This window comes from Antechinus flavipes, chromosome 2 (genome assembly GCF_016432865.1).
Source record: "Antechinus flavipes isolate AdamAnt ecotype Samford, QLD, Australia chromosome 2, AdamAnt_v2, whole genome shotgun sequence".
NCBI classification, from domain to species: domain Eukaryota; kingdom Metazoa; phylum Chordata; class Mammalia; order Dasyuromorphia; family Dasyuridae; genus Antechinus; species Antechinus flavipes.
Genome location: NC_067399.1, coordinates 222,616,130 through 222,858,794, shown reverse-complemented (window position 1 = coordinate 222,858,794; position 242,665 = coordinate 222,616,130). Strand labels below are relative to the sequence as shown.

At 36.9% G+C, this 242,665-nt stretch overlaps 1 protein-coding gene across 1 annotated transcript; it reads left to right on the top strand.

Moving 5' to 3' along the window:
- The first annotated feature begins 10,510 nt into the window (after positions 1-10,510).
- PLB1 (phospholipase B1) lies at positions 10,511-224,694 on the top strand. Its single transcript, XM_051976223.1, has 58 exons — positions 10,511-10,642; positions 40,557-40,615; positions 42,194-42,260; positions 45,517-45,575; positions 50,074-50,111; positions 51,464-51,507; positions 57,273-57,363; positions 58,190-58,241; positions 59,385-59,471; positions 62,355-62,417; positions 64,824-64,903; positions 66,397-66,472; positions 68,549-68,653; positions 70,000-70,071; positions 77,449-77,520; positions 80,321-80,401; positions 81,921-81,990; positions 96,379-96,437; positions 99,838-99,911; positions 100,911-100,954; positions 110,696-110,804; positions 114,338-114,389; positions 117,383-117,463; positions 121,209-121,274; positions 123,052-123,152; positions 125,021-125,102; positions 126,410-126,514; positions 126,618-126,713; positions 128,022-128,093; positions 129,367-129,447; positions 129,949-130,009; positions 132,976-133,034; positions 134,267-134,340; positions 141,352-141,395; positions 141,829-141,937; positions 143,332-143,383; positions 144,000-144,080; positions 145,989-146,054; positions 148,018-148,118; positions 152,085-152,166; positions 152,950-153,054; positions 158,321-158,416; positions 160,299-160,370; positions 169,063-169,128; positions 173,789-173,849; positions 173,951-174,009; positions 178,560-178,627; positions 180,265-180,308; positions 180,530-180,629; positions 184,805-184,856; positions 185,906-185,986; positions 193,170-193,235; positions 202,104-202,192; positions 202,390-202,471; positions 207,289-207,393; positions 207,962-208,057; positions 221,095-221,169; positions 224,264-224,694. The coding sequence occupies exons 1-58, from the start codon at positions 10,594-10,596 to the stop codon at positions 224,465-224,467; spliced, it is 4,437 nt and encodes a 1,478-aa protein (XP_051832183.1). The 5' UTR covers positions 10,511-10,593; the 3' UTR covers positions 224,468-224,694.
- The last annotated feature ends 17,971 nt before the right edge of the window (positions 224,695-242,665 follow it).

Below are 242,665 nucleotides of genomic sequence, written 5' to 3'. Positions count from 1 at the left end.
CCTCCTACTTGCTCATTGGGTAAAATTTCTATATTTATTCCCTCTTTGAGCCAATTCTGAATGAGGGTAAGATTCAATCAATGCCCATTTCTCTCTTCATCTTCCTTCCCTTTTCACATGAATAATTCACCCTGTTCTACTTTCCATTTCTTCTGCACCCAGTGTACTCATCTTCCTTATTCCATAATTATTTTTGTGTCATCCCCTTAAGGTCATTTTATATCCATACCTTTTGTTTAATTATGTTACTACTAACTGCACTGTTTGTGATACAATTCTTAAGAATTACAAGGATGGGGGAGGATTCTGGAAAGATGGCAGAGTAGATCAGTAAATTTCAAGCTCTTCATATTTCCCTCATAAACAGAACAAATTTGCTCCTCAGGGCAAACATAGATTGGTGAAAAATCAAGAAGACTTGGGGAGTAACAGGGATCCTCCTGGTACAATCCAAGAAAATCCAAAGAAAGACCCCACTGGGGATTAATCGGTGTGAAGTGCCAGTACCACCAGGTTAGCAGCACAGAAATACCAATTGGGGAACCCTGGGGTTAGTTGGGCTTGACTGGAGCTCAGCAAGAACCACAGAAATTTGCACCTCCTGGACAGTGTGTAGAGTTAGAGGTCTACATCTGGGAATACTGAGGAAACCTTGACTGATTAAGAATGATAGACCCAGTTGTGCTGCTGAGACCTGGACCTGGTGAGAAGGAACCAAAATACCCATGAGTGTAGAAGCAGTGGGCAGAGATATTGTTGGCTGCCAGTGGAGTTCCAGATTAGAGGGGATAGCTGAAGTGAAACTAGAGGAAGTATCCCCTTACCTCATGATTAGAGGTGCTTACACTAATACTTCTCATTTTTAAAAAATGCATTGACAAAGAAGAAAGAACCCAAACATAGAAACTTACTATGGGAATAGAGAAGATGAGTTTTCATCTTGGAGGACAGTGAAATTTTAAAAAGCTTTTTCTACTCCAAAGAGTAACATTAAATAGCTCCCTGTCTAGAGAGTATTTATAGAGGAACTCAAAAAAGAATTTAAAAATCAAATGAAAGGTATTGAGAAAAAACTAAAAAAAAAAAAGTCCAAGAAAAAAATTCATGAAAAAAAAGTTAACCAACTAGAAAAGATGAGAATAACTCTTTGAAAATTAGAATTTTCAAATTCTAGTGAAGTGATAAGAAACCAAGAAATGTCAAAACACAATATAAAGAATGAAAAAAAATAGAATGTGAAACATTAGAAAAACAACAGATCTGAGAACAGATCAAGAAGAAAAATATAAGAATAGCTGGACTACTTAAAACCTCTGACCCAAAAAAGAACCATGACACAATATTGCAAGAAATAATCCAAGAAAATGTCCAGGAATGATAGAACATGAAGGGAAAAGTAGAAATAGAAAAAAATCCACTGATTACTACCTCAAAAAGATCCTTTGTGGAAAATACATAGAATTATTATTGCCAAATTTCAAAACTCCCAGATCAAAGAGAAAATTTTGCAAGAAACAAGAGCAAAGTAATTCAAATATGCTGTAGCTACAATTAGAATTGTATAGGACTTATCAGCAATCACAAAAAAGACCCCAGGTGCTGGATATATATACCAGCAATCAAAAGAACTAGGCCTATAGCCAAAAATATCATATCCAGCAAAATTATCAATAATATTAAATGAAAAACATAGATATTCAACAAAGTTGCAGATTTTCAGGACTTTATTTCAACCAAATCTGAACTCAATAGAAAATTTAAAATATAAGAGCCAATATCAAAGATCAATTTCAAGGAACTTAGCCTAGACAAATTGTTTGTTTTGTACATGGAAATGTATATCATATGTTTGAGATTGATATCAGCATTTGGATAGCTCAAAGGACAGAGTTAAGGTAAAAATTGTAATTATGTTATACAAACGAGGTGCAGAAGAAAACTAGACACATTGGTATTAGAGGAGAGAGAAGAGATCATTTTGGGAACAGGTTAAATAGCTAACATTACATATATAACATGAAAGGTATAATACCCTCCAAAAATCTGTGTTTAAAAAAAAATCTATATTTAAAAAAAAAAGTTGGGAGGAAGGGGAAGCAAAAGGTAGGAGAAGAAGACAAGGGAGGGATACATAGGTGGGGCAAGGTAAAATAAGAGCAAGGCAAGTTAAGGAGTAGAATTAAAGTAGAAGAGTTAGCAGAAATAGGAAAGATATGTGAGTGTGTGGATATATGTATATAGATATATATGTATATATAAATATATCCTTGCCTGCTTGGGGGAGATGGAAGAGATGAAAGGGGAAAAAAAGAATCAAGTAAAAAAAATGGGCTGTACAGAACAAAAGAACAGCCTTTAAGGAAGTAAAGAAAAGACAGACACTCATGAATATAATTTCTTCTATTATTATATATCCTTTCTTGAATTTGTAATTTATTGTTACAAATTTTGAATCCTCCATGATGTTCTGCTGGCTACATAATACTGTTCTATTTTGCTTTGTTTTCCTTTTTTTTTTTTAATAAAAATTTTATAAATGTCATCTTCCCATGTAGGGATGTAAACAGTTTAACCCTATTGAATCCCTTATGTTTTCTTTTTCCTTTTTATCCTTTAATGCTTTTCTTGAATCTTGATATTGGAGATCAAATTTTTTTGTTCAGCTCTTGTCTTCACCTTCTGAAAGCTTGAAGTCCTCCTATTTCATTGAATCACCATTTTTTTCCTTTAGAAGAATTATACTCAGTTTTGCTGGGTAGGTGATTTTGGATCTAGTCCTAGCTCCTTTTAGCATATCATGTTCCTTGACCTCTGATCCTTTAATGTTGTAGCTGTTAAGTCCTATGTAATACTGATTGTATTTGGATTGTTTCTGGCCTCTTTCAAATTTTCCCTCTTTGATCTAATAGTTCTAAAAGTTGGCAATTATGTTCCTTGGAGTTTTCTTTTGGGGAATCTCTTTTTGGAGGTAATTAGTGGATTCATTTAATGTCTATTTTTCCCTCGGTTTCTAGGATATCAGGGCAGTTTTGTTTTTTTTGTTGTTGTTGTTGTTTTTTTGATAATTTCTTGAAAGATGCTGTCCAGGTGCTTTTTTTTTTTATTATGGTTTTCAGGTAGTTCAGTGATTCTAACATTATCTTTCCTGATTTTCTAGTTTGATTGTTTTTTCAATGGGGCATTTTACATTTTCTTTTATTTTTTTCATTCTTTTGGGTTTATTTTATTGCTTCTTGATGATTCATAGAACAATAGGATTGCAATCGACCAATTCTAACTTTTAAGGAATTATTTTCTTCAATTAGTTTTTGTACCTCCTTTTCCAATTTTACAATTTTGGCCAATTGTACTTTTTAAGGAATTTTCTTTTTCCAAGCTTTTGATTTTTTCCCCTGAATTCTCTTGTGTTATTTTCATTTCTCTTCCCAATTTTTTTCTACCCCTCTCATTTGACTTTTAAACTCCTTTTTGAGCTCTTCAATGAGTTCTTTCTGGGATTGGAACCAATACCTATTTTTCTTTGGGGCATTGCTCATAGGTATTTGACATTGTTATCTTCTTCTGAGTGTGTGTCTTGATCTTCACTGTCATCATATTAATTTTTCCATGGTCAGATTCTTTTTTGGTTGTTTCTTGTTCATCTTTTCCAGCCTTTCTCCTTACTTTCAAATCTGAGTACTGCTCCTAGGTGGAAGGGGACCGTCCCAAACTTCTTTTCCTAGGCTCTTCAGGCCCTGGCTGTTTACCTGATGCTATACTAGTATTGCCTGGAGGCCCATAGAATGACCCTCATGTCTAGTGCCATGCTGAGGGTACGGAATAGTGGTGTTGTTGGAAGCTGTAGGGGTCTGGCAACTTACCTGGTTCTGATGGGATCTCAGTGCTGGTGATTGATGTGGGGGGGTCCAAGGAGAGTTCCTGTGTTGAAGTCTACCTACTCTCCCAGGGCTACACTGCAGGAGGGTCCCAGTCCTGATGCCTGGCTATGGTGAATTACACATAGTTATGCTGGGATATTGGGATAGCTGGCACAGATGTCAGCCCGTTTTCTTAGCCATCTATGGGTCTAGACAGGGTGTCTACCTGTCTGCTCAGGGATATGTTGAAGCAACTGGTGATTCTGGAGCTGGCATCTGTCCATTCCCCTGGCTATGCTAAAGCATATGGGAATGAGGATGGGGATGTTTCTGGTATTGGCATTTGCCTGCTTTAACACACTGGAGCTCAGAACTTTTTGCTACTTTCCTGAAGTGGTGCTTACAGCTGGCTTGCTGGACTTACTGCTTGTCCTGGACTGCATTTTCTTCTCATTAGCAGAGCAGACCAGTGGGGCAGCACCCAGTCCCAGCTCAGAAGGCAAATTCTGGAAAACGAGGCTGTTTTCTGGAAAGAAGGGGATAAAACTATTCCCTGCTGTGAGCAAGACACCAAACACAAAGAGCTTCTGTGCTCAAAACTAAGGCTCAGAGCTGCATAGGAAACTTGAAATGGCACCCCCCCCCCACCTTTGCCCCAGGAGTAGAGCTTGAACATAAAAGTCACAAGAGAGGAAATACCAAAAGAAAAGGAAAGAAAATGAGCAAGAAACAGAATTTTAACTATAGAAAGTTGCTATGGCAACAGGGCAGACCAAAACACCAACTCAAATGAGGACAAAATGTCCAGAGAGGAAATCTCAAAGAGTGATATAAATTGGTCTCAGTCCCAAAGAGGCTTCTTGGAACTGCTCATAAAAGATTTTAAAAGGCAAATAAAAGAGGTAGAAGAAAAAATGAGAAAAGAAATGGAGAGGTATGCAAGAGAGAGTCAACAGTGTGGAAGAGCAAGGAAAAAATTCTACTGAAGAAAACAATCCAAATTTGATGCTCCAGAAAATTTTTCCTTCATGAGAGACACAAATAGAATAAAGAAGTAAAAATTAAGAGCATAACCTATGAGTTAAAAAACAGAATTCAGAATAAATAAGGGCAAAATAAAGGAAAACTTCCTGTAGTAAGATACAAAAAAAAAATATTACTTAAACTTAAGTGATATAAGATCAAAATATTCAAATAAAATTTTTAAATAAAATAAATAATATACAAATCTAAAAAAAAATAAAATAAAACCCTCAATGTCACATTTTAAATCCTGAATCAAGACACTTTGGACATTTTTCTGTGGATGGGTCTTTGCATATCCACGAAAAAAGAATAAAGTTGGGCACATTCTACCATGCAATTCTAACTTCTCTGTTAGTAGCATAAGATAGTTATGTTAAAACATTACACTGAGAATGGTAAGTGATTGAAAGTATGAATACAAGAAAAATTTGTGCATCAAAATACCGTACCTATCATGGAACATAGCTCTCTTTTATGGATTATCTTCCTATCTTAGAAAGTAAGCTCCTTGAGGACAGAGAATTTCTCACATTTGTATTTTCATCCCACTTCTTAGTACAGTGAGTGGCACTTAATAATTTCTTAATAAAAGTTTTTTCATTCATACAACAATATAATATTTGTTAGTCCACAGTATCAGAGTTCATATAAGTCAGATTCTGAGAACTATTGAATGCTAACATAATTAACATATACCTCTATTAGAACATCACTTAGACAATGTTTTATATGACTATTGTTAAAACAATCAGAGACTGTCCATTTTACCCCAGTCATTTTTGAAAGGGCTAAATATTTTTAGTGAGCAAGTAGAGTTGATTGGGTCATGAATTTTCTAAAGAATCTGGCTTTTCAAAGTGAGATATGATATTCAAAACTTAGGTGCATTTAGTAAAAACAAAAAATTTTATAGAACAATTTTATGGATTCTTAAGATAACTAATTTCTCATTACGATCTATCACCTGAATATTTTTATAGTGTTAATGAAATGAAAGGTCTTCAAGTGAAGGCTAGGTGGCGTCATTACATAATAAAAAGATTGCTATATTTAGTATCAGAGAACTTGGTTTGAATCTCAGCTCTCCTTACTATCCTTGTGACTCTGGGAAATTTATTTAATTTCTTTTTGACCCTCATTTTTCTGGTCTGTTAAATGATGGGATTGGGTTAAGTGATTGATGAAGTCCCTTAAGTTCTAAATTTATGATTCTAAGCCTACTTTCTGAGGATGTTGCAGAGAATTCTCAACCAAAACATCTTTTCAAGTCATTTCCTACGGTTTTTATGATTTTGTAACTGCCCTGGGTTTGCTGTTCTCTCTCCAGCAAATGGTCATACCCCAGCAAATGATCATAAAATGACTGCTGTTAGGTTTAGGAATAGTGGCAAGAGGACTGATTTTAAATATGCTATTGTTTTAGTTTTTGTAAAATTTTGTAAAATTTTTGTAAAATTTGTAAAATCAACTTTTGTTGATTATTAAAGAAAGTTAATTTGATTTTTTTTTTTTTTTGCTTTTTGAAAACTCCTTTTGTCATCATCCATTGTCAATTTGGCATTACCTTGTGACTTATGAAAAAAAAAATTCCTAATATGTTTTAGATATCAAGTTTCTAGTCTTGTCTTATTTTCCTTGTCTTACAAATATGTTACATCTTTTTAAAAATTGTTATTTTGTATGTCATGCTGTTTTTTCTATTGTAAAATATTTTTATTTTTCAATTTCTATTTTAAAAATTTTGTGGGTTTTTTGTTTGTTTACTTTTTGCTTTGTTCTTTTGAAAAGCTAAAGTGAGTCCTAAAAGGAGAAAAAACATTTTTGATTAAATTTGTCCTTCACTACCAAGTGAATGGTCAATTTAAAGAATGCATCTAGTTATTAAATACTCAATGACTCTTCTTTCCTGACTCTGTCTTGAGTGTTTTCATTTTTCTATCTTATGCTATATTATCTCCTTGCCTATTAAATTGCTAAACCCATTAGTGGGGGGTACATTAAGTACATTATTGGTATTCCATAAACACAAATTGTTGCCATCATATTAAGAGTATATTGAGATGCTTGAAACAATGTAGACATATAGAATAGCATTAACCCAAATGAAACAGTGAGAAAAGACAATGAGGAAATTTGAAAAGCAGGAAGGAATAAAAGCAAATCTTTTTCCAACTTCAAGGAGTTAAGACTTTGTGTTTAAAAAGTTAGTTTCCATTTTTGAACACCTAACAAACATGGCCTGAAATTTTTCTGAACTGCCTCCAACTCAGACAGAAGGCCAGAGATCTGAGAAGGACAACTGACCTAGATTTTCTGAGGCTTTTTCAATTAGACCATCATACCTATAAAACATCAATGTCCCAGAAATTTCTGTATCTCACTAAAGATGAATCAAATTAATTATTAATGAACATTATAATAAAAAAAAGTCACAAACGACTGAGAGTCATACTGAATGGAGAATTATATAGAGAGACTGAAGAAATGTCACGACTATTAAGTTCTTAACAATGTTAAATTTTGCTTTTTGAAAACTTTTTGATCATATCTTTTGGTTATTTATCCACTATTACTTGGCATTGCCCTGTGACTTTAAAAAATTCCATATATATTTTAGATGTCAAGTTTCTATTCTGTCTTATTTTCCTTAAACATATTCCCTTTCTGTTACTTGTAATTATATTGTTTTATGTTGCAAAATTTTATTTTCTATTTTAATGGTGTTGGAATTACTCATGAAAGCACATGAGTACTATCAGCCAATAGTATATGCAACGATATTATCTACATCTATAAGGAGTTCATGTTTGTGATACTTGGATAGTATGGGTAATGCTGCAATAATGAGTTCTGGTTAAGGTATTATTTTGTCATGATAAATTAGGGTATTTTTTGCCTCAATTCTTACCTAGCCTTTAGTCATTGAATGGGTATTGCCTCAGGACTGAGGCAAGGGAAAGACCTTAATTTAGAAAAGTCAGGGTCATCCTGGGACATTACCAGTTATCTTGACTCTTGTCTTATCTTGGACAATTTCATTCAGCTAGCTCTGCCTCACTTAAATCCAATTAACCACAAGTCATATCATTGGTCCTCACTGAGAATGAAGTACAAAAAACAAGAACAACATAAAACCCAAGAACACTGTATTTCATGAGTTAACATAAAAGCAAATAGGTTCAGAAAATATGGTTGCCATAGGAAACAACTGCTCTAGCAAGCTTTTATACTGCTAGATCTCTAATGTCACTTGTTGAGCTCTGCCTTCTTTATAACTAAATCACTTCCTCTTACAACCTTTCCAGATTGTCCTGTTATCCCCCATCAAAGTGATCTTTGCCCTTATCTCATTTTCTCTTGTAGCAGTTATTTGTCCTTCCCTACTCCTATTACTATTAGACCAAAAGCTCTTAGAGGACTTATATCATATTTTTCTCTCTGGAGACTCAGGAAGACTTGGGGCTAGCCAAAATGCAGCTCAGTACCCAGCAGAGAGCAACAGGAAGCAGCACGATGATATCCAGAGACCCAGCAGTTCTGTAGTGTAAATGACCAAAGCATTTAAGGTTAGGGTTAGAGTTAGGATTAGTTTCAGCTGTAAAATGGGCATCTATCTCCCACAATTGTGAGAATCATATGAGAAAATGGTACATTTATCACCACAAGGCATGTTCATCCCATCCAAAATGCTTCCTTCATTCTTCCTTCCATCCCTCTCTTCCCTTTTGTTTCCCTCTCCTCACCCTTCCTTTTTTTGTTCCCTTCTTTTCCCTTCCCCTCTTTTACCTTCTTTCATGTGTCTCTGCCTCTGTGTCCCATATACACATGCTTTCCCTACATGTACCATGACCACAGTTTCCACATGACCTCGTGTAGGTGTTAATTGGCTGCATATGTTTCCTACATGTATGTATTCCACACATGTCATATGACCACATGTATTCACTATATGCATGTTCTTACCCCTCATGATGTGGTAACTAATAGGAAAGTGTATTTCACGTATGCATGGTGAGATCTTTTCACTTTGTCTATGTTGCTTAATTAAGTGTACTTTGTTTTGAACCATGTTTTTTTCTGGGTGGGTTGCAAAAGTAAACCTGTCTGTCAGGGCCTGCCAGCTGTGGTTTTCAGTGAGCATTTGAAGTAACTTTTCTTAGGCTCATGTGTGAGCAGGTCCCCAGGTCTGGCATTCCTTCATTATCAGCACCTAGCAAGAGTGCTCTATATATAGTAGACACTTAAAAGGATCAAGGCTCATAGCATCAAAAGTTAGATGGGACCTTACAGAATATTTGGTCCAATTCCTTTTCTTTTTTTGCAAAAGGGAAACTGAGGTCCAGAGAATGAAATGACTTGTCCATGATCACAAGCTAGTAAGTAGCAGAGCTGAAATTTCAACTAACCAATTAATCAACCATCCACTTAATCAATAAGCATTTACGAAATACCCACTATATGTTGATGCTGTCCTAGGTGAGGATTCAAAGACAAATGCAAAAATATATCTTCCCTTCTAGAAGTTCCCAGTCAAGCCTAAGTCCTCTGATTCCTTCTATTATGCTATTCATGTGTTGGTTTTGCTGTTGGCTTGTTGGCCAGCATGAATAACACTTTTAATTGGGTCAGTCAATAATGCCTAGGTGAGTTCACTGATTTTTAGCATTTGTTATTAACTTCCAAGTTTTATCACCACAAGGCATGTTCATCCCATCCATATTATTTTAGGTTCCTGAATTCAATTCAGTTCAGTACTCTGAATCTAAATACAGCTCATGTGCCACCTCCTCTAAGATGCTTTTTTTGATCTCTCAGTTTATTAGTGTTATTTGACATATGTATTATTTTCTTACTCATGTACATGCTCCATTTTCTGTCCCCAAGAGTGAATGCAAACTCCTTGAGGTCAAGGATTATTTGGCAACTAGTGCCTTGCACTCTGCCCACAGTTGGCACTTTGCAAAGTTTTGTAGAATGCGACCCACACTCATTAAGTGCCTGCTATGAGCAGAGTATAGGATAAAATATTGGTCATCCAGCTGTTGAGTCATTCTGACAGAGCCAAGGCAGAGAATTCTGGAATTGGGTGGCTGGGAGGGCTTTGGAGCCTCTAGTAATGGAAAGGGCTGATTTATCAAACTTCGTGTCCACAGCTCGCACTGCCCTTCTTTCCCCCTGCCTCTCTCATTGGAACAATCAAATGAATGAAATCTGCTGTCCACAATTCCTCCTAGAGTCTGGCCACCCCTTTAGCTGGGGATAGCAGCCGGACTGAACATATATGCCAGAGGCACGTGACACCACTAGGCAAGTCCAACTAACAATGACTGGGCACTGTGTGTGTGTGTGTGTGTGTGTGTGTGTGTGTAGGAAAGTGAGAGGGTGGGAGCTATTCTGCACTCCACTCGACTCCTTGTAACCATGAGTGGCACCCGTGCGCCGGTTAGAGCAAACTTGTCCATTCTCTCCTAATCAAGAGACCTGCTGCTGCAGCAATGTTAATATTTATCACTTTACAGCCTGCCACTGCCCTCTATCAAAGGTGCTGTATAATTTATAGCATGTTCATTATCAACCCACAGCAAAATATAAAAAGGGAGGAAGAGTAACTAACAGTTCATCTCTCTGGGAAACAAGAGTAACATTTCATCCATTGGCCAGGCGGAAGCTCTAGAGGCAAAAGACTTTGAAAGGCAAACGTTATACCAAGATGAGGCTGCAGCCAAGCCTATTCCTCCTGGGGCTGTTTCTGGTGAAAGGTAAGTACCTCCTTGCTTTGGCTCATTCTGGGTGGGATCCTGACCACAAATGCTTTGCTTTGCTCCCCTATTACTTATCTCATCTTGGTTGAGTGTGAAGTTTGGAAATATAAAATGTTCTTTGAAGAATAAAAAAAAATATTTGGGTGAGATAAAAACAAATTGAGAAATCAGAAGTCCCTGACTCTTTCTGACCAGAGTGAGCCTCCAAAGGGAGGTTTGGAGTTGGATATAACAAATCTGAGCAGGTGAGGAGCATGCAGGTAGGATGGGGATGAGGGTAGCTAGGAGAGCAATGCACTTGTCTTCTGTCTCTCATCTCAAAAATATGGGCAGACCAGCTGCCGGAACAGCACACTCACTGGAGCTGCTCTTTCTCTTTGTCCTGGAATCTTGTGTCAAATCATGATTGAAATAAATGGACCTTGCTGCCATACACAGAATTTTCTGGGAACAAGATTAAACCTATTTTGCTTTCTCTTTCTTCTCTCGCTTTTCCTCATTGCTTTCCCATTCTCCTTGTTTCACTCAATTTTATACTCACATCTCTCTCCTAGCTGCTTCTTCATAGCCATTTGGGACAAATAGAGGATCAGGAACTTTTTTTATACATTTGTTCTGCCTTCTCTTCATTATCCTGAGTAAACTCGGGAGATGGTAAAGTCTAAGCTACTTCTACCACCTTCTAGTCGTCTTATCAGAGTTTCAGAGCTTTCTTTCAAGAAGAGAAATCTAGGATAGTGGAAAGAATTCATTTCTTTGAATCCAGGCTCTTTGACTTACTTCTGAGCTGTGTCACCAAAGGCAAGTCATCTCATCTTTCTGGGCTTCAGTTTACATCTCTAGTACTAATACAACTAGTAACTAACACTAATATAGCTCTAACTATGTGCCAGGCATTGTGCTGGGTTTTAAAATATCACCTCATTGGATCTTCACGACTCTGGAGGGTAGGTGCTGTTATTATTCCTATTTGTACAAATGAGGAAACTGAGGCAAATCAAATTTTAATTAACTTACCGAAGATTATACAGATAGTGACTATCTGAAGCTGGATTTGAATTCATCTTTCTGATTCCAAGCCAGGTGCCCCATCCACTGTAGCCCTTAGCTTATAGTCAAATGATCTCTTCCAGCTCAAAATCCCATGAAAGGGCTAAAAAGATTAGGAAATAAACAGCTTTAAATGCCTAGAGGATTGCAGCTCTGACCTATCTAATCTAATTTTCCATTTTCAGTTTCTAATCAACAAGCATTATTTAATCATCTACTATATGTAACAGGAAGTTGGATCACCTGCTAGGGGTTCAGCCTTGAAGAAAGGACAGATAGCATGGAACAGATGCTCTTAGAGGTGCAATAACTAAGTGCACTAAGTTCCTAGTGGAGGTCACACAGCATGAGTGTGCAGTAGACCCCATCAGTAAATGACCTTTTCTACCAACAACTAACAGTTTGGGTGGAAAACACACAGGCTGGGGGGTCACTCAGAGATGAAAACAAGGAAGACAAGGGGCAAATGATTTAAGGACAGAGCATAGTGCATTGGTAAAGTGGTTAATTACTGGTAAATGGAGATTATGAAGAGAAAATAGTGATGTCAGAATAGAAGTTACTGACTTGGAAAAGAGGAAAGAATCGAGGGATCAGAAGTCACATTGAGGAAAAAGAGCAGAGGAGCAGAGCTGTAACTAGGCTGGAGGCAGATGGGATTTGTCCAAGGCTGCCTAATTTAGAGGACACTGACTTTAGTAGCAGGGAAACCACAGAACTCAGAAAGACTCTTTAGTTAAAATAGGAATTAGCAGATGGAAGGCTTGGGTTAGAAACTTGTCATAGCTTCCTCAGCAGCAGACCCATGCCGCTGTCTTACCCCACTCACAACAACTGAGGGTATGCTCAATGCTCCTTGAGCATTTGTCTTAAAAATTTTTTAGTTACACTTCTGAGAAGTGAGATGTGGAGCGAGATGGAAAGACAGAAGTCTGTGACCAGAGAAGGGAACTGATAAATGTAATATCTTAAAAATTGGTTTGGTCCAAGGTCTGATTGTCCCTATGGATAATCTGTATTTTTTTAAAAATGTAATAATATAATTGGTTTCTGTAACTTCATCATATGATATAGGTAATATCTATACATCTAGATTGTGAAATCATGAAATGATGAGATTTAATAGCAACCTGTAGCTATTAGCAGGTAGAAAAGGCATTAAGACCAAAATCAGAAGCATAATTCTTAGTTATGTTACTTTGTGTAAATCATTTAACCTCTTTGAAGGTCAGTTTCCTCATCTGAAAAACAAAGATAATTTATAAGAAACAAATGTTACAATTTACTTTCATGGTCTCTGATGCTTCAACTTGGTATGGTTGTGATTCTGACCTCTCTCAGGTTCTAAGCAAGGTTATGACAACAGAGCCCAAACTCTGACAACTCCTAGTTTTCTAGTTAAACTATGGGAGTAAGGGTCAGTGATGGACCTTTGCTTGTTATTGGAGTTCCACATTAACTATAACTGAAGAAGTTTTTCATCAGTAGGTTGGTCCCAGAAGGATAATTTGTGTTTTGTAATACCAATTCCTCCAATATATCTACTACTGCAAAGAATTATTGGAGTCTGAGTGAAGAAAGAGCCTCAGCAGCAAAATTAGGAATTCTTTAAATATTGAAGAATAAATAAGATTCTACAATGCTTCATTATCCTAGAGTACCATACAACTAAAAGTTATATAATCTTTGTGCTATGCAGTTGGCTGAGTTGGTTGGTATGTGTATGTAGTTGATTGGAAAGGGAGCTGAAAATTCCTGTTGGGTGAATAAATCAATGTTAATCTTGTAGTGACATGTGGAGAGAAGTTCAGGGGTAGATCAGTTTTTGGTCACAAGTCATCTTAACATGTTGTAGTCCAGAAACAGAGCTGAGGCAAAAAAAGTTTGTAAAAGAAAATATGCATTACAGCAGTCAAGGTTGTGAAAGAAGGGATGAAAGATTCGGAGAATAAAAAGGGTCCTATGATGAGAACTCATAATGCTTTCAAAAGGCTCCAAGAGCTACAACTCCAATGCAGACTAGAAAGGCTAAATCAAACTTTCTTTGTCATTCATCCTTAGTTCGAATGCCACTTTATCTAGAAATCATTCTATTGCCCTCTTTCCCTAAGACAGAACAAATAGATCCTTCTTCTGAACTCTTAAAACACTTTGTTTTAACTCTTATGTGCAGTTATATTTTATTTTGTATCAGAATTATGCATTTACCACTCATTCTTCTTAGTAGATTTCAGAAATTTGCTCTATCTCTGCTTTAGCCTCTTTACATCTCTGCCTCTCTGTCTCTGTCCATTTCTCTGTTTTTTTTTTTTTTTTCCCTCTATCTCATATTGGTAAATAGTTTTCTTTGATACTGGTGTTTTCAAAAACAATTCAGCTATTTTTCTGATCTTAAAAAAATGTTTTTGATTTTCCAAATAAATTTAAGCCTCTTTGACTTTTTTGGATTTCTACTTTTATCCTTATTTAAAAGCTGCTAATTTTTAAGGCTTTTTAAAATTTCATATTTAGTTTATTAATAATTTCTTGCTTTTTGCTGATTTAAGTATTTGGAGACATATATTCTCCTAAGGAATAGTTTAGCTGCATCCCATAAATTTTGGTATGTTATATTACATTTTTCTTTAATGTAATTATTTATTACATTTATGATTTATTGTTGAACCTATTCATTATTTAAAATGAAATTATTTAAGCTCAATTTATGTCTAAGACCTTGCTAATATTTCCTTTATTGCTTATAATTTTTATGGTATTGTGATTTGTTGTGATATATTTAATATTTCTGTCTTTTTAATATTTATTTATTTAGATAAAGCATTTATTAAGAACCTATTGTGAGCCAGACACTGTGATAAGTTCTGGGAATATAAATATAAGCAAGCAAGATAATCCCTGCCCTCAATGAGTTTACATTATAATGGGGGATGACAATACAGAAAGTAGAGTCAGCTGGCAGGGAAATGTGTAGAAGGCATGATTCCAGTAGACTTAGGCTCTCTTAGCAGAGTCCCTAGTTGAATGATTATCAGGAAGATGTTTATTATGATCTAGGACATTTAATGGGTGCATATTCATACATGTGCACACACACACATACACACACCCTATTAAATTAGTTTCAAGTATTCTGTTCCACATAAAAAATTTAACTGAGATGGGTAGAGCATAGTCCCAATAGTTCGATTTTTCTCTTTCTTTCTTTCCTTCTTCTCTGCCATTTTGTAATTCTTTCACAAGATTTGTTATAGATGAAAACATTTCATTTCCTCTACTATAATAGAATAAGCTCCTTGAGAGCTGAGCCTCTCTTATTCATCATTGTATTCCCTATGAGGCTTTGTACACAAGTAGCACTATGTTCAACTTTCCTCAACTATGCTTTGGAATGTACCATGGCACTGTCTTGACAAAGTCTGTGCAAATTCTTTTTGTGTCAAAAAAAAAAATGTAGAAGTTTTAGATAATATATTTAGTTTTCTGACCCAACATCCATGATTTTTTCTTGGCCAGCATATATAAACTACTTTCATTACAAGGTATTTCAAAGTTCATATGAATAGGGCGCCATGTTAGCTGATCTACCTTTTATGAATGTACTATAGGACCCTCTGCTTTTCCCTTGAGTGAAATTGGAGGTAACAGCTGATGACTGGTCTAGAGATAATACTATGGCCTATAGAAGTCACACAGTATTTAATCAGAAATTCTATGTTTGCATGAAGAACCAAAAGGGAAGAAATAGAGTATCTTCCCTGCTTTTCACTGTGTACATGACACACACACACAAATATATATATACATATACATAATGCATACTATATATATAGCATTCACACACATAAAATATACATATATATGCACCCACATATATGTGTATATATAGTATTGGTACATACTCTATTATATTATTGTGTATTTACTATTACAATCTGTGAGTTTTTTTCTACGTAGCCTTTATGTTCAATTGCCATATGCCACTTTGTTCTATGTGTTATTTGGGTGGCTTGCGTTGCTATGCACTTGTCAGATAAAAATCAAAACCAGTTACAGGTGATCAGATATAGTGATTAGGTGCAAATCATAACATGTACCCTTACCAACCTCATGAGATTATTATAAGGAAGCACCTTGAAGAATACAAAGCACTTTGCTACTTATGTGGAGTTACTGATATCTTCTTCTCATACTTTTTTTTTTTTTTTGCTGAGGTGATTGGGGTTAAGTGATTTGCTCAGGATCACATATTTTCTCATACTTTTTGATGGAGTTTAGACAGAAATGGTCTGAGGACAGGTCCCTATCATGCTGTTATTGATCTATATTTACTGTCCTGTATTTTATTTTACAACTGGATAAAATAGCTACTTCTTGTAATTGAATAAAAGTATTGAGATACAAGCTCATCTTCTATAGATTTTAAAAAAGAATTTTTGGGACTATTACAGTAGCAGGCAGGATAATGGGGAGGCTTTTATTCCTCATTTTACTTTCTTCCACTATATTTTGAAATATTTTGAAGGTTTCTATATTTTGAATTCTTTTCATTCCATGGAGTCTAGAGACTCTCAGAATCTCCTATAGCAACATCTATTAAATTATTCTTAAACTTTTAGAAAACTATGTTCTGTCTATATCACTATAAAACTATGTTCTATATGTAATGATAAGCTAATTCCTGTAGAATCTATTTGTGTTTTCTTTTTTATTTACTTAATATTTTTCCCCAGTTATATTCAAAACAATTGTTTTAAACAGCTGTTTTTAAAATTTGGAGGTTCTAGGTTCTCTCCTTTATCCCCACCCACAATTAAGAATCCACTTGTGAAGTTAGGTAAAACATTTCCATAAAAGTCAAGTTGTGGGGGGAAAAACATAGATTTCCTACTCTATTGAAAATAAAAACCCTCAAAAGAAATTAAATTTTAAAAGAGAGAGAATGCTTCAATAGAATATATTTATTGAATTGCTATTATTATAATTTCACTCTTCTCATATCTTTTAATAGATGTCACATAGAAATAGTTCTGGGCCATGTTATTAACCTATTATTATTCATTTACATTTTATATTTATTTCATGTAGACTATCATGCAGGTAGATAAAATAATTATTTTTTGAAATTGAATTAAAGTATTGGAATGTAAGCGCATGCTCTATAGGCTCATGGAAAGCATTGTCATTACAACTTCAGTAACATAGGATATGTACCTTATTTTGTTTTCTTTGGATTCCCATCTCTCCTTTTGGATCTCTATATTTTAAAAGCTTTTTGATTCATGTAGATTATACATATGTGGTTTGTTCACATCAAAATATTGTTCTTAAATTTTTATGAATCAGTATGACATTTGGAGATTGACAAGTGGGGTCTGTGGCAATGGATTAATTTACTGGTTGAATTTCCCAAGACTATTTCAACCTTGTATCTGTAAAATGAAAATTTGTTCCTTCTAAGTCTATGAAATATAGTGAGCTTCCTATGTATAATTTTAGCAACCAGTTCAATTCTTGATAATATAGTAAATTTTTACTGTCTGAAATGATGTTTTGCACAGTTTCTATCATATCTTTATACAATCTACATTCATCATTAAGTCTGGGTTCCATAAAGATGACCCTTCTACAATCTCATGTCAATGACCTGGTTCTGAATTGCAATAATAAACTTTCTGTTTTTATAAGCAAATCCTTATGACTCATCTATTTGTTCCACCTTTCTTTTCTGACATGATTGGCTTAGTTCATAAAGATGTCCATTCTTGGACCTTAGCTGTTTCATAAACTCCATTCAAAGATAAACCACTTTAGGTTCCATTTGCAAATTATCATCATCATTACAACTTCTCCTCCTTTTCTCATTCTCATTTTTTCCTTAGTTCAGATAAAAGCCCTCTTTGAACAAATCTTTATCCTGCCTTTTTTTTTTAATAGCTTTTTATTTACAAGTTATATGCATGGGTAATTTTATAGCATTGACAATTGCCAAACATTTTGTTACACTTTTTCCCCTCATTCCCCCCATTTCCTCTCCCGATGGCAGGTTGACCAATACTTGTTAAATATGTTAAAGTATAAATTAAATACAATATAAGCATACATGTCTTAACAGTTATTTTGCTGTACAGAAAGAATCAGACTTTGAAATAGTGTACTATTAGCCTGTGAAGGAAATAAAAAATGCAGGTGGACAAAAATATAGGGATTGGGAGTTCTATGTAATGGTTCATAGTCATCTCCCAGAGTTCTTTCGCTGGGTGTAGTTGGTTCAATTCATTACTGCTGTATTGGAACTGACTTGGTTCATCTCATTGCTGAAGATGGCCAGATCCATCAGAAATGATCATCATATAGTATTGTTGTTGAAGTATATAATAATCGGGGCAGCTAGATAGTACAGTGGATAGAGCACTAGCCTTGAAGTCAGGAGGACCTGAGTTCAAATCTAATCTCAGACACTTAACACTTCCTGGCTGTGTGACCCTGGGCAGGTCACTTAACCCCAATTGCCTCAGCAATTAAAAAAAAAAAAAAAAAGAAGAAGTATATAATAATCTCCTGATCCTGCTCATTTCACTCAGCATCAGTTCATGTAAGTCTCTCCAGGCCTTTCTGAAATCATCCTGCTTATCCTGCTTTGTTTTAAATGGTTTCAGCTAAAGTCTTTATCTAGAGGACTTTCTCTTCCTCATGGGAAGTGTAAGTTCTACTATAGCTCTGCTAAAAATCTTTCCAAAAAGTTAGATAGCCCAACTATTTGGTAATTGAGCTAAGGAAAATGCCTTTTGGGGCACAATTTCACAATAAAGAATGGACATTTTCTCATCAAGATATTCTTTGCTCCGGACACCAAGCTCTTTGGGACACAGAACATATTTAGCTTGCTAGTATCCTCAGGTTTAAACCTACTTTTGGAATCAAATGTCCCAATCTCCAGTATCTGCCTAGTTGTGATAGTAGTAATAATAACAACAAATAATATTTACATGGCATTTATTAAGTGCTTTCTATACATTTTTCTAATATTGTCTTTTCATTCTTCTTGATGTTCTATCACTACTTTATTCTTTATATAATGAAGCAGCTGCTGTAATTACTGTATGGTTCTTAAAAACACGTAATTGTGCACATTCTTTTGTGTTTGTACAACTCAGTCTTTGATGCTTACAAGCTCTTAGAAGCCCTTTGATGGACTATTTATTCATTCAAATCCAAGTAGTAAATGTTGATGTTTTGATCTAAAGAAGTTTTTAACTCCTGTCTTCAATAACATTCAATAATAATAATAGATAGCATTTATATAGTGCTTTAAGGTTTGTTAAATGCCTTTATGATTATTATCTCATTTGATCCTCACAACAACCCTGGGAGAGAAATGCTATTATTATCCCCATTTTATTAATGAGGAAACTGAAGTGATTTTTCCAGGACCATACATCTAGTGTCTAAGTCTGGATTTGAACTGCGATGTTCCTGACTACAAATCCTGTGCTTTATCTCCTGAACCATCTACTATCTTCAGTAAGATCCCAAAGCCCTCAATTTCCTATCATATTTCCAGATTCAAGACTCAAGTCACTTAATCTATATTATTAACATTTTCTCTATCACTTTCCTAAGTCTAGACAATCAACCAAATAATAAATCAATTCCTGATATATAGCATTTACTGATTTCTAAAGCTAAGCTCTAGATAACGAAGCTGACTATAGCACACTCTTAAGTCATTGAATCCTTCTTTTAATAATATATTTCAAAAGACTCACAGTTGACACCATGATTCCTCCCTCCCCCAGTAGAGATCATAGTTCCTTAGAAAGCTATCATCATTTTTTTTTTTAGCTATTAGACTTCTGGAGATGAGTTTCTCTGGCTTCAGAAATAGTTGATTATTGATCTCATCCAAGGGTCCTTTCTTAGTTTGCTCAGACTTTCAGGGACTAGACTCCACCTGTAAAATTTTCAGGAAACCAGGGTCACCTCCCTAGTTGAGTAAAGCATCCCTCCATCTCTGTCTGTCTCTGTCTCTCTCTCATTGCTGGTTATTCAGTCATTTCAGTCATGCCTGACTCTTTTGTGATCCCATTTTGGAATTTTCTTGGCAAAAATACTGAATGGTCTGGCATTTCCTTCTTTAATGCATTTTTGCAGATAAGGAAACTGAGATAGAGAGGGTTAAGTGACTTGCTCAGAATCACACAGCTATTAAGTATCTGAGACTGAACTTGAACTCATGAAGAGAAGTCTTCCTGATTCTAAGTCCAGTGTTTTATCCACTGTACCACCTAGCTGGCCCAATTTCATTGATGCCTTTTGTTTTTATAACACATTCATTTCCAGATAGAACTCTCTTCTATGCCCTATCCAGAAAGCCTTACCCTTACAAAACTTTTTTTAAAAAATAATTACAATGACTTAGCAAAACTAATTTCCATGCTAACCATTTCCATAATACATTCTGCAGCCATAGTCCTGTAGCTCTTTAAAAAAAAAAAAAGGAGAGAGATTTTTTTGGTAATATCACGTGATACCAATAAATATGATACAAAGCAGAATATAATAAGTGCAGAGGAGAAGTCCTCAATAAACCGCTAGATGAAGTTTGGAGAAGGAAAAATTGTTTTTGCTTGTGCAAATTAATTGTTCATGGTGGTAATGGGATTAAAATTGGGCCTGTTAGGAAGAGAAGATTTTTTTTTAAATGGACATTTGGGGAAATGGGGAGTGCAAGTGGACCATTCCAACCACAAGGACAATGATACCAAAAGGAGAGACGGAGCAGGACATAATAGAGAGGTAGGCGTGGGGGTGGGAAATGTTGAAAAATACAATTTGACTGCAACCTCTAACTGCAGGGAGTAATGTAAGATAAAGCTGAAGGGCAGATAAGTTACTCTGGGGTGTTTCATAATAACACCCACTCCTGCCTGCCCCAGTTGCCTAGTTACTAACTATAAGCCTTGTGGAAATGCATGGGGTAAATGAGATTGAAACTCTTATCTTAATTCTTGTGGGGGCAGAGGATTGAACAATTCCTGCTCAGACCAGAGGATCTTGTCCAGGGAGAAGATGCAACAAATCTCTGGGAGGATGGAAGACTCTATATTTCTAAGGCTCAGCTTTCTCATCTTTCCAATAAAGCTGTTTGTCCTGTTTTGTCTCTTTGCTTTTGGTATCATTGTTCCCATGCTTGGAATGGTCTACTTGCACTCCCCTCACTCCCCAATTTCCCAAACTTCCAAGATCCCTCTGACTTTATGAATACATGTTCTGGGTTATGAAGCCATCTTCTTCTTCAGACCATGTTAAAGACACTCACTCATTTAAGGCAGGGGTGTCCATCTTTTTGTGGAATGAAAAGCTACTTTTTATTCCTCCTAAACTTTGATATCACAGAGGGTTGAAGGTGTAGGGAGCATAGGGGCAGTAAGGTCCCTGAGCAAGATGGGAAACAGGATGCTGCCAAATTTCCAGAATGCCTTGCAATTTCCAGAATTCCAGCAAACCAAGGAACAAGAATAACGGAAGCGGTAGGGGCAATAAATGGGACTGGAGATAAATGATATCTCAGGTAAAATGAGTCTGAATCTACTACTACTATTATTTAGTACTAACCATTACTACTTCTATAATTTATTTGTTACTTCTATGTTACTGTGGACAAATCACTGAATTCATTTTTCTCATCTGTTAAATGAGTGGTTTAAGTAAGATCAGAGTTTTTTAATTAAGATCCATGGGTAGATCAGAGAATCTATGGATTTGGATGAGAAAAAGTCACATCTTTATTTTAACATTATTGTTTTGCTTTATAATACTGTGAATTTTATGCATTAATTTTTTTTCTGAGAAGGGCTTCATCAGATTAACAAAGGGTTCTGTGACACAAAGTTAAGACCTTTGAGTTAAACAGTCTCATAGTCATCCCTTCCAATCAGTCAATCATTCCATCATCAATCAATCAAAAAACATTTTCAAAAGTACCTGCTAGGTGCCAGGCACTAGATCCCATGATCCTATGAACCGTGGCTTGATTGAGTCACTCCAGCTTTGTGAATCTCAGTTGTCTAATTTGTAAAATGTAGATAATAAGACTTACTCTACCTACTTCATAGGGTATTAATAAGAATTAAAGGAAAGAATGGAAAACACTTTGTAATCTATAAGGAGTTACATAAATGCTTATTGATTATAGTATATATAATATTATGTGCTATTATATTATTATTATATCATATCATTATATTATTTGGATTACATTATCACTATTATCCACAACTCCCACTCTTTTATTTGGGCCTTTGATCTATGAGGTAAACTCAGGACTTCTCTGAGATAAGGATATTGCTAATTACCAGAGATAATGGAGTCCCTTGGTAACCACTTCCAAAGAAACACTCAAGGTCTCAAGTATTTAAAAGACTATTCTCTGGCATGTTTAATCTATGACATTTGTGATAGAAAAAAGTGATGAATTAAGTAAAGAATGCAGCTTCAGATTTGTCATTTAGTGACTGTGTAATAAACTGGAAACTATCTCTTTGTACATCTGTACATCATTTACTCCTTTGGAATAAAAGAGTGGGAATGATCTAACTGCTCTCTAAAGCTTTTTGATGTGCTAATATTCTATTATTCTATGACATGTGGTTCTACTAAAACTTCCAGGTTTTCCCAAGTCTCCTTAAAGGTAGAGCCTGAGGAAAATACATAACTAAGAATTTTTGTGCACAGGATAGGTGCCACAAATCATTCCCTGGACCTATGAGCCAAATCAAGCCCTCAGTTAGGAATGCCATAGGAGAAAGGTAGACAAGGACCCAGAGGAGACTGGTTTGAGACTACTTCTTGGGAGGCCAGAGCAGCTATTGCACAGAGAAGAGCAGGATGTTAGGGAAATAGTTCATCTCAATTGAAATCTCTCAGCTTTCTATTCTGATAATGAGGAATTGTTTCTATAAGCTAAAAGACTGTAAGAACTTTCTGCCACTCTAAACTTGGTGCCCACTAAATTTAGCACCCTTTAGCAAAGTCCCTTTCACTTTGTCCTAATTCTGTCTCTGCCTGTGTCTTATTGAAACTTCTCATAAATCTCCTGGAGCAGTATTCTGATCACAGAAGATGGTCTGCCTTATAATAAAACTTTCCAAATTTTGGTAGGCTGGTCTTTTGAGGATTGACACACAGAGTGGATAGAGCACTGGACCTAAAGTAAAAAGACTTGAGTTCAAATCTGCCCTCAGACACTTCCTTATATGTGTGAACATATGTCTGAGCAAGTCACTTAATTCTGTTTACTTCAATTTTTTCAACTATAAAAATGGGGAAAATAATAGTATCTTCCTTCCAGGGTTGTTGTGAGGATCAAATGAGGTAATAATTGTAAAGTTTTTACACAGTGCCTGTCATAGAGTAATTGCTACATAAATATTAGTTATCATTACTCATTATTATTATTACTATTATTATTGTTACCAGGACTTGGAGGTCCTGGCAAAGCTTTGCATAGAATTGGAGAATCCAGAGTGATCTCACTGCCATGAGGAATCACAACAGGACTTCAATAGAGGGTTACTTAGGTTACCCCCCACCTTTGTTGTTGTTTAGCTGTGTCCAGCTCTTTGTGACCCTATGGAACACAGGATGCAAATACTATCCATGAGATTTTCTTGGCAAAAATACTGGAATGGTTTGCTATTTCCTTCCCTATTGGATTAAGGAAAACAGAGGTCAAGTAGCTCTCTTAAAGTCACACAGCTAGTAAGTGTCTGAGGGCCATGTTTGAACTTGGGTTTTTTTGACTGTAAGTTCAGTGCTCTGTCCATGAACCACCTAGCTGCCTTCTACCCACCTCCCTCCTGCCTATCCTTAAAACGTATATAGACACAAAAAAGGTGTGGAACCAAATTTCATTTGCTTCTTTCTATTGGTTATGGCAACTGTCTTAAACAAAGAGAAAAGAAGCAATATTCTATTGATCAGTAAAGGCAAATTCATTGATCAAAGAGGCCTTATAATTTTGATAAGAAGAACACTGGACTGGGGATCAGATCTGGGTTCAATCTTTAGTTTTACTGCTTACCAATTATGTGCTTAATTAACACTATCACTAACTAGGAGTAATAATGATTTTCCTATTTCTCTCATGATTTTGCAAAGGAAATCCAAAATGACCCCAGCTCTCTAGACTTATAGATTTTGGCTTGGAAGGGCCCTGAGATAGTCCAACACATCTCATTTTATAGATGAGGAGATTGAGGCTCAGTGAGGTTAGTGACTTGTCCAAAATCACATGGGAATAAGGAGCAGAGCTGGAACTGGAACTTGGGTTCTCTGACTCCAAATGCTTGGATTATTTTGATTTGTTCTGATTTTCCTCTGGGTCAGTTTAGTCCTATAATTAAGAGATTTCTGGGATCCAGATTAGGTTGTTTGTCTAGAGTTTTTATTTCTTTGGCATAGGAAATTCACCCTACCAATTAGGGTACCTGCCTTGTAACTTAAAATTGTCTGGAGGCACTGAGGGATTCAGTGACTTGATCAAAATGATAGAATCAAGCTGTGTCGATAGCAAAACTTGAATCTGGCTCATGACTACACTGAGAATCCTTTAATTGAATCCCCATTACTTAGAGTATGTCCACAACCATTACTTAGAGTATGTCCACAAGGATAGGGAGCTACACTCTGTGTGCTTCTATGCTAGTAGGTTGAATAAACCTGAATTTGGGTGTTGCCTTGACCTGTAAAAACAAGAAGCTTGGCCTCTGGTCTCAGCTCTGTTATTCTGTTTTTGGGGGACACTGAGAAAATCACTTCAGCTTTATTGTCCTTGATTTCACCATCTCTAAAATAAAGGCATAGAGTTCCTTGGTCTTTACAATCTCTTCCAAACTTTAGCATACAGTGAATCTCAAATAAAATGCTTTTCATGAAATATATTGACCCTTGCTAAAGAGATTTAAGATGGATTATAGCCAAAGATGTGAATGGCAGGAAGCTCAATTTTTGGATCCCCTTTACTGGCTTCCTGTTTTCACCTGCTATTTTCCCTGTGCCCCACTTACATGAGAGATGCTCTATTTCAGCATCTTTCCAGACCAGTTAGCTACCTTCCTATGTAATCACTAAGCTTAGCATCTTAATCTTTTTTAAAGCTTGTAAAGACTTCAGAATGAATATCTCTCATTTTATACATGAAAAGATTATAAGCCATCGAGAGGATATTTCCTGTCTATGATCAGTGTATTGATCCACCGTTTTAATATTTATTTAGTGCTAATCAAATAAATAGTTAGAGAGATGACACCAGTCAGTCTAAGGTTGAAACTTTTTTTACTTTTATTTCACAAATTGGGTTTACCTAACAAGTTGAGTTATCTGGTTTCCAAGCAAAGAGTAAACTAGAAGTGGGTAGGTAAGGACAAAACTGTTAGAGGAAAGCATAATGAGACTAGGAGAAGAAACAGAGATTGACATTTTCATAGCCTCAGAATACTTTCATGCTCTGGAAACTATAGATCAGTACCAGCCCCTTTCTCATGCATTTCAAGTATAATTAATGAGCAAAGATACCTTCTATAGATTGAATAAATGATATTTTGTATATATGTGTATTTTTCCTCCCTTGAATGGACCTATGATTTCATTGGCATTGGGAAACTCTCAGGATGGAAAACCCTCTATTAATGCTGAAACTTGGAGTCTTAAATAGTTGCTTGGGTCAGAAAAGAATTAAATGGCTTGCCTTTGGTCACACAGCTAGAATGAGTCAGAGACCAAAATTGTGTGCTGGTGGTCTTGGCTCCAATTCTTGTAGATACTCTACTAGATTCTAAACACAACTCCAGGTAGAACCCTAACAGAATTTGTTCTAATGGTTACTATCACTAGCTCCTTCAAAGACAAGAATGAGTTGATCATTGTGTATATTCATGCATTGGTATTCATGCATGAGAGGGTTTGTTTTCCCTCTTTATTCATTACACCTCTCAAATCTATGCAGATGCTACAATCATCTTTCTGTATGTCCTCAATCAATGGATAATAATAGTTATCTACTAGAAGGAGCAGTTATCCCGACATTTTTGGGGGGGGGGGTAAAAAGGGCTTCTTATACTGGAAATAATTGGACACATGGTACTAATCCAGGTTTCTTATGTTATGCTATATTCCAGTGAAAGTGTTTGCTATGCAGCTGATAAACTAATCTCTGTTAATGTGCTAATAGGTGATAAAGGATTAAATTGTACCTCTCAGGTAACACTTTGAATCTCAAGCAAGGACTTCTTGGAAACAATGCCTAACTACAAATGTTTGAGTGCTGTTCATTCTGTTCAGTCATGCCTGACTCTGACCCCATTTTGGGGTTTTCTTGGCAAAAATCCTGGAGTGATTTGGTGTATTTCTTTCTGTGACTCATTTTACAAACACAGAGCTGAGGTAAACAGGGTTAACTGACTTGATCAGACAGCAAGTAAATGTTTGAGGCCAGATTAATTTACAAAGGTGAGTCTTCCTGATTCCAGACCTGGCACTCTAACCATTGTGCTACTTAGCTGCCTTTACCAGAAGAGTAAATAACTTCAAACCAAAAGCAAGAGTAGATTAAAAATGATAGAAGATGAATGCAAAATTTGTGACTTCTGCCTTTCAAATCACTTTATATAGGTAACACTTTGCATGGAGAATAAAGAGAGAATAGTGTGCTGTAAAAAGTTGCAGCATGAATGAAGAGAAGAGGAGGTATAGGACAATATAAGTACTTCACAATTTATTGGATTATGGAGTGAAGGAGAGAGGGTCATTGGGATGACTTCAAGATTATAAATCTGGGTATCTGGAAGAATGGTGGGGCCCTTGACAGAAATAGGGATATTAGGTAAAAGAGTAGATTTGAGGGAAAGGATGAGCTTCCTTTTGGAATGTGGAATCTGAGCTACCTAAGCAACATCGAAATGGAGATATCCAATAGGCAATTAGTGACATAGGACTCAAAAGCTGTGACCCAGTACATTGGTTGGACATCCTGTGGTGAAACTATTACTGAAAGTCTCTAGTTCTGATTTTTGGTTCCGATATAAGGAAAAAGAAATCAAAATAATTAGAGCTTCCCCAAAGTGAACTGGACTGCCTGGGGAACTGAGGAGATCTCTGTCACTGTGCATCCTTAAATGAAGGGTGAATGATTGTAAGAGTTAGAAATGGAAATGATGTCATTTAATCTCATGATTTTATAGGGGCCTAAAGGGGCTAAATGTCTTCCCTCTTAAGGTCATATGACAGAAAATAGCAAAGTTAGTAATCAAACTTGGGTCTTCTTGTAATGTTCTCTGGTTAGGTTTTCTTGGGGTCTCTGGAAGCAGCCTTCGTTTCAGTTCAGTAATCACCACAAGAGTAGTCAGAGGTTAAAGTCCAAATCCTTTATTATCTCTTTCAAAGTCTTGTCTCCTTTCTTGGGGCCTGGTTAGCTTTCTTATAGTCCAGATTCTTTATTATCTCCTTCCTGGGGCTGGGCAACTTTCTGGAGAGCCTTTCAGATCAGCCTTGGTCTCAGTGGAGAAATACAGGAGCTGAGCCTGCCACCTGTGGCCTGACTGAAGATCGAATGAATGTCTATCCTTGGTTCCCAGAACTTGAGCTCCCACCTGTCTTCTCTGCCCTCTGAAAGCTTCTGCATCTCTGGCTCTAAATCAACCTGGTTGAGTCGCCTAGCTTATATGCTTTACACTGAGTATACACCAATCATTATATCACTAGGAAATCATTATTTGTTGTAGGAGTAAATCAATCATACTGAACCATGATAAACTAGATAACCACTATCTCTATCAATTCCTTGTTTCAAGTTCAGAATTCTGGCCCATAACATCTTCTGACTACAAATCCAGTGCTCTTCCGAAGATTTCAAAGCTGCCTTACAGAATTAGGGAATCTTCAAATATCAGATTTTTAAGAGTCCTCAGAAACTATGTGATCCCATTTATACCTGAATAGAAATACCCCTTTTCTATTCACCTGTTCACATGACATTTTAATCTCATTCGGGCAGATCTTTGGTATTTTTGATACATGGCTATCAAAAATATGGTATTGTTTTGTTGCCATACTCAGTTACATATTTTTACATGTTACAGTTATATATATTTTAAAAACCATAAACAATATTTCTAAATTTTTAGTCATTAAAAATCTTGGACTTTTTTTTGAAATCTTTATTTTGTTCATATAATTAATAATTAGAGAAATTAGAGTTGTTCAAATAAAAATAACTCTGTGATTTCACCTCACACCCAGAAAAATGTCAAAGATGACAAAACTTAAGAATTATCTACTTTGAAAAAAAAATAAATAAATAAATAAATAAAAGAATTATCTACTTTGAGCGCAGCTAGATGGCACAGTGGATAGAACACTTGCCCTGAAGTCAGGAGGACTTGAGTTCAAATCTGTTCTGGGACACTTAACACTTCCTAGCTGTGTGACCCTGGGCAGGTCACTTAACCCCAATTGCCTCAGCAGAAAGAAAGAAAGAAAGAAAGAAAGAAAGAAAGAAAGAAAGAAAGAAAGAAAGAAAGAGAAAGGATTATCTACTTTGAAGGAGTTATCAAAATATAAATACTCTAATGCATTGGTGTGAAGATGCTGTAAATTTATATAATAACTTTGGAAAGCAAGTTAGAATTATACAAATAAATGAACATTAAAATGTCTATACCTTTTTATTTAGGGATTCCATTGCTATGCACATGCCTTTTTTGGATCCCCAGCAGAATGCCTGGCACATGTTGTTGTTTAATCATTCAGTTATATCTGACTCTTCATGACCTCATTTGGGATTTTCTTGGTAAAGGTACTGGAGCAGTTTGCCATTTTCTTTTCTAGTTCATTTTACAGATGAGAAAACTAAGGAAATAAGGTTCAGTGACTTGTCCAAGATCACACAGCTAATAAATTTCTGAAGCCAATTCTGAACTCAGGGAAATGAGTCTACCTCACCACAGGCCTGGCACTCGGTATCCACTGTATCACTTAGCTGCTGCCTATGCTAAGAACTACTTTACAATATAATAGCCCTTGTCTTCAAAGACCTACATTCTAATGGAGGATGATAACACATAAATGAGAGCTAGAAATAATGGGAGAGCAGCACTGTGTGGGGACCGCTCAGAAGTGGAAAAGAAGTCAGATTCTGGGCAAAATGAGGTAAATGTTCATCTATGAAAGGATGCATGCCAGGTTGGAATCCAAGACTCCACTGAGGTTAGAATAGAAGCAGCCTGGTATGGAGACAATGGGACTTTACATCTATTATCTCATTTGGTCCTCAAGACAACCTTGTTCAGGAGGTGTTATTATTAAACCCTATTTAGAGATAAGAAAACTGATACATTGAAAAATTTCTTTTCAATGGTCACATAGCAAGTACTTGAGGCAATATCTGAGCTCAGGTCTTCCTGATCTCAGCACTTAGTCTACTAGATCATAATATGATTTTTCTCCTTCTCTATTGAAATTCTATCATAGAATAGTCAGTTTTCCCTAAGGTTCTCATTATTTCTGCCCCAAAAGAATTGAGTCTAGATTAGTAGTTTTCCCTGTTGTTTCCAGTATTTTCTGAAGAGTGAAATTTTTAAAAAATCAAGAATTCCTCACTTGCTCTGCTTTTGACAGAAAGTGAGCTTCAGCAGATATATAAAAGTTTCAGCCCCATCCCACTTCCTCTCCCCCTTCCCCCCCCCCCATTACTACTATATCACACTTTTGTGTTAGGTCTGAGGCCTTTTTGCTGGACTCATGATCCATTTCCTTCTGTCTAAGGGGTCTATGGCATATTACCACAGAATATCAGTTTTCTTTCTTCCTTTGTCAATTCTCAACCAAACGCTCTCTACTATGTTTCCTTGCTTTATTTCTTGCATTTTTATGCTTGAGTATACATTCTTATAGTACAGTGCTATGTCACCATCACTTTTATCTATTCTTTTCTTTTTAAGTGAAGTATATCCTTCCAGAATTATATTCCAGTCACAATTTTGATCCTACCAAATTTTAAGTATTTCTTTATGATCAAATTGGATTTTAGTCTTAAAATCTCTACTTGACTATGCATTTCTGTATCTGAAGTCTTTGATTTTCTTGACTATCTTTTTGGAAATTGTTTTTGTTTTTCACATTATGCATTCTCTATTGATATTTTTCCTTTCTTGTACTTGTTACTTTCTATGACAGCTATACAAAGACAAATATTCTCCTTCCCTTCCTTTTCCATTTAGATTTTTCTTGATTAGAGTCACAAGATGCCAGGCAAATACTTTTTTTTTTTTTTTACCAGCCCTTGTTAGGTACAATCAGTGCCTGGGCAAGAACCTTCATATCTAAGACATGGTCCCGAAATTTAAATATTTTTTCCATACATCTTCTTAACCAGTTGTTTAATTATTAAATATGCCTCTCTTCTACCTCTCTATCATAAGCTGTCAGGAATGATGGATACACTGTCCAAGCCATCACAGATGAGAATCCCCCTTTTTTTCCTTCTTGGTGAATTTTTTGGGAAGCTTTTTTCTCCATTTTTCAAGGAATACTTCATTTTATCTGATAATTTTCAGACTAAAGAGATATTTGTATTCTATTATTGTAGAGGGACTAACCTGTACTTTGTCCATTCAGAGATGCTATTTATTACTGATGGAAATAAAGACATTATACACTCTTTATGAGTCACTGCAAAATTTCCCTTGTACTCAATGATTGTTAATAAGCAAAGTCTTTCATCTTCTGCCATTTTTGTTTGTAATTGGTGCCATGACAATTGATCTGTTTCCCATGCTGAGAGCTCAGTTGCTAGGGACTCTAAAGTGGGGCTTTACTTATTTATGATTAGTCATTCTGCTTTGCTTCTCTATAGCTAATTTGCTTAGCTTCCTTTGATTTCTCTGAGTTACATAGCTTATGACAGTGTAAGGTAGGATTTGAATGTAGATTTCTCTTAATTCTAGTTTTTATCTGCTTTTTATTCTATTCCACTCTCTCCCTGTGCCATCATTATGATTCTGTGATTCTAAAGTCTCTCAAATCACTTGAGCATTGTCCTATACAGTGGATTGAAAAACAACTTGACAAATACAAAATAGGGGAGGTAATGGCTAGAAGGGAGACTAGGTCTGATAGAGTAATCCCCATAGGAGAAGCTAAGGCTGGTGAATCATTGGACTCAGGAACTCTGAGCTGAAACAAGTTAGGCCAATCTGGTGTCTACACTAAATCTAGTATCAATATAGTGAACTCTGAAAGCAGGGGGTCAACAGACTGCCTATGGAGGGTGCAAACTGTCACAGCTTGAAAATGAAGCAGGTCAAAGTTCCAGTGCTAAAAAGCAGTAGGACCAGGCCCCTGCACTTTTAGCCTGGGAAAAATAGGGAAACCCAGTCTTAAAAAAAAAATTAAAAAGTTTCTATTCTCAGATAATTAGTGCCTGAGACTTTGAGCTGGGCCCTTTTATTTAAAATGATGCTCCAATTATACATCACCAACAAAATCCAACAGCAAGAGAAACAAAGAGAAATTCCATTCAAAATAACTGTTGATGGCATAAAATATTTGGGAATCTATCTACCAAAGGAAAGTCAGGAATTATATGAGCAAAATTACAAAAAAGTTTCCACACAAATAAAGTCAGACTTAAATAATTGGAAAAATATTAAGTGCTCTTGGATAGACCAAGCAAATATAATAAAGATGACAATACTCCCTAAACTAATCTATTTATTTAGTGCTATACCAATCAGATTTCCAAGAAAATATTTTAATGATCTAGAAAAAATAACAGCAAAATTCATATGGAACAATAAAAAGTCGAGAATCTCAAGGGAATTAATGAAAAAAAATCAAATGAAGGTGGCCTAGCTGTATCTGATCTAAAATTATATTATAAAGCAGCAGTCACCAAAACCATTTGGTATTGGCTAAGAAATAGATTAGTTGATCAGTGGAAAAGGTTAGGTTCACAAGACAGAATAGTCAACTATAGCAATCTAATGTTTGACAAACCCAAAGGTCCTAACTTTTGGGATAAGAATTCATTATTTGATAAAAACTGCTGGAGCTACACCCAAAGAAAGAACACTGGGAAATGAATATAAACTGCTTGCATTTTTGTTTTTCTTCCCAGGTTATTTATTCCTTCTGAATTCAATTCTCCCTGTGCAACAAGAAAACTGTTCGGTTCTGCACACATATATTGTATCTAGGATATACTGTAACCTATTCAACATGTAAAGGACTGCTTGCTATCTGGGGGAGGGTGTGGAGGGAGGGAGGGGAAAAATCGGAACAGAAGTGAATGCAAGGGATAATGCTGTAAAAAAATTACCCTGGCATGAGTTCTAGCAATAAAAAGTTATTAAGTAAATAAATAAATAAAAGGAAATATCAAAAAAAAAAAAAAAAAGATAAAAACTGCTGGGATAACTGGAAATTAGTATGGCAGAAATTAGGCATGGACCCACACTTAACACCATATACCAAGATAAGATCAAAATGGGTCCATGATTTAGGCATAAAGAACAAGATTATAAATAAATCAGAGGAACATAGGATAGTTTATCTCTCAGACTTGTGGAGGAGAAAGAAATTTGTGACCAAAGATGAACTAGAGACCATTACTGATCACAAAATAGAAAATTTTGATTATATCAAATTAAAAAGCCTTTGTACAAACAAAACTAATGCAAACAAGATTAGAAGGGAAGCAACAAACTGGGAAAACATCTTCACAGTTAAAGGTTCTGATAAAGGCCTCATTTCCAAAATATATAGAGAATTGACTCAAATTTACAAGAAATCAAGCCATTCTCCAGTTGATAAGTGGTCAAAGGATATGAACAGACAATTTTCAGAGGATGAAATTGAAACTATTACCACTCATATGAAAGAGTGTTCCAAATCATTATTGATCAGAGAAATGCAAATTAAGACAACTCTGAGATACCACTACACACCTATCAGATTGGCTAAGATGACAAGAAAAAATAATGTTGAATGTTGGAGGGGATGCGGGAAAACTGGGACACTGATGCATTGTTGGTGGAGTTGTGAACGAATCCAACCATTCTGGAGAGCAATCTGGAATTATGTCCAAAAAGTTATCAAACTGTGCATACCCTTTGATTCAGCAGTGCTACTACTGGGCTTATACCCCAAAGAGATACTAAAGAAGGGAAAGGGACCTGTATGTGCCAAAATGTTTGTGGCAGCCCTGTTTGTAGTGGCTAGAAACTGGAAATTGAATGGATGCCCATCAATTGGAGAATGGCTGGGTAAATTGTGGTGTATGAATGTTATGGAATATTATTTCTGTAAGGAATGACCAGCAGGCTGAATACAGAGGCTTGGAGAGACTTACATGAACTGATGTTAAGTGAAATGAGCAGAACCAGGAGATCATTATACACTTCAACAACGATATTGTATGAGGATGTATTCTGATGGAAGTGGATTTCTTTGATAAAGAGACCTAATTGAGTTTCAATTGATAAATGATGGACAGAAGCAGCTACACCCAAAGAAAGAACACTGGGAAAGGAATGTGAACTATTTGCATTTTTATTTTTCTTCCCGGGTTATTTATACCTTCTGAATCCAATTCTCCCTGTGCAACAAGAGAACTGTTTGGTTCTGCAAACATATATTGTATCTAGGATATACTGCAACATATCTAACATATATAGGACTGCTTGCCATCTAGGGGAGGGAGTGGAGGGAGGGAGGGGAAAAATCAAAACAGAAGTGAGTGCAAGGGATAATGTTGTAAAAAAAATTACCCTGGCATGGATTCTGTATATATAAAGTTATTATCAAATAAAATAAAATAAAATATAAAAAAATAAAATGATGCTCCAAGAAAGTATCTGAGTAGGTAGACTTGACAACTTTTAACCCCTAATATCTGAATTAAAAATCAACATTTATTTCTTTTAAAGTTTACAAAGAAACTTCTTCACAATAATTCTATGAAGTAGGTGGTACAAGTGTTATTAATCCCCATTTGACAGGAACAAAATTTAAAAATCTCAGAAAGAGGGCATAACTTCCAGCTGCCTTTCTGTGCCATGATATAGGCTGTTCTTTCCACTCAGAATGCATTTCTTTTTCACATTTACCTCCCAGAATCCTTAGCTCCTTTCAGAACTCAGCTCAAATTTTACCTTTTTAAAAAGGCTTTTCTTGATCTTCCTTAACACCACTGTATTATTAGTAGGAATTAGTAGGAAAATCATTTATATAGCTCTTTAGAGTTTGCAAAATACTTTACAAAAATCATCTTATTTTTACTCTCACAGTGGGAGGTAAGTGCTCTTATTATCTTCACTTTTCAGATGAAGAAACTGAGGCAGACAGAGTTTAAATGATTTACTCAGAGGCACACAGCTAGTAAGCATGTGAGCTTTAATTTGAACAAGGATCTTACTGATTCCAGGTCCAGTACTTTATCCATTGGCCATAGTATGCAAGCTCTTTGAGGGAAAGGAATGTTTCATTTTTGTCTTTACATTCCAAGTACCTCGCATAATGCCTGGCACACAGGAAATATTGATTGACTAGCCAGGAGTCGTTCAACTTTTTTCTTTAAAAAAAAAATCATTTTTTTAAGGCCTGAATTCTCTCCCATTTCCTTCTCATCCTTTCCTTCACCCCCAATTAAGAAAGCTAGAAAAATAGACTCTGTCACAGGTATGTATGGTCAAGCAAAACAAATTCCCATATTATTATGTCCCCCAAAAGTCTCCTCCTGGACTTTGTATCCTTCAAAGTTGTTTGTCTTTATGCTATTGTTATAAATTGTTCTTCTGGTTCTGCTCACTTGACTTTCCATCAGTTCATCTATGTCTACTCAGGGGTCTCTACAACCATCCCCATCATTATTTCTTATAGCAAATGCCATTCAACTTCTCTCATGTTCTTTCTACTGCACCCTGATGCTTTAAAAATCATGCCCCATTAACATACAATGCAGTGTAATCATCATTGTTAAGGTCAAACTTTTAGGAGAAAGGAAAAGTAGTTACTTGGTGTTACCTTTATGAAGAAAGTAGGGACTTGAGACATCTAGTCTGTGCCCTTATCTTTAGCCAGCAATACACTAAGATCATTCAAATTAGTTTTCAGCTGCCCTTGTTTCAGTTTTTAATCCTATTTGACCACTCTGTAGCATTTGTGACACCATTGATCCACCTCCTCCTTCTGAAAATCTTTCTTCCCTAAGTTCCTTAATATTGTTCTCTACTGGTTTTCCTCCTATTTCTAGGGGCATTCCTTCACATTCTGTTTTGCTAGATCATGTCCTATGTCCCTCCACTCATGCAATTAAATGATTAATTCAAGCCTTTATTACCTCCTGCATTGATTACTGTGAAAACCTGCTTATAAATTGCCTTTCTAAACATCTCCCTACTCTAAAATACTTTTACAAAAATTTAGGTCTAACCATGTTACCCTCCTTACTCAGTATAATCCAAAAGCTTCCTGTTATCTCTAGGAACAAATACAAAATGTTCTCTTTGGCATTCTTTTTTTTCCCTAATAAATGTATTTATTTTTAATACTCATTGCTTTATGAATCATGTTGGGAGAAAAAAAATCAGAGCAAAAGGGAAAAAAACATGCGAGAGAGTTAAAAAAAAAAAAACAGAAAAAAAGAAGTGAACATAGCATGTGTTGATTTACATTCAATCTCCTTAGTTCTTTTTCTGGATGGAGATGGCATTTTCTATCCAGAGTCTATTGGGATTGGTTTGGATCACTGAACTACTGAGAAGAATCAAGTCTTTCATAGTTGATCATCACACACTTTTGCTGTTATTGTGTATAATGCATTCCTGGTTCTGCCTATTTACCTCAGAATCAGTTCATATAAATCTTCCCAGGCCTTTTTAAAATCAGCTTGTTCATAATTTTTTATAGAAATAATTTTCCATTATCTTCATATACCACAACTTGTTCAGCCATTCCCCAATTGACAGGCATCTATTCATTTTCCAATTCTTTGCTACCACAAAAAGAGTTGCTTACAAACATTTTTGTACATGTGGGTCTTTTCCCCTTCTTTAAGATTTCCTTGGAATACAGACCAGTAATGGCACTGCTGGATCAAAAGGTATGCACAGTTTTAGAGCATTTGGGGCATAGTTCCAGATTGCACTCCAGAATGGTTGGATCATTTCACAATTTCAGCAACAATGCATGAGTGTCCCAGTTTTTCCACATCTCCTCCAATATTTGTCATTATCTTTTCCTGTCATCTTGGTCAATCTGAGAGGTGTGAGGAGGTGGTACCTCAGAGTTGTTTTAATTTGCATTAAATTAAATACAATTTAATTTAATATCTGAATTAAAAGTCAACATTTATCTATTTCTTTTAAAGTTTACAATGAAATTTCTTCACAATAATTCTATCAAGGAGGTGGTAGAAGTGTTATTAATCCCCATTTGACAGGAACAAAACTAATTTATTTTTTTAACATTGTGTGTTTTTTCTTTTTTAAAAAAATCAATTTTTTTTAGGCATGAATTCTCTCTCATTTTCTTCTCATCCTTTCCTTCACCCCCAATTAAGAAAGCTAGAAAAATAGATTCTGTCACAAGTATGTATAGTCAAGCAAAACAAATTCCCATATCATGTCCCCCAAAAGTCTCACCCTGGACTTTGAATCCTTTCCTTCTCTATTAGATAGACAACATGTTTGCTCATGAGTACTTTGGAATTGTGATGGTCACTGTACTGACCAGAGTACCTAAGTCTTTCAAAGTTGTTTATCTTTATGACATTGTTATAAATTGTTTTTCTGGTTCTGCTCACTTCTAATTCTTTAAAATAAGTTTTTGGCAGTTTTATTGGCATGGCACTAAAAAAGTAGATCAATTTAGGCAGAATTGTCATTTTCATTATATTAGCTCAGCCTATCCATGAGCAATTGATATTTTTCCAATACTATGTAAACTATTTGGAAAAACAAGTAAAGGAGTACTGCCAAATTCTTTCTATAACACAAATATGGTACTGATACCTAAACCAGGAAGAGCCAAAACAAAGAAAGAAAATCATAGACCAATTCCCTTAATGAATAGTGTTGCAAAAAAAATTAAATAAAATATTAGCAAAGAGATTACAGCCACTTATTAGCAGGATAATACATTATCACCAAGTGGAATTTATATCAGGAATAAAGGGCTGGTTTAATATCGAGAAAACAATTACCATAACTGACCATATCAATAATGAAACCAACAGAAATTATATGATAATCTCAATAGATGCAGAAAAAGCTTTTGACAAAATACAGCACCCATTCCTAATAAAAAATCATTAGAGAGCATAGGAATAGAGGGAGATTTCCTTAAAGTAATAAACAGGCTCTATCTAAAACCAACAGCAAGCATTATTTGTAATGGAGAGAAGCTGGACACATTCTCAGTAAGATCAGGGGTGAAACAAAGCTGCCCATTATCACCACTATTATTCAACATCGTACTAGAAATGTTGACTTTGGTAATAAGAAAAGAAAAAAAAATTAAAGGAATTAGAATAAGCAATGAGGAAGTAAAACTATTACTTTTTGCAGATGATAGGATGACATATTTGAGGAATACTAGAAAATTAACCCAAAATCTCCTGGAAACAATGAACAACTTTAACAAAGTTGCAAAAAACCCACACAAATCATTAGCATTTCTATATATTACTGACAAAGACCATCAGCAAAAGATAGAAAGAGAAATTCTTTTGATTTAAAATAATTATGGACAGAATAAAATATTTTGGGGCTACCTGCCAAGATCAATCCAAGAATTATATGAACACAAATACAAAACACTTCTTACACAAATACAGTTAGATCTAAACAATTGAGAAAATATCAAGTGCTTTCTTTGACATTCAAAGTCCTTTATAATCTAACCCCCTCTTATTTTCCCAGTCTTTTTAGACCTTTCTGCCAAAAGATATTCTTCGATTCATGATATTAGCCTCCAAGCTGTTCCACAAACAAGACATTCTTTCTTTCTTTTTTTAAAAAAATTTTTAATAGCTTTTTATTTACAAGTTATATGCATGGGTAATTTTACAGCATTGACAATTGCCAAATCTTTTGTTCTGATTTTTCCTCTCCTTTCCCTTACCCCGTCCCCTAGATGGCAGGATGATCAATACATGTTAAATATGTTAAAGTATAAATTAAATACAAAATAATTATACAAAGACATTATTTCTTAACTCAGTATATTTTTCTGACTGTTTCCCATACCTACAACATTTTCTCTCCTCTGTTCCATCTACTGACCTCATTGGCTTCCTTTAAGTACCAACTAAAATCCCATCTTCTATAGGAAACCTTCCCAAACTCCTTTTAATTCTAGTTCTTTCCTCCTTTAATTATTTACTTTTTATCCTGTATATAACTTACTTTGTATATATTTGTTTGTATGATTCCTTCATTAGATCAAAACTCCTTGAGATCAGGGACAGTCTTTTGCTTGTTTTTGTATTTCTAGTGCTTAGCACAGTTCCTGTCACATATTAGGCACTTAAGAAATGTTTGCTGAATTGAATTAAATGGTAAAAGATAAAAAGAATTATAAGACATTCATATATATCATAATTGTTCAGCCAATGAAAGACCTCAGAACTTGTCTAAAAAGGCAAACAAATATGATTTTAAATGTCTAATGATGAAATACATTCCCATCTCTTGGCAGAGAAGTGATGGTGAAATAGTGATGCAGGGTAAGACATATGTTTTCAGACCTGGACGATGTATTATTCAACTATACATATCTGTTACCAGGAAAGACTTCTCTTAGGACTGAGGAAGAAAGCATAAGGTCATGTTTAATGGCAGATATGAAACCTATGATCTTATTGTCATGAAAAACACTCTTTATAAACCCAAATCAGCACCTTCTCTGCAAATTTAATTCAAAGAGGATTATCTATGGGTTGCAACATCATATGAGGTCATTAACTGAAGATGGGGGTCATGAAATTATGATTTGTTATCAGTAGATATTTGATCTGTATATCTATTTTACATACTTATTTACCCAGGATCAAGTAAAAATTTCTTGGGAGAAAAGGAGATGCAAATGAAAAAAGTTTAAGAAGCCCTGATCTAAAACACTGAGATCACACAGAAAGGACTTGAATCCACATCCTCCTGGCTACTTGGACAACTCCATCCACTGCAACTTAGCTGCATTTGTTGATGGATATGTCTTTCTCTGGCAAAAAAAAAAAAAGCATCAACAAAACATTTAAAAATTTTTAGAAAACCAAAATGAGCTGAAGATGGTAGAAACAAAAAGAGTAGTTTTATTATAATTTCATTAAATTTAAATATATACATATATATACATATACACATACTAAGATAGATATATCTGCTTAAAAAACAAACTATATAATAGAAATTCACTGTTTCTTACACAATTTTAAAATTCATTTTTATATATTAAAATATTTGTGTTTGTTAATAACTATTGGTTTAAAAAAAAATTAGATATATAAGACCCAGTCCTTGCCTTTTAATCGAGGGGACAAGACTAATATACAAAACAATAGTGACAAATATGATATTGAAAGGAAAAAATCTTCATCGAGCCTTCATACTAAAAAAATCAGATAGCAAAAGAAGTGTATTATTACATACAAATCATACTCATTAAAGGGGCCCAGCCCTGAGCTCAGGCCTCATTTAACATTTTAAAGACAAACTTTTGTTAACAAAAGAGTTTAATTCTGATGGTTTGAATTTACAAAAGAAGATAGGCTAGTATTGTATCAGCGTTCAGTTTACAATCCAGGTAGGATGCTTATTTGTAGAAAGGAACAAGGTATGACTGTTACTCTTGGCCAGAAATGTAGGGCAGCTTCCCAATGAAAGGACTGTCACATATACATGTGAAGCCTTTTTCATGTATATTTCTAAAGGGGTTGAAAATCACGGATACAATTGGATTTACATGGTGGTAATGGATAATTTCTTCAAAATGACATTACATATAGTTGTATGTTAAAGTATATGGTACTACAATTTTGAGTTGTATTAAATCACATTATAATATCAAAATCTTAATATCAGAAATCATCCTAGAAACGACCTTATGAGGTATGCAGTGTAAGTATGTTATCATCATTTTACAGATGAGAATACCATCATCTCTTCCACATTGTGGAGTGTTAGGAGAATGGCATTTCCCTGATTTGGAAAATCTGCAAAAAAATTTATGGCCCTCCCTTCATACTAAAGGAAAAAGTCTGATTTTTTTTTTCCTATGGGGTGTTTACAATACTGTATATTTATTTTATATATTTCTGAGTTTCTAAACATTTTCTGTCATCTGCTGGCTTTCATGTGTTGTCTGAGGTTTCTGCAAAACTTCCCCAAAATGTCCATTTAGTTTCTTATGCAGACCTGTGATACATTGAAACAGTAAAGGGAAAAGTTGCAATGTGGAAGAGATAACCTTTCTCACAAAGCAGAAGTGACCAAGGTCATGGAGGTAGAAGGAGCATTTCCAAGGTCAGAATTTAGCTCTTCTGACTATTTCTATTATTCCTACCAGACCAAACTAGAAATTCAGAGAGGAGGGATGAGCTTGAGAGATGAGATTTGACAGGGGACTTGAAAAGTAAATAGAGTTTCCACAAGCAGTGAGGAGCAGGGTGGGCATTCAAAGCACAGAGAGAAGAATCAGCATGATAACCAAAGGACACCAAAGTAGCCAAGTTGAGAAAAGAGAGGTTGCATGATGGGAGATTCTGCTAATTTCTACTAAAAAGCTGATGCTTTTTTTTTTCTTCTAGTGACTACAATCCACACTGCTTTAGGAAACAATTCCTGGGAGGAACAGACATGGTCAGAGGTGAGGGCTTCTAGGATACACAAGGGTAAAAGCAAGTCTTACTTCAAATCAATATTCTTCTTCTTGGGTCAATAAAGATTTTTAAATTTCAGTAATTTATTTTATTCAGACCTGGTGATGGCAGAATCATCTTTGTCATTTGGTACTTACCCTTCCTGATACCCTCTCATTGAGGGGGCAACTTCCATGAGCATCCAAAAAGAATTAGTGAATGTCTCTAGTATCCTTTGAATCTTGAAACAAATAGTGATATATTCATATGCATCTGGGTTAAGTCTTCCAGAATATCCCCAAGGCAAGCACCTGGACTATCAATTCTATCTCTGTATGTAATCAGCAATTGGAGGGAGATTGACTCCAAAACATATTCATGTAAGAATTTCAACTATTTGTATATTTTCCCCAATAATGCATTGTCCCTTATATCCTTGTAGCTTTGATACATGTAGTATCGAATTTTGATACATGTAGTTTTGATGTATGAAAATACACAATTTTCTCTCTCAAAATAGTTCCTCATCTACAACTGGTCTTTTATGGTTGAAACAATATCAGAAATTACTTGAAACAGCCACAAAACAAAGCATTTATTAATTTCTTCCAAAATATCAGGTACAATACTAGATACAGGAATAGAGAGGCATGCACTCAGGGGCTTTATATTCTTTTGGGAAATATAGCATTCATCTATCCATCCATTGACTACTAATTATGAAAAGTCCACCATATGCCAGACTCTTAAATTTTTCGATGCTGGGGACTCAATGACAAAGCAAAACAGCCTCTACCCTCAGGGAGCATACTTGCTAAAGTTAGGGATGGGGGATGAACAACATGATCAGAGATTATTAGACACAAAATATATACAAAATTAATACTTGGTATTAAGGGAGGGACAAGGCATTAATAATGTTGCAAAAGCTTGGCAAAAATAACAATAGCACTTCTATAATAGCTCGCTAAGTTTTGCAAAATATTATACACATACAATTTTATTTGACCTTCACTTAAGAAATATGTGCTTCAACTATCTATATTTTATAGATGAGGAAGATAAGGTGGAGAAAAAGTATAGTGACTTTCTCAGAGTCATACAGCTATTAAGAATCAGAGACAGGATTTGAACTCAGGTTTTCCTGAATCTAAGTGCAGCCCTCTGTCTACTAAGTCATCTAAAAAAAAAAATTATCATCATGAGGACTCAAATGCTGTTCCAGCCTGTTCCAATGTACTTGCCCAATCTTCTTGTAGGGAGAACACTTATAGACTATAGCTACATCAGATCTTGAGTTCCCAGGGTTTATCCAATAGCAGAAGTAACTTGCTCACATGACTTCTCCTCCAGCAATAAAGACCAGTGAATAAAGTATTTTAGATTTGATCTTCCTCCTGCCCCATATACTTTCCCCCAGGGTAGTGCTCTGAGCACCACTAACAAGTCTTAAGAGCATATATTCTCTGCCAATATAAGAATGGGGTACACAGTAGGCAACTACAACTTCTGGAGAGGAGAATGTAGTCATTCTTTGTATACTTTTGTATGTGATTTCCAAATAAATGCTATCACTATTTCTGCAGCTCCTGAAGAATATTCCATTTCCCTGTAGACCGGAGGAGATATCATCTAATCCTCCATCAGAATCAGGTTGGTGCTTGAAGGTTATAGTAGGGTGGGCTATTGATTTTTCCCCTGATATTTTATCAATTTGTCCTGAAAAAAATCTAGCTTTTAAATTTCTTGGATGCTACAGCCCATGCTTCTCTGCTATTTATTTTTCTATACAGAGCAATTAATCAAGGCTAAATGAGGATTGAGGTTTCAAATATGTTGATGAGTTGGGGAATGTCTACCCCAAGCATGTGAAGACTTTCCTTAGTGGAATGGGCAAATGAAAACAATTTGGCCATGAAAGTGGCTGAAGCTTAGAGCTTAGTCAGACATCTTGTAATGCCGGAGAAACTGAGGCAGGAGAGAGATTAGAAAGTTTTTAATATTTTGTTAATGGGAGAATAAGATTGACTGAACAGGACTCTCGTCTCTCAAATTATCCAGTGCTGAATGGGAGAATCTCTAACCTTTAAGTACCTTTGGAGACAAAGAAGAGGGAAAGCACGGGAAAGTCTCTGTCAAGCTAGAAGAGGGCATAAACCAAAAAAAAAAAAAAAAAAAAAACAACAACCCAGAGACAGGATGTCTGAATACACAGAGATAAAGATGTCAGTGAAATATCTTGGAATATTTTAGAGGGATATTGTGAATTCTTGAGGACAGAAAAGAATCAGAAGGTCTACTCTCTTGTTTATCTTGCTTGGGCTAACAATTTATAACTTAAGAGTAATTGGCCCTCAGCCTTAATGGACCAGAGGGAGATTTACAGCTTAGGGGAGTAATTAGGGAGTCTGAGATAAGGGAAATTTGTACAAGGAAACTGAGTCAGGACAGTTAAAGAGAACTGTGGCATAACATTCTTTGATAGCAAGGTTGTCCTCTGCATCCTCAATCATTGCCAGTCATCTATCTTGACTTTCATCTTGCTATTAGGCTTCAATGACTGAGGAAAAGAGTGAGACTGATGACTCTGTGCAATTCTACCATATTTAAATCCACTTTATGCTCAAGTCAAGACCAATCATCTGTTATTTTATCCAAACATATGTCAATGGTCCTCTTAGGAAACGAAAGGCAAACAACAGTTATCAAGGCAGTTACCCAAGACTACCACTGAAAGAACTAAACTAGCATGAACCATTTAGCTTTTGACCTGGATGTGGAATCTTATTTAGCTTTCCTTTCTATAAATTGAAAATCACTGAAATTTTTGAAATCATTTACTATGTTCTATACCAGTGGTTTCCAGTTTTCAAAAACTTTTTGCTCTTGAGACCTCTTTATACTATTAAAAATTATTGAGGATTCCCTAAGAGTTTTTAAAAAATTTATGTGGAATATATCTATTGATATTTTCTATATTAGAAATTAAAATGTCTTATTATTATGAAAATGGGTATTCCTCAGACCACACAATGCAGTCACCTCCAAATGTATGTGGGATAAGGAGCGACGATCTCCTCTTGACTGCTTCAAGCTGGCAAGGGTCGTAGAGATTTTGGGGGTTCATGCCAGGAGGTCAGGTGTGAGGTGTGGGGTTTGGGGATGGCAGCAGGGCATCTAAGGGGTATTTGTCCCAATCAGTCGTCCCCAGTCAGTCGTCCCATGTTTTCCAGGCTGAAGGGCAGTTGAGGATCCAAAGTTTGAAGTCTAGAAAAAATAGATGTCAGGAGCAGGTTAAAACTGGGGTGTCATTCAGGGTTGAGATGGTGATATTCGGGGGAATGGGGCCTCGAGCAGGAAATGCATCAGGTCCCTTCTGTGGGCTGCTTGTAAGAATGCTGATGGCCCATCTAACAATCAAAGAGAAGTAGGAGAAAATGCTGGGAGCAAAAGATTCTTTGTCTATAGTACAAGGTGTTAAGTAGTTAAGGGTTTAACCCCATTCACTCTAATTTCCAGGAAAGCTAATTTCTCCAGGAGTTGGTTCAGAGTGTGGACTCAGAAATCAGAATAAAATGGAGGCCTTGATATCTAGTCAAGATAAGAAAGCAGTTTAAGCTAACGGTGCTGCTTTTGTTTAAAAATAATGAAGTTGGCTCCTCAATAAGCAAAGATCCTGAGCCTTCCCTCCTATCATTCCCCTCTTATGGGGGAGGGGTGGAAGGGGTCAGAGGGAGTGCAAAGTATCAGTGCTGCCCACCCCTGAGGTGTTCGGACTGTCATGGGATAAACAGGGCCAGACCCCAATTTCCTACCAGGGAGCAGGACGCTGGGGGGGGCCAGTTCAGCCTCTGTGGTGTTCGCTGACGTAGTTCCTCCTGCAGATCGACAAAGTTTCTTTGTCTCACCTTCCTAGAGCCGTCTGGAGAAGGGCACTGTAGAAGGGAAAAGTTTGGGGCTTCAATTCATTCTCCTTTAAGTTGTCTCTTAATGCAGAGACACACTGGGCTTGAGAAAAATACCTACATTTTAACACTAGAACTCTGAATAGATTAGCAGAATTCCTAATCTCTCTCTCCACCCACCTACACTCCGGACAAGTCCATTCTTAAAAGCGGTTCTTTTCTCTTTCAAATCCTGGGACGGATACTATATCTCTGCCCTCAGGCAAGAAACTTGCCGGGACACTAGTCTCTTTCAAAGCTGGAAAAAAAAAAAACCTCTCAGCCTAAAGGGAGACCTGGGACCCACCACCCCAACTTCCAAACAGCTGTTGGTTTCCCTTTAACTCTCTAATCTGAGACTCAGGTCTTTTTTCCTCAGGGCAACTTCTGCCTCCTGAAAAGACACCCAGAGCAGAGGTGCCTTTTTAATACAAATCTCCCCCAGACTTAGGCCTCTAGGTGCCCCAGAAACTGTTCGAAGAGACCCCAGTCTCTGTCCTGAGTTCGAACAGGTGTTATGGGGATTGGAAGTAAGGTTAAAATCTAGTCTAGTTAAGAAAGTAGGTGAGAGTAAAGAGAAGGGGCACTGGAAACCATATTTCAGTGGACAGAAGCTCCTTGGGGTGCCCAGCATAGGGCCGGCATGTTTGGAACCTCTGCAAAGAGAGGATTTTAGGTTTTGGCTACAAGCTGAAGGGGGCTCATGGGTGGAGTCCCAGGTTGGCTCCTTAATGGGTTTCCGCTAGTGTTAGAATTTGAATTGAATTCCTTGGGTTTCAGGACTGAGCCGACCCCACCTAGATAACAAAGATGAAACTGTTTGTGCTGGGGGTGGAGTCCCCTCACTGAGGCAGAGTTAAAAGAGGTTTTCTCCTTTAAGGATTATCAGTTTGGGGATTCTCTCATCAGATTCTACTTAGCAATGTTGACTCTACTCTTCCTAAATGGGATGTTTGCCTTCACAGTGCATACTCTGAGAATTTCTGACATCAAAGTTGTCGGGGCCATTGGGAACCTAGAAACTGTAAGTACTTAAAGCAATTTGGAGAAGGATTCAAGATTTAGAATGAATAACTCAGGCTATAAAACCGAAACATCAAGCATTGAAAAATGGAGTTGGTGAGACTTTGGTCCAGTCCAGACACATAATGACCTTTTATGTGACCTTGGGTAATTGCTTAATTTCTCTGAACCTCATTTTTCTCATCTGTAAATTGAGGACATGAAGACCTGTAAGGTCCTTTTCAGTTCTAAAATCCATGGTCATAAGAAAGGAAAGCAATGTGTGTGATTTAGAAAAGACTGGGATACCTGCTGTCTAAATAAAAGGAAACCTCTCCAGTTCTTTTAATTTAAGTCTACAGTCTAGATAGGTCTGTAGTTTCTTCATTGTCTTGATTGTTTTCTCTCTGAAAATGCTCTAGGTTGTCAATATCCTTTCTAAAATATGAACTGAATAAAATGTTAACTATGTGGACTGACTAGGGCAGAGTACTGGGGAATAATCACATTCACTGTTCTGGAAATTATGCATCCTGATGCATTCTATTTTTTTATTATAGCTTTTTATTTACAAGATATATGCATGGGTAATTTTTCAGCATTGACAACTGCAAGAACTTTTGTTCCAATTTTTCCTCTTCTTCCCCCCCACTCCCTCCCCCAGATGGCAGGTTGACCAATACATGTTAAAATGCTAAAGTATAAGTTAAATACAATATAAGCATACATGTCCAAACAGTTATTTTTGCTGTACAAAAGAATCGGACTTTGGAATAGTGTACCATTAGCCTGTGAAGGAAATCAAAAGTGCAGGCAAACTAAAATAGAAGAATTGGGAATTCTATGTAATGGGTCTTAGTAATCTCCTAGAATTCTTTCGCTGGGTGTAGCTGGTTCAGTTCATTACTGCTCTATCGGAATTGATTTGGTTCATCTCATTGTTGAAAAGGACCACATCCATCAGAATTGATCATCATATAGTATTGTTGTTGAAGTATATAATGATCTTCTGGTCCTGCTCATTTCACTCAGCATCAGTTCATATAAGTCTCTCCAGGCCTTTCTGAAATTATCCTGTTGGCTGTTTCTTACTGAACAATAATAATCCATATTATTCATCACAATTTATTCAGCCATTCTCCAATTGATGGGCATCCACTCAGTTTCCAGTTTCTGGCTACTACAAAGAGACCTGCCATAAACATTCTTGCACATGTGGGTCCCTTTCCCTTCTTTAAAATCTCTTTGGAATATAAGCCCAGTAGTAACACTGCTGGATCAAAGGGTATACACAGTTTGATAACTTTTTGAGCATAGTTCCAGTTCCACCAACAATATATCCTGATGTATTCTTAAAAGGCGATAGGGTTTGAGGCTACTGTATTTCATTGTTGATTTATATTGATCCTGCAATCCATTTAAGTCCCTAGATTTTTTATTTTATTTTCTATTTTTTTGAGATTGAATCTCTCCATCTTATGGCTTTATTCCACTATTGAATCACCTGGAAGCTTTAATCTGCTCCATTTCAGATCTGAACCATTTTGTTCTTCTTTAGGGCAGTCTAGGAGCCCCCTGCTCAGGTTTTCAGTATTGCTCTAGATTTAGTGTCAATGGACACTTCATTGGCTTTAGTGCTATAGAAGCTCAAAGCTCTTGAGCTCAGTAACTCCATCTTCAATACCTGCAGTAGCAGAGATTATAAGCATGTACAGCTAGTTTCTGTCTCTTAACCATGCCTCCCCCATTTTGTATTTATCAAGTTGGTTTGAGGTCAAATGTACAGGAAAATGCATAAGCATCTGTGGATATTAATCAAGAATCATAAAATATTAGCGAAACCTTAGAAGTCTAGGGCTCTCTCCTTTTGGGAGGAAGGAAGTGGGGGAGCAAGGAAACTGAATCCAAGAGAGAGGAAGTCACCTGCTCAAGGTCACATAGAGAGTAAATGATAGTCAGGATTTACGGGATCCTAGATTTTGAACTAGAAAGGACCTCAGAAGTCATCCAGTCAAATCCTTTCATTTTACAGATGAGGAAACTGAGGCTCAGAGAGGAGAAATATCTTCATCTTGCCTGATGTCTCAAATCATACAAATGACATCCTAAACAAGCACCTAAAGTCACACACGTGGTAAATGGTAGGGCAAAGATTTGAACCCAGATCCTCCAACTCCAAAGCCAGTATACATTTCAATGTATTCTTTTTATCATATTCCAAACTATGAGAAAGAGATAACCAACAGAAAATTTAGAAAATTTCCATTAAATAGAATGAAAGCTGACAGCTTCTGGACCCTTACTTCATGCTAAGGAATGGAAGATAAATGTGCATCTCTAGGCATGTATATATGTATGTGTGTATATACACACACAGAATCTCTCACACACATATAATGAGAGACAGAATGAATGAACACTGGCAGTTTATAGCTTTAATATATGTGTGTGTGAAAGAGAGAACCCTGGAAGTTTATAAATATATATGTATGTGCCCATACATAAATATATGTGGGGGAGATAGAGAAAGAGAATAGTTGAAGTTTCTAAATATATATATGCACCTATATATAATATAAATGTGGAGTGAGACAATGAATGAACAAACATAAAATAAAAGCGAGAATTAACACTGGAAGTTTATAAATAATACATGTATACATCTCTCTCTCTCTCTCTCTCTCTCTCTCTCTCTCTCTCTCTCTCTCTCTCTATATATATATATATATATATATATATATATGGAAAAGAGACAGGGAGACCGAGAGAGTGAACATTGGAAGTTTATAAATATGTATATACATGCACAAATACATGCATCCTCATATAAATATATAGATATAGATGTAGAGAGAGAATGAACGAACACTGGAAGAACAATGGAATGTACACACACACACACACACACACACATATATATATAAAATGAGAGAAAATGAATGAACACTGGAAATTTATAAAAACATATACACACAGACATATGTATGTGTGTATATATAGAAAATATATACACATATTTGCAGTTGTTTTTAGGCTGCTGGGGTTGTGGAGGATGGGGAAAATGGAAAAAATAGAGATTGAAATAATTCAAAGGGAAAGGGTTTTGTGTAAAAGATTTAATTTTCCAAAGCCATTTGTGAATAATACTGGAGCCCAGAATTTGCTACTAGACTCTGGTTGTATATTTTCCCACCATGTCAGAGTAACCTCAAGCAGGAAGAACAGTTTTCTAAAACCCAGCTCATTCTACTTCAGCCAGTATAGGAAGTTCCTCCTACTACCCCCACCCTACAAGGTCTCTGGAAAGGAAGGAGAGCAGTTCCCTCTCCCCTGTTGTTCTTGAGCCCGCCTGAGCTGACAGCTCTTGTCAATCAGGCCCCCTTCCTCCCTGTTGGAGCCTGGGGGCTGTCATCTCCACTCAATGGAACAGCTAGCTCCCCAGTGACTCTCCCAGCTAAACCAGAACTGGAATCTTTAAAGGGGAACTGAAGGTTGCCTTAGCCTTCAGGTACCCACCTGAAGCCGAAGCCAAAGCCTGTTCTTGGTTTCTGCCTCTGTCAAGCCCTGAGGGGAGGGCTGAGGCAAGGACCTTCATGCTCATCAGAAGTCATAACCAGCTCTGGTCAGACCTGAGGCCTGAAAGACTTTGAATCTAGCTCTAAAGAAATCAAGCTGAAGAAAAGTATGCTTTAAAAAAATATAGAGAGGACTGTAACCTTTTTTTTAAAAAGTTACAATCGCTTCACTTTGGTGAAGAGATTGGTATGAATCAGTCAGTCAATGAGCATTTATTAATTCAAAAAAAATTTTTTTTTAAATTTTGCTGAGGCAATTGAGGTTAAGTGACTTGCCTAGGGTCACACAGCTAGGAAGTGTTAAGTGTCTGAGACCAGATCTGAACTTGGATCCTCCTGACTTCAGGGCTGGTACTCTTTCCATTGCACCACCTAGCAGCCCCTCAATGAGCATTTATTAAGCACCTACTGTGTATCAGACACTGAACCTCAGAAGCATTGAGGATACAAAAAAAAAATCATAGGATCTTAGGATCTGAAGGGACCTAAGAGACTATATCCATGTATACCTGAATATAAAAATCCTCTCTCAAATATATCTGATTTATGAGCAAAGTTTAAGGCATATAGTATTCAATGAACCCTTGTTTCCTGATTGTTTGAGACAGCTTTGGTATATCGAAGCCAGCAAGAGGAAGGGAGGGAGTCATTCAAGATTACAAGCTAATTAGCAGTGGCAAAGCCAGGATTAGAATCCTGACCTCCTGATTTCCAGTCTTTTTTCCATTCTTTAATCTTTCTGCTACTTCCCCCAGGTGTCTAGGAAGGGAAGGCAGATGGCAATTTCTTTCCTTCCTCCTACTGATCCTTTCCAGGATGCCAGAGGTTTTTGCCCTTCCTTTGGAAGCTGGTTGAATTCTTAGGAGGAGTTGAGGCTTTGAATTTGTCTCTGTATGACTTTTGCAATCCTTTAATGGGATGATTCATCTCCTGTTTCTTTTCCAGACCCCAGAAGCTGGGATGGTCCTGAAAGAGCAAAAATGGTAACTGGGAATTATTGTTGCTATATTGTGACAATTGAGTGACAATTGCTATTGCTACCCAAGATGATGGGCACAGGACTCATACTATATTGGGGGTGTTATCACCAGACAGAATTGGGGTCAGCCTATTGGGGTCAGAGAAGTGACAAATGGGGGAAGGGGAAGGACTGGATCTAGAAAATGAACAGAATCATAGGATTCCAGAGTTAGTAGATATCTCAAAGATCCGTCTGGCATTGCCCATGCCTGAACAAGAATTCCTACTATCTACATATCTGGCAAATGTTCAAACCTCCAGAGAGGGAGAATCCACTACTTCCTGAGTCAGACCAGTCCATTAGGGGCAACTCTAGTTGTTAGGAAATTTTTCTTGATAAGTCTATGTTTGTCTCTTTTCAATTACTATTAATTTCTCTTGGCCCTGACCTCTGGAGCTAAGCACAAGACAGAGCATAATTCCATATAGCTGCCCTTCAGATATAAGTACAGTGTGTGGTCTGATTAGGGCAGAAATCAGGAGAACTATCATGTCCTTATTACTAGAAGCCATGACATGTCAAGAACATCATATTATCCCCATTTGATAAATGAAAGAATTGAGACTGAGAAGTTGTCTCTGATCCATGATCACACAAATAACAGTACAAATAGCTAACATTTAAATATAGTTTTAAGGTTTACAAAGTACTTTATATATATCTCATTGCTATTCAGTATTGCATTAGGATGGCTGTTCTACCAGACTGTTGACTTATATTAAGCTTGTAGTACACTGAAAACCTCAGATCTTTTTTTTTTTTTTTGAATTTCTGTCTAAACATATTTCTTCCATCTTGTAATTGTGGAGTCTATTTTTCTTTATTAAAGCTTTTTATTTTCAAAAATATAATTTTCCACATTGACCCCTGCAAAACTTTTGTGTTCCAATTTTTCCCCTTCCCCCGTCTCCTAGATGGCAAGTAATCCAATATATGTTAAACTTGATAAAAATATACATTAAATCCAATATATGCATGAAGTAATTTCTTTAATCTAAATGGAATACTTTACATTTATTTCTATTAAATTTATTATCTTTAACTCAATTTTCCAAGCTGTCAGGATCTATCTCCTGATCCCATCATCCGTCATCTGCGAATCTGATAAGAATGCTATCTAGGATTTTATTCAAGTCATTATTAAAAATCAAGCAAATGCCTTCTTAATACTTTCCTGGGAGAATATAGCTAATTCTCTGACTCTAGACACATATTGACTAGTGTTCAAGGATAAAGCTAGAACTTAGTATTTCGGGTTGGGGTTAAATCCAGAAATTCTTTAAAACATAATTCCATCTTTACTTCTTTTTTCAGGACTGAGAGAAACCAAACGCAGACATACGTACAAGTAGTGGCAGGTAAAGTATTTCTGGTTCCATACAATCCTACCAATCTTTCCTTCCCAATCAATCAGCCAATCAACAAACTTTATTAAGTGCCTCCTATGTGCCAGGCATTATAGTATGTCAGAGCTGAAATGGGACTTATGCAGTCCAACCTCCTCTTTTAACAGATGAAGAAAGTGAGACCCAGAAAAATGAAATAATAATTCTCACATATATATATATATATATATATATATATATATATATATATATATATATATATATATGTAGTGCTTTAAAGCTCTCCTCCCAAAAATAACTCTATGAAAAAGGCAGTGTTATTAATTGTTTCAGTCATGACTCCATTTGGAGTTTTCTTGGCAAAGTTATTTCTTTAGCTCATTTTATAGATGAGGAAACTGAGGCAAACAGGGTTAAGTGACTTGTCCAGAGTCATACAGCTAATACGTATGACGACAGATTTTGACTCAGAAAGATGAATCTAATGGGGAACTGAAGGTTGCTTTAGCCTTCGGGTACTCACTTAAAGCCAAAGCCTGTTCTTAGTTTCTGCCTCTGTCAAGCCCTGAGAGGGTGGCCGAGGCAAGGACCTTCATGCTCATCAGAAGTCATCCCCAGACATGGCACTCTATCCCACTATGCTATTCAGCAGTCCCAGGAAGTGGCAAGAACATCATATTATTCCCATTTGACAGATGAAAGAATTGAGACTGAGAAGTTGTTTGTGATCCATGATCACACAAATAACAGAATAGTTTTATATATAGTTTTAAGGTTTACAGAGTACTTTATACATATCTCATTTTATTCTCACAACAAAACCAGGATTTATCCACATTTACAGATGAAGAAACTGAGGCAAACAGATTAAGTGGCTTTAAATATCTGATGCTGGATTTGAATTCAGGTCTTTCTGACTCCAGGCCCAGAACTCTATTCATAGTACCACTAGCTGTGTCAACCTGAAGTAGATTTTCCTTCCAAATGTCTTCATTTACTATTGTATTTTGTGACACAATCGTGGGATTTTGAGCTGGAAAGGGGCCATAACAAAAATCTAGACTAGCCCTCCTCATTTTACAAAGAAGGAAATAGAGGCCCAGAAAGCTGGAATGATTTGCCCTAGATCACATAGGTAATAAGTGCTAGAGCTGGCGTTTAAATCCATTTCCCCAGAGAATCAATTGAATGTCTTTTCTTGTAAATCAACAGCCAAGTCTGACCATTTCTCTATTCAAATTCATTCTGGTACTAAGGGAATAATAAAGATTTAAAAAATCTGAAAAAAAAAATCTTTACCCTCAAAGGTTTACAGTGTACTTGGTTAACTGCCAATTAATTAACACAAACATTTACTAAGTGTCCACCATGTGTCAGGTACTGTGGTAGGTACTTTACAAATATTTTCATTGTCAGTGCCAGAAGGGGTTGAAATGAGCTAAAGATGTTAGGGGATGAGCAGAGTCTCTCACAAAGGCAAAGATCTCTCCTAGAAGGAAGTTGGGAAGGGACATTCAAACTTTCCAGAATTCATACTTTTGAGTAGGCCTGGGGCAGAAGGGGTAGAGAGAGACTGAAGCTGCTCTGGGAGGTATTTTTGTCCTGCAGCTGCAAAGGCAGTGGGCACTGATTTGCATGATTTCTGAAGAAAAATTCTTTAGTTTATCTTTAGATACCTTGTGCATGTAAAAAAGCTTCAGCCTCCTCCTTTATCTGTAAAAGTAAAGAATTTTGGCTCAGCCATTCAATGGTCACCCTTTAGCAATTACCTTTTCTTAGCATCCTCCTCAGGAAACTGAGGCTGCAGAAAAAATGACTTATAGAATCACACTTTGACTGCTGGAATGGACCTTAGCTGTCATCTCAGGAGCCCAACTTCATTTTATAGAAGAGGAAGCCAAGAAAGGGAAAGTATCACACAGGCTGTAAATAGAAGAGTAAATATAAGAGAACCCAAGTCTTCTGACTCCAAATCCAGAAATATTTGCATTGTATCCAGTTGCTTTCCTTAAACACAAAGGCACCCAGGGACTGACTTGTCCAACACAGGCTCCCCATGAAGCTTGAGGCTCAGGAATCTGGTTCATTCTAAACACTTGAGTTTGGCCTCCACGAAGGGGCCTGATAGTTTGTCACTTTAAGGGGTGGGTAACTAGCCAGATTTACTCACTAGGTCCAGGGATATGCCCCACTCTCATCCTGCCTAAACTTTCCCCATCCCTAGCCACTTGGAAGTATAAACCCTTTATTGGAAGTAAAGATGGAAAGGAGCTTGGAGGTTATCCAGCTCAATCCCTTTGTCTTACAGATGAAGAAAACAAGGGAACATGACTTGCTAGAGGCCACATGGAGAGCTAATGGTAGAGTCAGGATATGATCTCAGCTTCTCTGATTCCCATCTAATTAGGATTACAAGTTAAAGCTTGGGAATCATCTAGTCCCCAGCTTCATAAACTGGCTGTGACCCCAGAGGGGGCCTCATAATTGAATGTGGGGGTTGCGAAATTATGATTTATTATCAGTGAATGTTTGATTTGTAAATTTATTTTGTATACTTGGAGTCAGGCAAAAAGGGGTCATGAGTAGAAAAAGTTTAAGAAGTTGTATTCTAGCCCAATCTTTGGCCCCCTTCTCACTTCTGAGGCCTTGGTGCAGATTGTGAGTAGCAGGACCTAGATTCAAACTCAGGTCCTTTGACCTCTGCACCATCTGCTTGCTTTGAAAGGATTTACGGTGGAATACCTGGCTGAAGGAACATTACAGGAGAAGAAATTGACTCACCATGTTATTAGCAAATTCAGCAAAAAACACTAGCATCTTTTCCCATAAGGAAGGCAGAATGAGATTTCCAATGATGGGATAAAGATTGGGTTTTCTTCTTTGCATTAGTATAAAATAATGATTTTGAGTTTTGTTTATCTGACTTCAGGGCATTTCATGAGCTTTGATTGGGCTGTTCTACTATAGATATTTTCCTTGATTCTTTCATCTCCCTGGACCTGTATGTTATTGTTCATTTGTACATCTTTGCTTCTTGCTTCCTAAACACGCAGTCTGATATAGAAATTAGCTATTGAGATCCCATTGTAGACCCAAACTTGGCTTTTCTGTGGTTTACAGGGAGAAATAATAACAGTTAACACTTATATAACTCTTACTATGTGCCAGGAACTATGCTAAAGGGCTTACAATTGTTAACTTATTTTTCGTTACAACAATTTTGGGAAGTAGATGGTATATTTATCCCCGTTTTATACATGAGGAAACTGATCAAGGCAGAGGTTAAATGATTTGCTTAGGATCCCCCACCCAGGAAGTGTCTGACGCAAAACATGAATTCAAGTTTTCTTGACCTCAGGACTCTGTTCACTGCACTTCTTTGGTGCCGTTAGGAAAGGATTTGACTTTGGAGTTAGATTTGAGATGAATTCTGCCTCTGACACTTCCTAGCTCATGACCTTAAGGAAATCATTTAGCCTATCTAGTTCTCAGTTTCCTCATTTGTAACATGAGTCACACTAGACAATCCATAGATCATCCCTTCTAGCTCTAACATTGCGTATTTTTACTATTAGAAGTGACATTAGGATGATAAAAGGTTGGCTCTTTCAAAGGAGAGAGCCAATTTAAAAATCTGTCTATTGGGAGAAAACTTGACTGTACCAAACTGGAAGAACTGATTACTATTTGGGAAGTTAATATGAGAATTCCAGAAACCCTAGGTAAATCAGAGGAATTGGGAAATCAGCAGAATGAAGGTCACAGAGAGAAGCACAAATCCTTGGCTCTCTCCTGTACAAATATAGGAACTATACAAATATAAAAATATATGCAAATGTAATGATTATTCAAATCTAGATGAAAAAGATCAGTGGGTCATAGAGAATAATAAGCTAATTTTAAGTCAGGAAAATAATGCCTATACTTTTCCTTTACAAACATCTTTCTTCCAAGAGTTTCACATACATAATATCTTGTTGGTCTCATAGAGTAAACCTAGAGTGTAGAGAAAATATTTCTCACACTGATTTTTTTTCTTGCTCCAAACAACACAATAGCATAAAGACAGAGAAGGGAAACACACACACACACACACACACACACACACAATTTTCTTTCCACTGGACTATTCTATTGTATTTTTGGTATATTTTGTATACAGTGTGTACCTATATAATCTATGTATGTATCTACCTATTTGTATAGGCATATGTGTGTGTAGATAGATAAATAGATAGATAGATGACAGATAAATATTATGTGTATGTGTATACACCAGCCCCCAACTGGGACTCCTACCTTAACAATACTCAATTCATTTGATATTCCTTGTCTATGGAGCAGAAGGTATTTTTCATTTATAAGCCAGAGAATCAGATTCATAATTGCTAATGATGAGGCAAAAAAAGGGTTAAGCACCTTGCCCAAGAATGTGGATTTATTGTTAACACACAGAGGAAAGATTAAAATAGAGAGGTTTCCCCCATGTCCAGTCCAGAGCTTTTCTCCCAGGTCTGTGAATTGCAGAGTCTCAGCTGCTGTTGAAATGAGCTTAATACAATTCTGAATACTAATAGGGAAAGAAATTTAAGTGACCTTTAAAATCTCCTTCTATACAATTTCCCTCTAAATGCCTCGGGTGCCACTGGACAGAGACAAGAAGAAAAAGGAAATAACAGAAGTGAGAGGGATTATGGACATGTCATTTCTTCTTCATATAGCTCTTTGAAAGCTTTGCCTCCATTTCTCCTGGGAGCAAGATGAAGCTTACTATTTCTGAAAGTACTATTTTTAGCCATCTTCTGGCGCAATCAGCACCCGGTCATGTTCTGTATGTGCATGTGCTCCCTGAAACTCTCTTAGCTGTCATTCTCTGGAGGGAGAGAGGGAGGGAGACAAGTTTTACTACTAGAGATGGACACTGTGTCTAGCACTGATTTTTTTTTTCCTCAAGAGACCACTGCTAGGTCAATTCTCCAGCTAGTACAGGGAGAATCCTTAACAGAGGGCAAGGGAGTGAAGAATAAAATTTATGAACTTGAGAAGGGAGACAAGAATTCCAAGCTGCTGGAATATAGGGGGAATGTAGCATAAGAGTATTAGGGAAATCAAAGCCTCATCTTATCCAGATTGGAAGAAGAGACTGAAGGTGTTTACCCTAGAAAAGAAAACAATTGGGCAGCAGAGGGTACAGAACATTATAATTATCTTTACTTATTTAAAAGACCCTTGTATGGAAAAAGGTTTAGACTTGTTCTTCTTGCCCTCAAAAAGCCAAACTGGAAGAAATTGGTGAAAATTAGAGAAAGACAGTGTTCAGTTTAATCTTAAGAAGAGTTTCCTAATAATGAGAACTGTCTCAAAAGGTAGTGAGTTGCCCAACCCTGGAGGTCTTCAAATAAAAGCAGGATGTTGCTGGCTATATATACTTGCTACATGCTAGGCACTGTTTGCTAAGCACATTTATAATTTGTCCTTGCAATAATGCTGGGAGGTTGGTGTTACTATTATTCTTATTTTACAGTTGAGGAAACTGAGGCAAACAGGATTAAATTATTTGTTTAGGATCACACAGTAAGTGTCTGAAGCCAGATTGAACTCCTGAAAATGTCTTTCAGGTGCCAATTCCCTGCTCTATTCCCTCTATTACCTAACTGCCTTAGGAGACCCTTAAATTCCACTGCAACTCTTACATTCTATTATCAGTGATCCCAAAAGTGATAACCAGTTAGTTCCATCTTCACAAATTGTTGACCTAAAAGAAGCTTGATAATTAGTTCTTTCAGATTTTATCAAGAGGTTCAGTCCATCTGTCTTGCCACTTTCATGTCCACCTGTTGAGGAGACTTTGCCAAGAGACAGAAATGAGTAAGTTCCTTTGCTATTTCTTTCATTGGCACCCTACCCTCCGTTGCCTTGGAAACCTGAAGTTACCCACTGAGGACTGTGGGATGAGGGCATCCTCTTAGGACTCAAGCTGAATTAACCAAATAATCCTTTAAAATAGAGACCGGTATTAATCCAGTCACAAAATGGCTTTCCCATGCTGATTTCTCTATGATCAATGTGCCAATTTTCTCTAACGAGGTCATATGCTGATCTTTAGAAATCAGGGAAATGAACAAAGTAGGCTCAGTCACTAAGATTATTACCCTTGACTAGGTAGGGTATCTTATCATTGTTATTGTCCTTCGTTTTCAAAGACACCACTATGTTAAAACCTAGTTACAGTGTCCGACTGTGGCTGATCAGATCAAAACAAGCTTAGAATGCCCTGCCACAGGTCAGACACAAATAGTCCATAGGAACATGTGGGGTAGCATCTCTAATTGTGCATATTTTGCATTTCTTTGGGCTAATTCTATTGTGCTTTGTTCATAGAGCACAGCATCTTTTCTGATGAGGGCATGCCATGCTAGGCGGAACTGTGCCGGTGTCTCCCATGTCATACAATTGATACTAATTTTCTTAAAATCTGAGTGTCCTTATATCACTTTTTTTTTGACCACCTTGAGCACTTGCCTTGTGTGAGTTCTCCATAAAGTTATCCCCACTAAGAGCTTCCTATCCTGTAAAATTTCATAGCCTTAGAATAAAGTTTGTTGAATTAAAGCGCTCTATATACCTTAATGATATTTCTTTCCCTCTTTCTCTCCTCCCCCCCCCCCCCAACCCCTTTTTTCTTGTTTTCCAGTGATCTGAGAGCCCAGGCCAGAAAACTGGTCCAATGCATGAAAGAGAACAAGGTAAGGTACTGTCAAACCTATTTTTAGGAACTCCTTTGACTGTGGTAAGGCACTCAGGGCCAACTGAAAAAGGAATAGGATATTGTAGCTGCCCTCCATCACCCAGGGGACCATCCCAACTTGTCCACTTTAAACTTGTATTGTCTTTAAAGCTTTAAGGTGATCTTTGTATGGTGATACTCCAAAGGTTTCATGTTTAGGATGGTTCATGTGTCACCCTAACTAAAATTATTAAATGACTTTTCATTATTCCTTCAAATAATGAGCCTTAATTATTAGACAGTGATTCTTTGGGGGGAAGCTTTAGGAACATTAGCCAGAGATGCGTAGGTCACCTCTGATATTTAGTGCCTTGATAATTCAAAGCTGTAAATACTATGCTAAATGTCTTGTAGCCTCTATAAGCTAAATGGATAGAAGGTAACAAGGTAGAAAATCAAGTCTTGTAATGGGCTTCCATGTTTGAGTGAACTTGAATCTAGTCCAGAGTCTATGAGTCTGAACCAAAGGAAAAGTTTTGCCTAAGTTTTCACTGAATGACTTGAAATAAGAGTCACAAAAGTTGAATTTGAAGATAAGGCAAAACCAACTTGGGCAGAGGCTAGACCTCAAATTCAGGCAACATACCAAATGGAAGCAAATGGAACAAACCCATTTTACCTGAAAATAAGGACAGTGCCATGGAGACTTTTATCTAAGTGACTTAAATAGTCTATATATGAATTTCTGGAGTTCAGTGACTAGGATTAAAGTAGGAAGAAAAAATGATCTTTTTATCAGAGCTGTGACTAGTGCTTTTGGTGTCTAGAATAAACATCATGAAACATATTCTTCCATCAACCTTTTAAAGGTATAAGAGGAGAATATGATACAAAAGGAGAGGGATCCTAGTTAGGCCAGAATTACTTGGGTGTGGTCAGTGGTCAGTTAACTGGTAGCTTTCTAGTTTGACTAATATTGTTCTTGTTCACTAAATACTCAGCTTAGTTTTTTTTTTCCTATACTGTCAAGGGAACACCAAGGTATCCTTTAAATTTTGATGCCTTAGGTTAAATCCCCATTGCCCTGTTTGAATTATGGCTCTGTTTTAAACACAAGCCCTTACCATCTTCTCTCTTTTCTCTGATGTCTTTTTCATTTCAGCAACTGGATTTTCATAATGACTGGAAGATCATCAATGTCTTCTTCAAAGCACAGAGCCAGTGCCCTCCTTGTCCCTCCCGCCAACAGGTAAAATGGACACTACACTGTTTGAAAATTGCCATCCCTGATTTTATCTGCTGTACCATTGGACAGTATAGGGTAATGGGCAGCACTACTCATTAGCATTTTCAAAGAGCCCTGAGAAGTTTAATAAATGAAATAACATTTTATAGTCTCCTCCCCCAACAAGGGACTCAAAGAACTTTCAAATGTGAAGGAGACCAATTTAACATTTATGAAACATCTGTTATGGGCAAACCAACTCTCTGTGGTATCCTTCCCATTCTGACAGATCAAGAAATCAAAAAAGCTGGATAAATGAAATTGGTAAAGCAAAAAACGAGAATCCAGGAATACCATCTTCCTACTCAGTAAATATTTATTTCTTTTTTTAAAAACCCTGATTTCCTAGGAATATAAGTTTAATGGAATAAAACAAGATTTAGGAAATAATAATAGCTCATTTCTATGTAGTTATAGTTTATAAAGAAGATTTCCCCCCCAGAAACCAATTGAAATATTAACAGTGGATTTTAATAATATAATTTCACAGGTGATAAAAAAGAAATTGAAAGAATTTTCAATTAGCTTTACACTGTTAAGAAATGTTAGAACCATATCTTGAACTCATCTCCTGACTCTAAACCCTGTACATCATGATTAAATAACATTTAGTTTGCTCTTCCTATTTTCATGGGGTGTATTTCTTTTGGTGCCCTCCCACCTCCTTTTCTGTTTCCTTCTTCCATCTCTTGCCCAATGGGCAGCTGGGACTGTCATGCTTCTTAGACTGAAGAATCCCATCCATGCCTGCCCTCCATCTAAATTATAAGCACCCCATGGTTAATATTCCAACTTACTCTATTCTTAAGATTATCCTTGAACCACATACTTGCTACTTTTGAAAATTGTCCAAGCATTGTTGGAAACACATGAAAAATTGTAAAAATAGTAAAAAAAAAAAATAGTATATAGTTCTCCTAGTTATAGACATGGTACTCCCGAGAAATGTGTCCACTGTGAGTTTGTTCTGTTTTGTCAGTGATCAGAAAAACTACATGAATTGAAGAAGTTGTCTTCACCTGGGAAGTCAGGACCATACATGTATAGGAGATCGGTGTATTCTAAAAGCTAAATTCATCAGGTAGAGAGTGCTGGACTTGGAATCAGGCAATCAGAGTTCCAAACAGAGCTCATTTATTAGCTAGGTGACTTTGCTTTCTCTGGATCTCAATCTCCTTCGTAAATTGAGGGTGATGGATTGCCCAGTCTTTAAAGTTTCTTCCAACTTGAAAGCCTAAGTGTAAAAAGAAAACCAAATTGTAATCCTGACTCTTCTACTTAGCTATTGACCTAGGGGACTGCTCCTCTCCTCCATCCCTCACTTTCCTTTTTCATCAGATGCAGAGGTTGGATTGGTTAATCTCTATGACCCTTTCCAAAACAGAAGAAAGGGTGAAAAGAAAGCTAGATTTCAAATTTTGAGGTTCAGATTTGAATCACACCACCTATGGTTATTGGCTCTAAGTGACCTCCTTTTGGTTCTTTTTTCTTTTTTTTTTTTTGTAAAATGGGGATCATAACACTTTGTGTTTCAAAGAGGTATCCTTGGGGAAAGACTTAATAAGTCATAAAGAATGTAGGGTATTGTTTGATTGAACTGAAATCCAGTCTCTAACATTGCACCTTGCCCATAATGGGCACATAATGAATGTTAAATTGAAGTAATGAAAATAAAAGGCAAGAACATTGAATAGTTAACCACAGGAGTGCAATCAGAGTGCTGAGCCAGAAAGAGAAAGAAGGGGAAATAATTTTCCATGGGGGAGGGACTGTCAGGAAAGGCTTCATGTTTAGAGAGAGAAGAATGTGAGTCTACATCAGCAAAGGTAAAAACACACATTCCTGAATCCTTTATTTCAGACAGCTGAAATCCACTATCCCGACAGGTCTAATTCTCCTGTAAGACCTGGCAATTTTATTTTGAGGGGAACTGGCCCACTGCCCTCCTCTGGATGGAACCTATACCTAAGGGGATTGGCAGCTGTCTTAGTTTCTCTGCTTGTGTCCCCCTAGGGAATAAAATAACTGTCAGACTTCTTTCCCAGCAGTCTTGGCATCCTGCCTGGGCCCTGTAGCCTCAGGGGACAGCCAGGCAATGTGCATATGGCTTGGGTTGGGTTGAGGTTGGTTTGATATTTCCACTGAAAAAGAGAGAGTATTCATTTATGGTGTCAATCTCACATACATTTTGAGAACTCTGAAGAGTAATTTTATTTTCCCAGCTCCAGGGAAGAAAGAAATGTGTTTTGTGGGGTGAAATATTTTACTTAGCTATATAAAAACAGGGACCAATGCAAAAAAAGGCACCTAGGTTCCCTCTTTCTCTGTTAACTCTTTTTCCATCTTATAAAAATATAGAGGACAAAAGGGACTAATAAAATGCTATTCAAAACAACATGCATTTATTAAGCACACTAGAAATGCAAAGATGAAACTAAGGTTTTCTCCTTATTCTCAAAGGGCTTAAATTCTCATAGGGGATGCTCCTTGAAAGCAGAAACTATTTTATTTTTGTCTATCTCCAGGGTCTAACACAGGGCTTGGCATATAGTAGTCACTTAATAAATACTTGTTGAATGATTGAATGAATGAATAAATGAACATCTTGAGGTGAATCAGAAGGCCTTAATCTCTGGATAAATTTTCCTCCTACTTTGCAGGACTGATTTCCTCCGGAAAAACCCTGCTACCAACTAAACCTTAGGAGAAAAACTATTGCCCTATCTTATAGATTAGGTTTGTCCTTTTGGCCAGTGGAGGGAGACAGGTCTCCAGCAAACTACTGTCCCCAGCAAGAAAAACTCTGCAAAGACCTTCTCCTCCAGGACATTTTTTTCTTTCTTGTAGGAGGGTCACATGACCAGGAGCATGCAAGAACTAACAGGATTCTTGGACTATTTGCATCAGGAGGTAAGGAGTTTTCAGGACTCTTAATTCCCAGACTTCTAACATCATTTCCTCATCCCCTTACTCACCTTCAGAGAAGGCCTAACTATACAGTGAACCAAGCACATACTCCCATAAGCTAAACTACTAGAAGCGCTCTTTTAAAGGGATGGAGAATATTGATTCTTAGGACATCACCTTTCCTGTCCTGTGGCTTTTTTTATGCAGCATCTGAGTACATGAGTGTTTGGGAGCTGAATTATGCTGAAGATCAAAACCTATGCAAACCATCTCAATCAATTGTTTTAAGTATATTAAGTCACAAACCGTAGGAACTTGGCAGCAAGCTCTGGGCCTCTGGATAGAACTTTTTAAACATAAATTTCTGTGTGAGAAAATAAGTAATGAAACCACTCTGGTGGCCAGTGGTTATCTCATTGTGTGAGTGATTAAAACTCAGAGCCCAATGATTTCTTAATTTCCCAGTGATTGCTCACCTGCTAGCATATGAGAGGGTAGGGGTATCCTGGAAAGAGGATACTTTGTGTTCTCTTGAAACATTCTATTGCCCATGGTGAAGCCCACTTCTTATTCTAAGACTTGAGATTTGAGAGGTAACCTGGTGTAGGAGAATGAATGTTGGTCGAAAGAAGGAAGGAAAGAAAGGAAGGGAGGGAGGGAGGAAAGGAGGAAGGAAGGGAAGAATGGATAAAGAAGGGGAGAGAGAGAAAAAGAAGGGAGGAAGGAGGGAAGGGTAGAAAGAAGGAAGGAAGAGAAAAAGGGAGAGAAGGAAACTTGGTCTTCCTTATCTTCTACCTATTATAAAACTTGTACACTTACTGGAGGCTTTCAGTTCACACTATGTCTTACTCTTGAATTCAAAGATTCCCATGATTTGAGATACTGGAGCATGGGCCATGGTTGCCTTGCTTGCATGGACTTTATTGAAGAATACACAGTGATAAGGGCAGCTAGGCTAAACAGTGGATAGAAAACTGATCTGGAATCAGTAGGACCAGAGTGCACATCCGACTTTACACACTTACTAGTTGTATGATGTTGGACAACTCACTTAATTCCTATTGCCTCCCAAAAACTCCACAAAAAACTCCAAATCCTCATAATCCCACCCTCAAAGAATACATAGTGATAGAAATGAACAGTACACAGTGATAGAAGTGAGATGGTCCTAAGAGTCAGAACTGTTCCTCAAGGACGTGATAGTCTAAATTCCTACTAGCAATTGGCTATATACAATTTGGAGCTTCTGTGCTTTTTAGAGAATTTGTGATTTAAATAAGGTCTTTAGACAAAGGATCACTTGCTTGACTTTACCAGAAAAAATGTTTTCTCTACTCTCTGGCAATTTCCCAAGCTTGAGTAATATGTTATATGTGCAGAAAAACCATTATGGCTTCCAGTTTGATTCAATTTCCACAATACTCTGTATTACGTGTGACTTGATTTATAGGTGAATATACAAAGGATCTGTGATTTATTCAGAGAAGGAGATTCTTGGTGTGAAAACATTCTTCTCAAAAAAAGAAAATAGAAAAAAAAGAAAACATTCTTTTCCAAGGCAGATTGGATCTTATCTGTGATTTAGTAAAATCCTAGGGGATCAAATAAAGCATTGGAAGAACAAATTATTTTTTTTCAGGGTTACACAACTATTAAGTGTCAGAAGAAAAATTGAGATTTGAACTCAAGTCTTCCTGATGTTGCCTCAATTAGAAACAGTACCACTAAACTATATATAAGGATCCCTGTGAGCTTCATATTGATTTAGACAATTACATATTAACATTATGTATTTTTATTTGTTTTATTTAATATTCCCCAATTATATCTTAATCTGATTCTGGCCTCACTAGGTAGTATTAAAGAGAACAATGTGACTTGTAGGTATCAAGTTTGATACCTCTGCTCTATGCTACTCTAATTTGACTTGTCACAAAATTAAATACCTACAGGCTATGATGAATAAATTTTTTTGCATTAGAATATATGTGATTCTAAGAAGAAATGTGAAGAAAAATGGTTGTGGCTCATTATTCCACCCATCGCAACATATCATATCCTAAGATAGCAATGTGTGCAAACACAGGGAGGTGAGGGACTAATGGTGATTTGGTATAAGGGTTCGCCTTATGAATTTGATTGGCGAATTTAACATTTACTCTAAACAGAATCTAATGCTCAAACATGTTAACAAGAATCTTTCTTTATATGTTAAATAAGAATGACCTGATGCACATAGGGATAAAAATGGGTGCCCTAAATGAAAGTAGCAAAATAGAAGCCCATGAGTTTGGAGTGTTTCAGCCCAGGATTCAGATTTTTGCCCAAGAAATTCCCAAAAGGAAAAGAGACTTCTCTAGAAGAATGTTTGTGATTTTTCAGGTATCACTCTTTCTTATACTTTCTCAGGTCCCCAAAGCCTTTGTGAATCTGGTGGATACCTCGGAATTTGGAAATTCATCTCCATCACATCAAGGAGATGGACCCAGGTAAAGCCAACCCATAAGTGTCCTGAGATGCCATTTTTGTAACTCAGATAAAAGTGCTAAATATTTTACTGGAATATTGATATGATAACTGGCATGGAAAATAGAAGAACCACTGCTAGAGCTTCAGAGGACCCACATTTAAACCCTGGCTCCCCCACTTACTGTTTGAGCTGTCCCTTCACTTTCCTGGACCTCAGTTTTCCTTCAACTCTTAAATACTCAGCTTATACTAGATAACCTTTAAGAGCTATTTTAGTCCTAAATCTAGGATCTTCTGAACTTCAGCTCTCTTATTATTCCTTGAAGACTCTAAGAAGCTAAACCCAGTCTTGGGAAAGAGAAGAAATAGAATTTTATTGTAAATAAAGAAAACTTTGATCACTGGCTTGACAATTTTACTTAAGGTATTTGTTTTTATCAGAGCTAATTCAGGACTTTTCAAACACATGTAGGTCAGTGATACAAACTTAAAGAAAACATAGGACACTCAATTGTACATAAGGATACCTGTGGGTTACACATTGACTTAGAAAATCTTATATTAACATTATTTGTAATGTTATATTTTTGTTGATTATGTTAATTACATTATTTAAATTAAATTACATTTTAATCTGATTCTCACCCAAGAAGTATTGTGAGTACATGCACCATGTTTGACACATCTAATATAGTGAATAGAAAATGGGACTTGGAGTTAGGAAGATGTGGTTCAAATTCTTCTCAGACATGGTATGACCCTAAATAAGTGCTCCCTTCTGGGCCTTAGTTTGCTCACCTGTCAAATGAGAGGGTTGAATTAGATCAGGATTTCTTAAACATTTTTCTTTTAGCCCAAGAAATTTTTATGCAACCCAGATATGTAGATATATAAAATAGGTATACAAATCAAACATTTACTGATAATAAATCATAATTTCATGACCCCCCCCCCCAATTCAGGTATGTGATCCTATAAGGAGTCACAACCCACAGTTTAAGAAGCTTCAGATTAGGTGACCCCTATATTTTCTTTCAGCTTTCTGGATGTAGATGGCATTTTCCTTCCAAAGTTTTTTGAGTTTACCTTGGATCACTGAACTGCTGAAAAGAACCAATTCTATCATAGTTGATCATCACATAGTCCTGCTATTTCTTTGTTCAGTGTTTTCCTGGTTCCTTGTTTTATTCAGAAATTAAGGGTTCTTAATCTTTGTTGTATCATGGGGATCTTTAGAAACTTGATGAAGCCTTTGGGCCACTACTCAATGTTTTTATATGCAAAAAATAAACTACAAAAGAATCATACAGACATACAATTATGGATATATATTTAAAAACAAGTGCATAGATAAGTTAAGAACCTCTCATTTAGTCTAGCCTTCTTCCATTTTTCATATGAAGAAACTGAGGCTTGGGGAGGTTAAATGACTTCCTTAATTAACAAGGGTTAATAAGCATCAGAGGCAAATGAAAACTCAGGACCTTAATTTCTGTTTTGCTTTGGTCTGTAGGGACCTGAATGAAGTGTGTGAGTGCTCAGAGGAGCCTTCTCGACTGGCCACAGCTGTGCATAGATGGTACTATCAGGTGAGGCTACCTTTTGGGTATGGCATTAAGCACTGGTTCAGGAAGAGTTAAGATGGGGCTGCTGGGTCTGCTCATGTTATGTCCCTATCCGAGACCTGACCAGCAAATGTTATTTTCTCTTCCTTGACATTGCCACAGTGTTATACCAAACATTTCCCAGTATCCAACTTGCTGAAAGAACTTGGATATCAGGAACTATTTTTCTTTCTCCCTGGAACCTATTTTTCTCACCAATAAAATGGGAATTTTTGCATAATATTTGGAGATTATTTTTTTTTTAATGTGGCACATGTTCAATCCCTCTCCTGTGGACAAGGGTTTTGATAATGATGATAACACATGCAAGGTGTCTCAAAAGTTTTAGTGAACTAAGGTTGCATCTCAGTGTCACATTAAGGCTTATATATTTCCTCACAACAGTCCTATAGGATAGGCAGTACAGGTATTTCCTCCTTTGACAGAAGAGAAAATTGACCCTCAGAGAACTGAAGTGATTTGGGCCAGGATCACACATCAGGTTTCTAGTGACAGTCAGGGAAGCTCAGCTGGTTAAGGTATCATTCCAACAAATTCAAGGTAAGGTAATTGGATTTGCATTTGGAATGAACCTCGGGAATTATCTGGTATGACCTTTTCATCTTATAGGCCAATCAACAGTAGATATATATTAAGCTTTTACTCTGTGCTCAGCATTATGCTATATCCTAGGTATACAAAGACAAAAGAAAAATTATTTCTGGCCTCAAGGATTTTACATCCTGTTGCGTGCTGGGCTCCATCATCATTTGGTTCAGTTGGCTTTGTATGGTCTACACCATATGTAATCCATCATCTTGCTAATCTACATTGATCACAGAGTCTGAGATAGGAGGAATATCAGGGGTCTTTTAGTAGACTTGTACCTGCTCAGGAAATTGCTGTGTGATGTCCATAACAAGAGGCCATCAGCTCTGCTTTAAAACCCTCATAATTCAAGAGCAAACCCACTATATTCCAAAGCAGCTCATTCACTTTCACGTATCTCTCAGAGTTAGGAAGCTTTTCTTCACATCAAAGCTACATTTTCCTTTTTATAACTTCTAATCATTTTTCCTAGCTCTGACTTTGAGAGTCAGGTAGCACATGTCCAATCCCTCTCCCATGGACAAGGCTTTTGAATGCTGAAAAAGAACTATCCTATTGGTCTCAAAGAGACCACAAGACATTGTGGATAATTCTGAGGAAACTTCCTACAATTAGGCAACAAACCAAAGCACAAGCATGACCAACACCAAAATCTCTATTCATTCTAGTCAGTGTAATAATACCCTGACACTGACCTGTAGTGATATTATCTTAGTAGTTGAATTTCCCACCACAAAAGTTTGAGATTCAGTAGACCATGAACTACAAATTGTATGCTGATCTATATTTCCTATCATTGAGCAGTTTTTGACTATACCTAGCTTTAAGATGTAACCAGTGGCTTAGAGGATTTCGTCCTTCAAGGAATTCAAACTCTGAACTCTGATTCTGAAGATGGAACTGAATCTGAAAAACTGAGGGAAAACAGCTTTTTCTCTCTCTAATACTGGATCAAAATACCCTCACCCTTGAGAAAGTTGGAGATATAGCAATAATAAAACTAAGATGTGATTCATGTGCGGGTAACAGGATCCCTTCTAGAAAGATATTCATTTTACAATATGAATATCAGGTATAGGGCAGCTATTTATTTCCTCTTGCACAGATTATGATTAAAATACTAATGACTCACAGGACTCCATAAACAAATACAGAAACATATTCAAGCTCATCAGCTAATAAAGGAAATGAACTTGGGATTGTGCCCTATTCTACTTTTGGCAGGAACCAGGAGCTGTTTCCACCTGAGGAAATCCTATAAGCCAATTAACTCTCTTCAAGGTGTTGGGGGGTATTTCAGAACAGTGCATGGTAGCTAATTCTAGTCCAAGGTTCTATATAAGATCCCTACAAACAACAACAAAAAAGAATTTAGATGGTCAAAAGAGAAAGGTAGACATTTTGCCAAGCTGCTTGGTCCTCTCACCAGTTCTTGTTATTTTATTTCTCCAGAACTCTTGGGAAAAACTCCTGACTTCCGGCAGATATGACACACAAGATAATTTCACAGTCATTTATCAAACTTTATTTGAGGACATGGATCTTTTTCTTTTCCTGGTGAGTGCTCCCTGGGCTCTACCCCACAGATGAGAGAGTCCAGAGCTGGGAAACACTTTAGTGATCAGTCTATGATTCTAATATGAAATATGAGGAAACTGAGGTCCAGAGAAAGATATTTGGCTAAGTCATTTGGCTTTATTTCTTCTACATAGAATTTTAAATGCTGGGGGGTGGGGAGGAGAGAGAGATGTTACTTGTATGTATTTTTTTCAATTTTGTAAACAGATATTTTTGAGTCACTCAATCTCTAAAAACAGATTTCAGAGCACTAGCCTATTTCAGGAACAGTTAAATATGACCTCTTTACTCTTCATAGCGTCATAATTCTAGGATTGTAAGGGACCTTAGAAACCAATTAGGCTCATTAAAAAATATGCTGACACAAGTTTTTTTTAACTTGTATTTTTTTCATTCAACATTGATTTTAAAAAATCAACCATAATTCATCAAATAACATGAAAACCTGCTTTAAAAATAAGTTATTAGGTATACTCTTAAATAGTGGTCATTGTTCAGTCTTTTTTCAGTTGTGTCCAACTCTTTGTGACTCCATTTGGAGTTTGCTTTTGCAAAAATACTGGAGTGGTTTGCCATTTCCTTCTCCAGCTCATTTCACAGATGAAGAACTGAGGAAACAGGGTTAAGTGATTTTCCCAGGATTACATAGATAGTGTTTGAGATCATATTTGAGTTGATTGCAGACCAGGCAGTCTCTATTGCACCACCTAGCTGCCCTTAAATGTTACAATAATTTGAAAATCAAGATAAGATCAATACATGAGCTATTATTGTTACCTGAAAAGTAATTTTTTTATTATGTATCAACTTTTAAAATCCTCTGTAGAAATTTTACATAGTATAAAATTCTTTATTATGTAATTTTTAAAATTTGTGACTAAAAGATTAAGATAGAATTATGTTTATGTTAGAATTAAACATTAAGATACATAAACTAAAAAGTAGATTAAGTGCTTGCATAATATATAGAGCATTGCAATGAACTGGCTGAATTGGGCCTATGAACTCTGTGATCCACTCATAGTTGCCTTTATATCCCAGGTTGTTTATTTAGTAATATGTCAGTTGTGTTTGATTCTTTGTGACCTCATTGGTGGGGAGGGGCTTTGGCAAGGATATTAGAATGGTCTGCTATTTCCTTCTCCAGCTTTTTTTACAGATAAGGAAACTGAGGCAAATAAGGTTGAGTGATTTGCCCAGGATCATACAGCTAGTAAGTTTCTGAAGCCAGATTTGAACCCTGAAAGATGAATTTGATGGATCAATAGCATCCTGTCTGCATTCCAAAGTCTGAAATATTATCTGCTGTATGTATTCTTTTTCAGGGGAACCAGGCACCTAGCCACTTGCTGAACAAGTCATCAGTTGCACTGGCCTTAAGTCTCTGGAATGGCATGGTGAGTTGGCACTCGTGTCCTAGAACTGTGGTGTGGGTCCAGAGGCATTTGCCGTAGACCTAGAGCCAGAGGGGGAAAATGTACAGCTACTTTATACCTGTCTCACCCTACCCCACTCCCCCCAACCAATTTACTACTGGTGCTACAGAGAAAGAGGATGGGCATTCTGTAGATGCCATGTGGAGCTCTGCCCAGGTCCTGGCTGAAGCTATTTTCAGCTTTGGGTGCTCTGACGATTTTGGGCTAGTGGGGCATGGGGGAAGACTGGGGAAGTGGTGATAGAATTGAGCTACATTTCAGAGATAGTCTCTTCATTCAAACCTCTTATGAGTCTTGTATAAAGCCATGATTTGCCATATCTGTTTGACAAAGTCCCCTCCGTGCTTTGTGTCGGACACATTTTATTCTGGCTTTGGGGCAGTCTATAGAGTAGCAATCCTCCTTTGGATGTCTCAAGCCCATTCTTCCTAGAAACTGGGAAGCTGGCCTCTTGAGTTCGCTTGCACCTTTACATTGGTGATCTTAGAGGGGAGCTAGGTAGCATCGTAGATAACAATATTCGACATAGTCAGGAGCACTTGAGTTTCAGTCTACCCTCAGATATTTACTAGCCATGTAGCGGCCTCCAGAGCCAGTTTTCTTTTTACCAAACGGTTCTGTCATGAATATGGGAAAAGAAATAAACTGATGAATACCTGGGGCAAGATGCTTGCTTTAGGCTGTCAGGCTTCCCCTTCCTGGCTCTCCCAATACCCCCAATCTTGACCAGGATTATAGATTATGGTTTATGGTCAGAAGTCCATGTTCCTCACTCAAATTTGAGCCCCGACTTCAAGCCTTTTTCTCCCTGAGATTCACCAGGTTTAGGCAGAGAGCTGCTGGTTCCCATTTTTCCCTTTTCCAAGCTGCTCTATTTTTAGAACTCTAGTGACAGAAACATGTTTTTCTTCTCCCTTGATTTAGAGAAAGGCCTCCCTCCTCCCAGCTGACGTGGTAGGCTGACTGATGGGAACAGCTGCATTTCGACATGTGTCAACCTGGATGGGGCCTGAAAAGGGAATCTTTTGGGGGGGGGGAGAAAAGTTCCCACCAGAGTAAATGAGAAACACACTGCCCCTGGGGAGAGGGCTTGGATGTCTTACTAGGGTGAAATGTTTGGAGGCACAGCTTGCCTGATAGAGTTTTTTCTGTTGGGTTTCACTGACCTTGGCTGGAGGGAGAAATCTGCTCAGGAAAACCCTGCTGTTATTAACATGCCATATGACCCTGTACTCATTTTCCAGGCCTGAAATACTCAGGCAAGGACTGCCTCTCATGGGCCCTTATAGTTCATGCCTTGCCTGTCATCCTGGATGGGAGAAGTGTCAATGATGCTTATCACAAGCTCAGTAAATTATTATCCTCCTCCTCCTCTTTTTCCTCCTCCTCCTCCCTCATTTTTTTCCTCTTTCTTCCCCCCTCTTTTTCTTTCTCCCTCTTTCCTTTTTGTTTTCCCCATCTTCTCTTCTCTGTCTCTGTGTATGTGTCTTTGTGTCTCTCTTTTCTCTCTCCCTCTCCCCTTCTCTCTTCTCTGTCTCTCTCCTTTCTCTTTCCCCCTCTCCTCTTTTCTAAGTGTTTCTCTGTCTTTGTTTCTCCTTTAAATTAAGGTAAATAGAGATTAAGTGATGTGCCCTGAATCACGCTTTTAGTAAGATGTCAAAGGCAATATTCAAGCTCAGATCTTCCCAGCTCTAGCCCAGTGCTCTCTCCATTGGTTCACCTTGCTGTAGTACCAGTCTTGGAGTCAAGAAGACCTAAGTTCAAATTCTGCCTCAGATACCTATTAGCTATCTTATTCTAAGCAATTCTCATAACTTCTCTCAGCCTCAATGTCCTCATCCATAATATGGGGATAATATCACTTATCTCCTAGAGTTGTTATGAAGATTAGATGAAATAGTATTTGTGTCTGGTATATTTTAATATACTTAATATTATATACTTATATTAATAAAAGTACATATCATATATTTATATTACACATGTAATATACTTTAATTTACTTAGCTGTTAGCTATTATTTTTGCACTGTCATTCTCTATACCTAGAATATCTTCTCCTTCTTTGGAGACAATTTAGTTCAAAAAACATTTATTATATAGTACTATATGTTATATATATACATAATATATAATCAAGTTAAAAAACATGGAATAGTGAATTAGTATCCTAGAAGTCATGAAGACCTGGCTTCAGCTCCTCCCTCTGACACATATTGGACCAGTTACAACCTTTCAGTGTCCCAGGAAACTCTCTAAGATGAAAAGTTACAGATGAATTTTTTTATCTGAATTGGTAAAAGGGGTTTCCATATTGGGAATTTCTCATCCCAGTGAAATTTCAAGCCAGGATCCCTCCAAAAGATATTTGGCAGGCTACAGACTATGAAACAAGTAAGTGTTAGATTGTTGAGAGAAGGAAGAAGGCAGAGTGAGAGTGGGGTGAAGTTGGGTGAGGGACCATCCCAGAGAACTGATTATTCCAACCCATTCCTAGCCAACACTTATCCCCAAGAAGTATCCCACCAATCTTCTACCAGTCCCTTCACTTACCATAAAACCTCTGAGGAGGGAGACATAGTAATACTAGTTATTAAGTTAGGTGATGAGTTGGGATTTTTTTCCCCAAGCCTATTTGAATTCAGTTTACCACTAAGGGAAATGTAAACCTCCCTCACAGATCTGAGTGTCATGTGGTGAAAGTCTTGGATGAAGTCTCAGTCAGCCCCTTCTCCTTCATCCCCAACTTTCCTACCAGTCACTAGACCATAGTCAACTCCATGAGAAATTTGAGGAAAGGAAGCCAAATGGAAAAGACATGGGCCAATTAATTCTAATTCCATTTCATAAAGTTACCAATTTAGAGATGGAAGAGAATTCAGAATCCAGTTTTTAATCCAACCACTTCATTTTGTAGAACAGGAACCTGTAGCACACTGAAGTTAAGTGGCTTGCCCAAGATCACACAAGTAGTGAGGGTCAGAGATAGGATTTTAATTCTGACTTCTGACTCCAGAGACTGGTATTCTTTCCACTACACTAAACTGTACATCCACAAGACCTAGATTCTCATTCTATTTCTCCATTAATTAAAATTTGGGTGAATCATTTAATCCCTTTATGCCTCAGTTTCCTCAGTCATCAAATAAAAATATCAATAGCTTAGTTTTATATAGCTCTGTGACAAAAGAGTACTGTAAATGTTTACTGTCTCTCTAAAAAAAAATTTACTCAGGAAAATAGCCTCTTTCTGGTCTGTATTCACACAGAGGCCTGGATACATTTGGTATGTGAGTAGGTCTCAGGTCAAATGGAGAATGTAATGGCTTTTTCTTCTTCCATCCTTTGTTTTGTGCTGTTGTCATTTCTCCATAGGACTATACTATTGGAACCCATTTATTTGTTTCTTGTTTTAATTAGATGTTTCAGGGCTAATCAGAAGAAGTTGAAGTTCTCTTCCCTTTCTCCTCATTTACCAGAACATGGGTGTTATGATAAGATAAGTTAAAATACTCTTTGAGAATCTGGTTCTGGCTGAAGCTAAAGGGACTAAAGTGGAAAATGAAAGGGAAATAAAATCTATCAGTAGCTCCCAGCTCAGCATATGCTCTTATTCCTGGGACAGTAGAAATTATCTACACCGGTGAGGTAAAAAAACAAAAAAACAAAAAAACATTTTTATGTAAGTATTTTATATCAGAAAATAAATGGATAGAAGGAAAAAATGCAATTCACCAAACATTTATTAAGCACCCACCATGAGGAAGGCTATATCTTAGAACAGGGGCTCTAAACTTTTTTGTGTATGTTATGTCCTTCTTTAGCAGTCTGGTAAAGTCTATGGATTCCTCAGAATAAAGTCTTTTTTTTTTTTTTAATAACTTTTTATTGACGAGAACCCATGCCAGGATAATTTTTTATAACATTATCCCTTGCACTCACTTCTGTTCCGATTTTTCCCTTCCCTTCCTCCACCCCCTCCCCCAGATGGCAAGCAGTCCTTTACATGTTGAATAGGTTACAGTATATCCTAGATACAATATATGTGTACAGAACCGAACAGTTTTCTTGTTGCATGGGGAGAATTGGATTTAGAAGGTATAAATAACCCGGGAAGAAAAACAAAAATGCAAGCAGTTTATATTCATTTCCCAGTGTTCTTTCTTTGGGTGTAGCTGCTTCTGTCCATCTTTGATCAATTGAAACTGAATTAGATCTCTTTATTGAAGAGATCCACTTCCATCAGAATACATTCTCAAACAGTATCATTGTTGAGGTAGGTAATGATCTCCTGGTTCTGCTCATTTCACTTAGTATCAGTTCATGTAAGTCTCGCCAGTCCTCTCTGTATTCATCCTGCTGGTCACAGAATAAAGTCTTAAATGCATAAAATAAAACATACAGGATTACAAAGGAAACTAATTATGTTGAAAAAATGTTTTTAAAAAGAGACCAAATTCATAGATCACAGGTTAAATACCCCTGATTTAGTGAAGCAAAAACAAAAAATGGAATATTCCCTGCCCTCAATAAGCTAGGGATTATGACACGTGCAAGTAAATAAGTACAAAGTTTATATGAAATAATACAAAGTAATTTCTAGATTATGCTAATAACTAGTTGGGAATCATCTAGCTCAGAAGCTGGAAAATGAATGGATGCCCATCAATTGGAGAATGGTTGAGTAAATTGTGGTATATGAATGTTATGGAATATTATTGTTCTGTAAGAAATGACCAGCAGGATGAATACAGAGAGGCTTGGAGAGACTTAAAGGAACTAATGCTAAGTGAAATGAGCAGAACCAGGAGATCATTATATCAATGATCAACAATGATACTGTTTGAGGATGTATTCTGATGGAAGTAGATCTCTTCGATAAAGAGAGCTAATTCAGTTTCAATTGATCAAAGATGGGCAGAAGCAGCTACACCCAAAGAAAGAACACTGGGAGATGAATATAAACTGCTTGCGTTTTCGTTTTTCTTCCCGGGTTATTTTTACCTTCTGAATCCAATTCTCCCCGTGCAACAAGAGAACTGTTTGGTTCTGCACACATATATTGTATCTAGGATATACTGTAAAACTATTTAACATGTATAGGACTGCCTGCCATCTGGGGGAGAGGGTGGAGGGAGGGAGGGGAAAAATCGGAACAGAAGTGACTGCAAGGGATAATGCTGTAAAAAAATTATCCTGGCATGGGTTCTGTCAATAAAAAGTTATTTAAAAAAAAAAAAAGGAAATCATCTAGCTCATTCAGATGTGTTCAAATTATTTTGTTTCCATTTCCTTCCCTGGTAGAGGAACTTAGTTATTTGTCCTTCATTCTTGGAAAAAAACCAACATCAAGCAGGTGATGTCATGACTTGCAAATGAATTGGATTTTTAAGTGAGGATGGGCTGAGCAAAGTTACCAGCCTCACTCTCTGTTCCAGAGTCATCTGGGTATGGTGGCATAATATAGATCGGGAAGACTAGAGATGTCCCTGAACACAGTGGGAGACTTTGGCCTTTTTAAACAGATCCTTAACAGGTTTGACTGAGGCAACACCCAGGCAACACTGATTAAAGCTAGGTAAAAAATGAGATAAAGAATGGCCTCTTTTACCTTGTCAAAAATCAAAACCAAAATCGATCTGAGAAGGGGAAGATTGGATTTGTGGCCAAAACAGAAAGTTACTATTTACATCATTCTGAGCCATCACAGCCCAAACACTGACCCAGAGAAGTTCAGGTTGGGACCTACTCTTAACCAATCAATAAGAGCCAGAGTGATCTGTAAACCCCAAGATATCTTGTTAGGTTTAAGCAATCAAAATTTGTGTACCTTTGGACAGAGCACCCAACACAGCAACCCTATGTTGAGAGAGAGGGAGAAAAGGGAGATAAAGGAGAGAGAGAGGAAGGAAGGAGCTAATAATCAATGAACTGTCCAAAATTCCATCAGGAAAATTAAAGAGAAAAACAGTAAGGACTTAGATGATTCATAAACTAGATAATTAGCCACAGATGATTAAAAAAAAAAAAACTTAGCCAAAACAGTTATAATGAAAACATCAGTGCTACCAAATATCACCACGTCCATCATCACAACAGCACTGCTTCAGTTAAAGAACATTCTCTAGTGAAGACCAAGGCCCCAAGCTCCTAAGGGGTAAAATGTAGGGGCTATACTAGAAGATCCCTAAGTTCCCTTCCATTCATAACATTATGTGATAGTTCCATAGCATATGGTTTCTAGAAATGGATGGGTACAAGAACTTCAAGGTCATGAATTTTTCCCCTTTGGCTGATGGAAATATTGTGGTTTTAATCATGCTTTTTGCTTTCTGTAGAGAGAGGTCAATTTAGTTCAATTCAACTATATTAGGAACCTATTCCCTGCAATATATTGTGCTGTAGATACAAGATGAAAAATCGCAGGCCATTAGATAACTGTAATTTAACTTAGAATGAGAAAAGGTCATTAAGGGGAATCGCCTGGAGAGGGAGAAATCTCTTCTGGCTTGGGAAATCAGGTACAGTTTTGTGAAAGGGGTGATGCCTGATTGAAATCTTAAAGGAAGGCAACAAGTTATTTTAAAAAGAGTGTAGGATTGAGAATTTGGCCACTTGCGTCCAATCCTGGTTTTAAATCTTAATAGTTGTAACCATAGGCAAATCATTTAATTTCTTTCAGACTCATTTTCCTTCTCTTATAAATAGGAATAATAATAATGACTTCATAAATGCTATCTGATTGATTGACTAACTAGTAGGAAGAAAACATTGTTAACTACTTGAGGATGATATAAAATGTGAACTAGTATCAGAAAGATATGTGGAGAGAGTCTTCTACGAAAGGAAGATGTCATACCCAAATACACAAGAGTCAGAAGAGGAAAGGACAAAATTGGGAAACAGATATTGTAGTTTGACTGGATGTATGAAAGGGAATAGCATAAAGATAAGACTACAGAAGTAGAATAAAACCACATTGAGGGCTTTGAACAGATTGCCTCAGGCAATCCCAAAATATGAGTGTTTTCCCCCCTAGAATGATTAGGATTGCCATATAGCAAATTATATATAAAATCTATAGCACTATATAATGCTACCCTGTGAGGTAGGTGGCACGATTGAGGTTAGCCCCATTTTACAGATAATGATACTAGGACTCAGAGAGGTTAAGGGATCCATCCAATCATAAAACTAGCAAAAGTCTGGAATGTGAAGTCAGCTCCCTCACTGCTCCATCAATGTGACAATAGCTGCTGGGAGTTGCGATCAGCAGTACCCTAGATTGTGTCAGAACTAAAAGACTCTTGAAAACCTTCCATGTCACTTTCTTTTCCAGATGGTTCCCACAAGAAGGAAGGAAGAGTTTTTCCAAGCAAAACAAAGAATTCCTGTCAAGTGTCCTACCCGGGTAAGCAGGAATTAGCCGAGATAAAGAATGGATCTTGACAATTTGGAATGGTTGAGTGTTTATACCAAATGAGCTTTGTAATTGCAAATGGCAAGGCAATTCTATGTGTCACTGGCCCATTTTCCGAGTTAGTGACCTGGAGTACCATATTTTGCTAGATTCTATTCATTCTTCAACATCAAGAATGGCTTTATAAAGGCCTCTCCCAATCTAGAGTTTTTAAACCTTTAGGGTTCCTTCCATTTTCATACCAGGAGGGAGAGGTGATGAACAGAGCTAATAGATCTCATCTCTAGTTTCACAAGCTTTCCCATGCTGGCTACCTGTGTGGAGGCATTTCATTTCCAGACTTTCTGCTCTAAGCTGAAGAAGAAGTTAGGGGATGGATTGTTGTGGTCAGGAGAGTGGGGCAACTTGAGAATGTGATTTTGATGATATTTTTTAAAAGCTCATGAACTGAGAAGTGGAGAGTCTTAGAGTGATTTCTGATCTGGTCCCTGAAGAGCAACTTCAATTACTATTAATAAGTCAGTTCTCTTCTTGGTATCATAGTCTGTAAAATGAGACTTTCATGCAGATTTTTTAACACTTTGGTGACCTATGATTTCATCAGTGTGGGTACTCCTTTCTGACAAAGATTACAGATCTTCTTTGATTTAGTAGAAAATCTTCAAGAATTGCTATAGTCCAAACAGTCACTACTCTTTACTAATCTGATGATGAGTTTCTCCATACTTAGCAAGAGTGGTCCTAGGATGATGATTCTCAGATCTATAATCTGACCTGTCCTTAAAGATTTTCCATTTGGATTAATGCCTACATTCCACTGGCAAGACCTACAAGAATGCAAAGCCATTTATCCTTCTCAGAATAAATCATCACAGTGGAGGTGTAGGGTCATGACAAATCAAGATAATGACAAATGAACACAAATGATGTCCCATCACTATAAAGCCAAAACAGCTTCCCTGATGTTATAGCTGTCTTGACTTGGGATTATCTGCAAGCCAAAGGAAGCTCTAAACTTGTCCTCATAATCTTAGTTTCATAGTCTCTGAAATGAAAGCCTTCCCATTGAAAACACACACACACACACACACACACACACACACACACACACACACACATCCTATTTCTCCCTGGCCACTTCCATTTTGAATGTGATATTTATTTCATCTACATCTGTGACTACAACATCTATTTTCTTCTGGCAAACAAACCCCATCCTCCTTGAAGGACTTACTTCAGTTGAGCACAGTCACATCAAAAAATTAACCATTTTTACCTCAAATACCCTCAATACTTAGCACCAACTTTATACCAGCATCTATCTCCATGCTGTCACTTACATAGTTTTTGAGAAAAGATAGTTAATGTGTGATGTTAATGTTTCACATTAGGATCAATCAAACATTTCTTTTTCATCAAGTAAGTCAGTCACTTGGAGAAAAACTGTGTCCAAGTTCTCAGGTCAGTTAGGCCAGCCACAGGTTTTTAGCTTTATAGAAGAGAGAGTCAGGAAAATTAAGGAATTTACCAGAGGAAAATGCAAATGTATAAAGTGGTACCTACTCTTCAGCTTAGCAGAGGTTCAGCTAGATAAGAATTTTCTGCAGGGCCAAAATTTTCCCCTGTTCACCTAGGTGAAATAATGGATTAAATGATGGAAACTATCCTGGATCATTGAGTCTCAGATACTTACTAACTGTATGACCCTGAACAAGGCACTTAACTGTGTCCGCTTCTGTAAAATGGAGATAACAGCACTTACACCGTCCAGGATCAAGTGAGATAATATTTGAAAAGCACTTAGCATAGTGCCTGACAAATGGCAAAAGCTATATAAATGTTAGCTATTATTATTGCTATTTACAGCTGGAGGGACAGAAACTGAATTCCATGAAATTATAAAAACAAAGTTTGGTCTTAAAAAAGTTAAGGATTCGCTTTCCTTCCTCTGTAGAGATGAAGAATTGTAGATATGGAATACTACATATACTATCTGACTTGTCTATTGGTTAGTTTTGTTGAACTATCTTTTTTCCCTTTTTCCTTTGAAATTCTTTGTTATAAAGGATGACTCTTCAGAAGAGAGAGAAGGAATATATTGAAAAATGAAGATGATATAAAAACAAAATATAGTAAAAAAAATATTTTTTAAAGATGTTGTAGAGTAACCTCTACAGTTGAAGGAAAGTTGAAGTTGAAAGAAAAAAACAATCTACAATTAAGATCATTCCTCAAATAAAGTCACTTTTGGGAGAACTAGGAAAAATTAACAATAGGCAAAGAAACTTGCCCAGCTAATTACATCTGGAAAGATAGATATCTTACTAAAGGAGGCTGAATTCAAAAGACACATTGGGCAGGGTTGGGAGAGTAGTAGGGAAGCCCAGTATATTGTTCTAAATAATAGATGCCATGTCATTTGGGAGCATTAGGATACTGTATCAATCAACATTATAGAAAAGGAAATCTCTCAGAGAGACTTTATTCAGCCTTCTGTATGGAGGGTGCCATGACAAAAAAATGAAAGAGGTTCATTTAGTGCCTAGAGAGAATGGTGTCTTTGTACTCAAGATAGACAGAGGGCAAAGAAGAATAAATGTCATTTTTCTTTCCAAGAAAATTGATGGCTACTGTATAAGAAAAGCTAGTGAATGTTTTAGTCATCAAGAAGGATGTTACATATATCTCCACAGTTGACAAGGAATTGAGTTCCATGATAAAGCTTAATAGCTATCAGGTTTACCCTTATTTGCGGGTTACTGTTGTAATGTATGTTGTTTTCCTTCTACAGAAACATCCTTATCTATTCACCTACAAAAATCGTGATTATTCTTCCATCTCACCAAAAATCGACCAGAAGAAACCCTTTCAGGTTTGCAAAGCTATTTCCTCATAACCACTATAAAAGAGGTGGGATAAGTATGGGGATGTGATGAGACAGAGAGTTGTTGAGTCAGTTGTTTAATAACTAACTAGGGTAGGGGAAGAAAGATGTGGGCTAGACTTCTAAATTTAATCTGCATTTTTAGAATTTTCTCCATCACTTTTTAAAACCTATACAATTAGCAAAACAACCTATCAATCTTTTATTTGTGATATTTGACAATTTCTGAAATTTAAATGTGAATAACCAAAATTTAACAATCATCTCTTACAAGATTCTGTTCAAGCTGACTCCTGCATATCACTGCACAAATACTGCCCAACTTTCCTCACTCACACATGAAGAAACTTTTCCAGGCTAACCATAGCTAGTGAAGTCAGGTGTTAAATATATCTTTTGACTCGAAGCTCTTTCCAGGATATCACATTAATGTTTTTAAAAGAGCATCAATGATGTCTCATGGATACTAAAATCATAGATCTTAATCCAGAAAAGAACTGACAGGGCATCTAGTCAAAACCCCAATTTTACAGATGATGACACATAAAAATATGTTATGAAAACATATGAAATCTGAGAAGTGAAGTTACTTGCTTTAGGGAACAGAGATGGCAATGGAAAGAGCTGGGATTGAAACCCAAGTCCTGTGACCCAAGCTGAGTTCAATTCTTTTTCTGCTTGCACCCCAATGGAGATACCCTTGCAATCGGAATGGCTTTCTCTCACCAACTTTGTGGCCTGGAAGCCACTCTTGCCCTATCCCTATTTTTGTAAGGCTAATTGTTCCCAGGCTTTTCTATCTGAAGATGGTCATGACTCTAAAATAGAAGACTTAGAAAGGTTGGGACAATACAATAAGGCACAGAACTCTAATAACAGGAAGATGAAAAAGAATTCCTAACTGCAGCCCTCCTTAGCCACACAATTACTCTTAATCATACCTGCCTCATTCCTGCCTTATGGGGTCCCTTGATAACCCTTCTTATTCACTTTTCTTCAAGAAGTGCTATTATCCTGGAAGGTCTAACTGAAATATGCCTCTAGACAGAAGGACTTTATCCCCAGAGGTGACCTGATCCTATTTCTAAATAGAGTCTCATTAGCTCTTGTTATTTTGAACCAGAGTGAGACTTATTTCAGCCACGTGTTAGAGTCTGCAATGTATTTAAATTAGTTTTTCAGATAGGCTTTATAAGCCCTTGAGCCCCCCCAAATTTCCCCATCCTGGAAAATAACAGGGATAATGCATCATCTGATAAGGAATGAATACTGAAAGATGAAAGAATATATTTCCCAATGAGTCAGCCTATGTATTGTTTCTTTCTTTCCCCCCCAAAAAAAACCTGTTTTCTTTCAGCTTTGCAGCCCATAGAACTGTGCTGATTTGTATGGCTATTGAAAGCCATGGTCCCAAACAGGGAAACCTCTATGTCCATTCAGTCTTCCATAGTAAAAATTTAAGGTCATATTGCATGTGGGTAACTATAAATATTTTGGGTTATTTCAGGTGAAAGAAGGAACAGGAACAGAATTTGGATGTCCTGATATGAATCCCTCCAATATGGTGCCCACTTCAGGTAAACACACCTCTGAAAAGTATTTATAAATAAAACACAATGAAAACCTGAATCTGACCCAAGCAAAGAAAATTAGATCTTTCCATATTCATTAGTAATGATAATAGGAGCATAGGTTTGTAGGTAGAAGGGACCTCAGAAATCATCACAGATAGGGAAACTGAAACCCAGAAAGGTAACTTTCCCAAAGTTACATAGATAACAAGTGTCAGAGTTGGAACTTGAACCCTCAGTCCTTGCATTCCAAATCCAACACTCCACTCTATCTCTGGATGCTAATAACAGCTCACATTTATATAGCTCTTTAAGGTTGACATCAATAAAACACTTTAAACAATTATTTCAGTTTATCTTTTTTCTCCCTTTTCCTTTTCAATTCTATATAGGCTGGATTAGATTGCCACGGCTATCTTTCCAATTAAGTTTTATTGATGCCTCCTGTTTTTACATGTTAATAATTTTTGGAGAAAAACTACGATCAACAACTCTTGCTTGTTAACTCTCCCTCCTGACAATATATTTAAGAAAAATACTTACTATTGTGATTCTTCTCCTCTTCCAAAGCCAGCAGCATTCTCTTCCAGCAATCTCCTGTCTCTGCTGAGAGAAGAGAGTTATATTTCATTATTTTTCCTCCAAGATCATTATTCATTTTTTAAACCACTGGTTGAGTTATTCTTCAATTGTAATGCTAGAGAATTGTCTCAATAGTATTTAGCAATGAAGCCAAAAATGAAACAGAAATGCTAACTCACATATAAGGGATGTGGGCTACATAATGATTAGAAAATCACATTAACATTATCTGTGTTAATACATTATCAATGTGTTCTAGTGTATTTTTATTATTTTGTTAAATTTTTCCCTATTACATTTTAATGTAGTTGAGGCAGCACTGTGGAGTGTTTCAAAATATTTGACAACTCTAGTTTATAAGATGTAAGAGTATAAAGGGTGTCTAACGAATCATCATTTAAATCTTGCATTTTATAAGAATGACTAGGTGGCTAAATGGATAGAGTGCTAGATTTGGAGTCAAGTCTGAGTCTTGAGTCTGAATTTAGCTCAAATGTCCTATGAACTCATCTAATCTTATTGTAGCATCTCTGCCCCATTAGCCTAGTGGCCTTTCCCAAGGTTAGAAATGAAGAATGAACTTCAGTTTCATCATCTGTAAAATGAAGATTATACCTTATTCCTAGGGATGTTATAAGGATTAAGTGAAATAAAATATGCAAAGTTCTTTGCCAATCTGGCTGCTATTATTAACGAGAAAGTGAGAAATCAATACCAATATATTTTTTACCATTTATAGGGCACCTCGCTAGGTGTGGGAAATAGAAGTAGAAGCCATGTCCCAGACCCATAAGGGGCTAGCAGTGTTGGCCTAATCCATGGGATCATGAAAACCAAAATAATCTAGAAGTGAAATTGATATGTCCAATCCTAAAAATACCATCAGAGTTCATGAGCAGAGTGTAATCATGGAACCTACATGGCAGTAAAGCATATATTTTTGTAAATTGGTCATTTTTACTGCCTTATGTTGGCACTAGATATGGACAGTTTGGTGATCTATGAAGGTTCAGAGAAATTTAATTTTCTTCATGGAGCATAAAGACAAGAGAACATAGTCATGACAATCCACCTACATACTACTAAATGTTGGATCATGGGCCATCTTCAGGTTGCATTCCATAGCTATTACCTTCCCTCTTAGGAATTTAGAGAATTCTTCATTTCTAACCTTGGAGAACTGCTGTTGGGCTAAAAGGGGCAATGATGCTTCAATAGGGCTTCTCTGTCTGGAACCCAAGGATGTAGTCCTGGGGAGCCTAACTCTTAATCAAAAGATGGAGGGTGTTACTTCCCATTCTTTGGCTCTTTAAATTCCTATCCAGATTCCCTGGGGGAAATATTTACTTATATCATACTTATGCCTAATGTTTTCCCAAAAAGAGGGAGTAAAAAAGGTACTCGGTGTCTACTATTGCTGAAATATGGGATAGGTGATTTATTTACACACACACACACACACACACACACACACACACATACACGAAAAGATAAACATAAAAGACTGGAGAAACTTGTATTAATAGAATAGGCTTCAATAACTAAACTTTTAATTACTATTACAATGTTAGGAAGCTGCTACTTAAACCTCTTCAGAACATAAATTAGCAGGACTGCTAATTAGACATTTTAAATTTCATCTCAGCTCTATATTGTCCAAACAACTCCCAATACATCTGCTGGTAAAACAGTTTAGCTCAGACCAATCCTCTTGTTAATGGTTATCTTCTCCAAAACAGAAATTTGCCCTGCCATCATCTAAGAGCTCCAATCCAATGGAACCCAAGGCTTCTGTAACTCTCAAATTCATAACTATCTTCAAACCTGAACATAATCATCTCAGAATACTTGTTTGCCTAAAGTCAAGAAAGAACCACCCAAAAGAAGCAATTCTAAACTAGGCTTAGGTTTGCCTGGGTAGGATATAAGTTTTTGATCCTAGGTGTTCATGGCCATAATGTAGCTGGGGCAGAAACCAAGGATAATGTCACCTTTTGCTCTACTTTACCCGTTGTTGAGAAGCAACTCGAAACAGTCCTGACCTGATTTGCAGTTGGAAAGGGACAGAGATCGGGGCCAATGACATTCCTTCTAATATCATCTATTAACTAACTCTTCTCACTCCAGAGACAATAAAGGAGACTGTTTTGTTATTTTAAAGAAAGCCCATTAGCCCAGAATGGCATATCCTTATAAGTAAGCTCTAATACTTAATTCAATATTAGTAATAACAACTCAAGAGTATTGACCTCTATAGGCCAATTCAAACTTGTCATGCAAACAAGAACTCATTCATTCATTTCTTTATTGAACAAATTGGGCTCTCTTTATAGGTGATTCACCTCTCTGGGCAATACAGAAGAAATTTAAGATGGGGCCCTTGTCTTCCAGGAGTTTACTTTTTATCCTGGGAGATAAATGAGTCTAGGAGCAATATCTCTTCTTGATAAAGACACATATCAGAGGCTAAAGGTTAGAGGGAGGATTTATACTCAGATCTCTACGTCTAGTAACTGTACCTTCTTTCCTTAAGGAAGAAGAGGGTTGGGTGGACAAAAAAGAGGAAACAAGCATTTATTAGTGCCAACTACTCGAGGACTTTACTAAGGACTTTACAAAAATTATCTCATTTGATAGGACTTAAAGATTTAAGACCTTAATTCTTTAATCCAGATGTCAGGATTATCCCAGTGATTTAATAAGAGATACTTTTTAATTCAATAGTCATCCTTCTTCTAATCTTATTTCCCTGAAAGTACACTTTGGTTGCTTACCTAGATCATCTATGTCATAATCTAACAAAAGTAAATATCAAGGCAAGGCAAAGCATTTTCCTTCAGATAAGATATGAGCCTCTGTCCTTATCTGACCTTGATGATTCCTGACATTTGACCATATAAAATGTGAGAGAAATCTCAGTACTTGAAGATATGAAATACTCTGGTGATAGGTGTTGATAGAATAGATAGATACATTTAAACTTGTCTGGTCACAATGAATGGGACACAGGAGCAGAGCATTCCAACTATCCCTTTTTGTTGGGTACCCTCTTAATATGAATTAAGGGATCCACCTTGGTTCCAATTTAGCTTCATACACAAGATGTATGAGCCTAGGCAAGTGATTATACCCCAGTTAGCCTCATTTTCCTCATTTATAAAACAGGGATAATAATAACACTTATCTCCTGGATAGTTGTGAAGATTAAATGAAGATATTGGTAAAGCACTTAGCATGTAATGTCTGCCACATAGCAAGCACACAATAAGTATCTGCAAAATCTAAATCTAAAAACCTATCTAACAGTAAAAAAAAAAAAAATAAGCCATAGTGAAAGGAACACTTTGAATTTCCCTTTGCTCCTTTCATTCTTTTGCGATGAACAAATGTGATATTTGTATTAGTGACCAGTAAAAGCATGACTCTCAAGATTGGGTAAATAGCTCCATACAGTGCTCAGCATGTCATCATTTGAGATTAATTTTGCACCTTGTTTAATTAATTTTAGTATGGTGGAAAAAACAAAAACAAAAAACCCATTGAATTTGGTATGAGAAAAGCTAAGTTTGAATTAGGACAGCTAGGTGGCGCCATAGTGGATAGAGCATCAGACCTGGAGTCAGGAAGATTCATCTCCATGAGCTCAGATCCAACCTGAGACACTTACTAGCTTAGTGAATTTGGCTCCAAATTGACTTGCTTTCTTCACTGCAAATTATTTCCTCTGTCTGAATTTAGTTTGCTCATGTGTATGTTGTTGGTCAGTTGTTTTAGTCATTTCCAATTCTGTGTGATACCATTTGGGGTTTCCCTGGAAAAACTATTGGAATAGTTTGATATTTCCTTCTCGAGCTCATTTTACAAATGAGGAAACTGAGGCAAATGAGGATTAAATGACTTACCCAGAGTCACAGAGGTAATAAGTGTCTGAGTCCAGATTTGACCTCAGTAAGATGAGTCTTCCTGATGATAGGCCCAGCATTTTATGCCTCCTAACTGCTCTTTCCTCACATGTATAGTAGTTATAATTCTTTTAAGGTTTGCCTACAAAGCATTTCACATACCACATATTATTTAGTCCTCACAGTGATCCTTTAGCAAAGTAAGTGCTATTGCTACTCTCATTCTATAGGTGAAGAAACTATGCTTGGACAGCTTAAACAATTTGTGTCACAACTAGTGTCTAAGGTGGAATTTAAACTACGGCCTCTGACTTCAAATCTCACTGACTTTGAATGTTTCTGAGAGGTTAGAAAAGATGATTCCCAAGGTTCCTTTGAGCTCTAAATCCTATAATCAGTGTCTTGCAGAGTGGAGGCACCTTTTTCTTTTCCTTGCAGGTTGTTATAATGATGTTAAGGATTTTTTAACAAATACTCTTTGGTGGCTTTCTTATCTTTAGAAAATGGTTTCCAAAGAGCCTGTTTTCACTTTTAAGAAAAGAAACTGGCAGTTTCCCCCCCAAATGAACAGCATAACCTGACCTGAGTTTTACTTGGAAATGTAAGCCCTGGGAATTTCAAGTGGATCAAGTCCTTGGCAAACTGTACTTCTCACTGCAATCCATCTTAGAGAGGCATGGGTGCTTTAGATGGTTTTATGAGCCAATAGGTTCTTTGCAAATAAGAGTTATCTATCCCAAACCTCAATCATTTTATGATGAGAGTAAAAATGAATGTAAGGATGATAATTGAATATTTTAAATTAAAGTGTTTTTACCTATATTATCTCATTTGAGCCTCTCAGGAATTCTGGGATGTAGGTGCTATGGACATTATCATTAATGTCCATTTTTTTCTCTACTTTCTTGTAAATTGTTCTTTGTTTCTCTGCTGCATATCTTATTTACTTTATTCTTGCCCCCCCCTTTCTTCCTCACTTTCCCAAACAAGCTACAACTAAGAAAAGATATAATTATGTATATATATGTAGATATATACATATATACACACTCACAGATTTCACACACACATACATACATGTCTTTCCTATCCTGCTGACTCTTTAATTAAATTCTGCTCCATAATTTGCCTTGCTATTACTTAATCTCCCCTTACCCAAGGATCTCTCCCTTGTTTTCTTCCCTCATCCTTTGCTTCCCCATCCACCCATCACTCCTCCCCTTATCTCTTTATAGACTTTGGAGGATGCTATACCCTTCATGGTATATATGTAGTGTTGCCTGTTGAACCCATTCCTGATGTGAGTAGGTTTTCAGAACTATAAGTGCTCTAATGCCTGTGTCTCTTTTTCCTCTGCACCTCATTTGTATAACATGATTACTATTTTTACCTTAACTCTGCCAATCTTTTGAGTTACCTTATTAGTGATATGAATCTTAAACAAATAGTGTACATTTCTCATGTAAAAAACAACATAAATAATTTGTCCACGTTTAAGCAGTTTGTCTATGTTGAGTTCTTTAAAAATTTATCTTTGATATCGGTTCTTATATGTTAAATTTTCTGTTAAGTTTAGGTTTGATTGATAGAAAGTCCTGAAAATCTGCAGCTTAGTTGAAGGTTCATTTTTTTTTCATTCAAAATTACAGATAATTTTGCTGGATATGATATTTTTGGCCATAGGCCTACTTTTTTTGATTGTCAGTAGAAATGATTCCAGGACCTGTGGTCTTTTATTGTAGCTGCTGATAAGTCTTGTACAATTTTAATTGTAAGCCACAGCATATTTGAATTGTTTTTTTTTTTTCTTTGTTTTTTGAAAAACTTTCTCTTTGATCTGTTTTTTTTTTTTTTTTTTGAAATTTGGCAATAATGTTCCTGTGTGGTTTCCATAAAGAATCTCGTTGAGTTGTTGATAAGTAGATTTTTTTCTATTTCTACTTTCTCTTCATGTTCTATCAGTCCAGGACAATTTTTTGGGGATTATTTCCTGCATTATTGTGTCAAAGTTCTTTTTTTGGTCAAAATTTTCTGGCAGTCCAATTATTCTTATATTTTCATTTCTTGATCTGTTCTTTAGATCTGTCTCATTTTTAAATGTTTTATATTATGTTCCATTTTCTCATTCTTTATATATCTGTTTTGATATTTCTTGGTCTCATACTTTCACTGGCTTCCCCTTGCCTAATTCTAATTTTCAAATAATTATATTCATCTTTGAGACTCTGTATTTCCTTCTCTAGTTGATTAACTTTTTTTCTTAATCATATTTTTCTTGAATGGTTTTTATTTTTATTTTTAATTTTTCCTCAATGTCTTTCATTTGATTTTTAAATTGTTTTTTGAGTTCTATATATTCTTTTTGGGTGAGGAGCCATTTCACATTACTCTTTGAAGTAGAACCTTTTTTTTTTATTTTTTTTTATTTTACTAAAGTGTCCTCTCAAAATGAGCCTCAGTCTTCCCTGTTCCCATAATATGTTTCATGGTGGGATTCTTTCTTCTTTGTGTTTCATTTTTACAAAATGAGGTATTAGTGTAAGCACCTCTAATTATGGGGTGGGAGATGGTACCTCAAGCTTCTCTTCAGCTCTCCACTCTGACCAGCAACCCCAAACCAAGAGCTCCACCTTCCTGTTAGTGCCCCATTGCTTCAGCACTCACTGGGCTCTGGTTCCTTCTCACCCAGGGCTGTTTCAGCAACACAGCTGGATTTGGCATTCCCAATCAGTCCTGGTTCATTTCATCTTCCTGGACTCAGATTCCAATTCCACAAACAGTCTGGGAGGTAAAAGTTTCTGCAGTTCCTCCTGAGGCTATGGCCACACCCACTCATCCCAGAGCTCCCCACTTGGTGTTTCTGTGGAGCTAGTTCAGAGCTGTTTGTACTTCACAGTTTAATCCCCAGTTCTGGGTCTTTCTTCAGATGTTCTCTGGTTGTATTAGGAGGACCCCTGTTCTATCCCAAGTCTTCTTGACTTTTTAACCAATATATGTTTGCCCTGAGGTACAAATTTGTTATATGGGTGGGAGGGGAGAAGGGGAAGGGGGGAATTGGGAGAGTCTGAAATTTACCAACCTACTCCATCATCTTCCCAGAATCCTCCCTCACCATTCTATGTTATTATTCAGTTGTGTCCAACTTTTCATAACTCCATTTGGAATTTTCTCAGCAAAGATAACTGCAGTAATTTGCCATTTCCTTCTCTAGTTCATTTTACAAATGAGGAAACTGGGGCATGCATACAGGGTTAATGGACTTACCTAGGGTCACCCACCTAATAAGTGTTTAGGCTGAATTTGAACTTGGGTTCTCCTGACTTTAGGCTCAGAGGTATCTACTTCGACACTTACTTGCCCCCACCTCCATTCTATATATTCAAGGAAATAGAATCTCATGAAAATTATGTGATTTTTCTCAAGGTTACACTAGTGTGAATCTACATCTTTTTGGCTGTAGAGCTAATTCTCTATCTCCTATACTAGCAAATAGAAGTAAATACTGCTACCCCTCACCTCTCCTTATGTATATACACCTAAACTTTGCAACCTTTTTTGGGAGAAAGGGAACACCAGTCATTTACCCTCTGTTTCCCTCAAGCCACTAGAGAAGGAAATAGCAAGCCACTTTGGTAACTTTGCCAAACAAACCTCATGGATAATATTGGTGTGATGGTCCACAGCGTCACAAAGAGTTGGACATGACTAAATGACTGAACAATAACAACAAGCAAATATTACCCACAGAATCTTCTGATTAATAGTGAATGGTTTTTATTATAGAGCTTCAAGCCTAATTCTTTCCTGTGACAAGAATATGTACTGGATTCTTATTTGCAGCAGTTGACATTTGAAAAGAAATGTCTGAATAGGAAGACATACATGTTATTCAGTTTCCTAAAAGAGAACAGGGAAGATAGAACCTTTCACTCCCATCCCACCCTGCTGTTTCCTATTTAAAGCCTTTAATCTTCAGAAACCCCAGAATTTCAACTAGTCCTATCTGTTTTTTCATGATGTTGGTTTATTGGAGTCTTTGTTTCATTCTCATTAACTCTGTGTAGAATCTTGTTTATCCATCTGTTTGAGGATCTTGTGACCAATGAATATTCAAGAATCAGGAAAGGATGGTACATTTAGGGAAATAATGGGAAAGGCTATCTAGCTCCAATGAATTCAAACTTAATTTTGAATGACTTCTTCCTTGGCATGTGGTATGCTGGACTTGGCAGTAATCTGGATCCTTTTTGTTTATATAACTTTTGTCAAGTTGTCTAATTTTTCTGTTTTCTCTTCTGAGTAGAAGTTGGGCTGGATGATTTCTAAGGTCTTTCTTGGTTTGGCTAGAGTTAGAAGCCCTCCAAATCTCTTTCCTAGATTAAATTTTAATATATAAGTGATAGTTTCCCATATATCCTAAATGGCCAAGGTTTTTGTTATCCATGATACTTTGTCACAAAGAGTCAATATGGTTCACAGAAAGAACATTAGATTTGGAAAGTGGACTGGAGATCTGGAAACCCTGGGGTCAAACCTTCCCGCTTAGAAAGTCCCTTAACTTGTCTAAATTTAATTAGATCATAGATGTAGAGATGGAAGAAACCTCAAAAAGGAGCACAACAGCAGTCAGTTTAGCAACTTTGCAGTGGCTTTCCTAAAACCTCTTTCACAACCAAATAGAGAATGGTCCCAACTAAATTCTGAATGGAAAAGTGAAGAAAATATCCCAGTGAGTCATTTTTGCAACCCAACGCAGCATAGAAAAATAGATAGTCTTGAATAAACAGAAGCAACACTGGTTATGAGCTGCTGTGGGCTGTGACAGCAACAATGGGTACTAGCCCAAAGCCTAGAGAAGGTAAAGAAAGTAAAGATCTGGTCAGGAAGACATCCCAGGAGACTTCTGTATCAGTCCTAGAGGTAGGAAGAGGTGCCATCTGGAAGCTCTCTTACCCATTATCTAGTTCCAAACAGACATTTAGGCTGGTCATTTCCCTTTCCATCTCCACATGAACAGAATCTCATTCCAACATAAAGTCAAGAAATAGGCTGGAAAAAATTAAAAACAAAATAATAATCTGACCATAAAAAACTTCTGTGGTGATGGAGAAACTCAGGACACAAATATAAAAGAAGACAATGATTAGAATTCATCTATAAGTAATGCCTTAAAGAAAAATCCAGATTGAACACAAGCCCAACAAGAATTCCTAAAAGAGCTAAAGAGATTTTTTAAAAAGAAAGACAATGTTTTTAACCAAATAGTAATGGGAGAAAAGAAGTTAGAGTTAAGAAGGAAAATTATGAAAAGAGAATTTACAGCTTGATAAAAGAGATATAAAAATTATCGAAGAAAAGTAATTACTTAAAAATAAAAACTGGCCAAATCGTAGAAAAGGTACAAAGCTTCACTGAAGAAAATAACTCCTTAAAAATTAAAATTGACTAATAAAAAGCAAATGACTCAATGAGACATCAAGAAACAACAAAACAAAGTCAAAAAACTGAAAAAAAAATATGAATTATGGCATAAGCAAAACCAACTGACATTGAAAACAGATCAAGGAGAGAGAATTGAAAAAAGCTTAGAGAACATCTATCTCATGTTGCAAATAAGGAAACTGAGGCCTAGAGAGCTTTGTCCAAGGTTTTAAAGATAGGCTCTAAATCAGACTAACTTTCTATGGTGTCCCTCGATTTTTTTCATATGTGAATTGGGGCTAATAATAGCCTCTCCCTAAGAGATTTATTGTGAGGATCAAATAAAGCAAAGTATGAAAAAACATTTGGTAAATCTTAAAGCCAGTATAAAAATGAACTATTATGTTACACAATCTGTCTTGTGATAAAAGTCCAAAACCTCCTATCTGAGAACTCTGCAAGATTTTGAATGTTTTAACAATATATCTATCAACATATTATCTTTTATACCAGATGGTGTGCAGCTAATCAGTCCACAGATTTAATCTTATCACTTAAATGTTCTTTCCTCCTAGGATCATCTATAAAACATTATATCACTGGACTGTGCCTCTAGCTATCTGTGATATTAACAAACCTTAAATCAGGAATCAAGGTCAAGTAAAAAATGTTACTTTCATATACTTTCAGATAACATCTCAATCTTATGGATGACAATATCTTAGTCATTTGTTTTGCTATGTAAGAGCTAGTACTTTGAGGGACATTTCAGAAGAAACAAAGAGGAAAAATCTTAATGAGAAGGTTTCCCCCACACACCTTTAAAAGGACAAGTTATTGATTAACTTCAGCTTCCCCTTTCACTGGCAAATGGCTTAGATGTGATCTCTAGAGAGATCAGGGCAGCCTAGTGGATAGGCTTAAATATATATAAATTCCTTACTCTTTCTCATTTGTAAGTATTCAAGCAAGGACTCCTGGGTTGGTAGGGAACCACCAGTTACTAAAGTAATATGGATACAAGTGCAGATGAAGTTGCCCATCTTTAATGATAATTTTGTTTTGCCCAGATTCTGACTTTTTTGAGATCATTTATTATGAACAGCAAATATATAAAACCCACATTGGTGCTATGGAAGATTAGATTAGACAACACTGAGAAAGTTTCCTTATTAGGAAGTTCCTTATATAAATGAAATCATAGATCCAGTATCTGTCTTTATCCTTATTTTTAACAAATGGTGTTAGTATTTTTACATGTGTTTTGTAGGAAGAGCTAATGGTGATACATCAGTTCTTTTAATATCCATGCAACTCTTGAAGTTTTCACAATGAGAACCATACCTAGGAATGGGTCACTGGGACTTTGCTTTAAGCTTTAAGGTTTATATTTAGATGATGCTGATCTCAAAAAGAATATTTAGTTAAAATGGGAAGTTATCCAATGACAGCTTCATCCACTGATCCTTCCCACAGTAAGTGCCTCCGTGGCTCACCCTAATCCTATCCTTCCCCTTTTCCTGTGATGGTCTGTCTCGCATCAATCATATGATTCTCCAGTATCTCTTGGGTTTTCTGATTCCCCATTATGGAACAACTTGTAAGGCCTTCTATAGGGTTATGTATCCTGAAATCCAAAGTGTCTCCCTCTTTCCTTGGATCTGAATTCTTTTCTTCTTGCCTATAACTTCTCTTGCCCTGGGCATCAGAAGTACTAGTAATGGTCTGATCAGTAGTTTTAATTCAAATATGCAAGGCAAAAATAATCTTTTTTAAAAACCAGCAAAATGTAGTAGAAATGTTAGGCTTTTCAGTCCTGACATGAAAAAAAAATGAGTTTGCCTTCCCAATGAAAGCAAGGATTTGAAGGGAACAGGATCTTTTTGGCTGTTGGGATTGTAGAGAAATTAGTGAAACCAGTTGTTTCCATGCCCAGGAGTCTAGACCTGGAATACTTTGAACCTTTCTCTCATGAAATGCTAATACTGACCCTGAGTGAATATAATTATGCTTGTGGGATATGGATTTTATTGTTCTAGTGTGTCTTCAACTCTGCTGTTGAAAGCATCTAGTTCCTTTTTGTATTGCCTCATGTTTTATGAAATATGGTTGTGCTTTTCCAGAAAATCCATTTCCTTGAAGTCAATGTTCTTAGATATTCTAGCAGTTTCAGTCTACCTGTCTTGAGCAATGGCCATAAGAAATCTTTTCAGATCTTCTGTAATGCTGGCATCTTTCCTCAGTGGATTATTTGTATACATTTTGTTTGTACATATTTGTTTACATTTTGTCTCACCATTAGACTATGAATTCCTTGAGAGTAGGGAGTGATTTTTGCATTTGTATCTCTAACATTTAGCACAGTGCTTGCTTCATGGTAGGTGTTTAATAAAAGCCAACTGACAACTAAATCAATAAACCTTATATGTACCGAAGTGTCTGTGACTCTCCTGGAGTGTGTTAGGCATCTTGGGAGGCTCCTCCTGATATCCCTGTCCACCTTCTAAGAGAAGCCTTTCCCAATCCCTGTTAATTCTAATGCTTCCCTTGGCTGATTATTGCCAATTAATGTTGGATAGAGTTTGTGTGTACATAGATACATTATCTTGACTGAACAAATGATTAAAAAAGAGGATATTCCAGGAGAGAACAGGTTATGGTGATTATAGAATTTAGAGCAGGAAGTTATTTTAACTTAGGGGCCATCAGATCCAAAACTCCTCTCTTTAGAGATAAGAAAACAGTTATTCAGACATGTTAAATGAAAGCACAGTCTGATGACTAGAGGGATATATGTAGAACAAAGGTTTGAATCGAGTTTTCAGCACTCCAAATTCAGCACATTCTGCTGAGACTACGATAGTACTTAAAAGGAGGTTGAGCTGTGATTTATGAGGATTAAATTATTTAGGGAATATTAATTGTGATCACAAAGTTCATTTGAATGAGAATGTGGATTTGAGTATATTCTCATGTGTGTGAATACAATTTACAAAGTGATTTCCTCACAAAGATCCTATGAGATAGATTTGCATCAGCTTCATTTTGCCATTAAAGAAACTGAGATACAGAGAGGTAACACAATTTGAATATTTACTCTGTTAGTGAGTAGTGTTATACACTGAGAACTAATAATAGACTGAGGACTAGAATAGACCTTAGAGGCTATCCAACCCATTTCTCCCACCTATTTAACAGATAAGGAAACTAAGTCCCGGAGAAGGAAAGTTACATGCTCAAGATCATATAGTAAGTTGTAGAGTATGTATTTGAACCCATGCTGTTTAACTGCAAAGCCAGGGTTTTTACCTGTTAGATCTTCTAATTCCAAATTCAGGAATCTTTTCCATTGTACACTGCTACCTCACAGAGCTGCTGATTCTAGGTCTAGTGTTGTTTCCACTGATCATATTTATATACCTCATGTAATTATGTGTTAGCTTCAAGAAGAAAGGGAGGAAGGAAAGAAAGAAGAGAAGAAAGGACAGAAGTAGAGGGGAAAGGAAATAGGAGAGAAGGAAGAGGAATTATGGAAGGAAGGAAAGAAGGAAGAGAAAGATGAAAGGAGGGAAAGAAAGAGAAGAAAATATAGGTAATGATGAGTATTTTACTTTTTGTTTTATGAGTTTTGTATAGCTTAGATTATGGCTTATATAAGAATGCACAATGACTAATTCTAAATGATTGAAAAAAATAGGTTTCTATGCATTATGCCCTTACTACAACTATATCCCACTCACTTCATATTAAAAAGATGAGAACTCAGTTGATACTATCTGTTATCATCAAAGGGGCTGGCAGGCTCTTTCTCTTCCCAATTTTTGGGAAAAAGCGCTCCCCTTTTTCGTCCCCACCCTTGGGATTAGCCATTCAGGGTAGCAAGATGGTGGGATGGAAAGAGTGCTGTATTTATTGATTCTATTCTGTATTTTTTCAAGCTATTAAACCATAAGAAAGTCACTCCTCTTTCTAACCCTCAATTTCCTCACTTGTAAAAAGGGGAATAATTAACATACCTAATCCCAATGTTCCCAAATTGTTGAGAGGCTCCAATGCAGTGGAAAGAAGGCTAGTATTGGAGTTAAGGGGAACTGGATGTGTTGCTCAGCTTTGATGCTTACTACCTGTGTGATCCTGATTTAGTCTCTCTGGACCTCATATCCTCAAGTATACAATGAGAAGACTGGACTAGATGACTTTTAGATTCTTCTAGCTTGGTATTTACAAGCCTATGATCTCCAGTTTAGCCCTTTGTAAACTTTTAAGTGCTATGTAAATGTCAGCTCTCATTACCTCAGTGTCCTAAAGCAAATGGTTCATGTTCTGTTACATCCTTAAAGTGAATGCAGTAAGAAAAATATTTTTTATATCTACTATCCTGGATGAAAGGTGCTAAAAAAAATTTTTTTTTTGATTTGTTGTATGGGAAGAGGGTGCCATAGGTCACATGGCAGACTTTCATTCCCTCCTTTTTTTTTTAATTTTTCAGTTCATAATTTGAAACCTGCTGATATCAAAGTGATTGGAGCCCTGGGAGACTCACTTACTGTAAGTCATTTGGATTGGGGGAAGGCGAATGTGTCTGTCTGGGTTCAATCCAATTCAATAAACATTTATTAAGTACTATGTGCTAGAGACAATGATAAGCTCTGAAGATATAAAACCTAAAAATGACATAGTATCAGTCGACAAGTAGAATTATAGTCTACTGGGGCAATAATAGCATGATAAGAAAATATATATATTTATAATAATTTTAAGGAGTGGAATGGGGTACTATTAACTCAAATGTGAGGTAAGGGGAACATTCCAACATAGATATCAGTCCATGAAAAGATTAGGATATTGATTAAATGTTCTATAAGAAACCAGCAAGTTGGCTGGTTTGATTGGGCCAGAGCACATGTAATAAGACAGAAAAAGAGGATCAAAGTCAGAGAGTGAAAGATCTTAAATGCAAAACTGGCATTTTGTCTTTTATTCTAGAGGTAACAGGGAGCCACTGAAGCTTCTTGAACATGATCAGATCTGTGTTTAGATTTGGGATAAGCTGAGGAAATCCTCATTAATATGACCTGGGAATAAAAACCTGGGGAAAAAAAATAAAATGACCTTTCAGAGCAATCCCATGGTTTTCATCCCTCTCGATTATACTAGTTAAACCTTTTTTGCTTTAAACCTCCAAGACCTTCATCCCTACAATGCCCTTTATATCAACCCTATGCCACTGCCAATTTGTGAAGGGAAAAAGATAGTTTTGAAATATAAAGCTGAGATAAGAGAGAGTGGCCTAAATAACAGGGAGAAGTCAAAGGGTACATAATAATAAGAAAATGAATGCTTAGCAAGGATAAAAATCATAATTATAATAGCTTACATTTATATAGCACTCAGAGTTTGCAAAATATAATTTCATTTGATCCTCACAACAACTCTGGAAGGTAGGTACTATTATTTCTATTTTACATTTGAGGAAACTGAGGCATAAAGGGTCACAAAGTAAATAACTGAGGTCAGATTTGAAATCAGGTCTTCCAGATGAAGTGCTCTAACTACATCTAACTATTACTAAGCTGCTTTTGTGGGCATGGCAGAGAGAGTGATGCTAATAAATTGTGCCTAACTCTGAACTACCTCTACTAAAAAGAACTTGTAGACCACACCCATCCCTCAAGCTCCCCAAAGAAAAAACTAGGTAGTCAGCACAGATTTATTCATCTGGGCAGTTCTCAAGGTCATTAAGAAGCAACTGAACATGGGAAAGGACCCCAGATGCTAGAGGGAAATTTCTCAGACTTTTAGATCTGATATATTTTTACTGGAAAATCATAATTCTTATGGAAATGACCCCTGATGAGGGGTCTTCAACTGGTAGATTGATATTCTTTTCTCTGCTTTGAAAATCCTCCTCCAATATGAGCTAGGATACCCTACATATGCCACATTGACCTCTATCAATTAGAAAGGGCACAGGGTTTTTCATTAGCTTTTTGAGATTTCCCTCTGGGATGGTATTTGGAAGCTCTTACTCAAGCAGCTGGATCCTACCTCTTACTGATGGCCATCCTAATTCCTCTCTTTAGCATCCTTTAGTGTAGGTTTTGCGTCATTAGGTGTCAGCAAATTTTTGTAAGTACTTTCTGAATGCTCTCCAAAGGAATATCCCTAATGAGGCAACAACTCCTGGCATGACCTCAACAGGGAAGCCAGAGAATGGGAGAAAGGGGTCAGAAATACTGAGAAAATCAGCAAATCTCAATTTACTCCCCTCCTTTTGCTCATTCCCCTATTTAGGAAGTCTGGTTTTTGTTCAAAGTATTACTTGCCAGTTTTGAAATGCTTAGAAATATGTAGAATGTTAGATTTGGGAAAGACCTCAGAGATCATTTAGCATAAGGGTTAACTTTGTCAGTGTCGTAAACCCTCTTGGCAATCTGAACCATGGCCTATAGATCCCTTTCACAGATTGATATTTTGTCACCCACACTCATAATGGAAGGAAAATACTAAATTTCAGTTGTTAGTAAAAATAAAGAAATAATTTATTTTCCCATCAAAGTTTATGGACCCTTCAAGGAGTCTGTGGATCACTGGTTAAGAACCCCTTTAATGCCCTCATTTTACAGATGGAAAGATAGCCGCACAGAAATGGTAAGTTATTTGCCTTGTCTCTCACACTTGATTTATGGCAGTTCTAGGACTAGGAAGGGGCAGCTAGGTGTCAAAGTGGAGAGAGTGCAGGTCCTGAGTCATTCAAATGTAGCCCCATACACTTGCAAGCTGTATGAACGTGGGTAAGCCCCTTAATCCTGTTTGCCTCAGTTTCCTCATCTATAAAATGAGCTGGAGAAGGAAATAGGAAATTTGTCAAGAAAAAGTCAAAAAGGACTAAACAACAGACTTAATAGCTTTAGGATCTCTATTAGTAATAGACAGTAAAGGTGGAATTCAAATTCAGGTCCTGCCACTCTAGGTTCCATTCTCTTTCCATTGGATCCTACTTGGAATTCTTTAACTTTAGCCAAAGAATTGGTCCCAAGCAAGAAGACAGCCAGCATTTATAGTTAACCCTGGCCAGATTTCTGCTTGGAATGTTTCTTAACTTCTCTGGAAGATTGTCATATCTGTAGTGAAGCAAGACCCACCTGGCTCACAAAACACCTTTGTTTTTACTAACAGATTTTTGGAACCAAACCAAGATAGAAGTATCATAGAAAAGTTTACTTCTTGCTTTCCCTTTCCCACCCCCACTCCCAATAAAGACTGTCAGAGGAGAGGAATCTAATAGGGGACCTCTGTGGGAGGCAGTTCTCCAAAGAGAACTTCCATTCAAGTCTTTTAAAAAATGTTAAACTTTTTTTTTTAATTTATGGGGGAAAAATAGGCATGTCTATAACATGCTATAACAAAAAGATAATTGTACATGAAACTGAAAATCTATTATATTCAACTTGCTATTCCTTTGAAATATATAATAAAATTATCATGTAAATTTCTTTCTTCCCTTTTATTTCTTCCTCTCCCCCCACCCCCCATTGGTTACCTTTAGGCACAAATAGAGAGTGTGTGTATGTATATGTGTATATATACATATATATGTATATAGAGAGAGATGTAAAATTATTCTACACACATTTTTATTTAGCAGTTCCTTTTCTGGATGCAGAGAGCAACCTAGGCAAATCATTTAATCCACTCAGTACCACTAGACAAGTATAAGTTACAAAGAGAAAGTTTCTCATATTAATGAAGTTGCAATCCCTCTCCCTCTCTAAATATCTGAGCTGACATGTCCGGTCAAAGTTGACCTCTAAAGAAGAGAAAGCATAAGCACTGAGTCCATTTATGGTAAATTGTCATCTCCAAATATTTAGGAGCATTTATTGGATGGACAAGTGAATCTTCTATTAAGAAGCTCACTTTTTTCTCTCTCCTTTTTAAATTTCAGGCAGGTAACGGGGCAGGATCCAAAGCTGGTGAGGTTTTTGATGTCCTAACTCAATACCGAGGTCTCTCTTGGAGGTGAGTACGTCACCACCCTTCCCTTCTGTGAGAGATAAGGGCATGGTTTCCAGAAAACAAGAAGTGTGTTGGAGGAAGCTACATCAAGGAAAAGGGAAAGGCTGTTTCTTCCAGATGCCAGGCTGTTTTCTACCATGAGCACAACAGCTCATGGTACTTTGTTATCAGTTATCCCAAGGGTAAAGATTGAGATCTAAGCACTAATTTTGAGAGCATAAGAAAGTTTTGGCCTGGAAAAATTACACAACTACTCTCTTCCAAGGGTCTCTCCACTGTTTGCAAGGATTTCTTCCTATAACAAGCCTTATGAGTATCATAGAATGTCAGAGTGGGCAGGAATCCTAAAGATCAACTCTTCCAGCTGTTTCAGAGAGGGCCAAAAATTCAAGACTTGGAAGGATCTTCAGTGGTCACATGGACCAACCACTTTATTTCACAGATAGGGAGACTGAAGGAATACAATGTCTTTTAGGTCATGATAGAGCAGATGGAATTCTAATTCAGGTCCATAACACCAAGTGAACTAATGGCTTCAAAGGCATATGGAAGGTTAGTTTAGTTTCCTTACTCCAAGTCCCAAGCTTGATGCACTGAGGAGACAAAATGGGCCATAGTGGGAAAAAACTTGGATTTGAAGGTAAAGAATTTTTGTTAGGTCCCAGCTCTACCCCTTATGACATCTCCTGACCTCATTTTTCTCATATGTAAAATAGGAAGAGTTGAACTAGATAACCTCTGAAGTATCTTCCAGTTTTAAAGTCTTTGCTCACTTAAACATTTAAAAGTCAGATGTTGAGGAGAATAGGCAGGAGGGAAGAGAGAATTCTTTCTACTGTAAGAGGTAACAGAAGGATCTCTTCTTCTGGGATCTCTTAATCCTGGAAGAAAAAGTCTCTTTCCCCTTGTAAGTGGCTCTTTGAGTGTGTGATTCTATTTTTGTATCTTCATCACTGTTTTTTCTTTCTTCCATTCTTCCATGGTACTCTCATCTTGGAACAGTATCGGAGGGGATAACAACATCAGCGTCACCACTACCCTACCAAGTGAGTACCTGCTCCCTGGCGCCAGCTAGGGCCTGGGGAGCCCAGAGTGGGGGGTGGAGGGATTTATAGCGCAGGTGGCCTCTGGAGCCCACCAAGTTCCAGTGGAAGCATCTGGCAGGGATGCTCACCCCTCCTGCATGCTATGTAACATAACCTTGAGGGAGACAGTCCAGAGAAGCAACCCATGAAACTGCCGCCTCCCGGGAGGATGGGGACCCCCACAGAGAGGATGGGGACCATGCCAGGAAGTGAGAGGATGCAGCAGGGGGCAGCGTGCCCCTGGTGCTGGAGTCTGCCACCCACCCCTGCCCCAGTCTCTGAGTTGGGCTATCAGGCTGGGATGGAAGCTGTAATTGAAGTTGGGAGAGCTGGTGGGGAGGTGAGTGACTGGCCTTTTCTTAAAGAGAAAGTGAGGGGAGAAGGCAGGAGCTCAGTCCCAGGGTGCTCAGCCCAGGGAATAAATGAATAGAGCGAACCTGAAAAAAAAAAAGAAGACAATGGGAACGGAGGAAAATGGGAAGTCGTGGAGTCAACTAGCATTTATTAAGCATCTACTATGTAACAGGCACTGTCCTAAGCACTGGAGATAAAATGAAAAGTACCCTCCCTCTTCCATATACATACGGTCTCTGCTCTATAGGGGTTTACAGTTTAAGGAAAGGCATCATTGCAGTTCAAATACTCAACTTTGAACTCTGCCTCTGTAATTTAATCTCAGTAGCTATGAGTTTCTTTATCTGTTTAATGGAGTGGTTGGATTTAAATGGCCTCTTGAGTTTTCTTTTAACCCTAGATTTGAAGGGAGGGGGAAGAAAGGAAGGGAAGGACAGATGGAAAGAGGGAAGGAAAGAGAGAGGAAGAAAGGAAGGAGGGAGGGAAGGAAAGAAGAAAGAAGGGAATACAGGAGGGAAAGAGAGAAAAGGAAAAGAAGTAAAGGAGGGGAAAAGGGAAGAAAGGAAGAAGTAAGGGAGTAAAGGAGGGAAGCAGGGAAGGAAGAGAAAGAGAAAGGAAGGAGGAAGGAATCAAAGAAGAAAAGGAGGGAAGAAGGAAGAGAGAGGGAAGGAGAGAAGCAGGAAAGGAAGGAGAGAAGGAGAAAGAAAGGAAGGAGGAAGGAATGAAAGGAGGGAAGAAGGGAGGAAAGAGAGGAGGAAAAAAATGAAAGGGGACTGGTGAAATTTGAAAAAGATGGCGGGAGTATTTGCCCCCTTGTACTTAGAGTTCTTATAAAAACAAAGAAGCTTACCACTCAAGGAGTGGTAGTGCTCATATATTTTGGGTGCACTAGTCCCCTGAGTCCTAGAAAATCAATGAGCTAAGCCTAGTTTGTTATGAGACGGGATGTAGTATGTGTATCCAATATCATATGTAATGTTGCCTTCACAGCAGTGAGAGGTGAAGGGAGTCTATTATCTTGATCTCACTCTGCAAACATAGCCATATTTGGGGTCCAGAGCAAGCCTCAAACTATTTTACATTTTTTTTTAAATTTGACTACAGTCTGTCATACTCCTCCCTAAATCCCTTAGCATTCTCCATAAGGCAAATTCTATGTTTACCTATCTTTGTTTTTAGACACATGATGTTATTTCTTTACAAGCTGTGATATCTTTAAGCCATTAAAAAAAAAATCTGTTATTAAGACTTTGATCCTTAACAGCAGAAAATGTCATAACCAAGAGTAAACAGAACTGGCCAGCAAAGAGAATTTGGAGCCCAACTCAGACTCTGGGAATTTTAAGTAGGCATGATTCTCTGCCCAAATGCATTCCCTGACTTCTTCATTTCAGGGTCTGTACAAATGAGCTATAAATAAGCTTCTCTGGTGCTGAGGGATTATTTGGGATGCTCAGTAAATGTGAGTCACTGTACAATCAGCGTCCTATAGAACATCATTGCTGCTAACCATCCCAGAGTGTGCTGTAGTTCGAAGTACTAGCTAAAGCCCAGAGCAGCTGGTTTTCCATCAATCACCAGGCATTTATTAAGTGCCCAGTTCCAGTAGCTGTGTGATGCACTTTAGAATACAAAGGCAGAAAAGAAACAGTCTTTGGTAAGCACTAGGAAAACAAAGGCAAAGAAAAGAAAGAATCTTTGTAAGGCAAAGAAAAGAAAGAATCTTTGTTCTCAAGGAGCTTATATCTTGTCAGGGAAGATAATATATGTGCTTGTAAGTAAATGTAAGCTATTGATAATCTATATAAATACATAGAAGGCAATTTCAGGACAGAAAGAAGCATTAGTTACCTGGAATGATAAGGGAAGGTCTTTTGTAGAACACAACAATTGAATTAACTTTTGAAGGAAGGTAGGCATTCCTAGAGGAGGGAATAGGGAGGAATGAATAGTGGGGAGAAGGAACCACAGCCTGTGCAAAGGATTAGGAATAGGAATGGGATTGGGATTGGGAGATGGGATGTTTTTGAAAGGAAAAATAAGACCAATTTGATTAAACTGTAGAGTTGATGAAGGGAATTGACGTGTAAGAAGGCTGAGAAGTTAGATTAGAGTCAGTTTGGCAAGGATTTTACTATCTACAGTATAGTAAAGGAATTTGTGTTTGAAGCTGGTTAATTTCATGGTGGCATCCAGAATAATGATTTTGGAATGTCTGGGTTAAACAAGAACAGACTTCTAGAATTGGAAGCCCCTAAACAAAATTGTTCAAGGGTAAAGAAGAGAAAAGAACCTCAGTCCTGGGTTGTGGTGAAAATAATATGATTTGGAGTCTGAAGATTTGACTTAGAATTTTGACTCTGCTATTTGCTATTTGAGCAATATTGAGAATATCATTTTCCCTCTCAAAGATTTAGTTTCCTCTTTGGTAAAGTAAAAGGATTAACTGAAGTAGTTTATGAGATCACTTCTAACTCTAGAGTTCTCTATGATCTATAAAATGAGATTGTTGGATCAGAAGATGATCTCTAAAGGGAATTCCACCTTGAAAAGTATCATCCAATAATCCAAAGTGTTATCAAGTGATTCAGTTTGATTGAATATTTATTAAATTCTGTCTATGTTCAGAGTTCTCTGTTGGGAATTGGTATTTTAAAAAAATGAAATAAGACACAATACCTGCCTTCCAATAGTTTATAGTTTATCAGGGTTAGATAAGGCATAAACAGAAGTAACTATAATATAAATTAGAATAGAATAAGTACATTAAGTGAGATACCAAAACATGTTAGTTCAAAAAAAGAGAGATCACTTTCAGCTAAGGTAGATGATCTAGAAAGTTTCTTAAAGAGATGACATCTGAATTGAGGAGAGAATTTTAACAGGCAGAGATATCAGTGGGACTCTGAAGGGACCCTAGGAAGAAGGCTGCCTATTCGACCTGGTACAAGCAGAGGCATAGAAGTAAAAAGAGATAGGGGTATAGAGACTAGTATAACTAGTTTGGAATATGCCATAAGATTTGTGGTTTTTGCTAGACCTTGCTAAATAAGGATATGATACATCTTTGTGAGAAATCTCCTTTATGACTAATAAGATGCCTGTGTCGAAGATAAAACCAGAGGAGAAATAAGTCCAGAAAAATATTTTGATATTTCAATAGTTCCAAGTTCTCACAACTATGGATATTTTGCCCACTGGTACAGATTCCCATTTATTCTTACCTTCACACCCTATACAATCCATATTTTTTATCTTTCCATGTAGGATCTATCCAAAGTGCTAGTCTTTTATAATGTTATAGATACCAGTGCCAACCTCACTATCTCCTCACTGATTCTCCTCACTATCACTATGTCTGACCAGCTTACTCATTCATAGAATCTTTGGATCATAGATTTAAAAGTGGAAAGGAATCTTGTTCTTGAAAATTGTCTCTTATTGATAATAAGCTACTTTGTAGATAGCTAGACAATATAGTGGATAGGGATCTGGGCTTGGAGTTAAAAAGATCTGAGTTCAAATCTTGCTTCAGAGCTTTATTAGTTGTGAGACTTTGGGCAAACCATTTATCTCTCAGTCTCACTGTCTTCATCTTTAAAATTAAGATAATAGAACCTACCTTACAGGATTGTTGTAAATACCAAATAAGATAATATATGCAAATAGCTTTGCAAATCTTAAAAGTCATCCATATACACATGTATAAATGTAGGTATGTGTGTATCCACTATTATTTGCATCGCTTTACTGTTCATTAGATCACCTGTAATTTTGAGCCTTTAGAAGGCTTAGAGATTTAAAATTTAAAATCTTAGAGATTTTGATAGTGATATAGTATCACAGAATATACTGGTGTGTACATATCTATCTGTATGTATGTATGTATTTGTATATGTATATATAGATATATACATACACACACTTTGACATTAGAAAGTAGCTTGTCATCATTGAAAGTTCTGTGTGATTTCTCAAATTGAATTCAGCTTATTTTCTTTTTCATATTTAACTCTCAACCTGGCTCATTGTACATCTATAGTGACTATCCAAGATATTGACATTGACAGATTAACTCAATAAATAATACCATAAATCCATTGTGTGTCATAACATTCACTCACTTCATCTTTTGACTATCTTCATCCACTTGGTTTCCTTTGAATGGTTATGGATCTCTTTAAGGAGATGCTGGAGATGTTCCAGAGCTGGTTCAATATAACTACCCAAAGCCAGCTGCAAATAAGAATATATGAAGAACTTTATTATCTATAGGAAATTATTCTGCCATTTGAATTTTTGTGCTGGGCATCATCATAAAAGTGGAAAAGTTTAGCACAAAGTTAAGTTATGCTTTTTTTTTTTAAATATGGCTCCCTGTTTTATGCCTCGTTTAATATCTACAATCAGATCATTGGAAATAAAATTACCTAAGTGGTTGTATCTACAGAGGAATTTATGGAAACGTAACATATGAATGAGAAATGTTTTGTTGAATGAAGGCCTTTAAGGTTACATTTTGTTTTCCTGACATATTTGCTTATTGTTTTTTGCAATCAATAGAAAATACAAGCAATGGGATCTTGTATTAGTTACACCTCTCAATCAATTGTACAACTGTGATGATTAGATCTGCTATAGAGAATCATCTTTGAGAGTCTTCTTGTTCCCTTTTCATAGGTTTTTTTTTTTTTTTAATCAAAGATGACTTGGATATAGACTAGGACATTTTCTTACAGATTTTGTGGAGTTGAAAAAAGGGGCAGTGTCAGCAATTACTGATTTCCTCTCTCTTGCCTTTTTTTGAGTAGTAATATCTTTTCTATTCAGGGACATTTTCTCCTCTTTGAGATATTTTGAAAATATTGCACTGAGTTTCTTAATAATTTGACAGACTTGGCGGCTGACTGTTGTCCATGATCTGTGAAATACTAAATTGCAGAATGAGAGAGGCACTCTAGGCTTGGAGGACATATTTCATTTTAATTTTCAAAAGAGAGGAAGAAAGTAAAATCTGCAAAGGATAGGTTCTTCCTTCATTGTGAGTCTTCGAGATAAAGGTATATAACTATTTTTCAGTTATGTTGTAGGCATTAAGTATAAGTTGGACTTGGTGGTTTCCAAGGTCCCTTCCAACTCTGAGATTCTATGATCCTGCCCTCAGCATGAATTCCTTTTCATATTCTTGGTCATGTCCAACTGTCTTCTCTTCATTCTTCTGAGTGCTAGTTCTATTTCCTCAATTATCATTTTGGATACAGAGGTATTAAGTTCAAATATGGTGGTTCCACTTCCATCAGTGAGATGAACCCTTTTCCATTTCACATTTTATTGTTGTCCTTTTAAAAGAAATGCTCTTGGGATGATTTGGCTTAACTTAACTTTGTGCTAAACTTTGTACAGGCTCACTTTTGCCTTCTCTTCTTTTCATGATGTGTGAGGTGATTCTTTTTGTAATCATCTGTCATCCTCTTCTGAAACATGCTGAAAAGGAACCTGTGTTCTACAACCTTGTCCTTGTCTATTATGTCTCTCTTAACCAACAGATCATATATTTTCTTTTTAAAGTATTTTGTGGACATTGTTTGCTTTCTTGTTGTGATAAATACTTTATACTGGTTAAACTCTAATAAATGTTAGTAACCAAAATTAATAGAAAAGTTATTTACTAATTTTCTTTGTCAATAGTTTATTAGAGTTCTTGTAATCATACACAATTTCTTCATATATTTTGCCTTTATTTTAATTTAGTATTGTTTGACCTCCATTCTAACCAATCAGTGCAGATGAGATGACTTGAAAGGAATTATCATGTCAATAAATAGTAATTTTTTTTCTTTTAAGAAACTGCCTTCATAGTATAGTCAATTTTGGTTTTGTGAAGTTTGTTAGCTAGCTCTCAGCAAGTCTAATGCCTTCCAGCTCTCTTCATTAAAAAAATCAAACTGCAATATATAAGTGTGAGGCTCCTAAGTAGTTGATGCACCTTTGACCTCATTTATCTCTTCCTCCTGAATCATATTTTTAAATTTTTTTCCCCCTCTCTCTTCTCTGCACTGGACTCACTTTGTATTGAGTTATAATCTGACTTAGCTTGGGGCATCATCTCAAGTTCTTCATAGAATTTCTCTATTTTAGCCACTGTAGCAGACATTGTTACATAAGATGTTACTGTCTTTATAGTTATTTGTTCCTTTGTTCATCTTTATCACAAATATTGCAAGACAAGGTGACCAAGTGTTTCATGAAATGGTATTTTTGTCTTCATGTAAATGACAGAACCAGCCCCACCACCTCTTTTCTTTGCCTTTTCAGTGAAAATGTATAGTGATGACCCCAAAGAGATACTAAAGAAGGGAAAGGGACCTGTATGTGCCAAAATATTTGTGGCAGCCCTGTTTGTAGTGGCTAGAAACTGGAAAATGAATGGATGCCCATCAATTGGAGAATGGTTGGGTAAATTGTGGTATATGAATGTTATGGAATATTATTGTTTTGTAAGAAATGACCAGCAGGATGAATACAGAGAGGCTTAGAGAGACTTACATGAACTGATGCTAAGTGAAATTAGTAGAACCAGAAGTTATACTATATATGTATTATATTATATATTTTTATTATTATATATTACATATTATATACCTTAACAACAAAATTGTATGAGGATGTATTCTGATGGAAGTGGATTTCTTTGACAAAGAGATCTAACTCAGTTTCAATTGATCAAGGATGGACAGAAGCAGCTATACCCAAAGAAAGAACACTGGGAAATGAATGTAAATTGTTTGCATTTTTGTTTTTCTTCCCGGATTATTTATACCTTCTGAATCCAATTCTCCCTGTGCAACAAGAGAACTGTTTGGTTCTGCACACATATATTGTATCTAGGATATACTGTAACCTATTTAACATGTATAGGACTGCTTGCCATCTGGGGGCAGGGGTGGAGGGAGGGAGGGGAAAAATCGGAACAGAACTGAATACAAGGGATAATGTTGTAAAAAATTACAGTTATTAAAAGAATAAAAAATGTATAGTGATGGTATATCTGAGATATACTTACAGATTTTGTGGAGTTGAAAAAAGGGGCAGTGTCAGAAATTACTGGGAATAGCAAAGTCATTTATAGCTGGTCATCCCAGAACATTGCTAATATTTTGTATACAGTATATTTCACTTTGTTCATGGAGGACTTTCCAGGTGTTTTATGTTTTTTCTCCTGAGGACATCCTGTTCTTCATTTCCCAGAGAATGATAATATACTATCACAAACACATAGCACAATTAATTGATCCATTCTCTAATTGATGGGCATACTCTCAATTTTCTAACTTTTTGGTCTTGAGAAAAGAACTGCTGAGAATATTTTTTTTGTACCTATAAGTCATTTTCCTTTTTTTGTTTTTTCCCAAAGCTCTTTTGGTATTGGTGCCTAATAGTAGTGTTGTTAGGTCAAAAGATATCCATGACTTTTCAACTCTTCAAAGCCCTTCATTTTAAAGGTGAAATAACTCAGGTTTGGAAAGGTTTAGTGACTTAATCCTGGTAACAAAGCTAATAAGTAGTTGAAGTAACTAGATAGCCTAGTGGATAGAGAAGGCATGACCTGACTGAAATTTGGAAGGTCTATTCCAATCTAGCCTCAGATATTTACTAGCTGTGTGTACTCGGGCAAGTCACCTAACCTCTGCATGCCTCAGTTTCCTCATTTGTAAAATGGGAATAATAATAATAATAGCACCTATCTCCCAGGGTTGTGGTTAAGAGTAAACAAAATAATGTTTGTAAGGTGCCTTGTGAATCCTTAGGTGGTATACAAGGATTCAAAAAAGTCATAGTATGGTTAAAAACTAGTTCAATTTGAGCTATTAACATTTATTTTAAGCTATTAGTGCTATTTAGCTTATGCTATTAAGGCTTAAAATTGTACTATGACTTTTGAGCTTATAAATTTTAGCTATTATTTTTACTAAAGCAATAACCCAGGTCTTCCTGAATGCAAGTCCAACATTCTCTATTATACCACATTTAGCCAGATCCTTGCTCAGATCTAATTGAGAGTAATCTGGGCTTTGTTACACTATGGATAGAGAAGCAGCAGCATATTGATAGAGCCCTCAAACTGGAATCAGGAGGTGTTGGGTTTGAATACTACCTCAAATATTTATTAGCTGTGTTACCCTTGGGTAAGTGAATCATGTGATCTCTGGGGATTAGCCTTCTCATCTGTGAAATGAGGGTATTGAGACTCCATGCTTTCTCAGCACTAAATTTATGATTCTAAAATAGAAGCTACATACTTTACATCTTTGGGGAAATTGCTTCTGTCCATGAATCTTTAACCTTTCTTGCTTTTCTCAAATAACTATTAATGTAACCTGTGCATTACCTAATAACCTCTACCCTGCTCCAGACATTTGCCTCACTCTGTCTTTATTGATCATATATTGCAGTCTGATACTTTATGAGATGCCCACAACTTCTGCCCTCCCTAGCCCTGTCTTAGCAATAATTTTTTTTATTTATTTCATTAAATATTTCCCAAGTATATGTAAAAAATATTAACAAGTTTTTTTTTTTTACAATTTTGAGTTTCAAATTCTCTCCCTCTTATCCCTCCACTCTCCTTAACAATGCAAATAATTTGCTATTAATTATACATATGAAGTCATGCAAAACATTTCCTATTAGTCATACTGTGCAAAAGAAAGCACAATAAAATAAGAAAATAAAAATAAAGTTTAAAAAAGTATGCTTCAAACTGCTTTAAGAATTCATAGGTTCTATCTCTGGAGATATATAGCATTTTTCTGTATTTCGTGCCTCTTAAAGGGCTGGTTAAAGAGGTCCTGGATTAGGGCTAAGAATGGGTCAGATTCACGGGTCTTTTCTCAGCAGATGGGATTTCTTTTATTTAGCTCTTGTGCTCTAAGATTATAGATTTAGTACTGGAAGGACCCTTAGAAGTCATCTAATCCAATTTCCCAATGAAGAGGAGGAAAACAAAGCCCCCAAAGGTTGAATTATTTGACCAAGATCATATAAGCAATAAATGATGGAATTAGGATCCAAGTCCAGATCCTCTTGATTGATTCTAGCTAATGTGTTTGGTTGCCTCCTAGAGCCCCAGTCTCCTGCCTTTTGTTTTCAGCTTTGTGCTCCTCAATATCTGCTCCCCAGATTTTCACAATCTGCAGAGCATTTTTTGGGGTGGCATTCCCTTTGAGACCAGAGATTTGGGGGAATCTATTGCCTCCCCTTCTCTCCTTTCTCTGACTCCAACCAGGATTTTCCAGGAATCTTTCATGTAGAATTGAATTCTTATTATTTTTGCTTATCTGTTTGTAGACATCCTCAGGGAATTCAACCCATCACTGACTGGCTTCTCTACTAAAACTGGAAATCAGGACAGCGCTGCAGCCTTCTTGAACCAGGCAGTGGCAGGAGCCAAAGCGGAGTAAGTAGTGTCCCTCTGAGCAAATAATAGAAAATCCAAAGAGTATCCTGCTTGGCAGCTGCCTGGTCTAGATTATGGCTGTAGAGTTAGGTGGGGATTCTGCCCAAGGGAGATTTGAGTGCATCAGGCTAGAATGTTTAATGTGTATATATAGTATATGCACATCATGTGTACACGTGTGTATTGTGCTTATAGGAATCTATACCCTACTAGATACATATAACATGTGAATGTCCATGCATATGTACATTATAGATGTGTGTGACATATGCATTACTTCAGTGTCAGTATATACATGTGTATATAATATCAAATGTAAGCTTGCAAAAAAGATTATTCTATGGAAAACCCCAAAAGAGTGAGCACTATGATACAAGCATGCTCTCAGGATTTCTCTTAAGACTTTAGAATTTAGTATATGACATGGGAGACGCTGGCACAGACTACCCAGCACAATATGCCCTCATCAGAGAAAGGTGCTGTGCTGTATGAGCAACGCAGAATTGAATTAGCTCAGAAAAAACTCGAGATGCACAAAGTTAGAGCAACTACCCCAAATGTCATAGGGACTATTTGTATCTGACCTGTGGCAGATCAGCTGTAGTCGGATACACTGTAACTCAGCTCTCACATAATGATGCCATTTTGGTTCTCTTCAAGAATGAAAGATAATAGCCACCAATCAAGAAGATGGGGAGAGGAAGGGAAAGGAGAAGTACATTTTCTATATTTATTACTTTAGGGCTATAAAGAAAGAAATTTCCAAATTCGAGTATCAGAATAAACTTAATTTCCAGAATATGTCCATGCTTTCTGAGGAGGGGAGTCACACAGCTAGTAGTTTTATTTGAGAGCTGGTAGATAGCATGCTGGATTTAGATTCAGAGGACCTGGTTCAAATTCTATCCCTGTCACTCACTCACTGTGACCTTAGAAAAGTCACTTAACTGATAGCCCTCAGTTTCCTCTTTGTAAAATGAGGGCTTTGGACTCAAAGGTCTTTCACAATACTAAGTCTGGGCACTAATAACACATGAAGGTGAGTTTTCCTGGTTCCAAAGCAGTGTTCTATGTACTGTACCACCTAGCCTGCCCTATGTTACACATAGCAGAGGCTTAATAAATGTCTTTTGGGTTGAACTGAATTATTTTAAATTTCTCCTCTGACTCTAACCTCTAAGAAAATCAGAAACCTTTTTCAACACTTGAAGTATAAGGATGTAGCATAGCTGGCTGTGTGACTTTGTATAAAGCCATTTAAATGATAGTAGGGACTGATTAGAACAGTTTGATTTGGTCCCTGGACCCCTTTTTTTTTTTTTAGAACAAATCTGGAGGTACCCCTTCATCCTCTGTACCAGAGGCATAAGATAGTGATTGACAGAGATACCATGCTTTTTAAAACTTTGTTTGGAATTGTGGGATTTTCTCCCATAGTGCATTGATCTGTCTGTCATATGGCTCAAGCTAATATTGGGACTGTGCTACATTTCCTGAGCCCACACCAGTTGAGAATGTTCAAGGAGAGGAGGCCATGATGTCAGCTGAGCTCATGAAACCATCATAGGATTAACCATCTACAAAGAATCAGCATCTGTAGCAGATAAGCAAGAGCTATCTGTAGTCATATTAATCTAGTGGATTTCAGCATTCATTTTTTTCCCCCAAACTTCAAATAATTTTCATATGGAACATCTCATTTATGCTTACTAGATCCTTATAAGATAGATATGCAATTATTTTCTCTATTTGAGAGATAGAGACACTGAGACACAAAGAGGCAACTTAAACAAGCTAGAATATCTATAGGACTTAAATTTTTCTTCTGGGGCATGGTTTCTCCTTGTACATGGAATTAATTATTGGATAAACTAATTGGTTTAATAAGTTAAAAGTTATTTGACTTGAAAGGGTCAAAGGGTGAAAATCACAGTTCTTTCTAAGATGTGCATGAGTCAGCCAATTACTGATATATAGTGCTTTAAATTTTGTGAAACATTTATATTTATAATATAATTAATTATATATGTATATTCATATTTATTATCTTATTTGAGTCTCAAAATAATGCTATGAGATAAGAGCTACTGCTATTATTGTGTTCATTTTATAGAAAAGGGAACTAAGGCTGAGAGACTCCTAAGTGACTTGGCCAAGATCTTATAGTTGATATCAGAGATGGAACTTGAACCCGAGACTTAAAATCTCCACTTCAATATTCTAAATGCAGCACACTACCCCATATAATCTACTATCTCTTTGTAAAACAGAAAACACTGCTTATTTTCTTTTTGGCTCACACAAGTTCCAAGCATCTTTAGCTTTCTGTGTCTTTGTGTTAACAAAAACAACTTTGTTTGAGAAGTATGCATGGGCATCTCCTTAAGTGGTATAGATTGGGGAGAGGGTTGGGAGGGACAGGGACTGCTCATATACTTTCAGGAATTATTCAGAGTAAGAGTGGTGTGTGTGGGTGTGGGTGTGTGTATGTGCATGCACATGTGTGTTGTGTACATGTGTGTCTGTAAAACTTCTGGGAGTAGAAAGAAGATAATATTCCCTCCCAGATTTCATAGCAGAGGGCCAACTCTGAGAAAAAAAAAAAACATGAGAAAACAAACAAACAAAACAAAGTGAAAATAGTATGCTTTGATTTACATTCAATCACCATAGTTCTCTCTCTCTGGGTGTGGATGGCATTTTCCATTCCAAGTTTATTGGAATTGCTTTGAATCTTTGCTTTGTTGAGAAAAGCCAAATCCATCACAGTTGATCATAACATAATCTTGTTACTTTGTTCAGTATTCTCTTGGTTCTGCTCACTTCACTCAGCATCAGTTTATGCAAGTCGTTCCAGGCTTTTCTGAAACCATCCTGCTTATTATAGAACAGTTAACATTCCATTATTTTCATATACCATGACTTATTTAGCCATTCCCAAACTGGGCATGCACCTAATGAATATTAAATGACAGTTCTATTAGACTTCTGGTCCCTTTCCTCCTCAATCTTCTCCCTACTCCTATCCCTGGGAACCCAGTACCTTTATCCTGACTTTTGGATGCTAAAGCCTATCACTGTGGGTCCTTATGCATCTGTTTCCTCCTTCTAGCATCCCCATGTTATGAAATTTCCTATAGAAAATTACACACACACATCAAAACTATCATGAGTATCCCTTAGACTGGCTTTGTTGAGTAAGTTTGCTATCCTAAATCACTAGCACTTGGAGTGCTAGGAGGGCAAAGTATGTTATAATTAGTAAAAAAAAAAAAAAAAAGTGAAATTTATAATAAACCAAAGGATGTCAGAAGAAATTACATATGGATTTCCATAACTATCCACTTTGTCCTTGTGTTTACACATCCTACATAAACTTAGTTGTATCAGAAAACCTTTTGCAGGATTTTCCTTTTGGCCATAGGTATGCGGAGTATATTCCTACCTTCTCTTCTTTCTACTATAACTTCTTCTTTGTGATCACAAGGAATCATCACTAGTTCTAAAATATCCTTCTTTCGGTAATATTGTAGGGATCTGCCTAAACAGGCTAGAAGATTGGTGAACCTGATGAAGAATGATACAGTAAGTGTGAATTCTTGTTTATTGAGTTGAAAGGAGTCTGACAAGTTATTGAATATGGATCTACCTTGCATAGGCCAGAGGAATCAGATGGATATCTAGATGAAGTTGTGGGATGGATGGATGGATGGATGGAAAGAAGGAAAGATGAATGAATAGGTGGCAGGCTAGGTTTCAAACTGAAAACTTTGGAAGCCCACAACTCTCTATACTGTTTTTTTCTTATCTGTCCCAAAACCAGTAGTCCTTGTCAAAAAGACTTTCCTGGAACCACATCCAAATGTATGAATAAATAGTTAAGCGGCAATGGATTTATTTGCGAAGTAGTATGTGGTAATGGCTAGAGAGCTGGCCTCAACTCAGGACTATCTGTTTCTAAACTAGCCTTTGCCACAAGGGGGCTGTGGGATCCTGGGCAAGTCATTTAATTTCTCAATACCCCAGGCAACTTTCCAAAACTATAAATTGCATAATAGTTGCTGATCTGCATTGGCATTGTGAGTTTTATATGCAGACAAAAATCGCATAGTCTCTGTCAAAAAAGAAATAAACAAAAGTTGTATGTTGTTTAAATGTTCTTGACTAGCCTGTGTTGTCAAAAATTTTAAGACATTTCAGTATCACTATTACTCTTAAGGTAGTCATATTAGTTTTTCCCCCTTAATTCTTTTGCATCTTTCCCTCTTTCAGGACAGATCAGAGAAAGCCAAGATTACACAGACCTGTGACAGTATTAAGGGGTTAGCAAGGGCTTTGCAGAGGCTTTTGATGGTGATCTGTTCACAGTCTGGAAAAGTCCAGTTTGTTCTGGAGAGAAGAGTGAACCCTTTCAATGAGTCCTTTGCCCACCACACACTATTTCTGTTGACTTCCTAAGAAGGAAAGATCTTTTGAACTTTGACAAAAGAAATTCAAAGTGTGAGCTTGTTCAGTAAAGCCTCCATCTTTCACCGACTTCCACACAACCCCACCCATTAATAGTATCAGTTCTCAGTTAATATTAAATTATAAGAACATTTTTGCTAATAGCCCCTTCCCTCTGGATTCCCTGAGCCATTTCAAAAAAAAAAAAACTTTAGTAGGACAAAATGCTTTTCTCCTTTTATTCAAAATGAAAATTTTAGTTTCCAGAAAACTAGAGAGGCATTTCCTTTCTAGGTTCTCTTAAGATTAAAGAGTCCTTTCATATCAAGTCTACTTGCTATAATCTCCTGCCAAATTATACTACTCCAACTATGGATAATGCCTACCACACCTTTCATCCTGGCTGAGCTCCAGGAACAGTGAGTCTGGATGGACATCTACAATCATGTTAGGGCACGTGTCAGAGGTCCACCTGAGTGATTTGACTACATTGACCTAAGCTAGCCTATATACTAGGTGTGGCTGATTAGAATCACCTGTAGGGTCAGTGATATGTGCCTAATATACCTGGCCTAGACAACACTGTCAACCCTAGTAAGGTTTTTTTTTTTTTTCAATCATGTGAAATAGCTCCAAATCCTGATTCTACCACTTAATACCTCTCTGATATTGGGCAAGATATCTCCCACACATGTGTTAATATTATCCAAGACTAATTGTACAACATTCCATGACAGATAAGACTATAGATATAGCTTTGTTCAATAATTTTCAGGGTTAACATCATAAACTGAGGCATCAAATAAAGGTATATGCTCACCAAAGGAGTTTGTCAGTGTCATAGAGTGTCCTGTACAATGTCTCTTTTGATGGATAGGTCCTTCCACAGATACTCTTATTTTCAAAGCAACAAGATTTTGCACACTCTGTTCTCAATGAAATCCAGGCACTAAAAAGAGATTGACCTAGCCATTGATAAAGGAGAGACAAAGAGCTGACAGATGCACATTTTTCAAATGATGGCAAATGGTTGGAGGGTCAATTCACTAAAATAAGAGTTTATACAGATGGACATTGAGCTGGAGTCAGAACTGAAAATAAAAAAATTGATTTGGATCCCATCTGGACCATGGCAGGGTTTTAGGTAATATTTGACTGTTGCTACTAAAGTCCATCTTTTCAACTCTTAGCAGTTTGTGATGCTGTACATATGAAAAATAATGAGTAGTGCAATTTCAGAAAGAAAACAATTGTGGATGACCTAGGACAAAGGAAGATTCATGATGGGCTTATATATTTATGGCATATTACTGAGCATGACCCATGCATACAAAGTAGCATAAAAGAAATAACAAAGATAATGTATGACTAAAAATTGTGAAGACCAGTCTCATAGTGAGGTTGAAAGGCAATAGATAAGCAGAATATCATACTGCTAGCCACTCTAAGCATCTACGTGGCATAGTGGATAGTGTTGAACCACAATCAAGAAAACCCGATTTCAAAATGTACCAATGACACTTACTTGCTGTGTGACTCTGGTCAAATCACTTAACTGTTTGCCTCTGTTTCCTGATCTGTAAAATGAACTGAAGAAAGAAATGGCAAACCACTCCAATATCTTTGCCAGGAAAACCCCAAATAGGAGCATGAAGAGTTGGACATGATTGAAACAACCAAACAACAAAGTCACAAGAATGCATAAAAGGTCTCATGTTGGGTGGATCCTTTGTGAAGATTTGATAGAAAGCTATGATTAAGCTTTGCAGTGTATTTTGCAGTCTGGGAGTGAGCAACTACAATGAGGAGATTCCAGAGCCCTTTAAAGAACTGAAGCAATTGGTTTTGAGAAGTCAATTTAGGCCTTTCAAACTTCCTTATATGTAAAGGAAGGAGAAGATTTAGAACTCTACACTCTGGAATTCTCGCTTGTTTGTTGATAGTGCTTGAATGGTCTTTATCATTAGTAGATTTTTAATTCATTTGGGTTTTATCTCTATCATTAAGGTTAGCATTTCTTGCTTTCTATTGAGATTCTATTGCTTCTGAAGTCTCAGCTATTTCTCATTTCATCTTTTACTGTGAATTGTGTTTTTGTCTGTTTTGTTCATTTGTTTTAAAAATCTTTTCAGAGGATCAATTTCCAAAAGGACTGGAAGATAATAACCCTCTTTATAGGAGGAAATGATCTCTGTGATTCCTGCAAAGACCCGGTAAGTCCTTGGTCTCCGAGGGTAGGACCTTGAGCCAATATTCTGCTCTCTGGGAAGGAGTTTCCATAGCCTCTGATTGACAGTTTCATTGACTAGCAGTATTAGCATTGGGATAATATAGGACTCAGGGCTCATCTTACCCCAACTAATCAGGTATATGAATCCAATGACCCTTAGTGTTGTCATTAACTAGAAAATAGGAAGGTCATTCACCTATAGAGAGATAAAGCAGGAAGAGACATCACAATTTGATTTTGATTACTTTTTATCATAGTAATTTGATCATATCTTGCTAGAAAACAAGATAACATTTTGGTGATCATGAAAAAAATCTTGATTTCTTTATTAATAACAATAAACAGACAAGAGATTCCTCTCCTCTCCAGCATTCTGTGTCCTTCATGCCCTCTCCACCTTTGTGCTGCCATTTGAGATAACATATCAAGTAAGAATCACAGAATCTCAAAGTTGCAAGGGTTGGGATGAAAAGTCATCTGATCTAAATTCTGCCCTTCCTCTCTGCCATAATCTCTCTTATAAGGGGTCACCCAGTTCTCCTTGAATATTTCTAAAGATTGGGAGTTTAATACCTCTCAATTACTATCCATCCCATTGTCATTATTTCCTTTTTATTGAACAAAAATTTTCTCTATAAATTCATTCATCGGTACCACCTATCCCCTTTGTCACAGTATGGATGTTAGGGTATTAGATTCAGAGTTAGGAAGAACATGGTTCAAATCCCACCTATTGCCTATATGGCTCTATGAACAACATTACAATTTTTCTCTGTTTCTTTTTTTATCTTTTTACACTTTTTATGTTTTAATATTTTATTTTTCTCAGTTACATGTAAAACATTTTTACATTTATTTTTAAAACTTTGAATTCTCTCACTTCCTCTCTTCACCTCACCCCCATTGAGAAGGCATGTGAAATTATGTAAAACATTTCCATAAGTCATGTTATAAAACATAGATCTCCCCTTGCCCCTGCCAAAAAACAAAAAAACCCCACAAACTTATCAATAAAAAAGAAGTTTTTGAAAAAATTATGCTTCAGTTTGTATTCAGGTACAATCATTTCTTTTTCTGGGTATGGATAGCATTTTTCAATATAAGTCTTTCAGAGTAGTCTTGGATCATTACATTGTTGAAAACAGCAAAGTCATTCACAGCTGATCATCCCACAACTTTGCTATTACTAGGTGCACAGTACATTTTTCTTTGTTTAAGCTCATGGAAGACTTTCTAGGTTTTTCTGAGAGCATCCTGTTCATCTTCTCTTATTGAACAATAATATTCCATCATAATCACATACCACAATTTATTCAGCTATTCCCCAATTGATGGCATTATCAAAAGATCCTGTGGAACTCAGCAGAGTTGGGGAGTAAGCTTGGCATGAGTTGCCACTGCCCTCTGCTTCCCCAGTTGCAAGCTAATTCAGTAGTAGTGTTATAACTAGTGCTCTATTAGAGTGAGAGAAGAATCCTTTATTCAGCAATTCTCATGAGAAGCAGATATATTCATGGGCAAGACACACTGAATACTGAAGCGGGAGTAAGCTTTATACTGCTAGTTTGGTTCCTTACTCTTCAGAATGATCACATTTATAGTCATTATTACATCTGGTTGGATTTATAATCAGAATTACAATTGGTCAGATTTACAATTCTCACTATTAACCCATTTCATATGTCAAAAGGCTTGTGTCCTGTCACTGACCCAAGTCTGGACCTTTGTTGTTTAGCCAGTTTCTTGACTCATAGGGTAAGGATCGGAAATATCTTCACCCCTTCCTTCATCCTTTTTTGAAAAGAAACCTAACTTCTTATACTGCCAACAATGGATATTTCTTCAGTTTCCAGTTCTTTGAGAAAAAAGCTGCTATAAATATTTTTTGTCTATATAGGTTCTTTTCCTTTAAAAAAAATCCCTTTGGATTTATACTTAATAATGGTATTGTTAGATCAAGGGAATTGGATGATATTATAGGCCTTTGGGCATAGTTATATCTTTTGATCATTTATTGTGAAATGGCTCTTTTAAAAAAAAATAAATTTGACTCAGTTCCCTATACATTTGAGAAATGTCTGTTTCATAATTTATAACATGAGAATGTTCTCTATAATATTTGTGTCACAGGGTTGTTGAAAGGTTCAGAGGAGATAATGAAACAGAGTATCCCAATAACTTAAAATTGCTCCAAATTTTATGGCTATCTCCATAATATCATGGCTAGACTCTAGCTCTAAGAGCTTTAAGGTATGTGTTTGACTCACATCTCTGACACATACTTACTGTGTGACTCTGGATAAATCCCTTGACCTCTCAGGGGTCTAGTTGTGGAGAAGGCCATGATCTACCTCAGTAGAGAAGTTTCCTCATCCAAGAGTTTTCTATATCACCAAAATTTATGGTCTAGTTCCATTCACTGTGCATTGTTATTGGTAATATTATTGGGCCATCTAAGTGGCACAATAGATAAAACACCAGGCCTGGAGGCAGTAGGATCTGAATTCAACTAGTTGTGTGATCCTGGGCAATTCATTTAACTCTGTTTGCCTCAATATTTTCATCTGTAAAATGAGCTGGAGAAGGAAATGACAAAGCATTCCAGTATCATTGCTAAGAAAATCCCAAATGGAGACACAGAGTGAGACACAAATGAACAATAGCAAATTATTATTATTAAATATATTTTCCTTGCATAAATCAATGAACAATTATTAAGTACCTATTATATCCCAGTTACTGTGCTAGGCTCTGGAAATATAGACACATTCATTAAAATGAAAAGAATAGTTATTAAATTTACTACCTCTTCCTACCCTTAAATAGCATTTCAGCTATTTAAAGACAACTATCATGTATATAGGGTATGCATATATATAGATAGATAGATAGATAGGTATCTGTATACAACTCTGTGTACATGCTTACCTGTATAATATATATTCATGTATATGTATATATACATAATATTGTATATATGTCATTTTTCAGTTATGTCTGACTCTTTTGTGGCTTCATTTGGGGTTTTCTTGGCAAAGACACTGAGTGACTTGCCATTTCTTTCTCTAGTTCACTTTATAGATGAAGGAAATGAGGGAAACAGGGTTAAGTGACTTGGCCAGAGTCACATAGCTAGGTATCTGAAGCCAGATTTGAACTCAAAAAGTCTTTCTGATTCTATTGTTCTATTCATTGCACCATCTAGACACCCACAAAAAATGCATACGTGCTTCTATTCTCTAGACTAAATTCCAGGTATTACAGTCATTCCTGTGACTTATTTTTGAGATTCTCTCATCATCTGGTCTGTGTTCTTCTTGCTGTCACTTTCCTTCCCTTAGTTTGAAAGACCCACTATCAGAATCACTACCAGGTTGTACAATAGACTTTGTGTAGTTCAAGTGCATATGTGTTACCTGGAAGATCTTGGTCTTCTTTTCCTCTTCTGTTAGCACAGTTGGAAAAACTGGTCTGGGATGATCTGATATTTGACACCTTGGAGTCAGAGGACAGCCAAATTTGTATAGGGGAAAAATCATAGGATAATGACAAGCTCTGGGATCATGAGCAAGGCTGAAGGAGTTGAGTGTTCATGCTTACCCGTATCTATTTGGCAAATCTACATCGGGCTTGGATAACAAGAAAGAAGGGAACTCAGAAAAGAAAAGTGGATGTTGAAAACATTAAGAAGTTGAGTTTAAAAAAATATATTTTTCTTGTTTCCATAGGCTCATTTTTCTCCTCAGAACTTCTCGGGAAACATCGAGAAAGCTCTAGACATCCTCCATGAAGAGGTATGGAATCTAAGAAACTTTGCCTTCACTATCTTTATGCTAGCCCAGGAATAACTATAGTTCCTATAATGTATAAAATTGGAAGTAAACCTAACTTTGGGGGCAGAACATCTGGATTCTGTTCCTGGGTAACTTAGGGCTAATGTCTAATAACTTTCTAGTAAAGACTCTCATCACCTCATGCCTGGACTGTTTTAATAGCTTGTGGGTTTGTCTTCTTGACATGTCTTTTGCAATTCCAGTCTTCTCAGTTAGCAAAGTGATCCTAAGTCTTCCTCCTACTCAATAAACTCTAGTGGCTCCCTCTCACCTCCAGAAACTTAAAATAAAATCCTCTATTTGGTTTTCAAAGCCCATCATAACGTCCCTGTCCTACTTTTCCCCACACTCTTTCTAATCACCTTATACACTGCTCTCCACATACTCTGATACCATGTCACTGACTGGCCTCCTTTCTATTTCTAGAATCAGACTTTCTATGTCCAGATTCCAGACTGGCCCCTATGCCTGGAATGCTCTAACTCCTTCTCATCTCTATCTCTTGACTTCCCTGGCTTCCTTGAAATCCCAACTAATATCCCAACCTCTTCAGGAAGTCTTTCCCAATTCTTCTTAACTCTAGCCCTTTCCTTCTCTTAATTATTTCTAATTTATTTGTACATAGCTTTTTATATGTTATTTTAAGAACAGGGATCATTTTTCTTTGTGTCCTCAGTACTTAGGACAGTGGTTAGCACTTAATAGGAGCTTAATAAATGTTTGTTGATTGACATCAGTAAAATGAGAAGCATGGACCAGGTGAGTCTCATGATTTATTGTAGTTGTATTGTATTTAGGTCCAGGGCTTGAATAGTTTTTATTCAGCAATAATCACACCTCTGATAAACTTTATTGGCCACAAAACCGCCACTTAACACCCTTAAATTATTACCCCAAACTAAAAACTCATAATGTGTTGCCAAACAATTTCCCCTGAGAGTCAATAATAATGGCTATCACAGAATCACTGAGGACAAAGAAAGAAAAATATACAGAGAGAAGGATAGAAGCAATAGGACAATTAAAAGTCATTGGCCTCTTTGAAATGAGAGATGCTTCTAAGGCAAGCCAAACCTCCAATATTTTGACATACAAATGAGGAAATCTGCACAACTCCTTAGAGTCTTTGTATAACTGAGTCAAGAGTCTTGTGTTTGAATCCTGGCCTTCAGTTTCTCCATCTGTAAAATGGGAATAATACTTATACTACCTTATCTCATAATGTTGTTGTCATATAATAGAGGCAGCTAGATGGTAGAGTCATTAGAGAGCAGGACCTAGAATCAGGAAGCCCTGTTTGATACTTTAGATCAGGCGTCCTGTTCACTGTCCCTTAGACTATTGGAGGGCCGGACTATAGTAAAAACAACAACTTTGTTTTGTGGGCCTTTAAATAAAGAAACTTCATAGCCCTGGGTGAGGGGGATAATCATCCTCAGCTGCTGCATCTGGCCCGTGGCCATAGTTTGAGGACCCCTGCTTTAGATAATTAGGTATTTTAGATACTTAGTAGCTATATATTCTTTGATAAGTTGCTTAACCATTCCTTCTCAGTTTTCTCAACAACATAATGAAGATAATAATAGCATCTATCTCACAGGGCTATTGTGATGATCAAATGAGGTAGTATATTTATAGTGCATTGTAAATCTTAAATCCATATACAAATGTTAGCAATTATTATTATACATGAACATACATTATCATCATCATCATTATTATCCCACCCTTTGAGCAGGTTCCCCGGGCCTTTGTGAATCTAGTAACTGTGCTAACAATTTCCAGCCTGAGGGAGCTGTACCAGGAAGAGAAAGTCGACTGTCCAAGGTTGATACTCAGGTATGGAACACTATTCTCCCAAAGGCTAGGGCTATAAGAAATTCAGCCCCATGAAGAAAAATGATTCTGATTATTTAGAAGTTCCAACAGAATAATCTGAATGTTGAGGCAGCCTCTCCCCACCCCCACCCCCACTTTTTTTTTTTTTTTTCTGAAAGGTGATTTAGGAATGGGAGAAATAGCCAGGAGTATCTGAAACATACACCCAAAGTGCTAGTCCTAGGAATGAACAGTTGTGGATGTCTTCTCCCAGTTTCTGCTAAGATTGACACTGAAGCAGTTGTTCAATCAAGAAATTTTTATTTAGTGTCCAGTATGGGATATTCAAAGAGTGCTTAGCACCTCTTGTGATTGGGCTACTGAGCCCTCTTCAGGGCTGCTCTTCCACCTTTGGTATCTCCTTGTCATTTAACTCTCACCTGTGGCTCCAAGGAGCTATAATGTATACAGCATCAATCCTGAGGCAAGACTTCTCAGTGAAGGGACTAAACCAAGTTGAGGGTAACTAATACACTAGAGAGGTAACCTAAAAAGGAAACTAATAAACTGTCAATGAGCTAGGGAGATATTTAACCCAACCTTCCCAGTGGAATGGACAGAGGACAACAGTTTGTTTCAACAGCTATGAAAGCAGCTGAAACAGGCATTATGGTGCCTTTAGAGCTTGGAGACATCCAAGAGGCAAAGTTCATCCATTTTATCCTGGGCTATTGGTGGCTAGTTATCTTGACTTTTGCCTGCCACAGGACTTCAGTGACTCAGAGAGAGTGAGGCTGATGACTTTGTGCAACTGTACCTCACTTAAATCCAATTTATGCATGAATTTAAAGACATCATTCCATGATGTTTATCCTTCATTTTGGAAGAGGACAAATGACACCATTCAGTGCCCACAAGATACTGAGCACTATGCAAGGAAGCTGGAAATAAAAAGGTCAAAAACAAAACAAAAAACCCTCCTTTCAAGGAGCTTGTACTCTATAAGGAAAGCATGTAAGCACATACAAAACAGACAAAAAACCCCAGGAACACAAAGTATTAGAATCCATGGGAGAGTGGGCTTGATTGTCAGCCCATGTTGGAAGGATCCATTGAAAGATTAGGCATGTTGTGACTCCCACCATTCTCAACTTTAATGAAGTTGCCATGGAAGCTAGCCTAGCTGATAGTCTGTATGTCTCATTACACCAGTTGAAGTTTAAAGAAAAATCAAACTGAAGTCTGTTAACTCTCCAGAGAGGATCAGGGATCAGCATCATGGGTTTTTCCACTCAGGACAGAATCTTAGGATTGGATAGGATTTTTGAAGCCATTTTCCCCACCTCTATTCTGAATTTAAACCATGCTAACACTACTTGATCCAATCTTTCTTCACAACTGGAATTACAAATGCTTAGAAGAGTAGAAACCATACTCCTACAGATTGGAAGTTTTTTCTTGATGTCTAATCAAAATCTCTTTCATTCCTTACTGGAAAAGGTGAGAAGTGGGGCATGGATCTGCTCACCTTTGTTAATACAATAGCCTTTAACTTATTTATCAGCAGTTTAATTCTCATCACAACCTCAGAGCTCCTTTGTAAAATATTCCCATCAATCTTTCTTTCTGCTTCCCACCTCTTCTAGTTAGAATTGCCCAAAGCTTTTGATATATTCTTTCCCTCCCATCTCAGAGCCACTTACAAAAATGCTTGTTATCCCAGCTTCCCCCCCCAACTCCCAAACTCCAAAGGATTTCTTTCCTTCTCCCCTGTGCCCAACTTAGCTGAGCTTGAAATGAAAGCTTCTGCCTCTCTGCAACCTCAAAAGTTCTAAACTGTTGGACTGGGTGGGATGGGGGGTGGGGCTTCTTTGGGTTCCAACCTGCAGTTTCTTGTGCCCTTGTGTGCTGGAGCCTGAAGACAATTCCACGGAACTTGCCACCCTCATTGAACTGAATAAACAATACCAGGTAAGATTGAAAAGAGACAGATTGGCTTAAGGGATTTAATGGGAAGGCATCTGCCAATTCTGAACTCTTCTCAAAGAGCCCTTATAATGCTCAAAGAAATTTGACTTTGGCTCAGGAAGTAAATATTGTTGACTCGTGCACTGTTTGGATTTAAAGCTGATTGATTCTGAGAGCTGGAATGTATCTTGATATACTCAGTCCCAACCCTTCAATTTTATAGCAGCTAAAGAAGAATCAGCCAGAAGTAGGGACTTGCCTAAAGTTCAAGGCAGAACTGGGGCCAGAATTGAGTTCTTCTGGCTCCTGGGATCTGTCCACTGCCCAGTCCTGTTATGCCTCTAGACAGTGTACATATCAGCTTGCTGGGGTTTGTGATTCCTGTAAGCAAAAAGAATGTTTAAAGGCCTTCTGAATTTCAGTATCACAGACTCATTGATTTAAAGTTTGAAAGGCCCATAGAAGGGAAATTGTCCCCTTGAGATCTGGTGAATACTGATATAGGATTCCACATTTAAAGTCTCTTTTCAGTGGAAAGAAATCTTTCCAGCTACCCATGGGGATGAGTGGTGAAGAACAGAGAGGGAGCATGGATTGAGAAAGTGCACAGATAATGCAAAACATGTATTTATGCTTATAGCTTCCATCTCCCTCCCATACTAAACTTTTCATCAGAACACTTAAATAGTAGCCAGAGGAGCAGCTAGGTAATGTAATGGATAGAGCACCAGCCCTGGAGCTAGAAGACCTAAATCCAGTAGGTCTCAGACACTCATACACACACTAGTTATGTGACACTGAGTAAGTCATTTAATCCCAATTGCCTCCCCCCAAAAGTAGCCAAGTAGTAATGGCAAATTCCTTCCTTTTTTATACACAATTATATAAAAGACATACACTATCATAAGGTTCTGGGGACAGAAACAAGAAGCCCTAAACTAGATAAATAAGTCCTGAATGGTTGGATTTTGGGGCAGCTAATTGGTGCAATGGGTAGAGTGCTGGATTTGCAATCAGAAAGATTTGTTTTCAAATCCAGCCTTGGATAATTTCTAGCTGTGTGACCCTGAGCAAGTTATTTTAACCCGTTTGCCTCAGTTTCCTCATCTATAAAATGAGCTGGAGAAGAAAATGCCAAGTCACTCCAGTATTTTTGCTAAGAAAATTCCAAATAGGATCACAAAGAGTCATAAATAATTGAACGAAAACAAGAAGTATTCATCTCTCTCTTTTCTTGGTCGACTGTTGACCACTGGGTTATATACTTCAGAATTCAAGTTTTCTCATTTTTTTTCTTTTTTTCCCTTTAGGAAAAGACTCATGAGCTTATTGACAGTGGAAGATATGATACCAGGGATGATTTCACAGTAGTTTTGCAGCCATTTTTAGAGAGAGTGCCTATGCCAAAGACTTCGGTAAAGAAAAAAGAACTCCAACAAATGATTTCTTGATTTTTGCCTCTAGTGAGCCTGGTCATATGATTTCCCTGACCCTCAATCTTCCTCTTTCTGTGACTAGGAGGGATTGCCCGACAGCTCTTTCTTTGCCCCAGATTGTTTCCATTTTCATAGTAAGGCCCATGCACGTGCAGCCAAGGCCCTTTGGAACAACATGGTAAGAAGGAACATCTCTCCTCTAATGAGAAAATTCTTTTATCTACTTGGGAGGGCCAATTATATGTGCCCTGAAAACTACAGAAAATAAATGCAGGCAATAATTCCAAGGAATGATTAATTTTCTTTGCTCCCTACTTACCCTCTTCATCTCACCTCCAATTCACAGTCCTGACCTTTTTGCTCCAATTAATTCTATGTTTAGTTAGGTTAAAAAAAATCCACTATACAGGTATAGAATGGAGAAATTGAAATGAAAGACAACAGTTGATAAGAAAAAAATCTCAGGATTTTAGCCAGGAGGATCAGTATTAGGGCCAGTATGAATTGGCCAGTAAGAACCCATTACTAAATATTCAATGGAAGCATTCATATCTGAAGAATCATCTTGATTTATTATTTTTCTTTTGTTTAAGAACTGATGGAGAAAGTATTAATAATACACATTAAATTTAAAAGTGTATCATGCATGCATTTTCCCTATCCCCATCAAGTGCTAGTTGTTTACCAGCACACCTCTGGTTTTAGCGGCTTATAAGATCTATGAGACAACAATGACATGGCAGGAAAAAAAAAAAACTAATACAATCTTAGGCTATATCAATAAAAGTCTAATAGAATCCAGAAGGAAGGAGATGTGATAGTCCTGGCTTATTCTGCCCTGGTCAGACAGCCATTTAGTTTGCTTCTATCTTTGTATCCTAAGTATGTAGATTACTATCTGACAGATAATTGGTACTACATGTTTGCTGATTTCTTTAAAAATCTTTATTTTAAGGGACAGATATGGAGGTGGGAAGAAATGTAGGAGAAAATGTTGACAACCATCACCAAAAACAAAACAAAACTAAACTAAAAAATCTATTTAAATATAAATGCTTATTGACTAATTGTCATGGACCAACACTTATTGACTGATTACTTGAAGGAATTATGGGCATTTAATCTGGAAAAAATAGATTTAGGAAACAAAATATGAGAAATACTTCCAAGTGTTTGAATAATTGTCAGGGTAAAGAGAGAATAAACTTATTCTGCTGGACCTCAGAATACATTGCTGGAAAATGAATAGGAAATTTAATTCCTATCTTTTAAGAGTTCTTCAAAAGTCAAGTTTCAAATGGTAATGACTTCTCCACTGCTAAAGTTTTTCAAGCAGAGGCTGAATGATCCCTTAATGATGTTGCAAAGGCTATTTATATTGATGTGCAGGTTGGATTAGATCATCTCTAATATCTGTTCTTATGAGCTCTAAGCATTTGTGATTCTGGGATTTCTCTTACTCTTCTCCCAACTGTTTTTCATTTAGCTGGAACCTGTTGGAGCAAAGAATAACGAAGTTCATTTTGAAATCATGGTCGATCTAATTTGTCCTAGTCAGGTAATATGTCTTTTGGAAATTTTATGGAAATTTATCTTTGCAGATCAACCCTTTACTTGGGTAAATTGGGATCATGCTTCCATAACTATCACTGCAGGTTCTCCACCACTTTATTGCTCATAGCACTTCAGATAATTTCCCTATGAAACTCGCGTTCATTTGATCTCAATTACAATAGCTATTCATCTAGTTGTCTCAGTACTACAGCAGATAGTTGCCACTTTGGCAACTTTTCAAAAAGTTGGATAGTACCAGGTCTGTGGGAATGATCTCTGGTCACTTGCTGACTCTCAAGCCAAAGTGGAAATGAGGGATAAGCATAGGTTGCAAGCTATTGGATGCGGAAGGCTTAGTTCAGCAAGACAGGGATCATGAGCTCACTTATAATTCTCAAGATGAAATCAGGTCTTGCTGACTTAGAAAGAGAACTGTGGTATTAACAGCAGGTCCAAGTGTAGATCCTATCTTATAGGCAGGGACTTTCAGAGCACCAAAAGTTGACTGAGCAGTTGAAGCTAGCTTCCTCTTCTATAGCAGTAGAAAAATATAATATCAGCAAAAGTAATACAGTAACAACAGTGTTAGCAATAGTAGAAAGAATACAAATAGTATTACTAGCTGAAAAGAAAAATAACGATATTAGAAGTAACAGTAGTAGCAAGAGTAGTAACAGTTGTAATAGTAGAAGTAACAATAACACCATTAAATCTTAATAGCAGCAATAGTAGTACTAGCAATAGCAGAAATAATAGTAATAGTAGAATTAATAAGAGTAACACTGGTAACGATTGTAATATCTAGTGTCACAATAGTAGCACTGAACAGTGTTAATAGCAACAGCAGAAATAGTAATAGCAGAAATAACAGTAAAAATAGAAGTAATTAGAGTAGCGATAATGATTACACTAGAAGTAACAATAGTTGCACTAAACAGTATTAATAGTAAGAGTGATGATAGTAGAATAAGAGCAGAGATACCAGTAAAGCACTAAGCACTTATGGCAATAGCTTTATTAGTAATATTAAGAGAGTTGATCACAATAGTAAGAACAGCAATAGCAATGGCAAAAGTACTATTAGAAGTAACAATAATTGCAAGCACTAACAGTAGCAATGTAGATATTGAAGAATGATTCTAAATCTATGTTCTTACTTCAAGTGTTCTGTAAAGGACAATTCTTATTAGGAAGGAAGATCAAGTCAGAAGGTCTCAGAGGTAAGTATCCATAGGTTGATCAGGTTGTGCAATTGGCTGACTATTCTTATTTTACAGAATCAACCCTATCTTCGAACTTACAAGAACAGCAATTACACTTATCCAACAGTAGCAGCAACAACCAGCAGTCCCAGTCTGGTATTCTTCTTTTCTTTTCATTTGATTTTAAAAGCAAGTATAGTAGTGATTACCTCCAGAATACCTGTGATTTGTCAACAATATATGAATGGTTTGTACTTGAAATGGCAGAGTTTCATTATCCACTCATTCACTCCTTGAAAAAGCCAACAATATGTTCTCCCTTGATCTTAGAGAAATCTAGGATTTGACATTTATTATCTGAGTGACCTCTGATAAGCCATTTGACTTTTCTGGTCCCCAGTTTCTTTATCTGTAAACCAGGGGGATTGGCTGCCTTGATCATGAAGGTACCTTCCAGTTCTGATTTGTGATCCCATGATCCTTCAGGTAGACTAGGGGAGATACAAAACATGAGCAAAACAGGGGAGGATATATTTATCCTTCTGCTCAGTACAACCAAAGATGTTGGGTGGTGGGAAGCTGTGTTGGGCTATAATATTGATGAACCCTGATCCCTACCTGTCCCCCATGTCATCTAGCCCACTTTGCTCTCTTTAGGGTTATGGAAGCCAAATATGGTGTGAAGATAGAGCTCCTTCTACCTCTATTCCCAGCTCAGGTAAGCACCTCAGGACAAATAGGGGCTTGAATGCATACTTCTTGGAGCAATTGTGCATCAGTTACTGTTTTAATTAAATCTTTAAACTTGTATTAATTTCCACTTCGTAATTGCTTTTGCCGGCCTAGATAATTGAAGAGAACCTGAATATTGATAAACTCCCATCACAGTGCTGTGTATAGAATGGCTCTGCCCAGTCTACCTTTATTTGCTTTCTTACTCCACTCCTCAAGGCTTTTGAGACCCATAGCAATTGGATTTCACTTTTTTTAAGCCTTTTGGGATAAAGCTCAAATAAGAATAATCCAGAGGAGTCACTCATTGGCCTGCTCACATTAAGTACTGACTGTGTGCCAGACAGTATTCTAAAAGTTTATAAACATTATCTCGTTTGATCAGCAGAGTCAGCATCAAGCAGGAACAGACTTTGTCTGGTAATAAATCTAGAGATGGCACCTAGTATTTGGGAACCTCCCTCTCTGAAATTGCAGTTGGTACCCTGAGAATAACAGCTTTGCTTCTTCTGTAGAAGTGTGGGATGGAAAGTGTCTTTAAAGGGTATGTTTAGCCCCTGGATTCCTTCAAAAGAGAGTGATGTGAAAAAACAAAATTATGGAATTTTAGATCTGAAGGTAGGGGAGGAGACTAGAGGAAAGCTAGTCCAATGAGATTTTTTCTTTTTTTTAAAATTATTTTCTTCTTTTTTATTTACAACATTATCTTTTCCTACTCCTTTTTCCTACCCCAATCAATAATAATAAGATTTGTCAAGCACAAATCACTTATATACATCAGTCATAATTGAAAATACATGGAACAATCTGCAAGTCTACCACAGACTATGGAAGTCATACATCAAACAGAGTTCTGAAGTTTTTCAATGTTATTGTTCAATCCCTGAATTTTACAGAGGAGGAAACTGAGGCCTGGGAATATGAAATGACTGAGGTAATACAAGTTAAGTAGAAGGGTCCAGGTGGTCTAAACATAAGCTCATTGTTTTTCCCATCACATTATGCTGCCTTCCAAGAAGCATTATCATTATGAGTGGCTGAAATCCATGAATTAATATTAAACATTCCATCAATATTTTGATTTTATTAGAGATTGACTAGTATCCCCCTAACCTATGCATCTTTGAAACTGAGCTTAAATTGAACATATATACAAACACATACAGGCACATGCACATGCATAAATACACAAAAATCAAAACCCTTGCTTCAAAAGGCACTACAAGGTTGAACCCTGTCCATCAAAGTAGCTGTTGTTTTCTATTTATCCTTAAAAAAGAAAACAAAAAACCTCTGTTGTTCCTTTTATGTTATCCATTTCCCCTGCTTCATCCTATAGGTTTGGATCCCCAGGATCCAAGACCAAGGTTTACAGTTTAGGATCCCTGTTCCAAGAGAAAACTCTGACTATGCACCATGCACACTGATCCTCTGTGAGAAAGTTGGGATTTAAACTCACAACCATGACATTTTTTTTGGTCAGCTCCCTGAAGCATCCCTACATATTCCTAAAGTTTCTTGATCTGTCATTTTTATTGCTACACAATTGTGCTAACAACAACATTTGTGTATGCAGGAAAGAGATATCATGAGTGGTTGGGAGTGTTGGACTTCAAGTTGGACTTCAGGGTTCAAATCCTGCCTAAGTCATGTACTCACTATATGACCCTGAGCAGGTCATTTAAGCTTTGTATACCTGGGACTTTTCAAGGCCAAAGGGACTGATAAGCTTCCTCTAACTCATATATTTTATGACACAAAATCATAGCTCCTTCACATATGTAGTACTTTGTGCTAGGTTTTGTAGGAGAGTCAAAGTTGGGGTAAGATATGATCCTTTTTCTTATGGAGCTATCTATCTAATGGATACAAACAAACACAGGTGATAAGAAGTAATGCACAGTACAATATAAAAATGCATTGAAGTATACAGAAGAAAGTTTCATGTACAATTTTAAAGGATAGGTCTTGAAAGGCTTTATCATTTGAACTGGGCTTTCAAGGATGGATGGAAATTAAATAATATGCACAAAACATTGATGAGAGGTCAGTATGGGGAGGGAGGGAGTTGATATACTAAGGATCTCAGTGGTCCAGTCTCACTAAAGCATAGAAGACCAGCAAATGAGTCCTTTGCCAGTATGAGGAGATAAAAAGAATGAATTTCTCCCTTCAGTTTGGATCCTAGATGTAAGAAAGACCTCAGAAGTCTTCTAGGTCCATTTGTTTTATAGTCGAGAACCTGAGTCCCAGAGTGTTTAAATCTTCCCCAAGATCACATATGTATTAAGTATCAGAGCCTGAGTCCAAATTTAGACCTCAGAACTGGGGGGAGGGAGGTGAAGAAGAGTTTGAGGAGAAGGGGGATAGAATAGAGGTCTGTGATTTCATCAGTGTGAGGAACTCCTATTTGGAACTGTCCCCACTGATACAGATCAGCAATTCCTCTGTAACTTATGGTTTTAGAAAATTATTTCAGGATGCTGAGAAAGTAAGTAACATACCATGATCATAAAACTAGTGTGGATCAGAAATAGGATGTGATCTCAAATATTAAAGACTCTTCATCCATAACAAAACCCAGTTCCAGATGGATTCCTAAAAGTCTTATCATAATGGTCAAGTCTAGTCTCCCACCTAGACACTTTTAGATTCACCTCCCAAGTCAGGAATAAGTTGCTTGTCCTTACGTGTATTCAGACCATGCCAGTGCTATTTATTGCTAAGAATTGCCATCTTCATCTTTGATTCAGTAGCCTTACCTCCTCCTTTCCACACATCTTATCCTTTGCATCCTTAACCTCTTTTAATGCCTTTGTTTGCCTACTGCCTCTAGGACAACCCCAACTCACTGACTGTCAGTGCTTCTCAAATCCTTAGAACAAGCAAAGGCTAAATTCTGATTTCTCTTTTCTTCCAAATGACTCAAGCTTGTCCCCTTTGCCTTTCCAGTACATGCACTGAAACCAGCAGACATTCAAGTTGTTGCAGCTGTGGGTGATTCTCTGACTGTAAGAAAATTTGTGCCACTGGCAAGCTTTTGGGTAATAGGGTGGGATAGATTGGAATGCCTCCTAATGGCTTAAGGCAGTGTTCTTCTTTCTGTTAGCTCCTTTGATTTGCCACCAAGAAGGAGCTGGTTGGTAGCTACTTTATAGTTAATCTTCCATTATCTGAGAAAAGGCCATTTTTTTCCATTCCCAGAAACACCCTCTGCTTCTAGCAAGACTCCTAAAGCTATAACATCATTATAGATCGAGGCAGAGAGAAAGAAGGGAAGTGTATAACACCTAAGCCAAACCTCTCTATTTACAATGATTTAATCTTTGGAGGGGCCTGACTGAGTTTGGGAGAATTCTTCTAGGATTAAAAAAAAGCTTTGATAATAATGAAAATAACAAAAATGGAAATAACAATACTACATTCTTTTTGTATGTCCCTGAAAATTTTTCAGAATGATTTTATTTTCATGATCTCATTTGATTTTCACAGCAACTTCATTAAGTAGGCAGGGTAGACATAGAGTGCTGGACTTTTAGTCAGGAAGATGGGTTCTAATCCCATTGTGAAACTTGGCAAGTCACTTAATTTCATTGAGTGTCAGTTTTCTCAACTGTAAAATAGGAAGATAATATCTACTCTCATAGAGTTGTTGTGAACCCTAAATGAGATACATATTCCTTTCCTTTCTCAAATAAGATGATGAATATGTTTATGGAAAGCTTTATAATCTTTAAAACATCACGTAAAGGCTAATTATTATTATTTCCCATTTTAAGAGGAAGAATTTGAGACAGAGAGAGGTTAATGACTTAACCTTTACCTTATCTAAATAGAATCAGTAATAAGACCAGCCCTCAGGTCCCTCAAATACTAATTTGGTGTTCATGCATTATACCAACTGCCCCCTCCCAATAAATAACATCACTGATACCCAATAACTAATACTACCACAAAACCTACTCTTATATGATGCTTTTAGATTTGCAAAGCACTTCACATAAATAATCTCATTTGAGTCTCAACAACAAGGCCCATGTTTGTTACTATTATTATCTCTATTCTACAGATGGGGAAACTGAGGCACTGAGCAGTTAAATGATTTGGCCCAGGATCATACACTAAATATCCAAGGCAGGATTTGGACCCAGGTTTTTCAGCACCCTTCACACTATGTTATGGACTGAGTCCTCAATTTCACTTGTTCACTGATTTTTCTTCTGGTTTTGACATTTTTTTTAAGGCTGGAAATGGAATTGGCTCGAAACCAGATGATCTTCCTGATGTCGTCACTCAATATCGGGGACTGTCATATAGGTAATATGAACTTTGAATTTATTAGAGCAAGGGAGTCTCCTCCCCACCACAGAAATCTACAGGGCATAACCCTGGTGTAGAGAAACAAAGGTAGGTACCAAAGAAAAGGGATTGGGGTGGGGGCTGTTTTTCAAGGAATAAAGGGGAAAAAAACTAATTAGGGAATCCAAACTGGAAATTGTATTTAATGATACCTTTTGTTTTTAGATCACAGTATTTTTCTGAATGCCCTCCCCTGCAGCATTGAACCTTCCCTAATGAAGAGAAAAAAAAATGCTCAGCAACAACCATTAGTAGGGCTCATGCCTGACAGCGGGCAGACCATTATGTCCCTATGATCCCCCTCATCTCTGGCAAGATCTTATTGATAACTTTAAATTATTTATTTTTGTTTTTAGTGTGTAGAAAACTAGGATTTTCCCCTGACTGCCAGTTAGTAAAGCCAACAGTAAGCTCTTGAGAATTTATATGATCATGCAAATGCCTATAGGTCTGGCTTTTGTCAATTATAAATATTTATTAATATGTTAATTATAGTCATTCAAATATATATAAATAATCTATATACATATACACCTAAGCCCATGTATATAGGCTCTATGTTGTATTTATAGGACCATAGTATTCAGAACTGGAAGGTAGTTCTATTCTATCCACTTGGTAGCTAGTGATTTGAATGTTGGGCATAGAGTTAGGAGGGTCTGAGTTCAAATTTTGTCTCAGATATTTGCTAGTTGTATAGCCTTAGTTAATTCAATCAGTCTCTACATACCTCTCAGTTTGTTCAACTCTAAAATGGAGATAACTCTAAAATGGAGATACTAGTAGAACTTATAGTGCTATTATTTATTGTAATACATGTAAAGCATTTTTAAAAAATCTTAAAGTGCTATGTAAATGTTAGCTTGTGTTATTGTTTTCCAAATAGGGAAACAGACCCATGGCAATCACATATATAATTAGTAATAAGGCCAACATTTCAACACACATGACTTCTGACTCCAAAATCCAGGGCTTTTTCCATTACCCTATCCATGAATCAGACAGACCAAGATAGGAAACATGTTTTAGGTTTTTTTCCTCTCCCAAGAAATTCTATTTATTTTCACCAAGATGCTATCTAAAAATAGATTTGAGTATCCCTTCTCAACTAACAAGATAAATAGAACTAATATAGCCAAAATGATGTAGAGTAGTCATGAAAGGCTTGGCAGCCCAAGAACCTATTTGTTTCTTCTCGGCCCTTTTCTTCTTGCCTATCTCGGTAACCAAATCATTTCAAAAGAAACACTTTTCCCTCCCAAATAAAAAACAAAACATTGGAGGTTGCAGTGGTCATGCTTTTTGTTTCAACCCGAAAGAGAGTCACAAAGTGAGGAGGGGACAGAGGAAGTGTCTGTCCTCTGGCTTCTGACTTCTAGCTTATATGCTTCAGAACTTTCTTAGGAATAAGCATGGATTCAGTCCTTTGAGAACCATAGCAGCTGAGTTGCGGGATATATCCATCTTAGAAGGTAGTTCTTATAAGTTATTATCAGAGAGAAACACTTAGAACTTAAAATGAATGCACAGACCACTTCAGTTCAATCCTTGAAACAAATTAGGTTCTTTTTGGTCCCTTTCCTTGATGTTTGTGACTAATGAGTAGTATGATTAAAATAAAAAGAGAATGGAAAAACCAGTGACCCCAAACTAATAACAAACCGAGGAAGTCAGGACAATGATAGCAGTGATCATCAACAAATCAGTGTTGTCACATCATGAAGCTGGAAAATTAGAGCGTAAAACCCAAGTGAATGAGCCTGACAAACTGGTGGTAGAGGAGTTAGAAATGATGGAGCAGTCAAAAGAAATAAGTAAATATGCATATTTGTACTATAAAAAGACTCCTTCCCAGATTTCAAATATGAGAAATCCATTTTTTAACAAAAAGTATTATCCCTAAAGAGTTACCTATTTAACCAATGCCCCATTTTCATCTAGGAGTGAACCAGAAGTGTGTGATAGGTAAATGAGTTGATTCACCTAGCTAAGACTCCAGATCTTAAAACCCATCATTAATCTGCCATTGGTCCTTTCAGTTCCTGTAGTACTCTGAAAATTTAGTAGTTGACCTATAGAGACATCATCCTGTCTCAAGATACAGATGCACAAATGGTAGCTACTCTTGATCAGGGAGCGACACTTAGTGAAATATATTAAAGTCACTTTAAGAAAAAATCAGAACTTTTGCTTTGGAAGTGATAGGGAAGCAATGTTTCAAAAAGAGTAACCTATTCCCTCTGAGTAATGGGAAGCCGAGATCCAGCTAGTTTTGCTTACTTTGATAGGGAAAGGAGAAGTACAGCTAGAATTCACATTAGATTACTTGTTATCATGACCTTCATCATGCAATTTGGCTATAAATTTACCTATTAGGATCCCTGCTTTGGGGAGAGCCTCAGAATAACTACTGGTCTGCTTTAAGAGTTAAATCATTTGGAGGTGGTTGGGAGCTTTATGACTTGGTCTTGCCTTCAGTAGGAATAAGTTGTTTGATTTAGGATTGCTTAAATACATCAAAATAAAAATCACCATTTTGAAATTCCTTTCTCTGTCTCATTAATTCAGAATCTGAGCTTATGTCACTGAACTTGTAAGAATCTGAACCGTCTTTTTTTCTTTCTCTTTGCTTTCACATTTTACATACTTTGAGTACAAAAGTATTCCAAATAACCACGTTTATTTACACATTTTTCGTTGAATCTTCACTTTCAATAGGGTAGACCAAGCATGCTGGTCCTGGTATGCTAGAACCCTTGTCTTAACATGGGGAAATTTTTTCAACAAGAAATTGTGATCAAAATTTCTTGAGCATTAAAAGTGTCAATGTGGGCATAATAATAAGCTTATAGGAGTAGGAAGAGCTGTAATTGAAGGATGCAGAGATATGGAATGAAGAAAAAAGTGCTTTTGTGTGAATTTAAATCTGAAGTTTCCTTTCCTTGTAAGTTTCCATTCAGAATCAATACATCTTTAACTTGAAGAAATGGGCAGTTAGTATAAAGTTCCCTGCCCTATGTCTTCCAGTGTTGGAGGTTCCTGAGAACCTCAAATAAATACCCAAATACTATAAGTAAAGCTTGGCACTAGCACACCAGGGCTTGGCTCATTTGGAACTTTCTATGGAAAATCTTTCTTGATCTCTGCTCTTAGTATAAGCTCTGTGTATGTGTGTGTGGGGGGGGTGTCTTGGTATCTTTCCTCTTCTTTCCTGTCCTGTGCTCTCTCTCTCTCTTCTCTTCTCTATTCACTCTCTCTGTCCCCTTCTCTCTCCTTTCATATACTCATGTATGTACTTACCTGTTTCCACATTGTATTCCCTTAGCAAATCCTTGAAATCAGGGACGTTAAATCAATAAATCGACAAGAATTTTAAAAATACTATGTTCTAGGAACTAGAAATATAAAGCTCAAAACTAAATAATCCTTGTGGCTCCAGTATCACAACATTCAAGGACTTTACATTCTGTTGATGGAAATATACCTACATACAAGTAAATACAGAATATACAAAAAGTAAAACAAGTTAATTATATTGAGGAGTGAGGGAGGGTGTGTTGTGGATGAGAGGAAGCAAAAAAGGTCTCACATAGGAGTAGTACTTACAATCAATTCTGAGGGAAGGTATGAATTCTTAAAGACAAGAGTAAGGGAGGAGTACATTTTAGGCCTTGGAGAGAGACTGTTCAAAAGCATGAGAGATGGAATTTCCTGCATGAGGCTGACCAGCAAGCAGGCCATTTTGCTTGGAATAAAGAGTACATAATGAGAAATGAAGTATAATAATCTTGGAAAGGTAGGCAAATAATGTCAAACAAATTTGTTTTATCCTAGAGATAACAAGGAGCCATCAGAACTTTCTGAGTTAGAGGAGTGACATGTTCAGACCTGAGTTTTAGAGCAATACCCAGGGTAGCATTATAGAGAATGGATTAGAGAAGGGAAAGACTGGAGGGAGAGAGACAAATGGGAAGGCTATTGAATAGGAAAGAGAAGAGGTAATGAAGACTGGAACTGAGACTATGTCTATGTGAGAGGAGAGAGGGAGAGATTGAGGGGAGAGATGAAAAGAGAATTACTGAATTAGTAAGTAATGGAACATGAGGGGTGAGTTAAAGTGGAGTCAAGGATATCTCTTAGGTTGCAAATATAGGTGCCTGAAAGTATTGGCTTTGACAAGAAAAATAAGAAAAATAACTTCTTGAGTTAAGAAGAATTGGGTTGGAGGGATGAAGAAAAAAAGACAGAGGAGAGGAGAGAGATACTGAGAGACAGAGAAAGAGACACATAGACACACATACATGGAGGGGGAGAAAGAAACACAGAAAAAGAGAGAGGGAGGGAGTTGAATTCATGGGAATTGATGAAATCACCAAGGAAAAGGTCATAGAGAAAAGGGGGTCCAGGACACAGATCATGGATGGTGACATTGTAAAGGAGCCTGGGAAGGATTGGCTAAAAAAGTAGGAGAAGAACAAACTGAGCAATGTCAGAGAAGGGAAATGGTATCCAGAAATGGTGGTCAGCAGTGCCAGATTCTGCAGAAGTCAGTAAAAACAAAAAATGGGGTATGGGGAGAAGAGGGGTCATTGAACATGTCCAGTAAGAAATCATTGGTAATTCTGAAGAGGGCAGTGCCAATTGAAAGATTAGGTCAGAGACCAAATTGCAAAGGATTAAGAAGTGTCATGATAGGAGAAGTGCAAACAAGTTCTGTCGACAGCTTTTCCCCTAGAATTTAGATGTAACATGGAGAAACAAGGATGATAGTTTGAAAAGGGGCAAGGTAAAGAAGAGTTGTTCACAAGGGTATAGTGGGCAACAAAGAAGAAGCCAGTTGAAAAAGAGAAAAGAGACAGAGGTGGGTGGTTATGGAGTCAATGAGAGGAGAAGGGTCATCTCTTCAGAGACTATCACATGAAAGAACAGGGGATGAGGGGAAGGGGGTCTGACATGTAAAAAAGAGGAGAGAGATCTCATTGCAAATGGCCTCTATTTTCTCAGTAAAGAATGAGGCCTTTGTATCCCCAGTGCCTTAACACCTAGTAAATGCTTCATAAATGCTTGTTGGTTTGGATTAGAGACAGCTAAGAAGGGAGGCCTCACAGCAGGGAGGAAGAGAGTGAATGCTGACTCACTCACTCTTTGCAGCAGCTGATGCCTCTGTACAAGGATTTAACCCTTGTTCTGACTCTTCACATAGGGCAGCTGGCTCTGTTCAAAAGGTTCCTTAATAGAAGGAGCAGCTGTGGAGATGATAGATCTTAGAGCCTCTGAGGATGATCTTGCAGTCTCTGAGCGCCTTCTGCTCAAAGCCTGGCTGCTGTTTCAAAGCCAGGAGAAATCAAATATATGTGGAGGAGAGGAGAGAGAGCACAGAATGTTGTCTCTGATTTTCTCAAAAATTGGGGAGATTAGAAGCATTTTCTAAGGCTAAGGGAGAGAACTTGTTTGTGTGTGTATGGAAAATGGTACTTTGGAATTGGAATTTGATTACAATGAAAATGAAAATGTTTCTCTTCCCTTTTACTCTCCCTGACCCACAAATTTTAAATTCAACAAGGTAAATTTAATCTTAAAGTTTAATTATTTAAGATGTATCTGTTTTATGATAGTGTGTATCCCTTGTCAGGTACTCTAATTTAGAGACTTAATTAAAGTTTGAGTTCTAGGATTGGATCTGCTTTTTGAGTTCAGGTTCTCCTTTGGGTTCCTCTCTGAATGCCCAGTGCCTTTTGATGTCGCATGAGAAGCAGAGTATCTGGTGGCTGAAAGGCATTCTTGAAATAAGGAAGATCCGAGTTTAGTAATGGTACAGTGGAAAGAATGTTAGCTCTTGAGTCAGAGGACTTCTCATTTCTGATGCTTGCTACCTGTGTGACCTGGGCAAGTCACTTAAGTGTCTCAGAGGCAATATGATATCTAATGGATAGGGAATTGAACTTGTATTCAAGAAGTTTTGGTTTCCAATGCAACATGAAATATTTACTATGTGAACCTGAGCTGTCTCTGGGCCTCAGTTTCCTCATTTGTAAAATCAGAGAATAGGACTGAATGGGCTCTGAGATTCTTAATAGTTTAAATTTATGATCTTATGATTTAGATCAGTGAAGAAAATTCTTACACTGAGAATTCCTCACACTGATGAATTCACAGATCCAGTTCTTTGTCTCTTAAAAAAATAAAATTCCCTGACCCTAGAACTTTACTTGGCATATAATAGGCATTTAAAGTGTGTTTGCCATATTAAATTAAGTAGAATAAGATTAAATTAGGGATCATTTGATTGTAAGAGAGTTGAGTCAGGTAGTTTATTCTCCTAGGTCCCCAGGCAGAATTACATAAGACAAACAAGAATTTGTACAATTTCTGGAGAATTCTACTTTAGTTCACAGGGTGACTTAGTCCTGACTTAGCACTGAAAAATCCAGGTTTACAAAAAATTGAAACTATGGGTAATGATTTGAATTAAGCTAAAGATTATAACTGCCTAAGCCTCTCTTGAATGTGGTAATGATTAGGATGCCTAAATAATAATGAAAATATTCTCGAATCACATTTGCCTAATTTTGTATCTGTAGTGACTTTCTATAGAGCTTACATATAGTAAGCACTTAATAAATGTTTATTGAGAGTTTCAATGAGTTTAAGTGACATGTCCAAGGTCACACTGCTAGTGTCTGAGGCAGAATTGGAATTGAGATCTTCCTGAATCCTTGTCCAATGCTCCCTTTGCCCCTTAGCAACCACTAGATACAGTATTTCAGTATTCATCTGGATGCCAGGAAGAGCTCATTGGATGAGAGAAAATTCAACAATTTTTTTTAAAGTTCCTATTATATGCTGACATTGAGTATAGGCGATAGGGTTAGATAAGTAAGATAAATAAGACATAGTTCCCACCATTAAGAAGTTTAGAATTTAGTAAGGAAATGAATGTCTTGACAGTATTTCTTTCTCTGGTTGCAGTGCAGGAGGTGATGCCTCTCTAGAAAGTGTGACCACCTTGCCTAGTAAGTAAAGATTTGGCCCTTGGGTTTATCGTGAGATCTGGGTGGGCTCTCCTGACTCCGGCATCCTGAGAGCAAATCCCAGCCAGGAAAGGTGTGATGTGACTCCTGTCGAATGCCTTTAAGGGGGAGGTAGAATGATCTCTTTCCACAGATCTCCAGAGCCTGATCCATGTGTTTAGGCTGGTAGAGTTTACATCGCCATAGTTGGAACACTTTGGTGCTTTGTATACTTAGCTCTGGGAGAGCCAGTCCTGGATCAGTGGCTTCTGGTCCAGACCCGGCAGATACTTTTATCATTCTCACCTTTCACGGATTGTTGCACTGGGACATGGGCTACAGATAAAGCTCAGTTTGGGGGAAGGCATGCTCTTTCTGATCTCACAGATTCCCCAGTTGAGAGCTGTTTGCTTTTTACTTCCCCTCTCCCTACCAGATATCCTTCGAAAGTTCAATAAGAACCTAACAGGCTTCGCACTTGGCGTAGGGGATGCTGATGACGCCAACGCCTTCCTCAATCAGGCAGTACCCGGAGCAAAGGCTGAGTATGGCATTGGGGAAGGGCGAGAGGGGCCGTGGAATGGCTCGTCCTAGAAACCTCTTTCTGACTATCACGGCAATCCTGTCCTTTTGTCATTGTTCTTCGGTGGTGGGCCATAGACTTTAAGTGGATTCCTCCTCAAGGCTCTAATCATTCTCTTGCCTGATCATTTGCAGCCAATGTTTTTGAAGATAACTCAAGACCAAGGTCTGAGACCATGAAATCAATTGGAATTAGCAAAACCACCCAGGGACTGACCATGCTCTGAATCTAAATCTAGTGTCCTTTTCCTTCACCTCTTACCTGATGTTGCACAGGGTCCTCAAGGCGTAAAACAGCCCTATTCTCTAGCTGAGTTACTCAATTACAGGAAAGAAAATCCTTTACTCAATTAAACTACAAAAAGGATCCATCTAATGAAGAGGGCATAATGTATTCCACTTCAGGGCTTTGTTAAGGGCAAACATAGGATTGTGAGGTATAGAATTAGGTGACACTTGAGGAATAATGAGTAAAAGCTGCAAAAAGGTAAATCTAGATTCATTATAAGCAAAAAACTTTTAAATGATTGGAACTATCCCAGGGTAGAATGAGCCTTCTTAGGAGAGGTTTTAAAGCATAGTCTGGATGATTTCTTGTCAGGTCTGTGGAAGGGAGATACTCATTCAGAAGAGGCTGGATGAGAATCCTGATTCTGCTATCTGTAGGATCTTGGGAAAGTTACTTAGTCTCTCTGAGCCTCAGTTTTCTCGTCTGTAAAATGAAAAAAAATTGGACTAGGTGACCTCTACTATCCCTCTAGATCTAAATCTATGAAGCTCCTGAGGTTCTTCTAAGGTTGAGATTCTGTGAATTCATATAATCTAAAATCCTTATTTATTATAATCTGAGGCTCAGAGATTTGATATATCACATGTGATTAGATATATTACACACAATTACACAATATAGGCAATAAGTAACAAAGCGAGGGCTGTTCCAAACCCTTAAGAACTAGATTGGCCTAACAAAGAATTGTGAAGGAGGGAGAGAGCCCTGGACCAAGAATCAGATAATCTGAATTTGATTCCCTCCCCTCACATTACCGCGCCCCTTCTTCCCCCCAACTCAAGTGGGACTCTTCCGAAGTTTAGAATTCTTATCCCATTTACCTATTTAAGCTCAGGCTTTTGAAAGGGCATGCACTAATGTGAGATTTAGAAAGTCAGTTCTATTGCTGCTACTATCTGAATAGGCACTGAACATTGATGTTCACCTCTTCAACTCATGTTTTCTGCCTTCTGCCTGCCAAAGGAGATAATCCCAATGAGATCTCCACTGTAGTGGCTTTGAGAGGCAAAGAAGATGAATCTGCTTTCCCCTCATTATCAGAAGGAACAATTGTTTTTTGCTCCACAGGGGACTTAAAAAGCAAGTCCAGACCCTGGTACAGAAGATGAAGACTGATCAGGTAAGTTAGAATCCGACTAGTTTATGGGAAAAAGCAATTTCTAAATTTAGTCTATCCAAATAAAAGAAGAGGAAGGGAATGAGCAGCCTTAAAAAGTAGTGATTATCACATCAATGGAAGTATGCAAGCAGAATTTAAATTAGCATCTGCCAGGGTTGCCCATCAGCTCAAATCTCCAGGGGACATCTAATCTAACTTCCTCAGTTTATAAGTAAGGAAATTGGGGCCCAGAGAGATTAAGAGAATTGTTGAAGAAAGACTTCCTACAAGGGCTAGAAGATAGCTGTGATCCTTTTTATAATTGTGGTTCTATATCTCAATTTAAAAAAGATATGTAGGGTGGTATCTATGTTTTTGATGCTGCTTTGTGAAGAAATCAAGTCAAGAAGCATTTATTAAGTACCTAATATAGGTCAGGCACTCTAGTAAGCATTGGGAATACAAATAAGAGCAAAAGTAAAGAGAGCTCCTGTAGGCAGGGAGTTAATATTCTAAAGAATGAGACTTGAAAGTCCCAGAGGGCTCAGCAGACTCCTTGGAGTACACTGATTTTCTTGTCAGAGATAGCAGAAGTATAATGCAATGATATGTTTAGCATTCTCCTTCTTTCATTTAGAGAATTGATTTCCTAAGAGACTGGAAGGTGGTCACTCTGCTCATTGGGACTAGTGACCTCTGTGACTACTGCACTGACTCAGTAAGTAACAACACCAGAGACTTCTCTTGCCTGGGCTTTCAATGTAGAAGTCCAGATCCAGGGAAAACCCAAACCGTCACTGCCTGAATATAAAGAGATACTCACAATATACCTGCACTGTTGTACTCCAGTCCTAGCCCTAGCCCTGGCTTCACTATCTCCTTTCAAGGATCAACTTAAGTGCCTCCTTTTAGATAGATCTATTCTGATCCCATCAGTTGCCAATGCCTCAGCTTAGAAATTACCTTGTATTGGTTTTATACATATTTTGTATTGTTTATTATCTGAGTCCTTATTGTTTTCCTTTAGTACCTAGCATAGTAACTGTCTCAATCAGTCAACAAGCCAACAGTCAACACTGTGTAACATACTAGAGCTACAAAGACAAAAAAGAAATAGTTCTGCCCTCAAAGAGCTTACATTCTAATGCAGGAACTATGAATGTGTATAAATAAATAAATAAAAGATCATCTGACGGGGAATCAACAAAGGTCTCATGCAGGATGAATGCTAAACTTTGGGGACAATTAGAAATTTCAAAAGATTAAAATGAGGAGGAACTGTATTCCAGGCATGGAGGCAGCCTAAGTAAAGTCCTGGAGACAGGAGATGGAATAAGAAGTCTAATTTGGCTGAAATGTAGAACGTGTGAAAGAGAACAATGTATAATAAAGACAGAAAGATAGAATGGAGTCAAGTTGTGAAGGGCCTTTAATAACACTCAGAGAAGTTTTATATTTAATCCCTTCCACTGATTGAACTATCATAAAATCACTGAATTTACCATAGGAAGTATCTTATAGATCCCAAAATAATTAAACTAGAATTGTCTAGGAATCTACTGGTAATCTATTCTAGTTTTATAGTTGAGGAAACCCCAAAGTTCAGAAAGGTGAATCTGTCTAAGGTGCTACCAGTAGTTAGTTCAAAGCAGAGGCAGGATCTGAATGGAGGAGCTACAATTCTAAATCAAAGGTTCTTGCTGCCTTAAATCCCAGAGCATCCCAAGATTGTATCAAGGAATTAAGTAAAGGGCTTATTCAAATTCCTAGCTAGGCGCTAATATACTAGTTAATCCTTCAGTTCTGATGAATCCACAGAAAAGAAAGAACTCAGGGTATATTGAAAAGAGTGCTAAACTTGGTAGGTTTCAAAAACTGAGATCTGAATCCTTGGATCTGCTGCTTAAAAGTTGCATGATACTGACAAGTTGTTAGCCTTTCTGAATCCTCCTTTCCTTATCCATAAAATAACATCTCTGCCCTCTCTTTCTCTCCGAGCCTTGTTATGAGTATTGAAGGAGAGAATAACAACAATGAAAAGACAGTCCTTATAGGATTTAGATGGTTTCAAAATGTTTTGCTTGCAATGTCTGTGTGAGGATTATCCTTAAAGTATTTTGTGGTCACAAGGAGGTCTTTATGTGATTTAAAACTCTGAGTTGTAACTATCGACTTCAATGAAGATGACCAGCCTCTTTCTACTTCTCAGAAAAAATTCTTTCAAAGCCATTCAACAATCTTTTGGATTACTCCAACTTTGGGTTGTTGTTATTTTTTTTCACTTTTTTCCTTCAAGGATCCTGTCCTTGATATAGTGGAAGAGTACTCAATTTGAAATCAGGAACTATAGGATCAAATCTTGTCATTATTTTCTTTCTTGGACAAAATCCCTTTACTTCTCTCATCTGGCAAAGGAAAAATTTGGACTTTGAGGTCCCTTCGCGATATGACTACTATAGTCCTATATTTTCAGATCCAGTTGCAGATGAAGCATGATCAGCTAGCCATAGCTAGAGATAGGAGTAGAGAATAAGGTTTTACCATCAGAGTAATGAGTGAAGAATGAGTCATCTTTCACATTCTCTTAACCTAACCATCTCCTCCTTTATGGTTTTTCTTTTGCCAGAATTTATATTCAGTCACCAAATTCTCATCTCACCTCCAAGATGCCTTGGACTTCTTGCACAGAGAGGTGAGTTATACAGCCTCCTCTCCCTGGGAAGAACTGATGCATCATGTAAGAGAACTCAACTTTCCCTTTGTTTTAGAGAACCAGGGGAAGATGGCAGACTGGGATTTATGTGCACTTCAATGAGTTCACATCTCTATGTATTTCCTACTTTCCTTTGGAACACTGGTGCTCAGAGACCACAGATCTTGTAAGGGGAAAAAATCCATGTATTCTGAAAGCTTATATCCATCAGTCACTCAGTTAGCAATGTTCAAGTGCTTATGATGTACTGGGGACACAAATATGAAGAATAAAAGGCTCCCTATTCACAAAAACTTTACATTATATTATGGAAAAAAGAGGATATAGAAACATTAGCAACACTACAGATATAAAACATATGTGTGTGTATGTTTATATGGCTAGATATGTGTGTATATACATAAACTTATACATCCACAAATATACATACACATGCGTACACACACACACACACACACACACACACACACATATACTCTCCCAAAACCATCATAAACATAAAATTGTTAAATATAAAATAGTTTGAAAAGGAGAATCCTAGCAATTGGCTGTATCAAGAAAGGCTTCATGTAGAGTCTGGTGCCTGAATTGCATCTAAAAGGAAGAGAGGTTCTTTTAAGTAGGGAAAATACTTGAAGAATAGGAGTACAACCAGTATAAGGCACAGACAGGAAAGATAGACCATAATGAGTGAAGAACAGAGTGATGACCAGTTTGACTCCTCCCCACCCCCAGTCAGGAATAAAGTGTAAATGCTTAACATTTTAAAAGACTAAGATAATTGCAGATGATCCCATTACTTCCTGACAAATTAAGGGAAAAGAATTAAGAGCACTGTCAGATTCTTGGGCTCAAAGATCACTATAGAAAATGACTGTAGTCATGATATTAAAAGTTGCTTGCCTCTTGGAAGCGAAGCTATAGCAAATCTGGACTCAAGTATCTGACCACATCACTCTTTTGCTCAAGCTCACTAGCTTCCTATTGCTTCCTGGATAATTTATAAATGTCTGCATCCCCAGAAGTATTGGATACAGTGCTAGACTTGGAATCAGGAATATCTGAGTTTAAATACAATCTCTCACGTTTTCTAACTGTGTGATAGTAGACAAGTCACTCGACGGTTTTCAGCCTCAGTTTTCTTATGAGGATAATAATAGCACCTACCTCACTTGGTTGTAATGAGAATCAAATGATTTTACATGTATCAAGTACTTTGCATATTTAAAGTGATGTGTAAATGCTAGTTATTATCATTCTCCCAGAATGATTTCATATTACTGTTCCCTAGATGCTACTCATTCCAGTCACACTTAAGAATTTGTTATTTTCTATATTCAGCAGTCAGCAAAAAATATGATGTTTCTCCACTATTTTTTATTATGCTCAATTGACAACAACAAAAATCAAAACTGGCTTTTATATCATGTTCTAAAATTTGCAAAGCAAATTCATTCTCACATAAATCTGATGAAGTAAGAACAGATCTTACTGTCCCCAATTCACAGATAAGCAAATTGAAGCCAAGAGAAGTTTAATGTCTTTCCAAGGATCACAAACAGTTACTAAACGGGATCTAAGTCCAGATATAAACCCAGGTCTGATAGAACCCTATTGAAGATTCTATGTTAGGGCTGTTAAGAAAAAGAATCTCATAGTCCTAGCCTTGTATTCTGAGTATGTATCTCACAAAGTATATGATTTTATATCTCAGCTCCAATGTTGGCCAGCTGTGGGATACTTAGTCACTTTATCTTTAGTAAAAGTGAATTTCAGCTTATCCTTTCTGTAGAATGGGTATTTTAATAACATTTGCATGAGCCACTGACAGTATGGTTGGTAAGAGAAGCATTCTGTAAAATGAAAATAACTGTATTAAGATGTAATTACTAGGAATTAGAAGTAATGATGACCCATCTTTCCACTATATCCTTATATTTAGGTTCCCAGAGCCTTGGTCAACATCGTGGACTTTATGAACCCCATCATCCTTCGGCAGGTGATCCTGGGCAACCAACATAAGTGTCCAATACTTCAGGCAATGTAAGCATAGGATTGGCAGCAGGATTGTATCTGATGATCTGGGTCATGAGGGTTGCTGGCATCTAGTTTTTAGCCCATCTGGTTCTTCATACAATGCTCCATTCTTTTTTGGAAACCAGATGTTTGTGGGGAGCTTCTATCTCTTGGAACTACCTGTTCTTATTTGTGTCTAGCCCTACTCCCTTTTTACTGATACTTGGAGTCTGCCACAGATTATGCACACACAAGATGCAAGGCTGGAACATTCATGTCTGTATGGGCAAGACTGAAGAAAAAGATGGTTTTTAAGGAAAGAATGCAATTCATAATAAATATTTATTAAGCACCCGTTATTTGCTAGGTGGCAGCAAGCCCTGAGTAGATAAGAGCACTGAGCTTGGAGTCAGGAAGATTCATGTTCATGAGTTCAAATCTGACTTCCAATACTAACTAGCTCTATGACTTTGGGAAAGTCACTTACTATGTTTGCCTTAGTTTCCTCATCTATAAAATGGTCTGGAGAAGAAAATGGCAAACCACTCCAATATCTTTGCAAGAAATTCCCCAAATGAGTAGAACCCAACTGAAATGACTGAACAACATCAGCTAGACACATTGGATACAAAGACAGAATGAAAACCAGTCCCTTCCCTCAAAGGACTTACATTCTACTGAGGAATACCATGCATACAAATAAGTATGGACATGATTACTTAAAAAGGGAGAGGGGCATAACAACTAAGGGAGAAGATCTGGCATGTGAACTAAGCTATAAATTCTAAGAAGGGAAGCAGAGGAGGGAGTGAATTCTTGGCAAGAGGGACAGCTTCTGCAAAGGCCTGGAAATGGGAGGTGGGTTTTAGAGATCAAAAAGTATTCCTGAATGCTCTGGGAGTAGAGGGGGTAGCAGTCACTAAGAGGAGTGCTATGTCACAGTATGCCAGAATAGCAATAGCATTCAGAAATGTGACTACTCTAGAGGTGTGTTGACAGTGAATTGTTGGAGCTTCTCTTCCCCCTACCCATTGAACTCCTTACAACTCTTATCCTGATCAGATTTTCCCTAGCTTAATAAAATTTTCCTTTTTTCCATTTTTGTCAGTACTCAATCAATTAATATACCTATAAGCATTTACTGTGTGCTAGGCACTAAGGATAGATGAGCAAAAAAAAAAAATCTGTTTTCCTACATTTTAACAGAAGAGAATACATGCAAATAAATATATGTGGCCAGTGGATAGAATGTAGTGTCAGAAAGAACTTTTTGCCTTAGTTTCCTCAACTATGAAATGAGGTTAATAATAGCATCTACCTCCTAGGATCATAGTGAGGATCTAAGGAGGTAATATTTGTAAGCTGCTTAGTACAGTGCCTGGAGTATTGTAGATACTATGCAAAAGCTAGGTATCACTATTATTATTATGTTTACAATAAATCCAAGCAAGTAGAAGACAAATATCAGATTGGGAGGGAGGAAGGAGACTATTAGCACTTGGGGAAAACAGATGGTACTTAAGCTGTAGATGGAAATATTGAACTGATAAGAAATCTGAGACCTGTGACATTGAGAGGTAACACAAAGCACCTATCTCCCAGGACTGTTGTGAGGATCTAAAGTGAAAAATAACATTAACTGGCTTTGTAAACTTAAATATTCACTTATTTTCCAGTTGTGTCCAACTCTTTGTGTCTCCATTTGAAATTTTCTTAGCAAAGATAATGGAGTGATTTACCATTTCCTTTTCTAGTTCATTTTGCAGATAAGGAAACTGAGGCAAAAGGATTAAGTGACTTACCCATGGTCACACAGCTAGCAAGTATCTGAGGCCAGATTTGAACTCAGAAAGATGAGTGCTCTTTGCACTATGGCTGTCCCATAAACTTTAAAGCATCACATAAATATTGCTGCTGTTATTTATCACTGTTATAGAAGAAAAAAAGATACTGAAATTAGCCTAAAGAGACCTGGGTTCAAGTGCCAGATCTCCTCCTTACTGATATGACTCAGGGTGGGTCACTTAACCTCACCAAGTCTCATGTTCCTCATCTATAAAATGAAATTAATATCCATAGTATCTAACATAGAGAGTTGTTGTGGGGAAACTGCAATTAGTAAATTATAAAGTTTTCTACTAATATGAGTTGCAAGGCTTCCAACTGCCTGAAGGCCAGGTTGCTGTGTGTCACCCCTCTCCCAGGACTCTCTGGTGCCCGTAGGGGAATTTGAACATGTCTAGACTCTTTGCCAATGGTTCCAGCCCCAATGTTGGTTCCCAAGAGTAAGCTCAGATCCTCTGTGCTCCTATTCCTTTAGCCACAAACAGATTAGCTTTACAAAGAAATATTTACTTCAATTATATAATTATGAATATAGCTCAGTTCCTAGAGAGTACTGTTTTCGGATCCAAGTCTATCCCCTTCCCCAGGCTTGAATCCCAGGCACTCTAGCCTCTCCAGGCTTTCCTCCTGGCTTGGAAGGCTGCAATATGCCAAATCTGGTTGGTCTTATAGGCTGACGCCTGAAACTGAGAAAGACAAATGACACAGAATAATACCCCTGGTCCATCTCTGAGAACAAGGATAAGAGAGAAAGGGAAGTTATATCTCTTTCCAGTTCAATTCATTGCACTCATCTGGTGAGATGGATTGCAGTCTTTACTCAATTATTCAATAAGTAAAAATTGAACACAGAAATTACAGGAAAAAAAAAAAAAGAAAGAAAAATGGTCTCAGTTTAGCCAGTTTTAAAGATGCAGACTATTCTAACTTTGGAGCCAAACAAAGGAGATCACTCCCACCCAGAAGGTAGGAGAAGACAGGCTTTAAGTCACCTTCATGTTAAGGGATACATGAATAGTAGGGGTAGCCGGGGGAGGTAAACTAATGTGAGATTAAAATGTTTCCTCTGTTCATATTCTTTTCGGATAGTTTGGTGATGAATCTGAGTTCTGAAAGTTTATGATGGTGATAGGGCTCAAGGTCTGGCAGGTTCTAACCAAACTACAGAAGCACCAAAGTCAGGACTGGTAACAGACTCTCCTCCCAGGTCCAGACTAGCAAAGTTCAGAGAAGCTCATTACCAGAAGGCTGACCTGTAAGATATATTTTCCTCCATGGCAATTCATAAAAACTATCTCCTAATTCATGATCTATCTGGGTGGCAGGAGCACTGACAACAAATGAAATTATGAACCATAGACTGGACATTGAAAGGGACTGCCACCATGTCACTTCATTTTACAGATGAGTAAACTGAGACTGCAAGAAACCAAATGTCATGAAGTTCCTCAGATTCCAAATGCCATTCACTTTCTATTTAATAAAGTTGCCTCTTGATTCTTGAAACACAGACATGAAATAGTGTAGAAAGGCCGTATGATAAAATCACATAATGGGGACCATATCGCTGCCTCTTCACCCAGCATTACTGGGGCTAAAGGGCTGGGGAAGGGGCTAAAAGAAAAGAGAATTTGAAAAAAAAATTAATGTTTTTTTTTTAATAAAAGTGCTGAATATTGAATTAAAAGGCCCCCAGGTTTAAATCTCAAGTCTGCTGCTTTCTTCCTACTTAAATGACCTTGGCCAGCTCAAATCTAAGCCTCAGTGAACTCATCTGTGAACTGAAGGGATCAGACTCAGTGACCTGTCAGATGTTACAATTTTAAATCTATGATCTTAAAAGTATTCACACATGCAATTGCTCCCAATTAACTTGAATAATAGTCTGTTTTTACAACTGTTAGACTTCATTTTATTCAATATCCTACTCAAGAACCAAAAAGGGCAATTAATGTCATCCACACCAGGGAAACATTTCTAAGGCACACGGGTGGGTAGTGTAGGGACAAAGTCCTGGCTTAATATACGGAGGCAGCTACCCAGGCAATATCTTCAAGTGTCATCAAAACCACTACCCTTGGTCCAAAGTCAAGCTTTCTGGATGCCACAATGGCCTTTCTGTGACTTCTCTCTCCCACCATATTGCAGCGCTGTGTGTAACTGCATCCTGATGATCAGAGAAAGCTCTTCAGAGATGGCCAGGATGAAAGAAGTCATCAAGAGCTACCACGTAAGATGCAAAGACAGAACATGTCTTTGTAGCCTCCCTGTCCCCTGATTATCAGGACCCCAAGAGAGTGGGAAAGAGTCAGTTAATAGAACTTGAGGGCACGCCAGTCTAGCACTGTCCTGACAGAGTCTCTCTTATATGAGATGGACATTTCTTTTTTTCCTTCTCAGAGCTACTGCTCTCCTTCTTGAATCTTAGGCTACGACTCCATGCTCTCTTATCGTTTTCTAACTTATGTCCATGTCACTCACCTCTTACTTGATTGTAAGATCCTTGAAGGCAGGCACTGATTGAGCCCTGCTTCTTTGTTTTCCCAGCCCCTTGTCTAAAGCATTGGAGATAATGACATCAAACAAATGTTGAATTGAATTGAATTGATCTGCCTTTGTCAGGTGATGCTTTCCCACCAGATTTCCATGCAATGAAATTTACCTCATCACAGGTTCTTTTCAGTCCTAGAGTTAGCAGATTCCCTTCGTAGCTTTACCATAAAATGTACCTTTAAAATGCCCATGAAGACCCTCCAGAAATAGGTTCTCCACAGGTAAGGTGGAATAGGGAAGAGCCAAAGGTCAAGGTTGTACCCAAGCTTGGCCCTGATGTGTTTTCTCTGTATGACCTTGTATAAGGCCCCTCTGGGCTTTAGTTCCTCTCTGTAAAACCAAGGTTATTAAATAATCTCTAAGATCCTCCCAGGGATAAATACTCTACATCTTATGATCCAGAAGGACTTTCCTGCCCAGAAATGCATGGAGACAGTCTGTTCCTCTTTCCTTTTTCCAGAGAAGCATCAGAGAGTTGGTGGAGTCAGGCCGCTACGACACTCGGGAGGACTTCACGGTGGTACTGCAGCCTTTTTTTGAAAACACCAAACTTGCCTTCCAACCGGTATGGCTCATTCTCTTGCTCCAGTTTCTGTCCCTACTGCTCATCTGTGCAGGATTCACTTGAATTCATATTTTTATACTCCCTCCACATCTCCACTTTTCTCCCTTCAAAGTCCAATCTGCTTTCACAATGATTTTGTCCTGAAGTAAATGTAAAGTCTGACCTTTAGGTTCAAAAATTCAAAGGTACAAGTATAAGGTGAAACCAGCATAGTTAGAGAGCAGTTTTTCTGAGGGAAAAACAATCTGGGGGTTTTAGTGGACCATAAGTTGAATATCATATCTCAACTTTAATGTAAGGTGACCAAAAAAGCTAAAATAGTCTTGAGCTACATTGAAAGATTAGTGTCAAAGACTAGGGAGGTCATAATCCTGCTATGATCTGCCCTGGTAAGACCTAGAGTATTTTAACCTCTGGATTCCACATTTTAAAAAGGACTTTGACAACCTAGATGACATTCAGAAGAAGGCAACCAGGACACTGAAAGGCCTTGAGTTTCTACTACATGAGAATTAGTTAAAGGGAATGGGGCCTGAATAATAATAGCTAGAATTTATGTAACATTTTAAAGAATGCAAAGCTCAATACAAATACTGTCTCATTTTGTTCTCAAACAATCTCTGGTTATAGATGCCTATGATGATTACCTCCATTTTATAGATGAAGAAACTGAGGTTTAGAGAGGTCAAGAGACTCACACAGTAAACTATCTAAGGCAGGATTTGAACTCTGCTCTTCCTATTGTGGAGTTCCTACCTCAAGGTTCAGCCCACTATCTATTTCACTATGTGGATGCCTCTTAAAAAAAAAAAAAAAGACTTGCTGGGGTATAAAAATGAGAAGTGACAGAAGTGTACTGCAGTCAACTTAGGAGAGATTGTTGTTAAATTTTCATCATGAACATTTTCACTTAAAAAATTGCTACAAATAAGAGTTTGATTTATGATTTTGTTGATTGTCTGTAATCAACAGAATGATTGAATTGATGAAGAAAATCTCAGTAATGCAAGTTAAACATTAAAATGTGTTGTTGGTACATGTTTTTGAAGAGTCAGTTGTTAAATACTTACCAGCATTCCCCAGGATGAATACAATAATCATTCTTTGAGTATTTGAAGGGCTGTCAGTTGAATGAAGGTATAGATGTGTTCTGCTTGGCACCACAAGGCTGAACTAAAACCATGGGTAGAAGTTACAGAGACAATTTGAGATTTCACACACACACACACACACACACACACACACACACAACAACAACAACAACAACAACAACAACAACAACTTCTTCCAAGTTCACCTCTCAAGGAGTTAGAAATGGGCTGTCCCAGAGGTGATGGTATCTAAGTCAGTGAAGATTTTCAAACAAAAGTTAGATATTTACTTGTTCAAAATATTGTAGAGGGCATTTGGGTTCAGGCACAGTTGTACCAGGTAGCTTCTGAGATTCTGTAATTCCCCACTAACACCCCCCAACCCCCCAGCTAAAAATATTCTCTTTCCTCCTGTGTTTTCCTAAAGCACTTTGCCTAGACCTCTCCTCTGTTCCTACCACACTTCTGTAAACATTAAAACATGAACTGGTTGAAGATAAAGGGCCACAGTGCTTTTCATCTTGGAATCCCCAGCTAGAAGCAGAATCGTCAAAATTCAAATGAGTTGAAGTTACATTTGTGGAGTCAGCAATAGCCTATGTGCTTAAGGGAAATGAGAAAAGGGAGCCCTCAATTGTAAAGGAGCAGAACTGAAAAACAAAGCATGAGAGAAAGAGGTCTGAATGTGACTGAGAGCCTCTTCTCTCACTTTTTTTTTACTAAATCAATCATTCTTCTTTGTTGGGAAAGAATGAATAATATCTGCTCTCATGTTGGATTTGATCCAGTCCTTGAAATTAGTGAAAGAGAATGAGCATGGAACATAGAACCACTGTCAAAATAGCTTGGCTTGTTCCTGATCTTTGGGCCAAAGCCTTCATTTATTTTGACCCTCAAGAACCAATTAGCCTAAGGTCATAATGTATCTCTTCTGATTGGTTGCCAAAGGTAGCAACCAGCATTGCCCTGTTTTCTCAAAGAGGTCTAGAGAGGCTTTTTTCCTCAGTTGTTCCCTAAAGTGGGATATTATATGTATGTGCCTAATAAATTATGAATTGCTTTCCCTGGGTTTTAAAAGGGAAATGAAAGAAAAAGAGGAGGAGGAGGACATGTCACCTGAGGCTTAAGTAGGTCCTTTGATGCTGCCAAACCATAGGCCTTTTTAATGATTCCCTTTTATTTATTTTTTTTTTTTGAGCAGAAACAAAGAACAAATATTCCCTCTTAAAACAAGTCAGATCTGTAAAGGGGCTGATGATTTACAAATCTATAATAGAAGTACAGAGATTAGCCTGTTTGTCCATCCCCATTAACCTTCAGAATATTACATTATACCATCTATGTCCAAAGAAGAATGGAAGCTTTTTGAGGTTTCATATTTTTTATCTTTGAATCTCAAGCAGTTTTCACATAATAGGTTCTTATTGAATGTTTATCTAAATTAATTACTAGAATTCCAATCAAAAATCCACTCTTCTCCCTTTCATTTTGTCTTTTACTCTTTTGTGTTCTTATATGTATTTTGTACTATATAGCCTTTATGTATAGAATTTATCTTGTTTATTAGGCTATCATCTCCTTCAGGATGGGACTGTGTCTTATTTCTCTCTTTTCCCCCCAAACTAACATAGAACTTTTACAGGTAATAAATACTTGAGATATGATTCTCACCTCCCTCAACTGTTAATGCTTCCTTCCCTCACAAACAAACAAAACAAAAAATTGCTTTGTATCTATTTTATATCTGCATGTTATCTAACTTGACAGAATATAAACTTTTTGAAGAAAGAGATCTTTTGGTCATTTTTGTCTTTGAATGACTGTCTAGCGCCTTTCACAGTCTCTTGCTGATAACATGTGATTGTGATAAATGCTTGTTAATTGAAGGTTTTCAATTTTTTTTTCAGTCGATGAAAATCTGCCTTCTCTTCCATCTTTCCCTCCCCACTGAGAAAGGAAGAAAGCAAACTTGTCATAAATATTAATGATCAACTAAAACAAATTTCTCAATTGGCCATATCCCTCCAAAATGTGCCTCAGTCTACATTTATCACCTATCAGAAGGTGGGAAGCATATTTCATCAAGACTACTCTGAAATCTTGGTCATTGCACTGATCAGAGTTCCCAAAACTTCAAAACTGTGTGATATTATACACAAATTGTTCTCCTGGTTTTTCTCACTTTATTCTATATCAGGGCATATAAGTCTTAACAGATTTCTTTGAAATCTTCCTCTTCATCATTCCTTACTGCACAATAGTATTCCATCACATACATATGCTGTAACTGGTTCAGTCATTCTCCATTTGATGGGCACTCTGTTTCCACTTCTTTACTATTACAAAAAACAGAGCTGTTATAATTGTTTTTGTATATACGTATATGTATTTTTTTCTCCCTTTACTGTTTTTGGAATAAAGGCCTAGTGGTGGTATCAATGTGTCAAAGGATGTGTACACTGTAATAGTTTTTTGAGCATTGTTCCAAATTGTTTTCCAGAATGGTTTGATTGTCTCTCAGTTTTTCAAACAGTACATTTACGTACCTGTTTTCCAGTCCTTTCAACATTTGTCATTTTCCTTTTTCTTTATTTTGCCAATCTGAAAGGAATTTTTAAATGATTTTGAGCATTTTTTCATATGGATATTATAGTGTGGATTTTTTTTTTCTGGAAACTGTGTCCATCCATGTCCTTTAACCACTTACTGACTGGAGATGACTCTAATTCTTATAAATTTAAATCAGTTCCTATACATACTAGAAATGAAACCTTTACAAAGAAATTTGCTGCAAAAATTTTCTTTATTTACCTGGTTCTCTTCTACTTTTAGCTGCATTGATTTTGTTTGTACAAAAACTTCTTAAATTTTATGTAATTAAGAATATTTTATTTTCTGTGATCCTTTTTTACCTCATGATTCTTCATGAACTCTTCCTTCATCTATATATCTGACAGATAAGTTATCTTCCTTGCTCCTATAATTTGTGGTGTCTGCTTATCTCTAAATCACATACTCAATTTGGAGCATAGTATAAAAGTGCCAGATATTGGTTTATATCTAATTCCTACCAGAATGTTGGTTTTTTTTTTTTACAGTTTTTGTCAAATAGTGAGCTCTTACTCTGAAATATTTGGGGCTTGGCAAGCACTTCTGTGCTTGTTTGCATCTTATTACATACCCGATTTATTCCATCGATAAACCTTTCTCTTTTTAACCAGTACCAAATTGTTCTGATGATTATTACTCTATAATATGGATTGAGATCTAGTACTGCTAAGCCCTAATGAAATGAAGCCCTTCCTTTCCATTTAAAAAAAATATGTCCCTTGAAATTCTTACCCTTTTGTTTCTTCAGATGAGTTTGGCAATGATTTTTTAGCACTACAAAGTAATTATTTGGTAATTTGATTGGTATAACACTGAGTAAATAAATTAATTTTTATAATATTGTCATTTTTATTATATTGACTTAGCCTACTCATAGGCAAGTAATATCTTTCTAATTACTCAGGTCTGTCTTTGTGCAAAAATATTTTGTATTTGTATATATATAGCTCCTATGTGGGTCTTGGCAGGTAGATTCTCAAATAGTTAATACTTTTTGTAATTATTTTAAATTGATTTTTTTCCTCTATTTTCTTTCCACTGGATTTTGTTAATAATATGCAGATATAATAATGATTTATATGAGTTTATTTAATACCCTACAACTTTATAGAAATTGTTAATTATTTCAATTAGTTTTTAGTTAACTCTCTAGGGTTTTCTAATTAAATCATATCATCAGCAAAAAAGCAGTAATTTTTTTTTGCCCTATGCTTATTCCCTCAATCTGTTTTCTAGGTTTTTTTTTAAAAATCACAAACTAGTATTTCTATCATTAGATAGAATAATAATATTAGTAATAGACTCCAATCTTATTGGAAAGGCCTTTAGTTTTTGCCTATTATAGAGCATGCTGACTCTTGGTCTTAAAGAGAGATCATTTATCACATTAAGGAAAGCTCTTTTTGTTCCTATGCCTTCTAGTGACCAGAAAAAAACCAATACAGGAATGGGTTTCTATCTTGTCAAAAGCTTTTTTCTCTATCTAGTGCTATAGACATATAATTTTGTTGCTCTTATATGTTGATTAATTGATCAATTGAGTGGAATTTAATTTCTCCCATCAGAATGGAAGGCCAGATGACTCCTTCTTTGCACCAGACTGTCTCCACCCAAATCAGAAATTTCACTCGCAGCTCTCCAGAGCCCTTTGGAACAATATGGTAAAAGACCAGGGTGCTTACATTTACATCAAAGATGGGCAAGTTTATGGCATTAAATCTCTAGTCTTTCCCAAAAGTCTGTGCAAAGGAGCCTTCTTATTCTTACCTTTCCATTGCACATAAAAAAACAGAGTCCCAGAGGGATATAATGATTACCACTTGGGGCACACTACAAGTCAGAGAAAGAATAGAGATGATATTTCAGACTTCCCAAGTCTACTGGTCATCATGTGACTAGAGAATTCTCCACCACTATGAGATCTGGAATCTCACTGATATTACTGTTCTTACAAACAATGCCCATCACAATCCATCCATGATTGCCTATCCTAATGGGAATGGTAGCTTACTACAGGGGCCAAAATATTGAACTTATTATATATAAAACTAAGAGAACTTAGGTTGAATGCCTAGCTTTTCTTATATGCTCACTGGGTTTCAGTTTCCTCATCTATAACATGAGGGCATTGTAAGTTGATGGCATTTGAGATCACTTCTTACTCTAAATCTGTGATCTCATGATCCAGCAATCTTCCCATTGGTTCACCACTGTGGATCCACTTATCATAGTGTGTTTTTTTTACTGTCAGACATTCTTAACCTGGAGTCCAAGAACTTTTTTTAAAAAAATACATTTTGGTTACTATATTTCAATATAATTGATTTCCTTTATATTGTGGATTTTATTGTATGCATTTAAAATCTTAATTTTGAGTAGGTGCCCATAGGCTTCACCAAACTGACTGTCAAAAGGAATTACATATTTTTTATGAAACAAAAATAGATGAAGAACTCCTGCCTTAGACATCTGACCTTGGATACCTCTGAACACATGAGTTATTCATTGATTGTTCCTTATCCAGATATGCTGACTATGTAAATGTTCTATCTTTTTTTCTTTCTGTTCAAACACTTTTGGTGATATGTACAATAAATAAGAATGCACTCTCATTTATATGAGAAGAGAGAGTATGCAATCTGGCCTCATGGACTGAGATGGAAATGTAGTATTGCTGGTAGACATTTCTCAATGGAAGAGAGCTGGAAGAAGAGAGAATTTGGAGCTCAAGTTTTTTTTTTAAATGAATGTCAAAAATTAATATTTTTTTAAGTGCTGGATATTGAATTAGGAAGTCCAGGTTTGAATCCCAAGTCTGCTACCTCCTTCCAAGCTGAATGATCTTGTACAATTCGAATCTGAGACTCAGTGTCCTCATCTATGAACTGAAGGGATCAGACTAGGTGACCTGTTGTAATTCAGTAGTTTTGGTTATGTCCAACTTTTCATGACTCCATGGACCATACTGTTCATGGGGGTTTTTTTTGGCAAAGATACTGAAATGGTTTGTCATTTCTTTCTCTAGTTTATTAAAACAAATAAAGATTAAAAATCTTACTCAAAGTCAAATAGCTAGTAAGTGTCTGTGGCAAGATTTGAATTCAGATCTTCTTGACTCTAGGACCAGTGCTCTATTCACTGAGCCACTTAGTATCTCTGAATATTGTATAGTAATTCTTAATCCTTTATTGTCGTGAACTGATTTGTCAGACTGGTGAAGTCTTTAGACTCTCAGAAGATGTTTTTAAATGTATAAAATAAAATACATGAGATTACAAAGAAAGTCAATTATATCAAAATGCTAAATTATTTTATTAAATTATTATGTTTATTATTGGGCATATTAAAAAAAAAGTTCACCAATTCCAGATGAAGAACCTCCCTTCTGGGCTGGTCACAACCTGGAATGAATTTGTTGGGGAGCCCAGCTTTACAGATCTTGGAAATTCTTGGAAGAACCCTCTACCTGGAATGGGGCCAGTGATTGTCAGAGGAAACAAATCCACTTATCTCTACAACTGCTTCTGTTTTTCTTCTTTATAGCTTCAACCAGTAGGGAAGAAGATGAATTTCCTGGATTTGACAGCAGACACACCTCTATTGTGTCCAACTCAGGTAATGAAGCTCTTTCTTGCACCTTCCTAGAGGGATACAGTTGTGACCTTTCTCTTAAACTGATCTCCTTCATCTGTTTTATCTCAGTCCCTTTTACCTTTAGATACTGCCAATATCTATTTCCTTAGTTTTGCCTTTTTCATTTAATTGGGGAAAGTTGCTTGGAGATGTTGCTATTTGAGATGGGCCCTCAAGCAGTTTGCTTGAGGGAGCAGTAAGTATAGCTTTGGAAATGGGAGAATAGGGCCAAAGCAATTTAAGAGATGATTTCAATGATCCAGGGAATGTGAACAGAAAAAAAAAAAGTTTAAAAAAAAAAAAGTTTGATAAGTAAAGTGCTATGATAAGAGAATTTGTCCAGAAAGCTCTTTGCAAGAATGATTGAAAGATAAAGAACCAAACATTTGGAGGAGTAATTTGGGAGCAAAATACCAAAAAATCTCTTAGTAAACCTTAATGATGTGCCATTGTTTCTAAGAAAGAGAAATGGAGTCTGGGAGAGTTGTTGGGTTTTTTTTTTTTTTTTAATCAACAATGGAAATGAAAGAGGAAAGAACTCAAGAACTATGCATAGAGAAACCAGCAGGTTGGAAATAATCCATCTATAAAAGATAGCATTTGAGCAGTGACTCAAAAACTGGTTTTGAAATGGAGGTAGATTGAAAAATTCATTTGAAATTCACAATGTTTCCAGCTTTCCCAAGTAGTCTGCCTCTGTTAACTTAATTTAAAAAAAAATTAGGCCAAATCCCAGTGTTGGTAAGAGATGCGAGAATGTGATACAATGGAAAAATTAATGGACTTTGGAATCAAAGGACCTCGGTTTAAATATCAATTCTGTTACTTATTCTGTGACTTTGGGCAAATTACTTCAGCCAATCAATCAACAAACCATTGGGAAGCATTTCTGCATTCAGGAAGCATAGTGCTAAGTGTTGGGGATACAAAAAAGGTAAAAGATATAGTCCCTGGTCTCAAGGAGCTTACACTCTAATGGGAGAGACAGCATGCGACAAATATATACAAAGCAAGCAACATACAGAATAAATGGGAAATAATTAACAGAGAGAAAGCATTGTAATTAAGATAAGTTAGGGGAGGTTTCCAGTAAAAGATGAGATTTTAATTGATACTTAAAGCCAAAAGGGCAGTAGGCAGAGGAGAGGAAGAAGAATCACTTTATCTAGATGATAACTTTATGTAAAATGAAAGAGTTGGGCTAGAAGTCTTATAAGGTAGAGGAAGAGGTAATAGTTGTGGGTTTTACTACCCTATTGAGTGGATAGAGGATTGGGCTAGGAGCTAAATCTTTGGAGTCAGTCAGTCAATGAGCATTTACTTAGCACTTACTATGTGTCAGGTACTAAGCTAAACATTGAGGATTCACAGAAAGGTAAAAACATTCTTTACCCTCTAGCAGTTCACATTTTAATGCAAATGACTATTTATCAATAAGATATGTATAGTACAAGTGGTCTTTCTGGTAGGATTATAGTCCTCCCCTTTTCTCTGCAAGTTCAGCCAGGAGCTCTGTGACTGCTTTCTGCTTATCCCTCCACCATCTTATTGAGAACAGGTTGACCAAGAAAATTTCAGTTTTTACCTTTGCCACACATACAATGGCTGGCATTGTGCAATTATTGTCTCCAAAACAGGTATGACAATAGAATCACAGAAGACAGTCATCATTTATTCCATATTTAACCAATATTTTCTTTACCATCTATCCTCATTTTATCCTAACAATAGCCCTATAAGTTAGAGGCTATTATCTTCATTTTATAGATTAAAAAGTGCCTGAAACTGAAAGAAGACTGACTTGCTCAAGATCACATACCTAATAAGAGTCTGGGGTTGGATTTGAACTTGGATCTTCTTGACTCCAGGCCCAGCACTCTATCCACATCCTTCTATGCATAGAGTACTCACAACCTCAATGTCATCTTCACCAGAGTACTCACAACCTCCATGCCATCTTCAGCTAGTCACTCTCTCTCATCCATATGTCTGCCTCTGTGTCTCACATCTACTCCCTTTATTCCATTTGTAGATACCACCCTACTTTATTCTGGGAACTTGCTGCTGTCCAGAGGAGGCAATTTTTGAGGAGACCCTACTGGGCTTAAGCAATGATCCCAAGATGGTCATTCTGCCTTGGGGTAGAAAAGGCATTGATCAGCAAACAATACCTTTTCCTTTCTAGGCAATCTTTATAATTTTCATTATTGGTGGGAAGAAGAGGAGGCTCCCCTTCTAGAAGTTTACTGGGATAAACCATCCCTAATGGCTGATACTTAATTTAGGTTTGCAAAACACTTTATCAACACGATCTCATTTGAACCTCACAATAAACCTGAAAGATAGGTACTACAAATCTTATATGGGGTCTTATAAGCCCTTTTTATATGAGAGAAAACTGAGACCCCCGAATTAAGTAACTTGTCCATGATAATCACTAGTGACAAAGGTAAGCTTTAAACCTGGACTTCCTTGACCCAAGTTTTCCCTCTCCCCACCCCCACCCCCATCTCTTTGAAAGACATATACTCATTCCTCTCCCCTGAGATGAACAAATCCAAGACTACAAAGTAGGATGGGCACATCCTCCTTCCATTAACCTATAGAGGTCCCTTTTGGAGATGCGTGGTTGCTAAGCAACTCTGGAATCCTTTCCAAGATGGTCCATCTCTTGGCAAGCACATCTTTTGCTACATAAGACAACTCACTTTGCCAGCCGTGGGCTCCATCTGCTCCATTCCTCTGTGACTTAAAGCTTACTCTATGTGTTAGGTTACTCTATCTTGTTAGCTTACTCTATGATGAAGAAAGATGCTAATGGTCTGCTGAGCTAGAATTGTATTGCACAGAGGAACGCTATTCCTCTTTCTCCACTTCCTTTTCCCCAGAATTTGATTCTCTTCCACTCATCTACACACACACACACACACACACACACACACACACACAGACATTCCTGCTGTGAATTCTGTGATTGCAGTGTCTTGCAAGAATGTTGTTAGGAGGCCAGGCAGCAAGCATTTTAAATGGAACCAAATCTAAAACATAGAGGTAACAGGACTTGAACAGAGGTAGGAGAATAGGAAGAGGTAGCCGCCAAGTTCTTTCATTCCCTTCCCTCCCCCTAATCAATTGTAGATGTGTTCCATTTGTGTCAGGTAGAATGGCTATTTCTAAAGCACTTTACATTGGACAGCTTTTTAAAAGTTAAAGTTTAAAATCCTTTCTTAGATTATCTATATATACTAGTGGCCATCCTATGAAGCATGCAAGAAGATAGATCTAGGGCAACATCACATCTGCCTCTTCCAGGAATACATGCTCTGAATGGCACTATTCATGATATGCTATTTTCCCCCCGCCACCAAAAGTGCTGAGCACAAATCCCCCCAAGTGGCCAGGGCACAGATCTATTCTCACACTTATCCCCATGGGAACTCTATAAAATGACCACCATTGCACATATGATGGCTCTTCTAGAAAAGCTTGGATTGACTTCCTTGTGAGAAGGCCTTGGTCCCTGTAGATCTTGAAAGTTGTACTTCCCTGTTTATCAAGAAAGGAAGATAATTCAAGATCAGGGAAATTGAAAAAGAATGAGACAGAATGGTATAGACACAGAGATAAACAGAGAAAGGCAAAGAGGTACAGACAGAGACAAACAGAGAGACTGATGGAAGGATTCCCTCTTGTCAATTGAAATTCATTGTGCCCTTTATTTTCCTCTCAAAAGCAACTCCACTCCCCATATGACTCTATTTTTATTAATAAGATTCTATCTTCCCAGAGTAACACATTCTTGCAAGACACTGCAATCACAGAATTCACAGCAGGAATGTCTGTGTGTGTGTGTGTGTGTGTGTGTGTGTGTGTGTGTAGATGAGTGGAAGAGAATCAAATTCTGGGGAAAAGGAAGTGGAGAAAGAGGAATAGCGTTCCTCTGTGCAATACAATTCTAGCTCAGCAGACCATTAGCATCTTTCTTCATCATAGAGTAAGCTAACAAGAAACAGTACAAGAATACCTGTGCATTTTTTTAAATGGGGGGGGAGAAGTCCCACCATGCATGATGGTGGAAGCAAGCTCCCCGATATTCTGTGTGGACATTGTTTGTATGACCCCTAAAAACTAGTCCTTCATTAGCTATTTTGTCTGCTATTCCCTAATATACTGGTGACCCAGGTTGGAAACTTTGGTCACCTTAACCCAAACAAATTCCTCAGTTTGGATTTTAAAGTCCTTTACAGTCTCTTCTCCATACTCTAGCCCATAGAAGAAAATCAAGAATTTTTTTTTATTGTCTTTATTTAATGTAAGCTTATTAATTGATTGGCCTCTCATATCTAATTCGTTGTCAGTCAGTGAGTCACAAGTTGTAGTTGTTGTTGTTGACTTATGCCAGACTATCTGTAAGTCCATTTGGGACTAAAGAAACTAGAGTAGTTTGCTATTTCCTTCTCCAGCTCATTTTACAGATGAGGAAACTGAGGCAAACAGGGTGAAGTGGCTTGCCCTGGGTCACATAATTAATAAGTGTCTGAGGATGGATTTGAACTCAGGTCCTCCTGACTACAGACTCCCATTTTATCCTCTGACTGCTCTGGAATCAAGAAGAATTGTATTTATTTATTTTTTAAAGAATTATATTTATTAAATATGAACTGCTGCCAATCACTCTGCTAATTGCTTAGGATACAAAGGTAAAACTTATTCCTGCCCTCAAGAAGTGATTCTTCTTGCCTCAAGTCTCTTAGCCTCTCTTTTTTTATTCCATTCCATTCTATAATACTACAATGATCCAGGATTCTATTACCTTACTTTTGGTTTTCTGCAAGAGCTTTCTAGATGATTTCCTTGATACCAGACATTTCCTTTCTAGGCCATGTACCTGGTTAATATTCCTATAAAGCACTTTATTCCTCTTTTCTACCTCTACTTAAAGCCCTTGAATGCTTTTTCATCCTGTAGGTGGTAAGGTCCTTGAGCAAAACCACTTCTAAAGGTGGAGGAAGGGGCAGGAAAGAAGTACCCTAAAGGTTATGAAACCATCACTTGTAATGAATGACACATGCTCCATGTCCTGGGCTACCAGGTCCAGTGCCTTCTCTACTCTTCTGCATGAAACAAGATAGATGATAGAAAGATACATGATGGATGAACGTAAAGATAGATACATGATGGATGTATAGATAGATGTATAAATAGCTAAATAAATATATGATGGATGAATGGAAAGATAGATACATCACTGATGAATGGAAAGAAAGAAAAAAGAAAGAAATGAAGGAAGATAAACAGATAGATAGATAGATAGATGGATGGATAATTATATTAAGTGCTTAGTATCTCCTAATCCAGTCTTTCTCAGAGTAGTACTCAGTATAAAGCCAGGACATCCAATCTTCCTTATCCCAAGCACATTTTCACCTTCCCTTTCTCTCACCATCTCCCTCTATTTTTCACCCTCTGTTTTCCTCACCCTCAGCCTCTTCAAATTTAGCTCAATTTTTTTTTTGAGGGAGGGGGGGCTTATTTTTATATTCTCAGCACAGTACAGTGCCTAAAATAGTAATAAATGCTTTTTCTGCCTATTTAGACTGATCCCCCTTGGGAGGATAATAATATATCAATAATAACTAACACTTTGTAGCACTTTACATACATGGTCTCATTTGAGTTTCTCAAAACTGAGGTAGTCACTATAAGTATTATAATACCCATTTTACAGGTAAAAAAAATTGAGTTTTAAAGAAGTTAATTATCCTCCCCTTTTTTACAAAGCTAGTAAATATTAGAGGCAGAATTTTTAAAAAATATATATTTATTTTTCCTCAATTACATGTTAAAACAATTTTTAGAATTTTTAAGAAGTTTTTAATTCAAACTCTTTCCCTCCCTTCTTCCCTTCCTGAGATTTAACTAATCTGGTTATATATGTACAATCATGTAAAGCATTTTCATATTAGTTATTTTGTATAAGAAGACTCAAATAAAAAAAGAATGAAAGAAGAAAAGGGAGTAAAAATTTTCATGCTTTAGTCTGTATTCATATAATATCAGTTCTTTGGATTGTCTTAGATCATTGTATTTCTGAGAATAGTTAAATCATTCACAATTCTTCAAAATACAGCATTTCTGTTATTGTGTATGATATTCTCCTGGTTCTGCTTACTTCAGTTTGCATCTGTCATCTGTTCATATAAATCTTTTCAGGTTTTTCTGAAATCAGCCCATTTGTCATTTCATGACACAATAATATATCCTCACAATTGTTTAGTCATTCCCCCAATTGATGGGCATCAGTTATCACTTCTTAGCCATCACAAAAAGAGCTGCTATATTTTTGTCCAAATACGTCCTTTTCCTTTTTTATATCTTTCCCTAGTAATGGTATTGCTGGGTCAAAGGGCATATACAGTTTTATAGCCCCAGAGACAGGATTTTCACTCCAACTTTCCTGATTTGAAGTTCAGTAAGGGACCCACTTTGTCTATTACACTACACCTTACTGGGCCCATTCCAGAAGCCTTTTCTTTTGAAAGAAGCTGCCAGTATTTGCACTCACTTCACAGGCAGAGCCTTTGAGAACTCCGACAGAGTCCCCAGCGTGCTCCTCTTTGCTTCTGAAATAAAATATAAGCATTTCTGTTTGGCACTTAAATCCCTTCTCAATCTGGCTCCAAGCTTCCCTTTCCAGCCTTAATGGTGTGACTCCCTTTCATGTATTCTGCTTTCTAGCCAAACTGGCTTCCTTGCTATTTCCCACATATATCATTTCATCTCGGTGCTTCATGCTTGAAATGTACTCTTTTCACCTCTACCTCTTAAAATCCTTGGCTTCCTTCAAGGCCCAGTTCAATGGCCAGCTCCCACTCCAGGCCTTTTCCTGATTCACTAGGCTGTTTTCTCCTGCTCTCAATTAGTACTTTTTTTTTCCCATTTTATATTTGCCTATCTGTGGAAATGTTGATTCTCCTTCTCCTAATAGAAAGATATCTCAAGTGCAGACACTATTTCATTTTTTTTTATGTTCCCAAGGCCTAGTACAATACTTGGTAGACAGTAGGCAACCTAATAAATGCTTGTTGAATAAATAATGAGGCCTTGGAGAAAAACCTCAATGAAAGATGAATTAATTATTTTTAAATCATAATTTTTTATGTAATTTATTCTTTCAAATAAAAAAAAAGTTGATACCTCAAAAATAATCAGAGAATAGGACATAGAATTATAGCAGTACTGGAAAAAAACTGTTCCCTACCCAGGGAATGAGAATGATAAGATCATAGATTTAGACCTCTTGCCTATGGTCACACAGCCAGTACGTGTTCAAGGCAACATTTGAATCTAGTCGTCTTGAGTCCAAAGCCAGCTCTCTATCTACTTCTCCATTCACTGTTTCTCCAGTAAGGTAGCTTTCCACTGTTTCACACAGATATAGAAGCAAGAGGAAACCTGTGGGATAGGCATACTAATAGGTATGTGCAACTTCAATGATAACTAGTATCACATCCTATCAGAGTGAGTAAGGGGGTGGGAGCAGCTTCTGGATCTCAGCACGTAGTTCTTTTAGAGGCAGAAGGTTTCACCAGGCATCCTTTGGGGTTCAGGGGTTAGGGCAGAAGGTGTCTAGAAAATAAATAAATCTCCAATCCCCAAACACCCCAAGACCATGCTAAGCCTTCTATATTAAATAACCCTTCTGCACTGATGAACCATCTCCTGCAATGGGAAAGGACCTCCTGTCCTTGTATTACATTTTTAAAATAGATTTCTTTTAAGGACATTATGAATATAACAGAAGGAGATGGAGACATGTTAAGTTTTGTGAATGGAGCCTTCACTCTGGCATGTACAAAATGAAATTTTTAGGCCCTCTTATTGTAAAACACTAAACCAAAACTGTTAAGTTAAAAACCCTCTAGAATGAATGAAATTCTCTCTATAAAAGTTCAGGATATTTTCATAGCGAGGACGGAGCCAGCAAACAAGAAGGGTTTGAAGATTAGGGAGAGAGAAAAGATTGAAAGAAATTCTTCAAGGCTCAGTTCAGACACCACTTCCTACAGGAGGCTTTTTCTGGTCTCCCTCTCATCCTCATCCCAATAAACTGTTGATATCTATTCTATCCCTCAAAAGTATTCTGTTACTTTTTAACACTCAGTATATATCTCTATATGTATTGTTTTCCCACTAAAATATAAGCTCCTCGAGGGTACCTAATCAGCAAACATTTATTAATCATCCAGTATGCCCAAAGAGTGCTACATTTGGGGTTAAAACTGAAAAAATCCTTGCCCTGAAAGACTTTATAATCCATGGATCTACATACATAAATATAACATATCTCCCTCAAATCTGAGCATACTCAGTCTTTTGGCACAACCTGTATATAAGGAAATAAATAAAAGGAAGTGGGGAGAGGAAACATAGCACCTAGAGGGAATCAGAGAAATCCTATGTAGAGCAAAAATACTTGGTTTTGTCCATGGATGCCCAGTAACAGTCCCTGACTCACAGCAAGAGCTTAATAAAAAAGTGCTTAAGGAATGAATGAATTGAATTGAACCCAAAGATCAGTGTTATTATTATTAGATGTCTTTTATTTTTCTCTCATTATTCATCTTTTTAAACTCTTTAATGATCAGTCACGGTGGCCATCTCTTTCCAACAGGAGGAGCCCTTCATCAGGACCTACAGGAACAGTAACTACACATACCCAGCCAATCCTGCTATTGAGGTAATTGGTCAAGGTCACATGTTTGTGTTTAACAAGGTCCAACTGTTCCACCTGGTAATGTTCTGATTGCATAGTTCTGTGTATTTGCCTGCCTGCGAATGTCCACACACCTTTCCTTTTTTGAGGTATCAGGCAGGCAGGATGAGCAGAATAGACTCAGAATTGACCACATCAGAGAAAGTAAATCCCAGAACACTGGCCTGAACATGTCCATGAATCGTCATCACTCTTTTCCAGGTTACTGCTGGAAAAATACTGCTTTAGCCATGACTCTTTAACATTTGCAACTATGTTCTCACAGTCATCTGCTTCTGATCAGGCAAGTTTAACCTTTCTGGAGGAGTCAGAGCGGGGGGAAGATATTTCAGTAATTCTTGCTTAGTGACTACTGACTTAAAAGAAACCTTAACCTTAGTTTGGGTCATAACAAGGTTCCTTCTTGTTGCATTGACTATTTAGAATTAGTAAAGCCAATAAGTCAGCGAGCATTTATCAGTCATCTACTATATGCCAGACATTCTAGGAAAGAAGGAAGAGAGAGAGGGAGGGAGGGAAGGAAGAAGGAAAGGAAAAGATGGAAAGAAGGAAGAGAAGAGGGAAAGAGGAAAACAAATAACAACAACAAAAAAAAAAAATTAAAAAAAAAAAAAAACAGTTCCTGTTCTCAAGGAGTTCCCAGTCTAAGAGGAGACAGTATGCAAACACTATATACAAACAAGATAATAAGCTAAGCAACCTACAGAATACACCAGAATCAACACTAGCATTAAAAGATTCTTGTAGAAGGTGGAATTTTAGCTGAGACTTGCAGCTAAAGTCTAGGCAGTGAAATGAGGAGGCAGAGGAAAGCAGGGAGAGAATTCCAGATATGCAGGACAGTCAGTGCAAAAGCCATATGTAGTTAGTTGCTGGGAGTAAGGGAGATTAAAGTGTAAGAAGATTTCTCTGGTACCTACTGTTCATCTTTCTGAGGATCAAGTCCAGTAGTATAAATTTGCCCTTTCTGGGAAAGGGAACCTAAGATTTGATTGTAACTGTGAATAAAAACTCAGAAATCACTAGAAATGCTAAGCCCCCAGGCCCTGGATGTATGGGAAATTGATTTTACAGCCTAACTTCATGTTATTCTGCATCATCCAGTCTCCATTCCAGTAAAACTGGTCTGCTAGTTATTTTCCTACACACGACATTCCATCTCCCATCCCTGCACCTTTGTCCAGGCCCATGTCTGGAATGCAGAATTCCCAGCTTCTCTTAAAGCTCAAGGGTCACCTCCCACACACCTTTTTTTCCTTTTCCCAGTTGTTAGTGGTTAATTCCATCTGAAATTACTTTTTATTCACTCTAATCATAGATATATGTATATATGTATATATAAAACATTAAATGCATTATATGTGTTGTATATATGTATACATATATATGTATATATATACATGTATGCATGTGTATCTATACATGCATTTACACACACATATATTCTCTGTTGCTCCAGCACCTCACACAGTACATAGTAGACATTTGTTGAATTGAATCAATAGTCACAGATAGCTAGCATTTTTACTGGGCCTTAAGGTTTGCAATGCGTTTTATATATATATTACCAGGAAACAGTCTATTATTATTCCTAATTTACAGATGAGGAAATTGAGTCTAAGTGACAGGCCCAAGGTTAAATATCTAGACAGTCTCTAAGGTAGATTTTGCACTCAAGTTTTACTGATTCCAAGTCTAACACCATCTACTGAGCAAACTGCCAAGCTACTTTGTCTCTCTCCTAAGCTAGTGAATAGAGGACAGTTCTTACTTCCCTGCCATTCATAAACAATATAGACTGCTTGCTACCTGTACAAAATGTCATTCTACCTCCTTGAACCATGGACCATCTTAATTTCTGTAGCTTGGTTTACAACACAAGCATTAATCTGACACAGGGAATATATTTATCTTGCTCTGCCAAAAGCAAGTTGCTGAGATATTTCTCAAATGCTAATAATTATATTATGGTAAAACCCTATTTCTACATTTTTGATGTAAAACCAAGTTTCATTATTAGGATTACATTTTTTTTCTTTTTCATTTAATAATATTTCCCCCAACAAATAAACATAGTTTTCAACATTCATTTCTGTAATATTTTGAGGTCCATTTTTTTTCTCCTTCCCTTACCTCCCCTCTCCCCAATACAGCAAGCAATCTGATATAGGTGTGCAATAATGTTAAATATATTTCCATATTAGTTATATTGGGAAAGAAAAATCAGAACAAAAAGAAAAAAAACACAAGAAAGAAAAAACAAAGAAGTGAAAATAGAATGTTCCAATCTGCATTCAATCTCCATAGTTTTTTTCTCTGAATGCAAATGATGTTTTCCATCCTTGGATTAATTGTCATGACTAACATAGGATAACATATCATTAATGTTAAACTGATCGGTCTCTGAGAGAAAGCTAAATGATGTCAGATCTTCTCAAAGATTTCCAAACAACCTGAAAAGATGGACAATATATGAGTGAGATTTCTGTTAAATTTATTTGAAATTGATTATATATTAAATGTCTCATAATCTAATTAAGAGATTTTAACAAAATTTGGTTCAGCCAGATTTTTTCATAGAGAAGAGGATGCATCAAAGAAATTTGAGTATTAGTGTCCCTAGAAAATCAAATGCCCAATCAGTAAGTACTTTTGGAGAATCCACTGTGGGTAGCTATTGTGGGGAGAGAGAGAGAGAGACCTATAAGAAAGACAGACTTCATTAGACTCTGCCAAGACCTGGAAGCATGTGTAGTTTTAGCTAATACTTGAGTGCTTTCACTTCCCCTGGCACTTAAAAACTTGCTTCTTGTATTTCAGGTATGACAAGCATATTGTTTTGAGTTTGGATGATATTAAATATTGGAGGAATTTCTGCATTTCTAAATTTGTGTGTCTGGAGAAGTAGTACTTTTTTAAAATTTATTTTTCATTTTTTTTTAAAAGTAGTACTTCTTGACTCTATAGTCAAGAATATATAGAAAATCTGGTGGCATGATACTTGTGTAATCTTCAAGCTTTTCTAAAAACATTTCCTGTAACTAATTGTGATCAGAGCCATGGTGACACAATGAAGGTTTTGCCCCAGGGCATCAAATTTGCAAGGTTCTGATAGTTCTGATAGTCCTTCAGAAACAATGGTTTTATGATAGAGTTTGTAAGAATAAGTAGTTAAGATAGGAAACTTGGGGAGAAGACTACTTTTTCATCTTCTGATTCTGTTTCCCCTCCCTCACACTGAGCAGACTCCTCATCAACAGACTCATTTTGGTTTTACAAGGTGTCAGTCTTCCTTCACTTTTCCTCTTTCTCAAGGCCTGGTATATAGCATATTGGCACTGGAAATAAAAATTTCTAGTTATAAATGATTTGTTGCTTAAGCCTTGATATTAAAATTGGCTTCATTTTTTTTTATTATTTTTTCCTGAGGCAATTGGGGTTAAGTGATTTGCCCAGGGTCGCATGGCTAGAAAATGTTAAGTGTCTGAGGTCAGATTTGAACTCAGGTGTTCTATCCATGGTACCAACTAGCTGCCCTATTAGCTTTATTTAAAAAAAAAAATAATAGTGATAACTCTCCTTCGAGAAAATATAGTAGGATATTGGCTTAGGGGATAGACGATGATGTAGCATCAGTGTTTAGCAACTGGTGGTGCAGTAGATCAAAGGTTTTTAAACTATGGGTTATGACTCCATATTGGTTACATAACTGAATGAGGGGGTTGTGGAATTATTATTTATTATCAGTAAAAGTTTGATTTGTTTAGGTATTTTATATACTTGGGGTCACATTAAAATTTATTGTGCAAAAAGGGATCATGAGTGGAAAAAGTTTAAGAAGCCCAGGGTACTGCTAGACCCTTATAATTCAATTCAACAAGCATATATTGAATGCCTGCAATGTATAAAGCTGGTACACCAAAGTGAATAAAAAGAAAGTCCTGCCCTTGAGGAACAAACTTTTATAAAAACTGTAGGGGATGAACAAATAGATGGTTAGAGTGTGAGAGTACATGGGAGAGGTATAAACAGGTACTATGAGAGTTCACCATTGGGAAATAACTCTCCTGGCTGAGAGATAAGGGAAAGCTATAAAAAGGAGGTGACATTTGAGCTGAGCCTTAAAAGATGAGTAGGGTTTCAACAGGAAGAAATGGTCAAGAGGGCATTCTAAGTATAGGAAAGAGCAAGGACATGGAGGTGGAAAAAGTAAGGGAAGATATTCAAAGAATGGCTGGGGTGTCGGAAATACAAATAGAAGAAGTATGAAATAAAAACTATTAAGTTAGGGAAGATCCAGGTTGTGGAACGCCTTGGATGCTGAGCAGAACACATGGTAAAATGTAAATGACTTCTTAAAAGAGTGAGGTAAACTTAGCTAGATGAGGGATGCATTCACCCATTGCATCTTTTCTAGGTACTGTGTCAGGATGTTTATATATCATATAGCTTTTAATCTCATATGCCCCCTATACCAACCCAGACCTACTTTGCTGAGGTCTGAACTTAGTTGAAGATGGATAGGCGGTGGAATTGGTCTCTCTACATTATGAATGTTAATCATCTTAAAGAACAGCCTTTTTTCTCACATATGAAGTGGGTTTCTTTTCTCTTGCTTATTTAGAACTGGGGCAGTGACTTCTTGTGCTCTGAGCAGGGGTCATCCAGCAGTACTCCCACATCAGGTCAGTAAGAAGAGCCCTGATTCCTACCATGCCCTTCCCTTTGGCATTGTCTCCTAAAGAAAGATAGCACAGCAAAGGTTCTACTTTCTTGTCTCCTTCAGTCCATCAGCTCCGGCCTGCTGACATCAAGGTGATTGCAGCTCTGGGAGACTCACTGACTGTAAGTACTAAGCCTAACAGAGTTGTTTCACCCTCATATGCTCCGGGGAACCAGAGACTTTAAGGGCCAGCCAAATATTAGCTAGTCATTCCAGCCTTAGCCCTGCGACTTAAGTAATTATTCAACAATTATTTTGTATGACTTTTACTTGATACAAAGTCTTTGTTCTTTGCCAGGCAAGGATGTTGGAGGATAGGAGGTGAGAGAGAAATATGAATAATATATATTCCCTGTCCTCAAGGAGGACACTTTGAGAAACAATTTTGCAGGACTGAAAAGTGAGGAGGAAAAAAAAGGTAATGTGTGTGATAAATGAAAGGAGAAAATAGCTGCTAGAGGGGAAAAAAAAGAGGCTACTTTGAGCTGAGAGATTCAGGAAAGATGTCATAGAGCAGGTTGGATCAGACTGGTATATAAAACTAGTCCTTAAAGGGTGAGCTGGATTTAGATGACTGAAGAGAAGAAGCTGGGGTATCTCAGAGAGGGGGGTAGTGGAGGAAAAGAGAATAGGAGGGAGATATACAATGGTTGAAAAATTAAAAACTGTGTTCCAATGACATAAAGCTGGTTTGCTTGAGGAAAAGAGTTTGTAAAGAAGAATCAGGAACCAAAAAGTTAGAAAGGAGGACTGGGGCCAGATGAAGGCAGAAATACCATGCTTATTAAATTTATAGATGATACTAAGTTGGAAAGGACAGTTAATACACTGATGACAGAAATGGGATCTTAACTCAATAGGTTAGAAGAAGGGGATGAATTTCATAAGATGAAACTTAATAGTACAAAGGCAAAGACCTATAATTAGATTTTTGAAAATCCATAATGGCACAGTCCAAAATGGGGGAGTCATGACTGGGTAGTTAGTATTATAAAAGGGATCTGAGAATTTTAGTGGACTGCAAGCTAAGAGAATCATGGGATTTAGAATTGGATGGCACTTTGGAGGTCATTTGAGCCAATTCATACCTGAAAAAGAAATTCCTACTACAAGATACTTGATAAATAGTCATTCAGTCTTTGTTTAATGACCTCCAAATTGGGGGGAGGGACCCACTTTCTTTCGAGGAAGCCTATTCCCCTTCTTGGACAATTCTAATTTTTAAGAAATCTTTTCTGCTTTCAAACCTAAATTGCTCCCTTTGTAACTTCCACCCATTGTTCCTGATTTGCCTTTTGGTGCCAAATGAAGCATCCTCTTCCACTTCATAGTCCTTGAGTATTCCTTTCTGCAAACCAAGTATCCTCACTGCCTTCATCCTGGCTTCATAGGTCAACAGTAGCATGGCAACCTAAAAAATTAATATAAACATAAGTTGCATTAATATAAGTACAGTGTGGGGGAAGAGGGAAGGAGATGTTGATCCCAATTTTCTATATCACAACTAATCTATTTTCTTTTTAGAAACAGTATCCATTACATGGAATGATAGACTGAGTAGATTGAGTAGTGAATTTAGGGTTAAAGAAACTAGATCCAAATCTCAGTTCTACTATGTAGTAAGTAGCTGTACTAAATGTTTCTAAGGGTCCTTTCAATCCAAACTTCTGATCCTCTGCCAAGTTGGGATGAATTCAGAGGAAGACAAGAAGAATGATGAAAGGACTAAACTCCATGTCCCATAGGTAGTAAGAACTGGCAGTGTATAGCTTGAAGAAGGAGATGCTTGAGGAGAAACTGCTATTTCTCTTCAAATATATGGAAGGCTGTTGTGTGGAAAATGGATTCAATTTATACTGGTCGGCCCCAAACAACATAACTAGGACCAGAGGATAAAAAGGATGATTCTTCATTCCTTTAAAGAGGAACTTTCTAAGTAATTCAGATTATCCTGGTTGCTGTCATTAAAACCCAGAATGGGAATGCAAGGAAAAAAGGAAAACACAGTTCTTGTCCTTGAGATGCTTATATTCAACTGAGGGAGACAACATGCAAATAATATTGTATATATAGGATATAAAGAGTGTAATTGGGAGATAATCTCAAATGGAAGGGACTGGAATGGATGTAAAGGTAGAAATTGAGTGTTAAAGGAAGTATGGGAAACGAGGAAGTGGAGGTGAGGAGGGAAAATAATTGCATCAGGAGATGGACGTCCTTGAACAAACAAGTCAATGTAGTTGAATCGCAGATTACATGAAGGTAAAAGGTGGGGAATAAGTGTGAGAAGATGGAAAAGATAGGAAGGAATTTAGAAACCAAATAGAGCATTTCACGTTTGATCCTGGAAGTTATAAGGAATCATTAGAATTGATTGAGCAAGGAGATATCATAGACCTGCACTAAATTCAGGAAGAATATTTTGGTGGCTGAAAGGAAGTTGAATTGGAATATGGAGGGATAAAGCAGTTTGACTAATAAGAAATCTATTGTAGTAGTCCAAGAGATGATGAGAGCTTACACTGGAATGGTGATGGTGTCAGAAAAAAAAAAAAAAAAACAAGCAAGAATATGAAAAGGTAGAAACAATAATACTTGACAATATATTGATAACTGGGAAGAATGTAAGGTATTAAGGATGACACCAAGGTTGTAAGCCTGGGAGATTGGTGGCACTCTCAACAATATTAGAAAAGTTAGGAAGGAAGAAAGGACTGAGGGAAGGAGAGGATGAATTTTGTTTTGAACATATTGATTTTAAGATATCCAAGATGATAATTGGCACTCAGGAAAAACATTAAAATTGAATACACAATTCTTGGAATCATCTGGAAAGAGATGATTTGAACCCATGGGAACTGATGAAGTCACCAAGTGAAAGAGTATAGAGGAAGAAAAGAGCTTTAGAAAGTCTTAGGGAAACCCATGGTCAGAGGGAGTGATCTCAAGAAAAATCCAGCAAAAAAGACTAAGGAAGAATAGTTAGACAAACATGAGGAAAACTAGGAGAGAATGTTAGGAAAATCTATAGAAGAAAAAACATCAAGAAGAGGGTATTCCTCAAGATCAAAGGATGCAGACAGATCAAAAAAGATGAGGATTGACCAAAAAAAGCATACAAGATTTAGCACTTAGATCCTTGTTAATTTTGGAGAGATCTGTTTCAGTAGGTTGATGAGGTTAAAAGCTAGTAATTAAGGACTTACTATGTGTCAGGCACTATAGTAATGAATAAGGAAAAAAGGAAAGTCAAAAGATAGTCCCTATTTTAGAGGCTCTCACAGTCTATGTGGGAAGACAGAATATAAACAACTATATATGGACAAGATTTTTTTATATTGGAGATGTAATTTTTTTTAATTGGAGATAATTAACAGAAGGAAGGAAGTACTTTTAAAGGGGATGAGAAGAGTCTTGTAGAAACAAGTTTAAAAGTGAGTGGAAGGAAAAATTTTCCTGAAGAGTTTAGCTGAGAAGGGGAGAAAAGACAGAATGACAGGTTGACAGACAGAGTAAGATTAAATGAGAGTTGTTTTGTTTAGTTTATTTTGTGTTGTTTTTAAGGATGGGAAAGATAGGGGTCTGTTTATAAGAAGTAGGAGAAAAACTAATAGGTAGGGAGAATTAAAAAGCAGAGGGCCTATCACTCTACTTTGGGTGGAAAGAGAAGCCTTTGAAGGAGATAGAAGAAACAGATGGGTTGAGAGGTAGGATAATCAGAATACTGTGTTGTCATAGAAACCAAGGGAGGAGAGAGCAGTTAAGGTAGTCAACAGGGTCAACTGCTACAGTTTCCATGGAAGGTGCTATGTGAATTCAGAATTGTCACTTAGCATCTACCACCTTTTCTTTTACTTACCTTTCTTTATTAAACATTTATTAAATGAAGTGTTAGACAAAATGTCAGAGAGACAGTATCTAATATCATATTTTATACTTCTAAGCTGTATGATCAACAGAAAATCATTTAACCTCTCTGTGTCTTGATTTCATTTGTAAAGTGGGGGATGATAATACCTCTAGTACCTACCTCAGAGAGTAGTTTTGAGACTTGTTTTATCCCAGGTGAGACAGAATATGTAAAGTATTGAATGAATTTTAAAGTACCATATAAACATTAGTTTCTATACTTTTTAATCAAGATTATCATGTAGAATAGTAAAATTTTACTAATAATTGATATAATTGATAGAGTTAAGGTTTAATGTCAAGAATTCTATTTCTGGGTTTAATTTCTATTTCTGATGCCAACAATGTGACTCCTAGACAAATGACTTAACCTCTCTGGATCTCAGACAATTTGCTTAGAAATGATCTACTAAGTAATAGACCTAGTTGGAAACCTTGTTGGTAAAGGGAGTTTCTATACCAAGAGTTACTTTTGCAGTAAAATCATTGATATTTCCAGTATCTTTTTATTTATTTAAATATATGTGTGTGTTAGAAAACATAAAAGTCCAACACCTTCATTTTACAAATGAGTATACTGAGACTCAAACAAGTTAAATGTCTTAAAGGTCAAACAGGTAGTGAGTGTCACAGCAAAAGTCTTCTGATTCCAAGTTTAGGACACTTATCCAAGGACATCCTACCACTTGCCCAAATCACAAAGATTTTCTCAGGACCCCGAGTTCACACTACTCACACTTGCCTTTCCACTTGCCTTTCCCAGACAGCTGTAGGAGCTGGAGCAAAAAACATCACTGGCCTGTCCATGGCTTGGAGGGGACTATCCTGGAGGTGAGGCTCCTCTTGACTCCTCTTTTGATGGTGACTTTGATGATGACTCTGGTTCTTAGGGACAGTTTGGTTGTTTCTTTTGAAGCAGAAGAAAATTATCCCTTACCCCTCTGAGGGAAAGGTTTTGGATCCCTAAGAGGTAGCATGATCTAATAGAAATCTGGATCTGGGGTCAGGAGACCGTGGTTCAAATCTTAGCTCTGAAATTTGCTATCTGTGTAATGCTGGGCAGGTGATTAAGAACTTTCAGTCTTGGTTTCATCATCTATAATACAAATTTAAAAATATAAAATAGAAAGATAAAATTTATTATTTAATTTTTTTGAAAAAGGATGGCAATACATGTACTACATACCTCATGGGGGTTATTTTGAGGAAAATACTTTACAAACTTTGAAGCTCAATTTCAATATGAGCTATGTCTAGTATCTGTTCAGATGGAGGTATTCCAGACATCTTTAGCAACCTTCCCTATGCCTGAAATGTTTCCTCTTTCCATCTATTAAAATATGTTGGGTTTTTTTATTATTATTATTGTCATTCTAGTTGCCATTATCGTTTGGTGTTTTAATCTTATTTTTGTTGATATCTTTTGTTTTTATCTTCATCTTTTGTTTTACCTTCATTTCCTCTACCCAGAAAGCCATTCCTTATCACAAAGAATAAAAACCATGTCCCATAACACCCCCATCTCTGCAAGAAAAGGGGAATTCCTTACTTCCTTTTTAAAAACTGAACCTGTGATTTCCTTCATATAAGGAGTTTTGGTGAAGAAATCTCTTAGCCAATGAAGATTAGTACATTATTTATAATTTTTTTGTCTTAGATATATCTGGGGCACTGAGAGGATAGTAATCCTCTACTATGCCTATGAAACTTGGACAATATACCAGCATCATACAGAAAACTGAACCCACTTCCATTTGAATTGTCTTAGGAAGATTCTGAAGGTCATTTGGCAAGATAAGATACCAGATTTTCTCTAACTAAACTGCCAACCATTCCAACTCTACTGCAGAGAACACAACTCTGTTGGTCTGGCTACAATATTCAAATGCTGAATGTATTCTTGCCAAAAAGATTATTTTATGAAGAACTTACAAAGGGCAAGAGCTCAATAAAAGTGGCCAGAAAAAATGATCCAAGGATACTCTCAAGGTCTCTCTTAAGAACTTTAGAATTGGCATGGGAGACACTGGCACAAGATTTGCCCAGCATGGCATGCCCTTATCCGAGAAGGTGCTGTGCTCTATGAGCAAAACAGAATTGAATTAGCTCAGAAGAAACACAAGATGCACAAAGTTAAAGAAGCCTCCCCAAATACCATAGGGACTATTCCTGCCTGATCTCTGGCAGAGCATTCCAACCTCGTATTGCTTTATTCAGCCACAGTTGGACACATTATAATTTGACTCTAACATATTGATGTCATTTTGGTCCTCTTTGAGAATGAAGGACAACAACCAACCAACAAACTAGACAGTAAACTCCCAGAGGGCAGGAATTATATCTTATCTAAATTTTCATTTCCTCCAGAACAGTTGTTCAAAATAAGTACTTTAAAAATGTTTGCTGTTTTGACTTTTCAGTGAAAGCTTACTGATCTCTACCTAAGCCATTCTCTTTCCTTCCCCCAGTATTGGAGGAGATGGAGTCTTAGAAACTCACACCACTTTGCCAAGTAAGTAACATAAGTAAGAAACATTTCTTTCTGGAAACCCAGATTTAGAGTGTTTGCCTTCTGTCAGGTTGTGATGAAAAAAGGAAGGGGGAACCTTTCTTTGTAAAGTGGAAAGACCTAAAAACTCTGAGCTCTCTATAGCTCTCATTCCTCAAGACCCTCTAATTGAAGTTCACTGAGTCTCCTCATTCATATTTTTTTTCCTTTTCCCTCTTGCAAAGATATTTTGAAGAAATTTAACCGCCATCTCCATGGATTTTCCACTGGCACCCAGAAGGAGACAATTGGACTAAATGTAGCAACAAGAGGGGCTATGGCACAGTAAGTAAACTTAATGGAAGCCATGGAGTGAACTTGGGATTCAGAGTGGAGCACCTGGGTTCAAATTCTAACTGGCACTTCATTCATCCTCTCTGGGTCTCAGTTTCTCCTCTTCTTTAAGATGAGGCAGTTGGACTAGATGATCTCTCTGATCTCTTATAGTTTTAAATCTAAGACCTTATCTAGTGAGAAGAATGGGAATTGGAAAAAGAAGGGAAAGGGGGAATAGAAAGCTAAATGAAGGAGAGTAGTGAGCCAGATGGAGGAGAAAATTGAGCCACAGAATGATGCCTTTAGAGATCATCTCTGTTAACCATCTCCTTTTACAGATAAGGCAACTGAAGCCCCCCCCCCAAAAAAAAAAAAAAAAAAGAGGTTACTTTATCAGAGTCTGAGTTCTTTGATTCCCAGTCTCTGGCAGTTAATTAATGACAACAAATCCAAGGCCCAATAGTCAAGTAGTTAGTACTTTAAAATCAGCAATTTAGAACTTTACAGTAGCAATCTTTTATATTTGTAACACAATTTGTGTTTACAAAGTACTTTCTTCATCTCATTTGATCTTCAAAATAACCCTATAAGTAAAGCTAATATTAATATTACTATTGTAGAAATGAGGAAACTAATGGTCAGAGAGATTATGACTTCTAAGTATTCAAAAGAAACTGAACATGTTTTTGTCAGGAAAACAATATAGATTTATGTATCAGGGAGATATCTAAACTAGCTGATCTTCCAGATGTCTTCCAAGGCTCCAAATCTGATAAGAGAATCACAAAATCTGAGTTAGAAGGGACCTCAGCAGCCATCTCTTCTACCCACTTTACAATATAATCTTCAAAAGGTTATTTAGTCCTACCTTAAAGGCCTCCAGGGAGAGAAAGCCTGCAATTTGCTGAGGCTGTTCATTTCACTTTTGAATACCTCTCATTGTTAGAAGTTGTTTCCATCAAGCCTAAACCTGCCTCTTTGCAGCTTCATTTATTCCTCCAACACACATTTATTAAGCACAAGCTATATGGCTTAAAAAACCAAAATAGTGAATGCCCTCAAAGACCTTATATTCTATTGGGAGAATATTTACATATATCCATATAAATAAATATAAAATCCATACAAATGAATGAATAAAAAACCATTTATATAATGCTTATTATGGCGCAAAACACTATTAAACATTGGGAAAATAAATTTTTAAAAATCTAGATGTGCCTTCTCCCAATGAGCTTATATTCTAATAAGGGGGGTCAACAAATTTAGGGAAGTAGCAAAGGGGAGGAGTGGTTCACTTTGGAAAGTCACTGAAATGATAAGTGGAGTTACAGGGATATAGACTGATACTATTTCTAAAATCATGATAATACTGATTTGATTAAGATAGCAGTGATCAGAGAATGTATCTCTTACAGAGATTAGAAAGTGAAATTTAGAGAGTGAGAAAATGGATAATGCTTGATTGTAAGATGGCTGGTTGGGTGTGTAGTGATGAAGATGGCTGGAACTTTCATATAATGGGCCTTGAGAAACACTTGACAGTTGGGGCATCATGGGCCATAAAACAAGAGTTCCAGAGCTGAAAACATTAAGTTCTTCAGGACATGGTCTTTGATTCATTGAAAAGAGTGATAGCTAGGGTAAAGAGCAAGCAGTATTTTGGGAGGAGGACACTAGAAACTCTGGAATCAGAACAGGACTCATGTAGGAGATAGCATTTGAACTGGATCTTGAAGGAAACTACAAATTCTAAGAAGCAAGTAGCTAGAGCATCATAAGAGTATGAAGCAGATTTTGCAAAGACAGAGAGGTAGAAGGTAGAATGCAGTTTATGAGGAATGAGGGAATGAAAAAGATGATTGAAAAAACATTTATTAAGCATTTACTAGGTTAAGGAAACTATGATCCACTCTAGAGATACGAATATGAAATTGAGACAGGCCCTGCTCTTAAGGAGCTTACATTCTAATAGGGAGAATAGTAATCAAGAAAATATGCTTTTGGCCAGGAAGTTTCTGGGATGATGAGTTGAGCAATAAATCTATGGAATAACCTGGCCTTTCCAGAAACAAGGAAGTATTGATTTGAGTAACTTTTCCACTGTTAATCTTGGTGAATGAAAGGGAAGGGAAGAAGCATAGTCCCAGGGTAGGAGTCTGGAGCTAAGAGACTTAACCCCGTTGGGCGTGGTCTTAGGAGATCCAGTTTGAAGGCAAGAACAGCAGTAACACAAAATAGCAAGTAAGCCAGTTTGGTAAGAATATAGAATGGAACTTCGTCTTTGTTCCTTGGTGTGGACTCTGGTCTTAGGAGCAAGGTTGCAGAATTTGGAAATTGGCACTACTTCTAAATGAACTAAGGAGCAACAATATTAATCAATATGATTAGATCTCTTTTTTTAAAAATTACCTTTTTTATTGCTACTTTTTGTTCTTATCTTAACTTTATTTCCAAAATGGATCCCTCCCTTCCCCCTTCCCCATGAAACCATTCCTTATAACAGATTATATAAAAGACAGAAATTTTTTTTAAAAAATTATTTAGCAAAGCCAATCATTACATTAGTTGTGGATAAAAGTATGTGCAATAATCCACATCTTTAGTCTTACAAATTAGCCAAAAAGTGAGGTAAATACATATATTCAAATTTCAAGGATGCCAAGTTTGGTCATTGTCATTGTGGAACATTTAATTTTTATTCTTTTGTTCTTTTCCTTTGCATGCAAACTGTTGAAGATAGTTTCCCTCCTCCCCCTTTCTGCCAAGTCTCTCTGTCCCTCAATGCTTTCAGCTCATATATTAATCACATTTACCAATAGTTATCGTTTTGAGCCCCCCAAAGATCATGTTTGCTTGTTTTTGATCTTCCTTTTTGCTGTCAACAACTGTGCTGATAAATTAAAACTGGAAAGCTAGACAAAGTCCGATGACTTTTTTCCTACAGCCATGCTAATTCTTTGCCTTTTAGAAGACTGAGTTTGTATCACCTAAGGAACTCTAATTGATTTGATTCACTTCCCTTTTCCCATCAGTATTTTTTTCAGACTGTACACATTCTCTGAGTCTCAGAACCATAGGAAATGATAGCAATTCTTCAAAGTCAAGCAATGAGAGCTTCCTTGTCACAAATTAAATTGAGTCTCAGTGGCATTATATTGTTGCAGTTTTGTGGTTACTCATTATTAATATAATCATAAAGGAAGTTGATTCACTGTGATGATTTTTCAAGTCTGTTTCTATTTCTTGTCATTCCTATTCTTACCATTTCCTATCCTCGGCCTCTTAGGATATGAGATTTAGGATTTTAAAATACCCTGGAAATAATCCAGCTCCACCATCCCCCATTTTATAAATCAACCAGGAACTAAAACCCAGAAAACTTAGTCAATGAATCAATAAACATGAATTAACTACCTCCTATATATGGGCACCTATTATATGCCAAGCAATAGGGATAGAAAGAAAGGCAGAAGATTATTCCTACTCTTAAAGAGCTGTGTTGATTGTTTCCTTGATCTCCAAGGAATCCAATGGAGAAGACAATTGGCAAATAAGGATGTACAAACACACTATAGACAGGATATATTGAACATATTCAACAAAGAGAAGGCACTAGAATTAAAGAAGATTAGGAAGGATTTCCTGTCGAAGATGAGATTTTGGCTGGACTTAAAAAAAAAAAAACACCAGAAGGTCAAATGGTTTCCTTAATAATAGTAAGTAGCAGAATTGGGATTTGAATCCAGATTTACTGCTTCCTGGTCTCTTGCTCTTTCACCTCTGATAAATACAGAAGAAATTCACAGGCTCAGTCTGTATCTCTATCCTAAAACATATCCATTTTTTTTACATTCATTCATCCCTTTAGTAACTAGAGCTAGCCAGTGAGAATATAAGTATTCCCCTAGCACCAACCAGAGGATCAGAGATCTTAAAGCTGGAAGGGACCCAAACCTCTGCCTTCAGGTGGGTAAGGTGACACTTAAACAAGGAGGCAACTGAAGATCAGAGAGGTTGATCTTCCCTGCATCACCCAGCTGGTTTATAGCAGTGAGAATCTGCACCCTCTGTCTGGCCTCCCATCCATCGTCCTTTGCACAGAACTGTCCACTTCCAGCCCTCCCTTAGGCTTAGAAGGTTTTCTGAACCTCATCTCAGCTTTTGTTTCTCTCCCTGAATAGAGACATGCCAAGCCAGGCCCGGGAACTAGTGGACAAAATGAAGAAGAGCTCGGTGAGTGTCCGTCTTTGGGGCCACCATAGGAAGATATGGAGGTGACCTGGGTTAGGGAAGGTCATGGGATTCTTCACCTTCTTCATCTCTCAGAGAACACCCCGAGGAAACACAGTCAGAGAACCAAAAAGGGCTCCAGGATGTGTTAAACTTTGTTTCCCTTCCCCATGAGGTTAATTATCTCTCCTTTCCAAATACGATGCCCTTGGAAGAAGAGAAGCTGCAGACAATGAAACAATCAAATTGGCAAGGGACTGTCTCCCTGGCCCTGGACTTTATCTCTTTCCCACCTCAACTCGGATTTTGCTTCACTGAAACCTGTTTATGTAAAGGCTGCATTCTAAAAATAGAATTCTCATTCCATGCTTCCTCTCTCTCCCTCCTTCAGCTCTTCAGCCCTGTTCTCTGAAACCTTGCAGGCACATTTTTTTCTCCATGATTTAGTCTTTGGAATTTAGCTCCTGATAATAACAGCAAGAATCCTGTTATGGCAGTAGTTAGAGGGGGAACAAGCTTCCCAGTTCTGCTGTAGGACCGCAATGAGTCTTCTCAAGCACCACAATCCAAGAGATCTCCTCTTTCCCTCAATTCCTCTTGTATATACACCAGTTCCTTTCTTCTCTCTGTTTATTCTCTTTTCTTTAAGAGACATTTTGGAAGGTTTGTTCCTATTTTCATCTTCCTCTTTTAGCCCCAGTATCATACCGATTGTAACACCTTAGGTCATCACTAGTCATTCCAACAGCTGCAGCTTTCTGAAGGGAATTTCAGCATAAAATCTGTCCCCTACTGCCCTGATACATGCACCTGTGCCATAACACTCACTTTGTGGTGCTTGGTCCCAGTGGATTATTATGGAGCAATAAATTCTGGGTTCCCCTCATCATTCGCTTCAGGATTAGTCCCAAGAAGAGCCAGTCTTCCTAGGGTCTTACTCTAAAATGGGAAAAGTGGAAGAAAACTTGCTAGGGCTTGACTCCCAAATACCAATATTGCACAGCCCCCCTCACAGCTCTGAGTTCTAAATCTCTGGGTCTTCAATCTCTCAGGAAATCAACCTGAAAGAAGACTGGAAGCTGATCACCATCTTTGTTGGAAGCAATGACCTGTGTCGGTACTGTGAAAACCCGGTAAGTACTAGCTCAAACCCACAACATTGGAATAATTATAGTTTTATAGAAGAAGGGAATCAATAAGCATTATGTACCAATGACTCCTGTATTCCCCAAATATCCACAATCCTCTATTCCCCAATTTAGAACTGCTGAGCAATGCTTCCCTGGAAAGGTATCTTCATCCATTGAAGATGTGGATAAATAAAGAAGTACATTTTCTTACACTGATGTATAGAGTCAATACTAATGCCTACAATATTCAGTTCTACTCAGCAAGCATATATTAAGTGCCTGCTAATGGCAGGTACTGTTCTAGTCCCAGAATATAGAAAGACAAAAAAGAAGCAGTCCTTTGCCTTTGAGAGGAGCTTGCTTCTTACCTGAGGAGGAGACGAATACTCATGTAGCTCTCTCTGCTTTCAATCTCTGGGCTGATTAGTTTATTCAACCTATATTCAAACGGACAAGTATGGGGTTTTGATAGAGGGAAAACTACCATGCTGCTACCACACAAACTCTCTTTTAGAATCTCAGAAGTATCTGCCTGGTGTGGGGCAGATAAAGTCCTTCTATTCACTATTGTAGCACCTGAATTCCCACCGATGTACTTCATTTACCCCAAATCACTATGACACTATTAATTCTCCAATATGAAATATCTACTAAATAAGGTAGAAGATGGATTGATTATGACATTTACTCATCAGAAGGCAAAAGTATTCATAATCAAACATCACAGTTGGTCAATAGAAAGTTAAAACAAGAAGAATCAAAATATCACAGTCTACCCATAAACTTGGGTGATACTTTTCTACCAATGTGTGTAATTTTTACAGGGAAGAATAGGTATACATTTACAGAGCCATACCAAGGAAGCACATGAGTGAGGAAGTTCATGGTCCCGAGGTAACTCACAACTCTAGATTGCAAACCTTGATGTCCTTGTTCTCTCCAAGAATAATCTGTTCCCCACAAAGATGCTTTCCTTCTGATCTTTACTCCTTTTCTGCTGGCTAAAGCCATTCCTTTTGTGTTCTTGAATTATTAAAACAATAGCAAACTCTTTTCACTCATAACTACCCTTAATAGGGAATGGAGAAAGTATTAAGTAATTGTATTGACAAACAATTCCTTTCAGCCAGAGAACTTTTAGAGCTCCTCATATGCACAAGTAGCAGGGGATGCTGCTTTATTCAATAAATTCCAAGCCTCTTCTCACAGCAAAGCACAGCTCACAGCAAAATAGACACTTCTGTCTCTCCCTTTCAAACCATACAAGTCAATAGAAGGTCACATAGGCATCCCAAAAAGGTTTCCCTTCTTGTAGTTTATAGATGACATTAGAAAGGTCAATAAATCCCCAATATAAGCAGGATTTAATGGTTCTGGAGTAAGCTTCGAATATTTCCTCCAGCCAATCAACAAAGCTATCCCTCTCTTCTAATCAGTAAAATCCCAGGAAAGCAACTGAAGAATCAGCTCTTTCCACTAGAAGCTTTCTATGCTCCTGCTTGATTGTGACTCCTCACTTGCTCAGCTTGCTCTCTTGCTGCTGCTTCTTTTGTTTATCTCTTCCTACAGCTTCTTCTCTGTCATCTTTACAACTTCTAATGCCTCAAATCATAGCTTCCTGGTGATCAGTGACTCATTTTTACCTTATCAGGTAAAATTCATAAATATTTCTGTCCTTAGGAAGTCTTCCCATAGTTGTTTGACAGTTATTTAATTTATAATTTTGTTTGTTTTAACTTTTAAAACTCTAAAAAGCAGTATGATGGACCACAATGACCTGAAATCTTATAACTTTAGTCATTATTTTACCTTCAAATAGGTTCTCTCATACATTCAATTAAGGGGAAATTCTCCAGCTGCTTCATAGAATAGTCTCTCTCTTCAAGATTTCCCCTGGGAGACTTATTTCTTCAAAAGTGTTATCAATTTTCCTTATACAAATATTCTTTCACTGATCCTTTCAGCAATTAAACAGTTCACATACAAGAGTAGGACCTTACCTACAGATGGCAAATATACAATATTTGCAAAATAAATTACATATAAAATATGTAATATATGTAAAATATAATACTGTAAATATATATTAATATATAGTATATATAACTATATAACACATGTAATATATAATATATTTAAAATATATTAACAAATCAATTGGGGCAGCTAAGTGGTCCAATTGGACTTGGAATCAGGAAGACCTGAGTTCAAATTCTACCTTTTAATTGTTAGTAACAGTGTGGCCTTGGACAAGTCACTTAACCCTGTTTGCCTCCATTTCACCATCTATAAAATGACTAGAGAATGAAAAAGACAAACCACTCTAGTATGTTTGTCAAGAAAACCCCAAGTGAAGTCATGAAGAGTCAGAATTGACTCTTCAACAATAATAACATACAAAATAAATGCAAAGTCATTTGAAAAGAGAGAGCACTAAGTATTGGTAGAATTGGGGAAATCCTTTTATACAAAGTGGGATTTGCACTAAGTCTTAGAAGGAATAAAGGATTCTGAGAGGAAGCTTTGAGGAGAGATAATATTCCACCCATGGGGGCCAACCTATAAAAATGCACAAAAAAGGAAAGATGTCATGTTGAATATGGAAAAAAGATGTTTACTTTATGTCTCCCCCATTCCAATGTTCATGGTCCTTGATGCTCTTACCAAGAGAACCAGCCCATCAGAGTCAGCCTGGTGTTGTGGAGAGAGAGAGTTAACCTTGGAATCAGAAAAGACTAAATTCACATTCTGGCCCTGGCACACACTGGCTACTGACGCTAGGCAATCAATCCAAGCAACTCGATGACTATAATGAAGACCACTTGGCGATATGTTTTGGTAGAAAGAGTTTCTTAATGGGAATCTCTATGCCAATGAAGTCACTGGTCTTAGATTTTAAAACTATATTATATTTCAGGCCCATTTTGATTTACATAGACTATTTCAATGGATGCCAGGAAACCTAACTTCCTTGAATGACATTATTTCAATGGGAAAATATGTTTGAAGTTACTAACAACTGACTCATAATTGCCAGTAGAATGTAAACTTCTTGAGGACAAGATTGTTTTAGTATTGGAAGAGGGAGGAGTTGTCTTTGTATAACCAGTGCCTAGAATTATGCTTTACACATGTGGAACACTTAGTGAATATTTTTTTAATTGAATTGTAAGATTTGGTTTGCATGGTCCATTGGAAAGTTGGGGGCTACCAAACTATTCATTTGAAGAAAAAAGACAACTCTGAAGGAAGGGAGGGTATGGGTGACAGCACTTTCAATATACAGTCTGAAAGGAGTAATTAGCATATGACTGGTTACAAAGAGGAGTCACATTATTAGTCATCATATGTAAAAAGCTTGTGTAGGAACTTAATAATAAAAATCCTTGATGTTTGTATACAGCTTTTAGTTTTTCAAAGCCCTTTCATATTAACAAATTCAATTCAATAAACATTAATGAATCACCTAGTTGGTACAAGGTATTCTACATTATTCACCCAAGATGATAGGAAATGCAGTTAGACTCTACCAGACCTTGGGATTCTTGGGAAAGTATATGGTCCTTTCCCACTTTGAAATTCTGCAAATCTAATTATTCCAGTCTCTGTGTAATACCTGGAAATGTACATGTCTCTTACCAGCAGAATATTAGCTCCTGAAGTGCAGGAATGTTTCTTATCAATCAAAAAGCATTTATATGAGGGGCAGCTAGTTAGCGCAGTGGATAGAGCACCTGCCCTGAAGTCAGGAGGACCTGAGTTCTTAACACTTCCTAGCTATATGACCCTGGGCAAGTCACTTAACCCCAATTGCTTCAGCAAAGAAAAAAAATCAGCTAGTAGGGACAATTAAGTCTTAGCAAAGGTATTTACCAAGACATCATAACAAAAAAAATAACTACAAAACATTGTCCCTATAAACTTAGAGTATATCTTCCCACAATTACATACAGGATAAGGGAAGAAGAATGGAAAACAAAATTGTTTTGCAATATTGTGTTGGACTGATCCTTCAAGTACATTGGCCCAATACTAGAAAGTCTACAAACACCACTGAAAGAAATAAAATCTGTTAATACAAACTATTCAAGGACACAGCACATTGAATGGTTTCATGAACTTTTTTTTAAGATTTTTAAAATCTTACCAATATTTTATTTTTTCTCCATTTACTTGTAAAAAAAATTTTAATCTTCTTTTCCCCAAAAAATTTTGAATTCCAAATTCTCTCTCACCTTCCCTCCCCACATTGAGAAGGCAAGCAATTTGACATAGGTTATACATGTATAATTATGCAAAACACATTTTCATCTCTTGTAATATTGTTAACAACTACTTGTTGTCCTTGGATAAGAAACCCTGCACGCAGTTTTATCTATCATCTTTCTTCCCCATCTCCTGCCCTTGAACAGGAAATGTTTTCTTATTCCAATAACAAATCTTGCTGCTTGCATTCCAATTGCCCCCTTCTACCTTGATCACTTTTTTTTCTCTACCATGAAATGCTTTACTTAACTATCCTAAGCTCCTGTCTATCAGCAGAATACTGATTAGCTATGTACTTTAAGCAGGCCTGAAAGGTTATTTAAAAAAATAATAAATCAGTACCCTAGAAAGGTAAATCTGCAAGAACAGCATTCCTTAGTATGCTAGTAAACCTTTTTGCTTTCAGTTTTCTACCTTTGATCCACAGCTTTTGGACCCCTACTCATGGGTACATCTTTCCAAAGAAGTCAAGAGAATTCTGTAATAGGAATTGGAATTGGACTAGGAATAGGAAATGGAAAAAAGTAGGCTCAAACTTAGGATATAGTGGTATTTAAGCACATATACAGGATATACATATGTTAAAGGCAACTCAACTCCTACTACTGTAGGTCATGGAAGTCCTTTCTCTCTTTCTAGAGTCCTTATGCAGCTTCCTATGTGTGCATCATTTCTGCTAGAAGTGTTACTCAGCTGCATTACCAGGCTCTACTCTCCTCCATAACCTGATTCTCTCTTCTGCTGCTAGGAATTATGCTGCTTAATATCACTTCCTCTCATGGATGACTGTCTCTGAATCCATACTGTCTTAGTTTTTTATCTCTATTATTCCTCTAGATACAATAAATGCAATATCTCTTCCCAGCCCAGGAATTCCCCTTCAAAACTACATAGTCTAGAAAAATTCTCTCTCACATCCTTCCCTCTTCCACAAGCAATTTCCAGCTTGCAATCTCTCCCACTCTCAAATTGCTGAAATTCATCCAGGTCTTAGCTACTTAAAATCCTCAAAGGCATGGCTAATTTGTTTGTTCAATCAAGTTGTTCCCTTCTTAACTCAATTAGAGTTGTGTTCATACCTCATAAAGAAATCTGAAGGTTTTACAATTTGTTAATGCCTTAAAACCTTAATGATGTATGACTACATTCTGTTACTACACCAGTAGAGGAGAGAGGTTAAGGAAAGGCAAGAATCACATTCAACCTCCCATACATACTTATCACTATGCAATGGGTAATGTTTTAGGTGCTATATATTAAATGGTACCTTCCCTCAAAGAAGCTTGCCTTTTAAAGCAAGAAGCAACATGCACACAGATAAGGAGATACCAAATACATAGAAAGCAGTTTCAGAGGGGACAGTGGAGGTAACTAGAGAGAGAGATCAGAGGAAAGCCTGATATAGGAAGTAGCATGTGTAGTAGGTATTTAAGGAATACTTGTTGAACACACAATGAATGAAGGAAAGGGCATGGAGTTCTTGTACAGACACCTAGTTCATAGATCATAATACAGGGGTCCTCAAACTTTTTAAATAGGGGGCCAGTTCACTGTCCCTCAGACTGTTGGAGGGCCGGACTATAGTAAAAACAAAAACTTTGTTTTGTGGGCCTTTAAATAAAGAAACTTCATAGCCCTGGGTGAGGGGGATAAATGTTCTCAGTTGCCACATCTGGCCCGTGGGCCGTAGTTTGAGGACCCCTGTAATATGTCAGTAACTCAGGGAAGCAGTGGAAGGAACCCTAAATTTGGTAGAAGATGATCTGGATTCAAATGATGAGTTATATAATGATCTAAGTAAAGTAAAATAGTAAATTAAGTAAAATAAAGAGATTGTACCAGGTGCTCTCTCTAGCACCTTCTATCCCCAAATACATGACTTTGCATTCTAAGTTTCTGAAGACACCCATTTGACTTTATTGCTCATGTTAGCAAAGTGTGATTAATGACTAAGAAACACCACTAGAATATATTATACTCTAATCCTCTTATCTTGGCATTTACAAAAGAAAAAAACAAAACAAAAAACACTCAAGTAGGCATGAACTCAGTCCACCATTTGGAAGGAAAGGGTTCAATTCTTTAAGTAAACAGCAGTTCATTTCTTGATCTATTCAACCTAGATCTAGGATTTGGTTTTGTTTTCCCTTTGCAAATCTTTGCTACTAGGGAATCCTCTGATCCCACATTTGTCTCTTCCTTCCTTTGAAACCTGGGTCTAGCAGGCCCTGAGAAGGGTTGGAGGAGTAGAGAAAAAAGACAATGAAACCCTCTGTGGAGATAAAGGATGGAGTTAAGAATATAAAGAAATCAGACCTACTTTTAGGAAAAGATTCAGCAATTACAAATGCCTTTTTCTGAAGTAACAACAACTACTTGGAATACTTTCTTGTCAGGTTCTGCCCAGTGGAAAGCCCAGTTTCATTTCTATCTCCTGTCCCACCTCACTATATGTATGGATGCTCCCCCTCCCTGATTCATCCTAAAGGAAGCAAAGGTGATGAAAAGGTTTCTGGGTCTTTTTCATGTTGAGAATTAGAAAATTATGGAGAATAATTTAGACAAGTTTTTCTACTCTTCTGGAAGCTGTTTTTTCACTCTCCACCAAATTCACTTCTAATCTCCCCAAATCTCTAGCTTTCTTCTGTGCTTACCTGATCAGCTATAAACATGACAACTCCTGTCCCCAACAGTTACTGCATCAATGTTTATTAAATGTATATTCTTTGCCCAGGATTTCTGAATTCAAGCTAATGAGAATTTGCTATCCTCTTTCTAAAACTCAAGCCATGCATTCCTTTGAATTGTTCTGCTTCACAGGCATCAAGTCCAAATATCGTAAAGACCTTGGATCATTCTTTTTTCTTTCTCATAGAGAATGAACATCTAACAAATGACCTCTCCATCTCTTTCCCTGCAGGAAGCTCACTCGGTGAAAAATTATGTCCAATCCCTCCAACAGGCACTAGACATCTTCTATAAAGAGGTAAAAGCTGCTATTTGTTTCCTATAATCCCATATATTTTATTTTATGCATTTAAACATTCTTCTTTGAAAGAAACTGTATCATTATCAGCTTGGCAAAAGAGTTTATGACACACAAAAAATTAAGAAGTTCTGCCCTAAAGCAAGAGAATCCAGTTGTAACAAAGAGTATCTGTATATCTCTGTACATAGTAAGAGACTGCTCTCATGAGCATTCCCCTCACATCATTGAAGAACTATATGATAAGAAGAAAAGATGGGATGGTCATGTGGTAAAGGTAAGGTATGACAGATTGTTGCCTTGGAGGGCTCCACTAGTATCCTCACAATGCCAGGGCAAAGTGAAGAAGGCCTCCAACATATTAAGTGGACCCTCTTTTTTCTCTTCCTTACCTTCCCTATCACAAACTGCTAGAAGAAAATGAACAATAATTACCCAGCATGTGCCCATCAAGTTGATTTGCCAACTTGAATAGGTTGCACATTGCATCATTAAAGGGAATTTCCAAGTCTGTGAGACAGCAAATCTCTGTGTATTTTGTATTTGTCTTATTACTTGGTAATTTAAATGCAAAAATGAATATAGGTGATGATGTCTAAAAGTATGCTGGAAAATAATGGATCACCATCAAAAACAAAAGAAGCCAAATACTTATATTTAATGAATACTTGCTTCAAGAAGAGGGTGCAAAAATAAATGAAATTAACTATATATTTAGTAGACAGAAAAATGACTGGTTATCATTACAGAAGTCATTTCCAAATCAGCCATGGTATAATCAAGCCATCAGTTTGTTAGAGCAAAAGTGACGTAAAAAGTAAAAGCAAAATAGAGGAAAGCATGTAGTTGAGAGGATGTTAAAACAGTTTAGATCTGGTCTATTTAAATAAGTTATTGATCCCCAAAATTAGGAAACTGATAAAATACAGATATGGAGCTAGCAACATTGATTCAGAAGAAAGAACACTTGATTTGATGTTTGCTTTTGAGAAAAGCACTAACTTGAGTTAGAGATCTTAGGTTGAAATCCTCTCTCTGACACTCACCACCCATTTGACCTTGAGCAACTCCCTTAACCATGGTGAGCCTCAGTTTCCCCAGGTAGAGGACTTTATGATTTCTGAGTTCTCTTTCAGCTCTAGATTCATGCTCAACACAGACTTTCACCATTTTCTGAGGAAGTTTAATGAGTATAATTCAAGCACTACAATGAGAAGGTCATGAAAGCCTCAAATCACTTCAGTCAACAAATAATTTTTCTCCTCACCAAGTGGAGAAACATGACAGCCAAGGACAACATTGATTTGGAGTATAGGGATTGCTGCCGAAAAGGATGATTGAGAGAATATACAAAACTGCCTACTCATAGACCTTAAAAAAATCTTCTATACATTCTTTTAGAGAATGATTTATTTTTTTAAGGAAAGAAAGTATCTTTAATGAAATCATAAGAAGGGAATAGTCAGGTTTTCTTAAATGATAATATCTAGGAGACTACTTCTTTATATTCACACAAATGACTGAAAGATATAGAGAATACAAGAGTCCATTTATTGTACTTACTGTTCTTGCAAATATGCATTTAATTTGACTGACCAAAATTTCAGTATAAAGTTTTTCCTTTAAAACACTATCCTCCATACTTGTGTTAATATTACAGGGTATTCTTTGAAATAAATAATAACAAATCACTTTGTTTAATAATCCATGAATAATTAATTACAAGTCAGACATAAAACAAAAACAAAAAAATATAAAACATGCTTGTATAGAATATTTGCCTCTGTCCTGGCAAAAGTCCAGCATGGAATATAAATTTAAGAAGGAGTCACTATAGAAAACCTCCAGGTTTTCCTATTTATAAATGTTTAATTGATTGTGTCAAATCCTAAAATATTTCAAGGTCTTCTCAATGATTTCTAAAGGAAATCTCTAAAAGGGTTCATTCTTGTCATTCACAAGGAAAATACCAAATGGATGCTTGCTTTCTAGACTTTTATACAGTTTGATGGACAACCAATAGAATTAGACCTTTACTACATATGTCTTGGAAAAACTCTCCAGATGGACAATGGACTTTGTAGAGTATGAAGATGACAAGTTAGATTGCATGTGAGAAATTGTGCAATCCTTTTTGACAATCTTAAGCTATTCCTAAAAAAAAAAACAAAAAAACACCTTTGTCAATATACATATTTTTCCCATTACGCTAGATGATTGCAATTCATGGAATATAACAATCTCTGAAGAGTCAGAATTTTAAGAAACCTAAAGGGCATGGGTCAACAGCAGTCATAAACTGATTGTTATGTATTACTCACCATGATTTGCACAAGGAGAGATGTTAAAGATCTAGAACAGAGAGTGGACTAATTGTGTAAGGATAATGAATGGCAAACGGGTAGAGACTATATAGGGCTGGCTGCATTGTACCTGTATAGAGAAAGGCCTTCCTTCAGCTCATCAGGGTCCATCTCTGTAGAGGATTAATGGGAAGATAAGAGTTGTACAGGGATGAAAAAGCATGGCTGTGTTAATGTCTATGATGCTAGAGGAAGAGGCTACATAGAAGAGACTCTTCTTGGACTTGTATTCCGTGCTTTGGCAGGAACAGTGACAAATACTTTTTATGAGCATGCTTCTCTTTGTTTTGAGACTCATTTGTTACTGATAATCCATGGATTGCTGAGCAAAATGGTCTCTTTTATATAGTTCAATGAACCCTGTATGATATTAATATATGATTGGGAGACAGCCTTTTGGAGGAGAACTTTTAAGGTGACATTTTGGTCAACTAAATCAAATGTATTTTTGTAGTCAGCAAATCAAGGAGAGAGGGGTCTATAGGAGAGAAGGAATGTTCTTTGAAAACTACAGTGATGTCATTTGCCACAGAACTGATGCCTTTGGAGAGCAATCAATATGACTGCTGCTAAAAACATTAATATATCTTTACTCTTATCTTGGAACGTGACCTGGATAACTCCTCTAAAACCACCCTAGACCAGGCTTAAATAACATACTAACCCAGGCTATCAGACAGCCTTGTATAAAAAGCACAAGCTCAGAGCCATCAAAAATGAAGAACAGGGATTAGACAGGGAGGATTGGGAAGACTAAGAGAAGCAGATGCAAATGACAGATGACTGGAATAAAAGAAGAGTGGACAGGAAGATAATATAACAAATATTTATTAACAACTCTGGTAAACATTGGGAGGAGATACAAAATTTAGGTAAAACAGTCCCTGCCCTCAAGGAACTATGGAGGAATAAAAAATAGGAGATAGTTATAATGCACAATATATAACAAATGTATTGAGATGCAAAGCAAAGTGTTATGTGAGGTTTGAGAAGATTGTTACTTAAAAGGAAGATTTCCTAGGAAAGAGTCCAACACATAATCACTAATACCTTAGAGTGAAGTAGTTTCATTGGGGCAGAAAGTGTCTTACTCATCTATAAATCCACAGTGAAACCTAGAACAATGACTCACATGGTAGGCATTTAGTGCTATTTTATTGGTCTGGAAGAGAAGAAGAAAGAGATAATAGGCAAAGAGTAAAGGAGGGGACACTCCAGGCATAGCATGGGCAAAGGCAGAGGAATAAATGAATTCCATGCTTGTCTCATGGTATAGATTGTAGAGGGAGGGAGCTGTATAGAGCAGGAGATTAGATTTTTCTCTATTTACACACGCCCAGAGTAACATAAGGCAACAAGTATAGTACAAAGCCAGCAGAGTTCACAAGAAAAAGCTCACTCCCTGAAATTAGGTGAGGAGTTTTGTAGAATTTTACCACTCTATGACTAGTGAGTCATAGGGACTCACTAAATAAGGGAATGTAGGTAAATACTTAATTTTGAGTCCTACACAATTTCAGTGATGATGATGATGATGATGATGATGATGATGATGATGATGATGATATGAACATAATCAATTTTATAAGAATAAAACTAATAAAACATTAAATTATTCTAAAGAATTACTCCAAATTTTCTTCCAATCTTTGAGAATGTTAGTACATGCATACATCATATGTGGTTGTTGAGTTATTCCCTTGAGATTTATCCTCAAAAATCAATAACTCAAAGAGCACAAATAATTTTATAGCACTTGTTCCCCATTGCTATGTTGTCCTCTAGAAAGACTCAGTTTTTAATGCCACCAAAAAAGTATTTCTTCCATATGGTCCCACTGACTTTGCATTTCACCATTTTAATTTAGTTTCACTATAATATTTATAATATCTTATATTTATAAGATGTGCAAATCTAGCGCTATCTCCATTCCAAGCTTCTAAATGGGTACCTAGTCGGTGGTAACCTGTGAGCTCATGTTGGTCTGATCAGTTACAGCCAAACATACCGTACCTTAATTCCAATATCATGCTGTCATTAGGTCTTCTTCAAGTACAAAGGACAAACAACAGCTACTATAATAGGTATATGGCAATATCTTAAAACTGCAATATGTACACTGTTTAATTACAAGGGAAATTGCATTTTTCCCAGTATAATGAGTGACTATCATTATTCCCTGGTATATAACTTCTCTCTTCATCTATTTTGACTTCTTACTGCCTTTGTGGAATTTAATGTCAATCCACATCATTTAGTCAGAGCATCAGATCCTAATAATAGCTAATCCCTTTTGTTTGTGCTCTACTTTTAGAATTCACAACCTTTCATCCTTTCACATCCCTATATATACCTGAACTCTGGATCCCTAACCAACCCAGTGCAGTGTAAGCTGCCTAAGAGGCATTATTTTCTTTTTCTTATATTTCTGGTGTCCAGCACATAGAAGATGCTCAATAAACATTTGTTAAATTGAATCCTCATTACTAATTCCCTCTTGTGCACATTGGACCTTTCTTCAACATTGGTAGAGATATATTTCATAGAAGAAAAGTATTTATTCCTCTGGTGTCTATTGACCCAAATAGTTCCCTGATCGTCCTAGGCCCAAGGGATGTGATGAAACAACTCAGAGAAATAACCCCACTCTTCCATTGTGACTCATTTGTTTTGCGTGAACTAGTGCCTTTTCACATGGGAAAAAGCTATGAGTAAGCTACAAATCCCTAAAATCAGTTTTATGGGCTTATAAGGGACCTAATAGTATTAGCTGATCTGCCATGAATTTCAAGGCTTGAAATCCATTTTCACCAAATTAAATGGCTGGCTCAGTGAGCTACCTCAAGGCATCCTCTGTAGAAGAGATTCATAAACAAGACTAGTCTTGGCACTTGTCAAGTAGGTGATGATTATTTTCTGGGCCTTTCCAGCTCCAGTTTCAGCACCCTTCCACTTGAATTGTCCAATCTCCTGGGCAATTCCCCAATTCTGGTAAATTGACCAATCATACACCAATCATTCAACAGAGGGCTGTCCTAAAATAGATATCTAATAAAATAATTCATAACAAAGAGTACAAATTTTTGAGAGCAAGCATAACAAGGGATGTTTGCATATGTAAATTATAAACTCCAAAATCTGTCCTCTAATAGGAAAATTTTAATCATCAATGATGATAGAATATATGGGTGAGGTGGAAAGGGAGATGTTTCCTAGCATGCATCATATCATCATGTCTATCTGTCTAGTTGACCTTGATTATATTCCAATTTAGTCATTCTTCCAAATCCAATCAAATGCCATCCCAACTCCCACCTTCATCTTAGCAGATCCTAAAGTAATGTAAAAGAGCATGAGCTAATCATGAAACTGGTACTTATCTTCTACCCTGCCTGTCTATAAGTGCCCATCCAACACTGCTTTAAGTCACTCCTCAGGAAAAGCTAACTGTTTTTTCTACAGAAAGCTCCTTGTTATTTTCATATAATTCCCAAATTAGATATGGAGGCCATCTCATTTTTAGAATATGTGATTTTTTCCAGATGAATTTTCCATGTTCAGCAGAAAACAATGATGATGTACTCACTTTATTTGCCAAAATTAATTTGAGAAGACACTTTCAAAGTCACAGACAGTGAGCCAGCTGCAATTCCACAGGTCAATAAAAGATATTTGAGGGATGTCTGTCCTGTTTTAATAGGATAGGTGACATTTTTAAAAACAACAGTCATCCAAATTATTTTATTTAATGAAACAGCAATCTTGCCTATCCTAATTATTTTCTTCCATGAAAAATCCATGGAACAATGGAAAGAGCCCTGGCTTTAGAATCAGAGCGACCTGGGTTCAAATCCTACCTCTGATATGACCTGTGATTTAGACAAATCACTTAACTTCCATAGATTTCAGTATCTTCCTCTGTAAATTAAGGGGTTGCTGGCCAGGAGAGTGACTATTATTTCAACTACTAGAAGGCTGAGGCTAGAGGCCTTTTCTGAGCTATAGTAGGCTAAGCCAGTCTGTTATCTGTACTCCATCTTTTATCAACATGGTAAACACCTTGGAGTTGGGAGTCTACCAAGCTGCCTAAGGAGGAACAAACCAACCCAAGTTAAAAACAGAATACAACAGATCAAAATTCCTCATACTATCAATAGTGGTACTGGAATTGTGAATAGCTGCTGTACTTCCAGACTGGGCAGGATAAGGAAAACCAGACTCAAAAATAAATTTTTAAAAGTGAAGGGTTTGATTAAAGGGTTTCTGAGGTCCCTTTAAACTCCAACTCTGTGGCCCCGTGATTCTCTGTTTGGTCAATCTGTTACAATGGCTAGAAGGCTGAACTTGGGATTAGAAAGTCTTAGTTCAAATCCTCTCTCTGACATTTACCAATTGTGCAATAATTGAGTCTTCATTTCCTCATCTGTAAATTGGCACTAATAATATAATATCTGTAGTGTCCAATTCGTGAGATTGTTGTGAGGCTCAAAATTTTTAAAATAAGATTTACTGTACATTAATGTATAGCATAAAAACTTTATACCAATTAAATGATACTCATTAGGCTGGAGGAAAAAGAGAAATTTACATAAAGTTTTTTTTTCATTTTTCTCTTTAAACTACATTATCTTGAAATACAAATGTGAGTTCTCATCACTGAAAAAAATTTTTGAAATTGTGTTTCTTCCTTTTTCTGTATATTTCTTTTTTTGTCTGTACTAATAACCATTTTCTAAATCAATCCATATGCAACCATTTCCACACTTTATTCATGAAGCAATTGTGATCAGTCCTCTCCCAAAATAGAGCATGATTTTATATAGAAACTTGTATATTATCCTCACTTTTTGTTTGTTTGATTTTTGGTTTTATGGTTTTTTTTGTTGATGCTCAAATTTTTTAAATGCATGAGAAAAACTTGGTTAGAGAAAAAAGCATGATCTATATGTCAGTTACCACAAAAAAATAGTTATGGATTTTTTTTTTGTATTTTAACTATTTGGTCATAGAATAGGGACTTTTAAAATACTTCTTTCAGTCAAATCAACACAAACTATTTAAAATATTGAGTTCTGCAAATGACTCAATCTTCACCTCCCTCTTCCTTTTTAAAACAGTTACATGAATATGTTATTTCAACTATTATATGAAGAGAAAACAGATTCAATGTTAGGTTGTGAAGACAGTCCTAGACCCGGAATCAAAAGATTGTTCTGAATCTAACTTTGACATTTCTCAATCAATCCATTGACCAATAAGCATTTAGTAGACAATTGTGTGAAGCATGTGAGATTCAAAGAAAACAGTGAGAGACAGTTCTTTGCCTTCAAGAGCTTATCGCTTATGTTAGGAGAACACCATGTTACACAAGAGCAAATCTAGGATATGGATGAAATAAATCCACAGTGATGATGGGGGGCATAAACAACTGTGGGAAAGACCTCTGGAAGAAAGGGCAATTTGAGCCACTTCTAGCTAGAGCTTCCAAGAGACAGAGAGATGAGAAGAATATTCTGGCCATGGTCAGAGGTGAGAAGATGGAATGTTGCAATCAGCCTTACAAAAATAGACTAAAGGGGCAGCTAGATGGCTCAGTGGATAGAGCACAAACCCTGAAGTCAGGAGGACCTGATTTCAAATCTGGTCTCAGATACTTAACACTTCCTAGCTGTGTGACTCTGGGCAAGTCACTTACCAATTGCCTCAGCAAAAAAAGCAAAACAAAATAGATTAAAGCCATACTAGAAAGGGCTTCAAATGATCAACAGAAGAATGTAATTTTTAATTAAAGGCAATGAGGAATCTGAAATTTCTTAAACAGAAGGTGACATGGCAAAAGTCTATGCTATATGACTGTCTTGGAAAGTGTGGGAGGTGGATGAGTTAGACATATGATCTTGGGTGAAGTATGTAAATAAATTGAAGCTTAGTTCCCTTATCTAGAAGTAAAGTTAATGCAAATTATACTGCCTGCCTCACAAGGGTGTTATAAGAAAAATGTTTTGTGTACTGCAAAATATTATATAAATGTGAACTATTATTATTATTGTACTCTTTATTCCATGAATATTTGTATCTTTATATAAAGGGCTATTTTGCTGCTACTGAAAAATAACAATATTTAATCATCTTATTTAAAATGTTTTAAACCAATATTTTCATTTTCTTTGAAAAATTGATTTGTTTAAACTAAACATTCCTTTAGTTGCTACTCTGCCTCATCTTAAATTTATCACACAGTAAGTAGAGTTTAAAATTTATCACAGTAAAACTCAAGAATCCATCAAGTCATTTTGGTAAGATCTAACTGTGACTTTGGTCTTCAGTTTTTTCTTCTAATATGAAGGTTCAACAACTAGATGACCTCTAAAATTCCTTCAGCATTATAACTATGATCTCCAAGGTCCTTTCTAATTCTCATATTCCGTGATTTTATAAGATTCTTTCCTCATTCCTCTTGCTATTTTTAGAGAATCGAAAAAACCCATTCTTGTATTTTCTACAGCTACCTCGAACCTTCATCAACATAGTAGAAATTATGGAGTTGGATGGTCTACGCCAGATACAAGGAGAAGAATGTAAAGTGACAACTCAGTAAGTGGCCAAACATATTTCTAGCAAGTCCCTAAACTAGTAGAGTTCAGGGGGAAACAGGACAGGAAAAGAAGTTTGATGGATATCAGCATCTTCAAGGTATCAGCCTCCTGGGTAACACAAAGCCAGGCTGGACACTAGCCAATCTGAGCTCGATTTTAGTGGAACCCTTTATCTTAGGGCTTCTTATTCCACAGATCCATTTGCCCTTGCTTTGGACATTCGCTGGATAATTCTCCTGAATTGCAAGAAATGAAGAACATTAATAGACACTTCCAAGTAAGTTTCCAAACTTTTCTTTTAATATTTTCCCTTTTTCTTGTCCCAGGAATGAATAGTTCTGAAATCATATGAGAAAAGACCCAAGTTATCTATCCAAGAAATATTTTTTGAAAGCAGGCCCATCCAGAAGGCACCAAGTAGGAACAAGAAGCTATGTGAGAATTCTAGGGCAGCTTTTTGCTAGTTCTGTGTGATTCTGAACAAGTGACTCAACCTCTCTGGGCTTCAGTACCATCCAATGTAAAGAGACTAGAAGACTTGTAGGGTTCTTTTCCGCTCTGAAACTTTGATCCCAGCAAAAGGGAGACCTGGCCAATGATAATAATACACAATTGTTTCTAGACCCCTGAAACCTAGTTACAGTGAAATCTTTTCAGTTGTTGCTCTCCTGACCGAAATAAACAAATAAAGTCTTCCAATGGATATAGTACATAATTTATATGTATTGCAAAGGAAAGTAGCAGATTACAGTGAACAGGGAGTCTCCCTCAGAATTAGGAACACTGAGGGCCAGTTCCCACCTTTGGCAGACACATACTGCTAATGAACTCTCCAAGGCTTCTTCTTGGAGGAAAAGCAGTTGCTACTATACATCAGCAGAGGGAGTTTCCTCCCTGGGGAGTAGTTACCTATATCTATGAATCCTATGTGTGGAACAAATATATGTGTATGTATGTATTATATACATATTAATTATAATTAGATATCATATTGTCAATTACACATAATATACTTATATTGACATAATATGTGCACATATATTATTATTACCTACACATATGCTTATCTGCATACATGTTTCCTTGCCAGAAGAATACCAGATCTTTTGAGGGTTAGCCTGAAAAGTGTACAGAGGAAAGGACAGGAGTAACCAGCCTATTTCCATCCCTCACTCCCTTTTCTTTCTTATTGCCTTAATAGAAGTCTTAGGTATTTGGGGCACCAGCTGGTAGCTGCAGCTCTTTCCCAGTTTGCTGTCTGCCGGTGGCTTCCAGCCAGACTTACTCCCCCCAAAGATGGTTCTGATAGCCTTAATAACAGTTACCAGCCTGAACCCATGATCTAGTTCATTCTCTATCTCATCCAGCACCCACACCCTGTCATCACATAGTCCATCACATGGACATAGGCAAGAAATAGAGATTCATGTTACTGCTAATCCTTGGTCTTAAAAAAAAAATCATTTATTATTTTGAACTTATCAAATATTAGCAAAACTCAGTGTTTGAATATATAAAGAATAAAAAAGAAAATTGTATTTGAAACTGTGAACTTTATTATGTACAGATTTTAATTTGGACTTTAAATTTAACATGCTAGAACAAATCCTGCCTTGTTTGTCTATCCTGCCTTCTGAACTTCCTTCTACTCTTGTATATTTTAAAATGTTTCATTGATGCACTTTTCTTATATCATTCTTACTAACCCACAACTCCCTTCCTTTCAAATAAAAGATCTCTTGTGGTCAATAATTATGAAACAAAATAACAAATCAACAAATTGAATATATTTTAAATATATGTATTTTCCTGCATCTCTGGTCAATAACTCTTCTATGAAGATAATTAGTGGGAAAAGAGTGGGTGGAGAGGTAAGATATGTTTCATCAGTAGTCCTCTGAAGCCATGATTGGTTACTACATTGATAAGAATGCTTAAATCTTTTAAAGTTTTTTTTTCTTTTATGTTATTATGATATCAAGTAAATTGTTCTCCTGGTTTTGCTCACTTCACTACATAAATTCATTGAAGTTTTCAAAGGTTGCTTTGAATCTGCTAGTTTTATTATTTCTAATGGTGAAATAGCAACAACAATAAGAAAAGATAATATTTATATAGCACTTAAAAGTTGACAAAATTATTTACATACATTATTTCATTTTGTTTTCAAAACAACTTTCTAAAGCAGGTGACATGATTATTTCCATTTTACAGATGAAGTTCACAGAGATTAAATGACTTGTTCAGGGTCATACATCTGGTAAACCACCTGAGGCAGGATTTAAATTAGTTCAACCACTCTTCAAATGATGGATATCTCATCCCCATTTCCAATTATCTGTTGCTATCCAACGGACAGCACTATCATAAATATTTTTGTGCATATGGTTCTTTTCCCAGTTTTTTTTTTAAATATATTTGAATATATGCCTACTAGTAGTACCTCTTAATCAAAAAGTAAGTACATTTTAGTGATTTGGGGTGTTATACCTACAATTTATTTTCCAAAATGGTTTCATTTTCATCCTTTTGCCAACAAATCCACCCCTTCTTTCCTTTTCTCTTTGATATCAATCTTCATGTATTTCCTAGCTAAATTAATGCGAGAGTCTCAATTAGGCTTTCTGTATCTAGTTTCTCCCTTCTCCAGACTATTACTAGATATTGAATCATTACCATATTTATTCCCCTTTCCATTATGCCATTCTTAATTATACCAATTTCCTATATGTGAGCCCACAATGGATTGCTATTGCCCATTGGATCAAGCATAAGCTGAGTCTGTCTTGGTTCAAGGTCTTGAATCATTTGATCTCCTTCAATCTAACCAACCTTATTTCTTTTTTTTTAAATTTTTTAATAGCTTTTTATTTACAAATTATACGTATGGGTAATTTTACAACATTGACAATTGCCAAATTTTTTGTTCCAATTTTTCCCCTCCTTCTCTCCACCCCCTCCCCTAGATGGCAGGATGACCAGTAGATATTAAATATATTAACGTATAAATTAGATACACAATAAGTATACATGAACAAACCATTATTTTGCTGTACAAAAAGAATTGGAATCTGAAATATTGTACACTTAGCCTATGAAGGAAATCCAAAATGCAGGCAGGCGAAAATTAGGGATTGGGAATTCAATGTAATAGTTCTTAGTCATCTCCCAGAATTCTTTCACTGGGCGTAGCTGGTTCAGTTCATTACTGCTCCATTAGAACTGATTTGGTTCATCTCATTGCTGAAGATAGCCAGGTCCATCAGAATTGATCATCATATAGTATTTAACCAATCTTATTTCTTACTGCACTTGTTTCCTACTATTTCCATACTCCTTTCCATATCCAATCATGCTACTCCCCTCCTCTGTAATTCCTACCTCACTTCTCTCTGTAATTCCAAATTCTGCCTCATCCAGCTTTAGTTCAAACTCCATCATAAAGCCTTTCCTGACTAATCCCTTTTCATAAGAATTGTTTTTTTTTTTCAGAAATCCCCATATCAATCATAATCTGGACCACAGAGTATTGTATTTGTCTATGTTTTCTTGTTGCATACATGTGTGTGTGTTTATTATTTTAAAAAATAACTTTTAATGATATTTTGGAGTTTTTTCTATTATTTTCCTCCCTTACCTCCAGACTAAACATTGGGTCAAAGAAAGATAATTAAGCAAAAAATCCAATAGAGAAATCTTCTATAAGAACACATATAATTTTAACATATTTAACATGTGTTGGACTACCTGCAGTCTAGGGAGGGGTTGGGGCAAAGGAGGAGATAATTTGAAACAGAAGGTTTTGCAAGGGTCAGTGTTGAAAAATTACCCATGCATATGTTTTGTAAATAAAAAGCTTTAATAAAAAAGAATCTATATAATATTCTATTCTAAAAGTCATCCATCTATCTACCAGTAGGAATGAGATCTGTTTTATTATTGCTTCTTTGGGACCTCCTGTGATTTTTTCCATTACTCAGAGTTTAATGTCCTTTTTGTGATCTTTTTTATCCATTGTTGTTATCTCATATATGCATTTTCTATCTCTTTCCCCCACTTAGATATAAATTCCATGAGAATAAGAATAAAATAACATATTCTTCAGAATGCCTAAGGCAATCACTTAATAAATGTTTCTTCAGTTCATTCAATGCCAAGGGTCCATTCTTTAGAGAGCTGATGTTCTCTTTTTAGCTAAACCAGCAGCAGACACCACAAATTTGGGTTAAATCTGAACTCAAGAGCTTGGTCTAAATAGCCCTATGTTTTTATCTCCCAACATAAAATAAGAGCAAGACCAGAACAGTGGTTATAATATCAGCTTTTTTTTCAATATATTGATTAATTTTGTAGAGCATTTTTAAAATTTCTCTTTTATGTTTACCCTTTTAAAAAAAGAGAGAGAGATGATTCTTGGGGGTGGGGGTGGGGAAGAAGGGCTGGAATTCAGTAGAAAATGTAGGTGATGTAAAAACAAAAGATATCAATAAAATTCTATTTTTAACAAAAGATCAAAAGTCACCATTAACACAGACAAGCAGCTTTGCTATACAAACCCTTTACAGAAGATTTGTGAGATGGAAACCATAGATCTTCTGCCCTTTAATTTGCCCTTGTCTTATTTGCCTAAGGTCACTTGATAGTTGTTTCAATCATCAAGTATTTATTAAATACAGAACCTGCTGTATGGTAGACACTGTGCTCAGCACTGAGGATGCAATTCAAAAATCTGAGCAGTCCCTGCCCTCAAGGAGCTTACATTCTACTAAGGGAGGAACAAATCACAGATAAATAAATGCTCCCACAGAAAAATACACAAGTGGGAGAGAGATAAGAGACATTAATAACTGGGAGAATCAGAATCAGGAAAGGCCCCTTGTGGGAAGTAGTAACTCAAGCTGAGTCTTGAAACAGGAGGAAGAGTATTCCAAAAACAAGAAGCAGCCCAATCCAAGTTCGGCTGTAAAAGAACCTCTGACCAATCAGCTAATTGCCAGCAGAGCTCCCAAGTCATTAACAAGTGCTGGACTTCAGGAGGATTCAGGGTGGCAAGGAAGGTAACTAACATTTGGGACCTCTTTTCCCCATTCCCAGAGTGGCAGCTCAGTGTTCACCTATAATCGCCAATATATGGACCGGGAGGATTTCGCTGTGGTGGTGCAGCCATTTTTTCAAAGCACTGTGGTCCCATTGGATGATGTAAGTTGGGGACTTTTGGGAGTGGAGGGAAGTAATTCTTTTTAGAGGCCTCATGTCTGTCACATGGACTATTTCTTCTCCAAAGAGACGACTTTCATCTCCTGACTATAAAGTTAGAGATACGTACAACTTGTTCTGAATTGTTCTTCAAACCTCTCTCAAGACGTGGAGATGATGATGACAGGGACAAAGTAGCAGTGAGAAATTTTGGGGAATGAGCTATCTAGCCATAATTTTGATGATTGTTAGCTTGACCTGGACTTAAACCATTACTCAAATGGTTGGTCCCTCTCCAAGTAACAGTGTCGAAGAACAGGAAGGAAGGGTACAAATGTCATGCAAATGGTCAGCATTTAAACCAATGTATTAAAAGAGAAACTTCAAAACTCCCTGTTTATTTTGCTTTATCTAAGATGATAACCAACATACATGGGTTGTGGTCAAATTAGTTGGGTCAATCTTTCTGAACTTCAAAGCTTAGACTGATGCATAGGATAAATGACCATTTCACCTTCAAGTGTGCACGCTTCTCTTTCTTGGAAGATAATACTATTGTGTTTGCTCACAGAAAGGAAAGCCAGACCTGAGCTTCTTCTCTGTGGATTGTTTCCACTTCTCTGAGAGGGGACATGCAGAGATGGCCATCTCCCTTTGGAACAACATGGTATGTAATGGTGGGCGGGAGGGAGGAGAGATGGTTCAGCTTCATGTTAAGAATGCTTTCCAGTACCCACAGTACCTCCCCTGACTTGTGGGGTCCTTTCTTTCCAAAAGCTTAATTTGACTGTAGAGCTAAGCTTATATGCTCCCAAAGATTTGTTTATTTAAACTACTGTAGCTCCATATTGCAAGCAGGGGCATCTTGGAAGTATAATTTTCCTAGATAGAAGGATGGAGCTTCTGGAAGCCAGGAAACTTTGGATCTTAGAAGTACGAAAGAGGTCCAGGGCTTCTCCTTCCTACAAAACTCCTTCAGTCTTTGGAGTCTTTCAGTTTCTCCTATCACCTGGGAAATTTACATATCCCAATAGTCCCTGCTTCTAAGTAGAGGGTTACAATACATATGTGGCCCACATCTACCTTATCGCATAAAAGGCAAATCTGATCATAACCCTGGTGATATTAATTACTTTCTGTTCTTTTTTTAAACATCCACATTTCAAAATAGCTAAACAAAAGCAGCAAGTTTCCAAGTCCACTCCCTCCTTCCTTTACTTTTCTTCTTATCTTCCTCCTTTAAAAAATAATTCTCTTTTTTATTCCCTTTAATCCTCTTATTTATCCTCAGAAATCCCTTTGTTGGCATAGATATGAAAGCAGGGATCCACCTCCTTCATATTACTTCATAACATTGTGGTTCTACTGGGCTCTTTTGTCTTGCACCTTCTAGTGGGGAGATTGGGGGAAGAAAAAAAGAAAATATATAAATCACAAAATATATGCATAGCAATCTCATATTTTTTTCATCTCATAGAATTTTGTATTTTTTATCCAGTCTAATTTATATTATTATTATTATTTGTGTATATAACATTTCATTTGTTAAATTATAACTATTTTGAGAACCAAGATCATTTTTAAATGACTTTTAAAAAAAATATTTTATATTTTCCCCTGTGTAGTACAATAGTTAGAATATTAATCTCAGAGTCAGAAAGGTCTAAGTTCATATTCTATCCCTAACCATCTGCCTAACCATAGGCAAGTCACAATTTTTCTGAGTGTCAAGCTTTATCAACTCTGAAATGGGGATATTTCTGGAATTTGAAGCTTTTTTTTTTTGTTCTTACTTTATAGATCCCCATTATTTAATAGTGTTCTTTACTGACTAACTCATTACAATCTGGCCCATTCTTATTCTTTACTCCCCTGAATGTACACTGTAGTCTAGCCAACCTGGTCTTTCTGTTCTAACAGTGATTTACATGTCTTTGCCTACATGCTGAAAAGATATTCTTGGAATGCCCTATTTCCTTCAAGATTCAGAGGAAGTCCCACTTTCTACAGGAGACATTTTCTGGGCCCTCTAGTTCTTTGTGACTACCTCTCTAAGGATATCTTGTATATAGATATATATGTGTATGTGTGTATGTATGTATACATATATGTCTATATCTTGTGTCTATACATTATATAGCCCACGAAAGCTCTGTGGAGCCCTGTCTCAGATCCATTCCCATTGACAAATCAAGTTTCTAGAGTCAATTAGGATTCTAGGGTTCTATGGCAGAGAAGAGATTCTCTAATATCAACTCAAGTCCCTGTGTGCTCTCCTCTTCCCCAAATATTACTAGTTAAGAATTACTTAGTCATCCTTAAGTAGTTTTTAGAAAGGAACATTTACAATAAGAAAAAGGTTTTTTTTTTAAAAACTAAACTTACAGGGACAGCTAGTGGCACAGTGGAGAGAGCACCAGCCCTGAAGTCAGGAGGACCTGAGTTCAAATGTGACCTTGGACACTTAACACTTCCTGGCTATGTGACCCTGGGCAAGTCACTTGATCCCAATTGTCTCAAAAAAAAAAAATTAAACTTACAGACCACTGTGTCTTTGAATATAACTGTCTCCAACAAGTACATACGGAGTTCATAGTTCAAGCTTAAAAAGACCATGTGGCAAAAGAGTGATACCATACATTGCTGTGGAAAATCTTTTTCTCCTAAATGGGGTACTCAAGAAGTTCTCCATTAGTGTAATAAACTTTTGACCATCAGTCCTTGGCTCCTTGCAGATACTGCCACCAGCTGACCTGGGAATTATGCTAGGACATCAGATGTGAAATCCAAAATCTTGTGAGCCCTTTGACATTTACATGGTTTATCTCTACCTGAAACCAAGGTCTCCCTTCCACACATGGTTCCCTCTTCAGAAGTGTGCTAGAAAGACATAATTTCTCCAACTTCTGGAAATCTTCCTTTTTCAACTTGGTTGATAATTTATAGATAAAATCATGGCCAAGTTTTCTCAGTCAACCCAAACATAATTCTTGTGTGATGCATTCTAGTTGAAGTTCTTTTTAAAGACTTAATTTAAGGCCTTTGATTCAATGAATCATGTTCTCACATAATTAAAATATCAAGACTAAAATTCAGTGAGGTTGTTTCAACCACCCTTCCCTCTAGTTTTAATATTTGCCAATCTCAGCAAATCTACTGGAGTGTGTTTGGCAAAAATCAAGTCCTGATTATCTTTTGAGTGATTTGGGAATAATCTGCATTTTTTTTTGAATACTTTTCCTAGAGCCTCATTACTAAGAAGTCTCAGGAAAAGTCTGTGTGGTATATAGTTCATAACCATATCCAGTAATTCTCATTCTTCCAGGCTTCCAAATACATAATGATACAATTAAACAAAATTTTACAAAGTTCTAATAGCCTATCACCTGGGCAAGTCACATTGCCTTAGTTCTTTATCTGTAAAATGAGCTGGAGAAGGAAATGGCAAACCACTCTAGTATCTTTGCCAAGAAAACTCCAAATTGGGTCACAAAGAATCAGACATGACTGAAATAATTGAACAACAAACTCAAAGGGAAAGCTTGATCTCTTACATATTCCAAAATTATTAGAGCATAGATCAAAACTGATACTAAATATAAATATGAAATATTTTTGGAAGAATTCCAAAATTTTTGTTATTTATATATATGTGTATATATATATGTAATAATCCAAAATTATAATTGAGATCCCTCCAACTTGGTCAATTTAAATGAGTCATCACTAACCAAAAAATAGGACTATCATTGTTTCCTAGGAGATTTTTAGCAGATAATAAATCAATCATCAGAGGGAAGAGATCAAAAGAACCTAGAAACTGCTATCATTGACAGACATTTATCTCTTTTCCAACTAAAAATATATGACAGACAAGGGCAATGCTTGTTTAGAATATTGACTTCCTTGTTTATAATTATTAATGTCAAGAGAAGCTTAAAACAATGAGACATATGCCTACTAGAGATATTTGCTATTTTCATAAAAATTGCAGCTCAAGGTAAAAATTGATGGACTTTCTTATAGATGGTGACAATCTGCATATGATCTTGTTTACAGATAAAAATTATTCTGATTGCATCAAATCCTAGAACATTGCAGAGCCCACTAAATGAGATATATACTCAAAAGGATCCATTCCAAGAAAAATGAAGTGATCGAACAATACCTATTGTCCATACTATACCAGTTGGATTATTAATTTATAGCTCTAATCTATTTATATATATTTACCATAATTAATATCTATTATGATAGCTAATACATAGTGCTTACTATGTGCCATTCACTGTGCTGAGTACTTTACAACTATGATCTTATTTAATCCTCACCTCTTTATTTTCTCTGTTTTTTAAATGAGGAAACTGAAGCAAATAAAAGTTAAGTGATTTGTTTAGGATCACATAACTAGTAAGTATCAAAGGATAGTTTTGAACTCAATTTTTCATGACTTTAGGCCTGATACTCTACCCATTGCTCCACCTTGTTGCCCCAGATTTTGTGTAAAAATACACAATACATCCATACACACACACATATATGTATATATATAAAACGTGTGTGTATTGGATAGATACTCTGCATCTAGGATCAGAACTGAATCAAAAGAGTAGGCTGGATTATTTTTGGGAAACTGCATGTCGCTTCTACTGACCCCAAGCTTCTCCCTAAAACAAAGGCCCCCCTTTTTGACATCAACAGCTGATGCCATATGGCTACAAATCATGGAATATCCTTGACAATGAAAAATTAAAGCTGTGAGTCACCCAAACAGTAATGGAAAAAACGAGGTGCACGGTAGATGGAAGCAAGTTGCAGCGTGTTCCCAAGGAATAATCGGGCAGGGAAAGTTTATTGTCAGAGAAAGGTATAATCAGAAATCGAGGTGGGCCACTCATGGGTGGCCATCATGCTCCATTTGTGTTCACACAGTATTAAGAGGTATTGCAGAAGGCCTCTAATAGTCATGACCTACCTCCTCCCCCCAGAGTGGACTGACAGGAGACGGATCATTCATACAAGATGAGATCGCATGAATGCACTGTGACCTGCATTATTGAAGGGTATATACTGTTCTGATGCGTTTATGAATTCTTCCAAGTACTGAAAAGTTCCCTGAGCCTAGCAAAGTGAATTGCATACAGTAAGCACTTAAGAAGTTTGGGTTTGTCTGTTTTGAGGCATTTTTAAATATGCTTGTTTTTTTTAATTAATGAATGAATTAATTAAAATTAAAGATAGAATAATTGAACTTAGGACTTCATAAACATTTAATTTGTGGTCAGTAACTCTGTAAATTCTTGGATATTCTTATCTTTTCAGTTTATTCATTTTCATTGCTTTTATCTATTCTAACAGACATATTCCCTATGGGAATACTGACTATAACTATATAATATTATCTTCTATTTCTTATAGGCAGACTGTAACCCTTATACTTGTGTTCTCAAATGGACAAATAAAATCTCTTCCTTATCCAAAGCCTTCCTTTCATCTCAGTAGCGACTTGATCCTTTTTCCTATTGAGTACATCCCATCATCTTTTCCCATAGCAACAAAGGAGCCTGCAATCTTATCTTCCCCTTTTTGGATTTTCAGGTCTCATGGATAATGATGATGATGCAAGCCAGACATTACTGTACTTCCATATCTATCAGCCCTATATTTCTGTCTAATGGTTTTTCTGGCTGACTCATAACGTAGGCTTTCTCTTTGACTTTACAATTGTGCTTTTTCATTTCTGAATAAAACATTCACAGTCTGACATCAGCTGCAGCTCAAGAGCAGAGAAACAAAATGGCACAAGAAAATGAATGTCAGGGTCTCTGTATTCTCAGCTCAGCTCACTACTAACAGAGAAATGTGGACAAGGGTGAGTGTTATCTCAGGCTGTCTTAATGATGAAGCCACAAAAATCATCCTGTCCTGTACATTTCTTTTATCCAATTATTTCTTCCAAAAGGTATTTTGATGTCATTAAGACATCATCCCCCTTAGAAGACTGACGCCATTCTTTCAGCACTGGGATTCAAATTACCATCAGGACATCTTTGAGTCACCAATACTAATGCTATCATCATCATTTTCATAATCCAGTCCACTGGTACTTAGTTTTCTCCCCTGAATCTGTTTTGGATAACTATTTCTGCTTTTAACAATCAATTTGTCTCCTTTCCTTCGAAGATGATTTACCCTATTCTGTTTTTCCTTTCCTTCTCTTGGGAATTTAAGGATATCAAAAGATTTGAATATTAGAACCAGAAACCATTTTTTTCCTTTCCTCCTTTCTTTCTCACTCCAGTTACATTTCTCATAATTCATTATTTGAGAAGAAAGATTACAGTGGTACTTTATTTTTAAAATAATATTTTATTCTCTCCAATTTACATATAAAAACAATTTTTAGCATTCATTTATTTTTAAGTTTTGAGTTCTAAATCCTACCCTCTGTCCATCCCCTCCCCAGTCCCTGAGATAGTAAGGAATTGTTACAGATTTTATATATACAACCAACACATTGCTACTTTAAAAACAATTAACAGTGCCATCATTTCTAATACCATACTCCCCTTTCTCCCAGAATCAAAATGCCATATCATAGCAAAGATGTGTTCTGAAGAAAAATAAACTGAAACACTCACTATATCTGGCAGCCTATGTCTCATTCTTCAATTCACTATGAAGTCAGGGGACTGGCTTCAAATCCTGGTTCCAATGTACTTGATTAACCTCTGTGGCTCTCAGTTTTTTTTTTTTTTTATCTGTAAAATGAGGAGGTTGGAATATATATATAACCTTTTGGCCAACCTCTTTTCTAAGAGAGCTATTTTTCATCATCAACTGTCTGGGATTTCTGTTGGTCATTGTTCAGTCTTCATACTTTTCATCTTCTATAAGATTTAGCGCAAGAACCTTAGGGATCATCTATTCTGAATTTCTCTCGCCATATCTGCCTATAAAGGTTCAGCAATTTATTTAAGGTCACATACCAGAAATTGTATTCCCCATCTCTGATTCTTCCATTCCTCTCTTGAGAATTTGTCATCATAGTAATAGTTAACACATAGAGAATATTTGACTTTAAAAATACCTGACTGTAAATATTTGACTAAACATATATCATCATCTTTAATACTCATCACAACCCTTTGAGGTAAGCCATAGTTGTCCCAAGTGTAAATGAAGCTGTCCTGGATATTTACTTTTTTGACTGAACAGTAACAAGCAAGCTGTCAGTCCTCCTGCCTCAGAACCACATTTATTTCCCCATTCACAGAGAGAAGGAAGTATTGCATATTAATTAGACTTAAAGATAAGAAATCTGGGCTTTCCTATCCTGGTTGTGAGATTTACTTGTGTGACCACAGATGCCTTGTTTAACTTCTTAGTTCTCATCTAGAAAGCAGAGGCATTAATTCTGGCATTCCCACTGCACTGGACTTGGAGGTAGGCAGGGAAGCTTTTCTGGGCTTGGAGGTAGAAAGGGAAACTTTTTGTAAACTTTAAATCATTATATAAATATGAGTTCTTATATTATCCGTAGCCCTAATCCATCAAGAACTTCATATTACTGGGCTAGAACACAGTTAACCCTTTCACCAAGAGACAATGTTCCTCCCTACCCATTGTCTTTCTTTTGGAAAAGAAGATAAAGCTGAATGTTTCCATCCAAGATCTGTCCAGAGATAAAATTATAAAATCTTACAAACTACTTGATGTTCTCTCCTTGCTTGTATTTCACACCTCCTCATCACCACCACTAAATGCCATATGCTTTATTTCTTTTAAATTTTCATTTATTTATTTATTGTCACATTGAGTTCAAAGCTGTTGCCTTCCCTTCCTTCCAACCCTGCATTACAGAAGGATAGCATTTGATATAGATATATCAGGAACCACACAATATATACTTCCATATATCAGTTCTCTGGAGGTGGATAGAATTTTCCTTCATCAGTCCTTTGTAGTTGATATGAATGATCATATTACTCAGAATGGCTTAGTCATTCACAAGTTACTCTTTGAACAATATTGTTTTTTACTATATATAACATTTTCTTGATTGTAGCTCATTTTACTTGGTATTATTTCATGTAAGTCTTTCTATATTTTTTCTAAACTCAACCTGCTTGTCATTTCTTACAGCACAGTAGTATTCCATCACACTGAAATACCACAACTTGTTCAGCAATTCCCCAGTTGATAAGTATCTCCTCAGTTTTCAATTTTTTGCTACCACAAAGAGAGTTGCTATAAATTTTTTTAGAACATATAGACTCTTTTCCTTTTTCCCTGTTCACATTGGGAAATGGATCTAATAGTGGTATTTCTGGGTCAACAGGTATACATAGTTTTGTAATTCTCTGGATATAATTCGAAATTGACCTCTAAAATGGTTAGATCAGTTCACAATTCTACCAACAGAATATTAGTTACTCAATTTTTCCAAATTCCCTCCATCATTTTCATTTTCCCTTCCATCATTTTAGTCAACCTAAGAATGAAAGATATCTCAGAGTTGTTTTAATTTACATTTCTTTAATCAATAATGATTTAGAACATTTTATGTGATTATATATAGTTTTGGTTTTTTCCTCCAAAAACAGCCTGTTAATATCCTTTGACCATTTATCAATTGGAGAATGACTCATAATCTTATAAATTTGACACTGTTCTCAAATATATCTAATTAACTTAATGATATTTCCATTTATGTGTTGGTCATGTATCCATTTTGACCTTAACATGGCAAATGGCGTGGGTATTAGTCTTTACCTAGTTTCTGCCAGACTGCTTTCCAGTTTTCCCAGGAATTTTTACCAAATAATGAACTCTTATGTCATAAGTTTAGATCTTTGTGTTTTATCAAACATAAGATTACTATAATCATTTATGATTATGTATTTTAAATCTACTCTATCCCATTGAATCACCATTTTATTCTTTATCCAATACCATGTAGTTTTGATAATTTCTGCCTTATAAATACAGTTTAAGATCTGACACTGCTAGACCTTCCTTTAAAAAAAAATTCCTTTGATATTCTTCACCTTTTGTTTTTCCAAATGAATTCTGCTATTATTTTTTCTAGCTCAATGAAATAATTTTTGGTGGTTTAATTGGGATGACACTAAGTAAATAGATTAGTTTAGGTAGAAGCCATATGCTTTATAGAGTTTTACAGAACCAGAAAGAACCTTGATCTCTATCTCAAACACTTCATTTTATAGATGAAAAAACTGAGGCCCAGAGAAAAGAGGTGGTTGGCTTAAGATCAAGCAACAATTTGAAGGAAAAGATGGGACTATAATAATAATGAGATCTGGCAATCCTGTGGCATAGGTATCTGAAACTGAGGTTTAAGAGGTTTAACTTGTCCATAGTCACACAGCTATTAAATATTAGTCAAAGTAGGTTTCTTCTCACTCCAAGTCCAGCATTGTCCCTCTAATATTTCTGTAAAACTCCAAGGTTTTCTAGATTCCCAAGTCTATGGACACCTACATTGATGTTATTGCCAATGTGCCACATTTCTTTCTTTCTACAAAGCTAAAGTAAGAGCAAATTCCTTCATTCTAAAATAACCCACATTTGCCCCTTGAATTCATTCTAATAATTATCATTCCAGGATACATAGTCATTTCAGTTATTGGTTTATGGCCCTGGTATACCATAGTGTAGCAATGACATATCAACTCTATCCTCTTCTCCTTGGGATCCTGTATAACTTCTGTCTTGTTCCTAATGGTCTGTGGCACAGGGTATAGAACACTGCCTTGAAGTCAGTAAGTCCCAAGTTCAGGTATGACCTCAGAGGCCTACATGGTCCAAGGTCTCACTCTACCTCAGTCTCCTCATCTGTAAAATGGGGGTGCTAATAGCATCTTTCTTGGAAGATTATGATGAGAATAAAATGAAATAATATTTGTAAAGTGCTTTACAAATCTTAATGTGCTACATAAATATTAGTTATTGTTTTTATCTTTCTCTAAGACCTTTGCTAAAAAGGAAAAAGCATTCCCTTTTCCTTCCGCTCATGAATCTTTTACTTCTCTACCATCTTCTTTTCCTGGTCTTGATTCCTTTATTGTCCCCTGCTTTCTAATCTCAATAACTCTGGTGTGAGAGCTGCAGAGTCCTTTTTAGACCTGCTCATACACCTTTGGTAATCACCTGACATTCATCTCTCACTTGTGGCTCCAGGAAGCTGATGCACATACAGCATCAATATAGTAGCTCAGGAGGCAGACTAACCCGGGTTGAGGGTGATTGACAGGATTCAGACCTGTCAAAGAATTAATGGGAGGTCTACCCCATATGTGAAGACACCACCTGGAGGAATGGGCAGAGGGGAACAATTTGTTCCAACAATCATGAAGCTGACTGAAGCATGTGCTGTGGAGCCCTTAGAACTTAGTCAAGCATCAAAGATGGCAAGGGCATCCCCTGCATCCCAGGCCATCACCACTCATTTTGACTTTTGATTACTACTGGATTTTGATAACTCCAGAAGAGTGAGGCTGATGACTTTGTGCAACTCTGCCTCACTTAAATACAATTCATGTGCAAGTGGAAGCATTACCCTATGATATAATTGGTCTTCCTTGAAAATGAAGGGTGAACAACTCTCAACTAACATCTAAGAAGTATTGCTTGCTTTAAAAAAAAAGGGGGGGTGGCAATTCTCTATCCTGGGGGCTTTCCTCCTTGTTGTTGATTTTCTTCCACATTAGCTTCGATTGACCTTCCTCTACCTATGCTATTACTGTCTTCCTCCTCTCCATCCCAATCCTGTATTTCTGGGAGATTAAAAACCTGTTTTGTTTTTGGTTGGAACCCAGTGCCCAGAAAATGCCACTTTCTATGTGACATTGAGCAAGGCACCTCATCAATCTGATCTCATCTTTAAGAAGAAATGCATCCAGAAACTTGTCTTTGGTTCTATTCAATCTATTTATTAATAATGACTTAGATGAAAGCAGTGATGAGATGTTTATTAAATTTTCAGATGACACGAAGCAGTGAGGAATAGCTAAACACCAGCATTCAAATATGGTCTAGAACAATTGAACACACTTTAGCCACCCCTCTAGGAAATATATCACCCCCTTAAAACAAACTTGCAGATTGGGGACAAATGTTTCATGCCCTGAAAACTGTAGTTTACAATATGCCCCCCTACCAGTGATTTTAGATTTAATAGTCATCCAGTACTCACAACTAACTGAAAGCAAAAACATTTACTAATAGGGAATAGTAAAAAAAGAAGGTATAAAGTATCCCCCTCCCATAAACCTGGGGTTTATCACAAAGCATCAGCAGTAAGAGTGAACAGAAGCTCAGAGTATATTGCCAGGAGTGTGCTTGAGCCAGCTGATGATTAAATTTTTAGGTGAGTATTTTGTCTTGGAAAGTTTTGAATTCTACACATTAGGGCTTGATTTGTTAGTTGTCTAGACTAAGGAAAGTAATAGAGAAAATGTTAATAATGTAGATTAAAATATATCATGTATACATACATATATATGTATACACACATTTATAGATTATATATGTGTATGTGTGTATGTATGTATTTGTTTCCAGAGATCTGATTCTTTAAAAAAAAAAATTATTAGTATCATCTGGTGTCCTTATGCTGTTCCCACTATGCATAGCATCTCTGCTGCATGAATTACTCATCAGTTCCTGGGACTTCTCCTCTCTATGGCTTAGCTACCAAATTATCAGAGATAATTCTCTCTTAAATCCAAAGTCAGCTCTTTTCTCTACTGCCAATAGAAAATCTCCTTCCTACTCTGTCCTAACCTGCCAATTATCTCAATTCTCCCTTCCTTCCTCTCCCTCTCCTTTTCCTGCTCCTTCTCTCTCTCTCTCTCTCTCTCTCTCTCTGTGTCTCTCTGTCTGTCTCTATTTCTCTCTGTCTCCCTCTTACCCTCTTTCTTTATTTCTCTTTCTCTCTGTCTCTGTTTCTCTCTCTCTCTGTCTCTCTGTCTCTCTCTCTCTCTCTCACACACACACACACACACACACACACACACACACATACCCCACTGCTGGATACAGTGTCATATATTGGGAAACTTAAAGATTCTAATCGATGAAGCAGGGAAGTAAGAAAATTGCCTTTCCCGTCACTGCTTCCCTCTGGCAAAGGTCACATTCCACAAAGCTACTTCTAGCCTCCATTGAGGGCTGGCAAGCTTCGTTTTTTAAAGGTCACCATGGGACATGGCCATTCTTCGGACACTCTGCCAAAGCTTCCCTTGCAGTTCCATCAGGGAGAGTTCTTTGTAATTCATAAAGTAGTAACATGGCATAAAGTATGACCAGTAGCCCCCTCAATCCCTCTCTGGAAGTAGTTATAGTAATTTAGTACCGAGGATTTAAAGGTGATAGCAGGTGTTACCTCCATTTTAAAGGTGGAGAAACTGAAGCACTTCAAAGCTTCAGCAGCATAGTCACTGCAAACATCAGCACCAGCAATATTAGTTTCTTAGGCTTCATAAATAACCCTAGGTAGTCTGTTGGTCATTGTCCTTCTGTCCCTCTAAATGCTTTCCCCCATTCTCTACCCCTCCACCCCCACTGTTTTGAGTTTCTCTCTCTATAATAACTCGCTTTCAAAATTTAAATTTTCTTGATATCTCATTTCCAAATATAGCTTTCCTTTTACCCAAACCATCAGAGCATCTCTTGTAATGAGAAAGGAAGAGAAAAGAAAAACAGTTTTAACAAAACTCACCCACACATCAGTCAAGTCTGATAGTATGTGAGCTGTTCCACAGTCACAGTACCCTACATCTGCCAAGACAGGTGGAAGTTACATTTTCTCCTATCTTCTTTGAAAAAAGTTTTGGTCATTATAATTACACTGCATTCAGTTTCATCTTTTTCATGGTTGGGTTGTTCTACTTTTTTATTGCTTTATTCATTGCATGTATTGCTTTTCTGATTCTGCTTGCTTCATTCTGCATCCATCTATAGAAGACTTCTCCAAGTTTCTCTGAATTCTTCATGTTTATAATTTTTTATGCCTCAGTGATATGCCAGGACATTCATGTGTGAAATGGAGAGGCAACTGCTTTGTTCCCAGTTCATTAATAGAACAACAAAAAAATTAAAACGTTGCTGTGGATATTTTAATAACTCACTTTATATAACATTTTTCTTGCAACTTTCCTGAGAAATAGATAATGCTAGTGTGATTGTTTCCATTTTGCAGATGAGGGAAGACCCAGAGAAAATACATGATTTTTCTATAGTCACACAGTTACTTTGTGATGGAACCAGGTTCTGAACCCACGTTTTCTGATACCAAGAGCAGTCCACTATGGGAGACCCACGGAAGAAAAATCTGCTTCTCTTTGAGAGGGTCAAAACAAAATAGGAACTGACTTTTATTCCTCCCTCACCATACTGAAAAATGACTCCTCACACTTAGTTTTATTTTTGTGCAAGGGTGATTTGACGTTAATTCAGTGGCTTCTGAGAACTCTCTCAAAATATGAGTTGGAGTGGTGTGTTGAGTTTCCCCAATGCTTCTGCTTTAGTGAGGTGAACACCACTCCATCAGCTTCTTCCTATTGTATCAGAGGCAGCAGAAAATATGTGTGATGGGCCCATGTAATCTTTTCCCTCGCGGTGAGGTAGCTCTAGGGATAAGTAGGACCAGTAGGGTCAACTCTTTGTGCTCTGTTTCAGTTGGAACCAGTAGGCCGGAAGCAGACCTACAACAACTTCACCTACAGCCGAACAAAAGTCAAGTGTCCAACCTCTGTAAGTAAAAGTCTATTTACCGCTCATCCTCTCCTTCATTCCCCCCCTCCATACACATATCCCACCTCTGTGTAATTTATCTTCTTTACTGTCTGTCCAGGGGCAAAAGGCTTTCAGTTCCAAGGAACCAAAGGCTCTCTTGATAAACTTCATAAACTATGATCCAGACCTCCTTAATCTGGGTCCAGAAATTAAAAAAAAAAAATTACTAACTGTATCATATCATAATTAGTGACCTTTGTGACTCATGTATTTTATTTTGTTAATTTTAAAGTATTATTCTGAGAAGAGGTCCATACATTTCCCTAGACTGCGTGTCTCAAAATTAGTAATAACAAAAACGGTTAAGACTCCTTGCCAAGGGAGTATTCCTTGTTTCCCAGCACCTCAGGTCAATATCTGTTTGTTGATTGTTTGATCAATGGATCAAGCATGAACATGAGCTGCCACTCAAACCTTAAGAGGTTTCAGAAGCTATGAGAAATTCCAGGACAGAGTGTTTGGAATAGCCGTCGGTAATCGAGGTGCCTGGACCAGCATCATAATAAATGACACCCCCTTTGAATAACCCACTTTCTGCCACCTTCATTGTCAGTGTGTTCTGCTTTCACCTTTAGAGTCTTTGTTTCTCCATGATTTCAGAGTAGGAAGTCAGGAAGAAGCAATAATTTTAATACACCTTACAGGAGAGTCTGGAAAGTACTTAGAGATTCCAAGGCAAAGAGGTTTATTACTAATGATCTTATGGATGAGAGGGGAAAAGAGAGCAAGGAAATAAAGAACGCTTTCCTTCACATTCCTAAGGCTATTTCTTGCAATCCTGGCATGTCACTGAAAGAAAATCAGTCATAAAGAACTAGCCCAACTAGGACTTATTATGGATTAAAGTTGGGTGGGAACTTAGACATCATCTAGTTTAATTTTTTAATTTCATTTCTGAGTAAGCTAAGGCAGACAGAAAGGAAGTGACTTGCTCAGAGTCCTACAGCTAGTGAGTTATCTGAAGCAGAATTTGAATTCAAGTCCTCCTGACTCCAAGTCTAGCACTCTATCTATCTACCGTGCTGCTGTCCCGGGACCATCTTACACACGCACACCACCACCACCACCATCTACATCGTTGGAAGCCCTCCTCCCACCAACCTTGGCTGACCAGCTCTGCTTTTTTCTTACTAAAGGCCTCAAGAAATATCTGCAGCAAAGAGGACAGGAGGGACTCAGTTTCCTTGTCTGTAAAGTGAGATTGAACTAGATATTCTTTAAGGTCTCTTCCAGATCCATCAATGACCCTATGAAAATGTGGATGAGATAAGGCCATCTAGGGAAATGAGAATCTCCTTGTCTCTTCTCTCCTATAAGCACATTAGAAATAAACTAAGTCATCACCACCCCCTCAAGGGGAAAAAAAACACATCCTAAGTTACAAACAGCTACTGAAACTTCTTGGGGCTCTAGAGTGAAGAGACAAAGATTCCTATAATTTAACTGAGGCATTTGGAAAGAAATGTTACACAGAGGAAATGTTGGTGGACCTTCATGAAGCTCTAACTGCTTCAAGGAGCAGTTACTGTTGCCTCTGGGCCATCCAACAGGTGGCCTTCACTGGGTCTCAGTTTCCTCCTCTGTAAAATGAGAAGGCCTACATAACCTCCAAAGTCCCTTCCACTTTTTTAATCCCAAGTTTCTGTAACCCTCACTCTTATTCAACCAAGCAAATTAATACCCCCAGAGCAGGTAGATAATAGGAAATCAGTCCTTTTTCTCTTTAGATATTCACAGAACAGAGCCAATAAGAACAGGGTCAAAAGGAAAATTGTTATCTTTTCATGTTACAAAAACTGAGATGGGTTATGGCCGGGAAAGGGAAGGAATTTGTTGGAATTTTATTTAACTCATTAACATTTCTCATGTAACTTTTTGTGTGCATTTCTAAATTCTAACATTTCATGTTTTGTGGCAAGTTTATAGATGCAAGATTGAAATAATTCACAATTTGGTGTATTTCATTGTTTACACAGCCTGTACGGTCTTCCTTACAGGAATGCTAAAAATATGTTTTTGAATACCTACCTACTGAATTAGTGATTCAATACAGACTTTAAGCACAGCAGTGTTCCTAGTGCAGTATTTCCTAAATGTCAGCCCACAGATGTAATCAGTAGATAGAATAGTGCCAAAACTAGTATTTCAATTTTGCACCTAGTTCAAAACCCAATAAATGGATTATTTGTTAAAAAAAAAAAAAAAAAATTACTTGGAGTAAGAAGGCACCTCCATTACCAACTTCCTCCTAGCTTTAGGTTTTTTATCTCCAGTTTTATAACTTATTTCAATTCAACATTTATTAAGCACTTATTATTCTACCTGGGCTGCATCCTTGGACATGGATGGAAAAAGTATTTAATATGCACGCGCTATATACAAAACATTGTTCTAAATATTGGAAATAGAAATCAAAAAACAAAACAAAATCATTGATCTCAAAGAGCAGGGAGACAATACAAGTAGGAGATTTTAGCTACAGAGATGATGTCAGACTGGTTCATAAAATTATGTGTGTGAAATCATTTAATGGTACCAGGACCTTTTCTGGATGTTCAATACCTGAAGGTTACAGCATCTATAGAGGCTGGAGATTCACCTCTTGTCAGTTCACATTTTTCAAAAAGGTTGTTCCCTGAATGATGGAATTAGGGTCAGTGATCAGGGGTGTAAGATGCTGCTGTTCATGGGACTTTGGGGCTGAGGGACAGTCAGAGTTCTAGGCTATCTCCACCTGAGTCTAAAAGAGGAGGTCTTAGTCAAGAGGATGGTGGGGATTTGGCCTGCCAGACTTAAGCCAATCCCTATCTCTCCAAGCCAGCTTGCCTGCCCCTGGCTTTATATGTACATGTTCTCTTCCCAGGGTAGATTTTAAACTTCTTAAAGGGAAGAACTTTCATTTTGCTTTCCAGCTCAATGTTTTTATCCTAGTGCCTGATAACAGAATAAGCTCTTACATGCTTTTGGATTGAATAAATGTTAATTGATTGATTGATAAGCTATTCTTGTGAGTGCTTAATCCTCTGAACCCTACCATATGCTCATTCCACAGGACAATCCTTACTTCTATACCTTGAAGAACAGTGGGCTACTTCCACAGGAAACCAACAAGTCCTCCTGGATACTCTATTGGGCTGTGCCGGTGGCTGCTGTTGGCAGCTTCGTGATTGGCATGGTGCTGGTGCTGGTATGGAGGAGCTGGAAATGCCCCCGCAAGGAAGAGCCCCCTATAAGTCTTGTGGCTACAGTCTTTTAAGCATCGGCTCCTCCTGGAGCTGTCCATCATTAAATCCCTCCCTCCAAATACACTCCCCTACGGTTCTCTCTACCTCAGACATGCTTGCCAACCTCCAGATCATTAACTTCAATGTGTGGTGGTCACTGAAATCCTCAGGGAAAACTACCTGAAATCACTACTTTGTAAGCCGTTTAAAATCAAAGACTTATTTTTTTTTTAAATAAAGGCAAAAGAGCCTCCTTGGATTAGCCTGGTACAGAGCTTTCTCTTTTCATCTGGTTTTAGGGGAGGGGTGAGAGTTATGTTATAATGCTGAAGAAACTGAGGCAAGATAGAGATTAGAGAGTTTTAATGTTTTATTGGAAAGGGAGAGATTTACTGGGACCAAGTGGATCCATGATTTGGTCCCAGGGCTGAATGAGACGATCATCTCCAAGAATCCAGCAAACAGTGTGAGTTCTCAATGACATATATATGCAGGTGTCTCAGGGGCAGAGTCAGAGCAGTGGGAGCAGGAAAGGACTATGAATCTGGTTCTGACAGGGTGGGGGGAGGCACCAGACATTCTGATGATATCTAAGATAGAAGCTCTTTCTCCTTAACTGGATCATGTGATTGAGATGGAAGGGTGGTGTTGCAAGATTGAGCAGAACAATTAGGAACTGAGGCACATTTCAGGGAAACAGGCAGGACAATAAAAGGGAACTGTGGCACAATATAATTTTATTCCAACCCACATCTGACATCATCCTCATGGTATCGACACCTGTCTCCTGTCTCTTTTCACTTCAGCCCTAAGATGATCTTGCCATGGGCCAAATTCTATCTATGAGAGTTGTTTAGCTACGCATTCAATTCCATTTAAAAGGTGCAAAAAACAGGTGTGTTTTGGGGCCATATAATATAAATACATCTGGGTTTACTAGTCATATAGATGGAAGATATTTTAGTTGGTATCTGGTTGACTCTATCTCTAAGGGGAGATTGCAATTTTTGTACATGTTGGGAACAGGATGAGGGCCATGGTTGGGTGCTTACTCCTTTATTCAACTATCTAAATAATTCTAGTCCAACATAAATCTACTATGCTCAAACAATGATATACTGGAAGTTCAGCATTTTGAGACTCAAAATAAAAAAATACCATTTTCCCAAATCACTCTCAAGGAGAAGGCAATATTTAGTTCATGATTACCCCATATCTCCCTCCTACCAAAGCTGGTAACACATAAAATCATCAAAAATAGTAAACTTCTTTATCAAAGTAAGTAGTAAATAGAAATCATAAAGTTAAATAAAGTAGTAATAGAATGTACTGAAATAGGCTCTGACTTAGGAGCAAAATAAAAATATCTCAGCTCAACTAATGAGAGAGCTCTCACTAGGGGAAATTCCCTCTTAGTAGCCTGAAGGGTGGCAAGCAGTAGACCTCAGGGGATGCTAGGAATTGGAGTGACAGCAATCTCACATGTTTGAGGCTCCAAAGAAATTTCTAATCTGTCATTCAATCAAACATATTTTAAGCATCTCCCATGTGTTAGGCATCATGCTAAACATTCAAAATGCTATACATGCCATAAATTCAAAGTTTTTTAAAAAACCAAAATGTCTCCAGTTTCTCTACCTACCTGTATAGGCAAGCAGGAGGTACCTTTAATGGCAAAGAGGTATCTCAACCAATCAGTAATCATTTCTCCTTATTCCATACAATATAGTTTTAAGAGAAACAGCTATTACTTTTCAGAATTAAGGTGTTACACAAGCATTTATAAGTCATTTATTATGTTCTCTTTGTTCATTTAAAATGTTCTATTTACAAATGTAGCAGGAATTACCAAGAGATCAATGAATGAATGAATAAAAACATTTATTAAACACTCTCTATGTGCCAAGAATTGTGCTAAGTGTTGGGGATATAAATAAAAATGCAAAATAGTTCCTGATGTCAAGAAACTTACATTTTGCTAAGGGGAAGTACACCTATAAAGGACTGAGGAATTAAGAAAGTCTGAGAATTCACACGAACAACGAATGGAGCCATGGAGGAGTCAATTGATATGCCCTCTCAAGGACTGGGCTCAGGAGTTTCACTTGTTGGCATAGCAATGGTTAGATGGAAGATCAAGGAGATAGCTGGAATATGGCTCTGGCTGAAGAACACTAAGGATGACATGGAAAGTACCTGATTGGCTTTCAGTCCAATAAATTGGGGATCTCCTGAATGCCTCTTAAATGTCAACATATACAACTTTAAAGCAAAATATCTCTTGCATAAACTGAGATTCACTCATATTAACTCTAAGTTGGGGATAGGAGGTAGGACTTTGTCATGCCCCTATGCCATAGGTGAGACCTCAGCTCAGATATCTCATTTCTTACTTGTCTGCACTATTTTGGGATTTCTTTGACTAACTTCACCATACCTCAGTGCTGGATAGTTTTACTTCCCTTCTGCCCATTCCTGGTGTTTGCCTCTTTTTCTGTTTTGTCTTCCTCCATTAGATTATAAGCTTTTTTTTTTTTTTTTCATATTTGTATCCCAAGAATTTAGCACAGTACATAGTACATAGTGGTACTTAATAAATAGTTTATTGAATTGAAACTCTAAAAGAATTCTCTGGTCAAAAGAAGATAATCCATGAGAGAGATAACAAACAGGGAGATTGAATTGTAGAGTATAAAAAGGGTTAGATTTGCAATCAGAAGAACTGGGTTTCAATCCCTAGCTCTGCCATCTTGGACATCTATGTATCTGTGAGCAAGTCACAATAATCTTCAGCTTCACCTCTTTTGCAAAAGGAAGGGTTGTCCTGGGTGACCTCTAAGGTTTATTCCAGATCTAAATCTTATGATACTGAGCCTTGAGCCTTGGTTCATTAGTTTTACTCAGGAATAGAAAGTTTAGTCAATCCTAGAAGCCTGGAAAAATTCCCATCAAGGGGGTACATTAATTCTTTCTTTTATACTTTCCCCACTAAGGTCAAATGGAGTCCATTTCTTTCATTGTTCCCTTTTCTTGGCTGTCTCATTGGGGAACAGAAGGCTTAACACTAAATTCTCAGCTAGGTTCTGGTCATATTCCATTGAGAAGGATTTCATAGACAGTTGGGTAGTCAATGTGCACAGCTCCCTTTCTGAGCATTAAATACCAGTCAGGTGATATTATCTCATATATTATATCCTCCTCTTATATTATTGATCGTGGTCAGGAGTAGTGCTACATGTAGGTAGAGTTATTAATCACCTAAAGCTCTATGCGTCCAAAATTCCTGTCCCATCATCCTGTCCTGTGGCTGATACCTGAAATTGGAGCTAGAAGAGACCTTAGAAGTTCAGTTGTTTGGATCAAAGAAAGAGTCGTAGATTTTGGGGGAAAGCAAGGCATTTAGCCTGTCTAATAGTTATTTGCTGGGAATTCATTGATCAGCTCCCTTTTTGGAGACTAAGAATAGAGGTATATAGAGGTAAGTGTTGTTTGGAGGCAAGAGAAGGTGATGATGAGCCAAAACCAGGGCAGTGACCTGAAAAATCACAATAGAACGCTACAGTGGAGAGGTGGCCTGTGCTGTCCTTAAGGAAGCATGAATGTACTAGATACCTGGAAAGAGGAAATGATTTTAGAGTAAAAATTCAGATCTGAAAAGTGGAAGGGAATAAAAAAGAGGCAAGTATCAAAGTATGGAAAGCTCACCAAATTTGTGATCAGAAGACCTGTGTTAATATTATTATTCCCATTTGTCAAGATGAAGAAGCCAAACCTTGGAGAGAGGAAATAAATTGCTCCCAAAGCCACATAGCTAATAATACAGGCAATAACTACCTCTCAGAGTAGTAAGAATTATGGGAGCTCAGGGGAAGCAGAGATCATTTCTAGCTGGATGGTTTAAGAAGGCTCGACAGGGAAGGGGGTTAAGTTAGATGCTTTCCAAGATTCCTTCTAGTTCCAATATTCTGTGATTCTATGAATCAGTGGCAATCTTATTATATCAGTAAAGCATTTAAAAAAGATAACAAGTATTTCTCACTGAGTCACCTTAGAGAAGCAATTAAACTGTTCTGAGCCTCAGTATTTTTCCTCTGTAAAATGAGAATTGAGTAAGAACATTTTTAAGGATGCTCCTACAATTCTAAATCCAAATCTAAATTTATTGAGTTCTATCACTATCACTATGGTGTCTAACTTTCTAAATACCTGGCCTACAAGGAAAGGATAGGCAGTTTTCATTTCTTAAAAAACATATATATATTTAATAGATCACAGTGGGTATTGGGTAGGCTGTTAGATTTGGAACTAAATATTTTTACCTTCTGAATCCAACTCTCCCTGTGCAACAAGAGAACTGTTTGGTTCTGCAAATATGTATTGTATCTAGGATATACTGCAACATGTTTAGCATATATAGGACTGCCTGCCATCCTGGGGGGGGGGGGGGAGGAGGGAGGGAGGGGGAAAAAACGAAACATAAGTGATTGCAAGGGATAATGTCGTGTAGAAATTATCCTGGCATGGATTCTGTCAATGCGAAGTTATTATTAAATAAAATAAAATTTAAAAAAAAAAAAAAAAAAAAAAAAAAAAAAAAAAAAAAAAAAAAAAAAAAAAGATTTGGAACTAAAGACATGGGTCAGATCTCATCTCTGGTACTTACTAGCTGTATGACCATAGACAAACTATTTGACTTCTCTGAGATCTATTTTATTTTCTGGAAAATAAAGATAATAATACCCAGCAGATGATAGTCTGCCTGAACTCATTGTTAACATATCACCCCTCAAAATTTAAAAAAATTTTAAAATCATGATTAATATATTCCCACCCATCCTCCTCTCCCCATTATAATGATTCTGAACTCTAAATATTCCCCCCAAATTAAAAAAAAATTAAAAATCAGGATTAATATGTTCCCACTGCATCAGCCTCCCCCCATTATAATGATTCTTAAATCACTGTTGTCATTGTACAAATCCTCTTCTTTACTTCTTACGGCCTACTCCTTTATTTCAATCCCCCTCAACTCTACCACAGTCCTAGATTTATCTACCTCTTTCACTGTGCTCACCCATATTAACATATTTGTTTTCATCTTAAAATTTTCTTTTAAACTATATCTACCTTCTTGGACTTACTGAGACTTGGCTACCTTTTCTGGCACTGGCTTCCCTTTCATACATCTGCTTGTCTCACTGGCCATAGCAGGAAAATTGGAATACTCTTTTTCTTTGCTATTTCCAGACTTTCCCTCTACCACCATTATTCAGGGAGTTTTCCTTTGATATTCACTCAATCCACATTTATCACCCAAACAAGATTCTGGTAATTGTCTTCTACCCACCTCCAGGAGACACTCCTTCCAGTTCAGTGACTGGCTTACAATATTTCCTCCCCAATTCTTGCCTTCATACCAAGAACTTCAGTATATTGATATGCTTTTGAACACTCATAAATTCCCAGTTTTTTCATTTATTCATTTTCTATAACCTACTTCTCAATCTAATCTCAGCTATACAAAGAGATGATCTTATCATCCACAAATGTTCCACTGTCATATTTATGACCTTGATGTTACTTTATCTAATTATAATATTGTTACTATTTTAGTGTTCTCTCTAACTTATAACTCTAACCCTGTTCTTTATCTGCATCAAGACCTCCAATCTTTTCATCTCTCTGTTCTCTCCCTGTCCATCACCCTTGTACTGGCTACTCTCTCCTTCTTCCCTTTCTTGATTTCTTGGTGAATTGATTAAATTTATTGTTATACTCTCCTTTACCCCTTTATCTTGTTTCTGATCTTATGCTGTCAAACCTCAGCCTTGAATTACCCTTTGCCATTGTTGTGGCTATTACTGCTGACCGAAGCTGGAGAAAAATAACAAAACCAAACTGACTAGGTCCACTAGAAATTATGTTAAATAAATGGGCTTTCATGGCACTAAGACCTTCCTTTTATCCTTAATCTAGTCACCATCCCACTCATCACTACAGTTTTCCCAAACCTTTCTAATCCCTTCTTAAACCTCTCTGTCTTCCCTTCCCTCAGCAGAACTCTTTCATACTTCACTTAAAAATTAGACCAATTTGCCAAAAGTTCCCTCTTCTCCTTCAAGATGTCTTCTGCCATTATTTCTTCCTTTTTCCTCGTCTTACATGAAGAACTGATCTTTTTCCATCTAGCTGGTAGAAGAGCTGAATTGGGCCCAAGGAGGAAGGCTAAAGAAGAAAAAGAGGAATGAGTAGGGGGAGGAGAGAAGGGAAAAGAGGGGATAAAATTGGGAGAGAAAAAGAAAGTACAAGGGAAGAAGGTGAAGAAGAGATGGATAAAGAAAAAGAAACAAGGAAGAGAATTTTGTTAGAGGAGAGAGTGTTGGGGAAAGGAAACAAGGGATAAAGTAGAGCAGACAGAGTTAGAGGAATAGATTCAGAAGGGAGAGAAAAGAGGATGGAAGAGAGTCCTGTTGCCTTGCCCTTCAACAAAAGGGCACAGATTATTCTTCCTAATTTTTTTTGGCTCCTATTCTGATCCTACAGCCTGGGGAAAGGATGTAACTTGATTCAAGTGACACAGGAAGTTAGTGTTGGGAAATACCTTTTCTCTAGCTGGCCCAAGACCTATTTTCATTAGGGCCTCCTGGCTTGAAAGGCTCAGCCAGAATGATTTATCAGCCCCCTCTCCAGGCCATCTGGTTGGCAAAGAGGAGGAGGAGAGGCTGGGAGGACTAAACAGGGAGGATCAGGTAATGAGATGTCATTTGAAACATCCCTCTCCTCCCCCAACCTACACACACACACACACACACACACACACACACACACACACATACACAGAGTAAATAATCTCTGCCTTGGTGCCCTAGGAAGATCAGGAGACAGGTTGCTTTTCTAGTTACTAGAATGTTTCCTACCAACAATGTATAGATAAAAACCCTAGCTTGAGAGCTCAAACACCACCTAGTCCAATCCTTCCATTTTATAGAGGAGAAAATTGAAACCCAGAGAGTTTAATTCACTGTCCAGAGTCACATATAGAGTGGTGAGGCAGGGCTGAGATTTTAACCCAAATTATTGGACTCCAAATCCAGCTTTCTTTCTCCTGTGACTTTCTTACTTTCTCCCATGACTGCCTATAGAACATCAGATTCTAAGATTCAGAGTTCTTTTCAACACAACTTTAGATTCCTAATTTTAAAGCACTCTATAACTGTTTCTAGTGAGCTGGGCTTAGACTCAAGAAGACCTGAAGTCAATCCCCTCTCTGAAACTAAGAAGCTTTCTTACCCTAGGCAGATCATTTAATTTCTACTGGCTTCAGGCAACTCCCCAGGATTTATTCTCTATGTCATTAACAGGTGGGTGGAACTGCCCACAATGGTGAAATCAGAGATGATGCTTCATATGTTATTGTTACTTTGAGTCTTATGTTAATTCCCTCAAAAGTCCATAATGTTACTACCTTTTAAAATATATATATATATAATTTTTGAAACATTTTAGGCACAATATTTCTTCTCCTCTTTGACATTTTCCTAACTAGGAGACTCTCAGTTTTGTTCAGTGACAGTTTCCTTATTGAAAATGAATAAGATTGAGATAGTTTCTGAGGTCCCTTCCAATTCCAAGTCTATGATACAGTCCCTTTTATTTAACTTACAGACAATTTACATTTTATTAACATTTTATCTCACTGAGTTCTCTCTCCCCTCTGCATTTGACTTCATCCCTCACTGTTTTTCTTCTCCACATTTTAGGATCCCAGTGACTAGTTCCCCCAGTCATATAAAATCAATTAACATCAGATCAACTTAGGTATTTTAAAATCTCTATTTCTATTTATTTATATTATTTACTTTAATATTTTAAAATATAGCAAGGACAAACATATACACGCACGCGCACACACACACACACACACAAACACACATACACACACACACACACATACACTCCTAGAGGCATAATTATTCCAACACCATCTCAGTCTCTGGGGAGGGAAGGGGGATTATTAGACTTTCAATTTAGTTCTGTTCCTATAAAGCTTTAGTTCCAACAAGTTCAAGTCCAAAGACTGTCTCAGCTAGTTATAATATCTGACCTGGATTTCTGTATCCCTGTCGGTCACATTTCCTGGTTGGAGAGTCTATTCTCTGTCCCTACAAAAAGAAAAAAAAAAAAAATGAAAGAATAGGCAAAAACCCCAGAGTGGCTTCTTGGGAGTACATAGGGTAGTAGGAAAGAAATTGGCCCTTGAGCCCTCCTCTTTACTTACCATATGGTATGAGTGAAGGAATCCTTTATTCTCAGACCCAAAACCAAGGAAATCCCTTGCTATTGCTTAATTAGGTTGTTTTTAAAAGTATGGTCAGCTACATGTACAAAAATGTTTGTGGCAGCCCTTTTTGTAATGGCCAGAAACTAGAAACTGAGTGGTTGCCCATCAGTTGGAGAATGGCTAAATAAATTATGTACATGAATGTTATGGAATATTATTGTTCTGTAAGAAATGATCAGCAGGATGGTTTCAGAAAAGTCTGGAGAGACTTACATGAACTGATGCTGAGTGAAATGAGTAGAACCAGAAGATCATTGTACACAGCAAGATTATATGATTATCAAGTCTGATGAATATGGCTCTTTTCAATAATGAAGTGATTCAGGCAAATTCCAATGGTCTTATGATGAAGCGAGCCATCTGCACCCAGAGAGAGGACTATGGGAACTGAGTGTGGACCACAATATAGTATTTTCACTTTTTTTGTTCTTGTTTGCTTGCTTTTTTGTTTGTTTTCTTTCTCATTTTTCCCCCTTTTTGATCTGATCTTTCTTGTGCTGCATGATATTTGTGGAAATATTGCACATGTTTAACATATATTGAATTACTTACTGTCTTGAGGAGGAAGTAAGGGGAAGGAGGGAGAAAAACTTGGAATACAACGTTTTACAAGGGTGAATGTTGAAACCTATCTTTGCATGTATTTTGAAAATAAAAACTATTATATATAAATAAAAAAAAGATTTGGTCAGCCATTTCAGAAAAGCCTGAAAATACTTATATGAACCGATGCTAAGTGATGTGAAAAGTATCAAGAAAACATTGTATATAGTAACAAGATTATGTGATGACTTGGTTCTTTCAACAAAGAGGTGATTTAAGGCAATTCTAATAGATTTGGAATGGAGAGAGCCATCCATATCCAGAGAGAAAATTATTAAGACTGAATGTAAATCAAAGCATAGTGGGTTTTTTTTTTTCACCTTTTGTTGTGGTGGTGGTTTGGTTGGGTTTTTTCTTTCTCATGTTTTTTTTTTCCTTTCTGATATGATTTTTCTTGCACAATATAATGAATGTGGAAATATATTAAGAATGATACACATTTAACCTTTATTGAATTATTTGCTGTCTTGTTGGGAGGGGAAGGAGGGAGAAAATTTTGGAACACGAAGTTTTTCAGAGATGAATGCTGAAAACTAACTTTGCATGTATTTGGAAAAATAAAATACTATTTAAAAAGATATAGTCACTATAACATATTTAACATATATAAAATTGCCTGACATCTAGGGGAGGAGATGGAAGCAGGGAAGAGAAAAGGCGGAACAGAAGTGAGTGCAAGGGACAATGTTGTAAAAAATTACCCATGCATATGTTCTATCAATAAAAAATTACAATAATTAAAAAAAATTTTTTTAAAGATATATAGTCAGCCAATGATAAAAGGCTACACCAAGCCACAAGGCAGGCCAGTGCAGAATGTCTACATGTGCTCCAGTCTTCCAGAAGCAGGTTTCCCCACTCTTTCATGTGGATGACTCCATCTTAAATGGTGTTGGCAGGTTCCAGACCCTATTACATGTCCATTACCCTATTTGAGTCTCATTGAGGTAGGTACTAACAGTATTAACCCCATTTTACAGTTAAGCCAACCAAGGCATGGAAACATTAAGTAACATTCTCATAATCACTCAACTATCAAGTTGCTGAGATGGGATTTTAACTTAAACCTTTTCTCCCTCTAAATTCAGTCCTCATTTCCCTTTATTAGCCTTTCTAATCCTAAAACTATTCATTTAAAGCTTGAAGATGTCTTACAAGTCACTTAGTCCAATCTCCTCATTTCACAGCTAAGAAAATAAAGCCCAGAAAGATGGAAGTAATTGAGAGCCCAGGATTTGAACCATAAGTTTCTAAATCAAAAGCCAGAATTCTTTACTTTGGACCACTTTAAGGTTTTTCTCACAGCCCAGTAAGCAGCTAAGTAAGATAAGAATCGGCATCTCCATTTAACAAATAAGGAAACTGAGGCACCTAGCAGTGAAGTGACTGGTCCTCGTTCACATAGGAAGTGTCAACTTTCAGCCAAGATTTCCTGCCTCCGAGTTCAGTGGAGCCACTGAGGCTAAGTAAGATGCCATGGAGATTCTACTTTTGCCTTTTTTTTTTTTTTTTGAAGGTCTACCTTTTGAAGAACAAAATGATGACTACATTTCTCCTCTCCATGAGTGTACCTAAGTGTAAATGTGGGTGTGTTTAAGCCTCTGTTTTCTCACCTATAAAATGGAGATAATACCTATAGCATCTACTTCACAGTATTGCTGTAAGGCTTAAGCGAGATGGTATATATGAAGTATTTTACAAACTTTCAAGCTTTACATAAATATTAGTTGTTATTACTATTACATATAATGCTACTCCAACACCCCTTCAATCTGTCTCTTGAATCTGTGTACTCTTTATTGCCATGTTTTAGGCATGAGTCACTTACACCGTGTTTCAGTGATACTTGTGATGTCAAGTATCTCCTATTGCATTAAGCCTTCTGCTTCTATTTTTTTTTAAAAATTCTGTGTCCTTATATATGTCCAAAAGTTTCATTAATGCCCATTCTAAGTGAAAGAACTTTGCACAGGTTTTCCTCTTTCCCTCCTTTCACATCAGCATCTTCTGAACTACTCCCTCTCCCCTACTCCAGTTAGAGCTGTCTCTTAGGAGCAAATTGACACAATTGTACAATACAGTGGAATTGAGATCTAGGCCCTAGATTGGGCTGGGATCACTCAGAGTTCCTGGTTTCCATGCTGTCATCCTAAACCTTTCTTCACACACTGGAGGCTCATTAAGCATAGTTTTTGTGAATTTACTTAGGTAGGTGGAAGGAAAGAATTTCTCCCTGGAGAGAGCCTAAGCACTACTCCCACCCCCACCGTGGGGCCTTGAGGCAAAGGAACTGACTCAGTCTTAATCAACCCTCATCCTCCCCTCTTTCTGGCTGCTCCCTCTCCCCCCTCCCCTTCCCAAACCAGCCCCCAGCTTCCTGACCAGGCCTAGAACAAGAGCTCTGGGAGCTCCCCATAGCTCGCTGAAAACATTTACAACTCTTAAGGTGTGGGAGGCAGGGGGTGGAAAGCAGCACAGACTGCTCTCTAGAGTAGCCCAGCCTCAAATCTGGGCATCCTGCTTTCAGAGAAAAGACACTTTACCCAGTGAATGGGTAAAGAATCTTCCTAAATGGGGAGACAATCCTCCCCATAACTCCATAGGCCCTGCCCTAGAGTCATCAACTCTTTGCTTTCTGCAAAGTCCATCTCTGAATAGGGGAGAATAAAAGAGGAAGGGGAGGAAAGAAAAAAGGGACAAAAATGAGGAGTGGGCTATCTCCAGAGGTGCAATGTTCTCCCTCCTTGGAGGTCTTCAAGCAGCTTCTAGATCACCACTTGTTGGATAATTCTTTTGTATATGGGTTAAGGAAATAACCACAGAGGCATTTTGTAACACTCAGATTTTGTGAGTCAGAATGGGGAATGAGGAATGGGGAAACAGAAAGGTGAAAGAAGGAGGAAGAGAAAGGAAGATTTTTTCCTCAAAGAGGAAAGAAAAGCTTTCTTTATCAAAAAGTTTGAGCCTTAATTTTTATCAGAGTTTAGATTGGTTCTATTGAAGGGGTGATAGAAATTAATCAACAAACATTTATTAAGTGTGACAAGCATTTGCTTAGTGATGGAGATACAAAGATAAAAATGAAATAGCTCCTGGCCTCAAGGAGCTTACATTTTATATAAAAAGACAGATAGATAGATAGATAGATACATACATACATACATACATACATATAGATATTTAACAAGTAGAAGGTAATATATGGAGTGTCAGGGAGAGGGAGGAACTAGCAACTGGAGCAGCAGTAATCATTAAGAGCTAGCACGGGGAAAGGGAAAGGAACAAGCACTTACTAAGTACCTATCATATCCAGAGATAATAAAGAAAAATAAAAACCAGTCCCTTTTTTTTAATCCCATTCTTATAGATGAGACAGACAGGTATGAGGTTAGAAACCATGTGAGAATGGTGGATTCAGAATTGGCTGAAAGACCAGAACTCAAGAGTAGCCATTAATGGGTTGGTGTCAACATGAAAGTGTTCCGGTATATATCTATATAGATATATATGGATATATAATTAGCATGATGGTCTATGACATTAAGCTGTTCAGCATTTTTACTAATGATGAAGACTGTAGTCTTCAAATTTGTAGATAAAAACGTTGGGAGGGATAGGTTAATACCAAAATATATGAGATAGGATCCAAAAAGAACTCAACAGGTGAGAATGATTGACCAAATCTAATAAAATGGAACTAAATAAAGATAAATATAAATTTCTGAATTGTTATAACAAACTTTCAGGAACTAGAGGGAGAGGTGATAATCCAGTTGTTCTCTGCCTAATTAGACCAGATCTGGAGTATTGTGTTCATCTCTGCACTCTTTGCATTGTTTAGGAAGAGAACTGGAATTCAAATAAAAAAGGTCAACCAGAATGGTAAGGGGCCATACCATAGAGGATGATCTGAAGGGACTGAATATGTTTATCTGGGAGAAGAGAAAACTTTGCAATGGGGATTGAGTATAAGGAGTGTGATTGGTATAAGAGTTATCTTCAAGTATTTGCAGAGCCGTCACACAGAAGAAAGGAGACCCTCTAAGACCTACTTGGAGAATGCTTCATGTGCACAGTATGTGCTAAATTTTTCTCCATCTTCCATATTCAAGAGAAGGGAGAAGGAAAAAATGTCTCAAAATATGAGATAGGTTACAGAAAGACAGTGGTGGGTAGATGTAGGCAAAAGATCTTCTGATTTAATATTCTCCTCTTTAATTCAAGGACAAAAGAAGCACTTAGATGGAAATATTAGTAACTGTTTTGGGACTACAGTTCTCTTCCTAAAAGAAATGTTAAAGAGGTCTTATGAGTGAATAAAGTGTGGTGTTATTTCAATGGTTCTCAAAATCCTTTCTGTTCCCTGCTCGATAGTTCTTTAAATTTCATCTTAGACACTAATGCGTTGTTGGTGGAGTTGTGAAATGATCCAAATTCTAGAGAGCAATTTGGAACTATGTCCAAAGAAATATAAAGCTGTGCATATCCTTTGATCCAGCAATACTATTATTGTCTGTATCCCAAAGGGATCATGAAAGAGAAGAAAGGACCCACATGTGCAAGAATGTTTATAGCAGGTTTTTTTGTAGTGGCAAGGAACTGGAAATTGAGTAGATGTCCAACAGTTGAAGAATGGTTAAATAAGTTATGGTATATGAATATAATGGAATGTTTCTGTAAGAAACAATGATCAGGATATTATCAGAAAAGTCTGGAAAGATTTCCATGAACTGATGCTGAGTGAAATAAGCAGAACTGAGAGAATATTGTACACATCAACAACAAGATAATATGATTAACTGTGATAACTTGACTCTTTTAAAAAATGAGATGATTCAAGATAATTTTAATAAACTTGGGATGGAAAATGCTATCCACATCCAGAAAGAGAATTATGGAGACTGAATTGTTTGTTTGTTTGTTTTTCTTTCTCATTTTTTTTCTGTTTTCTTGTATAACATGACAAATGTGGAAATATGTTTAAAAGAATTTCACATATTTTACCTGTATTAAATTGCTTGCTATCTTGGGGTGGGGGGAGGAGGGAAGGAGAGGGAGGAAAATTTGGAACATGAAATCTTACAAAAATGAATGGTGAAAAGTATCTTTACATGTATTTGGAAAAATAAAATATTGTTGAAAATGAAAGGAAGGAAGGAAGGAAGGAAGGAAGGAAGGAAGGAAGGAAGGAAGGAAGGAAAGAAGGAAGGAAGGAAGGAAGGAAATAAGGAAGAAAGAAAGAAAGAAAGAAATTCCACTATAACAGTTTCATTCATTTGTCCTTCATCTATGTAGTAGATGCCTCTGGGAAAGATAATACATCAAACTTCATTAGTCATTTATTATTCTAAAAGAGTTTGTCAAGTCTTTTCCCAAGAGCTTTATTTGAAAAAGCTGATAAGAAGGAAGCATATGGAGGATGGGACAACTGGATGAGAGGTATTGACAAGCCACATTTATTTTAAAATTGTGCCTAGGGTCACCTCAGGGACAGGCAGTTTGATTTCATAAATGAAGGTATACAGGTATACAGGAAACCTATATTTCTTCTTTTATTTCATGGGATCATAAGATGCATTTAGAATTTGAAAGGACCTTAGAGATCATCCAGTCTAGGAAGCTGAGTATCACAATGCACTTGGTGTGAGTTCAAATCACACCTCAGGTATTTATTAGCTGTGTGACCCTAAGAAAATCACTTAACCTCTGTCTCACTCAGTTGCTTCATCAGTAAAATGGGGTTAATAATAGTACCTGCCTGGCAAGGGTTTTATGAGGATAAAAGGAGCTCATGTGTGTAAAATTCTTTGTAAACCTTAAAGCATTCTATAGAAGTTAGTTACTTTTAATTAATTAATAGATCCCTTTCTCGCCAAGGGAGTAGATAGATTTCAAGGGGTCTGTGATGGGAAAAGATGCACTTTTATTTTTATAAACTTCTCACTGAAATTTAGTATTTCCTTCAATTATATATTTTTTAAAAAACACATTATTCTAAGAAGGGGTCTAAGGTTCCCCTAAATTCTCAATGAGATCCATAAGATTTAAAAAAAAAAAAAGGCTCCTGCAATTTATAAATGACAAAAAAAATTAAGGCTCAGAATGGGGAGAAGACACTCATCCAAAGTCACCCAGGTAACAAGTGTCAAGAATGATCTGAAAAAGGATCTTCTGTCTCTAGATCCAGGGCTTTCTCCCATAAGACCACACAGAGATCTAATGCCAGCACTTCTCTACTTCCTTACAGGTAGTGACATTTTGAGAGAGTAAGTCAGAATGGACATAGTGTAGCTGGTTGTCCAATGCCATTTCAGGTATATTTTTGCAAAATGAGTCTTCCTCATTTTAGGCCTGACATTCCATTCACTTTGAATGGAATGTCAGGCCTAAAATCAGGAAGACTCATTTTCAGAGTTCAAATTTGGCCTCAAATATTCACTAATTATGTGACCCTAGGCATGTCACTTAATCCTGTTTGCCTCAGTTTCCTGATTTGTGAAATGAGCTCGAGAAGGAAATGGAAAACCACTCTAATATCTTTGCCAAAAAATCCCAAATGAGATCATGAAGAGTCAGACATGACTAAATAACAACAAAAAATCACAGTACTTTGACCCTGGTTTCCTTTATACCCTTTTTGAGGCTATGTAAATTTTTACCTCCACACATTTACTCCTACCTTTTCTCCTTTCTGGGGTATTCTCCCTACTATTTCCACATTCTGACCATTCTTCAGGTTTTATTTTTTCACAAACCTTTCCCTGACTATACTTTGAGACAGATCTCTCTCCCTTCTCAGTGTCCTAATCATACTGAAAGTCATTATTATGTTATTTAGCTCTTAATTATATTATCTTTTATTGCTTCCCCAGTTGTTTCCTGAGTATTACTCCAGATGGTCCCAACTAGATTGTGAGCTTCAGGAAGTCAGAAACCATTTCTATATTTCTTTGATTATAATAAGAATCATACTAATAAGATAAAAACACCAATACTAACCAATAAAAAATTAATTTTGATCTCCCCCTTCTTTATCTCCATCAAGAGAAGTGGAAAAGGTGAGCTTTTTGTAAGGTAGTAAATGGGACTGATTTAATGAAATATTTCTCAGTATTGAGTCATATGATCCCTGTTCCCAGACCTGGGACCCTGAGGGGGGTGGCGGGGGGGTGGAGGGGGGGAAGAAGGGAAGGTGTCATATGATTTCTGGAGGAATGAACTTTGAACCTGGGATACAGAAAGTTGCAGCCTATGGGAGGCAGCCAACATTGGTGACCATTGGTCAAGGATTTTTTTTTTTTAAGTCTATCCAATGAGAAGTCTTGGATCTTTTGCTTTTAAGTCCTGGACAAGCTGGAAGCTGGTCAGATTCCAGGAGCATATGGTGGGAGTTGGGGTGGCTCCCAGGTGTGTCTGGGCCTCTCCCTGCAGGGAGATGTCTATGATTAGTTAATTGGGAAGGAGGTCTTGCTCCTGACCTGTACCCACACAGTTTATGGGGGCTCGTCCAGGATCTGTGGTTTCCCAGAAAGATGACTGGGATCCCGATTCAAGGAGGGCACCAGGTTGGGTTCTCCAACCAACCTTGAGATCAGCCTCTCAGCCTCCCTCTCTGTGAAGAATGGGCCTAGGAGAGACACTCAGATACAAGCAGAAGGCACATAAGTCTTCGAAGATGAAGCCCGGGTAAGAGAGAACCAGGTAACTCAAGCATGCTTTATCCATCGAGGCCCTTTCTGTTAATGTGCCCTTGAACTATCCTTGTGGGCTCTGGGATCATCAAGCCTTGGATGATCCAGATTAAAGGGTGAGGGCCAGGAAAGGGGTTCTGTTAACAGCATGGGATGGAGGTGTTCTATGGTTGGCTATGAAGGGAGGCAACTCCTTTTGACCCTGGTCTGCCAAGTCACCCTTTGGGGGTCGGCTGTGCATTTGTTGGAGACCAGGATGTGATGAGATTGAATGCTCTGAAAGGGAGCAGTCCAACTTGAATCTTCAGAGCAAAAGGAAAAAAAAGTGTGCTTGGGTACTTCTGTTGTATATGGGAAAGTGGGGAAGGGGTGGTCTCGTCCATGTAATTTTTCTCTGTGTTTGTCTTTGTGCAGAATGTCTTTGTCATGTTTGTTCTGTGAGCTAGAATTTGTTAGGGGAAAAAAAAAAGGGAAAGAGAAAGATCTGGCTTTCCTATAGGCTCCAATTCTGGCCAAAGTTGGAGCTTTAGAAAAAGTCCACTAGGAATAATGGTTGGGGAATTTGGCAATTGGTCATTTCAAAATTCCAAAGCAATTCAATTAAATTGGGGAGGATTGTGCCGAGATTGAAGAGAGAGTGAAGATAGTTTCTTTCTTTTCATTCCTCATTCCCTCACTGCAGCAGACCACATGGGACCAGAGGGAGAGAAAGAAACTATGTTTAATCACTTTAGTGAAATAAGCAGTTTTATATTCTTGGGAATTTAAACCTGTATTTATTTGGATTTTAAGTTAAAGTATAGGTTATTAAAACAATTACCTTAAGGGAGATCATATTTGTATTTCTCTACTTAGATGGTATGTTGATTTCTAGAAGTACTGGGTAATTTGTAAACATTATGAGTTATGCCTTAAAATTTTGTCAGCTCTGCTGGATATATATGTAATTTTTATGAAATTTGGTTCAAAATTATTTAATTGTGAATCTTAAAGTTTAAAGTTTAAAAAAAAGTGATTTAAAGACAAGATTGATAAAAACAATTGATAGTTTAAATGGAGCATCTAGTTAGAGGGGGTTGGGAAGCATGGTGGAGTTGGGAGAAATGCCATGTAGAGTTGGGGGGACGGGCAACCAGGTGGAAAGGGCCTTGACAAGTGACAATCTAATTTCTCCCTCCCTCCCATTAAGTGGAACTGCTTTTTTTTTTTTAAACAAACTTCAGCTCCTTGCTGGTTGAAACATTAATTGCTTATACTGTTTATAGGAATAGCCTACATTTACATGGTGTTAATAACTGAATGTTTTATTTTTATTTTTCAAGTCTATAGCTGCTCTAAGAGGTTTGTTGGAACCATAAGTTTTCTGAAAGCAATTTATTCCTAGTAAAATATTCCATTTGTCTTCGGCAAATTATTTAATGTTTATTTAAGTGCATAATGGTCCCCTTGTTTAAGGAATATGATATAAAAAAAACAAACAAAAAACCTAGAGCAGAATTTTAATCTGATCTGATAATTTGATAAGGTTATTTCTAAAAGTTTAATTTTTTTTAAGAATGAAGAGATTATTAATGTTAAATCTGAAGGGTTATTTT

Bases quoted from the DNA above. Each gene is read 5' to 3' on its own strand.
- PLB1 (XM_051976223.1), top strand. From the start codon at position 10,594: ATGAGGCTGCAGCCAAGCCTATTCCTCCTGGGGCTGTTTCTGGTGAAA. The intron at 80,402-81,920 runs GTTTGCAAAGCT...GGGTTATTTCAG, and splicing joins ACCAGAAGAAACCCTTTCAG to GTGAAAGAAGGAACAGGAAC. The intron at 123,153-125,020 runs GTATGGAACACT...TCCAACCTGCAG, and splicing joins TGTCCAAGGTTGATACTCAG to TTTCTTGTGCCCTTGTGTGC.